Source organism: Oncorhynchus mykiss, chromosome 32, assembly GCF_013265735.2.
Source record: "Oncorhynchus mykiss isolate Arlee chromosome 32, USDA_OmykA_1.1, whole genome shotgun sequence".
In the NCBI taxonomy this organism is placed as follows: Eukaryota; Metazoa; Chordata; class Actinopteri; order Salmoniformes; family Salmonidae; genus Oncorhynchus; species Oncorhynchus mykiss.
In genome coordinates, this window is record NC_050572.1 from 23,677,534 (window position 1) to 23,897,533 (window position 220,000).

At 44.5% G+C, this 220,000-nt stretch overlaps 2 protein-coding genes across 7 annotated transcripts; both read left to right on the plus strand.

The window, feature by feature from the left end:
- The first annotated feature begins 80,759 nt into the window (after positions 1-80,759).
- LOC110488131 (PHD finger protein 14) lies at positions 80,760-205,998 on the plus strand. Of its 6 annotated transcripts, none has more exons than XM_036971651.1 (20): positions 80,762-81,049; positions 81,870-81,986; positions 82,979-83,305; positions 83,395-83,825; positions 84,450-84,597; positions 94,589-94,748; positions 97,986-98,097; positions 98,742-98,879; positions 103,289-103,435; positions 103,791-103,966; positions 104,211-104,317; positions 107,632-107,738; positions 110,536-110,631; positions 112,819-112,925; positions 113,033-113,164; positions 121,885-122,047; positions 132,954-133,016; positions 133,232-133,356; positions 157,100-157,217; positions 204,517-205,998. In XM_036971651.1, coding segments are annotated over exons 1-20 (2,868 nt in total). In that variant the 5' UTR covers positions 80,762-81,048; the 3' UTR covers positions 204,610-205,998. The 6 variants fall into 6 exon arrangements, with proteins under 6 accessions (XP_036827549.1, XP_036827546.1, XP_036827548.1 ...); XM_036971653.1 differs by having other exon boundaries at positions 103,803-103,966; XM_036971652.1 differs by having other exon boundaries at positions 80,765-81,049; positions 121,885-122,035.
- On the plus strand, positions 137,063-140,499 carry LOC118946518. Its single transcript, XM_036971657.1, has 2 exons — positions 137,063-139,622; positions 139,743-140,499. Exons 1-2 carry the CDS (start codon positions 137,194-137,196, stop codon positions 140,077-140,079), a joined length of 2,766 nt encoding a protein of 921 aa, XP_036827552.1. The 5' UTR covers positions 137,063-137,193; the 3' UTR covers positions 140,080-140,499.
- Positions 205,999-220,000: the final 14,002 nt, after the last annotated feature.

Sequence of the window (220,000 nt, forward strand, 5' to 3'; positions counted from 1 at the left end):
ACAGAGGAGTGGAGAGAGCAGGTGGTTGGAGAGAGCAGAGGAGTGGAGAGAACAGAGGAGTGGAGAGAACAGAGGAGTGGAGAGAGCAGGGGGTTGGAGAGAGCAGAGAGGTGGAGAGAGCAGGGGGTTGGAGAGAGCAAAGGAGTGGAGAGAACAGAGGAGTGGAGAGAACAGAGGAGTGGATAGAGCAGAGAGGTGGAGAGAGCAGAGGAGTGGAGAGAGCAGGGGGTTGGAGAGAGCAGAGAGGTGGAGAGAGCAGAGAGGTGGAGAGAGCAGAGAGGTGGAGAGAACAGAGGAGTGGAGAGAACAGAGGGGAGAGAGCAGAGAGATGGAGAGAGCAGAGGAGTGGAGAGAGCAGAGCAGAGAGGTAGAGAGAGCAGAGGAGTGGAGAGAGCAGAGAGGTGGAGAGAGCCGAGAGGTGGAGAGAGCAGAGGAGTGGAGAGAGCAGAGGGATGGAGAGAGCAGAGAGTTGGAAAGAGAGGTGGAGAGAGCAGAGAGGTGGAGAGAACAGGGGGTTGGGGAGAGCAGAGGAGTGGAGAGAACAGGGGTTTGTAGAGAGCAGAGAGATGGAGAGAGCTGGGGTTGGAGAGAGCAGGGGGTTGGAGAGAGCAGAGAGGTGTAGAGAGCAGGAGGTTGGAGAGAGCAGGGGGTTGCAGAGAGCAGAGAGGTGGAGAGAGCAGGGGGTTGGAGAGAGCAGAGGAGTGGAGAGAGCAGAGAGGTGAAGAGAGCAGAGAGGTGGAGAGAGCAGAGGAGTGGAGAGAGCAGAGAGGTGAAGAAAGCAGAGAGGTGGAGAGATCAGAGGAGTGGAGAGAGCAGAGCAGAGAGGTAGAGAGAGCAGAGGAGTGGAGAGAGCAGAGAGGTGGAGAGAGCCGAGAGGTGGAGAGAGCAGAGGGATGGAGAGAGCAGAGAGTTGGAAAGAGCAGGGGATTTGAGAGAGCAGAGAGGTGGAGAGAGCAGGGGGTTGGAGAGAGCAGAGAGGTGGAGAGAGCAGAGAGGTGGACAGAGCAGTGAGGATGTGTCTGTGTGAGATAGACTTGAAACAAGGGATCACCTTTAGAGTATACTGTAATTGGATGGGGTGAAGGACAGACCCAAGGCTGTTAGGATATAAGCAGGTAGGTGGTAGAAACATATCCACACATATAGGGTGACCTTCTCTGTCTGCAAAAAATAAAGTGAAGTTGGCCATATCATGAAACACTGGTGGACGAGAAGGTTTGGAATATTGCAGCTATAGCAATTGCATGATTGGCAACACATAGGGAAATCTAAATATGAAGGTCTTTTCGACAAGCAAAGCACACGAGACTGTTCCCTTTTGGGCCTTCTTTCTGGTTTCTAAGGTGCTAAAGAATAAAATCAATAAGACCACTACAAAGGGATATCGCTTATATCAGTCATAACCTTTCACCTTTCACCTCTAAGCCTTTTGACCTTTGTACTTGCATGGCTTTCTGGACCATCTCATTGGATCGATAACATATGTTCTATTCATTGCTTCATTGATTTAGTTGTAATGTAATAACGATAATGAAATGGATGTGGGCCCAATTTAATCAAACCCCCATTGCAGTATTTACATGTTAGCTTATGTAAAAAAAAAAAAAATCTATGGCCACATACAATTGCAAAAGGATTGGGTAGTGCTCTGTAAGATACTTAGTACAAGGCTCCCCACAGGATGATGATCGTGGTCATCAGAGGGAGACGTAGCTCCCAAGCAGTAACCAAGCAAGAAATTCTACATAAACATGACGGCATGAATCCTGTCCTTAGCTTGCCAGTCATGAAGAGAGCAGCAAACCAACCCCTCCGTCAACACTGTCTGCAGCCTCAGATCCAGCCTGATTAGAGAGAGAGAGAGAGAGAGAGAGAGAGAGAGAGAGAGAGAGAGAGAGAGAGAGAGAGAGAGAGAGAGAGAGAGAGAGAGAGAGAGAGAGAGAGAGAGAGAGAGAGAGAGAGAGAGAGAGAGAGAGAGAGAGAGAGAGAGAGAGAGAGAGAGAGAGAGAGAGAGAGAGAGAGAGAGAGAGAGAGAGAGAGAGAGAGAGAGAGAGAGAGAGAGAGAGAGAGAGAGAGAGAGAGAGAGAGAGAGAGAGAGAGAGAGAGAGAAGGGGAGGGGGTATTTGGGCTCTGGCTCTATGAGGCCAGGCCGGGCGCTGCATGGCTGGCCATCACTGGCTGTCTGGCAGCTAGACAACCATAGCCTCCCTCTTATCTGCCCGGTTCACAATCAAGCTTCTACCCTCCTACCTTGCCGGGTGGTGCATAAGCAATATTTCCACCAGCACCCTCCTCCAAACTCTCCCCTGAGATTTATCTGGCTGTTGAAGTAGAAAATGAATATTTTACAGTTCACTTGTGTGATCAATTACCTTGCTTTATTTTGTGAATGGTGGGAAAGAAGAGAGAGAAGAGGAAAGGAAGAGGAAAGGAAGAGGAGAGGAGAGGAGAGGAGAGGAGAGGAGAGGAGAGGAGACAGATTGTATGTAGTATGATAGAGAGGTCCATAGGGAATCTTTACTCCCAACAATACAAGAAAGACAAAGAGAGACACTAGAGAGAGAACGAGAGAGAGAGAGAGAGAGAGAGGGGGGGAGAGAGAGAGAGAGAGAGAGAGAGAGAGAGAGAGAGAGAGAGAGAGAGAGAGAGAGAGAGAGTGTAAGGGAAGGAATTTGTGAACGAGACAGTAGTCTCAAGAGAACTTCTTCTTGTCTGTATGCACAGAGCCCTGGAATTGTTGGGAAACAAATGAAAGCTTTCAGATGATAATTAGCCTGATAATCTGTGGAGGTTAGAGACAGTGCTGATTAGGAAATGCTAAGTGCTACTTGATTCAAGGCCAATATGAATTTTTCCAAAATAATGTATCCAGGTTGAGATGTACAGTGCCTTCAGAAAGTATTTATACCCCTAGACTTATTCCACATTTTGTGGTGTTACAGGCTGAATTCAAAATTGGTTTTTTTCTCACCAACAACACCCCATAAAGACAAGGTAAAACATGGTTTTAGAAATGTTTGCACATTTATTGAAAATGAAATACAGAAATATCTCATTTACATAAGTATCCACACCCCTGACTCAATTCTTTGTACAAGCACCTTTGGCGGTGATTACAACTTTGTGTCATCTTGGGTATGTCTGTATCAGCTTTGAGTCATCTTGGGTATGTCTGTATCAGCTTTGAGTCATCTTGGGTATGTCTGTATCAGCTTTGAGTCATCTTGGGTATGTCTGTATCAGCTTTGAGTCATCTTGGGTATGTCTGTATCAGCTTTGAGTCATCTTGGGTATGTCTGTATCAGCTTTGAGTCATCTTGGGTATGTCTGTATCAGCTTTGAGTCACCTTGGGTATGTCTGTATCAGCTGTGAGTCGTCTTGGGTATGTCTGTATCAGCTTTGAGTCATCTTGGGTATGTCTGTATCAGCTGTGAGTCGTCTTGGGTATGTCTGTATCAGCTTTGAGTCATCTTGGGTATGTCTGTATCAGCTTTGAGTCATCTTGGGTATGTCTGTATCAGCTTTGAGTCATCTTGGGTATGTCTGTATCAGCTTTGAGTCATCTTGGGTATGTCTGTATCAGCTTTGAGTCATCTTGGGTATGTCTGTATCAGCTTTGAGTCATCTTGGGTATGTCTGTATCAGCTTTGAGTCATCTTGGGTATGTCTGTATCAGCTTTGAGTCATCTTGGGTATGTCTGTATCAGCTTTGAGTCACCTTGGGTATGTCTGTATCAGCTGTGAGTCGTCTTGGGTATGTCTGTATCAGCTTTGAGTCATCTTGGGTATGTCTGTATCAGCTGTGAGTCGTCTTGGGTATGTCTGTATCAGCTTTGAGTCATCTTGGGTATGTCTGTATCAGCTTTGAATCATCTTGGGTATGTCTGTATCAGCTGTGAGTCGTCTTGGGTATGTCTGTATCAGCTTTGAGTCATCTTGGGTATGTCTGTATCAGCTTTGAGTCATCTTGGGTATGTCTGTATCAGCTTTGAGTCATCTTGGGTATGTCTGTATCAGCTTTGAGTCATCTTGGGTATGTCTGTATCAGCTTTGAGTCATCTTGGGGATGTCTGTATCAGCTTTGAGTCATCTTGGGTATGTCTGTATCAGCTGTGAGTCGTCTTGGGTATGTCTGTATCAGCTGTGAGTCGTCTTGGGTATGTCTGTATCAGCTTTGAGTCGTCTTGGGTATGTCTGTATCAGCTTTGAGTCATCTTGGGTATGTCTGTATCAGCTTTGAGTCATCTTGGGTATGTCTGTATCAGCTTTGAGTCATCTTGGGTATGTCTGTATCAGCTTTGAGTCATCTTGGGTATGTCTGTATCAGCTTTGAGTCATCTTGGGTATGTCTGTATCAGCTTTGAGTCATCTTGGGGATGTCTGTATCAGCTTTGAGTCATCTTGGGTATGTCTGTATAAGCTTTGAGTCATCTTGGGTATGTCTGTATCAGCTTTGAGTCATCTTGGGTATGTCTGTATCAGCTGTGAGTCGTCTTGGGTATGTCTGTATCAGCTTTGAGTCATCTTGGGTATGTCTGTATCAGCTTTGAGTCATCTTGGGTATGTCTGTATCAGCTTTGAGTCATCTTGGGTATGTCTGTATCAGCTTTGAGTCATCTTGGGTATGTCTGTATCAGCTGTGAGTCGTCTTGGGTATGTCTGTATCAGCTTTGAGTCATCTTGGGTATGTCTGTATCAGCTTTGAGTCATCTTGGGTATGTCTGTATCAGCTTTGAGTCATCTTGGGGATGTCTGTATCAGCTTTGAGTCATCTTGGGTATGTCTGTATCAGCTGTGAGTCGTCTTGGGTATGTCTGTATCAGCTTTGAGTCATCTTGGGTATGTCTGTATCAGCTGTGAGTCGTCTTGGGTATGTCTGTATCAGCTTTGAGTCATCTTGGGTATGTCTGTATCAGCTTTGAGTCATCTTGGGTATGTCTGTATCAGCTTTGAGTCATCTTGGGTATGTCTGTATCAGCTTTGAGTCATCTTGGGTATGTCTGTATCAGCTGTGAGTCGTCTTGGGTATGTCTGTATCAGCTTTGAGTCATCTTGGGGATGTCTGTATCAGCTTTGAGTCATCTTGGGCATGTCTGTATTAGCTTTGTGTCATCTTGGGTATGTCTGTATCAGCTTTGAGCCATCTTGGGTATGTCTGTATCAGCTTTGAGTCATCTTGGGTATGTCTGTATCAGCTTTGAGTCATCTTGGGGATGTCTGTATCAGCTTTGAGTCATCTTGGGCATGTCTGTATTAGCTTTGTGTCATCTTGGGTATGTCTGTATCAGCTTTGTGCCATCTTGGGTATGTCTGTATCAGCTTTGAACATGGTGATTTTCTCCCATTCTTATTTGCAGATTTTCTCAAGTTCTAGAAACACCCTTTGTAGCGTCATGTAGAGTCATGCATAGACATGTTTCAGGATTTGATGGCCCATGACAAACTTTTTCAACCTCCAGAGGGGGAAGAGGAGCTGTCTCGCTTTCTTCACAACTGTGTGCATGTGTGTCGACCATTTTAAGTCTATAGTGATTTGGACCCCGAGGAACTTGAAGCTGAGGTGATGTTGCCTACCCTCACTACCTGGGGTCAGCCAATAAGGAAGTCAAGGATCCAGTTGCAGAGGGAGGTGTTCAGTCCCAGAGTCCTAAGATTGGTGACGAGCTTTCAAGGGGACAAGGGTGTTGAACGCTGAGCTGTAGTCATTGAACAGCATTCTGTGACGACCCTCCCACTCTGTCTGCCAAATTCATTCTCTCTGCTCTTGTCTTCCTTAATAGGGTGTCAGTGGGCAGAGCTGGGAGGGTCGTCAGCGAAATAGGACACACCTAGGCTCGGGTGTGTCCCGGGGATAAATACACCTGTCCCCCATACATTGAGGAGACTCTCTCCATGTAGACACACTGTTATTTTTGTTTGTGGAATTTTGTGGCTTGTTTTGGCACCTCACAACACCCTTCATTATCACCACACAACCATTCACTTGGTATTTTTGTCGTATTTTATTAGGATCCGCATTACCTGTTGCAAAAAGCAGTAGCTACTCTTCCTGGGGTCCACACTTTACTGATTACTAACTACACACTCCATTGTTAATTGTATATAGTTCACTTTAGTTAATAAATACATTTTTGATATTCCTTGATCTCTGCATTGTCTCCCTTCTTGTTACAGGCCACGAGCCAGTTCGTGACAATTCTCACAAAGTTATTCCTCGTATATAGGTGGGTGAGGGCAATATGGAGTGCAAGTGAGATTGCGTCATCTATGGATCTGTTGGGGCGGTATGCAAATAGGAGTCGGTCTAGGGTGTCTGGGATGATGGCGTTGATGTGTGCCATAACCAGCCTTTCAAAGCACTTCACGATTACAGACATGAGTGCTAGGGAGCTGTAGTCGTTGCGGCATGTAGCTTTAGAGTTGTTGTGTACAGGAATGATGATAGTCATCTTAGAACATGTGGGGACTAGACTGTGACAAGGAGAGGTTGGGGGTGGAGAGTCGAGAGGGAGGTTTTTATTGGGGGGTCTCGGATATTTGAGGGGCAGCTCTCGGGGGAACTGTGGGGGGGATCTTGGATGGTTGGTGGCCTGGGGGTTGGGTGCTTGGGCCGGTGGCCGAGAGGTCACTGATTCCGGTCCCTGATTTGACTTGGTGGGAGATCTGTTGATGTGCCCTTGGGCAGGGCACTTGACCATGGTTGTTCCTGTGGGTCGCTCTGGAAGGGAGTGTCTACTGGATGACTGAATGTAATGTAAAAGTTGAGCGCCTTCACTGCAGGTAGATTGTATGTTTAAAAAAAAAGACAGGTTGAAAATGACCGTGAATATGCCTGCCAGCTGATCTGTGCATGCTCTGAGAATGGGCCCTGGAACACCTTCCGGTCCCGCGGCCTTGACCTGATTAAAGATCTTTCTCAAGTCGGCCTTTGAGAGTGAGATCAACCAGTTCTCTGGTTCGGTGGTGACCCGCATTCATAGTTTTGTGTTATTGTCAAAGCGTGCATAAAATGTGTTGAGTTTGTCTGGTAGAGTGTCATTGTTGGGCATATCACGGCTGGGTCTTTCTTTATAATTCGTAATGGACTGTAGCCCCATGCGACAGGTGTCGGAGCGTTTGTAATATGATTCCACTTTATTCCTATATTGTCTTTTTGCTCAATTGATGACTCTGCGAAGGTCGTAGCGGGACATCTTGTACTTGTTCCTGTCCTCAGCCGTAGCCTCAGGTTTGTGTGCAGTAGCCCTGTCCTTAGTGCCAACCTCAGTGTAAATCCAGGGCTTTTTATTGGGGAAGCTTTCACTGCAAACTTTCACTGTTGGGACAATGTCGCCGATGCATTTCCTTATGAAGCCGGTGACAGAGGTGGTTAGCTTGTCGATGTTATTGGCGGTGTTTCGGAACATATTCCAATCAACGCTAGCAAAGCAGTCCGGTAGAATAATCTCTGATTGTGATGACCATTTCACAACGGAGCAAGTCACAAATACTTCCTGTTTGAGCTTCTGCTTGTATACAGGAAGCAAGAGTACTGAGTCATGATCTGATTTGCGGAATGGCGGACGAGGAGGCCTTGTACGCTTGCTTGTGGGTAGAGTAACAGTAGTCAAGGACTCTATCTCTCCTAGTGGTGAAGGACACATGTAAACTGTAGCTGGGGCTAGAGACTGATGCCCCGTTTACATCATGGTATATTTCATTACGGCATACGTCTTCACAGTCTTTCTCCGCTACTGAATGGACAAGTGTAGTGAAATGCATGACATCCGGCGCAACATAATGGAGTGCTTATGGGTAATGTGAACGAGGCCTGAGAGAATGTTTAATGTGAATTTTGTTTCACCCATTTGAAAGTGTAGAGTATAACAATAAAATCATTAAATAAACTGTCAGACTATAGGCTAATCTTCTCATATTTCAAACATCTGACAAAATTATATTATCAATGTAATCTGTTCACCTACAGTATAAGAAACCATCTCACGTAGCAGATGTTCGTAACAAAACAACCCAAACTACATTGGCAATTGAGGTTTAATATTAAGTCAGTGTTAGACAAGTTCTGTCACCCTGTCACAGCATGACATGGACCTCCATGGCCAGCGATTGTTCTCCACTCTTTAGAATGGTCACAGACATGCAAAACACAGTCCTTTACCTACTCTGTGATTTCACCATCACATTTTTCTGCCAGAGGCTGATTGTCCCTTTGAGGTTAAATTAATGAAGTGTCTCAATCAAACACGTCCATTTACCCTGCAATCAAATCCACACTGTGATTGTCAGAGGCTGCAGATGAGACAGAGGAAAAGAAGATGGTACCAGTGGGTTTAACCTCAATGACATTCTCTCTCATCGATCACATTCGAAATAATACTTTCGTTTTTTAGAGGGATTGAAAGAATAAGAAATCAAGTTTTGGGGGGTTCATCATTTCAATGAAATCAAGTTGAACCAACGTGGAATAGACGTTGAATTGACGTCTGTGCCCAGTGGGAAGGCACAATTGACCAGGAAAAGCTCATTTTGTTGGATTTAGAGGCCAGGAACCATGAAAGAAATCAGATTGAGCCCAAGCCAGGGAATGAGTTCATTCACGACATGGGACTAGTAGTATTGCAGGGTAACACTTGATCAATTCTGACCTGGATAGTGTAAATGAAATGAGACTTTATTCTGGGTCTATTAATCAAAATGGAGATGATAAAATAATCCGGATCATAAGAATCTGTGGATTACAGAAGAAATCATCACGTTGGATGAGATTAAAACTCCTCAGACAAGTAAGGCAGGTCTGTTGTATTGTTACTACCATATAAAGCTGATGACAATTATGATACTGTGATCATAGAAATAAGAAAGAATAGAAAGGGCATCCCCATTTAAGTCAATGATGGCATAATGGGTGGACTGGCGGCCATTGCGAGTGTAAAGCAGAAAGTAAGGAGCAAAGCAGGAAGTCAAATCAGGAAGTGTACCCATCAATCTGTGCTGTGATTTGTTGAATCAATTCAAATAAAATTAAAATTAAAATACATTCCATTGCATGAGCCACATCAGTTAGCATCACTTGAAGGAATATTCTTCATTACCATGAGAATTATTACATCACAATACCAGGCAGCCATTGTGAGTGTACCCATAAGTTTACCAGTCAAATTGCCAGAGTTAGAGGTTCCAAGCCAGTTCTATTTAAGTGATAATGCCCTCGAAGCCAGTGTTTGGAGGATACATTGGCACGGGTGTTGTTAGACCCGAGACGAGGGAATTATCACTTTTATACAACGGGTTACCAACATATTCAAAGAATTATACAGAATATATTTTAATGAAAAAACAATTTATTCATACTATTTCATCCTTCCACAAACCTGGGGTTGCTACCAAAGCCGGCTGTTTTTTTGTTCTATCGGTTCGGTTGATAGAGACGTGACACAGTCGTTCAGTCTTTTTGTTTTGTTTCTATGGACGGGACCCAGTCGTTTGCTTTAAATGTTCCATTGCCATACTGGCTGGTACCGTTCTTGTCCTATGCTTTCTAGCTAGCCAACTACGGCTAACTTACAGTCATGTAAAAAAGTGCAGTCAGAATAATAGCAAAGTAGCAGCATTTGCATTTGTTTATTCTGTTTTCTAGTGACATTTATTTGGATACATACATAACAATGAGCTAATGAGGCGCAATTTCACCTGGTGTTCAGGGTAGCTGTCCCAACAGACAGACGGCGTAGCAGTCAGACGTCTGTTGTCTTGTCCCGTCCCATTTATATATATTTTTCTTTGTATATATTTTGTACATATTTTTACTATTTTATTCATCTCAATTCCCATTAACGGACTGAGCATACTCTCCTGCAACCCTTCTCACCCAATGTGGTACGGATCTGCTATTTTTTTTACACTTTAGCTAGTAGTCAGTTAGCCACTGCTAGCGGTCATTACCGTTAACTCGAACATCAGCCAGCTTCAGCCCGTTCAATTCCTGCCAGTCAACCCAGAGCATATCGAAATGCTTTTTCTCTACCGCATCTCAACATCTCCGGATTCCTACCGCAAGCCCTGAACCTTTACACTGGATCATCGCAGCTAGCTAACCGCTATCCGAGTGGCTACTCCTGGCTAACGTCTCTGTCCAAAAGCAAGCACCAGTTAACATGGAGTTAGCCTGGAGCTAGGCCCATCTCCCGGCTAGCTGAAGAAGTCCATCAGCAAATTTTTGGGCTACAATACCTATTTTGCAAATTGGCCTGGACCCTTTTACTGCTGGAACGGAGCCCCGCCGATCCATCACGTCTGGTCTGCCGACGTAACCGTCCAAGGGGGTTTCAACAGGCTCGTCCGCCGCGACATCCCCCGAAGGACGTTCTGCTAGCCTGCTAGCCCCGGCCCGCTAGCTGTCTGAATCGCCGTGTCTACAGCTCGCCCAGCTACTCACAGGACCCTATGATCACTCACCTACGCATGACTATCTCTAATGTCAATATGCCTTTGTCAAAGGCTGTTTTGGTTAGTGATTATTGTCTTATTTCACTGTAGAGCCTCCAGCCCTGCTAAATATGCCTTAGCTAGCCATTTTGTTCCACCCCTCACACATGCAGTAACCTCACCTGGCTTAAATGGCACCTCTACAGATAAAATCTCTCTCATCATCACTCAATGCCTAGGTTTACCTCCACTGTATTCACATCCTACCATACCCTTGTCTGTACATTATGGCTTGAATCTATTCCGTGCACAGAAATCTGCTCCTTTTACTCTTGGTTCCGAACACACTAGACAAACAGTTCTTATAGCCTTTAGCCGTACCCTTATCCTACTCCTCCTCTGTTCCTCTGGTGATGTACAGGTTAACCCAGTCCCTGCAGCACCTAGCTCCACTCCCATTCCCCAGGCGCTCTCATTTGTTGACTCCTGTAACTGTAAAATCCCTGGTTTCATGCATGTTAACATTAGAAGCCTCCTCCCAAAGGTTGTTTTATTCACTGCTTTAGCACACTCTGCCAACCCGGATGTCCTAACCGTGTCTGAATCCTGGCTTAGGAAGGCCACCAAAAATCCTGAAATTTCCATCCCTAACTACAACATTTTCTGAAAAGATAGAACTACCAAAAGGGGCAAAGTTTCAATCTACTGCAGAGATGGCCTGTCATACTATCCAGGTCTATGCCCAAACAATTTGAGCTTCTACTTTTAAAAATCCACCTTTCCAGAAACAAGTCTCTCACCGTTGCCGCTTGTTATAGACCCCCTTCAGACCCCAGCTGTGCCCTGGACACCATATGTGAATTGATTGCCCCCATCTATCTTCAAAGTTTTTACTGTTAGGTGACCTAAACTGAGACATGCTTAACACCCCGGCCGTCCTACAATCACCACGAATAAATCTACGATAATCAATCATTTCAATAAGCATTTTTCTATGGCTGGCCATGCTGGCTACCCCTACCCCGGCCAACATCACTGCACCCCCCGCAGCAACTCCCCCCCCCCACCCCCCACTTCTCCTTCACCGAAATCCAGACAGCTGATGAAAGAGCTGCAAAATCTGGATCCCTACAAATCAGCTGGGCTAGACAATCTGGACCCTCTCTTTCTAAAATGATCCGCCTCTCTTTTGTATTGTCTGAGATCCGCAAAGATTGGAAAGCTGCCGTAGTCATCCCCCTCTTCAAAGGGGCAGACACTCTAGACCCAAACTGTTATAGACCTATATCCAACCTACCCTGCCTTTCTAAAATCTTCGAAAGCCAAGTTAACAAACAGATCACCTACCATTTCGAATCCCACCATACCTTCTCCACTATGCAATCTGGTTTCCGAGCTGGTCATGGGTGCACCTCAGTCACGCTCAAGGTCCTAAACAATATCAAAACTGCCATCAATAAAAGACAGTACTGTGCAGCCGTTTTCATCGACCTGGCCAAGGCTTTCAACTCAATCACCGCATTCTTATCGGCAGACTCAATTGTCTTGTTTTCTCTAATGACTGCCTCGCCTGGTTCACCAACTACTTCTCAGTCAGAGTTCAGTGTGTCAAATCGGAGGGCCTGTTGTCCGGACCTCTGGCAGTCTCTATGGGGGTGCCACAGGGTTAAATTCTCGGGCCGACTCTCTTCTCTGTATACATCAATGATGTCGCTCTTCCTGCTGGTGATTCTCTGATCCACCTCTATGCAGACGACACCATTATGTATATATCCGGCCCTTCTTTGGACACTGTGCTAACAAACCTCCAAACGAGCTTCGACCCCATACAACACTCCTTCCGAGGCCTCCAACTGCTTTTAAATGCAAGAAAATGCTCTTCAACAGATTGCTGCCCGCACCCTCCTATCCGACTAGCATCACTACTCTGGACGGTTCTGACTCAGAATATGTGGACAACTACAAATACCTAGGTGTCTGTTTAGACTGTAAACTCTCCTTCCAGACTCACGTTAAGCATCTCCAATCCAAAATGAAATCTAGAATCAGCTTCCTATTTCGCAACAAAGCCTTCTTCACTCATGCTGTTGAACATACCCTCGTAAAACTGACTATCTTACCGATCCTTTACTTTGGCGATGTGATATACAAAATAGCCTCCAACACCCTATTCAGCAAATTGGATGTAGTGTATCACAGTGCCATCCGTTTTGTCACCAAAGCCCCATATACTACCCACCACTGCGACCTGTATGCTCTCGTTGGCTGGCCCTCACTTCATATTCATCGCCAAACCCACTGGCTCCAGGTCATCTATAAGTCTATGCTAGGTAAAGCCCAGCCTTACCTCAGCTCACTGGTCACCATAGCAACACCCACCCGTAGTACATGCTCCAGCAGGAATATTTCACTGGTCAACCCCAAAGCCAACACTTCCTTTGGCTGCCTTTCCTTCCAGTTCTCTGCTGCTAATGACTGGAACGAATTGCAAAAATCATCTGGAGTCTCATATCTACCTCTCTAACTTTAAGCGTCAGCTGTCAGAGCAGCTTACTGATCACTGTACCTGTACACAGCCAATCTGTAAATAGCGCACCCAACTGCTCTTTTGCACCCCATTATCTCTATTCTCTACTTGCCCATCATCATCTGCAGATCTATCACTCCAGTGTAAATGCTAAATTGCAATTATTTCACCTCCATGGCCTATTTATTGCCTTACCTCCCTACTCTTCTACATTTGCACACACTGTACATAGATTTTTCTATTGTGTTATTGACTGTACGCTTGTTTATGTGTAACTCCCGTGTTGTTGTTTTGTCGCTCTGCTTTGCTTTATCTTGGCCAGGTCGCAGCTGTTTATGAGAACTTGTTCTCAACTGGCCTACCTGGTTAATTAAATAAAGGTGAAATAAAAATAAAATAAAAGTTAATTACTATGGGATAGATGGAGATCAAATTTGAATATTGAAACAATGTTGCAAATGTTGGAGGGACAGACAGTAATGTTTATACAAATCTCCACTGTTGAAAACTAAAAGTCAGTCTAAAAGAAATGTGAAATAATGTCTAGATGCTTTTTATAGTGGAGATCAAGTTTATGAATTGCCTGGCTGGGCTGATGAGACAGTGAATTGAGCAATCAGATGGAACAGAGTAAATAGGCATTTCAACATCATAGATTTAGCCGGTGGTAACTTGAAGAATAGACACCGGCTGGAATGTGGTTTAAACCAATCAGCATTCAGGATTAGATCCACCTGTGGTATAATTAAGCGATAAGGACGAATACAGGCACAGGTACATTTTGCTGTTAGACATGATACGATAGCGGAGGGCCAGTTAACTTATTTACCTGTGACTGCACTACCTCACGTGCCTTATTGCTTTTATAAAGCTGTTACCAACATTAAAACAACAATGAATTAAATATTTTCTATTTCTTCTTCTACCAGAAGAAATAGTCCGGACAAAAATCTGGTAGTTCTTTTGGTCATGATGCTACAGACAAAACCCAGTCCTTAATTATTTTTGCATAGTTTCTATGCAAAAGGACTGGTCGTTCACTCTAAACAAAATGATTGCAATGCAGGCTGGATAACTCAGTCAAACATTGAACAACAGTACACTAGCTGCATTTCTTTGTTTTACTCTTTTTTTTAAATGGGCATTTACTTGGATATTTCCATGATAATGAAACTGATGCGCGATTTTGCCTGGTGAAAAAAAGTTGTCTTGTCTGGGCACCGTTCACGCTCTATGTGAAACACTGTTTCAGATGTCAGAAAGGCAGAACGCGTGGCTTATATAAACCCCCACTGTACCAAACTAAATGCTAGGCTGGAACAGTGGCGTGTATTCATGGTTGCCAAGGGAATCCAGGCTTCCCCCCCAAAAATTTACCAATAAATAAAAACAATTAAAAACATATACAATTATTTTTCTTTCGTCTCTGTGTTTCATAATTTTCCTTAAATTTGCAAAAGGCTGAATGTATCTCACTGGAAAAAGCATTCGCGTGAGCAAAACTTCTCCCGTCTTGTCTGTTTGTGTAGCCCATCTATCTGATGCTGTCTGGTCAAATAGAGTATGATATTGTTGCCTTCCATAGCATTCAGCATATTAGGTTTGAAGGTAAATTTCAGGTGCAGACAGTGTCGAAGTAACAAAAGTTTATCAAATCGAATACGGGCATCAAAGGTACAGGACGGCAGACAGGCTCAGGGTCAGGGCAGGCAGAGGTCGGTAATCCAGAGTAGTGGCGCAAAGGTATAGGATGGCAGGCAGGCTCAGGGTCAGGGCAGGCAGAAAGGTCAAAACTGGGAAAACTAGAAAAACAGGAACTATAGACAAGACACGAGCAAGGGAAAAACCGTTGGAAGGTTTGATGAACAAAACGAACTGGCAACAGACAAACAGAGAACACAGGTATAAATACACAGGGGATAATGGGGAAGATGGGCAACACCTGGAGGGGGTGGAGACATTTGCAAAGACAGGTGAAACAGATTAGGGTGTGACACAGCAAGGGAAGCCAGTGAGCATTTGGCCTCCCATGAAAAATAATAGAAAATCAGCATTGAGCTAAACTGAGTGAACTCAACTGTGAATGGTCCTGACGCACTCAAAAAAATATATCAACAGAAGCCCGTTTGAATTTGGCTTCACACCAATCACATCACATCACATTAAAAAACACAGATAGATTGTAGCTTCCATCAATGTAATTGTCTGCATCACTTCCAATTCCCCATATATTTGTTTGGAAATATATACAGTATATACATATATAAACACATACATACACATATAAATACAGACATATACATATAAATAATATACATACATATATATATAAACATCTTTAAAAATATATATATTTCCTTTATTACCCTCTATCCCTACCAACAATTCCTCCAATTGGAGCAAACTAGAGAACAATGACGCTTAGGCCTGTATTTCCAGCTTATACATACTAAATACATTTCTCTTCTTATTTTCTCGGCCTTAGGCCTATATCTGACGGTTGCAAGGCATATGAACGAACAGGTTATAGAGCAAACAACGCAATTATAACAACACATAGGTTGTAATATGGCTTTTTTTTTCTGGTTTTTACCCACGTTTTTTCTGGCTTTTACCCATTTTACCCACGTACCGCTACTGGGTTGGAAGCAAGGGGAAATGATGTGCGAGTTGAGAGAAATACAAGAGATGATTCGGATATTAACATGAACATGATATTCTTATGAGGCGCAGTGATCATTTTTAGATGGAAATTAGCAGGCATAGTGTCGATGTGACGGCCAATACAGCACAGCTTGGAACGCTGCTTGTCCAATCAGCATCCAGGATCCAAACAACCAGTTCTATAATCAATAGTCTTATTTCTCTGCCTGTGATTGTGCATGTAGCCAGATAATGAAATCCCCTGTTAGAATTCAAATTCTACTGTTTGTCTCTCACCACAATATAGTTTTAGCCTTTAGCTCATTCTTCCGCTGGCCTCTGTTTGATCTATCCATTTCCTAGGCTTTATTTTTGGTCAGATTTTATTACATAAGATGAAAATTAAAAATGCTACCCAAAAAAAAGCAATCATATTACACAGACATTTTAGGGTTTGACTCTCGTTTGATGAGTATTTCTTGTATATGCCATAGGGTTTCAGAATCATCCAAATACATTTAGAGATTGTCCCCTCCAGCTAAAACAGAGGAATAGGCCAGTCAGTGGGGGGTCCTTTTGTCTGTCCAAGACTCGATCATATCATCTCTATTTAATCTTCTCCTCAATACAACATATTGTATGCTAGAGTTAAACCACTGGAGTGGAAATTAATTTCAGTTCAATCATTCTGTCATTCCTGTATCATAATTGCATATTCAGGGGATGACTGCAAAAGGAACGTGGCACAGCAGGTATATGAAGAACTTAAGAATTGGTAGTTTTTATTTATTATTTTTTTTACCCCTTTTCTCCCCAATTCCGTGGTATCCAATTGTTGTATTGTGACTATCTTGTCTCATCGCTACAACTCCCGTACGGGCTCGAGAGAGACAACGGTTGAAAGTCATGCGTCCTCCGATACACAACCCAACCAAGCCGCACTGCTTCTTAACACAGCGCGCATCCAACCCGGAAGCCAGCCGCACCAATGTGTCGGAGGAAACACCGTGCACCTGGCCACCTTGGCACACTGCGCCCAGCCCGCCACAGGAGTCGCTGGTGCGCGATGAGACAAGGACACCCCTACCGACCAAGCCCTCCCTAACCCGGGCGACGCTAGGCCAATTGTGCGTCGCCCCACGGACCTCCCGGTCGCGGCCTGTTACGACAGAGCCTGGGCGCGAACCCAGGGACTCTGATGGCACAGCTGGCGCTGCAGTATACAGCTGGCGCTGCAGTGTTGCAATAATAAAAATCTTAAGGTGCATTGTGCTCAGTAGCTGCTACACAGCAACAGGTTCTGAATATTACAGCAAAATGCCAGCGTGATATCAGGAATGGTTGAAACAGTAGTTCTTTAACACTAGAAAGGCAGAGAACGTCATAATGACTCAAAGCCCTCCAATTACTCAGCCATTTTCAAAGCCATATCCCCCGTCCGTGACATTTTCAAAGCCATATCCCCCGTCCGTTACATTTTCAAAGCCATATCCCCCGTCCATATCCCCTGTCCGTGACATTTTCAAAGCCATATCTCCCGTCCATATCCCCCATCCTTGACATTTTCAAAGCCATATCCCCTGTCCGTGACATTTTCAAAGCCATATCTCCCGTCCATATCCCCCGTCCTTGACATTTTCAAAGCCATATCCCCCATCCATATCCCCCGTCCTTGACATTTTCAAAGCCATATCCCCCGTCCGTGACATTTTCAAAGCCATATCCCCCGTCCGTGACATTTTCAAAGCCATGTCCCCTGTCCTTGACATTTTCAAAGCCAAATCCCCCGTCCATATCCCCCGTCCGTGACATTTTCAAAGCCATATCTCCCGTCCATATCCCCCATCCTTGACATTTTCAAAGCCATATCCCCTGTCCGTGACATTTTCAAAGCCATATCTCCCGTCCATATCCCCCGTCCTTGACATTTTCAAAGCCATATCCCCCGTCCGTGACATTTTCAAAGCCATATCCCCCGTCCATATCCCCCGTCCGTGACATTTTCAAAGCCATATCTCCCGTCCATATCCCCCATCCTTGACATTTTCAAAGCCATATCCCCTGTCCGTGACATTTTCAAAGCCATATCTCCCGTCCATATCCCCCGTCCGTGACATTTTCAAAGCCATATCCCCCGTCCGTGACATTTTCAAAGCCATATCCCCCGTCCATATCCCCCGTCCTTGACATTTTCAAAGCCATATCCCCCGTCCATATCCCCCGTCCGTGACATTTTCAAAGCCATATCCCCCGTCCTTGACATTTTCAAAGCCATATCCCCCGTCCATATCCCCCGTCCGTGACATTTTCAAAGCCATATCCCCCGTCCGTGACATTTTCAAAGCCATATCCCCCGTCCTTGACATTTTCAAAGCCATATCCCCCGTCCATATCCCCCGTCCGTGACATTTTCAAAGCCATATCTCCCGTCCATATCCCCCATCCTTGACATTTTCAAAGCCATATCCCCCGTCCGTGACATTTTCAAAGCCATATCCCCCATCCTTGACATTTTCAAAGCCATATCCCCCGTCCGTGACATTTTCAAAGCCATATCCCCCGTCCATATCCCCCGTCCGTGACATTTTCAAAGCCATATCTCCCGTCCATATCCCCCATCCTTGACATTTTCAAAGCCATATCCCCCGTCCTTGACATTTTCAAAGCCATATCCCCTGTCCGTGACATTTTCAAAGCCATATCCCCCGTCCATATCCCCCGTCCGTGACATTTTCAAAGCCATATCTCCCGTCCATATCCCCCATCCTTGACATTTTCAAAGCCATATCCCCCGTCCTTGACATTTTCAAAGCCATATCCCCTGTCCGTGACATTTTCAAAGCCATATCTCCCGTCCATATCCCCCGTCCTTGACATTTTCCAAATAAGAACAATACCCTTTAACTGTGTTCCAACGCAGATGCTTTAGTTTCATAGTTTCATAGCCCAACAAATAACAATGGTTTTGCACTTCAAATTCTGTGTTTTTAGTGGTTCTTAGTTTTTACATATAGCCTACAGTAACATAAACTAATGAAAATGTTACATCCTTTTAAATATGTATTGTTTCATATTCCAATGTTACAATAACCTTCATAAACACAACCGAATGGTTATTTTCTATTCTATCTATTTGTTAGACTGTTAGAATGTTGACTTCCAAAAGACGTGTCATTGGCACTTAGCGGGGTCCAACGAGGCCAGGTCTTTTTTTATTGTTTATGGTTCTACTATAAACTCCCTGTGGCCCATGAACAATACCCACAGCCACAGTTATGTTGACTCTCTCTGAGGAAGAAAGATGCAACACATGCCTCCAATACACTTTCTAATACTTACCGTACAGTTCTGCCTATTCTATTTCAGTTGTTAAGCCAGACTCATCTTTCCGAATGCGTTACTGTAAAAACGATGAAAGGATTCTCTGGTGGACTGGACACCCATGGACATGCCACTGCCATTCAAAGCTTTACTGACCTAGAATCAGTAATACCACTGTTCCATCTACCTGTATGAGGGCTGGGGGAAACCCTTATCTCCAGTTACATCTGCATGCTGCTGAAATGTTTTATACTTGGTGCTTCAGGCCTGTGGTGCTCATTCCCCAAGGAATCCCTCAGGCCACCTCTTCTAGTTCATCAAATAAACATATCCCAAACGAATTGATTGTTCACTCTGTCAAACAGCATATCACTGTCCTTCACCCCAAACTGACAATCAGATTGCATCAACAATGTTCCAGGAAATGTTTGCGTTCCATGTGAATTCCTGATTGTTTTCTCGTTTCCCTATGTGATTGGAGCAAACAATGCTCCTGCGACAGATTGAAGGCACCAACCCTTATTTTACAAACACATCATGAACATGATAGCTTCAATTTGGAAGGAAAGTATGATCGTCAAATGTATATTTTACATCCTTAGCGTCACGGTATTGCTTCGTACTAATCAGCATTTAAAAATGTATTAATACACAGTTGTATTTACGTCCAGTGAAAATGTTCGGTTTGGGTAACACTATATTTGAAGAGCTAGCCATGGAGGCGCTCCCAATTAAAGCTGAAGAAGGTTGTTAAAAAGTTTGCATAATTTAACACAGCATGAGTCCATCAAAGGTGTAAAGATAAGGATAACAGAGAGCTCGTTTCAGTTTAATACGCCTACAATCCTAAAAGCGTATATTAGTTAATTTTTTTCTACCACCTAATTGATCATTTTGCTTGATTTTCTCTTCATGTTTTTTATTCACATCTTCTCCGAGCCATGCAGAGACCCGTGTTGCGTCCCAAATGGAACCCTATTATCTTTATAGTGCGCCATTTGTTTGCGCCCTATGCGTAGTAGTGCACTATAAAGGGTAAATGCTGACATTTGAAACGCAGCCCCTGTGTGTTGTGGTGCTAGGCTAGCTGGAATTAGATCAGCTCTCTCTTCGAGGTGATGTCTTCCACAGCAAGAGGCTCACCCAGAAGGAGGTCCTAGATAACAGACACGCAAATCAGGAAACAGGACACAGAACGAACCAACGCAGAGTGCCTTGCACGTTTATGCCTTTGTAAGTTCCAAAACTCATTTAGCCTCAAAATGCTTTATGAAAAATCAAAAGGGAATTTTCATGAAGCGGAACTAATTTATCTATACCCCACACTTTGAATAGAATTAGCATTCTCTCTTCTAAATCACCTAATTAGTTTTTCCTTATTAAATTAAGATTGGTGTTGGGTTTGTCATCATGATAAACAGCTCTGTGCTGTTCTTTTATCTGTCTGCAGACCGGCTGAGTTCTGACAGAGCAGATCAGGAAGATTTACCTTCCTGTTTCAGTCTCTAGAGGAGTACCAGCTGTCACTTCATAATGCTAGTTTATACAACTACTGGACAGCAATAATAAATTACATTGGATTGTAGGCTAAATAGATAATTGCATCATGCTCACAGTTTCCATGTTCACAGTTTCTCGCCACTGCCTTACCGTGTTAGAGAAACCTCCCTAAGAGGTGTTGATGTGTTGAACTGAGCATTGGGAATGAGAAGTAAATAACATTGATTATATTAATTGGATTATTAAGACACACAGGGCAAAGCTCAGCAGGTTAGATCAACCCTCAAGTCAGAAACTAAAGCAATAGAGAAGTAGAGGAGAGAGAATTAGAGAGAGAGAGAGAGAGAGAGAGATTAGAGCTTGAGAGAAGGAGAGAGCGAAAGAGAAAAAGATGGAGAGGGATCTCTCTGCAGTTGGTTCTCAGCAGGATAAACATTAATCAAGCAGTTCTGCCCTGAAACTAAACATGTTGATTTGAGGAGAGAGTGTGGGTTTGGAGAGAGAAGAGGAGACAGAAAGAGGGGAGCGAGGTAGTGAGAGAAATGGATAGGGAGAGGGGGAAAGGGAACGGGTAAAGAGCTGGAGAGACAGATAGAGAGAAATAGAAAGATAGAGAAATATATAGAGAGAGACAGACACAATGAGAGAGATAGAGAAATAGATAGAGAAAAAGAGGCAGAAAGAGAGGGTAAAGAATTGCAGAGTGAGAAAGGAAAAGAGAGAGGAGTTCTGAGAGAGAGAGAGGGAGAGTAGCTTCCTGTTGATGGAGTGTTCCCCTGGCCGTTTGGAGCTAGCCCAGATAAACAGAGTAGCCCAGGGCATGCTGGGTAGTAGTGGAGAGAGAGAGCGTGAGAGAGTAAGAGAGAGAGAGAGAGAGGGGGAGAGAGAGAGGGAGAGAGAGAGAGAGAGGCTGTGTTATAGTAGAACATTTCCTCCTATCCTCAAGTGGGGCTTACCATATTTGCATCTTAGTCGCATTCGCTTTGAAGATTCAAAGGTTCCTCTCCCTCTCCTTTCTCTTTGCATAGCCTGCCCTGGACATTTTGTGGCTGTTGCTGTTGGGTTGGTTCTCCACTCAAAGCACTCTATAGAGTCTGTTCACTATGGTATGGTATAAGTCCCCACATTGTGCTTCAAAGTGTGTGTGTGTGTTCATGTGTGCATGTGAGACTTAATGTGTGTCTGTTGGCGAATATGTTCATGCAAACACATCTTTACATGTTTGTGAATGTGTTTGTGTACACTGAGCAATAATACATCACCATCATCAATGGTGTCTATTGTTGTTTTTGGACTGGAAACACAACACATGAATGATACTTCAGTAGAACATCTACTTTCTATGGTTCCCTCGACTGGTTACACCTGCAAAAAAGAATACTGCAAATTGAAGCCATATTTATGTTTGTTTATTTACCATATACAATCATCTATGACAACACATATTTTTATTATAATACTTAAGTATTTGATGTCTCATCCTGTCATTACAATGCTAAATCTCTACAGTAAACTTGAGTTGAAAAGCGAAAAAATAAAAAATAAACATTTTTTTCAATAGGGTCAAAAAAATCAAAGCCGTAAAATGAGGAATGGTTACCACCATGCAGAAAATATGCACATTTTATGTGCGCAAGTTAATTATGCCACTTCAGAGGAAGCTTGTGAAAGGATAAGGAAAGCTGCATAAATTTAGCTGTAATCCAGGCTGGCAGAACTCATTTGCAGGGACAGGCTTATCTGAGCACTGCAGCTTCTCACAAAATTAACCTTGGATATTTGGGCCCAATTCAGCCAGCATTTGATTCTCTCTCTCCACTGCTCTCTCTCTCTCTCTCTCTCTCTCTCTCTCTCTCTCTCTCTCTCTCTCTCTCTCTCTCTCTCTCTCTCTCTCTCGCTCTCTCTCTCTCGCTCTCTCTCTCTCGCTCTCTCTCTCTCTCTTTCTCTAGCTAGCGCCCCATCAATCTGTCTCTCCCTCTCTAGTGATTGCTTGCTCTCTCTCTCTCTGCCTCTCTCAATCCCCCTCTCCCTCATCGCTCATTCACTACACATCAGTCAGCTCTCTCTTGCTCTCTCTTTTTCTCTTTTCTCTCTCTCTCTCTCTCTCTCTCTCTCTCTCTCTCTCTCTCTCTCTCTCTATCGCTCTCTCTTTTTCTCTCTTTCTCTCTGTCTATCTCTCTCTCAGAGGCTCTATGTATTTACACAGTGAATACAGCAGACTGTTGAGAGTTTATCACTGCAATGTTTGACTAAATAAACAAGCAAAAGACCACCTCTTCTCTATGTGTGTGTGTGTGTGTGTGTGTGTGTGTGTGTGTGTGTGTGTGTGTGTGTGCGTGTGTTTGTGTCCATGCGTGTGTGTCCGTGCGTGTGTGTGTGTGTCCGTGCGTGTGTCCGTGCGCGTGTGTGTGTCCGTGCGTGTGTGTGTGTGTGTGTGTGTGTGTGTGTCGGTGCGTGTGTGTTGGTGTGTGTGTGTGTGTGTGTGTGTGTGTCGGTGCGTGTGTGTCCGTGCGTGTGTGTGTGTCCGTGCGTGTGTGTCGGTGCGTGTGTGTGTGTCCGTGCGTGTGTGTGTGTGTCCGTGCATGTGTGTGTGTGTGTGCGTGTGTGTGTGTGTCCGTGCGTGTGTGTGTGTGTGTGTGTGTGTGTGTGTGTCCGTGCGTGCGTGTGTGTCCGTGCGTGTGTGTGTGTGTGTGTGTGTGTGTGTGTGTGTGTGTGTGTGTGTGTGTGTGTGTGTGTGTGTGTGTGTGTGTGTGTGTCTGTGCATGTATGTGTGTCAGAACTACTCCCTCTATTCGTCCCAGGGAATAAAGGAGAGAACACGTCTCTCTCTATGTCTCTACTAGTCCTGCTTCCTCTTCTTGGCAACATTGCAATGAAACAGTTAGGCAGGGGAGCCCATTGTCTTGCCACTCATTAGGTTTAGTCTGTTTACTGTCTGTGTGGCGTCTCATGTTTTTTTCTTGTGCTGAAGACAAAACTAATCTTGAGAACTCTGTTGCTTGGATCCAACATTAAACGGGCCAATTCACACTGCTTTAGTTCTATGCTAGGAAGAACAGACAGAACATGCATGCCTATATGGACCAAATATGTGTTCATTTTGGGGTCCAAGTTGAGGATTCTTGTGGGGAAAGTCTTGAAGATGCTTTGGTGGATCTCTCTGTATGTCTTCCACTTCATTTAGTATGTGAATAGTGTGCCAAAACTCTCTGATCAGATGTTCATCAGTCAGTTCCATGGCAGAATGTTTACTTCAAAAATGGCAGCCTCTTCAAAACTGCATCTGCCAATCAGCTACCCTAAGAATGCTCATTCGGCCAATCAGCTATCCTTAGAATGTTCTATCATGCCTGTCCTTTTGATAGGCTACTGATGGGGAAGACAGGAGCAGTTGACCTTTGACGTACATAACATTTTAAAACCTTGATGTGTCTGTGCGTCCTTAACATGTGCAGTATGGTATCTGTTCAATGCCAAGACTAATTATCAACAGGTTTGGATCATGTGTTCAATAAATCAGACTCATAAATGGATACCAATTTACACATCATTTACAGAAGGATGTTACAAGAGGAACAATGTTTGTGTGACTGCCGTTCATGAATCGTAAAAGAAAAACCCACTGGGCACAAACTGGTTGGATCAACGTTGTTTCAACTTCATTTGTCAACATATTGCAACGTGGAATCTATGTGGAAAATACATTGGATTTGAGGATGATATTTCAACCACAGATATGACATCATGGAAACCTATTTTCAACATAGACAAACATTGTATAAAATATGTTGAATTTGTACCGTTGAAACAATGTCAGCTCTTCAACGTTATATCCACTATCAGAAAAACAAATTATAGGCTCATCAATCTACACACAATACCCCATAATGACAAAGTGAAAACAGGTTTTAAGAAATGTTTAGAAATGTATTACAAATAGAAACAGAAATACCTTGTTCATTCAGAAGCCACTCCTGCATAGGGCTGTTGCGGTGACCAAACTTGCTAACTGCCTGGTACCCAGCACTCTATTATGCCTCTAATCATGCTGACATCAATGAAAATGTCATCAAAAATCTAATCCAACACTTCATGAGAGCAAGGAGCTAATATTGCGCAACAGTTCTATAGGCTATGCAATTGCGCGTGAAAACAATGGATCCCATCAGCTTTCTATAGACTAGGCCTACTGTATTTCTTTCTCAACTTTCCTAATATTAAGCACATTGCTTATATTTACAACAGGAGTATAGACTGGGGCGAAGGTTCACCGTCAAACAGGACAACGGCCCTAAGCACACAGCCAAGACAACGCAGGAGTAGGGCTGTGGCGGTTACGAAATTTCGTCAGCCAGTGATTGCCAAGCAAATATCTGTTGGTCTCACGGTAATTGAACGTTAATTAACATAAACAGATTTAGCATATTCTGGCTTCATACAGACCACCCGGCCAGGTCTCTGACCTCGTCCTTATAGTCTGTCTTGTCTTTGTGTCCTACACAACTGGTTTCAATCCCATTCATTACCTGTTGTGTATTTAACCATCTGTTTCCCCTCATGTCTTTGTCAGAGATTGTTTGTTATTTCAGTGTTGTGTTGTATTGGTGCGCGATCGGGTAGTCGTACCCACTTTGTTTTATTTATTACATTTAGTGTTGGAGTTATGTTTTCATCTGTTGTTATTAAATAACTCCATTACACTCAGTTTGATTCTCCTGCGCCTGACTTCCCTGCCACCTATACACACGACTCTGACAGCTACTTAAGTGCATAGATGGATTTTGATACAGCCCATGTTTTGATACAGGTGCTTGACAATGATCCAATCTAAATTAAAACAAATTTCACACATATTATTTAGTGTATGTAAAGACAAGATTAAATCAAGAATAGTCTGATGGGTGACAATATTAGCCTATCACTTGTGAATTATATATTATCAACTGTGAATGATGCCCAGAATAAGAAAGAATTTTCGAATCATAGTCTGTCACGGTCGTCATAAAGAGGAGACCAAGGCGCAACGTGGTAAGCGTTCATAACTCTTTAATTAAAGAGAACACTGAACAGAACTAAACAAAACAACAAAACGAACTGTGAAGCAGTATGGCTAGTGCAGAACAGGCAACTTAACAACGAATAACAACCCACAAAATAACCAAGCAATACATGGCTACCTAAATATGGTTCCCAATCAGAGACAACGTTAAACAGCTGCCTCTGATTGAGAACCAATCTAGGCAACAATAGACATATAAACACCTAGACTAGAACAACCCCTAGACATACAAAAACTAAACAAACCACCCTTGTCACACCCTGACCTAACCAAATAATAAAGAAAACAAAGATAACTAAGGTCAGGGCATGACATAGTCACATACCTCATGTAGCCTAGCCCACAGGCCTATATGTTTTAAGGTTTGTGTCAAAACTAAAGTGGCCAAATAACTTCTTAAAATGAAATACTTTAATCCACTTTCCAAGGGGTGTAGAGCCTACCTGTATACATAAGTAGCGAGTGAGTTTCAAGTTTGGGGAATATGATTTTCACCATAAAAATGCACCTTTATAATAAAAGTTTATTGATAATGGTGTTTTCCGCTAATGGAATATTTGCACGCATAGCCTACTACCATGTGCGCATTACTGTGCTTATGATGTGAAGAAATAGCCTAATAGTTTATTAAAATTTAAAGCTAAACGTTGTCATCTGTTGCGTAGGCCACATTGCGTAAAAAAGTTTTTTAATGCTAGTGGTTGTATTAAATTGGGATCTATCGCATCCAACAACTGTTCGAGACTGTTTGGAATATTTATCTCTCGCACAGAATAGAATAGGTCGCCTTTTGTACTATGGGGAATACATCCAATCAAAGTTTAGAATGCAGATAGTCCAGGTAGCCAATGTGCTGGGGCACCGGTTAGTCGGGCTAATTGAGGTAGTATGTACATGAATGTATTGTTAAAGTGAAGATGCATATATGATAGACAGAGAGTAGCAGCAGCGTAAAAGAGGGGTTGGGGGGCATTTGATTACCTGTTCAGGAGTCTTATGGCTTGGGGGTAAGAAGCGTTGAGAAGCGTTTTGGTCCTAACTTGGCGTTCTGGTACTGCTTGCCATGCGGTAGTAGAGAGAACAGTCTATGACTGGGGTGGCTGGGCCTTTGACAATTTTTAGGGCTTTCCTCTGACACCGCCTGGTATAGAGGTCCTGGATGGCAGGCAGCTTTGCCCCAGTGATGTACTGGGCCGTACGCACTACCCTCTGTAGTGCCTTGCGGACCAGCTCTCGGTGTTGCAGCTGTAGAACCTTTTGAGGATCTCAGGACCCATGACAAATCTTTTCAGTCTCCTGAGGGGGAATATGTTTTGTCATGCCCTCTTCATGACTGTTTTGGAACTTGAATGACTTTTGGAACATGACTGTCAAGGAACTTGAACCTCTCTTCCTGCTCCACTACAGTCCTGTCGATGAGAATGGGGGCGTGCTCGGTCCTACTTTTCCTGTAGTCCACAATCATCTCCTTAGTCTTGGTTACGTTGAGGGATAGGTTGTTATTCTGCCACCACCCGGCCAGGTCTCTGACCTCGTCCTTATAGTCTGTCTTGTCTTTGTGTCGTCTGCAAACTTAATGATGGTGTTGGAGTCGTGCCTGGCCACGCAGTCATGGGTGAACAGGGAGTACAGGAGGGGACTGAGGCTATATTACATGGATTTAGTAGACTTATTAAAATGTAGATGTTCCAAAGGTCTGTATGAAGCCAGAATATGCTAAATGTGTTTATGTTAATTAACGTTCAATTACCGTGAGACCAACAGATATTTGCTTGGCAATCACTGGCTGACGAAATTTCGTAACCGCCACAGCCCTACTCCTGCGTTGTCTTGGCTGTGTGCTTAGGGCCGTTGTCCTGTTTGACGGTGAACCTTCGCCCCAGTCTATACTCCTGTTGTAAATATAAGCAATGTGCTTAATATTAGGAAAGTTGAGAAAGAAATACAGTAGGCCTAGTCTATAGAAAGCTGATGGGATCCATTGTTTTCACGCGCAATTGCATAGCCTATAGAACTGTTGCGCAATATTAGCTCCTTGCTCTCATGAAGTGTTGGATTAGATTTTTGATGACATTTTCATTGATCAAGGCCTATATAGCAAACTTAAAGTTTGATTTGATTTTATTCCTATTCTCTAACTAGATTGTTGGTTGAGATGGAGACATGAATCCTACATATCATGTATTCATTTGTAGACAAACTAGAATGAAAGTCAGACTAAGAAAGTGACACAAAATATAAACCACTGGTCAAAGGTTTTAGAACATCTACTCATTCAAGGGTTTGTCTTTATTTGTACTATTTTCTACATTGTAGAAAAATAGTAAAGACATCAAAGCTATGAAATAACACATGAAATCATGTAGTAACAAAAAATGTTAACCAAATCAAAATATATTTCACATTTGAGATTCTTCAAATAGCCACCCTTTGCCTTGATGACAGCTTTGCACATTCTTGGCATTCTCTCAACCAGCTTAACTTGGAATGATTTCCCAGCAGTCTTGAAGGAGTTCCCACATATGCTGAGCACTTGTTGGTTGCATTTCCTTCGCTCTGCTGTTCGACTCATCACAAATCATCTCAATTTGGCTAAGGTCGGGGGATTGTGGCCAGGTGATTTGATGCAGCACTTCATCACTTTCCTTCTTCGTAAAATAGCCCTTACACCGCCTGAAGGTGTGTTGGGTCATTGTCCTGTTGAAAAAACAAATGATAGTCCCACTAAGCCCAAACCAGATGGGATGGCGTATCACTGCAGAATGATGTTGTAGCCATGCTGGTTAGGTGTGCCTTGAATTCTAAATAAATCACAGACAGTGTCACCAGCAAAGCACCATCACACCATAACACCTCCTCCTCCATGCTTTACGGTGTTAAAAACACCGGAGATCATCCGTTCACCCACACCACATCTCACAAAGACACTGTTGGAACCAAAAATCTCCAATTTGGACTCCAGACCAAAGGACAAATTTCCACCGGTCTAATGTCCATTGCTTGTGGTTCTTGGCCTGTCATGCAGTGGGTGTAGCTGTTGCATGGAAGTCAGGCGCAGGAGAGCAGAGATGAGTGAACAAAGAAGCACTTTTCTGAGGCAATAGTAAGAACAGAATGCAACCATGTCACAAAAACAAATACCCAAAGAACCAGTGAGGCAGCACAAAGTACAACAACCAAGTACAAAGTACCGGCTGCAAAAAATCACGGGTACAAATAAAACCCGGTGCAACCCAGCTGGAAGCGTGCCAACCTAGACAATAAACAATACCCCACACAGACATGGAGGGAACAGGGGGCTAAATACACATAGTAATCATGAGAAGATGTAAACCAGGTGTGTGGAAAACAAAACAAATGGAAAAATGAAAGGTGGAGCGGCGATGGCTAGAAGACCGGTAACGTCGACCGCCGAACGCCGCCCGAACAAGGAGAGGGACCAACTTCGGCGGAAGTCGTGACATGGCCCAAGCAAGTCTCTTCTTATTATTGGTGTCCATATTCACACTGTCTCCTCTAAACAGTTGATGTTGAGATGTGTCTGTTACTTGAACTCTGTGAAGCATTTATTTGGGCTCCAATTTCTGAGGCTGGTAACTCTAATGAACTTATCCTCTGCAGCAGAGGTAACTCTGCTTCTTCCATTCCTGTGGTGGACCTCATGAGAGACAGTTTCATCATAGTGCTTGATGTTTTTTTACTGTACTTTAAGAAACTTTCAACGTTTTTGAAATGTTCCATATTGACTGGGCTTAATGTCCTAAAGTAATGATGGTCTGTCATTTCTCTTTGCTGATTTGAGCTGCTCTTGCCATAATATTGACTTGGTCTTTTATCAAATAGGGCTATCTTCTGTATACCCCCCCCCCCCCCCTCTACCTTGCAACAACACAACTGATTGGCTCAAACGTATTAAGACGGAAAGAAATTCCACAAGTTAACTTTTAAGAAGGCACACCTGTTAATTGAAATGCATTCCAGGTTACTACCTCATGAAGCTGGTTGAGAGAATGCCAAGAGTGTGCTAAGCTGTCAAGGCAAAGGGTGGCAATTTGAAGAATCTTAAACATAAAATATATTTGGATTTGTTTAACACTTTTTTGGTTACTACAAGATTCCAGATGTGTTATGTCATAGTTTTGGTGTCTTCAATATTATTCTACAATATATTAAATGTATTCTACAATCTAAACTAGATGCCCTCAATCTCACTCAAATTACCAAGGAATTTACAAGGTACAACCCTAAATCCGTAACCATGGGCACCCTCTTAGATATCATCCTGACCAACTTGCTCTCTAAATACACCTCTGCTGGCTTCAACCAGGATCTCAGCGATCACTGCCTCATTGCCTGCGTGCGTAATGGGTCTGCGGTCAATCGACCACATCTCATCACTGTCAAACGCTCCCTAAAACACTTCAGCAAGCTGGCTTTTCTAATTGACCTGGCCCGGGTATCCTGGAATGATATTGACCTAGAGGATGCCTGGTTGCTCTTCAAAAGTGCTTTCTTCACCATCTTAAATAAGCATTCCCCAGTTAAAAAATGTAGAACTAAGAACAGATATAGCCCTTGGTTCACCCCAGACTTGACTGCCTTTGACCATCACAAAAACATCCTGTGACGTTCTACACTTCACCGATCCTTGACTTCGGCGATGTCATTTACAAAATAGCCCCCAACACTCTACTCAGCAAACTGGATGTAGTCTATCACAGTGCCATCCATTTTGTCACCAAAGCTCCATATACTACCCACCACTGCAACCTGTATGCTCACGTATTTGGCAGCATTGCCTTTAAATTGTTTAACTTGGGTCAAAAGTTTCAGGTAGACTTCCACAAGCTTCCCACAACAAGTTGGGTGAATTTTGGCCCGTTACTCCTGACACAGCTGGTGTAACTAAGTCAGGTTTGTAGGCCTCCTTGCTCGCACACGCTTTTTCAGTTCTGCCCACAAAATTTCTATAGGTTTGAGGTCAGGGCTTTGTGATGGATACTCCAATACCTTGACTTTGTTGTCCTTAAGCCATTTGCCACAACTTTGGAAGTATGCTTGGGGTCATTGTCCATTTGGAAGACCCATTTGCGACCAAGCTTTAACTTCCTGACTGATGTCTTGAGATGTTACTTCAATATATCCACCTAATTTTCCTACCTCATGATGCCATCCATTTTGTGACGTGCACCAGTCCCTCCTGCGGCAAAGCACCCCCACAACATGATGCTGCCACCCCTGTCCTTCACGGTTGGGATGGTGTTCTTCGGCTTGCAAGCATCCCCCTTTTCCTTCCAAACATAACGATGGTCATTATGGCCAAACAGTTCTATTTTTGTTTCATCAGACCAGAGGAAATTTCTCCAAAAAAATATGAGTCTGGCTTTTTTATAGCAGTTTTGGAGCAGTGGCTTCTTCCTTGCTGAGCGGCCTTTGAGGTTATGTCGATATATGACTCGTTTTACTGTGGATATAGATACTTTTGTACCTGTTTCCTCCAGCATCTTCACATGGTATTTTGCTGTTCTGGGATTGATTTGCACTTTTCGCACCAAAGTACATTAATCTCCTAGAGACAGAACACGTCTCCTTCCTGAGCGGTATGACGGCTGCGTAGTCCCATGGTGTTTACACTTGCGTACTATTGTTTGTACAGATGAACAAGGTACCTTCAGGTGTTTGGAAAATGTTCCCAAGGATGAACCAGACTTGTGGAGGTCTACAATTTTGGAGGTCTTGGCTGATTTCTTTTGATTTTCCCATGATGTCAAGCAAAGAGGCACTGAGTTTGAAGGTAGGCCTTGAAATACATCCACAGGTACACCTCCAATTGACTCAAATTATGTCAATTTTCTTATCAGAAGCTTCTAAAGCCGTGACATAATTTTCTGTAATTTTCCAAGCTGTTTAAAGGCACAGTCAACTTAGTGTTGTTACTGCTCTCGTTTGTGGAATGACCGGACCAAGGTGCGGCGTGGTAGGCGTACATCGTTCTTTTTATTGATGACACCAAAAGCAAAATAACAACAACAAAAATGAAAGTGCACAGTTCTGTAAGGCAAAATAAACTATACAGAAAACAAGATCCCACAAAACCCAAAAGGAAAATGACAACCTATATATGATCCCCAATTAGAGACAACAATAGACAACTGTCTCTGATTGGGAACCATACTCAGCCAAAAACACAAAGAAATAGAAACATACATTTTCCCAGTCAAGTCACACCCTGACCTAACCAAACACAGAGAATAATAAGGATCTCTGAGGTCAGGGCTGACAAGTGTATGTAAACTTCTGACCCATTGGAATTGTGATACAGTGAATTATAAGTGAAATTATCTGTCTGTAAACAATTGCTGGGAAAATTACTTGTGTCCTAACCGACTTGCCAAAACCATAGTTTTTAGCAAGAAATTGTGGAGTCATTGAAAAACAAGTTTTAATGACTTCAACCTAAGTGTATGTAAACTTCCGACTTCAAAAGCCAACACTTCCTTTGGCCGCCTTTCCTTCCAGTTCTCTGCTGCCAATGACTGGAACGAATTCACTGAAGCTGGAGTCTTATATCTCCCTCTCTAACTTTAAGCATCAACTGTCAGAGCAGCTTACCGATCACTGTACCTGTACACAGCCAATCTGCAAATAGCACACCCAACTACCTCATCCCCATATTATTACTTACCTTCTTGCTCTTTTGCACCCCAGTATCTCTACTTGCACATCATCATCTGCACATCCACAGTATTAATGCTAAATTGTAATTATTTTGCATCTATGGACTATTTATTGCCTACCTCCCTACTCTTCCACATTTGCACACACTGTAATACTGTAAATAGCCAAAGGTTAAGGCTATCTTACCCCACAAGACATGCCAAAAGAGGTCTCTTCACAGTCCCCAAGTCCAGAACAGACTATGGGAGGCACACAGTACAACATAGAGCCATGACTACATGGAACTCTATTCCACATTAAGTTACTGACACAAGCAGTAAAATTATATTTAAAAAGCAGGGACTGTGAAGCAACACAAACATTGGCACAGACACATGCATACACACACGCGTGATAACATACGCACTATACATACACATGGACTTAGTACTGTAGATATGTGGTAGTGGTGGAGTAGGGGCCTGAGGGCACACAATGTGTTGTGGAATCTGTGAATGTATTGTAATGTTTTAATAAAATTGTATAAACTGCCTTGATTTTGCTGGACCCCAGGAAGAGTAATGGAGATCCATAATAAATACAAATACAAATGTAACAGTTATATTGAACCTTAAAATGAGTAACTCATCCATGGCCATATTTTGAGGCTACTGTAACTATAAAAGTCTTATTATGTAATCATAGAAAGCGTGCATGTTCAAGATAGCATGCAAAGGCTGCAAGTCTGTGGAGACCTTCACAATATACAGTGGGGCAAAAAAGTATTTAGTCAGCCACCAATGGTGCAACTTCTCCCACTTAAAAAGATGAGAGAGGCCTGTAATTTTCATCATAGGTACACTTCAACTATGACAGACAAAATGAGAAAAAGAAATCCAGAAAATCACATTGTAGGATTTTTTATTAATTAATTTGCAAATTATGGTGGATAATAAGTATTTGGTCAATAACAAAAGTTTATCTCAATACTTTGTTATATACCCTTTGTTGGCAATGACAGAGGTCAAACGTTTTCTGTAAGTCTTCACAAGGTTTTCACACACTGTTGCTGGTATTTTGGCCCATTCCTCCATGCAGATCTCCTCTAGAGCAGTGATGTTTTGGGGCTGTTGCTGGGCAACACGGACTTTCAACTCCCTCCAAAGATTTTCTATGGGGTTGAGATCTGGAGACTGGCTAGGCCACTCCAGGACCTTGAAATGCTTTTTACGAAGCCACTCCTTCGTTGCCCGGGCGGTGTGTTTGGGATCATTGTCATGCTGAAAGACCCAGCCACGTTTCATCTTCAATGCCCTTGCTAATGGAAGGAGGTTTCACTCAAAATCTCACGATACATGGCCCCATTCATTCTTTCCTTTACACGGATCAGTCGTCCTGGTCCCTTTGCAGAAAAACAGCCCCAAAGCATGACGTTTCCACCCCCATGCTTCACAGCAGGTATGGTGTTCTTTGGATGCAACTCAGCATTGTTTGTCCTCCAAACACGACGAGTTGAGTTTTTACCAAAAAGTTATATTTTGGTATCATCTGACCATATGACATTCTCCCAATCTTCTTCTGGATCATACAAATGCTCTCTAGCAAACTTCAGACGGGCCTGGACATGTACTGGCTTAAGCAGGGGGACACGTCTGGCACTGCAGGATTTGAGTCCCTGGCGGCGTAGTGTGTTACTGATGGTAGGCTTTGTTACTTTGGTCCCAGCTCTCTGCAGGTCATTCCCTAGGTCCCCTCGTGTGGTTCTGGGATTTTTGCTAACCGTTCTTGTGATCATTTTGACCCCACGGGGTGAGATCTTGCGTGGAGCTCCAGATCGAGGGAGATTATCAGTGGTCTTGTATGTCTTCCATTTCCTAATAATTGCTCCCACAGTTGATTTCTTCAAACCAAGCTGCTTACTTATTGCAGATTCAGTCTTCCCAGCCTGGTGCAGGTCTACAATTTTGTTTCTGGTGTCCTTTGACAGCTCTTTGGTCTTGGCCATAGTGGAGTTTGGAGTGTGACTGTTTGAGGTTGTGGACAGGTGTCTTTTATACTGATAACACGTTCAAACAGGTGCCATTAATACAGGTAACGAGTCGAGGACAGAGGAGCCTCTTAAAGAAAAAGTTACAGGTCTGTGAGAGCCAGAAATCTTGCTTGCTTGTAGGTGACCAAATACTTATTTTCCACCATAATTTGCAAATAAATTCATTAAAAATCCTACAATGTGACATTCTGGATTTTTTTCTCATTTTGTCTGTCATAGTTGAAGTGTACCTATGATGAAAATTACAGGCCTCTCTCATCTTTTTAAGTGGGAGAACTTGCACAATTGGTGGCTGACTAAATACTTTTTTGCCCCACTGTAAATATCTATGCAGAATCTCGAACAGCATTGATCACTTACACCATGTACTTTTAGTGTAATCTCAACTGCAATCCAGATCATTTGGTTCTGCTATTAGATGAAGCACAGTGAAAACACATTAATCTGTTGTATAAATAAACAAAATATTAGACATTGTATTTCCATTTGAACTTTGCTGTGCTTTTAAATGTTTCCCAGTGCAGTTATAACATATTCAGAAATAGTTTTCCCGTTGGAATTTGGTTTTGCTTTTATATGGTTAAACGAGCAATGATAATACATTGGGAATTCAGCAAATTTCTGGCTGTCTTTTTGATTTGGTGAATAAACGTTGAAATCTCATTGATCAACATCTCAACAAAAAATTACCCACATTTCCACATTGAAATTCAGTGGTGTGCCAGTGGAAACATACTGCTAGTTCTTTATTAACTGTCAAGATGAATTTTTGTCACTGTAGGTGGATGTCCCCTCTGACACTTAACAAGAGAATACTACTCCAAATGATCTGGGAGGAAGTCACAAGTCAACGAGCAGTAGAAGCTCATTTCTAACCCCGACGCCCAGTTTCATCATCACACACACACACACATACACATACACATCCACATACACATACACATACACATACACATACACATACACACACATCCTCCTCTGATATCGCTCAGCAACTCTGCATCGCTGTCGTCACCTCGAGACTGATCGCCGTGACAACCTCTCCTGTCCCCATCTGTAACTCTAATGTTCCTGTCAGGTGATGGGATGGAGGCCATTAATCAGAACCTTCTGCCAGGCCACTAATGGGACCCATCCCGTAATGTATGTTTATAATGTATGTATATCCCTCTCCAATGAATTCAGGACGTCCGGAAACATATGCTAATCATTTCCCTGTCCGTGAGGCATGAGTCTTCAAAGTCGCTACTCGCTAGTCCCCCTAAATCTAAAACTAACATGTTACTTTTCATCTTCTTTTTTTATTTGATTTTAAGAGAAGGGATTGAGGCTTTGGAGCAACTAAAGCGGCTCAAGTTCTAAAAACTAAACTTTCCTCTGAAGAATTCTTAGTCGTGTGTGTGTGTGTGTGTGTGTGTGTGTGTGTGTGTGTGTGTGTGTGTGTGTGTGTGTGTGTGTGTGTGTGTGTGTGTGTGTGTGTGGGTGTGTGAGCACGTAAGTAAAATACAAAAGGTTGACTCACCCTCACCATGTTGGCAAACTGGTCTATGGCTCTGTCATAGTACACTTTTAGTTTTTGTTGCCATTGGCTACCTAGCTAAAATGCTTCCTCACATGGGCAACAATGAACCAGCTAAGTTAGCTCAGCCCAACACTGATTGGCAAATTATTTTATACTTTTGTTTTATCAAGGGAGGCCAAATTCTTACTGGCATCAATCAATCAACAGCTATGGCGGCAACATGCCATACTATTTTGGTCCAGACAGCATCCGATTCCTGGGCTACACACACTGAGACAGAGTATCACTGTTTCCCTCGCTCTGATGATTTCTCCAGTGAGATTCAGCCACTTGTGAATTTAAGAAAAATTATGAAAATACAGAGAGACGAAAGATAAATGACTTTATAATTTAAATGTTTTCATTTGTAAAATATTTGGGGAAGCCTGGATTTCCTTGGAATCCATGAATATACGCCACAGATAATAAGTCCATGCTCACATCCCAACTCTACCAGTAGCCTATGGCTGTAACAGTAGTGATGACATTTAAAGTTCCCTCCTCCATTGTCTATGCGTTGCAGTCATCCAAACAGTCTGCTTGATGGATTGAAGTTAATCAGTTTAAACTGCTCACAGAAATACCACCCAACCACCCCTACACTACTACACTGAAATACCACCCAACCACCCCTACACTACTACACTGAAATACCACCCAACCATCCCAACACTATTACACTGAAATACCACCCAACCACCCCAACACTATTACACTGAAATACCACCCAACCATCCCAACACTATTACACTGAAATACCACCCAACCATCCCAACACTATTACACTGAAAAACCACCCAACCACCCCAACACTATTACACTGAAATACCAGCCAACCACCCCAACACTATTACACTGAAATACCACCCAACCATCCCAACACTATTACACTGAAATACCACCCAACCACCCCAACACTACTACACTGAAATACCACCCAACCATCCCAACACTATTACACTGAAATACCACCCAACCACCCCAACACTATTACACTGAAATACCAGCCAACCACCCCAACACTATTACACTGAAATACCACCCAACCACCCCAACACTATTACACTGAAATACCACCCAACCACCCCAACACTATTACACTGAAATACCACCCAACCACCCCAACACTATTACACTGAAATACCACCCAACCACCCCAACACTATTACACTGAAATACCACCAAACCACCCCAACACTATTACACTGAAATACCACCCAACCACCCCAACACTATTACACTGAAATACCACCCAACCACCCAAACACTATTACACTGAAATACCACCCAACCACCCCAACACTATTACACTGAAATACCACCCAACCACCCCAACACTATTACACTGAAATACCACCCAACCACACCAACACTATTACACTGAAATACCACCCAACCACCCCAACACTATTACACTGAAATATCACCCCAACACTATTACACTGAAATACCACCCAACCACCCCAACACTATTACACTGAAATACCACCCAACCACCCCAACACTATTACACTGAAATACCACCCAACCACCCCAACACTATTACACTGAAATACCACCCAACCACCCCAACACTATTACACTGAAATACCACCCAACCACACCAACACTATTACACTGAAATACCACCCAACCACCCCAACACTATTACACTGAAATATCACCCCAACACTATTACACTGAAATACCACCCAACCACCCCAACACTATTACACTGAAATACCACCCAACCACACCAACACTATTACACTGAAATACCACCCAACTACCCCAACACTATTACACTGAAATACCACCCAACCACCCCAACACTATTACACTGAAATATCACCCCAACACTATTACACTGAAATACCACCCAACCACCCCAACACTATTACACTGAAATACCACCCAACCACACCAACACTATTACACTGAAATACCACCCAACTACCCCAACACTATTACACTGAAATACCACCCAACCACGACAACACTATTACACTGAAATACCACCCAACCACACCAACACTATTACACTGAAATACCACCCAACCACACCAACACTATTACACTGAAATACCACCCAACCACCCCAACACTATTACACTGAAATACCACCCAACCATCCCAACACTATTACACTGAAATACCACCCAACCACCCCAACACTATTACACTGAAATACCACCCAACCATCCCGACACTGTAGCTGAGACCACTGAGGGGTTCCTGTAGTAAAAGCAATGGACGTAAAAGTTAGGGCATGTCATTATCTTCAGGCATTCTGTTATTAGACACCCAATGACCTGCAGTTCATATGAACACTATGAATCTGTTGAATCTCATGACTAAAAGTGCAATAGACTTACAGTGGCTTGCGAAAGTTTTCACCCCCCTTGGCATTTTTCCTATTTTGTTGCCTTACAACCTGGAATTAAAATATATTTTTTGGGGGGGGGGGGGGTTGTATCATTTGATTTACACAACACGCCTACCACTTTGAAGTTGCAAAATCTTTTTTTGGAGAGAAACAAACAAGAAATGTTGGACTTGTAACCATAAAGTTGCAAGATTGAATGCCTGAGTTAACAAGGGAAAAATATGTTGGTCTGGCCCTGAACAGGCAGTTAACCCACTGTTCCTAGGCCGCCATTGAAAATAAGAATTTGTTCTTAACTGACTTGCCTCGTTAAATAAATGTAAAAAAATTGACACCCCCAAGTCAATACATTGTAGAGCCACCTTTTGCAGCAATTACACGTGCAAGACTCTTGGGGATTGTCTCTATAAGCTTGGCACATCTAGCCACTGGGATTTTTGCCCATTCTTCAAGGCAAAACTCTCCAGCTCCTTCAAGTTGGATGGGTTCCGCTGGTGGACAGCAATCTTTAAGTCATACCACAGATTCTCAATTGGATTGAGATCTGGGCTTTGACTAGGCCATTCCAAGACATTTAAATGTTTCCTTTTAAACCACTCAAGTGTTGCTATGGCAGTATGCTTAGGGTCATTGTCCTACTGGAAGTTGAACCTCGCCCCAGTCTCTCTGGAACACTGAAACAGGTTTCCCTCAAGACTTTCCCTGTATATAGCGCCATCCATCATTCCTACAATTCTGACCCATTACCCAGTCCTTGCTGATGAAAAACATGAGGGCGACTCTGGCAGCTCCGGACAGGAGGGCGACTCTGGCAGCTCTGGACAGGATGAGGCTCTCGGAGTGATGAGAGGTGTTGGGTTTGCGCCAGACATAGTGTTTTCCTTGATGGCCAAAAAGCTCAATTTTAGTCTCATCTGACCAGAGTACCTTCTTCCATATGTTTGGGGAGTCTCCCACATGCCTTTTGGAGAACACCAAATGTGTTTGCTTATTTTTTTCTTTAAGCAATGGCTTTTTTCTGGCCACTCTTCTGTAAAGCTCAGCTCTGTGGAGTGTACGGCTTAAAGTGGTCCTATGGACAGATACTCCAATCGCCACTATGGAGCTTTGCAGCTCCTTCAGGGTTATCTTTGGTCTCTTTGTTTCCTCTCTGATTAATGCCCTCCTTGCCTGGTCCGTCAGTTTTGGTGCCATATTCTTTCAATTTCTTAATAATGGATTTAATGGTGCTCCGTGGAATTTTCAAAGTTTCTGATATTGTTTTATAACCCAACCCTGATCTGTACTTCTCCACAACTTCTCCACAGCTCCTTGGCCTTCATGGTGCCACTTGCTTGGTGGTGCCCTTTCCATACACTTAGTGGTGTTGCAGACTCTGGGGCTTTTCAGAACAGGTGTATATACAGTGGGGAGAACAAGTATTTGATACACTGCTGATTTTGCAGGTTTTCCTACTTACAAAGCATGTAGAGGTCTGTAATGTTTATCATAGGTACACTTCAACTATGAGAGACGGAATCTACAACAAAAATCCAGAAAATCACATTGTATGATTTTTAAGTAATTAACTTGCACCTGCAAAATCGGCAGTGTATCAAACACTTGTTCTCCCCACTGTATACTGAGATCATGTGACAAATCATGTGACACTTAGATTGCACACAGGTGGACTTAATTTAACTAATTATGTGACTTCTGAAGGTAATTGGTTGCACCAGATCTTATTTAGGGGCTTCATAGCAAAAGGGTTGAATACATATGCACACACCACTCTTCAGTTAAATAAAAAAAATGTAAGCAAGTTATTTCTTTCATTTCACTTCACCAATTTGGACTATTTTGTGTATGTCCATTACATGAAATCCAAATGAAAATCTACTTAAATACAGGTTGTAATGCAACAAAATAGGAAAAACACCAAGGGGATGAATACTTTTGCAAGGCACTGTAGCAATTAACAGTAGTTTGTGTATGTGATGTTTCTGACAAGAAAATATACTATACAACAACATTAATGACATTTAGCTATATAATGTAAATGCAGATAACAAAAGAAAAATGTCAAATAATTACTTCTGTCTCAGCCATTATGAAAAATTGTCTTGTGACACAAGAACGCTAACTCCTCAAAAGATCACTCTTATATTTTTTCTATCTTCCAATATAGAGGTGTGCGCATACTAACAACATGACAGCAAGACAGGAAGGTAGATGACAGTTCCTTGCTATTTTTTTCTAATTGGACTGAAATGAGGTGGATGGGAACTGCAAGACAATTAACTGGTGTGCTTTATCAGGCCTGGTGCAGAGGTAGGGAGGCTCAGTACTGAACCAACGGGAGCTGGGATCGACACCTGCACTGCCAGGCAAATCTCTACCTACCTCCTCCCTCCATCTCTTCCTCCCGCCGCCTGCCAATCGTTCACAAGCTTTGTTTATCTCATTTTTCAATTAACCTCCAACGATTTAACTCCCTTCATAAAGCCACTGTGTGCATGTTTGCTCCAAAGAACAAATAAAATGGTATCTCTCTTCTGCTTCTCTCTCTCTATCCCCCCACCCCTCTTTTTCCTATGTCTCCCTACTTGTTACTTCCTCTTTGCCGTGGTGTGCTGTTATCCCGGGAAGCTGTGCTTCACAGAACTCGGCAGGACTTTTCCAGGCGAAGGACTGTATACAGTGCATTCTGAAAGTATTCAAACACCTTCATTTTTTCCAAATGTTGTTACATTACAGACTTATTCAAAAATGGATTGAATACAAAATAAATCCTCAGCAATCTACACACTATACCCAACAATGACAAAGCAAAACAGGTTTTTAGAAATGTTTGCACATTCAAATATATATATATATATTTTAAATACCTTATTTATATAAGCATTCAGACCCTTTGCTATGAGACTCGAAATGGAGCTCAGGTACATCCTGTTTCCATTGATCATCCTTGAGATGTTTTTACAACTTGATTGGAATCCAGCTGTGGTAAATTCAATTGATTGGACATGATTTGAAAGGGACACACCTGTCTATATAAGGTCCCACAATTGACAATGCATGTCAGAGCAAAATGCAAGCCATGAAGTCAAAGTAATTGTCCGTAGAGCTCTGAGACAGGATAGTGTCGAGGCATAGATCTGGTGAAGGGTACCAACACATTTCTGAAGAGAAAGGGAGAGGTAATAAGAGTGAGGGTGGAGTAGGAAGAGAGAGAAATAGGAAGAGAGAGAGAAATAGGAAGAGGGAGAAGTAGGAAGAGAGAGGGAGAAATGGGAAGAGAAAATATTGATACAATTTGATAAAATATTGATTTTACTACAGTACGAACACCCATAGAAACACACTGAATAACACATTCATAAATGGCAAAAAGGACAGTCAAAAAATAAATCGTAAGAAACAAGGTTTTGAAGTGTCAGTCCTAAATGTAGACGATGTAAAAATAACTCAGGAAATATATATACAGTTGAAGTCGGAAGTTTACATACACTTAGGTTGGAGTCATTAAAACTTGTTTTTCAACCACTCCACAAATGTCTTGTTAACAAACTATAGTTTTGGCAAGTCGGCTAGGATATCTACATTGTGCATGGCACAATAATTTTTCCAACAATTGTTTACAGACAGATTATTTCAATTATAATTCACTGTATCACAATTCCAGTGGGTCAGAAGTTTACATAAACTAAGTTGACTGTGCCTTTAAACAGCTTCGAAAATTACAAAAAATGTCATGGCTTTAGAAGCTTCTGATTAGATAATTGACATAATTTGAGTCAATTGAAGGAGTACCCATGGAGGTATTGCAACTGCACATGGGGACAAAGATCATACTTTTTGGAGAAATGTCCACTGGTCTGATGAAACAAATATACAACTGTTTGACCATAATGACCATCATTATGTTGTGAAGCACGGGGATGGCAGCATCATGTTGTGGTGGTGCTTTGCTGCAGGAGGGACTGGTGCACTTCACAAAATAGATGGCATAATGAGGTAGGAAAATTATTTGGATATATTGAAGCAACATCTCAAGACATCAGTCAGGAAGTTAAAGCTTGGTCGCAAATGGGTCTTCCAAATGGGCAATGACCCCAAGCATACTTCCAAAGTTCTGGCAAAATGGCTTAAGGACACCAAAGTCAAGGTATTGGAGTGTCCATCACAAAGCCCTGACCTCAAACCTATAGAAATGTTGTGGGAAGAACTGAAAAAGCATGTGTGAGCAAGGAGGCCTATAAACCTGACTCAGTTACACCAGCTCTGTCAGGAGGAATGGGCCAAAATTCCCCCAACTTGTGGGAAGCTTGTGGAAGGCTACCTGAAACATTTGACCCAAGTTAAACAATTTAATGGCAATGCTACCAAATACTAATTGAGTGTATGTAAACTTCTGACTGAATGTGATGAAAGAAATAAAAGCTGAAATAAAAAAATTCTCTCTATTTTTCTGACATTTCACATTCTTAAAATAAAGTGGTGATGCTAACTGACCTAAGACATGGATTTTTTTACGAGGATTAAATGTCAGTAGTTGTGAAAAACTGAGTTCAAATGAATTTGGCTAAGGTGTATGTAAACTTCCCACTTCAACTGTATATATTTTTTACATATTTAAACCCTTTTTTGGGTATGCACAAAACTACCTTCACACTTTCATTCCATTCTGAGCAAATATGAGAACGCCATCATGTTCGTGAGAGTCTCCCCTTTCTGTAGGTTTAATCATTTTTAGGTTACAGTTTTCGGGCGCAACAAATTTTAAAGTGACGTCTCATGGTCTAACAAACATCTCTCTAGCTCTGCCACTTTTCACCACATATGCAGAAGTGTGACCCTGGCGGACAACAATAAAATCCTCTGGAATTTTCCCTGGGATTTTATTGTTATGTAACTTAGATTGCTGCACCGGTGTGTCAATCGACTCTAGGGGGTTAACTAGTGACAACCGTGAAGCATGCCGGAACTATGTCAATTTGAATCAACATTAACACTGAGGAAGTGATAAATGTTCTCCAATTTCTTGGCCTTAATCCTCTCTCCCTGTAAGGACTGTTTGAAGAAGCGGACCAAAGTGTAGCGTGGTAAGTGTTCATGATTTATTCATAGAACACTGAATAACAAAGAGAGCGAACGAAACCGAAACAGTTCTGTCTGGTGCAGACACAAAAACAGAAAACAACTACCCACAAAACACAGGTGTGAAAAGGCTACCTAAGTATGGTTCTCAATCAGAGACAACGATAGACAGCTGCCTCTGATTGAGAACCACACTCGGCCAAACACACAGAAATAGAAAACATAGAACACAAAACATAGAATGCCCACCCCAACTCACGCCCTGACCAAACCAAAATAGAGACATAAAAATGATCTCTAAGGTCAGGATGTGACAGTAACCACCCCCCCCCCCCCCCCCCCCCCCCCCCACAAAGGTGCCGCAAAACCTAAACTTATAAGGGAGGGTCTGGGTGTGCATCTATCCGCGGTGGCGGCTCCGGTGTGGGACATGGACCCACTTAGGTGGCGCCTCTGGAGCGGGGACCTTCGCCCCCGACCCCGGACTGGGGACTCTGGCAGCGGGCCCCGGACAGGAGAGCGACTCTGTTAGCTCCGGGCAGGAGGGCGACTCCGGCAGCTCCGGACAGGAGGGCGACTCCGGCAGCTCCGGACAGGAGGGCGACTCCGGCAGCTCCGGACAGGAGGGCGACTCCGGCAGCTCCGGACAGGAGGGCGACTCCGGCAGCTCCGGACAGGAGGGCGACTCTGGCAGCTCCGGACTCACCAGGCTGGGGAGACACACAGGAGACCTGGCTCTGGGAGCAGGCACAGGACTCACCAGGCTGGGGAGACCTACTGGAGGCCTGGGGAGTATCGCCGTCCACAGGAGGAACTGGAGGCAGCTAAGGCTGAGCGGCAACATTACGAGGGAACACGGCTGGCAAGGAAGCCCGAGAGGCAGCCCCAAAATAAATTTTTACTCCCAGCCGTGGAGGAGGCACATGATAGATCTGGCTGTGGGGGGGGGGGGGCACTGGAGATCTGGTGTGTAGCCTTGGCACCACTCTTCCAGGCTGAATGCCCAGTCTGGCCCGGCACATGTGGGGAGCTGGAACAGGCCGCACTGGGTTCTCCTGGCGAACTGGGGAAACCGTGCTTTGAGCCGGAGCAGGATATCCTGGCCAGAGGAGATGCACTGGAGGTCTGGAGAGCAGGGCTGGCACAATCCATCCTGGCTGGATCCTCACCCTAGCAGATGCGGGGAGCTGGGATGTAGCGCACCGGGCTAAGAACGCGTACTGGAGACACCGTGCGCTCCACCGCATAACACGGTGCCCGACCAGTACGACACCCGCCATGGTAAGCACGGGGAGTTGGCTCAGGTCTCCAACCTGACTCTGCCACACTCCCTGTGTGCCCCCCAAAAAAATGTATTTTGGGGCTGCCTCTCGGGCTTCCTTGCCAGCCGTGTTCCCTCGTAATGTTGCCGCTCAGCCTTAGCTGCCTCCAGTTCCTCCTGTGGACGGCGATACTCCCCAGCCTGCCTCCAGGGTCCCTTTCCATCCAGGATCTCCTCTCATGTCCAGGAGTCCATTACACCACGCTGCTTGGTCCTTTGGTGGTGAGTAGTTCTGTAACGGCTGTTTGAAGAAGCGGACCAAAGCGCAGCGTGGTAAGTGTTCATGATTTATTAATAGAACTGAACACTGAATAACAAAACAACAAAGTGAGCGAACGAAACCGAAACAGTTCTGTCTGGTGCAGACACAAAAACAGAAAACAACTACCCACAAAACACAGGTGGGAAAAGGCTACCTAAGTATGGTTCTCAATCAGAGACAACGATAGACAGTTGCCTCTGATTGAGAACCACACTCGGCCAAACACACAGAAATAGAAAACATAGAACACAAAATATAGAAAAATGTCTGAAGCATTGAAGGTCCCCAAGAACACAGTTGTTTGGAAACACCAAGATTCCTAGAGCACCATTCCTTCGGTGAAGCATGGTGGTGGTAGCATCATGCTGTGGGGATGACCAAGACTCTTTCTAGAGCTGGCCACCTGGCCAAACTGAGCTATCGGGGGAGAAGTAACCCAATGGTTACTCTGACAGAGCTCTAGAGTTCCTCTGTGGAGATGGGAAAACCTTCCAGAAGAACAACCATCTCTGCAGCACTCCACCAATCAGGCTTTATGGTAGAGTGGCCAGACTGAAGCCACTCCTCAGTAAAAGGCACATGACAGCACGCTTGGATTTTGCCTTAAGGCACCTAAAGACTCTCAGATCATGAGAAACAAGATTCTCTGTTCTGATGAAACCAAGATTGAACTCTATGGCCTGAATGCCAAGTGTCACGTCAGGAGGAAACCTGGCACCACCCCTACGGTGAAGAATGGTGGTGGTGGCATCATGCTTTGGGGATGTCTTTCAGCAGCAGGGACTGGGAGACTAGTCAGGATCAAGACAAAGATGAACGGAGCAAAGTACAGAGAGATCCTTGATGAAAACCTGCTCCAGAGCGCTCAAGACCTCAGACTGAGGAAAAGGTTCACCACCAGCAGGACAACGACCCAAAGCACACAGCCAAGACAACACAGGAGTGGCTTCGGAACAAGTCTCTGAATGGCCATGAGTGACCCAGCCAGAGCCCGGACTTGAACACGAACGAACATCTCTGGAGAGACCTGAAAATAGCTGCGCAGCGACGCTCCCCATCCAACCTGACAGAGCTTGAGAGGATCTGCAGAGAAGAATGAGAGAAACTCCCGAATATAGGTGTGCCAAGCTTGTAGCGTCATACCGAAGAAGACTTGAGGCTGTAATCACTGCAAAGGTGCTTTAACAAAGTACGGAGTAAAGGGTCTGATTACATATGTAAATGCGATATTTCTGTTTTTTATATTTTTTATAAATTAGCAAACATTTATAAAAACCTGTCATTATGGGGTGTGTAGATTGATGGGGGGGAAAAATCATACATTTTAGAATAAGGCTGTAACGTAACAAAATGTGGAGAAAGTCAAGTGGTCTGAAAACTATCCGAAGGCACTGTAAATGAGTGAACTTGAAATTGAGAAAAAGTCTCATTACTAACCGTTGCCTTGACTTATGAACCACAGGTCAATTTACAAATATCACTCCTCCCAACCTCCCAATGCTACAGACAATACATTCATTCCAATAAAAAATATGATGACATGAAGTCCCATACTCTGCAGAATCTGTGTGCGTGTGTGTTTGTGTTTTTGTGTTTGTGCGTGTGTGCATGCGTGAATTTGGTCAGACTAATTCCAAAATGAAGCTGAACCCCCAAGACACAAAGACTCCCCTAATTAATCACTGCTAACGAGGTAGGAGGCTCTGGAAATACCCAGTGAATCAAAATTGATTAATTGTGGAAATTGGAAAAGGATAGTAAAGTAATTGTGAAGGGTTTTTTATCTCCCTTGGTCACAACTCTCCTTCTGCAATCAAATCAAGGGCCAGTTTGGAAAATCAAACCAAACAAATGCCATGTTTGGGAATTATTGCTGCTTTAGAGAAGACAGTGATTGAATTAAGTTGTTACTGGTTGATGAAAGGAACATACATTGTTTGCCCAAGTGGGACCTCCTCTTTTCCCCCAGCACCTGGGGAAGTGTTACTGTTGTTTATCAGTACTGCATGCATTCCTACATGACTCATACACACACACACCATTATGGATGATCCGGGTGCGATGCAACGAAGGTGCTCCCACCCCAAGAAGAATGTGCAATGCTTATTTCAGCAGAAAGCCTTGGGTGGAGAGTTTGGCAGAATTAACACAAGGCATGGATAATTGTGTGTGTGTGTGTGTGTGTGTGTGTGTGTGTGTGTGTGTGTGTGTGTGTGTGTGTGTGTGTGTGTGTGTGTGTGTGTGTGTGTGTGTGTGTGTGTGTGTGTGTGTGTGTGTGTGTGTGTGTGTATGTGTGTGTGTGTGTGTGTGTGTGTGTGTGTGTGTGTGTGTGTGTGTGTGTGTGTGTGTGTGTGTGTGTGTGTGTGTGTGTAGCAGCATAAACACAGGGCAGCATGGTGGATGTGATGTCAACCCGGGGCTTCTAATAGATCAATCTGACCCTCCTAGATAAATCTGGGCCCTTATAATCTCCAACAGCAGCAGAGCAGTGTTCCGGCTTACACTGTGCTATATATGGTGAATGACCGTTAAACACAGATTCATTCAACCCAGAACCTAAAATATTCAACTGCATATATATTGTTAATAAATTAGTCTCATAATATATTTTTATAGATTTGTTCAATCATAATATTAATTCCCGTTTTACTGTCTTAATAACTGCTATATTACATAACATGCAATAGAATGCTTATCCTCCTGCCAACATTATTGTCCCATTACTTTGCACATTTGGTTTTAACAGTTTGGTAATCAATATTACTGGGGACAATATTACTGCTACAATGACCCTGGAGTGGCCTGGTCAAGGTGACTTGTGACCAATGTTCCCTCTAAGCTGCACAAGAGCGTGGGCGAGCAGTGGTCCCGAGACTGCCGCACATGTCTTCCCAGAACTGCCACTCAGAAGAAGTATCAGCCCACAGAGATCAGCACGAGGTTGAACTTCACTCAACTAACTAGAGCAGTGGTCGATCTCCAAGACATTCCTAGTCGATCGCCAAACATTTCTGTTTGGCGGTAGGTGAATAGGCTGTTGGCGGTAGGTGAATAGGTTGTTGGCGGTAGGTGAATAGGCTGTTGGCGGTAGGTGAATAGGCTGTTGGCGGTAGGTGAATAGGCTGTTGGCGGTAGGTGAATAGGCTGTTGGCGGTAGGTGAATAGGCTGTTGGCGGTAGGTGAATAGGTTGTTGGCGGTAGGTGAATAGGTTGTTGGCGGTAGGTGAATAGGCTGTTGGCGGTAGGTGAATAGGTTGTTGGCGGTAGGTGAATAGGCTGTTGGCGGTAGGTGAATAGGCTGTTGGCGGTAGGTGAATAGGTTGTTGGCGGTAGGTGAATAGGTTGTTGGCAGTAGGTGAATAGGCTGTTGGCGGTAGATGAATAGGCTGTTGGCGGTAGGTGAATAGGCTGTTGGTGGTAGGTGAATAGGCTGTTGGCGGTAGGTGAATAGGCTGTTGGCGGTAGGTGCACCTGATTCAGCTGCCTGGTAGGAGAACTGTTGTCATTTTGAACCATTGAATGTGTCTGAAGGTACAAACTCTAGCTTCCTGGAGAGCTACCTATGGCCAATCGGATGGCTCAGAATACCATATCTGCAGTAGCATAGCAGGCATAAAAGAAAGCTACAGCAAAGTTGATTCAGTGAGATTTCAAAATGTTTAAAACCATGACTAGAGAGAGTGTGTCATCGAATACAGCAAAGAGCTGCTGTTTTTATGAGTGAGTTCATGTTTTAGTTCTTACTCAGCACTGTCAACATTTTTATAAGCCACATACATTTCCAATCAGCGCTACATGAAGCAGTAATTAATGAGTTGGAAAGTGTATCTATAGGCTTGCATTGTTGTTGTTATTATTAGCAGCTTGGGTGGGTTTTTTTGTACTTATTTTTTATATATATTTTCTTTTGAATTTTTATCCCTTTTTCTCTCCAGTGTCGTGATATCAATTGGTTGTTACACTCTTGTCCCATCCCTGAGAGGCGAAGGTCGAATGCGTCCTCTGAAAGACGACCCTTCCAAGCCGCACTGCTTCTTGACTCACTACTCGCCTAACCCGTAAGCCAGCAGCACCAATGTGTTGGAGGATACACCATACAACTGATGACCGAAGTCAACGTGCATGCGCCCGGACTGCCACAAGGAGTCGCTAGAGTGCGATGGGACAAGGACATCTCGGCCGGCCAAACCCTCCAATAACTCGGACAACGCTGAGCCAATTGTGCGCCGCCTCATGGGTCTCCCGGTTGCGGCTGGCTGACCCATACTGCCTGGGATCAGACCCGGGTCTGTAGTGACGCATCTTGCCCTGCATTGCAGTGGCTTAGACCGCTGCGCCTCTTGGGTGTTTTTTAATATCAAGGAATATTTCACTTTCTCTGTTCATAAGAGTAACAACATGAATTTGTGCATGAGGCAGAAATAATGCGGTGCGACTCAAATTTCGCCATCAGCTGGAAGACGGTGTCCCTCTTGGTGTCATTGGAGGAAAGGGAGAGCGGAGGGATGTTGAGAGGCGGACCCTCAGTCTTCTACTCTCTCCGTCTGCTGAAATGGACTATCAGATGCAAGCAACATTAGCCCAGTAAAATTAAATTGAAAAAGCTAATTGCTTAAATGTATGCTCACTCAGCTGTGTCTCACAAGTAATATAACAACAGATCTATTACCGGTGTGATCATATAGGCTACTCAAATGTTTTTATGTAATTAACAAAAATGGACCAAACAACAATGCATTGGCAGGGCAATTCAATCAAAGCCAATATGTAATGATTATGTATTGGGCCTATAGCTTACTGCACAAACCTCATTGCTACATTGCATAGGCTTACATTTTTTTAAGCCATGTTAAAAAAGAATCTGAGCAATAGATCTCGGCTTGCATTTTGACTCAGAAAGTGATGTGGACTCAGGTTGGTGACCACTTAGAGATTTTCCCTGTTAACACTATCAACGTTTCCCTTTACAGTGCCAATTCTGATCGAATCAACGCAATATTAGCCACTTTCAATGCAATTAAACAGAAACAAAACAAACTATGCAAGACATTTTGTTGTAAGCAGAATGCATCATAGTAGGATTCTATCGCATTGAGACACATGACTTAGCCCATACTCTACACAGACCGGTGCGACATAAACAATCCCAGCTGCAGTAGGCCTATATGCAAATAGACCATTGACATATATGGATCTGTGCCATTTACTTTGAACTGGACTGTGTTTACAGCATGAGCGGTCGTGAGTAGATGTGCTTGTTTTGGGAGTGTTGTGTTTTGAGACATGCTTGAACAAGCTAAGTGGCCAATAGGCAGAGGGTAGCATAGTTTGTCTGATTCTCTGTAATAATGGTATGTGAATAATAATGCATTTTATTTTGTAAACTGATTTCTTGCATCAAACACCACAACAACATTTTCAGTCACTTCTTTGTCTGAAGATTTGATTTGATTAGGATCTCTTTTAGTCCCCATTTGGACTAATATTCCAAGAGTCCTTAAACATTAAAATACCATTTATAATACGAACACATTTCCACATATAACACACTATTACAAACATACATAATATACTAACATAATGACCCAATAAATACTAAATCTAAAAAATATTGATTCTTCATCTACTATAGTAACACAACATTTCTATGTATTATCTTTAAATAATTTTTAAATAATGTTTAAATTTATATATTGAAAGGTTTCTGGTTTGCTCAGTTAATTTATTCAATTTCTTTATTGCTCTAAATCAAAATGTTCTTTTGCCTATTTCTCTATTCTGTCTGGACAGCGCATAGATGGTGAACAATCTATTCCTAGTATTTACGGAATGTCTGTCTCTTACCAACTGAATACCGTTGTGAATAGAACTTGGCCTTTTTAAATGATGTATATTATGAAATAAAATAAGCATGTTCCTTTCAATTATCTTATCGATTGATGACCAACCAAGAACATGACTGCAGCAGAAGACCCATATCTCCACCTTAAAACAATCCTTGCTGCTTTGTTCTGTGCATTCTGCAGCCTCCTAACTTCACTTGATGATGCATTTCCCCAGACCACAGAACAGTAGTTCACCTGACTCTCAATTAATGCTTGTGTTATTTGCTGAATAATTTTTCCTGGTAAATATTTAGCTATCCTTCTGATTATGCATGCTGTTTTAATATTTTTTTTACGTAGATTAGTTATTTGAGATGATCATGATAAGCAGTTGTCTAGCTGCACTCCCAATAGTTTGGTTTCTGACACTTCTTCAATTTGTACTCCTCCCATACTTAATTGTATCCCGTGCTGTTTTGGCCTTTTCCTAGTGGAACAGGCCAACATAACTTTGGTTTTCTTGGTGTTTAAAACAAGTTTGTTTTGGCAAACCCACTCCCTAATATTCTCCAAATCTCCTTGTAAAGCTTGCTGTACCTGCTGAACCGATTGTCTTGCTGCATAAATTGCAGTATCATCTGCAAATATAGTAACTTGAGTTTCAGCTAAGGCATAGGGAAGGTCGTTGGTATATATTAAATAGAGAAGTGGCCCAAGGCAGCTGCCCTGCGGTGATCCACAGTTTAACACATGAGGAGAAGAAAATGAACCATTGATATAGGTGGACTGTTTCCTGTCAATTAGATATGACTGTACCCAATTCAATGCTACCTCCTTGAAACCATAATGCATTAATTTTGTCAAAATTATTTCATGATCCACTAAATCAAATGCTGCACTGAAATCTAAAAATAGTACACCCACAAACTTGCCATTATCCATAGCATTGAGCCACTGGTCAGTCATGTCTACCAATGCAGTGGTAGTGGAATGTTTTTTGCGATAAGCATGCTGATTGGCTGTAATCAGATCCTTCTTTTCCATGTACTCCCATATTTGTCTACTCACAATACCCTCCAATATCTTACTGAGTGTAGGGAGTAGACTAATTGGTCGACAATTGGCAGGAGTAATGGGTTCTTTGCAGTCTTTCGGAATAGGACACAGTTTCGCATGCTTCCATACATTTGCAAACATCCCCTTTTCCAGTGACCAATTCAATATGTATCTCAGGGTAACTGCAATCTGGGGAGCAGCACAGCGAAGCAAAACAATTGTCCATAAGACCATAACCTGTAGATTTACCATCAGGTAATGACTTCAATAGGTTTAACACCTCCTCCACTGACACCGTTTGCAGACTAAAAGAGCAGATCTTGTTGCTGATAATATGATCTTCAATCCATTGGACAATAGCTTGTTTGGAAGAATGTATGTTTACATTGTTGCTCAGTAAATTAATTTTCTTTGTAAAAAAGAAGAACAAGTGGATTAACAGGTTAATGTCAAGCCCTGCATGTTTTTTTCAAAAGTCTCATGGAATGCAGGCCTACATTGAACACCATATATTGACTGCCACTGTACACTGAATGATAGAACAGATATGTCAATGTTTCAATGTTATGGAATGCATTTTCTCAATTTTTTTAATGGTAGGCCACTCTGATATGCCCACATTATGATAAAATAGCCACAGTAGCCTACTTGGCCACTATTAAAACTGTAACTTAAAGTGGGTGCAGCCTCAGTGTTCACAGTGAACGTGCGCTGGAAGTTGCACATCATTTTCACAACGTTCAAGTTTGCGCTCAGCAGACCTGAAATTTGCTCAGTGCCGAAAAAAATGACAGGGAACATTACTGCTGGTGACATCACAGGGGTGCCTGTAGTTTTGTCTGGATTATCTCCTTAGGGGTCACTTCTCTGTAGAAGAAGCTATTTGAGCCCATGCAGCCCTCACTGGGAGAAGTCTTCCTTTCCACAGCACGGCACACACACACACACACACACACACACACACACACACACACACACACACACACACACACACACTGTGCCATACACAGCACGGCACTGACTGATTCCCTTCACGCTGGCGGCCACAACCAGGGGGAGAAACAGCAGCATGCAGAGAAACTTTGATTCCCCAGCTACCACTCTGCCATAATCCCTTTCTCTGATCTCGGCTCATTTTGCTTTAATATATATATATATATATATTTTTACTTTCTAGAGGAAAGGAGGAATTATTAAAATCCAAACTGCTCAGTGAAAGTCTGTTCTCCACCTGCAGGCATGTTGGGTAGAGGGGGGAGGACGGGGAAGGGAGATAAATTGAACGAAAGTGTTGAAATAGCCTCCAAGGATTCTGTTTCCCTCTCTTTGTTTCTCTCCCACTCCTTTGATATTCAGTCTGTTTTCCCCCACCTCTCCTCTTCCACCAGTGGACAACTTAGCCGCTTGAGGTCACATCCGCTCCAACCCGGCTCTGTAATTTACTGTGGGGTGTACAGTGTTCGCTGATCTCCTAAATCGGGGCACTAGAGCTGAGACCTGCAGCCACCCAAGCCTCAAGCCCTCCCTGGGTCTGGTTTGAGTAATAGCTGATATCCCCCAGATAGGTGGTGTGCATTTCATTTCTAGAAGGATCATAAGTCACCAACCGGGGCAGAGGAGCTGGCTATGTCATCTGAGATAAGAACTAAGCCGGGGAGAGCGGCTGAAAGACATGCAGGTAATATACCTGTCTGTTAGAAAGGAGGACACAGGAGGAGTAAGGAGGAGGAAGGGTTATGAAGGAGGCAGGAGGAGTAAGGAGGAGGAAGGGTTATGAAGGAGGCAGGAGGAGGAAGGAGGAGGAAGGGCTAGGAAGGAGGTGGCAGGAGGAGGAAGGAGGAGGAAGAATTAAGGATATGTCTCTTTTTCCTCTCTCCTCTCTCCTAGTTAAGATGAAACAAATATATATAATGATGTATGAGGCTTGAAACGGTAGCATCATAATAGTAGCCTTGAGAAACACACACAGACACACACACACACTTTAAGATGAATTATTTACATTAATTTAAAAATATATATTTTTTGCTCCAAAAGAGCCAGCATCGTTAAAAAACCAATGGCAGTCCTTAACTAAGGTCGATGTCTGCGCCCTCGCTGAAATCTAATTAGCATTAAAAAAACACCATAAAAATCCAGTTTAAGTTAGAGATATCTGTTTTTTGCATCTCAATCCACTGCATCCGCCTATGTCGCACTTCCGCATCTGTGGTGAAAGGTGACAGGGCTGGAGCGGTGTTTGTTAGACCATCGTCCCGAAAATTGGTCTTCTCACAAAATCATCTGTAGCGTCCGAATGGATTGGCCTACAAACTCTAAATGGAAAGATGAGACTCGTGAAAACGATCATGTTGGTTGTTTTGCTCTAGGATGCACAGAGGTACTTGTTGAAATGAATGGAAGTATATATGGAGACTGTTTAGTGCCAAAAATAAGGGGAATAAATACATGTAAATACATATATGTATATATATAATGTTTCTTGGTAGACGGTTTAGACGGGGTTTAGATATATGGGTTAATTCCCTAATTTAATCTCACCAATAGTAGCTGAATCTGATCTCAGATCTAATGTGGACTGGGCTGGGAGTGATGGGCAGTGTGGTGTGTGTGTGTGTGTGTGTGTGTGTGTGTGTGTGTGTGTGTGTGTGTGTGTGTGTGTGTGTGTGTGTGTGTGTGTGTGTGTGTGTGTGTGTGTGTGTGTGTGTGTGTGTGTGTGTGTGCTAGCGGTTAGGATGGACGGTGCTGCTGCAGAGAGTAAGGCACAGCATGGCTCCCAGGGCTTTAATCCCGGTCTGACTCTGTGCCTCATGCCAGCGTGAGGAATCACATACACACTACTGCCAGCCTAAGGACCCTGTCCTTACACTTTGCTAATATGCAGCTTTATGGACGCTGCCAATTAACTGATTGCTGGGTGGGAAGTGAGCCGGGGCCGGAGCCAGAGGGAACTGACCACAACACTGCCATATACAGTTCCTTTGAAAAGTATTCAGACCCCTTGACTTTTTCCACATTTTATTACATTACAGCCTTTTTCTAACATGGATTTTTTTTTAATCCTCAGCGATCTACACACAATACCCCATAATGACAAAGCGAAAACAAACCCTTTGCTTGAGACTCGAAATTGAGGTCAGGTGCATCCTGTTTCCATTGATCATCTGTGAGATACTTCTACAACGTCATTGGAGTCCATCTGTGGTAAATTCAATTGTTTGGACACGATATGGAAAGGTACACACCTGTCTATATATGGTCCCACAGTTGACAGTGTATGTCAGAGGAAAAACCAAGCCGTGTGGTCGAAGTAATTGTCCATATAGCTCCGAGGCAGGATTGTGTCGAGGCACAGATCTGGGGAAGGGTAACAAAAACATTCTGCTGCATTGAAGGTCCCCAATAACACTGTGGCCTCCATCATTCTTAAATGGAAGAAGTTTGGAATCACCAAGACTCTACCTAGAGCTGGCCGCCCAGCCAAACAGAGCAATCGGGGGAGAAGGGCCGTGGTCAGGGAGGTGACCAAGAATCCGATGGTCACTCTGATAGAGCTCTAGAGTTCCTCTGTGGAGATGGAAGAAACTACTAGAAGGACAAGCATCTCTGCAGCACTCCACCAATCAGGCCTTTATGGTAGATTGGCCAGATGGAAGCAACTCCTCAGTAAAAGGCACTTGACAGCCCGCTTGGAGTTTGCCAAAAGGAATCTAAAGGACTCTCAGACCATGAGAAACAAGATTCTCTGGTCTGATGAAACCAAGATTGAACAGTTTGGCTTGAATGCCAAGCATCACGTCTGGAGGAAACCTGGCACCATCCCTACGGTGAAGCATGATGGTGGCAGCATCATGCTGTGGGGATGAATTTCAGCGGCAGGGTCTGGGAGACTTGTCAGGATCGAGGGAAAGAAGAACGGAGCAAAGTACAGAGAGATCCTTGATGAAAACCTGCTCCAGAGTGCTCAGGACCTCAGACTGGGACGAAGATTCACCTTCCAACAGGACAACGACCCTAAGCACACAGCCAAGACAACACAGGAGTGGCTTCGGGACAAGTCTCTGAATGTCCTTGAGTGGCCCAGCCAGAGCCCGGACTTGAACCCGATGGAACATCTCTGGAGAGACCTGAAAATAGCTGTGCAGCGACGTTCTTCGTCCAACCTGAAAGAGCTTGAGAGGATCTGCAGAGAAGAATGGGAGAAACTCCCCAAATACAGGTGTGCCAAGCTTGTAGCGTCAAACCCAAGAAGACTCAAGGCTGTAATCGCTGCCAAAGGTGCTTCAACAAAGTACTGAGTAAAGGGTCTGAATACTTACAGTACATAATGTGTTTTTTAAGTTTATATTTGTAATACACTTCCAAACATGTCTAAAAACCTGTTTTTGCTTCATCATTATGGCGTATTGTGTGTAGATTGATGAGAAAAATATATATTTAATCAACTTTAGAATAAGGCTGTAGCATAACAAATTGTGGAAAAAGTCAAGTGGTCTGAATACTTTCCGACAGTACTGTATATAGCTTCGGTTCAGAGGTTCTTTAGGAGAAAATGCCTTGAACTGAAACAGTGATAGCCTAGATAAGATTTCCTTTGACTATTAAAAATGGTTTCTTGCTAATATTGAATGAGAACATAACTATATTCATGTAATTGCAGTGTTCTTGTGAGGTTATCTGTCTGTTGTTATTATTAAGAGTTTGCTTTGCTCTATACTGTTTGACTTGAGCCCCTCTGCTGTTGGTGTTGTCTCATCACTGCCCTCTGCAGGAAAGCAGGGAGAGTAGCACCTCAGTGGTGCCTTCAACAGACACACACGGGTGCGTGCACAAACACACATGCACACGCATCAGGCACACGCACACACACACATTTACCCTTGTAGCTGACAGAGTTAGATGCATGTCCTCCACATGGAGTTTGCATTTGGATGAGTGGACAGCAGCTCATATACACTAATTAAATCACCTGCGTCCTATCAGCTGACTGGCCTTGCAGAGACGAATAAACCAATCAACACACACTGAATTCAACAGACACACCTGACTGCACACACACACACACACACGGACACACAGACATGGATGGATGTTCACACACACCTCTTCGAAAACTCTCCCTCCTTCGAGGCACAGCAATTAATCAACCAAACACACCACAGTTTGCCGTTCCCTGTCTCTCTAAATGTGGTAAATAAGCCGGCCGCTCCGCTCTCTCCACGACGCAGGGAGACATTTCGTCAAACAAATATGATCAAAACAAAGCTAATGACGTGTAAATTGTTGATGATGTATTCTGTAGTGAGCGGCCGCAGTGTGCTGTCTGTCTGAGGGTAATCACTGACATGGGAAAGACATAATGAGGAGCAAATGAATATGAATATTAGGAACATTGAACATTACGCAGAGCAACTTTGACACTCAGAAAGTGGGTTGTCTGGATGTGGATGGTGTCACAATGTGTTGTTTTTGCGGTAAGGTAAGCTCCCTGGCTGTCTCAAGAACACACGTGCCAGTCAGTCTGGTTCTTTGATTTCAGGACAAATCTAGAGTGAGGAAGAAAATGTCTTAGGATTAAAGGTCTATGACATCACTCTTCTGACTCCACAAGGACAAAATACAAGAGTCATAGCAGAGCTACTGTAAGAAAAGTGAAGGTAGTGGTGGAGGTCATAGTAGGGTGAAACTTGGCCAGCCTCCCCATGGTGGACTCACCTCTTTGGGGCTTGTCTCCCTCTGCTAGAGGCCCTCCACCCTGGTCTCTGGCTCAGCAATGGGTGAAGTAGAGCACCAGACAACCGCTTAGTGTCGAGCGCTTGTCTAGTCCACAGCTAAAACCCCTGCCTAGCAGAGTAGCGTAGGGCGCTAGCTAGGCTAGTCCACATACAGCTAGAGCCCTGCTAGTGCCTTGCCAAGCAAGTGCATTACCAGCCCTAATCCCACAAGCTGAAGCAGGGGATCTTACATCTGAGAACAATCCAAGGCACAGCAGACACAGATTTGGAGGTACAACGTTGGGAGTGTCAGGGAGAGATGGTTCGTGGGGAGGATTGTAGGGCTGAGGTATGGAGGGGGAGGAGTGAGAAGGAGCTACCTACTGATAGAGTAACTGTGTTAGGAGAGTTAGAATGAATCCACAGTGAGCAACTGAACCACTACAGTAGCAGATGTCTCTACATTACAAAGGGAGAGGTTATTGTGTATTCCAATAGAATGGGCCCAGTTGACTGATCATACAACGCTATTAGAGCAACAAAACCCATGAGACATTCTCCAACGAAGTGCTTGAACAGCCCAATGAAATGACTAGAAGTATAAAACAAATGTGGATTCTTGTGACAGTTTTATCAAAACCGAGTAGCTGGCCAGAACACACCTGAGATTTGGTTCTGTGTTCTGAGATTAGTTTTAGCAAGATTAACTACCTGCTCTTTTGCAGACTGGCAATTCGATGTTCAGACTAAAGCCCAAGTATGCAGATTTTCTCTTATTTCACAGAACATGTGGAACAGAAATGTATGATGTGTGTATTACCTTGGGACAGATATCTGGCAGAAACTATACCTTTTGATATTGCTGTAAATGGTTGGTGTTGTGTGTGTTTGAGGGGCTGGAGGAAACATGAGTTTTATGCACACACACACACACACACACACACACACACACACACACACACACACACACACACACACACACACACACACACACACACACACACACACACACACACACACACACACACACACACCCACACACACACACACACACTCGACACAATCTCTGCAGTGCGCGCAACAGATGGATTTTCTCCTCCAGGAGCTGACTGAACAAAAAGAACATTCAATATGTAATTACCTTCCTTCTCTCCATACAGACTTCAGCAAGTCACGCCGTTGTAGAGAATTCAATATGCACCCATGACAAACAAACATTTATTTCCATGGCATTACACTAGGAAGTGTAATGCCATGGAAATACATGTTTGTTTTGCTACTGTGTGTGTGGGGGGAGGAGGGGAGGAGGGAGGGAACCACCTGCATTGTTCATCACGAGACGTGGGTCGACCGTCGAACCGTAGACTGCCTGGCTGGCTGGTTGACTGGTGCGGGGACATGTGATGTCTCCTCTCGTAGAGAGCCGCTACAACAAGATGGAGTTTTATTTTATTTTTTTATTTTTTTTACCAAACTTTTCCCTGCAGACAATTCAAAGCGAGCGAGCTTCTCTCACAATATTTTGCATTCTTATTAACTGCTTGGGTGCAATTTATTGTCCTCTGAGGCGATGGAGGTGGTTGGGAGAGGGGGACTCTGGTCGGAGCTGATAAGCCGCTGCTCACAACCAGGCCCGCTGGAGGGACCAGATTTTCCAGGAAGACAATGTCCACTAGGTCAGACACACACACACAGGCGAGTGCAAGCGTGTGCACACACACACACACACACACACACACACACACACACACACACACACACATTGTTCAGACACACACACATACACACACACACATTACAGGCACTGCATAGCACTACACACAAAAACACACACACACCCATCCCATTTCCAGCCTCCATCCACACAACATCCACACATGACAACATGCACCCCTGTGTACTGTAATCACCCTCTATAACTAACTGAGTAATGATGATTATTCTACACGGCACGTCAACGGCATCACAACGAAGGTTGAAAACAATGAAAAGTAATGATATTCCCTCTCTTCTAGTTGCTCCGTGTTTGTGTTGATGTCTAGGAGACTGGGGAAGGAAACGACAGCGTAGCAATGGGGGGAGAAAAATGACAGTGGTGCAGCGGTGCGCTGGGCTGGGCTCCATAGTGCAGACAGGAGCACAGCAGAGACGTGCGTCTATAAAGTAAAATAAGCACCTTTCTGTGGGGATATGACAGCCAATCCATCAGGGGAAATGGAGCCTCTGTCTCTGGCACCAAGGAGAGAGGCCCCCAAGCTTTATAAATAGTTGCACATTTTTAAAGGAAATTGGAAGTTGTCAGACATATGCCATCCGCTTTGCTTTTTTTTGTTAAGGATCTTTCCTTCTAGGCTTGTGGACATGCGGCTTGGGGGAACATGATTCAAACATCACAAAATACAAAGTAGCAGGGGTTTGAAAGGCTAGCCTGCAAGGTGCTGAATCTCCTTGGAGCAAGAAGAGTGTATTCATGGTCCAATGCCACCATGTCAAGGAGCAAGTGGCACTCGAGTCGGGCAGGAAAATTGTTTACTGCTTCGTAGTGTCTCCCTTTCCAGAACTTCATCTTCTTAGCATTATGGTGAAGGACTATGGTTTGTGTGTGTGTGTGTGTGTGTGTGTGTGTGTGTGTGTGTGTGTGTGTGTGTGTGTGTGTGTGTGTGTGTGCGTGCGTGCGTGCGTGCGTGCGTGCGTGCGTGCGTGCGTGCGTGCGTGTGCGCATGTGAGTGTGCATACCTGCTAAGTACGGGTGTGTGTCTGTCACAATGTGTTACCACTGCATGCAGTCTAAATACACATACCAGTGATATTTTCTGCAGGGATTCTGAATTTCATCTCGCCTTGAGGTTACTGAAAACCAGTGGTCAATGAGAAGGTAAATTCGGGATGGAAACCCAATGTTGAACTTCAAAGAGGCAGTGCACTGTGTCTAATTCAGATGATGTGTCGGTCGGAGTGGTTGATTAAAGTTGACTATCGCTGCACACGGATGGGTAGGAGAGGAGAGGTATAGCCAGAGGGCTGAGACAGAACGTGCTACATGGGTCTGTATTCTACATTCCTTCCCTTTCATCTTTCATGTAGTGGAACAAGCCACAGATACACAGAAAAGGAACATCCTACAGGGAGAAACTTTACAGTCAAAATCATAGTAGAACAACCTATTGTATTAAATATTCAGTGTCTCATTAGCCCATGTGGACTGGGCATCTGATTGATGCAAGTCACAAAACAATTAAACACAAACAAATCATTGTAAATCATACTATGCATGTATATTGCATTGAATCAGCTGTGAGAGTGAGATCACCATTATCATTATACTTTTTATTAGATTAAACTTGATGTTTATTTAGTCACATTCACAGGGTTGCAGAGGTAGTAGCAGTGTACAGTGAAATAAGCTCTGAGCTCCAACAGTGCAGGTGTGAATGAAGCAATAATAATATATGAATGGGGGGGAACATAATGAATGTCCAAAGGGGGAACAGCAAGGGGACAGAGGGATCAGGTAGCTGGCTAGTGGTGGCTATTCAGCCGCCTGATGGTCTGAGGGTAGAAGCAGTTGGCCAGTTTGTTAGTTTTAGCCATGATGCTCCTGTACTGCCCACGACTGAGTGATGAAAGCGGTGAGATCAGGCCGTGGCTCGGGGGGGAACAGGCCGAATTTCTTCAGCCTCCATAAGATTCGCTGTCGTGCCTTCTTCACCATGATGTCCTTGTGGTTTGACCATTTCAGATCCTCTGAGATAGGTACACCGAGGAACGTTTTTGACCGTCTCCACGGCGGTTGATGAGGATGGGGGTCTGCCCAACCGGGTTCCTTCTGATGTCCAGAATCAGTTCCTTTGTTTTGCAGAAGTTGAGGGAGAGGTTGTTTACCTGGCACCACACTGTCAGAGTGCCTACCTCCTCCTTGTAGGCCGTCTTGTCATTGTTGGTAACCTACTGCTGTCGTGTTGTCAGCGAACTTAATAAAGTTGGAACTGTGTAACTTTTCTACTTTCAAACGTACAATAATTGCAAAAAGCAGGCAAGACCCCATATAACTGAGCCAGTGTGCATCAATCACATCGATAGTTTAGATTTACTGAGTCCTGCCCAAGGTGAAAATAACCTGTAGTAATACTTGAAATGATCATTCATCTGTCCCGGTCCGCAGTGAGGAGAGGAACATTAAGATAATGCTTGATAACATCTCCTGTTGCCTCTCACAGCGAGTCACTGTGTTGGTAATCAAATCCACCCACAATTCTTTGCAGATATAAGCTATGGGGGGAGAGAGAGAGCGACAGAGAGAGAGAAGCAGAACGGCAAGGAGAGTCTCGGGGAGGTAAAGATAAATGGTACACCCCATGCTGTCGCATGATCTGCAAAGTATGAATGGACAAATATTTCAATTTAAATGCAAAACGTTGAGGTGGTAGTGGGGGGTTGTATCAACGGCTGCATTTCAGTTACATGCTACTGGAGGATTTCATAAATAACAATTCACTGTAATTATTCCTCTTCAAATGAGGTTTTAAACCTTCTGTGGCACACAGTGTCTTTATAGTAATGTTTTTATTTCCTCAACCCTTTGTTATTCTTGTTCTTAATGTAATTGGTTCTGTCCTCTGGCTCATCGAACTGACAGATATCTACAGCGGGACACTATCTCAAGATCCCAGCAGGAACGCACTCTGCTCTGCTCCACAGACAGAAGGGACCTGTGTGTGTGTGTGTGTGTGTCTGTGTGTGTGTGTGTGTGTGTGTGTCTGTCTGTCTGTCTGTGTGTGTCTCCTTCCAGAGGCCTGTGAACACCTTTGCCTCCTCTTCCTCTTCCTCCTCATCCACTCCTAAATCACCCTCTACAGTCTGCCTCACACCTCATCATCTAACCTGGTTTATCAACATCAACCACCTCTAGCCTCCACCATTTCTGCTTTCTGATGGGGCGAAGAGGTTCATCTATCTATGTATGTGATGTTTATAGTTTGTCCTTTCTAAGAGAGAGAGAAATGTAGCCTACAGAGTGCTGACTCGGTGAGAATCCTTGTAACGGCATAGTCTTTTATCGTAGTTTGACTGACTTATGAGGTACCACGGAACAGCTTGCAGCATGGGGTCACGGTCAGGGTTCAATAAGACATCTATGATTCCTCTATAGCCGTAAATATATGTTCAATATGACATGCTAGCCTTTGTCAGACCCATAAATTGTCATCTACATTCTATGGCTCTGGTCTTTTGTATTTTCTTCTCGAGACCTACATACATACAGTATAGTGTCTTGATTTACACTTACCTCTCCTCATCCAGAAAATCAAGGCTTCCATATGATTCATTTCTAGGACTGAATATAGTGACTACAATTCAATTTACCCTCATCCGTTTGAAACAAAGCTTCCTGAGAGTCCAGACCTCCATATGATTCCTTCTCTAGGCCTACTATATTATAGTGACTACAATTCCAGTTACCACTCCTCATTCATTTGAAACAAAGCTTCCTGAGAGTCCAGACTTACCTTGTCTTCATTCCTTCCTCTTGGATGTGTGTAAACCCACCAACTTTCAAGTTTTCTCCTCTACCCAGTGTCCAGATGCACAGGTTTTTAGACATTTTGGCACATTTATTACAAAAATGTACTGAAATATCATATTTACATAAGTATTCAGACCCTTTACTCAGTACTTTGTTGAAGCACCTTTGGCAGCGATTACAACCCCAAGTCTTCTTGGGTATGACGCTACAAGCTTGGCACACCTGTATTTGCAGAGTTTCTCCCATTCTTCTCTGCAGATCCTCTCAAGCTCTGTCAAGTTGGATGGGGAGCATCACTGCACAGCTATTTTCAGGTCTCCCCAGAGATGTTCAATTGGGTATAAGACTGAGCTCCGGCTGAGCCACTTAAGAACAGTCAGAGACTTGTCCCAAAGCCACTTCTGTATTGTCTTGCTGTGTGCTTAGGGCTGTTGTCCTGTTGGAAGGTGAACCTTCGCCCCAGTCTGAGGTCCTGAGTGCTCCGGGGCAGGTTTTCATCAAGGATATCTCTGTACTTTGCTCCGTTCATCTTTCCCTCGATCATGACTAATCTCCTAGTCCCTGCCTCTGAAAAACATCCCCACAGGATGATGCTGCCACCACCATGCTTCACTGTCGGGATGGTGTCAGGTTTCCTCAAGACTTGACGCTTAACATTCAGGCCAAACAGTTCGATCTTGGTTTCATCCGATGAGAGAATCTTGTTTCTCAAGGTCTGAGAGTCCTTTAGGCTCCTTTTGGCAAACTCCAAGTGGACTGTTTTACTGAGGAGTGTCTTCTGTCTGGCCACTCTACCATAAAGGCCTGATTGGTGGTGTGTTGCAGAGATGGTTGTCCTTCTGGAAGGTTCTCCAACCTCCACAGAGGAACTCGGGAGCACTGTCAGAGTGACTATCGGGCTCTTAGTTACCTCCCTGACCAATGCAAATGAATTACTTAAAAATCAATACAATGTGATTTTCTGAATTTTTGTTTTAGATTCCGTCTCTCACAGTTGAAGTGTACCTATGATCAAAATTACAGACCCCTACATGCTTTGTAGGTAGGAAAACCTGCAAAATCGGGCAGTGTATCAAATACTTGTTCTCCCCAATATATATATATATATATATATATATATATATATATATATATATATATATAATAACAAAGGACATCAAGGACAACTAAAATCATAACAGCAATGCCAACTGTATATGTTTGAGTGCATGCCTGGCACTATTACATGTGTGTGTGTCCGTGTATGTGTGTATTTGAATGAGAGTGTGTGCATATGCATGTGTACAAACACCTGCACGGCCTCAGCCTCAGGCAACCCGGCATTAGCTGTAAAAACACTGCCCCTCATTGTCATTCAAACATACTTTTTACAATGTTTTATTTTGACTTTATTTTTGACTTTTATCGTTGGTCATCAACTCACCTCCCACTTGTATCCAATTCCACAACCCAACCCTCAGCTTCCCTCAGCTTCCCTCAGCCCAACCCATCTCTGCTGGCCACCCTCTTCGGATTTCTATGCAACATATATCTTTCAACTCTGCTGTGATGTTTAACGTACAATTTCAATCTATCTAATCAAACAGAATCCACATATTGCGAGTTGAAGATAAATACTTTTACTAAGAGTATTAGTATATTAGTAATTGACTGACCCGGTCTCTCCAGATCTCCTAACAGTACTACACTGCTCAAAAAAATAAAGGGAACACTAAAATAACACATCCTAGATCTGAATGAATGAAATATTCTTATTAAATACTTTTTTCTTTACATAGTTGAATGTGCTGACAACAAAATCACACAAAAATGATCAATGGAAATCAAATTTATCAACCCATGGAGGTCTGGATTTGGAGTCACACTCAAAATTAAAGTGGGAAACTACACTACAGGCTGATCCAACTTTGATGTAATGTCCTTAAAACAAGTCAAAATGAGGCTCAGTAGTGTGTGTGGCCTCCACGTGCCTGTATGACCTCCCTACAACGCCTGGGCATGCTCCTGATGAGGTGGCGGATGGTCTCCTGAGGGATCTCCTCCCAGACCTGGACTAAAGCATCCGCCAACTCCTGGACAGTCTGTGGATTCAGGTCTGGGGAACGGGCAGGTCAGTCCATAGCATCAATGCCTTCCTCTTGCAGGAACTGCTGACACACTCCAGCCACATGAGGTCTAGCATTGTCTTGCATTAGGAGGAACCCAGGGCCAACCGCACCAGCATATGGTCTCACAAGGGGTCTGAGGATCTCATCTCGGTACCTAATGGCAGTTAGGCTACCTCTGACAAGCACATGGAGGGCTGTGTGACCCCCAAAGAAATGCCACCACACACCATGACTGACCCACCGCCATACCGGTCATGCTGGAGGATATTGCAGGCAGCAGTACGTTCTCCACGGTGTCTCCAGACTCTGTCACGTCTGTCACATGTGCTCAGTGTGAACCTGCTTTCATCTGTGAAGAGCACAGGGCACCAGTGGCGAATTTGCCAATCTTGGTGTTCTCTGGCAAATGCCAAACGTCCTGCACAGTGTTGGGCTGTAAGCACAACCCCCACCTGTGGACGTCGGGCCCTCATACCACCCTCATGGAGTCTGTTTCTGACCGTTTGAGCAGACACATGCACATTTGTGGCCTGCTGGAGGTCATTTTGCAGGGCTCTGGCAGTGCTCCTCCTGCTCCTCCTTGCACAAAGGCGGAGGTAGCGGTCCTGCTGCTGGGTTGTTGCCCTCCTACGGCCTCCTCCACGTCTCCCGATGTACTGGCCTGTCTCCTGGTAGCGCCTCCATGCTCTGGACACTACGCTGACAGACACAGCAAACCTTCTTGCCACAGCTCGCATTGATGTGCCATCCTGGATGAGCTGCACTACCTGAGCCACTTGTGTGGGTTGTAGACTCCGTCTCATGCCACCACTAGAGTGAAAGCACCGCCAGCATTCAAAAGTGACCAAAACATCAGCCAGGAAGCATAGGAACTGAGAAGTGGTCTGTGCTAATTGCCTATATTTCCACCTGTTGTCTATTCCATTTGCACAACAGCATGTGAAATGTATTGTCAATCAGTGTTGCTTCCTAATTGGACAGTTTGATTTCACAGAAGTGTGATTGACTTGGAGTTACATTGTGTTGTTTAAGTGTTGCCTTTATTTTTTTGAGCAGTGTATTTCTACAGTCAATTTAGATCATTGCTATGCATTTTCAGCCATTCCAGAACCTGAGATTAGAAACAGGCTACCTGAGGGCAATACCAAGAAATGGTTTATTGATTCTGTATCCTCACAACAAAATTATTTTATGCCCCGAATATTCAACATTTTGTTGGTGGCAAGAATTCTATATAATACTTTTTTTAACTCATACCATACCTGTACCATGGAATCAGTACATCAAAAATCTCTTGCTATTTTGCAATCTGTATTGCACAGTTGTCAACATCATGGTCCTCAAATAAAACTGGTATACTATCCTATTTATGGTATTTTTATTCCTCCGCCAGTTTTGATCCTTCATATTGGGCAGACAGACCAGTTCCCTACCTTCTCCCGCTGCCACCTGCCTCCTCCATTTTTGGGTTAATGCTGTAATCAATTGTTTGTACTCTTGGAATTAGCCGACCTTCCCATACAAATCTGATAACTCCATGAAAGACAAAACTCTACTATTCCAATTTACAATATAATTTAAGAACAAAATACCCTTTCCAAACATCTTTCCCATAAATACAGGTATTTTATCAAACAGCACATTTGAGTTCAGACATAATATTTGTTTTAATATTTGCTCTATCTTTTGAGGGGGATGAAATTGAAATTGTAGCCAGCTCTGCAATGCTTGTTTGAAAAAGAGAGATACTTTGAAAAAAGGGATAATTTTCAATGAATCGAAAATGAGTCATGGCAATCTGCACAATGGCAAAAAGTCCATTTTTAAACAATGGATGAGCTTTTCTTAGTAATCTCCCCTGGATCATCGCAGCTAGCTAGCTGCAATCCGAGTGACTACTCCTGCCTAACGTCTGTCCCGAAGCAAGCACCAATTAGCCTGGAGCTATCCCATGCTAGGCCCATTCTCCCGGCTAGCTGAAGAGGCCCATTCCACTCCTGGGCTACAATACCCGGACCCCTTCTACTACCGTTACGGGGCACAGAACCCTGCCGATCCTTCACGACTGGACTACCGACCAACGTAATCTGCTCGAGGGGGTACTCAACTGGCCCCTACGTAGCGACGTCCCCTGAATGCTCATCTGGTAGCCTGCTGTCTAGAGCATATTCAACTGTTAGCTGAATAGATCCATCGGCCAATTTCTTGGGCCACTATACCTAATTTGCCAATTGGACGTGGACCCCTCTCTTACTCAGAACTTTACTAATCCATCACGACTGGTCTATCAACGTCACCGCACGCCAAGGCTAAAAACAGACTTTCCTTCATCTCGACGTTCCGCTAAGGCCGCTCTGCTAGCTGGCTAGCCCCGGTCTGCTAGCTGTCTGAATCGCCGTGTCTCTAGCCAGCCCATCCACTCACTGGATCCCTATGATCACTCGGCTACGCATGCCTCTCCCTAATATCAATATGCCTTGTCCATTACTGTCCTGGTTAGTGATTATTGTCTTATTTCACTGTAGAGCTTCTAGCCCTGCTCAATATGCCTTATCCAACCATTTAGTTCCACCTACCACATATGACATCACCTGGTTTAAATGTCTCTAGAGACAATATCTCTCTCATCATTACTCAATTCCTAGGTTTACCTCCAATGCACTCACATCCTACCATATCTTTGTCTGTACATTATGCCTTGAATCTATTCTATCGTGCCCAGAAACCTGCTCCTTTTACTCTCTGTTCCGAATGTACTAGACGACCAGTTCTGATAGCCTTTAGCCGTATCCTTATCCTACTCCTCCTCTGTTCCTCTGGTGATGTAGAGGTTAATCCAGGCCCTGAAGTTTCTAGCTCCACGCCTACTCCCCAGGTGCTCTCATTTGTTGACTTCTGTAACTGTAAAAGGCTTGGTTTCATGCATGTTAACATTAGAAGCCTCCTCCCTAAGTCTGTTTTATTCACTGCTTTAGCACACTCTGCCAACCCGGATGTCCTAGCCATGTCTGAATCCTGGCTTAGGAAGACCACCAAAAATCCTGAAATTTCCATTCCTAACTATAACATTTTCTGACAAGATAGAACTGCCAAAGGGGACGGTGTTGCAATCTACTGACAAGATAGCCTGCAGAGTTCTTACTATCCAGGTCTGAACCCAAACAATTCTAGTTTCTACTTTTAAAAATCCACCTTTCTAGACACAAGTCTCTCACCGTTGCCGCTTGCTACAGACGACCCTCTGCCCCCAGCTGTGCCCTGGACACCATATGTGAATTGATTACCCCCCCATCTATCTTCAGAGCTCGTGCCGCTAGGTGACCTAAACTGGGACATGCTTAGCACCCCGACCATCCTACAATCTAAGCTTGATGCCCTCAATCTCACACAAATGATCAATGAGCCCACCAGGTACAACCCCAAATCCGTAAACACGGGCACCCTCTTAGATATCATCCTAACCAACTTGCCCTTCATTGCCTGATCACTGCTTCATTGCCTGCATCCGTAATGGGTTTCCGGTCAAACGGACACTGTTAAATGCTCCCTAAAACACTTCAGCGAGCAGGCCTTTCTAATCGACCTGACCAGAGTATCCTGGAAGGATATTGACCTCATCCTGTCAGTAGAGGATACCTGGTTATTCTTTAAAAGTGCCTTCCTCACCATCTTAAATAAGCATGCCCCATTAGAAAAATGTAGAACCAGGAACAGAAAAAGCCTTTGGTTCACTCCAGACCTGACTGCCCTTGACCAGCACAAAAATATCCTGTGGTGTACTGCATTAGCATCAAATAGCCCCCATGAAATGCAACTTTTCAGGGAAGTCAGGAACCAATATACACAGGCAGTTAGGAAAGCTAAGGATAGCTTTTTCAAGCATAAATTTGCATCCTGTAGCACAAACTCAAAAAAGTTATTGGACACACTGTAAGTCCATGGAGAATAAGAGCACCTCCTCCCAGCTGCCCACTGCACTGAGGCTAGAAAACACTGTCACCACCGATAAATCCACTTTAATTGAGAATTTCAATAAGCATCTTTCTACGGCTAGTCATGCTTTCCACCTGGCTACCCCTACCCCGATCAACAGCCCTGCACCCCCTGCAGCATCTCGCCCAAGCCTCCCCCATTTCTCCTTCACCCAAATCCAGATAGCTGATGTTCTGAAAGAGCTGCAAAATCTGGACCCCTACAAATCAGCCAGGCTACACAATCTGGACCCTCTCTTTCTAAAAATGATCTGCCGAAATTGTTGCAACCCCTATATTACTAGCCTGTTCAACCTCTCTTTCGTATTGTCTGAGATTCCCAAAGATTGGAAAGCTCCCGCGGTCATCCCCCTCTTCAAAGGGGGAGACACTCTAGACCCAAACTGCTACTGACCTATATCTATCCTACTCTGCCTTTCTAAGGTCTTTGAAAGCCAAGTTAACAAACAGATTACCGACCATTTCGAATCTCACCGTACCTTCTCTGCTATGCAATCTGGTTTCAGAGCTGGTCATGGGTGCATCTCAGCCACGCTCAAGGTCCTAAATGATATCATAACCGCCATCGATAAAAGACAGTACTGTGCAGCTGTCTTTATCGACCTGGCCAAGGCTTTCGACTCTGTCAATCACCACAGCCTTGGTTTCTCCAATGATTGCCTCGCCTGGTTCACCAACTACTTCTCTGATAGAGTTCAGTGTGTCAAATTGGAGGGCCTGTTGTCAGACCTCTGGCAGTCTCTATGGGGGTGCCATAGGGTTCAATTCTCGGGCCGACTCTCTTCTCTGTATACATCAATGATGTCGCTCTTGCTGCTGGTGATTCTCTGAACCACCTCTACGCAGACGACACCATTATGGATACCTCTGGCCCTTCTTTGGACACTGTGTAAACTAAACTCCAGACTAGCTTCAATGCCACAAAACTCTCCTTCCATGGCCTCCAACTGCTCTTAAATGCAAGTCAAACTAAATTCATGCTCTTCAACCGATCGCTGCCCGCACCTGCCCGCCCGTTTAGCATCGCTACGCTGGATGGTTCTGACTTAGAATATGTGGCCAACTACAAATACCTAGGAGTCTGGTTAGACTGTAAACTCTCCTTCCAGAGCATCTCCAATCCAAAATTAAGTCTAGAATCGGCTTCCTATTTCACAACAAAGCATCCTTCACTCATGCTGCCGAACATACCCTCGTAAAACTGACCATCCTATCGATCCTCGACTTCGGCGATGTCATTTACAAATTAGCCTCCAACACTCTACTCAACAAATTAGATGCAGTCTATCACAGTGCCATCCGTATTGTCACCAAAGCCCCATATACTACCCACCACTGCGACCTGTATGCTCTCGTTGGCTGGCCCTCGCTTCATACTCATCGCCAAACACACTGGCTCCAGGTCATCGACAAGTCTCTGCTAGATAAAGTCCTGCCTTATCTCAGCTCACTGGTCACCATAGCAGCACCCATCCGTAGCACGCGCTCCAGCAGGTATATCTCACTGGTCACCCCCAAATCCAATTCTTCCTTTGGCCTCCTCTCCTTCCAGCTCTCTGCTGCCAATGACTGGAACGGACTGCAAAAATCACTGATGCTGGAGACTCATTTCTCCCTCACTATCTTTAAGCACCAGCTGTCAGAGCAGCTCACAAATCACTGCACCTGTACATAGCCCATCTGTAAATAGCCCATCCAACTACCTCATCCCCATACTGTATTTATTTATTTATCTTGCTCCTTTACACCCCAGTATCTCTACTTGCACATTCATCTTCTGCACATCTACCATTCCCGTGTTTAATTGCTATATTGTAATTACTTTGCCACCATGGCCTATTTATTGCCTTCCCTCCCTTATCCTACCTCATTTGCACACACTGTATATAGACTTTTTCTACTGTATTATTGACTGTATGTTTGTTTATTCCATGTGTAACTCTGTATTGTTGTATGTGTCGAACTGCTTTGCTGTATCTTGGCCAGGTCGCAGTTGTAAATGAGAACTTGTTCTCAACTTGCCTACCTGTTTAAATCAAGTTTAAATATAAAAAAATATATAAAAAAATAACATGTATTGCATATAGCCTTAATATTCATGATGATAATTGTAATCCATATCGTATCACCATCATAATTGCATCATAATTACCTTTAACATCATTAAAAAGCACATCCTGTCACGTTTCTTCAAAATCGAACCCAGAAGCAGACCAGGACAAGGAGAGTAGGAAGAAGGTGAGTATTTATTTACAAGTGAATGTGAATGGGTAGATATATCCAGGTGGCGTAGCGGGTAGCGGTGGTGAGTTGATGGGAGTAAATAGGTGGATCCAATGGGGAAGCGGAATCCTCCGACGACCAGGCGGGAATGGGGTAAATGATCCGGGTGAGTAACTGAAGACAGAACAAACGGAGGTAAGTTCAAGGCAAGCAATACGTAACAAACAACAAAACAAATTTTATCCAACTTGAGGCTGATACTCTGGCACAACATACTGTTCATGGCTAACGATCTGGCAGGGAATGAATGTCAGGTCCGGGCTTATGAAGAGGAGAGATGATGATCAGGACCAGGTGTGCAGATAGCTGATGGGATACAGGTGCGGGTAATCAGAAACCCCAACTGGCTACATTGCCCGGCAACCAGACAGGGTGCGTTCCAGGACGCCGGAAAAAACTCTCCAGGACAGAACATAGGCAAAAAACAGACTCAGGAAACGGGATTCGTGACAGTACCCCCCCTCCGACGAACGCCACCGGGCGCACTACCCGGAGCGCCAGGGTGGAGGCGGTAAAAGTCACGAAGCAGGTCATCGTCAAGGATCTGATGCCGAGGAATCCAACTCCTCTCCTCAGGACCATATCCTTCCCAATCCACTAAATACTGGAACCCTCGACCCCGCCGTCTGGAGTCCATGATGCGGCGCACCGTGTAGACAGGACCACCTCCGATCATCCGAGGAGGAGGAGGACGAGGAAGAGGGGGTAACAGAGGACTGAGGTGAACCGGCTTGAGGCAGGAGACATGAAAGGTGGGGTGTACTCGAAGCGTTGCCGGCAATTTGAGTCGGACCACAGCAGGGTTAATGATTCTCTCCACCACGAACGGACCAATGAACTTTGGTGACAGTTTCCTCGACTCAGTCCGTAGAGGAAGATCCCGTGTAGCCAACCACACCTTATCTCCAATGGTATAAGCGGGAGCAGGAATACGGCGACGATTCGACTGGATCTAATACCGGTCAGAAACTCTAAGGAGGACCTTCCTGGCCCGATGCGAGGTCCAGTGGCAACGACGAATGTGGGCCTGGACAGAAGGGACCGAAAGATCCCTCTCCTGAGAAGGAAACAAGGGAGGTTGGTATCCGTACAGGCATTGGAAGGGGGACATCCCAGTGGCAGATGAAGGAAGGGTATTATGGGCATACTCGACCCAGGGTAATTGAGATGACCAAGAGGTGGGATCAGAGGAGACAAGACAACGCAGCGTGGACTCCATCTTCTGGTTGGCTCTCTCCGCCTGACCATTAGATTGGGGGTGAAATCCAGATTTGAGACTGACTGTAGCTCCAATGGCCAAACAGAAGGATTTCCAGACAGCAGAGGTAAACTGAGGACCACGGTCAGAAACAATGTCACAGGGCAACCCGTGGACCCTGAACACCTCCCTAACCAGGATCTCGGACGTCTCAGTGGCAGAAGGCAGCTTGGAGAGGGGAACAAAGTGGCCAAACTTGCTGAATCTATCCACAATGGTCAGAATAACCGTGTTACCAACAGAAGAGGGCAACCCCGTGACAAAATCCAGGGCCAGATGCGACCAAGGTCGCCGGGGAATAGGTAGGGAATAGGTGAAGAAGCCCAGAGCTGGCCCGATTGGTACTCTTATTCTGCGCACAAACAGGACAAGCGGCAACAAACCTCCGGGTATCTTCTCCCATGGCAGGCCACCAAAATCGTCTGCGCAGTAGCGCCATAGTCCGAGCAACACCAGAGTGACAAGCTATCTTGCTGGCATGGGACCACTGAAGGACAGCAGAACGAACCGACTCAGGCACAAACAACCGACCGGGTGGACCGTTACCGGGTCCTAATCCTCCATGTAACGGCTCCCATGACAACGTTCTAGGGAAGAATCGTCTCAGTCTTGGCCTCACTCTCCTCCGTCTTGGAGAACATCCGGGACAGGGCGTCCGCCTTCCCGTTCTTCGACCCAGGTCGGAACGTCAGGGAAAAATTGAAGCGTCCAAAAAACAAAGCCCACCGGGCCTGACGAGAGTTGAGACGTTTAGCCGATTGCATGTAAGCCAGATTCTTGTGGTCAGTCCAGACCACAAACGGTTGCTCCGCTCCCTCCAACCAGTGACGCCACTCCTCCAAGGCAAGCTTCACAGCGAGAAGCTCCCGGTTACCCACATCGTAGTTTCTTTCAGCTGGAGAAAGACGACAAGAGTAGAAGGCGCAGGGATGGAGTTTACCGTCAGTGGAGCTACGCTGGGACAGGATGGCGCCCACCCCCACATCAGACGCATCCACCTCCACAACGAACTGACGGGAAGAGTCAGGTTGAGAGAGAATCGGGGCGTGGTGAATCGGCTCTTCAAATCTAGAAATGCTCGGTCTGCCTCAGGAGACCAACAGAACTTTCTGGTGCAAGACGTCAGTACAGTTAAAGGGGCGGCCACCCGGCTGTAATCACGGATAAACCTCCGATAAAAATTTGCAAACCCCAGGAATCTCTGGAGCTGCAATCTCGTACCGGGCTGGACCCAATCCCGAACCGCCCGAACCTTCTCTTGGTCCATCTTGATCTCTCCCCTGGAGATGATGTAACCGAGGAAGGACGTCGTGTGGGCGTGAAAATCACACTTCTCAGCCTTCACGAACAGACGGTTCTCCAATAACCGCTGCAGGACCTGCTTGACATGTTGAACGTGGCTAGAAAGCTCCTTCGAGAAGATGAGGATATCATCCAGGTAAACGAACACAAAAATACCAATCATATCTCTCAGAACGTCATTCACCATACTTTGGAACACAGCAGGAGCGTTGGTCAGTCCAAACGGCATCACCTGGTACTCGAAATGTCCCATCGGAGTATTGAACCCAGTCAACCACTCGTCCCCCTCTTTGATCCGAACTAAATGATAAGCATTACGTAAATCAAGCTTCGTAAAAACCGTAGCACCCTGTAAAGAATCGAAAGCCGAGCTCATCAAGGGCAGGGGATACTTGTTCTTGACCGTAATATCATTCAAACCCCGATAATCAATACACGGTCGAAGAGTGCCATCCTTCTTGCTCACAAAAAAAAAATCCTGCTCCCAGAGGTGATGACGAGGGCCGAATGAGACTTGCAGCTAAAGACTCCTTGATGTAGGTCTCCAAGGCCTCACGTTCAGGTCGAGAGATACTGTATAACCGTCCCTTGGGAAAGGCGGCTCCAGGAAACAGATTAATCGCACAGTCATAAGGTCGGTGGGGAGGAAGGGACTGAGCCTTCTGTTTACTGAATACTTCACCCAACTCGTGATATGTTTCTGGAACCAGGGACAAATCAGGAGGAGCAGAGTCACTGACCTGACTGGAAATGGCAGGAGAACAGGCAGTCCTAAGACAGTTAGCATGACAATCAATGCTCCAACTAGTTACCTTACCCGTCACCCAATCAAACGAGGGATTGTGTTCCTTCAGCCAGGGGTAACCAAGAACCAGAGGAACATGGGGCGAGGACAGAATGAAGAAGGAGATAAACTCTGAATGATTCCCCGACAGCAACATCTTAACCGGTTCAGTCCTCATAGTGATCCGTGCCAGACTACTGCCGTTCAGAGTGGTTGCTTCAATGGCTTCCGGCAATTGCTCCTTGGAAAGCCCCAGCTGTTCCACCAAGTCAGCATCAATAAAGCTGCCATCGACACCTGAATCGATAAAAGCGTTCATCTCTAAGCTCTGATCCTTATTCATAAGGGTCGCAGGAAAACGGGGTCTGACAGGATTCTTGAGAGGTTGAATCTGGCTCGCTAAAATTCCTCCCAAAACTAGTGAGCCGGGCAGTTTAACGAGCGCTGTGGACAAGCGGAGATGTAATGTCCTGAGCTACCACAGTAGAGACAGCTGTTGGTCTCACGTCTACGTTGGCGCTCCTCCTTAGTTAGCCCGTGTCGCCCCACTTGCATTGGTTCAGGCTCTGGTGGCAAGACGCCTCCACTAATCCCGTGTGGGGAATAACGATCAATACGTTCTGGTTCACTTCCTGAACCGAATGGTAACCGAGTTGCTGATTGATTGGATGGGCCCCACTGCTTCTCCCTCCTCTCTCGGACTCTATTATCTACCCGAATAGATAAAGTGACCAAGCTGTCTAGGTCACTAGGCTCTGGATAGGATATCAGCTCGTCCTTGAGTTGCTCCGACAACCCCTGGTAAAACTCCGCTTGTAGTGACTCCTCATTCCAACCACTCTCCACAGACAATGTCCTGAACTCGATCATAAAGTCTGCCACACTGCGAGCTCCTTGGCGAAGAGTGACGTTTAGCTGCGTCCTTACCTCGGACTGGATGGTCAAAAAGCCTTCTCATCTCTCCCGTGAATTCCTGGTATGAAGCCATGCAGGTCCCCTGTCGTTCCCAAACGGCTGAAGCCCATTCCAGAGCTCTTCCACGCAGCAGTTCAATAACAAAGGCTATCCTAGCCTTGTCAGTGGCGTAAGAATGGGGCTGCAGATCAAACACTAAGCCACACTGCATAAGAAACGAACGGCATCTTCCCAAATCCCCTTCATATTTATCAGGCGTCGGTACCTTGGGTTCACGGAAGGAAACCGCATCAGGCACGGCAGGTGAGATGGGTGAAACAGGTGGTGAATGAATCGCCAGCAAACTGAGCTGATCCTGGATTTGTGTCAAGCTAGCAGATAAGTTCTGGATTGCAACCGCTATCTCCTGTAGCGCCGTCTTGTGTTGTCCCAATGTCTTCCCCTGCTGGGTAATGGCATGGCAAACGGAATCCAGGTCCGCTGGGTTCATTCTTGGCCGGATCGTTCTGTCACGTTTCTTCAAAATCGAACCCAGAAGCAGACCAGGACAAGGAGAGTAGGATCAAGGTGAGTATTTATTTACAAGTGAATGTGAATGGGTAGATATATCCAGGTGGCGTAGCGGGTAGCGGTGGTGAGTTGATGGGAGTAAATAGGTGGATCCAATGTGGAAGCGGAATCCTCCGACGACCAGGCGGGAATGGGGTAAATGATCCGGGTGAGTAACTGAAGACAGAACAAACGGAGGTAAGTTCAAGGCAAGCAATACATAACAAACAACAAAACAAATTCTATCCAACTTGAGGCTGATACTCTGGCACAACATACTGTTCATGGCTAACGATCCAGCAGGGAATGGATGTCAGGTCCGGGCTTATGAAGAGGAGAGATGATGATCAGGACCAGGTGTGCAGATAGCTGATGGGATACAGGTGCGGGTAATCAGAAACCCCAACTGGCTACATTGCCCGGCAACCAGACAGGGTGCGTTCCAGGACGCCGGAAAAAACTCTCCAGGACAGAACATAGGCAAAAAACAGACTCAGGAAACGGGATTCGTGACACATCCCAGCATTTCCATAGCAATTGACGTTTCACATGATCATGAAAGAGACCTTGCATTACTATAGAGACGGCTTCACTACAGTACAAATGTATTCCGTACCATATGTTAATTTTCCCCAATGCCTCTATTCTGATATCTTCCCCTTGCTTGTTGTAAACATATATAAACTTGTAGACAAATACATAAAAAAGATAGAGAAACAAGAAACGTATTAAATTATAAAGCAGTTCTCGACAACAGAGAGAGAGTGAGAAGAGAAGAGAAAAGAGAGAAAGAGATAGTTAGAGAAGAGAGTGAGATCAAGTGTGTAAGTCCGTATGTGTAACCGAGCATGTAATTGAGTATGTGTGTGTTCATATCCACTTCATAGTGTTCAGATATTTTTACAATTCCAATACTTTCTTTTTTTCGTAACCTGAAGTCCCTGTAGAATTTAGTACAGCCATGGTGTTATGGAGCTGTCTCGGAATAGCTGTCCATCTATGAAGAGTTTGTCCACAATGAGAAAGGCACGCTTACCCTTCTCCCTCTGTTGCCTCTGTACTGGCTACACTCTCTTACGACGTTCATTTATCTCCCTTGGAAATTGGTAATTGAGACCGAATTTGGTCCCTTTAAGCTCCCTTCTCTTTTGATCAGCTCCTTTAGTTGGTAGTGTTCAAATTTTGCGATGATTTATGAGTACACGAGCTCCAAGTCTGTGTACTCGGTGGAAAGCCACCTTGTTTACAGTCTCTATAGGAAGTTTCAAGGCAGATTGCATGAATTCTCTGATCGCGCCCTCTGGATTATTGGATGCGTCCTCAAAAATCCCAGAAAAAAAAATGTTTCATGCATGCTACGACTTTGTATGTCTAGTAGAGACTCCTTCATCACCCTGTTTTCCCTGAGTAGACAATCCATGTTGGAGTCGTGGATTTTTACCTTGGCTGTGAGTGCCTTGTTCTCTCCTTGGAGTGTGAGAATTTCACTCTGACTAAACTCCCCCTCAGCCCTGCTACTGCCTCACACAACTTTTCCAGTGTTGCATGGATTCCAGCCAGAGCACTAGCCTCTAATTCAATGGTAAGTAAATCATCCATGTCTGTAGATGAATCTGTTTTTATTTTTTTTGTCGGGTTAAAGTTGTTTTGTGAGGTAGTCGGATCTTTCTATGATGAAGTATGTTGTTCCTCCATAGCATAAAGTTGTTGGTACTCGTCGATTTCCCTCAGGATCTCCTTAGTATCCAGGTTGGCTCTTTACTGCAACCAGTTGTTTTACGAAAAGATAACAATGAGTCTTTCCCATGACGGCGACAGGTGTCTGTAGTACAGCCAGCTAGCACTCGTGGAATCCATGCAAAAACATGTTTGGTATTCGTCATTTGACAACTTGGAAGTTTGGAAGAGTCTTGGTGGTTCAAAACTTCTTCCATTTAAGAATGATGGAGACCACTGTGTTCTTGGGGACCTTCAATGCTGCAGACATGTTTTGGTACCCTTCCCCAGATCTGTCCCTTGACACAATCCTGTATCGGGGGTCTCCTGACAATTCCTTTGACCTCATGGCTTGGTTTTTGCTCTGACATGCACTGTCAACTGTGGAATCTTATATAGACAGGTGTGTGCCTTTCCAAATCATGTCCAATTAATTTAATTTACCACAGGTTGACTCCAATCAAGTTGTAGAAACATCTCAAGGATGATCAATGGAAACAGGATGCACCTGAGCTCAGATTCGAGTCTATTATTTTTTTTTTTAAATCAATTTTAGAATAAGGCTTTAACGTAACAAAATTATGGAAAAAGGAAGGGGTCTGAATACTTTCTGAATGCGCTGTATACAGGTCCTGGTCCGGTATGATATTAGGCCTAGTTACGGTTGGAACAGAATCCTGCAGGAGGGTAACTTTCCAGAAGACAGGTTGGCTACCTTTGCATGTTGTCATACAGCACACTAGTGTAGGCTTAAACATTTTTTCAACAATTGTTCAATAATACAGAGCCCTATATAACTAGTTCCAGTGTTCATAAAAATGACATTTCAAAAAGGTTAAAAAAAAGTAAGCAAGTTACATACTGTACAGGCTGATTTAATTAGACCTACCGTAGTTGCCACTGATTATTAAAATGGGTAGCACTGACCCTCAATGTGCATTTCTGGTCACCTGTGTGCCTATAGTCATGGGACCAGTGACCAATGACATACAGAGACAGACAAGCTATAGACTTCACAACACAATAACTACATAAATAGGCCAAAATGGCTTCTATGATGACTCTGCTGTTTAATGACTCACAATCTTTATGTTCTGTTTCGAGGTCAAGGTATGTCTGTATTATCAATCATACTGTGTTGACCTTGACTAGTTTAGTGTGAATCCTTTTCACTTCTCTCTCAGTCAACAAATACACTTCTGATGTGTAAATGAAACAAAACAGAAAAGTGACAATGTTTATGTCAATGATGATGTTGACGCTGATGGCTATGATGATATCCCAGAAGTGTTTTGATGCCAGACAATAGATTTAAAAAACTAGGGCTTTCGAGGCAAGATACAGTGCCATTAGTCATCGGCGGGCAAGGACAGTTGTAATCATCCCTTCCGCTTGCCTCCCCCATCAGTCTTCCCCTTGCGTGTATCAGGATCAATCTAGGCTCATTTATTTTAATCGTCTCCTGTTTGCTAAACTGCCAAAGTCAAAGGAGGACAATAGAAACAAACGTCCATCTGCAAACATGACAAAACAACAATTCTTTGCCTGTGTTTGCTTTTCAGACAACTTTTTCGAGAATATGTCTCAGGTTGAAATAGGACATGAATTGATCTGATGTTGTTGCTATTTGGATTTCTGACATAGAGTTAAATTATATGGGATTTAAAATGAATGTAGCTATTACAGTGTGTGTGGTTGTGATAACCTGTCAAAAATGTCATGTTTTAATAGAAATGAAAATAACTGTTGCTATAAATGTTGTTTTTTAGAATTAAACAGCTCACCACCCGCAGGCAGGAAAAACATTTTAAATGTAATGTATATTTGATATTAATCACTCAACTCAACATGCATAACATCATTATCTTTCAATATAGACGTAGGCTGTGTCTGAAATGGCACCCTGTTCCATACGTACCGCATTACATTTGACCAGGGCCCACAGTGCTCTGGTCAAATGTAGTGCAGTATATAGGGAATAGGGTGCCATATAGGAAAGCAGAACTAGCCTACTGGTAGTCTGTGAAATTATGTGATAGGCCTACATCTCAAGTGATTTATCATTCAATTTCCCACATCAGTTGACAGTAAGAGAGACACTCATGTGGAAAGAATGAAAGAGTGAGCGATAAGGCAATACCAGCTGACCCTATTGACCCTCACATCTCCCTGTGATGGAGACAGGTTGTGCAAGCACGGAAGGCCAGTAACTATGGTATCGTCAGAACTCTCAGGATCTGCTCTTTGAGTGGATTGCCAAAGGCAATTAAAGTGAATATCAAATCCAACGTAATCTGCATCTAACTCACCATCACCAGCACAGTCGTATAGGGTAAATCAAAAAAGGAAAATCATCTGGTACTTTCAGGAAGACTTTCTCAGAGGTGTTTTTCTACCTACTCACCATCAACTCAGAAAATAATAATTCAGAAGTTCATATGAATGTAAGTTCATAAGGATAATGAAGATGAGGGGACATGAGAGTTGTAGTATTATTTTCCCACAACATTCTGCTCAACCCAGATAAAGATTTTGAGGTATTTTTGTTCTATCAGATCTGGTTTTGACCTAATCATTCCAAATCTACAAATGTAGGATATTCATTTGATCACACTGTTGCAGGAGAACTTAAACTTGTAGTATATTTGAGGTTTAAAAAGGATATGAAGTTTGTTATTCCCACTTTCACATTTCAGACTTGATTGTCCCTTACGAAAAATGTATCAACCCCTACAAAAATGTCCATGGAATATAATCCACATAATAATGTCCTGTTGCTGCAGGATTATCTTCATGCTGTAGCAACCTGGATCAAATTAAGATCCTACATCTGTAGATGTGTCAGACAGAATTATGGCGCCAATGTAAAATGCTGACAGGACTCAGCACTTTGGCTTACCATGACATCACTGGGACTCTGAGGTGTATTTCATCCTATCAAAGAAAATACTGCCTACAATGTTAAACATATATCTGTATAGACTATTGAGGTTCCTGGTCTTATATCCGTATCTGTGTCAAATGTAATTTAAAAAAAACCTCTTATTTGTGTTATCTCGACATACTCCATCCCTCGAGAATTTACATGAACCTTCTTCATCATCAAAGACACTTATGCGGTTACCAGGGTTACAACATCCCTTTGTGCTGAACGTCACCACTTCTTGTAGCAAACGTTGTGCGCATAACATGTTTTGAGGAGGCGTTCTTTGTGCCATTGTTCAATCAAGTAAAAACGAGAAAACGGATAAAGTGAGTGTTATTTTCAATATAATGCACATTTGACAGAAGAAAGTAGCATGATTTTATGCAGAAAAAAAAACATTTTCCGAAGAGAATGGAATAACATACCTACGGTCCGTTCGAGTCATTGCTAGCTAGCCTCACAGTTGACGGCTGTTTATCTTGCTAACGTAGCTATCTAGCCAGCTAATAATCAATAACGTTATCTAATTAGCTAGCTAACTACATTGTAACAGTTGTAGCTATGTTTTTGGATTATCTGTCAAAACATGTGTTCTGTAAGATAGCTTTAGCTAGCTGGTAGCTAACAGGCTAGCTAGATAATTTGCCAGTTAGTTAGTTAGCTAGCTATCTAGCTAGCCAGCATTACCTCCTTAATAATTGAATGGAGAAAGCTAGCTTCTCTAGCTAGATCCATGCAGGACCAGCTAGCTGTGTTTTACATGCACTGCATAATAATATGCACTCTTGTCTCAACAAAGTTACCACAGACAGATGTGCGTTGCTATGATTACCAACACCACAATACCGGTGCTTGCATATGCAATATTGTCTGATCCCCAGATCATGGCAAATACTGTAATATGTATTTTGATCATTCCACAATAACAACAAAGCAAGGCAGCTGAACATTTTCAGCAGAATAAAATGATTTATTTATTTTGATTGTTTTGAGCTATTTGTAATCATGATTTGAATTTGTTTGCAAAGTTCAGTACATTAAATGACGACCCAGGCCATGCTTTGAATTATAATGGTGGGAGTGCTTTTCTTCCATGGCACTGAATCCCCTCTCCTCTCCACTCTTCTCCTCCTCCTCTCTCCCCAGTGGACCGTGGGTCAAAGCGCAGGCAGGTGAAGCCTCTGGCTGCCTCTCTGCTGGACGCTTTAGATTATGACAGCTCAGATGACAGCGATTTCAAAGTGGGAGATGCAGATGCCTCAGGTAACCAACTGCAGTGAGGGTCCTCTTCCATCCACTCCCCTTATAAATTACACATTTTCTTCCACCACATATGCAGTTATTTCCTGTTATGTTGCCATTCACATCATCTGTCAGCTCAGATAGAACTGGAGAGGAGAAAGGTGGAACTCGGAATTAGGCCTATCTTCAAACCAATTTGAAATGTCCCCAAAAGCAAGTCAGGGGTTTCTATTGTAGACCAAGCTACTCATAGTCATGAATGCTCTATTTAGCTGTGGCTTGAATAGCTTTGAATGACACTTCAATGTGCAGCTGTGATATTTTCTCCATCAAGATTCTCTGTCTGGTGTGTCTGCCAGTGCCGCCCCACTGTGAGGTGCAGGCGTCCTGAAGTATAGATGAAGACCTCATCACCCTGCTTGTCTGTGTCTGGTAGCAACCTTGTAGAGCAGTGTGTTTCTCACTGACTCCCTGCATGATCTAGAGACAGGCTGTGGCCACTGAGGCGATCTCGACCTGCCACTGTCTGCCTGGGCTGGATTTATCGCTCTGGTCGGCCCTGAGGTCTCCATCATCCATCATATCTGAAACGCACACACACACTGTGGCCAACAGCTGATAATGAGATTATACAGTACTGTTAATTGTTTTATTTAACCTTTTTTTAACTAGGCAAGTCAGTTGAGAACAAATTCTTATTTACATTTTACAATGACTGTGAACCCCCTGGGCTCTGTGGTTTTGATCACTCGACCTGTCATCTGAGGCCTTGAAATCCAACAGCTCTTGTTAATCTGATTGTTGATCTGCATTGCAGATTAGAGATCTGAATTCAACTTTGCTGTTATCGCTTATCAACATGATTTGATCATAACAGTCCTTCAGGTCATGTTTATCTTTAAGTGTCTCAATACAAGAAAATAACATCAAAAGAGAGAGATTATGATAGCAGACATTCTTTGATTCATACTCCATGTTGATAATGCCTTCTGTCCTCCTCTCCCCTGCTCTAGGGTCAGAGGGTAGTGCCATTGGGAGTGATGAGGAGGAGGAGGGGTCCAAGGAGGAGAGCGCTGCTGAGGACTCTGACAATGACAGCGGCTCGGACAACATCGGCTCTGCAACGGACGGCATCGATGAAGAACAGACCAAGGAGCTGACAGGTGACGACACCCCCACTGAGGAAGAGGAGAAGACCAAGGAACAGCAGCTGTCCTATGACACTGGCACCACCACCACTAAAGACCCTGCTCCATCAGGGGTGCCCAGGGGCCGACGGAGGAGAGAGGAGAAGGCCTCGGACACAGAGGCTGGGAGCGGAGGAAGCGGGAGTGGCACAGGTAGGCTGTTTTAAAATGTTTGTTTTATATTCATGTTTTGAAATGTTTTTGTAAATGTGACCAATAAAACCCCTTGAACTTTGATCCAGGTAGTGGTAATGCGCAGGACGGAGGCTCAACAACGGCCGCCACACAGGAGCCCAAGAAGTGGAACCTACGTCGGAACCGACCCATGTTGGACTTCACCACCATGGACGAGCTCAACGAGATGGACGACTACGACAGCGAAGACGACAATGACTGGAGGCCCGCCTCAGGCAAGAAGAAGGGCAAGACGGCGGCTGCCCAGAAAGGAGGGAGCGAGGGAGAGGAGGACGAGGAGGATCACGACGGAGGGAGTGGTAGTGATGATGACGACGACAACGAGGATGACGATGGTGGTGATGAAGATGAGAATGAAGAAGGGAGCAGTAGCGACAGTGATAAAGAGGTGAAGAAACCCAATAGGAAAGTGAAGAGCAGCAGTGTGTTTGACGAGGAGCTGACCAACGACAGCATGTCACAGGGAAAGAGCAATGAGGTAAATACAACGTCATGTCCTTGTCCTCAGTATCACAGTTTGTTGTTAGCAAACTGCCTCAGGCCCTCAGCATTTAGGCATATCATGTAGTCGTGAAAGTTGTTAGATAAGTTTGCGTAACTCTCTAAATCCTTCATTGAATCAGGTGTGTTAGCCAGCCCAGCACTATGTTGCTTTGTGCCACAGAGTTATATAATCCAATGAGGAGATTGGATGGTATCAGAGTGAGAGAACCACAGAGACTGCTAGAGAGCTACAGCTCTGTGTTAAGCTAATCGACTTAGCTTGGAGTCCATCAGTGTGAATGAGATTTAGCCTACTACTATATATCAGTAATGATCTGTGACCAGAGGAGAGGGGGGATTGTGAGAGGTTTTAGACAACTTGGATGAACTTTGTTTGCAGAGGTCGGGAACTTTATTTTTGGGGTCCGGTGCATACAAGCATATTAGATTCACACATTCAAACACGGAGATAAAAAATAATTGTTTTTTTTTTGTTGATAAATTTAACCTAGTTAAAAATAGATTGTGTACAACAGCTCAACAGAATGTAGTGTATACGGGTGCATTTATAATAGTTTTACTGAAACTTTACTGTGATTCCCACTTCCTGTCTACCCAGGATGCCTTGCTGGAGCGTGCCCAGACGTGGAGGGCGGCGGCCCAGAGGATGGAACACATCCTGATCTGCTGTGTGTGTCTGGGAGACAACAGCGAGGACGCTGACGAGATCATCCAGTGTGATAACTGTGGCGTGACCGTACATGAAGGTTAGCAGCTCCAGAGAGATAGGTTACTGTATATAAACGTCCCACCAGGCAAAAATACTTTGAACCAGGGTTGTTTCAACATCATCTGTTGTATCTGTTCCAACATACTGACGTTGGCATCAATTGAACTTTTGGTTGAAACTGCAAAAAGTGGTCAAAGTACACTAATTTCAACCACAAATCAACAGCAGGATTTCAAGGGTTGGTTTATTTCAAGTACAATTCATGTTTGTGGACACATAACTAAATAGCAACCAAAATCAGACGTTGCGTCAGGTTTTTGCCTGAAGAGGTAGCCGTTTCTTATTCTATGGTAAGCACAGATCAGAAACATTTAGAAGGGCTAGGACTACATTGGTAGCTGTTCAGGTTTGGGTCAGAAGAAAAACATTTTCTGTCAAGGCAGAGATTTAAAGATGAGGCAGTGTTTGCGTGCCAGGCTGGGGTTATAGAAGTTTTGGTTGCAAGTTCCATATACCCGCAACCAGAAGCAAACACAAAATAATCACCCCTTCACCATCCACCCAACACCTAAACATAAGCAGGGAAACCAGCAAACCAGAAGTGCATTTTCCCCATACAGTCCTGGCCTGGGGAACTAACAGACTAACCCGCTTCTTCTTCATCTAGCATTATTAGCTCATTGTGTCTCCCTCTGACTGGTTGGAGACAAAATCAATGGCTCCTTAAATCGTCTGTTAGATGTGGCCTTCTCCTCTGGACAGGCGTGGTAACGCTGCCCATGCACACAACTGATCAATGTGACAGCTATAATTTTCAATTACGACCACTTTATTTATTTATTATTTATTTACAGACGTTTTACTGATTTTTAAAGCCCCTAGAAACGGAATGTATGCACACACCATGGCCATTGGCAGCACTAAATCAGAGGGTAACCTTGAGAGTCAGAGTCTTTCAAGTGCAGTGTTGCAAGTCAGTCCTTCGAGCAACACTCACACAGATGCTCTTAGGGAGAGACAGTACGCACACACCCCACTCAAAAATCACAGGAGAGGAGCACAGGCCTAATCACCAATGGTGTATGAGCAGAAGTACTGTAGGACACTAGGAGCTGGTTCTATGTTTATCTCCTTCCCTCTCTATCTCTACACACACACACACACACACACACACACATCTCCCTCCCTGTGTTAATATTGTGTTCCTCTGAGACCTGTCTAATCTCCATGAGAAGAGGCAAAGCAGAACAGAGGGGACCATGCTGAGTCAGGGATTGGAGAGATCAGAGCAGAACAGAGTTGACCATGCTGAGTGGTGTGGGGTCAGGGATTGGAGAGACCAGAACAGAGTTGACCATGCTGAGTGGTGTGGAGTCAAGGATTGGAGAGACCAGAACAGAGTTGACCATGCTGAGTGGTGTGGAGTCAGGGATTGGAGAGACCAGAACAGAGTTGACCATGCTGAGTGGTGTGGGGTCAGGGATTGGAGAGACCAGAGCAGAACAGAGATGACCATGCTGAGTGGTGTGGAGTCAGGGATTGGAGAGACCAGAGCAGAACAGAGTTGACCATGCTGAGTGGTGTGGGGTCAGGGATTGGAGAGACCAGAACAGAGTTGACCATGCTGAGTGGTGTGGAGTCAGGGATTGGAGACCAGAACAGAGTTGACCATGCTGAGTGGTGTGGGGTCAGAGATTGGAGAGACCAGAACAGAGATGACCATGCTGAGTGGTGTGGAGTCAGGGATTGGAGAGACCAGAACAGAGTTGACCATGCTGAGTGGTGTGGGGTCAGGGATTGGAGAGACCAGAACAGAGATGACCATGCTGAGTGGTGTGGAGTCAGGGATTGGAGAGACCAGAGCAGAACAGGCAGAAGGAGCACTTTGAGGCCAGTTCTTTGGTTGTGTTGTTTTACCAGGTGGAATAAGTTACTTTTCTCAGGCTATCTGGTCTTGTAAAATGTTTCTGGTCATTTACTGTACCTGCTACTTCATAGGTTTAAAATAAACCAACTAGTTTAGATTTTGATGAAGTTACGTTGTTGATATCAAGGATCAACAGCTGGAGTATTAATCTTTGTGCCTATTATCTGTACCGTAGTAATGTATTAAGGTGCCTGATCAAACAATGCATCTTCCTGTTCTACTTTACTACAGGGCCACAGAACAAGTTGTGCTCCATAAGAAAATGCCCAAGCTACAAATGTTTTTGCTCGTAGTAACATACAGCATCCAATGATTTTTGTCCTCCCTATATATATTCTGTCCATGTATTCCTAATGTCTTGCTCAATTACAGTTGGGAAAGAATTTACCATTTACCATCCAGACTTTCTCCAGCTATTACAAAATCAATTGAATCGGGAATGGCCTTGTATTACAATCTTTCATTTTCTTTCTGTTGCAACGAAGAAAGCGAGAGGATGCACATTTTGCAAGGAGGGGGGGACTACACAAATGCAAGAGCGGAAGAAGAGAGATGTGAACGAGTGGAGGGGGATGGAAAGGGGGAGTGGGAGGACTGTAGAAAATGCACAATAAGACATGCTTACAAGTTGGAGGACTGTAGAAGAGTAAGATAGCAACAAGGAGGAACTCTCTCTTTCTCCTTCATTTGCCTCTGCATGGCATTTTCCCCTCCCGTGGTGGAGAGGGGCAGGCAGGTAGGAGTGTCGTGGACGCCCCCGACTGAACAGACATCTGTTCCATACTGAACACTGCCCCTCTCTCGCCAGCCACTTCTTAGACACACACACACAAGGCCCTCCTTCGCCGACCGCCTCCCACCCTTGGGTGCCAGCTGCGCCATGGTGCCAGGCGCCCTGAGGGAGAGGGGGGTTGATTGGTTCAGGAGAGGGTTGGCCCCAAACAGCTGCCTCCATGTCACAACTGCTCACCTGCAGCCATGCGCAGCAGCTTGGAAAGGTGACACCCCACACACACACCGACACACACACATGCGTACCTACCCACGCAGCAATGCAGAACCTGTCATATGCATGGGACGGTGCTGGCATGAAATTGAAAACAGATTCTGTGCCTAGTGCCCCTCCCACCCTGAGGAGAAGAGAGGAAAGTGAACTGGTGTTTCAACTGTAGTGGGAGGAGGAGCGGATGCTAAAGCAATGGAAGGCTGCTGCTGCTGCTGTCACTAACGTATAACTGTGACCTAGCTTGTTCAGTTGTTCCTCTTGAGATTCTATGGGATTGTTCTGTTAATCTTTTTGGCTCCAACTAGCTCACATATAGCTCAGGGTTTTGGGGTCAAAAGGTGCTGGGTTGTCCTCCATCCTCCTTTCTCTGGGCTGTAGAGGAACAGTGCTCTTAAAAAAACAGGAGGGTGAAGCGGGAGAACAAGGGATGGTAACAGGAAAGAGAGAAAGCGAGAGAACAAGAGAATGATCGTAAGGAAGAGATGAGCTGTCATGATATGCAGCTCGGGTGAGTCATCCGACCACTTCCTCTCGTCTCTGCTTGACTCCAGAACTTTTTGTTCTCCTCTTTGTTGCGCTGCACATTCCCTCGTTCAGACACTCTCCTTCTCAGACCAGAGGAAAGGAGTGATGGATGACAAATGAAAGGAGAAAATGTAGGATGTCCAGTGTAGCGAGGGGAAGAGATCAAAAGCCCCGGTGAACACTGAGCAGAGGCCCAGAGAGCCAGTTGTCCGTACAGACAGCCTGTTTCTATCACAGCCATGTACTATACAGACTAGCTGCTTTTGATTAGCATGGGCTAGTGTGTGTGTTGTGAGTGATGACAGACATCATTAACTGCACCACTGTCTCTCTCAATCTGCTTTATGTCTTCTGGACTGAAGCCTAAATGCTAATTCTAGCTTTTCAGTAGCGAAGACAGTCACTTGTTTGTTGTTTTTATGTCCCTTTGCAATTTCTTTTCTTTTTCGTCTTGCAGTTTTACCATTTCAGCAGTGTAATGGTATCCGGTGTCATTTTAAAGCAGCACGGCTGTTAAAATGCTCTCCCCTAATAAAGAACATTACATTGTCATTAATAGGCCCAGGTTACGTCCCAAATGGCACCCTATTCCCTACACGTGGCTCTGGTCAAAACTAGTGTACTAATAAGGAATAGGGTGCCATTTGGGACGCGTACTCATTCTACCACCAATTAAATCCCTGTGCTATTGATTTCACTCCCTAACGAGTTCTGGACCGTAAAGTTAATTATTTTCTCAAATGTGCTTAATTCATTTAGGCTCCGCTGTTTGGGCTTATTTGTTTAAATGCATATTCAGTAGAATAAAAACATGTTTGGGAGGGATGTTTTTTGTTGTCGCTGCAATGGACATCACATTTAGCAGTTCAAACTAATTAAAAAGTATGAGATTTTTTTTCTTCTTCTCTCATTTAAACAAACTTTTATTGTGTTTTACATCCTTGGGCTAAACACTGGTGAGTGGAGTGTACTAAGCACAGACCTAGAAATCACAGCTAGATTTTATAAGAGTTCCTACTAGGGCTGTTGCGGTGACCGTATTACCGCCACACCGGCGGTCATGAGTCATGAAGGAAGTAAAATTCCACGTGACCGTTTAGTCACTGTAATTAGGCTTCTCCAAGCTCTGATAGGCTACTAATGACCAGCAGCATTATCAAACTTGCTAACTGCCTGGTACTCAGCACTCTATTGTCCCTCTAATCACTCTGACATCAAATGCAAATGTGTCAAATCTAATCAAACACTCTAGCTGGCTGGCATGAAAATTAACCACGCGAAAGCGTCCCCAATTCGTTATTTAAGTGCATAGATGACATGTATTTTTTTCCTGCTGCCCCTGTTTCGATACAGGTGCATGATAATGGTATATTCTAAAGCAAAACAGATTTCACACATTCAGTACCAGTCAAAAGTTTGGACACATCTACTCATTCAAGGGTTTTTCTTTATTTTTACTATTTTCTACATTGTAGAATAATAGTGAAGGCATCACAACTATGAAATAACACATATGGAATCATGTAGTAACCAAAAAAGTGTTAATCAAATAAATATAAAAATATATTTTATATTTGAGATTCTTCAAATTAGCCACCCTTTGCCTTGATGACAGCTTCGCACACTCTTGGCATTCTCTCAACCAGCTTCATGATGTAGTCACCTGGAATGCATTAGAATTAGCAGGTGTGCTTTGCTAACCTCACTAAGGTACGTGAGACGGTAGCGTCCCACCTGACCAACATCCAGTGAAATTGCAGAGCGCCAAATTCAAAAACAGAAACTGATTTATAAAAATTCAGAAAACATAAGTGTTATACATGGGTTTAAAAATAAACTTCTTGTTAATCCAACCACGGTGTCAGATTTCAAAAGGCTTTACGGCGAAAGCATACCATGTGATTTATCTGAGAACAGTGCCCAGCAGACAAATCATTACAAACAGTAACCAGCCGAGTAGAAGAGTTACACAAGTCAGAAATAGAGATAAAATTAATCACTTACCTTTGATCTTCATATGGTTGCACTCAGAAGACATTAATTTACTCAATACATGTTTGTTTAGTTTGATAAAGTCTCTCTCTATATCCAAAAACCTCATCATCAATATAAAAGGTAAACAAGAAAGGTGCACTCTCGGGATTGTGCATGAAAAAGCGCTGGGACACTGTAGGGTCCACTCATTCAGACTGGTCTTACTCCCTCATTTTTCAGAATACAAGCCTGAAATAATTTCTAAAGACTGTTGACATCTAGTGGAAGGCATAGGAAGTGCAATTTGAGTCCTAAGTCAATGCACACTGTAATGGCATTGAATAGAAAACTAAAAATAAATCCTACTTTCTGGATGGATTTTTCATGTTTTCGCCTTCCAAATCAGTTCTGTTATACTCAGACATTATTTTAACAGTTTAAATGAATAAGTAATGGATTTATTGTGAAGGTATAGGCTATAATACATGGATTTATTACACTTTTTAAAATGTAGATGTTCCAAAGGTCAGCATCAGTGGTTTGTAGGCTGTGTGGAAGCCAGGAGATGCTGAATGTGTTCAACTGTCAATTACCGTGAGACCGACAGTTGTTTGCTTGCCAATCACCGGCTGCCTAAATGTTGTGACCGCCACAGCCCTAGTCCTTACAATGACCATTTGTGACTGCAACTGGTCTGGTGTGTGTCGTACTGTAATAACTGCAGAAAGACAGTTGACTGAGGCCCCAGTAGATGATGAATGTCCTCTCTCTCTCTCTCTGACACTCTGGCAGTGTCCTGGGGCCTTTGTACTGTAAATCCTCTACAGATATCATATAGGCACAAATCCTACACTGTTTCCCTCTATCCTCCTTCACTGTAAGTATGCTTCACAGTGTATGACTTTGTCTGAAATGGCACCTCATTCCTTATATTGAGCATTATGTTCAACCGGTTGTCCATTTCATATGCATAGTTTAGTCCATTGCATAACTGTAGAGTCTAGCCTTTGTTCTGTTTGAAGTGTAGGCCTAGTAGCCTATGCTTAGTCATTTGTCAATACCTGCTTTTGTCGTTCCTCTGTCACGCAGTCCTCTTAGTAGTTCCATTTGAAGACAGCCTTGGTAAGGCGATAGCAGTTTCATAAAGTGCTTCGTGCTTAGCAGACATATGGCCTCCATATTGTCCTGTTCTACACCAGGGTAATTAAGGGCCTTGCTCAGCTCAAGGTTAAAAAGCATGTTTTCCCTCATGCTGTTTCAACTAACTGCAGAAACATTAATGCCACAAGGGCAGCCCCCGAAGCCCCTGAAATGCATTTAAAGGCCCACGCCTTAATAAAAAAAAAAGAACCCGACAACAGCCCCGCCACTTGATTATCTATGATGATGCTGGAGAATATTTTTCTAACCACTCTCAAATGCATCTAACCACTCTCAAATGCATCTAACCACTCTCAAATGCATAGTCAATGAATTCAATCCTAGAGGAGGAGAAGTACAGGTGAATGAATTAATGAATGGGACCCCAGCACCCACAGAGGAAAGCAAGGCATTGTGAAGCTGCTTATTGACAGTTAGTTTTCATTTTAGAAATGGCCTTGTAATCCATTATCAGACCTTTGTCAGATGAGAACATTGAATTATACTTATTATTTAATTTCCCCTCTCCTTCTCTGTCTCAGTCTTCCTTTCAAAACAGGTTTAGCAAATCTAATTGAAATGCAAAATGAAAACGCTATCAATCCGTAGTAGCCGTGTGGTTTTTCTCCCCCTTATAACGAGTAACTGATTTACTCTGGTTTACTGGCCACGGGAATGATTGCATTGTTTTTTAAAAGGAGCAGAATAAAGTCATGTTTTGAGAGATCACTCTCCATCTTATGGAGTTTGAATTCAGTGCAGCTGATTTAAAGGAAGATCTGAAAACCATCCTTCTGAAAACACTCTCACACACATCTGTCATAAAAACCATCAATTACATCATGTGTAATTGGTGTTATTCAGGGAGATCAGAGTTGTGTGTGTTGTCTCTGATGCCCCGTTTTGCACACCGGCTCTGCTTATATGAGTGCTTTTGAATAGGTCCACTTAATCTTGGAATGGAAAGTGTTACCATTCATGAAAAAATTGAATTGAACTAATCTAAGAGCATCCATCTTGAACATGCTGTTTTTTTATTTTTTCGGTGGGAGAAAAATAAATATTTTGATAGGCAGCCACAGAGTGAGATGAATAGATTCAACTGGAGATAGAGATTAGAGTAAATGTGAGTAAAACCACATGAGTTAAATCACAAAAAGCGTATATATTTCAAACCTGTTTTTACCTAGCCTAATGGTTTATTGAATTGATTAAAACTGAACTGCATGTAGGAAGAGAACACCGCGGTTATGTACTTTTCTCAAAATGTTGACTGTTGGACTTGAGATATTTGTGTATTCCGTAATAGACATGAGGAATATTGATTTGTTCCACTTCCATCTGAATGAATTTGCATTTGAAATCTAAATGGGATGTAATGATGGATGTAATGATGGAACAGGTAGCACTGGAGCAGCATAGATAATAATGAACTGAATTCCCCTTTAATGGCGCTGCTCTGACAGGTGTGTTTGTGTGTACTCTCTCCACCTCACTCTCAGAAGGTGGCAGAGATGGACATTATGTTGGGTGTGTTGAGAACCGTACAGAGATGATTAGTGTGACATCGCTGCCAACATGAAAATGGGAACCCATCTATGCACTGTCAAAATAACTGATTGCTCTCTCACCAATATGAGGTGTGCCCATTACTTCTCCTTTGATCCTGGGAAGAAGAGAGATAGTCCAACACTTCCTCCCTCATCTTCATATTAGAACAGATGGAGATTCAGAACCACACACACACACACTCATATTCACACCTGTATATGTTAACACCATATACCCAAATAGACCTTTCTTTCACTGTTAAATCTTGATACAGTTAAAATTACATCTTGATTTAGTAGACACTATACACTACCCCTGCCCCCTATACCCTCTTTAACTGCCAAGCTCGTCATTTCTGACAAGGATAATCTTCACTTGGAGGATTATAAAGCTATCCCGTAGTCATCACTTTTGGTCAGCTTAGCTCACATTAGCCAGCACCCCATGGCTTAGTGCTTCCAGCTTTGTATCTCGGTTCAAAAGGAACATCGGAGATTTGCGGTGATGGTTCAGCCGTAAGTCGGTAAAACCAGCGTGGTGATCGTTCACAACCCGGTTTCTTTGATTAAAAGCACCAATCACTATTAAGCACAACTGTTGCCAGCAGTATTTTCAGAAATATATTTTCTTTAAGAAAATAAATCTTGAGCTATATTGGAGCCCCTGGGGACTTAACCTCTTGTCCTGACACACATACTGCGGGGGGAAGCATCGAGACGGAAGGAAATTGTTTTTGTTTTCTTGTTGTAGTTAAATGTGAGGCAGAGATCGTGGTTTGGAGGTCAGGGTGAAGCTCCAGCTGTGTACTAATTGCCCTATTGAAATAATCAGTGCTTGAATGATGTAATCTTGACTTGATTAATGTCATTCTGACTTGGACTTCCTCTCAGCTTGAAGCCAATTACCTGGTCGTAAATAAACCTGCAGGATACAACAGTACACTATATAACCCCCCCCCCCCCCCCTATTTTCTACACTGACGAACATCACTTTCAATCCACTCTAGCCTGTCTATTCCCTGTGATGCAGAACAAATGGACACAATCAGAGAGCACCTATAGAGGACATCTACGCACTGAGAGAAAGAAAAAAAACAGACACACAACTGAATAAACATTGCCGTCTGGTGTGGCTTCTGGATGTTTGCCGCCAGTGGGTCTTCAGACTGGACTGATTCCCCAGTGTGGTCCAGAGTGACGAGCATACAGAGTATGTACAACATTGAGCCTTTGATTTGTGAGTCTCTCCCATAGCTCAGAGAGCCTGGAGGTTGTTTGACTGAATTAGGAGCCAGTGTGTTATCTCTCCAATGGAAGGCAGAGCGGCTGATTGCTGCCCTCATTGGTAGTGCGGATCACGTTCGGCCAGTGTAATAGCAGCCATAGAAACCGCATCAACGAAAATAATTGTTTTGGCAACCCTGGAAAATTAAGAATACAACATTAACATGCTTTGCTTGTGGCGTGTGGCTTCTCTCTCTTCTCTAGTCTTAGGTCTCGATAATATGATCAAATGTTCCCCATTAGAAAGCTGGAGCAAAAGGTTTAAGAGAAAATCTAAATCTTTCTGGAGGTTTGAGGGGAAACTAGCAAACAGCAAGTTGACACCATGTTGTGTGCTTGTCAGGGCACAGTTCTCTGGTCTTCTCAATCCTAGGTGTAACACAGCCTTTTGCACCTTTTTAAGAGGATCCACTAACTGGTAATGGATTCTGCAACCCCTACTCTGATAGTCAGAACTATTGCACGATAGAATAGATACAAATCTGTTAAGTTGGAACTGTTAGATACTAGCTAACGACACAATGTTCACAGCAAATGTAAAACCTAATGGAATATGTTAGCCAGTATTAGCTACCGGTCAGCGTTATGGATGTAATTGACAAACTTTCTACATGTGTTCCAGGCTGTTATGGAGTGGACGGGGAGAGTGACTCCATCATGAGTTCCGCCTCGGAGAACTCCACGGAACCGTGGTTCTGCGATGCTTGCAAGAACGGAGTCACACCCAGCTGTGAGCTCTGCCCCAATCAGGACGGGATCTTCAAAGAGACTGACGCTGGGAGGTGGGTCATGATTATAGGTCGACCGTTTAATTGGAATGGCGGAATAATATATACGTTTTCATAACAATCGGAAATCGGTATTTTTGGGCGCCGATTTGTAAAAAACTAAAATATATATATATATATATATATATATATATAAGATCACATTCTTATTTTCAATGACGGCCTAGAAACGGTGGGTTAACTGCCTTGGTCAGGGGCAGAACGACAGATTTTCACCTTGTCAGCTCGGGGGATCCAATCTTGCAACCGTACAGTTAACTAGTCCAACGCAATAACGACCTGCCTCTCTCTCGTTGCACTCCACAAGGAGACTGCCTGTTATTCAAATGCAGTAAGCCAAGGTAAGTTGCTAGCTAGCATTAAACTTATCTTTATAAAAAACAATCAATCATAATCACTAGTCATAATCACTAGTTAACTACACATGGTTGATGATATTAATAGATATTATCTAGCATGTCCTGCATTGCATATAATCTGACTGAGCACACAAGTATCTAAGTATCTGACTGAGCGGTGGTAGGCAGAAGCAGGCGCGTAAGCATTCATTCAAACAGCACTTTCGTGCGTTTTGCCAGCAGCTCTTCGTTGTGCGTCAAGCATTGTGCTGTTTATGACTTCAAGCCTATCAACTCCCGAGATGAGGCTGGTGTAACCGAAGTGAAATGGCTAGCTAGTGAGCGCGCGCTAATAGCGTTTCAAACGCCACTCGCTCTGAGCCTTCTAGTAGTTGTTCCCCTTGCTCTGCATGGGTTATGCTGCTTCGATGGTGGCTGTCGTTGTGTTGCTGGTTCGAGCCCAGCGAGGAGAGGGACGGAAGCTATACTGTTACACTTGCAATACTAAAGTGCCTATAAGAACATCCAATAGTCAAAGGTTAATGAAATACAAATGGTGTAGAGGGAAATAGTCCTATAATTCCTATAATAACTACAACCTAAAACTTCTTACCTGGGAATATTGAAGACTCATGTTAAAAGGAACCACCAGCTTTCATATGGTCTCATTTTCTGAGCAAGGAACTTAAACGTTAGCTTTCTTACGTAGCACATATTGCACTTTTACTTTCTTCTCCAACACTTTGTTTTTGCATTATTTAAACCAAATTGAACATGTTTCATTATTTACTTGAGGCTAAGTTGTTTTTATTGATGTATTATATTAAGTTAAAATACGTTTTCATTCAGTATAGTTGTAATTGTCATTATTACAAATAAACTTTAAAAAATCGTCAGATTAATTGGTAACGGCTTTTTTGGTCCTCCAATAATCGGTATCGGCGTTGAAAAATCATAATCTATCGACCTCTAGTCAATGATTCGACACACTGATTTTATGATTTTTCACATGATTTAATTTGCCTGTTTCGGAGCATTACATTGGATCAGTCAGGTGCACTGTAGGAATTGCAATCAACACAATAGGAATTACCTACACTATAGGAAATCAACTATTTAACATGTATTTCTACATTTACTGTAGACAAGCCTCTCTCCATGCCTACATTCAGCGTTGGAGAAGTATAGAAGATGGAGAAGGGAGAGAAAGTGAGGGAGAGAAAGACTGGAAGAAAAAGAGAGAAGGGTAGGAATAGAGAGAGGGGAAAGAAAGCAAGTGAGGGAAGGAGAAGAAGATGGGGGGGAAGAAAAAGAGAGGAGAGACAGTGAGGGATAGCGAGAGAGAGAGAGAGTGTTATGTGAAGCGTGGAGACTCCAGCCACGCTATCGCTGATGGTGCTCCTCAGCCAGCCTGCACCCGAATTTACTACTTCACTAGAGCATGAAAAACACAGCAAATTAAACTGTGGAGATGGATATCTTTATATTGGACTTCGGATTCTCTTCCCCAAAGTCTGCATTTGAAATTGTGTCACACCAAGCGGATGCTCAGTCAGAGAGTGTGGCTTGGGCTGCTGAAATCAACTACTGAAGATTTCCAAGTTTTTAAGTGTATAAGTGATTAATTTCAGTTAATTATCTGAGTGAAGTTTTCTGATTTTGCGTTGTTTACATTTACGCTTTTGCAGTGCCTAATTTAATAGAGCTTTGTCAGCACAAATGTACTAATATAACTTAAAGGAAAAATCCCCCCAAAAGCACTCATTCCTATTATTTACATTGTTACATAACTCTAATATGTGAGAACAGTATTTTTTGTTAACAAATATTTCATTTTGTGGATATAATAAGGTTGTTAGCAACGTGAACATTGTTGTGGAAATCTGTTGCAGCTCAAGTCGACTACAACATCCACAATGCAATGATCTCTCTATGGGCTGGCTGGCTGGCTAGCTAGCTAGCAAACGTAGCTACACAAAATAATACCAAAGTCAATATCAGCATGTGAAGAAGCTAGTTGGCTGTAAAATCGCCTGAACAAACTGCACTATCAATTTGGGAGTCTACAATCTCACCATGTTCATCCCTTAGATCGATGTGCCTCACAGAGTGGAGTCTGACATTCACAACGACACCATGCAATACACCCTGGACCGATGAGGCCGACAAATAGGAGAAATGTGTTAGACCCTCTTTTAAATTACACATTTCTTGAGGTAGGAATATCACAAAAATATGATCAATGACTAATTTGAGAGAAGAGAACTTCCCGCGTTGTGACATTGACCAGTATTGAAATCTGACCTGTGTGAATCTAAAAGTCATATTCCTATTAACGTCCAGTGTAGTGAGAGAGACTTTATCACAATGCTATATCATACCTGTAGAATTTCTGCCTGCTTGAACGGCAATCGCTCAGATACACATGAAATGACCCAGGGAATAGATAGAAAATCGCTCAGAGATGCACAAATATAACATAACATTCAAAATGGGTCAATCTTCTCTTTTAAAGATGCATTATAAAGGTTTTGTATAATTTCAGCCAGTAGCTTTGAAAGTAGCGCTCACGAGCCAAAACGGGTCCCCAAAAATTGTGCATCGTGTACAACGTCATCAATTTTGTATTATATGTTACATCCTGCAACAACAAAAAATCCCGCCATTCCAATTCTTACAATGTTACAAATTTGTACGCGTTTAAGATCCTGTTCAAACACTTTAATTGTGACCATTAGAAAGCTTGTGTTTACTTCACGTGGACTACCCAGTCTCTGTTTTAGTGTACTCGCAATGTGTATAATGGTCTTTGCTTTCATTGGTTAAGTAGGCACATACATCAGCAATGGGGCTATTTGAAGCATCCTTGTTTCTTTTCATGTGTATTTTCTAGATGGGTCCATGTGGTTTGTGCGCTCTACGTCCCCGGAGTAGCGTTTGGGGACATTGATAAACTACGACCAGTGACTCTCACAGAGATGAACTACTCCAAGTATGGGGCCAAGGCAAGTACAAAGGAAATGTTTTATAGAATAACGATGATGGCGATCAAAATATTCTGTTAAACGGTGTAAATTGTATGAAACAAAATCAATCCGTATTACTTCAAACATGCTTTGTCAGAGTGGAACACTGAGGAAGGTGTTTTAGATTTTTGGTTTCCCATTGTCTGTTGATGAATAAGTCCGGTTTATGAGGAGCAGCACATTAAGACAGTAATAGAGTGACTCGTGGGGTTGGTTACCGTCCAACACTTTACATCCAACTTTAGCATAGTGATCCATCAGCGTACAGTCACTCTGACATTCATTCTAGCTGAAACCCTGTTGAGGGTCACTTAGCCAATAGAATACACTTTTATTGAAGAGCGTGACTTTTAGAAATATGATCCAGTGCCATTTCACTCTGAAAAGAAATTGCTGCTGAAAAATGTGTATTATCATAAAAATGAATAATTAAAGCATATGCAAGTTTCTCCAAGTGGTCACTTTGTCCCGTTGGCAGAACTGAGCGAAGTCAATGTTGTAGTTTCTGAACCTCTAGGTTTTCCTTTGTCCCTGACTGCAGTTTCTGAGATCTCCATTTTCTATTTACCTTTTGTTCATAAGTGGTGTTTCTGACCTATGTTTTTGCTTTCTCTTTTGTCTAGGAGTGCAGTTTCTGCGAGGACGCCCGGTTCGCCCGGACAGGCGTGTGTATCAGCTGTGATGCTGGCATGTGCCGATCCTACTTCCATGTGACCTGTGCTCAGAGGGAGGGGCTTCTCTCAGAGGCCGCTGCGGAGGAGGTGAGAGAAGACCGGACATGAATCATGTGACCCTGTGTATCAATACAGTACAAGTCAAAAGTTTGGACACAGCTACTCGTTCCAGGGTTTCTCTTTATTTTTACTATTTATAATAGTGAGGACATCCGAACAATGGAAAAACACATATGGAATCATGTAGTAACCAAAAAAGTGTTAAACAAATCTAAATATATATGAGATTTGAGATTCTTCAAATTAGCCATCCTTTGACAGCTTTGCACAGCTCATTCACAGTCCCTGAAATGCATTTGAACAACATGGGGGGTGGGGGTGGGGGTTCTTAGTGCAGGATTCAGGTCACTCCCTGCGATAAGAAGACAGTAATGTATTCATTTTACAAACGACTAGTCCTTTAAAACAGTCTCTTAAACTGGCCCTGGCTACTTCATCAACCTCCTGCTATAGGCAGAGTCTTATATTGAGAATGTAATAAAACATGGAAGGCTGTATAATGATGACACTCTAAGGATCTGGTTATAGCTGGTATTCAGGATCCGTCTGCAGTGCAGCTGATGTATGCACCTCGCGTCACTTCTTTCTGCGGCACAAAGGCGGCCGGCGTACTGATAAACCCGGCCCAGAAAGTGCCTACTCACCGCTATCCATTTAATCCATTGAGCTGTGGCAAAGGGCCCCTATCAACAGGTGAAGCCTCTGATAAAATCTGCCGAAACACCTTAAGCCTAAACGATTCTAGGGGAGCCAGGGGCTGCCTGCCTGTCTGGGGGGAAAAACGGTTGAGTTTGAGTGTTTTTTTTTCTCCCTGACTGAGCAGGGGGAAAGAAAAGGTCGTAGGACCTTGTAGGTGAGCTGTATGGTTGTTGTGAATATGGAAAATAATTAAGAAGTAGAGGCTTTCATTGTTATTCGCTCTTTTCTTACCTGGAATTTGGAAGACCATTTCTGAGAAAAATCACCATCACTAAACTCAGTTCTAGGAATAAGATGCACTCTACTTCAGCATTGAGCACAGTTTATCACTCAGAGCACTAAATGGATGTTATGTTTCTCACATAACAATGATACAATTATTCTTTTGAATTACATACAGTCCATTCGGAAAGTATTCAGACCCCTTCCCCTTTTCCACATTTTGTTACGTTACAGCCTTATTCTAAAAATGGATCAAATAAAATAAATCCTCATCAATCTACACACAATACCCCATAATGACAAAGAGAAAACAGGCTTTTAGAAATGTTTGCAAATGTATTCAAAATAAAAAAAAACATACCTTATTTACATAAGTATTCAGACCCTTTGCTATGAGACTCGAAATAAAGCTCAGGTGCATCCTGTTTCCATTGATCATCCTTGAGAGGTTTCTACAACTTGATTGGAGTCCACCTGTGGTAAATTCAATTGATTGGACATGGGAAGGGCACACACCTGTCTATGTACAGTGCCTTGCGAAAGTATTCAGCCCCCTTGAACTTTGCGACCTTTTGCCACATTTCAGGCTTCAAACATAAAGATATAAAACTGTATTTTTTTGTGAAGAATCAACAACAAGTGGGACACAATCATGAAGTGGAACGACATTTGTTGGATATTTCAAACTTTTTTAACAAATCAAAAACTGAAAAATTGGGCGTGCAAAATTATTCAGCCCCCTTAAGTTAATACTTTGTAGCGCCACCTTTTGCTGCGATTACAGCTGTAAGTCGCTTGGGGTATGTCTCTATCAGTTTTGCACATCGAGAGACTGACATTTTGTTCCCATTCCTCCTTGCAAAACAGCTCGAGCTCAGTAAGGTTGGATGGAGAGCATTTGTGAACTGCAGTTTTCAGTTCTTTCCACAGATTCTCGATTGGATTCAGGTCTGGACTTTGACTTGGCCATTCTAACACCTGGATATGTTTATTTTTGAACCATTCCATTGTAGATTTTGCTTTATGTTTTGGATCATTGTCTTGTTGGAAGACAAATCTCCGTCCCAGTCTCAGGTCTTTTGCAGACTCCATCAGGTTTTCTTCCAGAATGGTCCTGTATTTGGCTCCATCCATCTTCCCATCAATTTTAACCATCTTCCCTGTCCCTGCTGAAGAAAAGCAGGCCCAAACCATGATGCTGCCACCACCATGTTTGACAGTGGGGATGGTGTGTTCAGGATGATGAGCTGTGTTGCTTTTACGCCAAACATAACGTTTTGTATTGTTGCCAAAAAGTTCAATTTTGGTTTCATCTGACCAGAGCACCTTCTTCCACATGTTTGGTGTGTCTCCCAGGTGGCTTGTGGCAAACTTTAAGCAACACTTTTTATGGATATCTTTAAGAAATGGCTTTCTTCTTGCCACTCTTCCATAAAGGCCAGATTTGTGCAATATACGACTGATTGTTGTCCTATGGACAGAGTCTCCCACCTCAGCTGTAGATCGCTGCAGTTCATCCAGAGTGATCATGGGCCTCTTGGCTGCATCTCTGATCAGTCTTCTCCTTGTATGAGCTGAAAGTTTAGAGGGACGGCCAGGTCTTGGTAGATTTGCAGTGGTCTGATACTCCTTCCATTTCAATATTATCGCTTGCACAGTGCTCCTTGGGATGTTTAAAGCTTGGGAAATCTTTTTGTATCCAAATCCGGCTTTAAACTTCTTCACAACAGTATCTCGGACCTGCCTGGTGTGTTCCTTGTTCTTCATGATGCTCTCTGCGCTTTTAACGGACCTCTGAGACTATCACAGTGCAGGTGCATTTATACGGAGACTTGATTACACACAGGTGGATTGTATTTATCATCATTAGTCATTTAGGTCAACATTGGATCATTCAGAGATCCTCACTGAACTTCTGGAGAGAGTTTGCTGCACTGAAAGTAAAGGGGCTGAATAATTTTGCACGCCCCATTTTTTAGTTTTTGATTTGTTAAAAAAGTTTGAAATATCCAATAAATGTCGATCCACTTCATGATTGTGTCCCACTTGTTGTTGATTCTTCACAAAAAAATACAGTTTTATATCTTTATGTTTGAAGCCTGAAATGTGGCAAAAGGTTGCAAAGTTCAAGGGGGCCGAATACTTTCGCAAGGCACTGTAAGTTCCCACAGTTGACAGTGCATGTCAGAGCAAAAACCAAGCCATGAGGTCGAAGCAATTGTCCGTAGAGCTCTGAGAAAGGATTGTGTCGAGACACCGATCTGGGGAAGGGTAACATAAAATATTTGCAGCAATGAAGGTCCCCACGAACACAGTTGTCTCCATCATTTTTAAATGGAAGAAGGTTGTAACCACCAGCTGGCCGCCCAGCCAAACTGAGCAATCGGGGGAGAAGGGCCTTGGTCAGGGAGGTGACTTAGAACCCAATGGTCACTCGGACAGAGTTCCAGAGTTCCTCTGTGGAGATGGGAAAGCCTTCCAGAAGGACAACCATCTCTGCAGCACTCCACCAATCAGGCCTTTATGGTAGAGTGGCCAGACTGAAGCCACTCATCACTAAAAGGCACGACAGCCCACTTGGAGTTTGTCAAAAGGCACCTAAAGGACTCTCAGACCATGAGAAACAAGATTCTATGTTCTGATGAAACCAAGATTGAACTCTTTGGCCTGAATGCCAAGCGTCACATCTGGAGGAAAACTGGCACCATCCCTACGGTGAAGCATGGTGGAGGCAGCATCATGCTGTAGGGATGTTTTTCAGCGGCAGAGACTGGGAAACTAGTCAGTATTGGGGAAAGATGAACAGAGTAAAGTACAGAGAGATCCTTGATGAAAACCTGCTCCAGAGCGCTCAGGACCTCAGACTGGGACGAAGGTTCACCTTCCAACAGGACAACGACCCTAAGCACACAGCCAAGACAACACAGGATTGGCTTCGGGACAAGTCTCTGAATGTCCTTGAGTGGCTCAGCCAGAGCCCGGACTTGAAACCGATCGAACATCTCTGGCAAGACCTGAAAATAGCTGTGTAGCAACACTTCCCATCCAACCTGACAGAGCTTGATAGGATCTGCAGAGAAGAATGGGAGAAACTCCCCAAATACAAATGTGCTAAGCTTGTAGTGTCATACCCAAGAAGACTTGAGGCTGTAATCGCTGCCAAAGGTGCTTCAATAAAGTACTGAGTAAAGGGCCGGAATACTTATGTAATTGTGATACTTTAGTTTAAAAAAAATATATTATACATTTACAAAAAAAAAGTAATTATGAGGTATTATGTGTAGATTGAGGGTGGGAAAAAAACAATTTAATAGATTTTAGAAAAAGGCTGTAACATAACAAAATGTGGAAAAATTCAAGTGGTCCGACTGCGCTGTAAGTGACTATTTTGCACAGGAAAACAGGTCTCTTGACTGACGAGTGCTGAAAGACATGCCATACACAGTGCACAAGAAGCGATGTTCACCTGGTCGATCAGGTTTTGAACACGTGTGTGTGTGTGTCTGTTTCCCCAGGACATAGCCGATCCCTTCTTTGCGTATTGTAAGCAGCATGCGGACCGCTATGACAGGAAGTGGAAGAGGAAGAACTACCTGGCGCTCCAGTCCTACTGCAAGGCATCTCTACAGGACAAAGAGAAGCAGCTGGCCCCTGAGGCACAGGTGAGAGGTCAAGACTGGCTCAGACTCACACTGGCTTGCCCCTGTTAGGGCTGCAGAATGTTGTCTTTGAACATGAATAGAAATGCTTGTCAGTGTTTCCTTCATAGTTAATTGTTCTACATGCAAGATTCAGTCTTCGACTGATTTACTTTTTTATTTTAACAAGTGAGTTGGAAAACACAGCAGAAACAACCTGGGGAGGTTGTAAGTTGTAATGTCTGGGTCCCAAATGGGATCCTATTCCCTATATAAAGCACTACTTTTGACTAGGGCCCATATATAGGATAGTGTGCCATTTGGTACACAGGCGGGCTGTCATTAGATAATGAAGTGTGTGTTTCTTTGTGTTGTGTTGAACCCCTGGCAGGCCCGTATCACCACCCGGCTGCAGCAGTACCGGGCCAGGGCAGAGCTGTCCCGTAACACTCGGCCCCAGGCCTGGGTCCCCCGGGAGAAGCTTCCACGACCCCTGACCTCCAGCGCCTCCGCCATCAGGAAACTCATGAGGAAGGCCGAGCTCATGGGCATCAGGTAGGAGTTAATGTCTGTAGGAAAAAGATGGTGTTCAGGCAACCAAGAATTGAGGTGCAGCCCAAATATAGAATTCACACTCAATACTTTAAAAAATGTTTTAAAAAATCCAATATAAAGATTTTTTGGAATTGGATGCATGAGAGCTGCAACTTTTTCCCCTTGTCAGGGAGAGGCGTTGAGGTCAGAAAGGTGGACCAGGAAGCAGAGGGTTGTCGGTTAAAATCTCTTTTTTCTTTTTCAGCACGGACATCTTCCCTGTAGACACATCAGACATCAGCGCAAGTGTGGACGGACGCAGGAAACACAAGCAGCCTGCCCTCACTGCAGACTTCGTCAACTATTACCTGGGTGAGTAGGGAAACAAAAACCATCTGACTAATGGAAACATAGACTTACATTACCAACATAATACACTATTCTAGTCAATGTTGTTACTAAAGACAGATGCTTCCAGAATAAAGACAGATGTGCCAGAGTTCTATAGGCTCTCAGCATGTATCCTTGGATAAAGACCCTCAAAATGAATGATGATGCCGTTGCCAGATATGTTTGCTCGACCGTTTTTGTGTGTGTTTGCGAGTGTGCGTATACATGTACGTTCAAACGTGTATAACCTTGAACAACATCCCCCATCCCCAGCTATCTCCCATCAGAACATCCCCCACCCCTAGCTAACTCCCATCAGACAGCATCCCCCACTCCCCAGCTATCGCCCATCAGAACAACATCCCCCACCCCCAGCTATCTCCCATCAGAACATCCCCCACCCCCAGCTATCTCCCATCAGACAGCATCCCCCACTCCCCAGCTATCGCCCATCAGAACAACATCCTCAACCCCCAGCTATCTCCCATCAGAACAGCATCCCCCAGCTATCGCCCATCAGAACAACATCCCCCAGCTATCTCCCATCAGAACAGCATCCCCCACCCCCCAGCTATCTCCCATCAGAACAGCATCCCCCACCCCCAGCTATCTCCCATCAGAAGAACATCCTCCACTCCCCAGCTATCTCCCATCAGAACAACATCCCCCAGCTATCTCACATCAGAATAACATCCCCCAGCTATCTCCCATCAGAACAACATTCCCCACTCCCCAGCTATCGCCCATCAGAACAACATCCTCCACCCCCCAGCTATCGCCCATCAGAACAACATCCCCCACCCCCCAGCTATCGCCCATCAGAACAACATCCCCCAGCTGTCTCCCATCAGAACAACATCCCCCACCCCCCAGCTATCGCCCATCAGAACAACATCCCCCAGCTATCTCCCATCTATCGCCCATCAGAACAACATCCCCCAGCTATCGCCCATCAGAACAACATCCCCCAGCTATCTCCCATCTATCGCCCATCAGAACAACATCCCCCACCCCCCAGCTATCGCCCAGCAGAACAACATCCCCCACCCCCCAGCTATCGCTCAGCAGAACAACATCCCCCACCCCCCAGCTATCGCCCATCAGAACAACATCCCCCACCCCCCAGCTATCGCCCATCAGAACAACATCCCCCACCCCCCAGCTATCGCCCATCAGAACAACATCCCCCACCCCCCAGCTATCGCCCATCAGAACAACATCCCCCAGCTATCTCCCATCTATCGCCCATCAGAACAACATCCCCCAGCTATCTCCCATCTATCGCCCATCAGAAAAACATCCCCCAGCTATCTTCCATCTATCGCCCATCAGAACAACATCCCCCAGCTATCTCCCAGCTATCGCCCATCAGAACAACATCCCCCAGCTATCTCCCATCTATCGCCCATCAGAACAACATCCCCCAGCTATCTTCCATCTATCGCCCATCAGAACAACATCCCCCAGCTATCTCCCATCTATCGCCCATCAGAACAACATCCCCCACCCCCCAGCTATCGCCCAGCAGAACAACATCCCCCACCCCCCAGCTATCGCTCAGCAGAACAACATCCCCCACCCCCCAGCTATCGCCCATCAGAACAACATCCCCCACCCCCCAGCTATCGCCCATCAGAACAACATCCCCCACCCCCCAGCTATCGCCCATCAGAACAACATCCCCCACCCCCCAGCTATCGCCCATCAGAACAACATCCCCCAGCTATCTCCCATCTATCGCCCATCAGAACAACATCCCCCAGCTATCTCCCATCTATCGCCCATCAGAAAAACATCCCCCAGCTATCTTCCATCTATCGCCCATCAGAACAACATCCCCCAGCTATCTCCCAGCTATCGCCCATCAGAACAACATCCCCCAGCTATCTCCCATCTATCGCCCATCAGAACAACATCCCCCAGCTATCTCCCAGCTATCGCCCATCAGAACAACATCCCCCAGCTATCTCCCATCTATCGCCCATCAGAACAACATCCCCCACCCCCCAGCTATCGTCCATCAGAACAACATCCCCCAGCTGTCTCCCATCAGAACAACATCCCCCACCCCCCAGCTATCGCCCATCAGAACAACATCCCCCACCCCCCAGCTATCGCCCATCAGAACAACATCCCCCAGCTGTCTCCCATCAGAACAACATCCCCCACCCCCCAGCTATCGCCCATCAGAACAACATCCCCCAGCTATCTCCCATCTATCGCCCATCAGAACAACATCCCCCAGCTATCGCCCATCAGAACAACATCCCCCAGCTATCTCCCATCTATCGCCCATCAGAACAACATCCCCCACCCCCCAGCTATCGCCCAGCAGAACAACATCCCCCACCCCCCAGCTATCGCTCAGCAGAACAACATCCCCCACCCCCCAGCTATCGCCCATCAGAACAACATCCCCCACCCCCCAGCTATCGCCCATCAGAACAACATCCCCCACCCCCCAGCTATCGCCCATCAGAACAACATCCCCCACCCCCCAGCTATCGCCCATCAGAACAACATCCCCCAGCTATCTCCCAGCTATCGCCCATCAGAACAACATCCCCCACCCCCCAGCTATCGCCCATCAGAACAACATCCCCCAGCTATCTCCCATCTATCGCCCATCAGAACAACATCCCCCAGCTATCTTCCATCTATCGCCCATCAGAACAACATCCCCCAGCTATCTCCCAGCTATCGCCCATCAGAACAACATCCCCCAGCTATCTCCCATCTATCGCCCATCAGAACAACATCCCCCACCCCCCAGCTATCGTCCATCAGAACAACATCCCCCAGCTGTCTCCCATCAGAACAACATCCCCCACCCCCCAGCTATCGCCCATCAGAACAACATCCCCCAGCTATCTCCCATCTATCGCCCATCAGAACAACATCCCCCAGCTATCGCCCATCAGAACAACATCCCCCAGCTATCTCCCATCTATCGCCCATCAGAAAAACATCCCCCAGCTATCTCCCATCTATCGCCCATCAGAACAACATCCCCCAGCTGTCTCCCATCAGAACAACATCCCCCACCCCCCAGCTATCGCCCATCAGAACATCCCCCACCCCCCAGCTATCGCCCATCAGAACAACATCCCCCACCCCCCAGCTATCGCCCATCAGAACAACATCCCCCACCCCCCAGCTATCGCCCATCAGATTGGCACACCGTGTTTCTCGTCTGCCTTTTCCCGTGTATAGATGGAGATAGATTGGGATCGGTCCTATTGATGTGTGTAGATTGTGATGGTGGTTTATTGATTGGTGTCCTTATTGCTATGCAGAGAGGAACATGAGGATGATTCAGATCCAGGACAATATCTCTGAACAGAAGAACCTGAAAGACAAGCTGGAGAGTGAGCAGGAGAAACTGCATGTCGACTACAACAAGGTTAGTGGTGGGGGAAAAACACACTGTTAGAAGAACCTGAAGAAGCTGCTTGTCGACTACAACAAGGTTAGTAGTGGTGTTGGCGCTAGGAACACAAGCATTTCTCTACATCCCCAATAACATCTGCTAAATATGTGTATGCGACCAATAAAATTAGATTTGATTTGGTACAGGCCGTAAAGTCACCTAATAAAATGCTTGCTTGACGTTTCTGTGGTAGTAGACACAGCCAGGGAGATAGTGGACAAAATGTTAATCCACACTGTTATCAACCAGTCCCTAGGGGTTTTACCAGTGATTCTCCAGTAGCGTTGCTCTGAGTTCTCACACTAAAGCTGTGCTATGTCTTTGTACTGCATGGCCTCTAGTCTTCAGAAACGCACATAGTGTGTCATTCATAAACCGCATCGCTTTGCGCTACAACACATTAACCACCGTTTTACTATGTACCATGAAAAATACCATTTTAAGAGCCCTGTTGTTCCTCTTCCGTCTAGCTCTCTCCATCTCTCATCTCTCACTCTGTTCATCTCTTTCTCCCTCCATCTCTCTGTGGCCCTTGCCGTTTCGCGCACGCTCTCTCTTTCTATCTATCTCCTTTCATCTATCCTTCGCCATGTGACTTGGGTGTGGCGGCGCAGGGCAGCTTCGCTCCATCAGGCCCAATGAAGAAGGGAATAAAACAGCGGCGTAAAAGTCAGAGGAGTTAATGTTGCGTTCAGTCTTTCTGCCACGTGTATTAAGCGTTATTAATGGAGTGTGTGTTGCTAATTGCACCGCTCGACATGCTTTTACACGGAGAGAGGGAGCGAGAGAGATGCATAGAAAGAGAGAAGGAGAGCGAGCGATGGAGAGATAGAAGCAGCCCCGGCCTTGGAGAAAGACTGAGAGGGGGATTGAGCGAGAAGGATCGTTAAGATTAGAAGTCTAGCTACAGATATGGCTATAAAGCCCCTGACAGGGTGAGTGCGCGGGGTGGTGGGTTCTGAGTGCGTGGGGTGGTGGGTTCTGAGTGCGCGGGGTGGGTGTGGAGACTAATCTCCTGGAGATAATATGAAGTCTCTCTCTCGCTACATGACCTCTCTCTCCCCCCACATAACCTTTCTCTCTCTCTCCCCCCACATAACCTTTCTCTCTCTCTCCCCCCACATAACCTTTCTCTCTCTCTCTCCCCCCACATAACCTTTCTCTCTCTCTCTCCCCCCACATAACCTTTCTCTCTCTCTCTCTCCCCCTACATAACCTTTCTCTCTCTCCCCCCTACATAACCGGTCTCTCTCTCTCCCCCCTACATAACCGGTCTCTCTCTCTCCCCCCTACATAACCGGTCTCTCTCTCTCCCCCCTACATAACCGGTCTCTCTCTCTCCCCCCTACATAACCGGTCTCGCTCTCTCCCCCCTACATAACCGGTCTCTCTCTCTGCCCCCTACATAACCTCGGTCTCTCTCTCTCTCCCCCCTACATAACCTCGGTCTCTCTCTCTCTCCCCCCTACATAACCTGTCTCTCTCTCTCCCCCCTACGTGACCCGTCTTTCTCTCCCTCCCCCATGTGTCTTGTCTCTCTCTCTCCCCCCTACATGACCCGTCTCTCTCAATTCAATTCAATTGACTTTATTGACATGGCAAGTTCATTATTACTTACATTGTCTAAGTATACATATAGAAAAATTATATATATATAAAATATATATATATATTTTTATATAAATAAATGGTCGGACCAACAGCAATAATAATTGTAGTGGACATGGGATTACCATTAACAACAACAATATTAATGAGAACAACAATACATTAAAGCAATGGTCGTAGACCAGTCTCAACATGACTGAGAAGACACATGACATGGTATGAAAGATAGTCTATAGTCAGACACTCTCTCTCTCTGTCTCTCTCCCTAACATGACCTCTCTCTCCTACATGACTTGTTTCTCTCTCCCCCCTACATGACCTGTCTCTCTCTCTCCCTCCTACATGACCTGTCTCTCTCTCTCCCTCCTACATGACCTGTCTCTCTCTCTCCCCCCTACATGACCGGTCTCTCTCTCTCTCCCCCCTACATGAACTGTTTCTCTCTCCCCTCTACATAACCTGTTTCTCTCTCCCCCTACATAACCTGTTTCTCTCTCCCCCCCTACATAACCTGTCTCTCTCCTCCCCCTACATGACCTGTTTCTCTCTCCCCCTACGTAACATGTTTCTCTCGCTCTCCCTCTCTCTCTCTCTCTCTCCCCCCTACATGACCTGTCTCTCTCCTCCCCCTACATTACCTCTCTCTCTCCTCCCCCTACATGACCTGTCTCTCTCTCCTCCCCCTACATGACCTGTTTCTCTCTCCCCCTACGTAACATGTTTCTCTCGCTCTCCCTCTCTCCCCCCTACATGACCTGTCTCTCTCTCTCTCTCCCCTACATGACTTGTCTCTCTCACTCTGTCTCTCGCTCTCTCTCGCTCTCTCTCGCTCTCTCTCGCTCTCTCTCGCTCTCTCTCGCTCTCTCTCGCTCTGTCTCTCTCTCGCTCTGTCTCTCTCTCGCTCTGTCTCTCTCTCGCTCTGTCTCTCTCTCGCTCTGTCTCTCTCTCTCTCTCTCTCTCGCTCTCTCTCGCTCTCTCTCGCTCTCTCTCGCTCTGTCTCTCGCTCTGTCTCTCGCTCTCTCTCGCTCTGTCTCTCTCTCTGTCTCTCGCTCTGTCTCTCTCTCTGTCTCTCTCTCTGTCTCTCGCTCTGTCTCTCTCTCTCTCTCTCTCTCTCTCTCACTCCCCCCCCCCCTACATGACCTGTCTGTCTCTCCCTCTGTAGCTGTGTGAGTCTCTGGAGGATCTGCAGAATGTTAACGGAGTTCTGAGGAGTGAGGGCCATGCCATATGGACCATGTTGGGAGGAATCCTAGGACAGGTATGTTAATATCACACCACTTTCTTCTCCTCTCTCATCCTCCTTTCCTCCTCATCCCCATTTCTTATCTTCTTTTGCACTTTCTCATTCCTCCTCATCCACTTTCTCCTCCTCCTTTCCTGCTCGTCCACTTTCTCCTCCTCCTTTCCTGCTCGTCAACTTTCTCCTCCTATCTCTCTCATGTTTAGTCCAGAGTTGGCAACACTCCCACTAACCAAAGTCCAGCACCTGTCCTGTAATTTTAGTTTCATCACACCTAGGCAGGGCAGAAAAGTCAGAGGATAAACCGCCAACCGGACAGGTCTCCCTGCGACATGCCCAGGACTTGGTGATGACAAAGGATTGAGAGGAATCTAGATTAGCCATAGCAACCCACAGAGTTACCATGGGGTAATTCTGCAGCCCATAATAGGCTCCTGTAAGTGATTGACCTGTCCTTTACCATAAAGGCAGACCAGACCTGGCTCTGCTCCACTCTAAATGAAGCTAGAAGCTGTCCGCTTGCTTTCTACCACGTTCACACTCGCCATGGCAACCAAATCGCCAAGATGCGTCGCCACGGGTGATGGGTTGTTTAATGAGTGCGAAATGCAGCTCTGCAGAAATTGCTGTGAGACCTTTTTAACTTAAAAAAAAAAAAGTGACAGAGCCTGTTTGGAAGTGCTGACACTGACACTTATTTAAAAGCAGCCCAGCTCTTGGTGTGTGTGGTGCTGTGTTGAGGTGAGAATGAGAACTGAGGACGAGAGGCCTGTGGAGCGTTGGAGCTCTGACAGGATGCTATAGCAAGACACAACACACACCGACACCCCCTGGTTACACCCAGTCTCTAAGATTAGCAGGTAGGCCTAGATAATACAACTTACAGTTGCCCGCGGGGCCTGGAACTGCATATGTCATCAGCTCTTTCAAAATGCATCTACGTAAGCGGCTAACTGAATGCATGATGCTGATTTAAAAGTCTGCCTGGCGACGGGGGCTGCCTTACAGATAAATGGATGGTGTGATATAGCTAGAGGATGGGAGGAAAGAAAGGCTGGAGGGAAAGAACGACTGAATGAACGACGTCGATCTGCAACGACCTCCATAAATCACGTAATTAGAAACGTGGAAAGGTTTAAGTGGCGACATCAGTCACGTCCCCGCGTTGCTTTGTGTCATCTATCTGATACCTTTTCATTTCCTATTTGTCATCCCTCTGCCCATCCCGTACATTACCAGAAATGATTGATGTTACCCGGCCGCAGACCCATCCCTCATCCTATACACTGAGTCAGTGTTGTCGTTGTGGGGGACTTCTCAGGGAGAGGAAGCATTTTTCGCTAGACATTGTGAAGCTTCAAAGGACCCGGTCACAGTGTTTTTAGCATTTCCTGGCAGTGTTCAGTTTGGCACTGAGGTAAAGCATCTCGTTTGAAATGCTGTGCACGTCTGTGTCATACACCGAGAATCTTCCTGAAAGGCGTGCCAGTCAGGTGACCCTTCCCAGGGTGCCGTGTGTGTGTGTGTGTGTGTGTGGTGTGTGTGTGTGTGTGTGTGTGTGCGCGCCAGTGCCAGCCACTCGGTCCCCCACGGCCTCAGAGCCTGTCTCGCACCCAGTATGAACCAGCCAGATGGCCTGAGGTTGGGCTGGTCCTGCCTGTCTCTGATTCTTATTTTAGAATATACCTTCACACACACATCTCTCTGAGGGGTTTTCTACTCACTGAGCTAATGCAGAAGGGGACTGTGGTCCACAATTAGTAGATCACACACACCCTAGGGTCCTGTGGCCCTGGCACCCCCACAGGACCGGTCCCTGGGAGCCGTGCTCAGATTAGAGCTGCCCCAGTGAGGAGCCTGTCTGTTTAGTGGCTCCCCAGTCTCTCCCTAGCAGATCGGTTTTCTAATTAACCTGCGACAGACAGCAGCCAACATGTAGCCAACAAGATGCAGTGGAGAAATAAACACACATCCACCACAGACAGACAGACAGACAGACAGACAGTCTGTCTACTGACCAACAACAGGCCCCCCCTCCCCACAGACACACACACTCTCTCTTCACCCCCCCCTTCCTCTCCCCTCTTTCTCTGTCCTCTCTCTCCCTCCTCTCTGTGGACACCTTTGCCCTGTCTGTCCTTCACTGCTTCTCTCTGAGGTCTCTAGTACACCTACAGTTGTCTTATGTGTGTCTCTCTGTGACAGAAACTGAACTCCCCGCCGGTCCTGAAAGCCCCTAAAGAGAGGAAGCCCAGCAAGAAGGAGGGAGGAGTTCCTGGGAAGTCCTCCAACCTACCAGCTGTCCTCTACAGGTAAACAAACAAACATTCAAACAGGCATTACATACAAGCACAAGGCCTTATATGCTGATGTATGTATGTATGTATGTGTATGTATGCGTGTGTGTGTTCCTGTTTAGCTGTGGGATCTGTAAGAAGAACCAAGACCAGCATCTCCTGCTGATGTGTGACACTTGCAAGCTCTACTACCACCTGGGCTGTCTGGAGCCTCCGCTGACACGCATGCCCAAGAAGACCAAGAACAGCTACTGGTGAGAGAGGCAGGGAGACAGACGCACAGACACAGACGGGCAGACGCACAGACACAGACGGGCAGACGCGCAGACACAGACGGGCAGACGCACAGACGGGCAGACACACAGACGGGCAGACGCACAGACACAGACGGGCAGACGCACAGACACAGACGGGCAGACGCACAGACACAGACGGGCAGACGCACAGACACAGACGGGCAGACGCACAGACACAGACGGGCAGACACAGACGCGCGCACGCAGGCGGACAGACAGACGCGCACACGCAGGCGGACAGACAGACGCGCACACGCAGGCGGACAGACAGACGCGCACACGCAGGCGGACAGACAGACGCGCACACGCAGGCGGACAGACAGACGCGCACACGCAGGCGGACAGACAGACGCGCACACGCAGGCGGACAGACAGACGCGCACACGCAGGCGGACAGACAGACGCGCACACGCAGGCGGACAGACAGACGCGCACACGCAGGCGGACAGACAGACGCGCACACGCAGGCGGACAGACAGACGCGCACACGCAGGCGGACAGACAGACGCGCACACGCAGGCGGACAGACAGACGCGCACACGCAGGCGGACAGACAGACGCGCACACGCAGGCGGACAGACAGACGCGCACACGCAGGCGGACAGACAGACGCGTACACGCAGGCGCGCAGACGCACACGCAGACAGACTCAGACGGACAGACAGGCGGATGGACAGACGCAGGCGGACAGACGCACGCACAGGCGGACAGACGCAGGCGGACAGACGCAGAGAGATGCAGGCGGACAGACCCACGCGCAGGCGGACAGACGCAGGCGGACAGACGGACAGTCGCACGCGCAGGCGGACAGATGCAGGCGGACAGACGCGCCCGCAGGCGGACACAGGCGGATGGAAAGACGAGCGGAAGGACGGAAAGACGGGCAGACGCGGAAAGAAAGGCGGACGGACAAACACGGACGGACAGAGTGGACGGGCGCACGCGGAAATGGGCAGACGCGGAAAGAAAGGCGGACGGACGGACGGACAGAGTGGACGGGCGCACGCGGAAAGAGGCAGACGCGGATGGATGCGCATGCAGACAGACGCACGTGCAGGCAGACGGACAGACGGAAGCGGGCGGACGCAAGTGGCTGTGCGGACAGACAGACGCGGGTGGACGGACGGAAAGACGGGCAGACGCGGAAAGGCGGGCGGACGCGGAAAGACGGACGGACGCACGAAAAGACAGGCGGACCCAGGTGGATGGGCAGACGCGGGTGGACAGAAAGACACGGGGGGACGGATGGACGGACATACGGGCAGACGTGGAAAGACTGGCTGACAGGCAGACGGACAGATGGACAGACACGGACGGAGCGGACGGACGGACAGATAGAGCGGGCGGACGGACGGAAAGAAGGGAAGACGAGGACGGACAGAAAGACAGGCAGACGGGCGGAAAGACAGGCAGACGGGCGGAAAGACAGGCAGGCAGACGGACGGAAAGACGGGGACGGAAAGACGGGCAGATGTGGACAGACTGAAAGACGAGCGGACGCGGAAAGACGGGCGGACGGAAAGACGGGGACGGAAAGACGGGCAGATGTGGACAGACTGAAAGACGAGCGGACGCGGAAAGACGGGCGGACGGAAAGACGGGCGGATGCAGGAAGACGGGCAGGCGATTCGGACAGGAAGAAGGGTGGACGCGGGCGGACGCGGACGGACGGAAAGACGGGCGGACGCGGACGGACGGAAAGACGGGCGGACGCGGACGGACGGAAAGACGGCGGACGCGGACGGACGGAAAGACGGGCGGACACGGACGGACGGAAAGACGGGCGGACGCTGACGGGCGGAAAGACAGGCGGACGGGCGGAAAGACAGGCGGACGGGCGGAAAGACAGGCGGACGGGCGGAAAGACAGGCGGGCGGGCGGAAAGACAGGCGGGCGGGCGGAAAGACAGGCGGGCGGGCGGAAAGACAGGCGGGCGGGCGGAAAGACAGGCGGGCGGACGGAAAGACAGGCGGGCGGACGGAAAGACAGGCGGGCGGACGGAAAGACAGGCGGGCGGACGGAAAGACAGGCAGGCGGACGGAAAGACGGGCGGGCGGAAAGACGGAAAGACGGGCGGACGGAAAGACGGGCAGACGGAAAGACAGGCGGACGGAAAGACAGGCGGGCGGGCGGACGGAAAAACAGGCGGGCGGGCAGACAGGCGGACGGAAAGACAGGCGGGCGGACGGACGGGCGGACGGAAAGACAGGCGGACGGGCGGGCGGACGGAAAGACAGGCGGTCGGGCGGACGGAAAGACAGGCGGGCGGGCGGACGGAAAGACAGGCGGGCGGGCGGACGGAAAGACAGGCGGGCGGGCGGACGGAAAGACAGGACGGGCGGACAGAAAGTTTGGCAGATGCGGACGGACGGAAAGACGAGCGGACGGACGGAAAGACGAGCGGACGGCCGGAAAGACGAGCGGATGCGGAAAGACGGGCGGACGCGGAAAGACGGGCGGGCGGACGCGGAAAGACGGGCGGACGGACGGAAAGACGGGCGGACGGACGGAAAGACGGGCGGACGGACGGAAAGACGGGCGGACGGACGGAAAGACGGGCGGACGGACGGAAAGACGGGCGGACGGACGGAAAGACGGGCGGACGGAAGGAAAGACGGACAGAAAGACGGGCGGACGGACGGACGGAAAGGACGGGCGGATGGACGGAAAGGACGGGCGGACGGAAAGATGGGCAGATGCGGACGGACGGAAAGACGGGCGGACGGACGGAAAGACGGGCGGACGGACGGAAAGACGGGCGGGCGGACGGACGGAAAGACGGGCGGGCGGACGGACGGAAAGACGGACGGACGGAAAGACGGGCGGGCGGACGGACGGAAAGACGGGCGGACGGGCGGACGGACGGAAAGACGGACGGAAAGACGGAAAGACGGGCGGGCGGACGGAAAGACGGGCGGACGGACGGAAAGACGGGCGGACGGACGGAAAGACGGGCGGACGCGGACGGACAGGAAGACGGGCGGACGGAAAGACGGACGGACGGAAAGGACGGGCGGACAGAAAGACGGGCGGGCGGAAAGATGGGCAGATGCGACGGACGGAAAGACGGGCGGACGCGGGCGGACGGAAAGACGGGCGGACGGGCGGATGGAAAGACGGGCGAACTCGGACGGAAAGGACGGGCGGACTGAAAGGACGGGCGGAAAGATGGAAAGACGGGTGGACGCGGGCGGACGGAAAGACGGGCGGACGCGGGCGGACGGAAAGACGGACGGACGCGGACGGACGGGCGGACGGAAAGACGGGCGGACGGACGGAAAGGACGGCCAGACGGAAAGACGGGCGGACGGACGGAAAGACGGACGGACGGAAAGGACGGGCGAACGGAAAGATGGGCAGATGCGGACGGATGGAAAGACGGGTGGACGGAAAGATGGGCAGATGCGGACGGACGGAAAGACGGGCGGACGGACGGAAAGACGGGCGGACGGAAAGATGGGCAGATGCGGACGGACAGAAAGACGGGTGGACGGAAAGATGGGCAGACGGACGGAAAGATGGGCGGACAGACGGAAAGACGGGCGGACGCGGACGGGCGGAAAGACAGACAGATGCAGATAGACAGACAGACAGACAGACAGACAGACAGACAGACAGACAGACAGACAGACGCAGATAGATAGACAGACAGATAGACGCAGTTTGACAGACACAGAGACAGACAGACGCCCACAGACAGACGCCGATAGACAGACGCACACAGACAGACAAACACAGAAAGAGAGAGATGAGACAGATGGGAAAGAGAGAGATGAGACAGATGGGAAAGAGAGAGAGACAGATGCGAGAGAGAGAGAGACAGATGATCGAGATCGAGATAATAGAGAGAGATGAGAGAGAAATTGATGGGAAAGAAATAGAGGGAAGAAAGAAAAATAGATAAGATAGAAAGACAGATAGGGAAGAGAGAGAGAGGTGAGAAAGAAAGAATGAGAGAGAGAGATGGGAAAGAAAGAGCAGAGAGAGAGATGGGAAAGAAAGAGAGATGAGATGGGAAAGAAAGAGAGATGGGAAAGAAAGAAAGAGAGAGATGAGATGGGAAAGAAAGAGAGAGAGATGGGAAAGAAAGAGAGAGAGATGGGAAAGAAAGAGAGAGAGAGATGGGAAAGGCGGGCGGGCGGGCGGGCGGGAGGATGGACGGAAAGGCGGGCGGGCGGGCGGGCGGACGGACGGAAAGGCGGGCGGGCGGACGGACGGAAAGGCGGGCGGGCGGGCGGACGGAAATAGGGGGGACGCGGACGGACGGAAAGACGGGCTGACGCGGACGGACGGAAAGACGGGCTGACGCGGACGGACGGAAAGACGGGCGGACGGACGGAAAGGACGGGCGGACGGAAAGTTTGGCAGATGCGGACGGCCGGAAAGACGAGCGGACGGCCGGAAAGACGAGCGGATGCGGAAAGACGGGCGGACGCGGAAAGACGGGCGGGCGGACGCGGAAGGGCGGGCGGACGCGGAAAGACGGGCGGACGGACGGAAAGACGGGCGGACGGACGGAAAGACGGGCGGACGGACGGAAAGACGGACAGAAAGACGGGTGGACGGACGGACGGAAAGGACGGGCGGATGGACGGAAAGGACGGGCGGACGGAAAGATGGGCAGATGCGGACGGACGGAAAGACGGGCGGACGGACGGAAAGACGGGCGGGCGGACGGACGGAAAGACGGGCGGACGGACGGAAATACGGGTGGACGGACGGAAATACGGGCGGACGGACGGAAAGACGGGCGGACGGACGGAAAGACGGGTGGACACGGGCGGACGGAAAGACGGGCGGGCGGACGGAAAGACGGGCGGGCGGACGGAAAGACGGGCGGACGGACGGAAAGACGGGCGGACGGACGGAAAGACGGGCGGACGCGGACGGACAGGAAGACGGGCGGACGGAAAGACGGACGGACGGAAAGGACGGGCGGACAGAAAGACGGGCGGGCGGAAAGATGGGCAGATGCGACGGACGGAAAGACGGGTGGACGCGGGCGGACGGAAAGACGGGCGGATGGAAAGACGGGCGAACTCGGACGGAAAGGACGGGCGGACTGAAAGGACGGGCGGATGGAAAGACGGGCGGGCGGAAAGATGGAAAGACGGGTGGACGCGGGCGGACGGAAAGACGGGCGGACGCGGGCGGACGGAAAGACGGGCGGACGCGGACGGACGGAAAGACGGGCGGACGCGGACGGGCGGACGGACGGAAAGACTGGCGGACGGACGGAAAGGACGGGCAGACGGAAAGACGGGCGGACGGACGGAAAGACGGGCGGACGGACGGAAAGGACGGGCGGACGGAAAGATGGGCAGATGCGGACGGACGGAAAGACGGGTGGACGGAAAGATGGGCAGATGCGGACGGACGGAAAGACGGGCGGACGGACGGAAAGACGGGCGGACAGACGGAAAGACGGGCGGACGGAAAGATGGGCAGATGGGGACGGACAGAAAGACGGGTGGACGGAAAGATGGGCAGACGGACGGAAAGATGGGCGGACAGACGGAAAGACGGGCGGACGCGGACGGGCGGAAAGACAGACAGATGCAGACAGACAGACAGACAGACAGACAGACAGACAGACGCAGATAGATAGACAGACAGATAGACGCAGTTTGACAGACACAGAGACAGACAGACAGACGCCCACAGACAGACGCCGATAGACAGACGCACACAGACAGACAAACACAGAAAGAGAGAGATGAGACAGATGGGAAAGAGAGAGCTGAGACAGATGGGAAAGAGAGAGAGACAGATGCGAGAGAGAGAGAGACAGATGATCGAGAGCGAGATAATAGAGAGAGATGAGAGAGAAATTGATGGGAAAGAAATAGAGGGAAGAAAGAAAAATAGATAAGATAGAAAGACAGATAGGGAAGAGAGAGAGAGGTGAGAAAGAAAGAATGAGAGAGAGAGATGGGAAAGAAAGAGATGGGAAAGAAAGAGAGAGATGAGATGGGAAAGAAAGAGAGATGGGAAAGAAAGAGAGATTGGAAAGAAAGAAAGAGCAGAGAGAGAGATGGGAAAGAAAGAGAGATGAGATGGGAAAGAAAGAGAGATGGGAAAGAGAGATGGGAAAGAAAGAAAGAGAGAGATGAGATGGGAAAGAAAGAGAGACAGATGGGAAAGAAAGAGAGAGAGATGGGAAAGAAAGAAAGAGAGAGATGGGAAAGAAAGAGATGGGAAAGAGAGAGATGAGATGGGAAAGAAAGAGAGAGAGAGCGATGGGAAAGAGAGAGAGATGGGAAAGAAAGAGAGATGGGAAAGAAAGAGAGAGAGAGATGGGAAAGAAAGAGAGATGGGAAAAAAAGAGAGAGATGGGAAAGAAAGAAAGAGAGATGAGATGGGAAAGAAAGAGAGAGATGTGAAAGAAAGAGCAGAGAGAGATGGGAAAGAAAGAGCGAGAGAGAGAGATGGGAAAGTGGGAAAGAAAGAGGGAGAGATGGGAAAGAGCGAGAGAGAGAGAGAGATGGGAAAGAGCGAGAGAGAGAGATGGGAAAGTGGGAAAGAAAGAGGGAGATGGGAAAGAGAGAGAGAGAGATGGGAAAGAAAAAGAGAGAGAGGGATGGGAGAGAGATTGGAAAGAGGAAGATGAAAGAGATGAGAGTGATAAGAGAGAGATGATGAGGGGGAGATGGGAAAGGAAGCGAGAGATTAGAAAGAGAGAGTTAAGAAAGAAAGAGCGAGGGACTGAGAGTGTGGTAGATGGGGAAGAAAGAGCGAAGTAGATGAGGAAGAAAGGGAGGGACTGGGGAGGTAGATTGGGAGTGAATGGTGAATGGGTGCCAGAGCACTCGATGGTACAAGAGTTTACAAAACCAAAAGTTGGACCAAGTGCTGTCCATAGTACACACAAATCGGTTATGACATTGTTATAACATTGTATAAAAACATGTTATTAAAGCAATAAGACATCAAACCCGGGGATTATTGTGTGATAGCTCATGACTAAGATAACTCATGTTCTTAGACCCGAGACGAAGCCAATGGCCGGGAACAGCCCGTAGTCAGGAGTTATCATACGATATACGCCGGGTTTGAGGGCCTTATTGCTTTTATAAAACAGTTGCCAACATATTTATACAAATATTAATAGAATGTTTTCATTAAAAACATTTTAACAGCGGGCTGGTCGTTAGTTATTTTCTTATGTTTTGACGCAGTTGTTAATTCTAATCATTCTATTCTTTGGACATTGCTATGCTAACCAAATCATTGGCATGTAGCTAGCTAGCAGAGATTCAATGATGATGAGAACCTCAATAAGTAATGATTTAATGAATATCCAATAGGCCGCACTGCGCTGGTTAATAAATGAATGGAATTCTTGAGTGTTCAGTTTCCATGGTGAATTAGTTGGCTTCATTCTTGGGCTACCTAGCCTACTGGCATGGGAGAGATAGCATTTGTAAAATGATACATTGTTGCACAGGTTGTAAAGGCAGACAGGTATCTGTTGCAAATATCAAATAGTAGCATGGAAAAATAGTGTGTAGACACTTTTTTGCCCAAGGGATATTTTGACTGAATTTCCTGCCTGGACTGCGGGACAGTTGAATTATGAGATTAACACGTCATATCATCCAATCAGCATCGAGGATCCAAACAAACCGTTTTATAATGACTTGGAGTAGAAGATACATTAGTGTCCACAATTGATTTATTTGTAATAAGTGTGACATTTCAGAATACTCAATGGCAGTAGATTTATCAGATGGAGAATGCAGAGATGGTGGAAATGTCCCACTTCACACAGAAGAGGTAGATGTCCTTATCTGGATAGATAAATAGATGAGCTCTTTTGTGTATCTGTCTCAATAGTTTCAGTAGTATTCCGTCTCTGTCACTTAGTGAGTTACTTCCACAGTTAGTCATCTCCCTTTTTACTTCCTATTCTAAGTTAAGGAGGATGGGGGATTTGTGCGTGTGCAATTGTGTGGGTCTGTACGTGGGTGTGCGCACATTTAAGATATGTGTGTTGTTTGTTTTTGTGGCACCTCAACCTGCACGTTGTCCATGCATGTGACTGGGAGTAAATCATTTAAACCATGAATTAGAGAGCACGGCTGCGTTCTGCTCCGGAGGGCAGAAATTACAAAGTGTTTGGATGGATATAATTTTGTGGAGCCGAGGCCAAGTCATAATTACCACGATCTACACCCCACAAAAGAGGCAGAAAGAAAGGTGCAGACAGGGCTTCTCAGTAGGAACTAGAAACACAGAGGATCCGATCCACAAGTTCGCTTTGCCTTAACCTATAATACTGATGTTATCTAATTTGTAAGACTGGCAGAAACGTATGTCACAGTCGTATGCTTTGCCTGGGTCAGCATAAACCCCTGTCCTCAAATCCAGGGGCAGACCTCCAGGCTCACATTTCAATACTTTGGGAAAACAACATCTTTTTTTTCGAACCAAGCAAATATTATTTTCATAGATTTCAACAAAGACAGACATTACAGACCAAAGCCTTAGTGTTTTGTTTGTTTTCTCCAACATAATCAGCAACATCTAGATCCTGTTTGTCAGACATTGATAGTAAGAGAGAATGGTATCTGAAACCGGTTTTCCATGCCTGCATAGAGGAGAGGACACTGTCTGGACCGTGAAAGATCATCCCTCTCTCTACCTCTGCCACTCTACTTCTACCTCCCTCTTCTCAGGCAATGTTCAGAGTGTGACCAGGCCAGTAGCGATGATGCTGACATCGCCATGGAGACGCTGCCCGACGGTACCAAGAGGTCTCGGAGACAGATTAAAGGACCAATCAAATTCATCCCTCAGGAGATGTCCCCGGAGCCCAAGAAACGAGATGTGAGGGGCACGGTGTGTATTAACACACTTTTTATTTATTATGTACAGTGCCTTCAGAAACTTGACTTTTCCCACGTGTTGCGTTACAAAGTGGGATTAAAATTGATTTTATTGTAATTTTCTGTCAGCATTATACACAAAAAACTGTCAAAGTGAAAGAAAAATTCAACATTTTAAATGTATTATTGGAATATAAAACACTGATATATGTGGATTGGATATGTATTCAACCCACTGAGTCAATACATGTTAGAATGACATTTGGCAGCGATTGCAGTTGTGAGTCTTATAGAGCTTTGCAAACCTGGACTGTACGACATTTGCCCATCATTCTTTTTCAAGTTCTTCAAGCTCTGTCAAGTTGGTTGTTGATCATTGCTAAACATCAATTTTCAAGTATTGCCATAGATTTTCAAGCTGATTCAAGTCAAAACTGTAATTAGGCCACTCAGGAACATTCAATGTCTTCTTGGTAAGTAACTTTAGTGTATATTTCGGGCTTGCATTTTAGGTTATTGTCCTGCTGTGGATTTGTCTCCCAGTGTCTGTTGGAAAGCAGACTGAACCAGGTTTTCCTCCAGGACTTTGCCTGGGCTTAGCTAGATTCTTTTTCTTTTCATCCTAAAATACTCCCTATTCCTTGCCGATTGCAAGCACACCCAAAACAAGGTACTTGGTGATTTGTTGTGTTGGATTTGCCTCAAACATAATGCTTTTTCAGGACAAAAAGTACATTTCTTTGCCACATATCTTGCAGTATAACTTTATTACCTTGGAATATTTTTATTCTGTACAGGCTTCCTTTTCAGTCTGTCATTTAGGTTAGTATTGTGGAGTAACTACAATGTTGAGCCATCCTCAGTTTTCTCCTATCACAGCCGTTTAAATCTGTAACTGGTTTAAAATCATCATTGGCTTCATGGTGAAATCCCTGAGCGGATTCCTTCCTCTCCGTCAACTGAGTTAGGAAGGACGCCTGTATCTTTGTAGTGATTGGATGTATTGTACAGATACACCATCCAAAGTGTAACTAATAACTTCACCATGTTCAAAGGGATATTCAAACATTTTTTACCCATCTACCAATAGGTGCCATTCTTTGCGAGGCATTGAATCTGTGTTTGAAATTCACTGCTCGACTTATGTATGTGTGAGGTACAGAGATGGGGTAGTCGTTCAAAAATGTTAAACACCATTATTCCACACACAGTTAGTCCATGCAAATGATCTGACTTGTTAAGCACATTTTTACTCCTTAAGGTAATTAGGCTTGCAATAACAAAAGGCTTGAATACTTATTGACTCAAGACATTTCAGCTTTTAATTTTTATTCATTTAGAAAAATCAACATTAGCATTGGCTCGCGAAACTACCTCTAACTTCCTTCATACTGCAAAATGGGTTTTGCAGGCCTCCACTTTGCTAGTTTTGGGGTCAATTGTGTTGATATTTCTGGGGTAGCCTTTTGAATTGTCCTGCCATCTACTGTATAATCCCGAATGTATCTCCCAGGTTTGGAGAAACAGACAGTAATCCGTCAACCTATACCGGGGGTTAAAGTACTCCATCATAGGTATGAGTCCAGCCTCGATGACGTTTGTAGTCTAGTCCTTCTTTGTCCCGTCTGACCCGTCACCAGATATACCAGGCCAGACTCACAGGACTAATGGCGGATCCAACCAGAGCAGTAGAAACAGAGTATATGTGAATAACTTGGCTCGACCCCGGGTCGTCAGTGTTCTACAAGACTTTGATTGCCCTCGAAACTAAAACCTAAAGCTAAAACTGAGCTACATATTCTGTACGTCCGACCCCAGTGACGTCTGTAATCCAGCCCCTCTCTGTCTGTCCCGTAACCAGGAGCTGAGCTTTCTTCTTTTTTTTCCCAGCCCAACAGATATGCCAGGCCAGAATAACAGATCCCAACAGATATACAAGGCCAGACTAACGGAGCCCAACAGATATACCAGGCCAGATTAACAGATCCCAACAGATATACCAGGCCAGATTAACAGAGCCCAACAGATATACCAGGCCAGATTAACAGATCCCAACAGATGTACAAAGCCAGACTAACAGAGCCCAACAGATATACCAGGCCAGATTAACAGATCCCAACAGATATACCAGGCCAGACTAACAGAGCCCAAAAGATATACCAGGCCAGAATAACAGAGCCCAACAGATATACCAGGCCAGATTAACAGATCCCAACAGATATACCAGGCCGGACTCACAGGACTAGGTCACGCTGCTGTACTAAACAGGATTGCTAGTAGACATGCCAGGAAACTAGAGGGGGTGGATCCAAACACATACTTCCTCTGGTGTTCAGTCCCAAACACCCCCGCTGGCTCGTTGGTTCAGGTCCGCCTGAACTTCTTCCAATCTACAGAGGATTGGGATGAGTGATTCATGTAAAATGAAGTTTGAATATTAACAAAGGGGGAAATCTAACATCTCCTTGTTGTTCTTGACGCTAGCAAGCAAGCAAGTGACAGAGCGGGGTTGTGTGTTTCTTAAAAAGGAAGACTACATATTTAAACAGATTGTGAAAACAATTCCATCTGTCGACTTTGGCTCCTCCTCCACCACTCAGCAGATGGAACACTTATCATTATAAATGCTAACTGCTAGATGGTAGAACCACTGCCAGTTGGCTCCTTCACTTCAGCCCTCCCTACCTCCATCTCGCCCTTCCTCGCTCTCTTCGAAGCCACTTCTCCTGCCTGCGGCGTTAGTGTGGGTGGGGCCCAGAGTATGAGTTTGTTTAACTATTTGCTCTCTATACTTGTTGACTCCATTAAGGTAATCTATGAAAGGCCAGGGAAAGATCAACACAAATCCAATGCAGAATTCAGTGCAATGCAGACTAACATAAAACGTTATTAAAATAAGATATAAGGTAAAATGTGCACACACACACGTACACACACAGCGTACCTACTCAGCATACCTAATCAGAGTCTCTGCTCAGGTGAGGAAATATTAACTGGGGGCAGTTTGTATGACTCTGAGCTAAATCAATCTTTTAATTAAGTACATCATTGCATCTTTAACAGCCATGAATCATTTCACAGCACCATGCAGGATTAGAGAAGTTAACGGAGCAGAAGACCCAGTGGTAACTAGATGTAGTAACTTAATTCTCATCATCATTCTCACTAGACTAATGGCATATGTTCATACAGGATGTTCCTGTGTAATCATGGAGGGGTGTTAGAGCAGGGCCATGCTTCATCACCACCCCATTACACACACTGTCACACAGAAGATTCTAGAAGAAGAAGCAATGATTACCAAACCTTTTGAAAATGCAGCATGGTTTTGGTCTGGAATGATTCGTTTTGGAGATATAGGCCTGAAAATGTGAGATATTGTCAGTAGATTATATTACAAGAAGCAAAGACCAAGCTTCCTTAAAAATGCTATATAGTGTGGGCCGGAACTGATGGTTCTGAGATGTAATGATTCAATGAGTGTTGAAAAGACAGAGTATATGGAAAATAAAAGTGTCCATAAAATGTATATAGGTTCAGAACTTTTGTGAAACAGCACAGTTAAAAATATATGACAAAATAGAAATGGTCTTCAGAGATGGAGGGGTTGAGGAAAGATGGGATAATAAAAAATTTAAAAAAATAATAACTTTGTAAAATACATTGTATATGTATCAGCTGGAAGTAGAAGCCTAACTGGTGTTGTCCATTAGTTTACTCCAATTAGGGAAGGGGTGGTAGGGTTAGGGGATAATAGTAAAGGAAAATATATTTACAGATTTGTGTGTGTAATATATATATATATATATATATATATATATATATATATATATATATATATATATATATATATATATATATATATATATATATATATATATATATATATATATATATATGTACTGCTCAAAAAAAATAAAGGGAACACTTAAACAATAAATTTCACATGCTGTTGTACAAATGGAATAGACAACAGGTGGGAATTCTAGGCAATTAGCAAGACACCCCCAGTAAAGGAGTGGTTCTGCAGGTGATAACCACAGACCACTTCTCAGTTCATATGCTTCCTGGCTGATGTTTTGGTCACTTTTGAATGCTGGCGGTGCTTTCACTCTAGTGGTAGCATGAGACGGAGTCTACAACTCACACAAGTGGCTCAGGTAGTGCAGCTCATCCAGGATGGCACATCAATGCGAGCTGTGGCAAGAAGGTTTGCTGTGTCTGTCAGCGTAGTGTCCAGTGCATGGAGGCGCTACCAGGAGACAGGCCAGTATATCAGGAGACGTGGAGGAGGCCGTAGGAGGGCAACAACCCAGCAGCAGGACCGCTACCTCCGCCTTTCTGCAAGGAGGAGCAGGAGGAGCATTGCCAAAGCCCTGCAAAATGACCTCCAGCAGGCCACAAATGTGCATGTGTTTGTTCTAACGGTCAGAGGGCCGACGTCCACAGGTGGGGGTTGTGCTTACAGCCCAACACCGTGCAGGACGTTTGGCATCTGCCAGAGAACACCAAGATTGGCAAATTCGCCACTGGCGCCCTGTGCTCTTCACAGATGAAAGCAGGTTCACACTGAGCATGTGACAGACGTGACAGTCTGGAGACGCCGTGGAGAACGTTCTGCTGCCTGCAACATCCTCCAGCATGACCGGTTTGGCTGAGTGTCAGTCATGGTGTGGGGTGGCATTTCTTTGGGGGGCCTCCATGTGCTCGCCAGAGGTAGCCTGACTGCCATTAGGTACCGAGATGAGATCCTCAGACCCCTTGTGAGACCATATGCTGGTGCGGTTGGCCCTGGGTTCCTCCTAATGCAAGACAATGCTAGACCACATGTGGCTGGAGTGTGTCAGCAGTTCCTGCAAGAGGAAGGCATTGATGCTATGGACAGGCCCGCCCGTTCCCCAGACCTGAATCCAATTGAGCACATCTGGGACATCATGTCTCGCTCCATCCACCAACGCCACGTTGCACCACAGACTGTCCAAGAGTTGGCGGATGTTTTAGTCCAGGTCTGGGAGGAGATCCCTCAGGAGACCATCCGCCACCTCATCAGGTGCATGCCCAGGCGTTGTAGGGAGGTCATACAGGCACGTGGAGGCCACACACACTACTGAGCCTCATTTTGACTTGTTTTAAGGATATTACATCAAAGTTGGATCAGCCTGTAGTGTGGTTTTCCACTTTAATTTTGAGTGTGACTCCAAATCCAGACCTCCATAGGTTGATAAATTTGATTTCCATTGATCATTTTTGTGCGATTTTGTTGTCAGCACATTCAACTATGTAAAGAAAAAACTATTTAATAAGAATATTTCATTCATTCAGATCTAGGATGTGTTATTTTAGTGTTCCCTTTATTTTTTGAGCACAGATGAAATATAAATAGACACATACACACACACACACACACCAGTCAAACGTTTGGACACACCTACTCATTCAAGGGTTTTTCTTTATTTTTACTATTTTCTACATTGTCAAATAATAGTGAAGACATCACAACTATGAAATAACACATATTGAATCATGTAGTAACCAAAAAAGTGTTAAACAAATCTAAATATATTTTATATTTGACATTCTTCAAAGTAGCCACCCTTTGCATTGATGATCGCTTTGCACACTCTTGGCGTTCTCTCAACCAGATTCATGAGGTAGTCACCTGGAATGCATTTTAATTAACAGGTGTGCCTTGTTAAAAGCTAATTTGTGGAATTTCTTTGCTCCTTAATGCGTTTGAGCCAATTAGTTGTGTTGTGACGAATTAGAGGTGGTATACAGAAGATATCCCTATTTGGTAAAATACCAAGTCCATATTATGGCAAGATTACAGCTCAAATAAGACTTAAAGGTCAGTCAATCCGGAAAATTTCAAGAACTTTGAATGTTTCTTCATGTGCAGTCGCAATGACCATCGAGCACTATGATGAAACTGGCTCTCGTGAGGACCGCCACAGGAAAGGAAGACCTAGAGTTACCTCTGCTGCAGAAGATACGTTCAATAGAGTTAACTGCACCTCAGATTGCAGCCCAAATAAATGCTTCACAGAGTTCAAGTAACAGACACATCTCAACATCAACTGATCAGAGGAGACTGTGTGAATCAGGCCATCATTGTCGAATTGCTGCAAAGAAACCACTACTAAAGGACACCAATAAGACGAAGAGACTTGCTTTTTTATTTATTTTTTACTTAACCTTTTATTTAACTGGGAAAGTCAAGTTCTTGGGCCAAGAAACACGAGTAATGGACATTAGACTGGTGGAAATCTGTCCTTTGGTCTGATAAGTCCAAATTTGAGATTTTTGGTTCCAACCGCTGTGTCTTTGTGAGACGTAGAATAGGTGAAGAGATGATCTCCCCATGTGTGGTTCCCACCGTGAAGCGTGGAGGAGGAGGTGTGATGGTGTGGGGGTGCTTTGCTGGTGACACTATGTGATTTATTTAGAATTGAAGGCACACTTAACCAGCATGGCTACCACAGCATTCTGCAGCGATGCACCATCCCATCTGGTTTGCAGATGGGACTATAATTTTTTTTTATAGTCTTAGTGGGACTATAATTTGTTTTTCAACAGGACAATGACCCTACACACCTCTAGGCTTTTGTAAGGGCTATTTGACCAAGAAGGAGAGTGATGGAGTGCTGCATCAGATGACCTGGACTCCACAATCACCCGACCTCAACCCAACTAAGATGGTTTGGGATGAGTTAGAAAAGTTTGGAAAAGCATTCCAGGTGAAGCTGGTTGAGGGAATGCCAAGAGTGTGCAAAGCTGTCATCAAGGCAAAGGGGGGTTACCTTGAAGAATCTAAATACTTATTTGGTTACTACATGATTATATATGTGTAATTTCATAGTTTTGAAGTATTCACTATTATTATGAAAGAGTTAAATTAAAGAAAAACCCTTAAATTATTTGGTGTGTCCAAACTTTTGACTGGTACTGTGTGTGTGTGTGTGTGTGTGTGTGTGTGTGTGTGTGTGTGTGTACAGTCATGGCCAAAAGTTTTGAGAATGACACAAATATTAATTGTCTCGGTTTGTATGATGGCAATTTGCATGTACTACAGAATGTTATATAGAGTGATCAGATGAATTCCAATTAATTGCAAAGTCCCTCTTTGCCATGTAATGAAATTAATCCCCTCCCCCAAAAAATTCCACTGCATTTCAGCCCTGCCACAAAAGGACCAGCTGACATCATGTCAGTGATTCTCTCATTAACACAGGTGTGAGTGTTGATGAGGTTGGAGATCACTCTGTCATGCTGATTGAGTTCAAATAACAGACTGGAAGCTTAAAAAGGAGGGTGGTGCTTGGAATCATTGTTCTTCCTCTGTCAATCATGGTTACCTGCAAGGAAACACATGCCGTCATCATTGCTTTGCACAAAAAGGGCCTCACAGGCAAGGATATTGTTGCCAGTAAGATTGCACCTAAATCAACCATTTCTCGGATCATCAAGAACTTCAAGGAGAGTGGTTCAATTGTTGTGAAGGAGGCTTCAGGGCGCCCAAGAAAGTCCAGCAAGCCCCAGGACCGTCTCCTAAAGTTGAATCAACTGCGGGATCGGGGCATCACCAGTACAGAGCTGCACGCACAGTGTAGCGAAGACTTTTGGAGGATGGCCTGGTGTCAAAAAGGGCAGCAAAGAAGCCACTTTTCTCCAGGAAAAACATCAGGGACAGACTGATATTCTGCAAAAGGTACAGGGGTTGGACTGCTGAGGACTGGGGTAAAGTAATTTTCTCTGATGAATCCACTTTCCGATTGTTTGGGGCATCTGGAAAAAAGCTTGTACGGAGAAGACGAGGTGAGTGCTACCATCAGTCCTGTGTCATGCCAACAGTAAAGCATCCTGAGACCATTCATGTGTGGGGTTGCTTCTCAGCCAAGGGAGTGGGCTCACTCACAATTTTGCCTAAGAACACAGCCATGAATAAAGAATGGTACCAACACATCCTCCGAGAGAAACTTCTCCCAAACATCCAGGAACAGTTTGGTGACGAACAATGCCTTTTCCAGCATGATGGAGCACCTTGCCATAAGACAAAAGTGATAACTAAGTGGCTCAGGGAACAAAACATCAATATTTTGGGTCCATGGCCAGGAAACTCCCTAGACCTTAATCTCATTGAGAACTTGTGGTCAATCCTCAAGAGGCAGGTGGACAAACAAAAACCCACAAATTCTGACAAACTTCAAGCATTGATTATGCAAGAATGGGCTGCCGTCAGTCAGGATGTGGCCCAGAAGTTAATTGACAGCATGCCAGGGCAGATTGCAGAGGTCTTGAAAAAGAAGGATCAACACTGCAAATATTGACTCTTGCATCAACTTCATGTAATTGTCAATAAAAGCACTTGACACTTATGAAATGCTTGTAATTATACTTCAGTATTCCATAGTACATCTGACAAAAATATCTAAAGACACTGAAGCAGCAAACTTTGTGGAAATTAATATTTGTGTCATTCTGAAAACTTTTGTATGTGTGTGTATTCCCCCAAATAATAAATATATGGCGGATTAGAAATTACACAGACAAGTAGATTGTAGCTTCCATCAAAGCATCTGTAGTATTAAAGCTGACCTCCCTCCCATGGGTATATAAGTGGAATATAACTGTCAGGCTCTGTGTAGGAAGTCCTTCACATCTCCTCCATACTCTGTGACATTGAGGGCACATGTTGAGTTAGAAGGGCACTACCCTCCAGTAGGCAGTGTACTCAGTCAGCAGGCCCTGAACATGGGCCAGAGGAGGCTGAGCTGCACCACAGAGTGGCAATGGGCCATCTTACCTCTGTGGCCCTACACACACACACACACACACACTCCAACACTCATCCTAATGCAGGGGCCAGCGGGAGGTCGATTAGCCAGCCCTGATTAATTGAAACTGGGCTTTAACGCTGTGCCAGCACCGGGGTGCCCTGGTAAAAGCATAAAAAATGCAAAGCAGGTCCCTTTCAGCGGCTGCCATCGCACGCCTTGCGTTTGAAGATAAATGCAGAATTGAAGCTCCTCGACTGGAGCGGACGCAGCGAGAGGAAATCAGAAAAAGCCAGCTTAATCCCAGAGTACTTCCAGCAGCAGGGTCCTCAGCCAAGCGTTCTTCTGGGCACGCCGCTTTATGCGAGCTAACAGAAAAACACATTAACCCAGACCTCCTCAACACAGCACAGCCGTCGATACTGCTGCTGCTCCACTCTACACCACCTTCGCCCCTCTTCCCTCCCCCTTTCTCTCCCTTCCCTCCATCTCTCTGACATAACAGATACACGTCCAGAAGGAGAAGACATTTGTGGTTGTTTTTTGTGTTCATTTTTGTCTATTTGAAAAGGAAGAACAGATTGTTTTTGTGTTGTCTGAGAGGGAGACAGACAGACACTAGGGTGTTCTCTGACTCTTGCTAGGCAGCCAAGCAATGAGTGGCCACAGAGGAGTGTTCCTCAGGCTCTCTCCTTCCAGGTGTGGAGGGGGTTGGTTATTGACAGTCTAAAAACAAAAGACTGGGGAAAATATAAAATGGAAGAGGACTGAAGAGTGTTTTTCTCCCCTCTCTCTGATGACTATCTGTTATGTTCCTTCAGGGAGCTGAGACTGGGAGGGAGGATGGAGGGGAGGCAGGGGCTGGGGCAGTATATCGGAAGAGGATCAGGGTATGGTGGCTGTAGATAAGTGGGATCCATGAAGAGGTGGAGGGAGGGAGCAGCCATATCCCGACAGCTTTCTCTCTCTCTCTGCCTCTCCCTTTCCCGCTCCCTTCTCTCTCTCTCTCTGCCTCTCCCTTTCCCGCTCCCTTCTCTCTCTCTCTCTCTCTCTCTATCCTGCCCCTTTCTCTCTCACTCTCTCTCTCTCTCTGCCTCTCCCTTTCCCGCTCCCTTCTCTCTCTCTCTCTCTCTCTCTCTCTCTTTCTCTCTCTCTCTCTCCCTCCTGCCCCTTTCTCTCTCTCTCTCTCTCTCTCTCTCTCTATGCCTCTCCCTTTCCCGCTCCCTTCTCTCTCTCTCTCTCTCTCTCTCTCTCTCTCTCTCTCTCTATCCTGCCCCTTTCTCTCTCACTCTCTCTCTCTCTCTGCCTCTCCCTTTCCCGCTCCCTTCTCTCTCTCTCTCTCTCTCTCTCTCTCTCTCTCTCTCCCTCCTGCCCCTTTCTCTCTCTCTCTCTCTCTCTATGCCTCTCCCTTTCCCGCTCCCTTCTCTCTCTCTCTCTCTCTCTCTCTCTCTCTCTCTCTCTATCCTGCCCCTTTCTCTCTCACTCTCTCTCTCTCTCTCTCTCGTGCAACTGACAGGCAGTGTTACTCTAGCTATGAATAGGACCTGTGTGGCTCTCTTGTCTTGTATGGCCAGAGGTAAAACAGAACACCAGCCTCACGGCATTAGAGGATTAAATACAGAACAAACAAACAAAAAATGTATTTGGAAAACAATTGATGCTTTCTGTGGTATTGTTGCAAAATGCAGAGAGCATAGTGGATTTTCTTTATTTGACAAACGGCTGAGGGAGCAGACGACGTCATAAACAAACTTCCACTGGCTCCTGAGTCCTTTGGATAACAAGCAAGCAATAAATAAAGTTAGATTTGTCTGATGCTGCCAATACTTTGTGGAGCATAATATCTAATTAAGTCAAATTATTATTTTGACAGATTCTCAGACAAAATACCAATAACTAATGATTTGCCTGATAACTCAACAACTCAAAGTGGAGAAACATTGACATTTTCCACAAGTGACCGTGCTGTGACCTTGTGCCCTTGCATGGCTAGCTGATAATCTGTCAAGGCTCAAGAGACTGACCAGAGCTGGGGTCAATTATCTCTCATCAACTCACACAGATCAATCAATTAGCAAATAAATGACCACACAATTCTAGCTTAGTTAAGACGGACTGCAATGAAACACATTATGTATTCCACAGAGAACCAGAGGGCAGAAGAGGAAGAGGGTGTCCATCTGTGAAGAAGAGCAGTTTGAAGTGCAGGTATGTCACTGTTCTACTTTGTTACCAAACATTCCTCCATCTCCTAACCTCCCTGACACACTCACAACTAGTGCATACACACCCCATATGTTACATACAGTACTACTCTATTCACCTGGATTTTTCTCTTTCTTAACACCTCTTCTACACCATTAACACACTCACATACACACACACAGCATTGTCGGCTCTAATCAGCCTGTGTGTTTCCATAGGAACCTGCTCTACGTGAACGGCGTCAGCGTCAGTCTGTAATGCAGAAGAAGACCCCTAAAGCCGACGACACCAGGACTGACTGTACCTCCTGCAAAGGACCCGGGGACAATGAGAACCTTGTCAGGTGGGTCACAGTGTGTGTGAAGGGAGGGGATGTGTGTGGAGGTGAGGAGAGAGGGCGGAAGGAGGTCTGTGTGCATGCGTGTATTCAAATGTGTGTGTGTGTGTGTGTGTGTGAACACCTGTGTGTGTGTGTGTGTGTGTGTGTGAGGAGCTGTATCCTCCTGAAGATTAAAGTTCAGTCTTCATTAGGCCTTGGCTGCCTTGCGTAGGCTGAGCGAGGGGGGGCTGGTGAGCAGGGCTGAGGCCAGCAGCTCTATAGAACACCTCTTTTGAGCTGCCAACTGCATTTACACACATCATCAAGATGTAATGAACAACCTGATCTGCCCTTGTCTCCCATCAGAGGTTCAACTGTCTCACGCTGCTTAAACAGGGCCGGAACTTTACTACATCCTTCAATAGTGTGTGAATTAAAGCAGTCAGCATTAACACACTGTAAACTGACTGATTTATCAGAGTGTATTTATTTCTGAGTGTATAGACCACTGTAGTTGCCTTCCATATGACCTACAAACTGTGACTGTCATCAGCTGAGTTTGCAACAGAGTTTCATGCGAATATTCTAAAATGTGCATTTTCCCACCAGAGATGTTTCCATCAGACTGTTGGTGGATAAAAGGCTGTGTGTGATGACGTAGTGCACATAAAATAGCTTTTACCGTTAAATTCTCATGTAGCAAATGAAAAATACAAGTTAAATGGGTTTCCATCTCATTTACTGATGGTTTTGCAGAAAACTGTTGCATTATATAACAAATGTGCCCACTCTGGTCTTGTCACATGTGCTCTAGCCAACAGCTCACAGATACAGTGCGGGTAGACTAGTCTACATGATGAGATTATAATGGATAAGAGCGATATTATTTGTATTTGTCAAACGGCAGCCAAGCATCCATCATCATGTCACCAGAATAAGACCCTCAGTATTTATTGGAAAGGAGCATGAAGTTCATCATAACTTATTTCATCTGTAGCCTAATAAACTGCATGCTTTCCCGAGTCGTTGTGGGAGGACCACACAACATATCATCGCGTGACTCCAAGTTTACTTCGATTTGATGGTTATTATATCAATATTTGCACATAAAGGCGTTCCTGCCGCCCTTTCTCCCATAATACATTTTGACACAATAAGTTCCCACCATGTCGAAGAAACAAATCTAAACGTCTGTCGCCATTTCTAAAGTTGTACCAGTATTTAATGCTTCCATCAGTCCGGTCGGGACTTTTTTCATGCGTCAGGTAATTCATCCGCATGGTTGGATGGAAACGTGGTCATAGGCTAATTTCAACTGAAAGCGTATGACACATTCACTTTATTACTCCATAGGGTTCTTTCTGTGAGCTGTATTAGTTATCAGTGTTTAAGGTTAAGCTAATGTGTGGTTCTGTCAGTGTTTTATAGGTTAAGGAGGTCGGGGGCTGTGAGGTGTGCTGCCTGCCCTGACTCTTTCTATCTTTGCATTGCACAGGTTGTGAGAGCCGGGGCAGACACCTCTCCTCACCTCCCCACACCTAGACACTGCTGGACAGATGAGAGAGAGAAGCAGACCTTTGGCTTAGAGACAGAGAGGGACTTAATTACGTGGAAGAATGACGGCGGCGGGTGTGGGATCAGATGGCCATCTTTGACGTTCACAACCATGGTCGTCTTCATGACCCAAATTGGACCACCGACTGGCCGTCCAATTAAAATTGAGGGAGAGAGGCAGAAATTGAAATTAACTTTGAGGAATTCTAAAATACTTGCGCAAATAAAATGTTGGGAGGTTCAGTATTACTGAACTGGTCATTCTTGTAAGAAAGGACATGTTGGTCTTATTGGACAGGCCCTTTGTGATCGTCATTGTCATCTCTAAGGGCCCTTCTATAAGGACTATGGCCTAACTGGACTGATTCCCCCCTCTCTCTCTCGCTCTCTCATCCATTCTATGATGCCACTTCACTCGTTTGACCTCCCTGAGCATCTTATCACCACATCCAATCAGTTGTATTGACTCGTCATTTGTGGTCCAATCACATGGTGTTTTCCTCAGTAAAGGCCTTTAATTGGAGATGCACTTGAACTTAGGCTTTCATAATCTTCTTCTAGTGTTGTCATCGGATAGAACTTTCTAGAGTAGAGGACTAGTAGACCTTGAAAAAGTAGTGGTTTTTAGTAGAATGATTGCCCTTTCTGGCTTTTGAGAAGTAAGTTGCCGCTTAGCCTCTACAGCAGCCTAAGGTTTAACATAATAATTATAGCAACATTTGTATGAATGGTTATTGTAACTTCTAATGTGTGAGTGTACAGTAGATGTCTAGGCATCTTAGTCTCCCTTCCTCTCATTAGTATTTTAAAGTGACAGTTTAACTGACACTTCTTTAAAAGCAGCCCAGCTCTGTGTATGTGTGTGCGCATCTCCCCAGTGCCCCATAGTGAGTGCTGACAACTGAGCAGCTGCCATGTGGTCTGTCTGTCTGTCAGGGTCCTTGACAGAAGTGTCACAGTTTGCCCTCACATGTCACTCCTCCACTCACCCCCATCCCAGGACCCTCTGTCACTCCTTTTCTCTTCCCCTCATCTGTCTGGGGACCCTATATGCATGCCACTGGGAGCTGCCAAACCTCACATAATGCTTAGGTCCACTGGAAAATCTGCTGAGGAAATACATTTGGTGGTTTTCCTATGGAGATTAGAAAGTCCTCCTCATCTTCGTTCTCCCTCTACCTCCTCATCCTCTTCTGCCTCCTCCACAACAAATTTAGAGGACTGTCCATGAGATACAGCTAACCAGCTAACCTTACTCAAGCTAATCCTTCTCAAGCTAACCTTACTACAGCTAACCAGCTAACCTTACTGCAGCTAACCAGCTAACCCTACCACAGCTAACAAGCTAACCTTACTACAGCTAAACCTACCACAGCTAACCAGCTAAACTTACTACATCTGACCCTACTTCAGCTAAACAGCTAACCCTACTCCAGCTAACCCTGCTACAGCTAACCCTGCTACAACTAACCAGCCAACCTTACTACAGCTAACCCTACTACAGCTAACCCACTACAGCTAACCAGCTAACCCACTACAGATAACCAGCTAACCAGCTAGCCAGTTAACCCTACTACAGCTAAACATACTGCAGATAATCAGCTAAGCCTACTCCAGCTAACCAGCTAGCCAGTTAACCCCACTACAGCTAAACATACAACAGCTAATCAACTAACCCTAGTACCACTAACCCTATTCCAGCTAGTACTACTACAGCTAACCCTACTCCAACTAACCAGCTAGCCAGCTAATCAGCTAAGCCTACTCCAGCTAGCCAGTTAACCCCACTACAGCTAAACATACAACAGCTAATCAACTAACCCTAGTACCACTAACCCTATTCCAGCTAGTACTACTACAGCTAACCCTACTCCAACTAACCAGCTAGACAGTTAACCCTACTAATCAGCTAACCCTACTACAGCTAACCCTACTCCAGCTAACCAGTTAACCCTACTACAGCTAATCAGCTAACCCTACTCCAGTTAACCCTACTACAACTAAACTTACTACAGTTAACCAGTTAACCCTACTACAGCTAAACTTACTCCAGCTAACCTGTTAACCCTACTACAGCTAACCCTACTGCAGCTAATCAGCTAACCCTACTCCAGCTAACCTGTTAAGCCTACTACAGCTAACCCTACTGCAGCTAATCAGCTAACCCTACTCCAGCTAACCTGTTAAGCCTACTACAGCTAACCCTACTGCAGCTAATCAGCTAACCCTACTCCAGCTAACCAGCTAACCCTACGACAGATAAACTTACTCCAGCTAACCAGTTAACCTACTCCAGCCCTACCATGCATGGCTCTGTATCTAACCATTAGGGCTAGGCTATGGCCAACTCTGTATCTAACCATTAGGCCTAGGGCTAGACTATGGTCAACTCTGTATCTAACCATTAGGCCTAGGGTTAGGCTATGGTCAACTCTGTATCTAACCATTAGGCCTAGGCTATGGCCAACTCTGTATCTAACCATTAGGCCTAGGGCTAGGCTATGGCCAACTCTGTATTTAACCATTAGGCCTAGGGCTAGACTATGGTCAACTCTGTATCTAACCATTAGGCCTAGGGCTAGGCTATGGTCAACTCTGTATCTAACCATTAGGCCTAGGGCTAGACTATGGTCAACTCTGTATTTAACCATTAGGCCTAGGGCTAGACTATGGTCAACTCTGTATCTAACCATTAGGCCTAGGGCTAGACTATGGTCAACTCTGTATCTAACCATTAGGCCTAGGGCTAGGCTATGGTCAACTCTGTATCTAACCATTAGGCCTAGGGCTAGACTATGGTCAACTCTGTATCTAACCATTAGGCCTAGGGCTAGACTATGGTCAACTCTGTATCTAACCATTAGGCCTAGGGCTAGACTATGGTCAACTCTGTATCTAAGCATTAGGCCTAGGGCTAGACTATGGTCAACTCTGTATCTAACCATTAGGCCTAGGGTTAGGCTATGGTCAACTCTGTATCTAACCATTAGGCCTAGGGCTAGACTATGGTCAACTCTGTATCTAACCATTAGGCCTAGGGCTAGACTATGGCGAACTCTGTATCTAACCATTAGGCCTAGGGTTAGGCTATGGTCAACTCTGTATCTAACCATTAGGCCTAGGGTTAGGCTATGGCTAACTCTGTATCTAACCATTAGGCCTAGGCAATGGCCAACTCTGTATCTAACCATTAGGCCTAGGGTTGGGATATGGTCAACTCTGTATCTAACCATTAGGCCTAGGGTTAGGCTATGGTCAACTCTGTATCTAACCATTAGGCCTAGGGTTAGGCTATGGTCAACTCTGTATCTAACCATTAGGCCTAGGGTTAGGCTATGGCTAACTCTGTATCTAACCATTAGGCCTAGGCTATGGCCAACTCTGTATCTAACCATTAGGCCTAGGGTTAGGCTATGGTCAACTCTGTATCTAACCATTAGGCCTAGGGTTAGGCTATGGTCAACTCTGTATCTAACCATTAGGCCTAGGGTTAGGCTATGGTCAACTCTGTATCTAACCATTAGGCCTAGGGTTAGGCTATGGTCAACTCTGTATCTAACCATTAGGCCTAGGGCTAGACTATGGCGAACTCTGTATCTAACCATTAGGCCTAGGGCTAGACTATGGTCAACTCTGTATCTAACCATTAGGCCTAGGGTTAGGCTATGGTCAACTCTGTATCTAACCATTAGGCCTAGGGTTAGGCTATGGTCAACTCTGTATCTAACCATTAGGCCTAGGGCTAGACTATGGTCAACTCTGTATCTAACCATTAGACCTAGGGTTAGGCTATGGTCAACTCTGTATCTAACCATTAGGCCTAGGGCTAGACTATGGTCAACTCTGTATCTAACCATTAGGCTTAGGGTTAGGCTATGGTCAACTCTGTATCTAACCATTAGGCCTAGGGCTAGACTATGGCGAACTCTGTATCTAACCATTAGGCCTAGGGTTAGGCTATGGTCAACTCTGTATCTAACCATTAGGCCTAGGGTTAGGCTATGGCTAACTCTGTATCTAACCATTAGGCCTAGGGTTAGGCTATGGCTAACTCTGTATCTAACCATTAGGCCTAGGGTTAGGCTATGGTCAACTCTGTATCTAACCATTAGGCCTAGGGCTAGACTATGGCGAACTCTGTATCTAACCATTAGGCCTAGGGTTAGGCTATGGTCAACTCTGTATCTAACCATTAGGCCTAGGGCTAGACTATGGCTAACTCTGTACCTAACCATTAGGCCTAGGGTTGGGCTATGGCTAACTCTGTATCTAACCATTAGGCCTAGGGTTAGGCTATGGCTAACTCTGTATCTAACCATTAGGCCTAGGGCTAGACTATGGCTAACTCTGTATCTAACCATTAGGCCTAGGGTTAGGCTATGGTCAACTCTGTATCTAACCATTAGGCCTAGGGCTAGACTATGGCAAACTCTGTATCTAACCATTAGGCCTAGGGTTGGGCTATGGCTAACTCTGTATCTAACCATTAGGCCTAGGGTTAGGCTATGGCTAACTCTGTATCTAACCATTAGGCCTAGGGCTAGACTATGGCTAACTCTGTATCTAACCATTAGGCCTAGGGCTAGACTATGGTCAACTCTGTATCTAACCATTAGGCCTAGGGTTAGGCTATGGTCAACTCTGTATCTAACCATTAGGCCTAGGCTATGGCCAACTCTGTATCTAACCATTAGGCCTAGGGCTAGGCTATGGCCAACTCTGTATTTAACCATTAGGCCTAGGGCTAGACTATGGTCAACTCTGTATCTAACCATTAGGCCTAGGGTTAGGCTATGGTCAACTCTGTATCTAACCATTAGGCCTAGGCTATGGTCAACTCTGTATCTAACCATTAGGCCTAGGGCTAGACTATGGTCAACTCTGTATCTAACCATTAGGCCTAGGGTTAGGCTATGGTCAACTCTGTATCTAACCATTAGGCCTAGGCTATGGCTAACTCTGTATCTAACCATTAGGCCTAGGGTTAGGCTATGGTCAAGTCTGTATCTAACCATTAGGCCTAGGGTTAGGCTATGGTCAAGTCTGTATCTAACCATTAGGCCTAGGGTTAGACTATGGCTAACTCTGTATCTAACCATTAGGGCGATAGTAGCCTACAGTAAATGTACTTTTAACCTGAGAATATGTTATGTGTTCCAACAGTTTAGAATGTGTGAACAAACACCTTATTAGCTGTGTTGTGTGATCGGTGTGTACAGTATTTATTGACAAGCCAAGCTTTTTTGTGTATTTTATTTGTGCCTTCACACTTGATTTTATATCATAATATGCCTTTTGTTATTACTGTGTTATGAAGAAAATGAGTTAAGCTCACTATTGAGTAGGAACCTTAAAGGACTCCTTGCTAAACATATTCATTGTTAATATATTTGTTTACACACATGCCTATATGTGATTAGTATTCGTTTACATACATTTCTATATGTGATTATTTATAACATGTTGTGGTATTACCACATTGGGTAAAAGTAACTGTGATTTATAGAGTACTAATATTGCTACTCATATGTGTGTATGTGAAGTTTCCTGGCCTCCCGGCCCCTATAGCTCTCAGCATTAAAGCTTGAATAAACTCTTGACTTTTTCACCTTAGCACCATATTGATAAATGAGAGTTACACAGCTAATTACACTGAGCCAAAATATTAACGCAATTTGTAAAGTAATTGGTCCCATGTTTCCATGCGCACAAAAATATTATTTCTCTCAGATTTTTTGGTTTTACATCCCTGTTAGTGAGCATTACTCCTTTGCCAAGATACTCCATCCACCTGACAGTTGTGGTATGTCAAGAATCTGATTAAACAGCATGATCATTACACAGGTGCAGCTTATGCTCAGGACAATAAAAGGCCACTCTAAAATGTGTAGTTTGTCACACAACAGAATGCCACAGATGTCTCAAGTTTTGAGGGAGTTTGCAATTGGCATGCTGACTGCAGGAATGTCCACCAGAGCTGTTGCCAGCGAGTTGAATGTTAATTTCTTTACCAAAGGCTGCCTCCAAGGTCGTTTTAGAGAATATGACAGAATGTCCAACCAGCCTCTCAACCGGAGACCACGTCTAACCACGCCAGCCCAGGACCTCCTCTTCCGGCTTCTTCACCTATGGGATTGTCTGAGACCAGCCACCCGGACAGCTGATGAAACTGTGGGTTTGCACAACCAAATAATTTCTGCACAAACTGTCAGAAACCATCTCAAGGAAGCTCATCTGAGTGCCCCCTTGTCCTCACCAGGATCTTGACCTGACTGCAGTTAGGCGTCGTAACCAAGTTCAATGGGAAAATGCTCACCTTCGATGGCCACTGGCACGCTGGAGAAGTGTGATCTTCACGGATGAATCCCGGTTTCAGCTGTACCGGGCAGATGGCAGATAGTGTGTGTATGGTGCGACAGGTTTGCTGATATTAACATTGTGAATAAGGGTGTCCCATGGTGGTAGTGAGGTTATGATATGGGCAGGCATAAGCTACGGACAACGAACACAATTGCATTTTATCGATGGCAATTTGAATGCACAGAAATACCGTGATGAGATCCTGAGGCCCATCGTCGTGCCATTCATCCGTCGCCATCACCTCATGTTTCAGCATGATAATTCATGGTCCCATGTCGCAAGGATCTGTACACAATTCCTGGAAGCTGAAAATGTCCCAGTTGGCCTGCATACCCACCAGACCCGGTAACCCATTGAGCATATTTGGGATGCTCTAGATAAGTGGTTCCCAAACTTTTTATAGTCCCGTACCCCTTCAAACATTCAACCTCCAGCTGCGTACCCCCTCTAGCACCAGGGTCAACGCATTCTCAAATGTTGTTTTTTGCCATCATTGTAAGCCTGCCACACACACACATTTATTAAACATAAGAATGAGTGAGTTTTTGTCACAACCCGGCTGTTGGGAAGTGACAAAGAGCTCTTATAGGACCAGGGCACAAATAATAATAATCCATAATTTTGCTCTTTATTCAACCATCTTACATATAAAACCTTATTTGTTCATCGAAAAATATGAATAACTCACCACAGGTTAATGAGAAGGGTGTGCTTCAAAGGATGCACATAACGCTGCAATGTTGGGTTGTATTGGAGAGAGTCTCTCACATAGGTACGTGGTGGCCTAGAAGGCCAACATCCCAGGGTCACCTCTTCACTGTTGACGTTGAGACTGGTGTTTTGCGGGTACTATTTAATGAATCTGCCAGTTGAGGACTTGTGAGGCGTCTGTTTCTCAAACTAGACACTCTAATGTACTTGTCCTCTTGCTCAGCTGTGCACCGGGGCCACCCACTCCTCATTTTATTCTGGTTAGAGCCAGTTTGTGAAGGGAGTAGTACACCACGTTGTACGAGATCTTCAATTTCTCAGGACAAGAATAAATATTCCATAAAAAAATCTGCTGTTTCCAGCTACAATCGTCATTTACAACATTAACAATGTCTGAAGTACACTGTATTTCTGATCAATTTGATGTTATTTTAATGGACACAAAAAATTTATTTTCTTTCAAAACAAAGACATGACAAGTGACTCCAAACTTTTGAACAGTAGTGTATGTATGTATGTATGTATGTATGTATGTATGTATGTATGTATGTATGTATGTATGTATGTGTGTATATACAGTGCCTTGCGAAAGTATTCGGCCCCCTTGAACTTTGCGACCTTTTGCCACATTTCAGGCTTCAAACATTAAGATATAAAAGTGTATTTTTTTGTGAAGAATCAACAACAAGTGGGACACAATCATGAAGTGGAACGACATTTATTGGAAATTTCAAACTTTTTTAACAAATCAAAAACTGAAAAATTGGGCGTGCAAAATTATTCAGCCCCCTTAAGTTAATACTTTGTAGCGCCACCTTTTGCTGCGATTACAGCTGTAAGTTGCTTGGGGTATGTCTCTATCAGTTTTGCACATCGAGAGACTGACATTTTTTCCCATTCCTCCTTGCAAAACAGCTCGAGCTCAGTGAGGTTGGATGGAGAGCATTTGTGAACAGCAGTTTTCAGTTCTTTCCACAGATTCTCGATTGGATTCAGGTCTGGACTTTGACTTGGCCATTCTAACACCTGGATATGTTTATTTTTGAACCATTCCATTGTAGATTTTGCTTTATGTTTTGGATCATTGTCTTGTTGGAAGACAAATCTCCGTCCCAGTCTCAGGTCTTTTGCAGACTCCATCAGGTTTTCTTCCAGAATGGTCCTGTATTTGGCTCCATCCATCTTCCCATCAATTTTAACCATCTTCCCTGTCCCTGCTGAAGAAAAGCAGGCCCAAACCATGATGCTGCCACCACCATGTTTGACAGTGGGGATGGTGTGTTCAGCTGTGTTGCTTTTACGCCAAACATAACGTTTTGCATTGTTGCCAAAAAGTTCAATTTTGGTTTCATCTGACCAGAGCACCTTCTTCCACATGTTTGGTGTGTCTCCCAGATGGCTTGTGGCAAACTTTAAACAACACTTTTTATGGATATCTTTAAGAAATGGCTTTCTTCTTGCCACTCTTCCATAAAGGCCAGATTTGTGCAATATACGACTGATTGTTGTCCTATGGACAGAGTCTCCCATCTCAGCTGTAGATTTCTGCAGTTCATCCAGAGTGATCATGGGCCTCTTGGCTGCATCTCTGATCAGTCTTCTCCTTGTATGAGCTGAAAGTTTAGAGGGACGGCCAGGTCTTGGTAGATTTGCAGTGGTCTGATACTCCTTCCATTTCAATATTATCGCTTGCACAGTGCTCCTTGGGATGTTTAAAGCTTGGGAAATCTTTTTGTATCCAAATCCGGCTTTAAACTTCTTCACAACAGTATCTCGGACCTGCCTGGTGTGTTCCTTGTTCTTCATGATGCTCTCTGCGCTTTTAACGGACCTCTGAGACTATCACAGTGCAGGTGCATTTATACGGAGACTTGATTACACACAGGTGGATTGTATTTATCATCATTAGTCATTTAGGTCAACATTGGATCATTCAGAGATCCTCACTGAACTTCTGGAGAGAGTTTGCTGCACTGAAAGTAAAGGGGCTGAATAATTTTGCACGCCCAATTTTTCAGTTTTTGATTTGTTAAAAAAGTTTGAAATATCCAATAAATGTCGTTCCACTTCATGATTGTGTCCCACTTGTTGTTGATTCTTCACAAAAAAATACAGTTTTATATCTTTATGTTTGAAGCCTGAAATGTGGCAAAAGGTCGCAAAGTTCAAGGGGGCCGAATACTTTCGCAAGGCACTGTATACATACACACACACATACATACATACATACATACACACATACACTACTGTTCAAAAGTTTGGGGTCACTTGTCATATATATATATATATAAAATAAAATGCGAACCACGTTTTATTTTGCGTACCCCCGATGGCATTGCGCTTGGGAGTACCTGCTCTAGATAGATGTGTACGATGTGTACGACAGCATGTTGCAGTTTCCGCCCATATCCAGCGTCTTCACACAGCCAATGAAGAGGAGTGGGACAACGTTCCACAGGCCACAATCAACAACCTGATCAACTCTATGTGAAGGAGATGTGTCGCGCTGCATGACGCAAATGGTGGTCACACCAGATACTGACTGGTTTTCTGATCCACGCCCCTTTTTTTTAAGGTATCTGTGATCAACATTCCCATTCATGTGAAATCCATAGATTACGGCCTAATGAATTTATTTCAATTTACTGATTTCCTTGTATGAACTCTAACTCAGTAAAATCTTTGAAATTGTTGTATTTATACTTTTGTTCAGTGTAATTGTTGTATTTATATTTTTGTTCAGTGTAATTGTTGTATTTATATTTTTGTTCAGTGTAATTGTTGTATTTATATTTTTGTTCAGTGTAATTGTTGTATTTATATTTTTGTTCAGTGTAATTGTTGTATTTATATTTTTGTTCAGTGTAATTGTTGTATTTATATTTTTGTTCAGTGTAATTGTTGTATTTATATTTTTGTTCAGTGTAATTGTTTTATTTATATTTTTGTTCAGTGTAATTGTTGTATTTATATTTTTGTTCAGTGTAATTGTTTTATTTATATTTTTGTTCAGTGTAATTGTTGTATTTATATTTTTGTTCAGTGTAATTGTTTTATTTATATTTTTGTTCAGTGTAATTGTTGTATTTATATTTTTGTTCAGTGTAATTGTTGTATTTATATTTTTGTTCAGTGTAATTGTTTTATTTATATTTTTGTTCAGTGTAATTGTTGTATTTATATTTTTGTTCAGTGTAATTGTTGTATTTATATTTTTGTTCAGTGTAATTGTTGTATTTATATTTTTGTTCAGTGTAATTGTTGTATTTATACTTTTGTTCAGTGTAATTGTTGTATTTATATTTTTGTTCAGTGTAATTGTTGTAAAGGTGTGTCGACGGTGGACAGCGTTCCGTTTGTGCGTCCCGCTGTCATCTCTGATTTATTACGGGGGAAGTGCCTCCTCGTCTGCCACCGGCAGCTGACCCTTAACAGGCCAGTAGAGCTGATGAGGAGGAGTGGTCTGCTTCTCTCTCTCCCTCTCTTTCTCTCTCTTTCTTTCTCTCCTTCTCTTTCTCTCTCTTTGTCACAAAGTTGATCTGTTTATTTCAGCTAAACCCGGATTCTGTGGCTACTCCTGCTGCTGCACCGATTCACCCCTCTCTCTTTCTCCCTCTCACACAGTGCCAGATACCGGTAGAGAGGGAAAGAGAGAGAGGCAGACATAGAATAGAGAGGCTTTTGATGACAATCTGGTTAACGGCATAACAAAAGCCTCCAATGTGTCTGGCACCAGATGGATAGGCAGCAACAACAAAAAATACAGCATATTTGGGATGCTCTAGATCAGTGGTTCCCAAGCTTTTTATAGTCCCGTACCCCTTCAAACATTCAACCTCCAGCTGCGTACCCCCTCTAGCACCAGGGTCAATGCACTCTCAAATGTTTTTTTTTTTGCCATCATTGTAAGCCTGCCACACACACACATTTATTAAACATAAGAATGAGTGAGTTTTTGTCACAACCCGGCTGTTGAGAAGTGACAAAGAGCTCTTATAGGACCAGGGCACAAATAATAATAATCCATAATTTTGCTCTTTATTCAACCATCTTACATATAAAACCGTATTTGTTTATTGAAAAATATGAATAACTCACCAAAGGTTAATGAGAAGGGTGTGCTTCAAAGGATGCACGTAACTCTGCAATGTTGGGTTGTATTGGAGAGAGTCTCTCACATAGGTACGTGGTGGCCTAGAAGGCCAACATCCCAGGGTCACCTCTTCACTGTTGACGTTGAGACTGGTGTTTTGCGGGTACTATTTAATGAATCTGCCAGTTGAGGACTTGTGAGGCGTCTGTTTCTCAAACTAGACACTCTAATGTACTTGTCCTCTTGCTCAGCTGTGCACCGGGGCCACCCACTCCTCTTATTCTGGTTAGAGCCAGTTTGTGAAGGGAGTAGAACACCCCGTTGTACGAGATCTTCAGTTACTCCAATGTGTCTGGCACCAGATGGATAGGCAGCAACAACAAAAAATACAGTCAGAGTTGGGCCCAGACCTGGATTCAAACACTATTTGAAATTATTCAGCAAACGCTGAAAGTATTTGAAAGATTCAAATGGATGTTGAACCCAGGACTGGAAGAGAAGAACTCCGTGTTGGGCCCAATAGAAAGGCAGACAGACAGGCAGCAGTGTCACTTTGAGGTTGAGACTCAGAGAGATGGAATCAGCACAGCGTAGAGAACTGTAACTGCCCCAATCCCTCATTCTCCCTGCTTCCCTCTCTCAGCCCCTCTTAGCCCAGGGTCCACAGAGACACGGGGAGCAGGCCTAAACGGAGGGAAGCTACAGCTGTGTTCTGACCATGGGGATGAGTAAGTCTGAGACAAGGACTGGGGGAGGGAGGGAGAGAAAGGAGGAGGGAGGTTCTGGAAGAGCAGTAACCTTTGGGATGATGAGTGCGTTTCCCATTACCGTCCTGACACAGGATCCGCAGAGATGATTTAATGGCGGCATTTTGTTTTTGCTGACTTCATTCCTTTTTTTCTTCTCCTCCACCATTAAAAGAGAAGAGAAAAGGCATACCAGGCTAGGGCTGGGCTGCTGTGTGGGTAGAGTAGCCAAGCAGCTCAAGTCTATTATTCCCCAGCCAGCTTCTTCCTTGCCCTCTCTTATTCCACGGATTCCACCGTCGCAGTGTGTGTCCACTCACTTCCTGGTTGCACTTCCTTCCTCCTCTTATCCTTCTCTCCTTTTTTTATTCCCTTTTTCCTCCCATCCTATGTCTCAGTGACTACAAACTAGGATGAATCACCTAACACCCAGAGGTGCCTTATATCCTAATAGTGTGGGGTTTGCCCCAGCGCGCAGACAGATGTACACTGTTAAGGAATGTGTGTGTGTGTGTGTGTGTGTGTGCGCCTGCCTGTGGGTCAGACTGTGTCTTCCCTTCTTGTAACAGAACATAAGGCCAGGGGGTGATAGCACAGAGAGGCCCCCAGTGAGCAGGCTGGGGCACTAGTTAGGTCAGTCAGAGGCTAGAGAGGTGAGGCTCTACCTGCAAAGCAGAGGCCACAGACCTGCTGGTGCTACTGCTCCAATCCACACACGCACACAAACTATGAACTCGGCCCACTGAGGCCCCCTGCTGGTGGACTAGGGGAACAGCAGCCTCATGGCCACCTAGGTGAATTATCAGTCCCTGGCAGCTCCAGACCTGGGTTCAAATCTATTTGAAGTCTTTAAATTTTTTTCAGAATTTGCTTTAGTCTGCCTCGAGTGCCAGTTGGGCAGGGTTTGCACTTTTTGACTGTTGTATTGGTTCCATTGCTCTAGGCAAAGTATTTGAACCCAGGTGAAGGCAGCTTGTGGCTAGCCCATTTCACTATAGTATCCTGTCTCCTTGTAGTGAGTGAGTTGTGTCCTAATGAGCTTGTAAATTCCTTGCAATGGTGTTTCTGTCTCGCCGCATTCATTACCTCCTCCTGCCCACCTTGTAAAACAATGCCTCTTTAATAATGTCTCAGCACCGTCCCACTGCCCCGACACTAAATCAAAAAGTGAGAGGCTATAGGAGAAGACCGATAATCCACTCCCTCTGTTTCTATGAAGAGAAATCACAGAACTACTTTGTCACAGGGTGGGACGTGGGAGTCGATGGCTGAGCGCTTTGTGGCGCATTGATCTCCCGTCACGTGAACACCCTCCAGGTAATTGCACTGCCCTAGTGTGATAAATTCTTCCCGTTGTTTCAAATACTCTGGGGGCTTCGGCACCGCACCGCTCCTCCTGCTCTGGCTCGTAAAGAAGAGAGAGTTGGGAGGCCTGGGATGAAGTAAATACGCCTTGACTGTTTCTATACATGGACTACACTTTGTCTTTGCCTGTGGTGCAACAAAGACATAAATAAGTCGCATATCAAAGGATCACCGGGCCGGATTCGATGTGTTGTCATCAGGGGCTTATTTGTTTTCTGTTCAACATTCTTTTAACCAAGGGAAGACTTTGTGAATGTTTTTGACAACAGTGATGGTTTTGATGATAAAGACGTTGATGTTGATAACAATGTTGAAGTTGTTGCTGCTGTTGGTGATGAGGAGCTTCATCCTGGAGTGTGATATTCAAGGCCAACCGAGGCCACGTTGTTTTCCATTTCCATTTCAAATACTGCATGCAGATTCATCCCCAAACAACTAAACAACATTTAATTACCACTAACAAACATTTAGCTAATTAATATTTTCTCGACTCATTAAAGTGTTTTCCCCATTTATCTGATTTAGACTACACCCCTGTTATGTTGCACATTGGTTGTCCAGCAGCTGTGCCATAACCACTAATATCACTCTCCACAGAGTAGAACCCCTGCATGTATACTGAACAAAAATATAAACGCAACATGGAAAGTGTTGGTCCCATGTTTCATGAGCTGAAATAAGATCCCAACGTCATTTTAGAGAATTTGGCAGTGTGTCCAACCGGCCTCACAACCGCAAATCACATGTAACCACACCAGCCCAGGACCTCCACATTTGGCTTCGTCACCTGTGGGATTGTCTGAGACCAGCCACCCGGACAGCTGAAACTGAGGAGTACTTCTTGTCTGTAATATAGTCCTTTTGTGGGGAAAGACTCATTCTGATTGGCTGGTCCTAGCTCACAAGTGGGTGGGCCTATGCCCTACTAGGCCCACCCATGGCTGCGGCCCTGCCCATTCATGTGAAATCCATAGATTAGGGCCTAATTTATTTGAATTGACATATTTCCTTATGTAAACTGTAACTCAGTAAAATCATTGAAATTGTTGCATGTTGCGTTTTTTTTTTTACTGTTAGGGCTTAAAGTGCATCAGAGTATTACTTTTTCTAAAATAATCTTATGATCATGTACCTGTGTGTACATTTACCTACACTGTAGATAAAACACTTATATTGTGGATCCCAACTGCAACCTAGTTGTCTAACCCAATGGTCTTATCTCAGTTGAGTTAACCTGTTTGGGATAGGGGGCAGCATTTTCACGTTTGGATGAAAAGTGTGCCCAGAGTGAACTGCCTGCTACTCAGCCCCAGTTGCTAATATATGCATATTATTAGTAGATTTGGATAGAACACTCTGAAGTTTCTAAAACTGTTTGAATGATGTCTGTGAGTATAACATAACTCATATGGCAGGCGAAAACCTGGGAAAAATCCAACCAGGAAGTGGTAAATCTGAGGTTTGTAGTTTTTCTCTTGGCCTATCGAATATACAGTGTCTATGGGGTCAAATTGCACTTCATAAGGATTCCACTAGATGTCAACAGTCTTTAGAACCTTGTTTGATGCTTCTACTGTGAAGGAGGGGGGAATGAGAGGGGATTGAGTCAGTGGTCTGTCAGAGTGCCACGAGCTGGTCACGTGTTAGCTTGAGTTCCATTGCATTTCTGAAGACAAAGGAATTCTCCGGTTGGAGCATTATTGAAGATTTATGTTAAAAGCATCCTAAAGATTGATTCTATTCTTGTAGACATGTTTCTACGAACTGTAATATAACTTTTTTGACTTTTCGTCTGAACTAAGCGATCACGCATTGAACATTTGGATTACTGGGCTAAACGCTCAAACAAAAAGGAGGTATTTGGACATTGCACAAATCAAACATTTATTGTGGAACTGGAATTCCTGGCAGTGTATTCTGATGAAGATCATAAAAGGTAAGTGAATATTTATAATGCTATTTCTTCTGTTGACTCCAACATGGCGGATATCTGTTTGGCTTGAATTGTTGTCTGAGCGCCGTACTCAGATTATTGCATGGTTTGCTTTTCCGTAAAGTCGTTTTGAAATCTGAAACAGCGGTTGCATTAAGGAGAAGTATGTGTTATTTTTGAATTTCGCGCACTGCCCTTTCAGCGGAATGTTGTCGGGTGGTTCCACTAGTGGAAAAGGGGGGTTTGTCGAGGGGTTCCGCTAGCCATAAAGAAAATGCTTTAAGCAGTAGTACTTTCCTACAGTTAAATGTCTGTAATTGCTCTGATTCCTTTCATATCCAATTATAACTCGCATGGCTTAGGTACCCCGGGAATCAATTGGATCTGACTTCCTCCCAATGTCTCTATGGTAAGAAAAAAAAAAATGAAATTATTCATTTAAATTAACTTTGAACGAGGATACACCTTCAAGTTAGCCAATGTACTGACTTCTGACTTAAACACATCCTTTTAACTTTAAACCCTGTGAATCCCCTTTCTTTGTGTCATATCCGTATAATCTCGCTAAAATGCCCTTTGATTTCATTTGGTCGTGTCTGTGTGTGAGGCATCGGCCGTGATCGCCTGTGGGTGAGGAGGAACAATTCTAGGAGGACCCCTGTAGGTGCCATACACTCCAGACCCTTTGAAGAAGGGAAATGTGATGTGAAGTTGAGAGACCTGTGATGAGAGCTGATCAAACCAAGGCTAATCCACCTGCTTGTCATCCCACTGATAGAGAAGGAGGGGGGGGGGGGGGAGAGGGAGATGGGGGGGGGGGGGGGGGGGGGGTACAGGGGAGGATGTGGCAGAGAGGAGGTCCTCTAAGAACTCCTGTAAGAGATTAAACAGCAGATGAAAGGGGATACGAGTCACCCGCCGAGGGCAACATGTGTAGCAGACAAAACCAATCAATCGCCCACCTCACACCCAATAAGATTACATCAATCAATAACCGCTCTTATGAGTGATTGGATTCTGTCTCCTTCCAGAGGAGAGGGAGGAGGGGAGACGAGCGAGCGGCTCAATTTTCCCAATGATTAAAGCGGCGACAAATTGGTTTGATAACATCAAGGACCTTGCTGTGGCTGAGTCTATAAGGGCAGTGTTCAGAGCAGATAGAGGTTGACCGACCACGTACAACGGACACAGTCAGTGAAGAGAAGGGTGGGATGGTGGGGCAACTGCATCACTTAGCTCTCAGACCAACTAGCCAATGACTGGCCTGCAGCACTAATCATTTATATGAGCTCAGTGAGGAAGAAGAGGAAAACAAGTGGTAGCATATACAATGAAAAAATAGTGGGCCTAAAACTGATCCTTGGGGGACACCATAGATAACTGTTATCATACCTATTGTTATTGCTGAGATATAACGTATGAATTGTGAAAAGAACACAGAATTGTTGTAAAATGTAAAAAATAATAATACTCCTAGATATAAATGCATTTAATAAAAGATCCTGACTCAAATTGAATGAAAACAGAAAGCGATGCAGAAGAACAGAAAGGAAAGGTTACTTCCTCTTGAACTTATTGCAAAACGCAGGTCTCGTCATTTAGAATTCCTATTAACTAATAATCATCTCCTCACCAGCCAACAGCCAGCCAGTCTGCATCAATGAGCAGTGTTTTAATTCAAATATGCTCACAGAGATACACAACAAACAGTACAATAGGTTCATTAAGGTAAAGTAATTAAAATAAGTAAACGGGGCAAAGTGTCATGCACACGCACACACTCACCTAATAAAACAAAAGAAGCCTCCTGTGAGTTGGGAGGTGTTGTGTGTGTGTGTGTGTGTGTGTCCTCTCTCTTGGCCCTGTACAGATGGAGATTCATGATCAATCAATTGGTGGTTGTGTGCAACAATCGGAGGATAGCTCATTAGCGCCACAGACACACTTGTGGTCATTTGTCTTCTTTTCACTGAGGAGGCCAGAGGGTGCTTTAAATTCCCCTTGTTTCCTTGAGGCCGATATGCCTGCTCAGCCCATCCAGTGTGACTGCTTGCGTGTGTGTGTGGACCACCTACCTCTGCAGGTTCCCTGCTGATGTGCACCAGCTGCTTCTACAACTTAGTAAGATGCCAATTATCTACCAATGAAACTGTTACTCTGGTTTTAGTCAATTTAACAGGTTTAGGGCTGACACAGAATAAACTTGGTCCTGGACTAAAAACATGCATTAAGGCCCTGAAACCAGATATTGATGTGCAAATAGAGGACGTGTCATCCACACCCCATTCTCCACCCTAAAATTGACCCTACTTCATATTCCCTAAACACTATCACCAGTCACACTCTCTGGCTTCATGCATATGATGTTAATGTACTTAATTCCAGACCCTAAACTCAATTATTTACGCTTCATTAGTTAAAGAAGATGATGAACTGGGCTGACTTGAACACCCATTAGCTATTCCGCCAACGACTCATGGTATGGTGGAGAAACGCTTATCGCTGTATAGGTTTAATAGGATGTGAACAAAGCAGTGGTTACTGTTTTCCTCTGGTGTTTTCTCTTTTAACTGCAGATCGTGTAAGAGAGGCTGTTCTGAGCTGACAGCCTGCTGCTGACGGCAACTCGTTGCTACATTGCCCTGTCAGAGTAAATCTATGGAGGAGATGGGGACAGAGGAGAGGGAGGAGAGAATTGACATACACAACCAGTATGTAGAATATGTGCCTGCTGTGGAATGAATTGGGAATCACATTGATATATATGGACGTGGTGGTTTAATGCTTAATACCTCAGGGTTATGGAAGATAGATTACCTATTTTACATGATGTGAACGCCGTAGTAGCAAAACTACGTCCTCTGGCTACGTTTTCCGGGAAGCTGTGTTTGAGTTGGAGGTTTTATTTTATCTCCCATTCCTAATGTCTTTTTTATTTACTGTCTGTTTCAGTGAAGGTACAGGGAATGTAGATGCTTTACTTTTTTAGTTTTCAACCTTCATGGCATGGCTGCTACACTAGTGTCTTATTACTTGTACTACTGACTTCCTACACAGACTTTTTATTTAGCAATACTTGCTTTGGCACACTACAGCATGCAGTCTTTCAACAGACTTTGCTTCTTTGCGTTATTAGCAGTAGCTTTTTGGTCTAACTGTGTACATATGTACATCCTATATTCATATTCAGATATTCTAATCGAAATGGACAGGTTGCCTTCTCAATTTCCTTCTGGCCCGACTACTGTGCATGAAGCAGAAGCAATTTGTAGGAGTGTTGATTGATCACCCATAGATTTCACAATAAACCCCTGCTCAGAATATTGACAGGGGGGGGCTTAGTTTAGAACGATCCCCGGTGGTGGTTGATCCTGTGGGAATGGTCTAAAACAGCTAGACTACTGTATGTGGAGAACTGCTCTAGAAACGCTGTGGCGAGATGTGTTCTTCTTACAACAGTCACCTACAGTCCTGTGTGACAGGGTCAAGGGGTGATGTCCATATGATGGGGATGCTTCCTCATTAGTGTGTGTTGTAGACTAAGGCCTTTATTTATAATAGGTTGTTTTATTAGAGTAGGTGTTCCTGGTAGTTGTTGCTGTGAAAAGGGATCCTCTGACAGGAGGTGCTGGATTCAACCCTCCGCAAGGTCACCTGTCGTCATCACCAGTCTGGTTATGGTTTCTCTCTGGTTCTATATGTTGTGGTGTTACAGTCTCTCTATCCTAGACTTAAAATACAATCATGTCTATTGGACTTTCACGTAGCCTAAATCATGCATAGATGTCCATGAGACATTTACACAGAGATTCATCCTATGTGGTTCTCCTTCCCCAAGTCACTCTCCCTCCCTCCCGCCTTTCCCCCTCTCCTCCTCCTCCCTTTATAGACACGGGGCGAGAGAACAGATTGACCTCCCTGGGCTGCAATCTGGTTGATCAGATTTCCATAGAAAAATCTCAATCCCCCACATTGATTAGGACATAATTAGTTAATCATGAACTAGAAGGAGAAAAGGGAGAGAGGGAGGGAGAGAAGGGGGGTGGGGGAGTTGGACAGAAGGGCATTCAGGCTCAACCAATGGAATCTCATTAATGCTAAATGTTTAGTTTTAGTAGTCTCATTTCCAACACAAAGACTCCCTCAGGTACACACACATATACAGTACACACACACACACACACACCTACTTTACAATCTTTACTGTATTTATTATATTCAGAATATACTGTGAGAAATGGGCTACTGACCTAAACGATTATCTAAAAACCATATTGATATGAGCGATAGTCGATATTCGTATTTAGTTTTTTACTGCCTGTATTGTAAGATTGTAAAACCGTGTTGTCTAACCCAAAGACACCATGGTAGTAACATTTAAGGACGGTTAACAGGCTTGTGTAATGACACAGCTATCTGGCTAGCCAAGCTATACACAAAGCTATGCTCATAGTATGACACCTGTGTAAGGTCAAGGGAAGGAGTAGTAACAGTGTGTTTTTTGATTTCATTAGCGTCTGCTCCCTGACAACTACCTGCCCTGTCACTATCTGTCAGTCTTAGTGTGTTTAGTTAATTAGGATCCCCAACTGCACATGCAGCAGCTACTCTGAAGTAGCTAGATCCACGGAAAACGTACAAATACAATACAGAACAGTTATAGACAAGAACAACGTAAGATATTACATTTTTTTAATGTAATAAGATATATATAGGAAAGGCACCAAGACAAACAAAAATTTCAACACTTCATATATACATATTAATATTGTTAAATACTGTACAGTTAAAGTAGATATAGAGAGAGCAGAGGCGCTGTGATACAAGATGTTTTATCTGTTTTTTAAAGCTACATTTGTTTTTTGCCTGAGTATCCTCTGGTGGCAGAGCATTCCATGATGACAGGGCTCTCTGAGCGACACATTAAATCTGTTTTGGTTTGGGTACAGTGAAGAAACCCATAGCTGTGTGTCTGCTGGGATGTCTGTTTGAAGTGTATGCAAATACATTATACAAGTGGTTAGGCATTTTAAATACACACGTTTCTTAAGTAGAAGAGAAGTAGTCCATTTCTCGTCAACCCTCAGTCATGAAGGACTATCAGGCATGTTGTGGATGTTAGTTGTGTATGTACAGTTAAGGCCAAGGGGGGCTGCTCTGTATTGAACCAGCTGCAGCTTTGCTAGGTCTTTCTTTGCTGCACCTGACTATATTATCAGACAGTAATCAAGATGGGACAAGACCAGAGCCTGAACAGCTAGTACAGTTGATCTTTGTGTCAATTTTTTTATAAAAGATATACCTCTCGGGGTGTCCAAAGTGGCACAGTGGTCTACGGCATCACTACAGACCCGGGTTCGATCCCAGGCTGTGTCATAACCGACTGTGACCGGGAGTCCCATAGGGCGATGCACAATTGGCCCAGCGTCGTCCGGGTTAGGGGAGGGTTTGGCCCAGTGTTGTCCAGGTTAGGGGAGGGTTTGGCCCAGTGTCGTCCGGGTTAGGGGAGGGTTTGGCCGAGGTGGGGCTTTACTTGTCTCATCACGCTCTAGTGACTGCTTGTGGCGGACAGGCTGCAGGCTGACTCCGGTTGTCAGTTGAACGATGTTTCCTCCGACACATTGGTGCGGCTGGCTTCCGGGTTAAGCGGGCCGGTGTTCAGAAGCGCCGTTTGGCTGGTCGTGTTTCGGAGGACCCCATGACTCGATCTTTGCCTCTCCCGTTGGGGAGTTGTAGCGATAAGACAAGATTGCAATTGGATATTTATTTATTTATTTTTTTTATTTTACCTTTATTTAACCAGGTAGGCAAGTTGATAACAAGTTCTCATTTACAATTGCGACCTGGCCAAGATAAAGCAAAGCAGTTCGACACATACAACGACACAGAGTTACACATGGAGTAAAACAAACATACAGTCAATAATACAGTATAAACATCACATACGATGTGAGCAAATGAGGTGAGATAAGGGAGGTAAAGGCAAAAAAGGCCATGGTGGCAAGGTAAATACAATATAGCAAGTAAAACACTGGAATGGTAGTTTTGCAATGGAAGAATGTGCAAAGTAGAAATAAAAATAATGGGGTGCAAAGGAGCAAAATAAATAAATAAATGAAATACAGTTGGGAAAGAGGTAGTTGTTAGGGCTAAATTATAGGTGGGCTATATACAGGTGCAGTAATCTGTGAGCTGCTCTGACAGTTGGTGCTTAAAGCTAGTGAGGGAGATAAGTGTTTCCAGTTTCAGAGATTTTTGTAGTTCGTTCCAGTCATTGGCAGCAGAGAACTGGAAAGAGGATATCACGAAATTGGGGAGAAAAAGAGGGTAAAAAAAAATCTAACACATAAGACATAACTCTCCCCATCTTCACAATAACTTTGTCAATATGACTTGACCATGATAACTGACCATCCAGTGTTTCTCCTAGGAGTTCAGCTTCTTCAACTTGTTCAATGGATACACCCTTCATGCACAACTCCAGTTGAGGTTGAAATACAATTATTTTGTTTTTTTATGTTTTTAAGACCAGTTTACTGTTAATTACCCATTCTGACACTAACAGTAACTCTTGCAAAGAGTCTCATTGAGCTCACTGGCTGTAGGTGCTGATGTATAGAGCAGTGGTTCTCCAACTTTTTTGGTTACTCCACCACCAACTGAATTTTACCCCTGAACTACCCCCTCATGTACGTTTTACAGTCTTCTCAAGTACCCCCTATGGATAGGCCAAGTACCTCCAGGGGTCCTAGTACCCCTAGTTGGGAACCACTGGGGTAGAGTGTGCAATGATCAGTGTACATAATCATTTTAGCTTCTTGTAAGACAGGAGTAACGGCCCAAGGCAACTGCCCTGAGGGATCTTGCACTGTACATATCTTATGTTAGAGAAGGTTCCATTGATGAATACTCTTGAGTTATATTGGAACTCTGTGCGTGCGTGTTTGTGCGTGCCTGCGTGGGTGTTCCACTGTATGTAACACCTGCCATACCTCTCTCCTGTAGGTGTGATGAGTGTTGTCTGTGCTACCACTTTGGCTGTCTGGACCCTCCCCTGAAGAAGTCTCCCAAGCAGACAGGATACGGCTGGATCTGCCAGGAGTGTGACACTTCCTCCTCCAAGGTGTGTGTTGTGTTGTGTTGTTTGTGTGTGGCGCACACACTGGGTGGTGATGATGATGTCTTCTTTTGGCATCACATTATTGAAGCAGCAGTTAAACAGCTGAATATTAACCTACAACAAATCTTACCAGGAAATATATAGTTATATGGGTAAGGATCAAAGGGAAAGAAATGTGTGTTTGAAGTGGTAAGAGTCCAGCATGGACAACAGCCATGGCTTCACTTAAATTTCCCGATCTTCTTCACGGATCCATTCAGCAAAAGGCTGGGCTGTCTCTGTGAGCGACAGGGTGTACTGTAGTTAGTATGACATGACAGCTCCAGCAACTGCAGCAGAAGCATGCGTCTCTGTGTCTTTTTACCTTGAAACCAAACGTGACAGCGAGCCAAAATGGCCGCCACCAATACCGGTCTCCTCATTGCTACCTCCTGAAGCGGTACTGCTCCATTTCCATCCCTTTCCATTTGAAATGTCCCTAACTGAAAATGGCAAGTCTCACCAGAAGCACTTTTTTTGCATTTTAAATAATGTTTTTCTTATTGAATTACAGTGTAATCAAGGGTAGCATGCGGCAGCTTGTGAACCTAATTAAGTTGACAAATGTGAAGCGCATTTCAATTTGTCCAGGAAAGGGCATTCCTATTGGCTCTATGTGTGTGGAAAATGGGGGTTAATTGATGTTGCAGAAGGAGGAAGAGAAACATTAAAGCCTGAGCCATACTGAAAACGCTGCATGCTGGGAATGAAACGTTAAATTACGGGCAAAATGTAAAGGTTTAAAGCTCAGTTAAAATGTTAGATAGCAGAGTTAGTGGAGGGTTACAATGATTAGATAGCAGACTGTAAATGTAAAATGTTAGATAGCTGACTAGAGACTTGTAGTTGTTGTAAAAACGTGTTTGTTGTTGTAGCCCTGTTTGGAAGGGACTTGGCGATGCGTCGGTGTACATGATCAACAACTGATGTTGTTTCTGCCCAACATTACAGTCCGGCATGTTTGTATTTTTATAGTGTTCTCGTAGCTCTAGTTCAACAAGAGTGCCAGGCTGTTTCGCAAAGAGATAATACACATTAATATAACACAAATAGTTTTTACAAAGTGTATAAGCATATATAGAAATGAAACCTATTTTCATGCGTAGAGCTGAACTCTGGTAATAAAGAGCCATGTCGAGAGTATTACAGACCAGAAGAGACTGCCTGTGTGTACTGCTGTGGTGTAAATGTGTACTGCTGTGGTGTAAATAGGCATAGTATTTGGCAAAGAGGGTGGAGAAAGACTCACAACACTATCCTGCTGTTGTTGTGTGTGGAGTGTGTTGGTCTAAACGGGGGCTGTAGGAGGGGACACACACTCAATGGAAGAAACACACAATGGAAAGGAGCTTTTAAGTGGTGAAAGCTGGAAAAGAAGGGAAAGGGAAGGGGGGCACAAGTCTTTGCTTTTTAAATGTGCTGCTGCTCGAAGCCTGCTGAGAGAGAGAGAGTAGAGAGTCCTCCAGAGACCCCCAGGACCAGACCCAATCCTCTTTAATCACCCGCGTGCAACACACATACCAAACGCACACTGGAACAAACACACACAAACACATAAAACAAACACATTGCAACAAACCCACTGACGGAATGGAACAAACACACACACACACACAGACCTGCCCCCCTCTCGTTAATCACATGTTTCATCCCCCGGAGTGTCTTCTCCACTCATTCCCCATCCACCCCCGTCCTCCCCTCCCCTCCCTCCCACCTCTCTACATCACTGTGTAAACCCTGGTGGTGGCGACTACCTCTGTGTGTCCCAAAGCAGACAACATGTCTGTAGTGACAGGAGAGGAGAGCTGCGTGAGCAGGGTTGAGGAGTTGTGGACTTTTACTCTGCTCCTCTTCATCAGACAGTAGTGGAGTTACAGTAGTAGATTGGACTTTTACTCTGCTCCTCTTCATCAGACAGTAGTGGAGTTACAGTAGTAGAGGGGACTTTTACTCTGTTCCTCTTCATCAGACAGTAGTGGAGTTACAGTAGTAGAGGGGACTTTTACTCTGCTCCTCTTCATCAGACAGTAGTGGAGTTACAGTAGTAGAGGGGACTTTTACTCTGTTCCTCTTCATCAGACAGTAGTGGAGTTACAGTAGTAGAGGGGACTTTTACTCTGTTCCTCTTCATCAGACAGTAGTGGAGTTACAGTAGTAGAGGGGACTTTTACTCTGTTCCTCTTCATCAGACAGTAGTGGAGTTACAGTAGTAGAGGGGACTTTTACTCTGCTCCTCTTCATCAGACAGACAGTTTGTACAGCGTTGTCACTATAGATCTACAGCTGTTAACAAGTGTCTGTCTCCCTCGGTCCAACTGCTGTACTAGTCCACACTGACTTATTACACTATGCCCTTGTGGAGCAAAGGGCCTCTCTGTTGCTACAATACTAGTGAGATAGCCTTTTATCTGAGTAATGTTGATGGATATATAGTGTAATGTGTCTGTTTCTGTTTCTTGTTACTGAATAGATTTGAGCGGCACAGGTAGCCTAGTGGTTAAGACCGTTGGGCCAGTAACCGAAATGGTTCGAATCCCTGAGCCAACTAGGTGAAAAATCTGTCTGTGCTTTTGAGCAAGGCACTTAGCCTGAATTACTCCTTTAAGTCCCTCTGGATAAGAGCATCTGCTAAATGACTCAAATGTAAATGTTTTACATTTAGTCTAAAACCAAACTACATGGTCTTTAGCTGAAGTGTCAAACTTCTAGCTATTTCCATGTATTTCATTGAGTAATCATGTGAATTCAAGTCTGAGCAACAGTGTATGATAAAAGTGTTTGTCAAAACATTTCACAATCATTACATACCTTCAGCATGTTTGTACGAATGCCACAATTTCCTATTTTTTATAAAAGACACATGTTCTAAAAACTTGTAATGTGTTTTCAGGTATTAAGTCGGTAATGGGCGGAAGTGAGTGTTGGAGATAATTGCCTCGACTTTGCACTCTGGGAGATGAGAGCAGAATTTAAGGGAAGTTATTCTATAATATGCGGCTTGTAAATGCCAAGCCTCTGCTGCATGCTGTGAATCGCTTGTGCCTGTGGGAAAGGAATGGTGCTTTAAATGGCAACTTTAAGTGCAGCTGAATCATACCTGACCGACTGTCTCAAATGTGATTTACATGGTGAGAGAAGCCAAGGGGGGTGGGTGGCTGGGTCGGTCACACAGAGCTGTGTCAGCCTGCTGGTCTGACAGTGGGGGAAAGATGTAGCTCTAGCTCGATGATCAGAATTTGACTTGTTATCCCTCCCGCCCTGACTGACTGGTAGCTGAGTGGAAGGAGCTTAAATCCGGAAGGACGAATGGAACTGAAGGAGAGACCGTAGGTAGGTTGGGAGTAGGGACACAGGAGCCAGCCAGCGAGTCAAAGTAAACTGGATGGAAGTTGAGGTTACACAATATTTTAAGTTGATTAAGCTTGAAATAGTTGATGCACCTTTTTAACTTATCTTTTTTTTATTTATATTTTTTTCAAACAACAAATATTTGTTTGACAATGCATTGCACCGTGTTCATGCCTTCGCTGTCTTTTGAATAAAGCACACAGATTAGCCTGTGAACTGTTAGTCTGATCCAAACGTTGGGTTGATGTAGTAGCAACATTTGACTTGACGAGTTTGGTCCATGATATTGTGGACCCCACGTGTAGTCATCCTCTCTAACTTCCATCCATCCTCTCTCTGTGTATCAGAGTGCTTGTCTCTCTTGATCAACACTGTGATGTCTCTGTTGTATCATACAATGCTTTTGTATTAGGAATTGTCTTTCCCCGCGTCTTGAAATTAGGAGTGTAGAAAAAACAAACGGTCTCTGTCAGTTTACGGTTGTGTGTAGGAATGCGCTCGTTGGTGTCAGCAGTCGCACACTTTTCTGTGTGTGTGAGTGTGCGTGCGTGCGGCTAGGCCAGGGTGATACAATTATTTATTAGGCAGCCTGGAGTTCATTACGGGTCTCTGGTTCTCCCTGCCTGCCTGGCTTAGATAAACCTGTGGCCTGACCAAGACCACAGCCCTAAATCCCTGCCTTCCCCTGTCACCCCAGGTCCTGGCCCAGTAGATCCCTGTAATAAACTGACAGTCATGCCGTAATATACGGATGGCCTTTCATTCCAGAGCCCGTTACTCGGCCGCGGTGGTGCCGAGGGGGGCTTGTTTAAAGCTTTATTTTACATCCTGCATTGTGTTCGTGGCCACGGCTACACTCGCCTGCCTGCCTGCTCTCTCTGTAATGTATCCAGAGATGAGGAGAGGAGAGGCAGCTGCCTGCTCTCTCGCTAGACGTCTCTGTAATGTTTTCAGAGATGAGGAGAGGCAGCTGCTTGCTCTCTCGCTACACGTCTCTGTAATGTATCCAGAGATGAGGAGAGGAGAGGCAGTTGCCTGCTCTCTCTGTAATGTATCGGGCCCAGAGATGAGGAGAGGTAGTTGCCTGCTCTCTCTGTAATGTATCGGGCCCAGAGATGAGGAGAGGAGAGATAGTTGCCTGCTCTCTCGCTAGACGTCTCTGTAATGTATCGGGCCCAGAGATGAGGAGAGGAGAGGCAGTTGCCTGCTCTCTCGCTAGACGTCTCTGTAATGTATCCAGAGATGAGGAGAGGAGAGGCAGCTGCCTGCTCTCTCGCTAGACGTCTCTGTAATGTATCGGGCCCAGAGATGAGGAGAGGAGAGGCAGTTGCCTGCTCTCTCGCTAGACGTCTCTGTAATGTATCGGGCCCAGAGATGAGGAGAGGCAGTTGCCCAGGCAGCAGTTAAAGCAGTTGGAACGCTCTGCAGCGGGTGGACGGTGGGTTAGTGTGTGGGCAGAGCTTCTTTAGATACACTTTAGACTTTTCTTGTCATCAAAAGACTTAAAACTTGTGCAATTACTGTCCGTGAAAGAGTTATGTTGTTTTCCTCTTCAGTTCATTCAAGGCCAAGAAACGACCAAGTGCAAAAAGGCAATTTTTCTTTAAAGTTCCTAGTTCCCTGCGTGACCTAACGCTCGTTGTGTGTTTAAGAAATATAAGTTGCTGGTTTTGTGTGTGCGCGTTACTGTGTGTGCGCGTTACTGTGTGTGCGCGTTACTGTGTGTGCGCGTTACTGTGTGTGCGCGTTGCTGTGTGTGCGCGTTGCTGTGTGTGCGCGTTACTGTGTGTGCGCGTTACTGTGTGTGCGCGTTACTGTGTGTACGCGTTACTGTGTGTGCGCGTTACTGTGTGTGCGCGTTACTGTGTGTGCGCGTTGCTGTGTGTGCGCGTTGCTGTGTGTACGCGTTACTGTGTGTGCGCGTTACTGTGTGTGCGCGTTACTGTGTGTGCGCGTTGCTGTGTGTGCGCGTTGCTGTGTGTACGCGTTACTGTGTGTGCGCGTTACTGTGTGTACGCGTTACTGTGTGTGCGCGTTACTGTGTGTGCGCGTTACTGTGTGTGCGCGTTGCTGTGTGTGCGCGTTGCTGTGTGTACGCGTTACTGTGTGTGCGCGTTACTGTGTGTGCGCGTTACTGTGTGTGTGTGTTCCTGTGTGTGCGCGTTACTGTGTGTGCGCGTTACTGTGTGTGTGTGTTCCTGTGTGTGTGTGTTCCTGTGTTTGCATGTCATTGGATGACATGAGCCGTTATAGGAGGCGGAGTGTTTTAGTCTAGTTTTTTGACGTTGTTTAAAATAGTGAACTATTAGAATAGGTTACCATTTGTGTTTTGTAATTGTTTACAGGGTTGCAGTTAATATACGTTTGGGTGTTGTTTTGATGTTCTACCCATTTCGGAGGATGATTACCTTTTACACACAGACCCATCAATCAGAAAGCTTCATGGCTTGACCTGTGAAAGTAGCTAATTAAGTTAGCCTAATTAACTTAATGAAGTGTCACACTCTGCCGGCTTTACTAGAGGAGAGGAAATAAAAATAGGGATCATTACTCATCGGCTGGAAGGACATTTATAACACGTCTGATATGAGAGATGGGAGGACATTTATAACACACGTCTGATATGAGACATGGGAGGACATTTATAACACACGTCTGATATGAGAGATGGGAGGACATTTATAACACACGTCTGATATGAGAGGACATTTATAACACGTCTGATATGAGAGATGAGAGGACATTTATAGCACACGTCTGATATGAGAGATGGGAGGACATTTATAACACACGTCTGATATGAGAGATGAGAGGACATTTATAACACACGTCTGATATGAGAGATGAGAGGACATTTATAACACGTCTGATATGAGAGATGAGAGGACATTTATAACACACGTCTGATATGAGAGATGAGAGGACATTTATAACACGTCTGATATGAGAGATGAGAGGACATTTATAGCACACGTCTGATATGAGAGATGGGAGGACACTTATAACACGTCTGATATGAGAGATGAGAGGACATTTATAACACGTCTGATATGAGAGATGAGAGGACATTTATAACACACGTCTGATATGAGAGATGAGAGGACATTTATAACACGTCTGATATGAGAGATGAGAGGACATTTATAGCACACGTCTGATATGAGAGATGGGAGGACATTTATAACACACGTCTGATATGAGAGATGGGAGGACATTTATAACACACGTCTGATATGAGAGATGGGAGAACATTTATAACACACGTCTGATATGAGAGATGAGAGGACATTTATAACACACGTCTGATATGAGAGATGAGAGGACATTTATAACACGTCTGATATGAGAGATGAGAGGACATTTATAGCACACGTCTGATATGAGAGATGGGAGGACATTTATAACACGTCTGATATGAGAGATGAGAGGACATTTATAACACGTCTGATATGAGAGATGAGAGGACATTTATAACACACGTCTGATATGAGAGATGAGAGGACATTTATAACACGTCTGATATGAGAGATGAGAGGACATTTATAGCACACGTCTGATATGAGAGATGGGAGGACATTTATAACACACGTCTGATATGAGAGATGGGAGGACATTTATAACACACGTCTGATATGAGAGATGAGAGGACATTTATAACACGTCTGATATGAGAGATGAGAGGACATTTATAACACACGTCTGATATGAGAGATGGGAGGACATTTATAACACACATCTGATATGAGAGATGAGAGGACATTTATAACACACGTCTGATATGAGAGATGGGAGGACATTTATAACACGTCTGATATGAGAGATGGGAGGACATTTATAACACGTCTGATATGAGAGATGGGAGGACATTTATAACACGTCTGATATGAGAGGACATTTATAACACACGTCTGATATGAGAGATGAGAGGACATTTATAACACACGTCTGATATGAGAGATGGGAGGACATTTATAACACACGTCTGATATAAGAGATGGGAGGACATTTATAACACACGTCTGATATGAGAGATGGGAGGACATTTATAACACACGTCTGATATGAGAGAACATTTATAACACACATCTGATATGAGAGATGGGAGGACATTTATAACACACGTCTGATATGAGAGATGGGAGGACATTTATAACACACGTCTGATATGAGAGATGGGAGGACATTTATAACACGTCTGATTTTAGAGATGGGAGGACATTTATAACACACATCTGATATGAGAGATGGGAGGACATTTATAACACACGTCTGATATGAGAGATGGGAGGACATTTATAACACGTCTGATATGAGAGATGGGAGGACATTTATAACACACGTCTGATATGAGAGATGGGAGGACATTTATAACACATGTCTGATATGAGAGATGGGAGGACATTTATAACACACGTCTGATATGAGAGATGGGAGGACATTTATAACACACGTCTGATATGAGAGATGGGAGGACATTTATAACACACGTCTGATATGAGAGATGGGAGGACATTTATAACACACACGTCTGATATGAGAGATGGGAGGACATTTATAACACACGTCTGATATGAGAGATGGGAGGACATTTATAACACACGTCTGATATGAGAGATGGGAGGACATTTATAACACACACGTCTGAAATGAGAGAACATTTATAACACACGTCTGATATGAGAGATGGGAGGACATTTATAACACGTCTGATATGAGAGATGGGAGGACATTTATAACACACGTCTGATATGAGAGATGGGAGGACATTTATAACACACGTCTGATATGAGAGATGGGAGGACATTTATAACACACGTCTGATATGAGAGATGGGAGGACATTTATAACACACGTCTGATATGAGAGATGGGAGGACATTTATAACACACGTCTGATATGAGAGATGGGAGGACATTTATAACACGTCTGATATGAGAGATGGGAGGACATTTATAACACACGTCTGATATGAGAGATGGGAGGACATTTATAACACACGTCTGATATGAGAGATGGGAGGACATTTATAACACATCTGATATGAGAGATGGGAGGACATTTATAACACATCTGATATGAGAGATGGGAGGACATTTATAACACACGTCTGATTTGAGAGATGAGAGGACATTTATAACACACGTCTGATATGAGAGATGGGAGGACATTTATAACACATCTGATATGAGAGATGGGACGACATTTATGACACATCTGATATGAGAGATGGGAGGACATTTATAACACACTTCTGATATGAGAGATGGGAGGACATTTATAACACGTCTGATATGAGAGATGGGAGGACATTTATAACACACGTCTGATATGAGAGATCGGAGGACATTTATAACACACGTCTGATATGAGAGGACATTTATAACAAGTCTGATATGAGAGATGGGAGGACATTTATAACACACGTCTGATATGAGAGGACATTTATAACACGTCTGATATGAGAGATGGGAGGACATTTATAACACGTCTGATATGAGAGATGAGAGGACATTTATAACACACGTCTGATATGAGAGATGGGAGGACATTTATAACACACATCTGATATGAGAGATGAGAGGACATTTATAACACACGTCTGATATGAGAGATGGGAGGACATTTATAACACGTCTGATATGAGAGATGGGAGGACATTTATAACACACGTCTGATATGAGAGATGGGAGGACATTTATAACACACGTCTGATATGAGAGATGGGAGGACATTTATAACACACGTCTGATATGAGAGATGGGAGGACATTTATAACACACGTCTGATATGAGAGATGGGAGGACATTTATAACACACATCTGATATGAGAGATGAGAGGACATTTATAACACACGTCTGATATGAGAGATGGGAGGACATTTATAACACGTCTGATATGAGAGATGGGAGGACATTTATAACACACGTCTGATATGAGAGGACATTTATAACACGTCTGATATGAGAGATGAGAGGACATTTATAACACACGTCTGATATGAGAGATGGGAGGACATTTATAACACACGTCTGATATGAGAGATGAGAGGACATTTATAACACACGTCTGATATGAGAGATGGGAGGACATTTATAACACACGTCTGATATGAGAGATGGGAGGACATTTATAACACACATCTGATATGAGAGATGAGAGGACATTTATAACACACGTCTGATATGAGAGATGGGAGGACATTTATAACACGTCTGATATGAGAGATGGGAGGACATTTATAACACACGTCTGATATGAGAGGACATTTATAACACGTCTGATATGAGAGATGAGAGGACATTTATAACACACGTCTGATATGAGAGATGGGAGGACATTTATAACACACGTCTGATATGAGAGATGGGAGGACATTTATAACACACGTCTGATATGAGAGATGAGAGGACATTTATAACACACGTCTGATATGAGAGATGGGAGGACATTTATAACACACGTCTGATATGAGAGATGGGAGGACATTTATAACACACGTCTGATATGAGAGAACATTTATAACACACATCTGATATGAGAGATGGGAGGACATTTATAACACACGTCTGATATGAGAGATGGGAGGACATTTATAACACACGTCTGATATGAGAGATGGGAGGACATTTATAACACGTCTGATATGAGAGATGGGAGGAAATTTATAACACACATCTGATATGAGAGATGGGAGGACATTTATAACACACGTCTGATATGAGAGATGGGAGGACATTTATAACACGTCTGATATGAGAGATGGGAGGACATTTATAACACACGTCTGATATGAGAGATGGGAGGACATTTATAACACATGTCTGATATGAGAGATGGGAGGACATTTATAACACACGTCTGATATGAGAGATGGGAGGACATTTATAACACACGTCTGATATGAGAGATGGGAGGACATTTATAACACACGTCTGATATGAGAGATGGGAGGACATTTATAACACACGTCTGATATGAGAGATGGGAGGACATTTATAACACACGTCTGATATGAGAGATGGGAGGACATTTATAACACACGTCTGATATGAGAGATGGGAGGACATTTATAACACACGTCTGATATGAGAGATGGGAGGACATTTATAACACACGTCTGATATGAGAGATGGGAGGACATTTATAACACACGTCTGATATGAGAGATGGGAGGACATTTATAACACACGTCTGATATGAGAGATGGGAGGACATTTATAACACACGTCTGATATGAGAGATGGGAGGACATTTATAACACACGTCTGATATGAGAGATGGGAGGACATTTATAACACACGTCTGATATGAGAGATGGGAGGACATTTATAACACACACGTCTGATATGAGAGAACATTTATAACACACGTCTGATATGAGAGATGGGAGGACATTTATAACACACGTCTGATATGAGAGATGGGAGGACATTTATAACACACGTCTGATATGAGAGATGGGAGGACATTTATAACACGTCTGATATGAGAGATGGGAGGACATTTATAACACACGTCTGATATGAGAGATGGGAGGACATTTATAACACACGTCTGATATGAGAGATGGGAGGACATTTATAACACACGTCTGATTTGAGAGATGAGAGGACATTTATAACACACGTCTGATATGAGAGATGGGAGGACATTTATAACACATCTGATATGAGAGATGGGAGGACATTTATAACACACTTCTGATATGAGAGATGGGAGGACATTTATAACACACGTCTGATATGAGAGATGGGAGGACATTTATAACACGTCTGATATGAGAGATGGGAGGACATTTATTACACACGTCTGATATGAGAGATGGGAGGACATTTATAACACACGTCTGATATGAGAGATGGGAAGGGATGGCCAGACAATGTTTCACCAACTAACCTCAGATCAGGTTTTATCTCAACAACAAAATCATCTGTTAGTATTCTATTGATCTTTCTATTGAGAATCCTTTCCCCCTCAGTTTGAATGTCAATCTCTTACCTTGGTCTAACACAGGTGAAAACAAGAATCCCCTTGTTCGAGTGCATGATCCCTACACTATTCTGTCTATTCCCTCCATAAGGGCACCTGCATACCTTAAAGACTGACCAGATCAATCAGCCTCAACAAGCGACTCGTTCTGAATCCAGCCAAGTGGCTAAAGCATGATCATCTCATAAATGGAGGTTGTATTTCACACACAGCCCAGGTTTAACCAAAGTTTAATGTGATTTAAAGGCAAGAGGGGATGGCTAAACTCGACCGTGGGGACTGCTGTCGCAGCGGTCTGTGGCCCAGTGGTGGCCGGGTAGGCTGGGAGAGATGCTGAACTGAAGACGGAGGGAAAATCAATGACCAGAAGTCACCTCCATCACTTTAACTAGCCCACTCCGGCCCCCACGGGCCCCCGGCCGCCCCTCTCGGGCCAATTTGCAGAGAGTAAACAGTGTTGTGTGATCTGTGATTGCTGCTCTGCTGGGGTCCCCAGTGACCACCTCTATAGGACCATTACTCAGGAGCCAAGTTGAATAACCATGTTACATGGTGGCCACTTCACTACAGTGACCTCCTACAGCACAGTACATGCTGGATGGCCATGAAGTAATAGACATTCAGACGCCACCACTATCTGAGATGTGCTGAGACGGCATAGTAACCCTCTTGCAAGATGGCCACTTCACTAGGACCCCCTACTGTATGCTAGGTTACATGTCTAACACACGCAGACTAGAGCAGACCATGAAGATGGGAAGAAAGTGGGACTATGCCACCACTCCCTAAGATGTACTGAGACAACATAATAACCCTGTTGCATGGTCGCCACTCAGTCCCCAGGACCACCTCCACTACATACTGGATGTATACTCAGTCCCCAGGACCACCTCCACTACATACTGGATGTATACTCAGTCCCCAGGACCACCTCTACTACATACTGGATGTATACTCAGTCCCCAGGACCACCTCCACTACATACTGGATGTATACTCAGTCCCCAGGACCACCTCCACTACATACTGGATGTATACTCAGTCCCCAGGACCACCTCCACTACATACTGGATGTGTACTCAGTCCCCAGGACCACCTCCACTACATACTGGATGTATACTCAGTCCCCAGGACCACCTCCACTACATACTGGATGTATACTCAGTCCCCAGGACCACCTCCACTACATACTGGATGTATACTCAGTCCCCAGGACCACCTCCACTACATACTGGATGTATACTCAGTCCCCAGGACCACCTCCACTACATACTGGATGTATACTCAGTCCCCAGGACCACCTCCACTACATACTGGATGTATACTCAGTCCCCAGGACCACCTCCACTACATACTGGATGTATACTCAGTCCCCAGGACCATCTCCACTACATACTGGATGTATACTCAGTCCCCAGGACCATCTCCACTACATACTGGATGTGTACTCAGTCCCCAGGACCATCTCCACTACATACTGGATGTATACTCAGTCCCCAGGACCACCTCCACTACATACTGGATGTGTACTCAGTCCCCAGGACCACCTCCACTACATACTGGATGTATACTCAGTCCCCAGGACCACCTCCACTACATACTGGATGTATACTCAGTCCCCAGGACCACCTCCACTACATACTGGATGTGTACTCAGTCCCCAGGACCACCTTCACTACATACTGGATGTATACTCAGTCCCCAGGACCACCTCCACTACATACTGGATGTGTACTCAGTCCCCAGGACCATCTCCACTACATACTGGATGTGTACTCAGTCCCCAGGACCACCTCCACTACATACTGGTTGTGTACTCAGTCCCAAGGACCACCTCCACTACATACTGGATGTATACTCAGTCCCCAGGACCATCTCCACTACATACTGGATGTATACTCAGTCCCCAGGATCACCTCCACTACATACTGGATGGATACTCAGTCCCCAGGACCACCTCCACTACATACTGGATGTATACTCAGTCCCCAGGACCACCTCCACTACATACTGGATATATACAGTGCCTTGCGAAAGTATTCGGCCCCCTTGAACTTTGCGACCTTTTGCCACATTTCAGGCTTCAAACATAAAGATATAAAACTGTATTTTTTTGTGAAGAATCAACAACAAGTGGGACACAATCATGAAGTGGAACAACATTTATTGGATATTTCAAACTTTTTTAACAAATCAAAAACTGAAAAATTGGGCGTGCAAAATTATTCAGCCCCCTTAAGTTAATACTTTGTAGCGCCACCTTTTGCTGCGATTACAGCTGTAAGTCGCTTGGGGTATGTCTCTATCAGTTTTGCACATCGAGAGACTGAATTTTTTTCCCATTCCTCCTTGCAAAACAGCTCGAGCTCAGTGAGGTTGGATGGAGAGCATTTGTGAACAGCAGTTTTCAGTTCTTTCCACAGATTCTCGATTGGATTCAGGTCTGGACTTTGACTTGGCCATTCTAACACCTGGATATGTTTATTTTTGAACCATTCCATTGTAGATCTTGCTTTATGTTTTGGATCATTGTCTTGTTGGAAGACAAATCTCCGTCCCAGTCTCAGGTCTTTTGCAGAGTCCATCAGGTTTTCTTCCAGAATGGTCCTGTATTTGGCTCCATCCATCTTCCCATCAATTTTAACCATCTTCCCTGTCCCTGCTGAAGAAAAGCAGGCCCAAACCATGATGCTGCCACCACCATGTTTGACAGTGGGGATGGTGTGTTCAGCTGTGTTGCTTTTACGCCAAACATAACGTTTTGCATTATTGCCAAAAAGTTGAATTTTGGTTTCATCTGACCAGAGCACCTTCTTCCACATGTTTGGTGTGTCTCCCAGGTGGCTTGTGGCAAACTTTAAACAACACTTTTTATGGATATCTTTAAGAAATGGCTTTCTTCTTGCCACTCTTCCATAAAGGCCAGATTTGTGCAATATACAACTGATTGTTGTCCTATGGACAGAGTCTCCCACCTCAGCTGTAGATCTCTGCAGTTCATCCAGAGTGATCATGGGCCTCTTGGCTGCATCTCTGATCAGTCTTCTCCTTGTATGAGCTGAAAGTTTAGAGGGACGGCCAGGTCTTGGTAGATTTGCAGTGGTCTGATACTCCTTCCATTTCAATATTATCGCTTGCACAGTGCTCCTTGGGATGTTTAAAGCTTGGGAAATCTTTTTTTGTATCCAAATCCGGCTTTAAACTTCTTCACAACAGTATCTCGGACCTTCCTGGTGTGTTCCTTGTTCTTCATGATGCTCTCTGCGCTTTTAACGGACCTCTGAGACTATCACAGTGCAGGTGCATTTATACGGAGACTTGATTACACACAGGTGGATTGTATTTATCATCATTAGTCATTTAGGTCAACATTGGATCATTCAGAGATCCTCACTGAACTTCTGGAGAGTTTGCGGCACTGAAAGTAAAGGGGCTGAATAATTTTGCACGCCCAATTTTTCAGTTTTTGATTTGTTAAAAAAGTTTGAAATATCCAATAAATGTCGTTCCACTTCATGATTGTGTCCCACTTGTTGTTGATTCTTCACAAAAAAATACAGTTTTATATCTTTATGTTTGAAGCCTGAAATGTGGCAAAAGGTCGCAAAGTTCAAGGGGGTCGAATACTTTCGCAAGGCACTGTGTGTATATATATGTGTATATATATATATATATAAATATATATATATATATATATATATATATATATATATATATATATATATATATATATACACATACATACATACACACACACACACACACACACACACACACACACACACACACACACACACACACACACACACACACACACACACAGTGGGGCAAAAAAGTATTTAGCCAGCCACCAATTGTGCAAGTTCTCCCACTTAAAAAGATGAGAGAGGCCTGTAGTTTTCATCATAGGTACACTTCAACTATGACAGACAAAATGAGGACAAAAAATCCAGAAAATCACATTGTTGGATTTTTAATGAATTTATTTGCAAATTATGGTGGAAAATAAGTATTTGGTCAATAACAAAAGTGTATCTCAATGCTTTGTCATATACCCTTTGTTGGCAATGACAGAGGTCAAACGTTTTCTCTAAGTCTTCACAAGGTTTTCACACACTGTTGCTGGTATTTTGGCCCATTCATGAAGATATCCTCTAGAGCAGTGATGTTTTGGGGCTGTTGCTGGGCAACACAGACTTTCAAAAGATGTTCTATGGGGTTGAGATCTGGAGACTGGCTAGGCCACTCCAGGACCTTGAAATGCTTCTTACGAAGCTACTCCTTCCTTGCCCGGGCGGTGTGTTTGGGATCATTGTCATGCTGAAAGACCCAGCCACGTTTCATCTTCAATGCCCTTGCTGATGGAAGGAGGTTTTCACTCAAAATCTCACGATACATGGCCCTATTCATTCTTTCCTTTACACGGATCAGTCGTCCTGGTCCCTTTTCAGAAATACAGACCCAAAGCATGATGTTTCCACCCCCATGCTTCACAGTAGGTGTGGTGTTCTTTGGATGCAACTTGGCATTCTTTGTCCTCCAAACATGACGAGTTGAGTTTTTACCAAAAAGTTATATTTTGGTTTCATCTGACCATATGACATTCTCCCAATCTTCTTCTGGATCATCGAAATGCTCTCTAGCAAACTTCAGACGGGCCTGGACATGTACTGGCTTAAGCAGGGGGACACGTCTGGCACTGCAGGATTTGAGTCCCTGGCGGCGTAGTGTGTTACTATTGGTAGGCTTTGTTCCCAGCTCTCTGCAGGTCATTCACTAGGTCCCCCCGTGTGGTTCTGGGATTTTTGCTCACCGTTCTTGTGATCATTTTGACCCTTGCGTGGAGCCCCAGATCGAGGGAGATTGTCAGTGGTTTTGTATGTCTTCCATTTCCTAATAATTGCTCCCACAGTTGATTTCTTCAAACCAAGCTGCTTACCTATTGCAGATTCAGTCTTCCCAGCCTGGTGCAGGTCTACAATTTTGTTTCTGGTGTCCTTTGACAGCTCTTTGGTCTTGTCCATAGTGGAGTTTGGAGTGTGACTGTTGGAGGTTGTGGACAGGTGTCTTTTATACTGATAACAAGTTCAAACAGGTGCCATTAATACAGGTAACGAGTGGAGGACAGAGGAGCCCCTTAAAGAAGAAGTTACAGGTCTGTGAAATCTTGCTTGTTTGTAGGTGACCAAATACTTATTTTCCACCATAATTTGCAGATAAATTCATAAAAAATCCTACAATGTGATTTTCTGGATTTTTTTTTCTTCTCATTTTGTCTGTCATAGTTGAAGTGTACCAATGATGAAAATGACAGGCCTCTCATCTTTTTAAGTGGGAGAACTTGCACAATTGGTGGCTGACTAAATACTTTTTCTTCACATTTTCTAACGGGGCTAGACATTTTGGTGAGGTTTTTTTCTCACCTTAGTAGCCTCGTTTTACTGTCAAAAATAAAATTAAACCATCTAGTGTTCAGTGAAATAACAACACAATGTCAAATACAGGTAGCCTAGTCAAATAATTAACATCCAATCACATATACTGTTACTGCCTCGCGGGAATTCCACTAACGGTCCGTATGTAGGCAAACGTAGCGGCTGCTCTTTCCGTTTGCTTGAAAATGGATAAATGGTTAAAAAAAGTAAGGCCCACATCCATAAAGACACATACCAGCTCTACTGGTACATACCAGCTCTACTACACCTCCAACTGTTGACAACACAAGTTGTTCTGCTTCCACGAGCACATCCAATGCTAGCATCTGTCTCTCCCTCCCTAGCTTCTGTCTCTCCCTCCCTAGCATCTGTCTCTTCCTCCCTAGCATCTCTCTTCCTCCCTAGCTTCTGTCTCTCCCTCCCTAGCATCTGTCTCTTCCTCCCTAGCATCTGTCTCTTCCTCCCTAGCATCTGTCTCTTCCTCCCTAGCATCTGTCTCTTCCTCCCTAGCATCTGTCTCTTCCTCCCTAGCTTCTGTCTCTCTCTCCCTAGCTTCTGTCTCTTCCTCCCTAGCATCTGTCTCTCTCTCCCTAGCATCTGTCTCTCCCTCCCTAGCTTCTGTCTCTCTCTCCCTAGCTTCTGGCTCTTCCTCCCTAGCATATGTCTCTTCCTCCCTAGCATCTGTCTCTTCCTCCCTAGCATCTGTCTCTTCCTCCCTAGCATCTGTCTCTTCCTCCCTAGCATCTGTCTCTTCCTCTCTAGCATCTGTCTCTTCCTCTCTAGCATCTGTCTCTTCCTCTCTAGCATCTGTCTCTTCCTCTCTAGCATCTGTCTCTTCCTCCCTAGCATCTGTCTCTTCCTCCCTAGCATCTGTCTCTTCCTCCCTAGCATCTGTCTCTTCCTCCCTAGCATCTGTCTCTTCCTCCCTAGCATCTGTCTCTTCCTCCCTAGCATCTGTCTCTTCCTCCCTAGCATCTCTCTCCCTCCCTAGCATCTGCCTCTCCCTCCCTAGCATCTCTCTCTCCCTCCCTAGCATCTCTCTCTTCCTCCCTAGTATCTGTCTCTTCCTCCCTAGCATCTGTCTCTCTCTCCCTAGCATCTGTCTCTTCCTCCCTAGCTTCTGTCTCTCCCTCCCTAGCTTCTGTCTCTCCCTCCCTAGCTTCTGTCTCTCCCTCCCTAGCATCTGTCTCTTCCTCCCTAGCATCTGTCTCTTCCTCCCTAGCATCTGTCTCTCCCTCCCTAGCATATGTCTCTCTCTCCCTAGCATCTGTCTCTCCCTCCTAGCATCTGTCTCTCCCTCCTAGCATCTGTCTCTCCCTCCCTAGCACATGTCTCTCCCTCCCTAGCATATGTCTCTCTCTCTAGCATCTGTCTCTCCCTCCTAGCATCTGTCTCTCCCTCCTAGCATCTGTCTCTCCCTCCTAGCATCTGTCTCTCCCTCCTAGCATCTGTCTCTTCCTCCCTAGCATCTGTCTCTTCCTCCCTAGCATCTGTCTCTTCCTCCCTAGCATCTGTCTCTTCCTCCCTAGCATCTGTCTCTTCCTCCCTAGCATCTGTCTCTCCCCCCCTAGCATCTGTCTCTCCCTCCCTAGCATCTGTCTCTCCCTCCCTAGCATCTCTTTCTCCCTTACTAGCGTCTGTCTCTCCCTCCCTAGCATCTGTTTCTTCCTCCCTAGCATCTGTCTCTCTCTCCCTAGCATCTCTCTCTCTCCCTCCCTAGCATCTCTCTCTCTCTCTCCCTCCTTAGCATCTCTCTCTCTCTCTCCCTCTCTAGCATCTCTCTCTTTCTCCCTCTCTAGCATCTCTCTCTCTCTCCCTCCCTAGCATGTGTCTCTCCCTCCCTAGCATCTGTCTCTCCCTCCCTAGCATATGTCTCTCTCCCTAGCATCTGTCTCTCCCTCCTAGCATCTGTCTCTCCCTCCTAGCATCTGTCTCTCCCTCCTAGCATCTGTCTCTCCCTCCTAGCATCTGTCTCTCCCTCCCTAGCACATGTCTCTCCCTCCCTAGCATATGTCTCTCTCCCTAGCATCTGTCTCTCCCTCCTAGCATCTGTCTCTTCCTCCCTAGCATCTGTCTCTTCCTCCCTAGCATCTCTCTTCCTCCCTAGCTTCTGTCTCTCCCTCCCTAGCATCTGTCTCTTCCTCCCTAGCATCTGTCTCTCCCTCCCTAGCATCTGCCTCTCCCTCCCTAGCATCTCTCTCTCCCTCCCTAGCATCTCTCTCTTCCTCCCTAGTATCTGTCTCTTCCTCCCTAGCATCTGTCTCTCTCTCCCTAGCATCTGTCTCTTCCTCCCTAGCATCTCTCTCCCTCCCTAGCATCTGCCTCTCCCTCCCTAGCATCTCTCTCTCCCTCCCTAGCATCTCTCTCTTCCTCCCTAGTATCTGTCTCTTCCTCCCTAGCATCTGTCTCTCTCTCCCTAGCATCTGTCTCTTCCTCCCTAGCTTCTGTCTCTCCCTCCCTAGCTTCTGTCTCTCCCTCCCTAGCATCTGTCTCTTCCTCCCTAGCATCTGTCTCTTCCTCCCTAGCATCTGTCTCTCCCTCCCTAGCATATGTCTCTCTCTCCCTAGCATCTGTCTCTCCCTCCTAGCATCTGTCTCTCCCTCCTAGCATCTGTCTCTCCCTCCCTAGCACATGTCTCTCCCTCCCTAGCATATGTCTCTCTCCCTAGCATCTGTCTCTCCCTCCTAGCATCTGTCTCTCCCTCCTAGCATCTGTCTCTCCCTCCTAGCATCTGTCTCTCCCTCCTAGCATCTGTCTCTCCCTCCTAGCATCTGTCTCTTCCTCCCTAGCATCTGTCTCTTCCTCCCTAGCATCTGTCTCTTCCTCCCTAGCATCTGTCTCTCCCCCCCTAGCATCTGTCTCTCCCTCCCTAGCATCTGTCTCACCCTCCCTAGCATCTCTTTCTCCCTTACTAGCGTCTGTCTCTCCCTCCCTAGCATCTGTCTCTTCCTCCCTAGCATCTGTCTCTCTCTCCCTAGCATCTCTCTCTCTCTCCCTCCCTAGCATCTCTCTCTCTCTCTCCCTCCTTAGCATCTCTCTCTCTCTCCCTCTCTAGCATCTCTCTCTTTCTCCCTCTCTAGCATCTCTCTCTCTCTCCCTCCCTAGCATGTGTCTCTCCCTCCCTAGCATCTGTCTCTCCCTCCCTAGCATCTGTCTCTCCCTCCCTAGCATATGTCTCTCTCTCCCTAGCATCTGTCTCTCCCTCCTAGCATCTGTCTCTCCCTCCTAGCATCTGTCTCTCCCTCCTAGCATCTGTCTCTCCCTCCTAGCATCTGTCTCTCCCTCCCTAGCACATGTCTCTCCCTCCCTAGCATATGTCTCTCTCCCTAGCATCTGTCTCTCCCTCCTAGCATCTGTCTCTTCCTCCCTAGCATCTGTCTCTTCCTCCCTAGCATCTCTCTTCCTCCCTAGCTTCTGTCTCTCCCTCCCTAGCATCTGTCTCTTCCTCCCTAGCATCTGTCTCTCCCTCCCTAGCATCTGCCTCTCCCTCCCTAGCATCTCTCTCTCCCTCCCTAGCATCTCTCTCTTCCTCCCTAGTATCTGTCTCTTCCTCCCTAGCATCTGTCTCTCTCTCCCTAGCATCTGTCTCTCTCTCCCTAGCATCTGTCTCTTCCTCCCTAGCTTCTGTCTCTCCCTCCCTAGCTTCTGTCTCTCCCTCCCTAGCATCTGTCTCTTCCTCCCTAGCATCTGTCTCTTCCTCCCTAGCATCTGTCTCTCCCTCCCTAGCATATGTCTCTCTCTCCCTAGCATCTGTCTCTCCCCCCCTAGCATCTGTCTCTCCCTCCTAGCATCTGTCTCTCCCTCCCTAGCACATGTCTCTCCCTCCCTAGCATATGTCTCTCTCCCTAGCATCTGTCTCTCCCTCCTAGCATCTGTCTCTCCCTCCTAGCATCTGTCTCTCCCTCCTAGCTTCTGTCTCTTCCTCCCTAGCGTCTGTCTCTTCCTCCCTAGCATCTGTCTCTTCCTCCCTAGCATCTGTCTCTTCCTCCCTAGCATCTGTCTCTTCCTCCCTAGCTTCTGTCTCTCCCTCCCTAGCTTCTGTCTCTCCCTCCCTAGCATCTGTCTCTTCCTCCCTAGCATCTGTCTCTTCCTCCCTAGCATCTGTCTCTCCCTCCCTAGCATATGTCTCTCTCTCCCTAGCATCTGTCTCTCCCCCCCTAGCATCTGTCTCTCCCTCCTAGCATCTGTCTCTCCCTCCCTAGCACATGTCTCTCCCTCCCTAGCATATGTCTCTCTCCCTAGCATCTGTCTCTCCCTCCTAGCATCTGTCTCTCCCTCCTAGCATCTGTCTCTCCCTCCTAGCTTCTGTCTCTTCCTCCCTAGCGTCTGTCTCTTCCTCCCTAGCATCTGTCTCTTCCTCCCTAGCATCTGTCTCTTCCTCCCTAGCATCTGTCTCTTCCCCCCCAGCATCTGTCTCTCCCCCCCAGCATCTGTCTCTCCCTCCCTAGCATCTCTCTCTCCCTCCCTAGCATCTCTTTCTCCCTTACTAGCATCTGTCTCTCCCTCCCTAGCATCTGTCTCTTCCTCCCTAGCATCTGTCTCTCTCTCCCTAGCATCTCTCTCTCTCCCTCCCTAGCATCTCTCTCTCTCTCCCTCCTTAGCATCTCTCTCTCTCTCTCCCTCTCTAGCATCTCTCTCTTTCTCCCTCTCTAGCATCTCTCTCTCTCTCCCTCCCTAGCATGTGTCTCTCCCTCCCTAGCATCTGTCTCTCCCTCCCTAGCATATGTCTCTCTCTCCCTAGCATCTGTCTCTCCCTCCTAGCATCTGTCTCTCCCTCCCTAGCATCTGTCTCTCCCTCCTAGCATCTGTCTCTCCCTCCTAGCATCTGTCTCTCCCTCCCTAGCACATGTCTCTCCCTCCCTAGCATATGTCTCTCTCCCTAGCATCTGTCTCTCCCTCCTAGCATCTGTCTCTTCCTCCCTAGCATCTGTCTCTTCCTCCCTAGCATCTCTCTTCCTCCCTAGCTTCTGTCTCTCCCTCCCTAGCATCTGTCTCTTCTTCCCTAGCATCTGTCTCTTCCTCCCTAGCATCTGTCTCTTCCTCCCTAGCATCTGTCTCTTCCTCCCTAGCATCTGTCTCTTCCTCCCTAGCATCTGTCTCTTCCTCCCTAGCTTCTGTCTCTCTCTCCCTAGCTTCTGTCTCTTCCTCCCTAGCATCTGTCTCTCTCTCTCCCTAGCATCTGTCTCTCCCTCCCTAGCTTCTGTCTCTCTCTCCCTAGCATCTGGCTCTTCCTCCCTAGCATCTGGCTCTTCCTCCCTAGCATCTGTCTCTTCCTCCCTAGCATCTGTCTCTCTCTCTCTAGCATCTGTCTCTTCCTCTCTAGCATCTGTCTCTTCCTCTCTAGCATCTGTCTCTTCCTCCCTAGCATCTGTCTCTTCCTCCCTAGCATCTGTCTCTTCCTCCCTAGCATCTGTCTCTTCCTCCCTAGCATCTGTCTCTTCCTCCCTAGCATCTGTCTCTCCCTCCCTAGCATCTGCCTCTCCCTCCCTAGCATCTCTCTCTCCCTCCCTAGCATCTCTCTCTTCCTCCCTAGTATCTGTCTCTTCCTCCCTAGTATCTGTCTCTTCCTCCCTAGCATCTGTCTCTCCCTCCCTAGCATCTGCCTCTCCCTCCCTAGCATCTCTCTCTCCCTCCCTAGCATCTCTCTCTCTCTCCCTAGCATCTGTCTCTTCCTCCCTAGCTTCTGTCTCTCCCTCCCTAGCTTCTGTCTCTCCTTCCCTAGCATCTGTCACTTCCTCCCTAGCATCTGTCTCTTCCTCCCTAGCATCTGTCTCTTCCTCCCTAGCATCTGTCTCTCCCTCCCTAGCATATGTCTCTCTCTCCCTAGCATCTGTCTCTCCCTCCTAGCATCTGTCTCTCCCTTCCTAGCATCTGTCTCTCCCTCCCTAGCGCATGTCTCTCCCTCCCTAGCATATGTCTCTCTCCCTAGCATCTGTCTCTCCCTCCTAGCATCTGTCTCTCCCTCCTAGCATCTGTCTCTCCCTCCTAGCATCTGTCTCTCCCTCCTAGCATCTGTCTCTTCCTCCCTAGCATCTGTGTCTTCCTCCCTAGCATCTGTCTCTTCCTCCCTAGTATCTGTCTCTTCCTCCCTAGCATCTGTCTCTTCCTCCCTAGCATCTGTCTCTCCCCCCCTAGCATCTGTCTCTCCCTCCCTAGCATCTGTCTCTCCCTCCCTAGCATCTCTTTCTCCCTTACTAGCATCTGTCTCTCCCTCCCTAGCATCTGTCTCTTCCTCCCTAGCATCTCCCTAGTATCTGTCTCTTCCTCCCTAGCATCTGTCTCTTCCTCCCTAGCATCTGTCTCTCCCCCCCTAGCATCTGTCTCTCCCTCCCTAGCATCTGTCTCTCCCTCCCTAGCATCTGTCTCTCCCTCCCTAGCATCTCTTTCTCCCTTACTAGCATCTGTCTCTCCCTCCCTAGCATCTGTCTCTCTCTCCCTAGCATCTCTCTCTCTCCCTCCCTAGCATCTCTCTCTCTCTCTCCCTCCTTAGCATCTCTCTCTCTCTCTCTCTAGCATCTCTCTCTTTCTCCCTCTCTAGCATCTCTCTCTCTCTCTCCCTCCCTAGCATCTGTCTCTTCCTCCCTAGCATCTGTCTCTCCCCCCCTAGCATCTGTCTCTCCCTCCCTAGCATCTGTCTCTCCCTCCCTAGCATCTGTCTCTCCCTCCCTAGCATCTCTTTCTCCCTTACTAGCATCTGTCTCTCCCTCCCTAGCATCTGTCTCTTCCTCCCTAGCATCTGTCTCTCTCTCCCTAGCATCTCTCTCTCTCCCTCCCTAGCATCTCTCTCCCTCCTTAGCATCTCTCTCTCTCTCTCTCTAGCATCTCTCTCTTTCTCCCTCTCTAGCATCTCTCTCTCTCTCTCCCTCCCTAGCATCTCTCTCTCCCTCCCTAGCATATCTCTCTCCCTCCCTAGCATATCTCTCTCCCTCCCTAGCATCTCTCTCTCCCTCCCTAGCATCTCTCTCTCCCTCCCTAGCATCTCTCTCTCCCTCCCTAGCATCTCTCTCTCCCTCCCTAGCATCTCTCTCTCCCTCCCTAGAATCTCTCTCTCTCTCTCCCTAGCATCTCTCTCTCTCTCTCCCTCCCTAGCATCTCTCTCTCCCTCCCTAGCATATCTCTCTCCCTCCCTAGCATCTGTCTCTCCCTCCCTAGCATCTCTCTCTCCCTCCCTAGCATCTCTCTCTCCCTCCCTAGCATCTCTCTCTCCCTCCCTAGCATCTCTCTCTCCCTCACTAGCATATCTCTCTCCCTCCCTAGCATCTCTCTCTCCCTCCTAGCATCTCTCTCTCCCTCCCTAGCATCTCTCTCTCCCTCCCTAGCATCTCTCTCTCCCTCCCTAGCATCTCTCTCTCCCTCCCTTGCATCTCTCTCTCTCCCTCCCTAGCATCTCTCTCTCCCTCCTTAGCATCTCTCTCTCCCTCCTTAGCATCTCTCTCCCTCCCTAGCATCTCTCTCTCTCTCCCTCCCTAGCATCTCTCTCTCTCTCCCTCCCTAGCATCTCTCTCTCTCTCCCTCCCTAGCATCTCTCTCTCTCTCCCTCCCTAGCATCTCTCTCTCCCTCCCTAGCATCTCTCTCTCTCCCTAGCATCTCTCTCCCTCCCTAGCATCTCTCTCCCTCCCTAGCATCTCTCTCCCTCCCTAGCATCTCTCTCCCTCCCTAGCATCTCTCTCTCCCTCCCTAGCATCTCTCTCTCCCGCCCTAGCATCTCTCTCTCCCTCCCTAGCATCTCTCTCTCCCTCCCTAGCATCTCTCTCTCTCCCTCCCTAGCATCTCTCTCTCTCCCTCCCTAGCATCTCTCTCTCTCCCTCCCTAGCATCTCTCTCTCCCTCCCTAGCATCTCTCTCTCCCTCCCTAGCATCTCTCTCTCCCTCCCTAGCATCTCTCTCTCCCTCTCTTGCATCTCTCTCTCTCCCTCCCTAGCATCTCTCTCTCCCTCTCTCCCTCCCTAGCATTTCTCTCTCTCTCTCTCCCTCCCTAGCATTTCTCTCTCTCTCTCTCCCTCTCTTGCATCTCTCTCTCTCCCTCCCTAGCATCTCTCTCTCTCCCTCCCTAGCATCTCTCTCCCTCCCTAGCATCTCTCTCCCTCCCTAGCATCTCTCTCTCCCTCCCTAACATCTCTCTCTCTCTCTCTCTAACATCTCTCTCTCTCTCTCTCTCCCTCCCTAGCATATCTCTCTCTCTCTCTCCCTCCCTAGCATCTCTCTCTCTCCCTCCCTAACATCTCTCTCTCTCTCTCTCTAACATCTCTCTCTCTCTCTCTCTCTCTCTCCCTCCCTAGCATATCTCTCTCTCTCTCTCTCCCTCCCTAGCATCTCTCTCTCTCCCTCCCTAGCATCTCTCTCTCCCTCCCTAGCATCTCTCTCTCCCTCCCTAGCATCTCTCTCTCTCTCTCTCTCTCTCTCTGCCTCCCTAGCATCTCTCTCTCTCCCTCCCTAGCATCTCTCTCTCCCTCCCTAGCATCTCTCTCTCCCTCTCTCCCTCCTTAGCACATCTCCCTCTCCAGCATATGTAATTCTCCAGACATACAATGCATTATTAATAGAGCTACCTTATCAGCAACATAAAGGTGACATTGAGTATGGAGGAAGTTTTCTCCCTATGCACTCACACATGGCACCAGCTAATTGAGATGTTGGTGCAACAAAGGTATTTTGGCCAGGGCTCACTGGGCCTCCTGTGTGTTCGATTTAATTTCCTGATTGATTTTGATTGCTGTTTTTTCCACCATGGTTTAGATTGGATGGTTAGGAACTAGAACACTAGATAAAGTGGTGTGATGTAGTGGATCCTTGACCACACCCCCCCCCACACACACATACATACATACATACATATACACACACACATACATACAGTGGGGAGAACATGTGTTTGATACACTGCCGATTTTGCAGGTTTTCCTACTTTCAAAGTATCTAGAGGTCTGTCATTTTTATCATAGGTACACTTCAACTGTGAGAGATGGAATCTAAAACAAAAATCCAGAAAATCACATTGTACAGACATGCATACATACATACATACAAAAATACACACACACATACATTCATATATACAGTGGGGCAAAAAAAGTATTTAGTCAGCCACCAATTGTGCAAGTTTTCCCACTTAAAAAGATGAGAGAGGCCTGTAATTTTCATCATAGGTACACTTCAACTATGACAGACAAAATGAGAAAAATAAATCCAGAAAATCACATTGTAGGATTTTTGATGAATTTATTTGCAAATTATGGTGGAAAATAAGTATTTGGTCAATAACAAAAGTTTATCTCAACACTTTGTTATATACCCTTTGTTCGCAGTGACAGAGGTCAAACGTTTTCTGTAAGTCTTCACAAGGTTTTCACACACTGTTGCTGGTATTTTGGCCCATTCCTCCATGCAGATCTCCTCTAGAGCAGTGATGTTTTGGGGCTGTTGCTGGGCAACACAGACTTTCAACTCCCTCCAAAGATTTTCTATGGGGTTGAGATCTGGAGACTGGCTAGGCCACTCCAGGACCTTGAAGTGCTTCTTACGAAGCCACTCCTTCGTTGCCCGGGCGGTGTGTTTGGGATCATTGTCATGCTGAAAGACCCAGCCACGTTTCATCTTCAATGCCCTTGCAATGCCCACTTTTCATCTTCAATGCCCTTGCCCTTGCAAATCTCACGATACATGGCCCCATTCATTCTTTCCTTTACACGGATCAGTCGACCTGGTCCCTTTGCAGAAAAACAGCACCAAAGCATGATGTTTCCACCCCCATGCTTCACAGTAGGTATGGTGTTCTTTGGATGCAACTCAGCATTCTTTGTCCTCCAAACACGACGAGTTGAGTTTTTACCAAAAAGTTATATTTTGGTTTCATCTGACCATATGACATTCTCCCAATCTTCTTCTGGATCATCGAAATGCTCTCTAGCAAACTTCAGACGGGCCTGGACATGTACTGGCTTAAGCAGGGGGACACGTCTGGCACTGCAGGATTTGAGTCCCTGGCGGCGTAGTGTGTTACTATTGGTAGGCTTTGTTCCCAGCTCTCTGCAGGTCATTCACAAGGTCCCCCCGTGTGGTTCTGGGATTTTTGCTCACCGTTCTTGTGATCATTTTGACCCCACGGGGTGAGATCTTGCGTGGAGCCCCAGATCGAGGGAGATTATCAGTGGTCTTGTATGTCTTCCATTTCCTAATAATTGCTCCCACAGTTGATTTCTTCAAACCAAGCTGCTTACCTATTGCAGATTCAGTCTTCTCAGCCTGGTGCAGGTCTACAATTTTGTTTCTGGTGTCCTTTGACAGCGCTTTGGTCTTGGCCATATTGGAGTTTGGAGTGTGACTGTTGGAGGTTGTGGACAGGTGTCTTTTATACTGATAACAAGTTCAAACAGGTGCCATTAATACAGGTAACGAGTGGAGGACAGAGGAGCCTCTTAAAGAAGAAGTTACAGGTCTGTGAGCGCCAGAAATCTTGCTTGTTTGTAGGTGACCAAAAACTTATTTTCCACCATAATTTGCAAATAAATTCATTAAAAATCCTACAAAGTGATTTTCTGGATTGTTTTTTCTAATTTTGTCTGTCATAGTTCAAGTTTACCTATGATGAAAATTACAGTCCTCTCTCATCTTTTTAAGTGGGAAAACTTGCACAATTGGTGGCTGACTAAATACTTTTTTGCCCCACTGTACTCACACACATTCATATATATACACACACATACATTCATATATACACACACATACATTCATATATACACGTACATACATATACACACACACATACCTACATATACACACACATACATATATACACACACACACACACACACACACATATTTATTTTTTATTTTTTTATTTCACCTTTATTTAACCAGGTAGGCAAGTTGAGAACAAGTTCTCATTTACAATTGCGACCTGGCCAAGATAAAGCAAAGCAGTTCGACACATACAACAACGACAGAGTTACACATGGAGTAAAACAAACATACAGTCAATAATACAGTATAAACAAGTCTATATACGATGTGAGCAAATGAGGTGAGATAAGGGAGGTAAAGGCAAAAAAAGGCCCTGGTGGCAAAGTAAATACAATATAGCAAGTAAAACACTGGAATGGTAGATTTGCAATGGAAGAATGTGCAAAGTAGAAATAAAAATAATGGGGTGCAAAGGAGCAAAATAAATAAATACATTCAATACAGTAGGGAAAGAGCTAGTGAGGGAGATAAGTGTTTCCAGTTTCAGAGATTTTTGTAGTTCGTTCCAGTCATTGGCAGCAGAGAACTGGAAGGAGAGGCGGCCAAAGAAATAATTGGTTTTGGGGGTGACTAGAGAGATATACCTGCTGGAGCGTGTGCTACAGGTGGGAGATGCTATGGTGACCAGCGAGCTGAGATAAGGGGGGACTTTACCTAGCAGGGTCTTGTAGATGACATGGAGCCAGTGGGTTTGGCGACGAGTATGAAGCGAGGGCCAGCCAACGAGAGTGTACAGGTCGCAATGGTGGGTAGTATATTATATGGGGCTTTGGTGACAAAACGGATTGCACTGTGATAGACTGCATCCAATTTGTTGAGTAGGGTATTGGAGGCTATTTTGTAAATGACATCGCCAAAGTCGAGGATTGGTAGGATGGTCAGTTTTACAAGGGTATGTTTGGCAGCATGAGTGAAGGATGCTTTGTTGCGAAATAGGAAGCCAATTCTAGATTTAACTTTGGATTGGAGATGTTTGATATGGGTTTGGAAGGAGAGTTTACAGTCTAACCAGACACCTAAGTATTTGTCCACGTATTCTAAGTCAGAGCCGTCCAGAGTAGTGATGTTGGACAGGCGGGCAGGTGCAGGTAGTGATTGGTTGAAGAGCATGCATTTAGTTGTACTTGTATTTAAGAGCAATTGGAGGCCACGGAAGGAGAGTTGTATGGCATTGAAACTTGCCTGGAGGGTTGTTAACACAGTGTCCAAAGAAGGGCCAGAAGTATACAGAATGATGTCGTCTGCGTAGAGGTGGATCAGAGACTCACCAGCAGCAAGAGCGACCTCATTGATGTATACAGAGAAGAGAGTCGGTCCAAGAATTGAACCCTGTGGCACCCCCATAGAGACTGCCAGAGGTCCGGACAGCAGACCCTCCGATTTGACACACTGAACTCTATCAGAGAAGTAGTTGGTGAACCAGGCGAGGCAATCATTTGAGAAACCAAGGCTGTCGAGTCTGCCGATGAGGATGTGGTGATTGACAGAGTCGAAAGCCTTGGCCAGATCAATGAATACGGCTGCACAGTAATGTTTCTTATCGATGGCGGTTAAGATATCGTTTAGGACCTTGAGCGTGGCTGAGGTGCACCCATGACCAGCTCTGAAACCAGATTGCATAGCAGAGAAGGTATGGTGAGATTTGAAATGATCTGTAATCTGTTTGTTGACTTGGCTTTCGAAGACCTTAGAAAGGCATGGTAGGATAGATATAGGTCTGTAGCAGTTTGGGTCAAGAGTGTCCCCCCCCCCCTTTGAAGAGGGGGATGACCGCAGCTGCTTTCCAATCTTTGGGAATCTCAGACGACACGAAAGAGAGGTTGAACAGGCTAGTAATAGGGGTGGCAACAATTTCGGCAGATAATTTTTTAGAAAGAAAGGGTCCAGATTGTCTAGCCCGGCTGATTTGTAGGGGTCCAGATTTTGCAGCTCTTTCAGAACATCAGCTGAACGGATTTGGGAGAAGGAGAAATGGGGAAGGCTTGGGCGAGTTGGTAGCATTGCCTTTAAAGTGTTTAACTTTAACAATCATTTGGTTGAATTTTGGCCCATTCCTCCTGACAGAGCTGGTGGTAACTGAGTCAGGTTTGTAGGCCTCCTTGCTCGCACACGCTTTTTCGGTCCTGCCTACAAATGTTCTATTGATTTGAAGTCAGGGCTTGGTGATGGCCACTCCAAGGGTGTGATCATTCTACAGTGGTCCCTGAAGCCTACAATCAAACCTGTGTGATTAGAATGCTTATTTAGAAAGGCCCATTTCGAATGATGCAACAACCAGTATTTGAGCTAGCCACACTTTTTTCAGAAACTATTTACACAAACGTAGTCCTTACAAAGTTATGTCCAGAATGTGAGCAGTTTATTTTTGGATGCAGTGTTCAGATATTCACAGAAGTATCTATAGCATAACTCAATCAACCAAACCGGAAAAATGTAGGCAACAAGCGGCCATATTTTCTAACTCTCGGCTGACATAAACTACAATATGAATTAGCTAATAGCAATTACTATTTATAATTAATCACATCACAGGTGAGCTCACCACTGATCGAAATAATTGAGTAAAACACTTTCTAGAAATCTAAAGTAATCCGACGATTAGCATCAGCGCGCAGCCTTGCTTTGTTTCCTCACAGAAACCAAAGATAAGAGAAGACAAGATGAGTTTGGTCTGTTTATAGTATGCATGTTGAAGGGGTGTGTCGTCTACCATCGTTCACATCCCACCATTCACTTCCTGAAGTTCTCAAAAAATGAGTGAACCCTTACTCACCTCATTTCATTATAGCATCTTTGGTCCGACAGACGATTACGTGAAACCCAGAATGCATTGTATGTCAACAAATATGGCTCCACACATAGCTGGAATTAGCTTAGCTCATCATAAACAGTACAGCCTTCAAAAAAGTATTTTACACACATACTATGTGCCCATTACAGTCTATGCAAGAATCGAAATGCATGATTAATCGCCAGGACTTGAAAAACATGTGAGTAAAACAGTAAATATATAAATAATTACCACAAAAAAAAAAAAAAAACATTTTCTGATAGTGATTTGATACAAATGGCGCATTCAGGCAGTCAATCACGTAACCTCTCCCTCCCACTCTGAGCCATTCAGTGTTGTTATGTACGTAGCTAGTGAAGTAAGCTGTAGCATTAGCAATGTCTTTCAAAAGGAGACAACTCACAAATGTGGAAATTTGAGATGTTTTAAAATTCTCACAATGAGTCTGAAAGTCAGGAATCAGATTCTGACAGTGAGGAGCTGCCCCCCAGCCATTGAGAACCCTGAATCTGAAGACCCCTTGTCCACTGATGAAGTCCCAGTTCCCTTTGAAGATGCTGGTGGCGATGGAGGCAGAATGATAGTGGATGAAGTACAGAAGTGTGGTAGCTGGAAGGCTGCCAGTCATTTCACCCCTCCTGGCCCTGCTGTTTGCTCCTGGCCCTGCTGTTTGCTTTGAGTCCCAGTCTGGAGTGCAACGCCCCTTGCCATTTCCATCTGAGGCAGAGTGCTTCAAGTTGTTTCTGACAGGGGAGCTGGTGAGAGACATAGCAGAGACCAATCACTTTGCCTTGGAGCTACAGGAGAAGAGAGAGCCAGGAGTGATGGGGACAACCACAATTAGTGAAATGTATACCTTCCTGGTGACAGTCCTTCTCATGGGGATAGTAAAGAAGAACTCCCTAAGAGAATACTGGAGCACAGATCCTATGTTTGCAACTCCCTTCTTTGCCTCCCTCTTTTCCCAAGACCGCTTCCTAGTTCTGCTGCGATAACTGCATTGCATTAACAATGCTATTGCTATCCTAAATGACCCCTAAATTACAAAATAAGAAATGTCAACAGCTGGCAGTAAAGTGGTATGACAAACGAGACATCCATGTCCTCTCCACTGTCCATACAGCAACCATGTTGGCCACAGGGAAGGTGGACCACCTGACGGGAGAGAGAAAAATCAAACCTGACTATAACCTCAAAATGGGGACAGTTATTATATTTATTTTTTTAACCTTTATTTAACAAGGCAAGTTAGTTAAGAATAAATTCTTATTTTCAATGACAGCCTAGGAACATTGGGTTAACTGCCTGTTCAGGGGCAGAACGACAGATTTGTACCTTGTCAGCTCAGGGGTTTGACCTTGCAACCATCTGGTTACTAGTCCAATGCTCTAACCACTAGGCTACCCTACCTTTTGTAGTCCATACCTTCCTCTTCATAAAAGTCTTCATAGAGAGAGAAACTCATCCTTCCTGTTTATATTATGAGAAGAAGAAATAAACTCTACCTTCCTGTTTATATTATGAGAGAGAATCTCTACCTTCCTGTTTATATTATGAGAGAGAAACTCTACCTTTCTGTTTATATTATGAGAGAGGGAGAGAGAGAAACTCTACCTTCCTGTTTATATTATGAGAGAGAAACTCTACCTTTCTGTTTATATTATGAGAGAGAGAGAGATAAACTCATCCTTCCTGTTTATATTATGAGAAGAAGAAAACAACTCTACCTTCCTGTTTATATTATGAGAAGAAGAAAGAAACTCTACCTTCCTGTTTATATTATGAGAGAGAGAGAGAGAGAAACTCTACCTTCCTGTTTATATTATGATAGAGAAACTCTACCTTTCTGTTTATATTATGAGAGAGAGAGAGAGAAACTCTACCTTCCTGTTTATATTATGAGAAGAAGAAAGAAACTCTACCTTCCTGTTTATATTATGAGAGAGAATCTCTACCTTCCTGTTTATATTATGAGAGAGAAACTCTACCTTTCTGTTTATATTATGAGAGAGAGAGATAAACTCATCCTTCCTGTTTATATTATGAGAAGAAGAAAACATCTCTACCTTCCTGTTTATATTATGAGAGAGAAACTCTACCTTTCTGTTTATATTATGAGAGAGAGAGAGAGAGAGAAACTCTACCTTCCTGTTTATATTATGAGAGAGAGAAACTCTACCTTCCTGTTTATATTATGAGAGAGAGAGAGAAACTCTACCTTCCTGTTTATATTGTTGATGTGAGCCATGACCAGCCTTTCAAAGCACTTCATGGCTGCAGGCTGGTGAGTGCCACGGGTCGGTAGTCATTTAGGCAGGTTACCTTAGTGTTCTTGGGTAAAGGTACTATGGTGGTCTACTTGAAACATGTTGGTATTACAGACTTAGTCAGAGACAGGTTGAAAATGTCAGTGAAGACACTTTCCAGTTGGTCAACGCATTCTCTGAGTACACGTCCTGGTAATCCGTCTAGCCCTGCGGCCTTTTGAATGTTGTCCTGTTTAAAGGTTTTACTCACATCGGCTGCGGAGAGCGTGATCACACAGTCATCCGGAACAGCTGATCTGGGAGCTCGTCTGGTAGGCTCGTGTCACTGAGCAGCTTGCGGTTGTGCTTACCTTTGTAGTCTGTAATAGTTTGCTTGCAAGCCCTGCCGCATCCGATGAACGTCGGAGCCGGTGTAGTATGATTCAGTCTTAGTTCTATATTGACGCTTTGCCTGTTTGATGGTTCGTCGTAAGGCATAGCGGGATTCCTTATAAGCTTCCGGGTTAGAATCCCGCTCCTTGGAGGCTTATAGCAGCACCTAGATGTTCTACACAGATCCCATCAGACCTGGGCCCTGACAGTAAATCTCAGTAAGACTAAAATAATGATGTTCCAAGTAAGGTCCAATTGCCATGACCACAAATACCAATTCCATCTATAGTGGACACTGTTCCCAAACTGAGGTACACGCACAATTCTGTCGGGGGTATTCCAAATGCATTTTCTTGTGTTTTTAATTTTTTGACATGTTTTCAAACAGTCCATTTATATTTTCCAACGGGGCTATACATTTGGGTGAGGTTTTTCTCTTGCCTGAGTAGCCTCGTTTCACAGCCGAAAATAAAATGAAACCATCTCGTGTTCAGCCAAATTGCAACACAATGTCAAATACAGGTAGCCTAGTCAAATAATTAACATCCAATCACATTAACCGTTACTCTCTCGTGGGAATTCCACAAACGGTTTGTATGTAGCCAAATGTAGCTGCTGCTCATGTTGGTATCTGTACTGATGGTGCAAAATCCATGACAGGGAGACATAGTGGAGTGGTAACACGCGTGCAAGCAGTTGCTCCCAACACCACTTAGGCACCACTCCCAACACCACAGCTTGAAAGACGTTTTGGACACTACAGTGAAAATGGTTAACTTTGTTAAAGCAAGGCCCCTGAACTCTTGTGTATTTTCTGCACTATGCAACCATGTAATGATTTTACAACATTCAGAAGTGCGCTGGTTATCAAGGGGCAAAGTATTGACACGTTTTTTAAAATTGAGAGACGAGCTAAAAGTTTTCTTTACTGACCATAATTTTCACTTGTTTGACCGCTTGCATGATACGGAGTTTCTCACACATACTGGCCTATCTGAGTGATGTTTTTCTCGCCTGAATGATCTGAATCTAGGATTACAGGGACTCTCCAACTATATTCAATGTGCAGGACAAAATTGAGGCTATGATTAAGAAGTTGGAGCTCTTCTCTGTCTGCATTAATGAACTCAAGCTTTCAGACCAAATGTAATATAGTGAAGCACCTGTGTTGGGTTGGGTGCGCAATTACACAGGTACTTTCCTGAAACGGACGACACAAACAACTAGATTCATTATCCCTTTCATGCCCTGCCTCTAGTCCACTTACCGATATCTGAACAAGAGAGCCTCATGGAAATTGCAACAAGCGGTTCTGTGAAAATTAAATTTAATCAGAAGCCACTGCCAGATTTCTGGATTGGGCTGTGCTCAGAGTATTCTGTCCTGGCAAAAATTACTTGAATCAGTTGTAGAACAGATTGACCTTTATGGTTGTGAGGTCTGGGGTCCACTCACCATACAAGATAGGGGGATAGAGAGAGACTATACTTTCCTGTTGATAAAATAAATCAAATCAAATCAAAGTTTATTTGTCACGTGCGCCGAATACAAACCTTACAGTGAAATGCTTACTTTACAAGCTCTAACCAATAGTGCGAAGAAGAAAAAAGTATGTGTGTGTGTGTGTAGGTAAAGAAATAAAACAATAGTAAAAAGACATTTGAAAAAACAGTAGCAAGGCTATATACAGACACCTGTTAGTCAGGCTTATTGAGGTAGTATGTACATGTAGGTATCGTTAAAGTGACTATGCATATATGATGAACAGAGAGTAGCAGAAGCGTAAAAAGAGGGGTTGGCGGGTGGTGAGACACAATGCAGATGGGGTCTTTGACAATTTTTAGGGCCTTCCTCTGACACTGCCTAGTGTAGAGGTCCTGGATGGCAGGCAGCTTTGCCCCAGAGATGTACTGGGCCGTACGCACTACCTTCCGAAGTGCCTTGCGGTCGGAGGCCGAGCAATTGCCATACCAGGCAGTGATGCAACCGGTCAGGATGCTCTCGATGTTGCAGCTGTAGAACTTTTTGAGGATCTCAGGACCCATGCCAAATCTTTTTAGTTTCCTGGGGGGGGAATAGGCTTTGTCGTGCCCTCTTCACGACTGTCTTGGTGTGTTTGGCCCAATCTAGTTTGTTGTTGATGTGGATACCAAGGAATTTGAAGCTCTCAACCTGCTCCACTACAGCCCCGACGATGAGAATGGGGATGTGCTCGGTGCTTATTTTCCTGTAGTCCACCATCATCTCCTTAGTCTTGGTTACGTTGAGGGATAGGTTGTTATTCTGGCACCACCCGGCCAGGTCTCTGACCTCCTCCCTATAGGCTGTCTCGTCGTTGTTGGTGATCAGGCCTACCACTGTTGTGTCGTCAGCAAACTTAATGATGGTGTTGGAGTCGTGCCTGGCCATGTGGTCGTGGGTGAACAGGGAGTATAGGAGGGAAGCTCCAGTATTGAGGATCAGCGTGGCAGATGTGTTGCTACCTACCCTCACCACCTGGGGGCGGCCTGTCAGGAAGTCCAGGATCCAGTTGCAGAGGGAGGTGTTTAGTCCCAGGTTCCTTAGCTCATGGATGAGCTTTGAGGGTACTATGGTGTTGAACGCTGAGTTGTAGTCAATGAATAGCATTCTCACGTAGGTGTTCATTTTGTCCAGGTGGGAAAAGGCAGTGTGGAGTGCAATAGAGAGTGCATCATCTGTGGATCTGTTTTTGCGGTATGCAAATTGGAGTGGGTCTAGGGTTTCTGGGATAATGGTGTTGATGTGAGCCATTACCAGCCTTTCAAAGCACTTCATGGCTACGAATGTGAGTGATACGGGTCTGTAGTCAATTAGGCAGGTTGCCTTTGTGTTCTTGGGCACAGGAACTATGGTGGCGTGAAGCATGTTGGTATTAGACTCAATCAGGGATATGTTGAAAATGTCTTGTGTATGTTGACCTGTTTAAAGGTCTTACTCACGTCGGCTATGGAGAGTGTGATCACACAGTCGTCCAGAACAGCTGAGGCTCTCATGCATGCCTCAGTGTTGCTTGCCTCGAAGCGAGCATAGAAGTGATTTAGCTCGTCTGATAGGCTCGTGTCACTGGGCAGCTCGCGGCTGTGCTTCCCTTTGTAGTCTGTAATAGTTTGCAAGCCCTGCCACATCTGACAAGCGTCGGAGCCGGTGTAGTATGATTCAGTCTTAGCCCTGTATTGACGCTTTGCCTGTTTGATGGTTCGTCGCAGAGCATAGCGGGATTTCTTGTAAGCTTCCGGGTTAGAGTCCCGCACCTTGAAAGCGGCAGCTCTACCCTTTAGCTCAGTTGCGAATGTTGCCTGTAATCCATGGCTTCTGGTTGGGGTATGTACGTACAGTCACTGTGGGGTGGGGGGACGTCCTCAATGCATTTATTGATAAAGCCAGTGACTGATGTGGTGTACTCCTCAATGTCATCGGAAGAATCCCGGAACATGTTCCAGTCTGTGATAACAAAGCAGTCCTGTAGTTTAGCATCTGCTTCATCTGACCATTTTTTTATAGACAGAGTCACTGGTGCTTCCTGCTTTAATTTTTGCTTGTAAGCAGGAATCAGGAGGATAGAGTTGTGGTCGGATTTACCAAATGGAGGGCGAGGGAGAGCTTTGTACGCGTATGTGTGTGGAGTACAGGTGATCTAGAATTTTTTTCCCTCTGGTTGCACATTTGACATGTTGATAGAGATTTGGTAGAACTGATTTTTAAGTTTCCATGCATTAAAGTCTCACCAGCTGTTGTTTACAAATATGCACAGAACCCCCCCCCCCCCCCCCCGTCTTACCGGAATATGCTGTTCTATCCTGCTGGTGCAGCGTGTATCCCGCTAGCTGAATATCCATGTCGTCATTCAGCAACGAATCCGTGAAGCATAGGATATCCTTGACCCAGCCTCATCTACATCACCATCACTAGCATGACTAGGCCCACCTATGCTGCCTGCATCTCATGGCCCCCTGCTTGTTGACCTCAATTTCCCCCACTGGTGCTTGATTTGATCATCCGTAATTAACTGAAGCAGATTCGCAACTACCACCCTTGTCGAATGAGTCGAAAGAAGAGAAATCGACACCAACACATCCCTTAGAAATATTCCACTAGCAATCAGTCTACCCACTAAATGTACTCTTTTCATGAACACAACCACAGCTTTGTTCATTCTGAATGCAGAATGTGCAGTACCAGTCAAAAGTTTGAACACACCTACTCATTCAAGGGATTTTCTTTATTTTTACTATTTTCTACATTGTAGAATAATGGTGAAGACATCATCTATGAAATAACACATATGGAATCATGTAGTAACCAAAAAAAGTGTTAAACCAATCGAAATATATTTTATATTTGAGATTCAAAGCAGCCACCCTTTGCCTTGATGACAGCTTTGCACACTCTTGGCATTCTCTCAAACAGCTTCATGAGGTAGTCACCTGGAATGCATTTCAATTAACAGATTTGTTAAATGTTAAATAGTGGAAGTTCTTTCCTCAATGTGTTTGAGACAGTCAGTTGTGTTGTGACAAGGTAGGGTTGGTATACAGAAGATAGTCCTATTTGGTAAAAGACAAAGTCCATATTATGGCAAGAACAGCTCAAATAAGCAAAGAGAAATGACAGTCCGTCATTACTTTAAGACATGAAGGTCAGTCAGTGCGGAAAATTTCAAGAACTCTGAAAGTTTCTTCAAGTACAGTCGTAAAAACCATCAAGCGCTATGTTGAAACTGGCTCTCATGCGGACCGCCACAGCAAGGGAAGACCCAGAGTTACCTCTGCTGCAGAGGATAAGTTCATTGGAGTTACCAGCCTCAGAAATGGCAGCCCAAATAAATGCTTCACAGAGTTCAAGTAACAGACACATCTCAACATCAACTGTTCAGAGGAGACTACGTTAATCAGGTCTTCATGGTCAAATTGCTTCAAAGAAACCACTACTAAAGGACACCAATAATAAGAAGAGACTTGCTTGTGCCAAGAAACACGAGCAATGGACATTAAACCGGGGGAAATCTGTCCTTTGGTCTGATGAGTCCAAATTTGAGATTTTGGGTTCCAAACGCTGTGTCTTTGTGAGATGCAGAGTAGGTGAACGGATGATCTCCGCATGTGTGGTTCCCACCATGAAGCATGGAGGAGGAGGTGTGATGGTGTGGAGGTGCTTTGCTGGTGATACTGTCTGTGATTTATTTAGCATTCAAGGCACACTTAATCAGCATGTCTACCACGGTATTCTTCAGCAATACGCCATCGGATCAGGTTTGCGCTTAGTGGGACTATCATTTGTTTTTCAACAGGACGATGACACAACACACCTCCAGGCTGTGTAAGGGTTATTTGACCAAGAATGAGAGTAATGGAGTGCTGCATCAGATGACCTGGCCTCCACAATCACCCGACCTCAACCCAATTAAGATGGTTTGGGATGAGTTGGAGTGCAGAGTAAAGGAAAAGCAGCCAACAAGTGCTCAGCATATGTGGGAACTCCTTCAAGACTGTTGGGAAAGCATTCCAGGTGAAGGTGTTTGAGAGAATGCCAAGAATGTGCAAAGCTGTCATCAAAGCAAAGGGGGGCTACATTGAAGAATCTAAAATATATTTTGATTTGTTTAACACTTTTTTGGTTACTACATGATTCCATTTGTTATTTCCAGGGTTGTATAGATTACTTTCTAAATGTAATCTGTTAGTTACCTGTCCAAAATTGTAATCAATAACGTAACTTTTGGATTACCCAAAATCAGTAAAGTAATCTGATTACGTTCAGTTGCTTTTAGATTACTTTCCCCTTAAGGGGCATTAGAAGAAAACAAAAATGAATGTTACCAATTGAACAACATCTATTGCAGGATAAATCAATGTTAAAGTTTTCATGGCTGGCCATATATGGATGTTACATTTTACTTTATGGGTTGGTTATGTAGGCTTCTTCTAGCCAATCACTTTCTACTACATATAATAATTTGATTAAATAATGTAAAGATATAAAAAACCATGTAATACCCCTTGATCTTCAAGAATAGGACTTGGAAAATTGGAAGTATAGATTAGCCAAATTGTTTTACGCGAGCATAACCCCAAAACTAAGGACTTATTAGACAGCCCTACTCTGTTGCTCATTGATTTGAGTTGAAAAATAAATGCTGCACTCATGGAATGGCATGCTTTAAGCACTACTGAAAAGTGCTATTTACATGTGCAAAATTAATGCCATATGATGCATTTGCTATAGGCCTATTGTTTACCTTTTTGTTGGTGACACTTTGATGTCTTGATAATATGCAGCTGTTTAAAGGGCAAATCCATTGATGAAACAATAACATTATTTATTTAATTCCAAGTCATCATCTCATATCTAGAGAGCTGCTGCCTACGCTGTCTGACAAAATCACTATTTTAGTAGTTCTTCAAAGTAAATAAGGCATAGTTTAAGACTGCTAAGTATCAACTATCAATAACTTAGATCATGTATTTTAAGGCTCGCAAAGAAACTTTTTTCTATCCCTCTAGATATTGTGTTCTCTTTTCTCTCAGTCTTTGTGTCTGTTCCGGACAAGTAAGCGAGCACGCAATGGATTATGGTCATTGTAGTTAATTACCTTGTTTTCTGCTCTAAACAATGTAGAATAGTGGCCTGTTGGAAACTACAACTTCCTACTACATCTTACACTGTTAAGGCTTGATCGGATTTATCTCTACAGAAACTGCTATCGAGCTCACAGAAAAACAACTGAACGAAATGGAATTCAAACAATTGAACAGATGTAGGTCAACGAGTTGTAAAAAAGAAATAATACCTGGTATGTCGGTTAATCGCTCAGCACTAATAGCCACATTCAGCAGTCCCTCAACCTGTAAGGCTTTTCATTGACTTGTCCTCTGGTCCCTCATTTCCAGCTTCTTTCAGGTTTCTGTTGTTTTTATTTGTTCCTGATTTCTTTGTATGTCCTCTCCATTACTCAGAGATAATGGAAGAGGCACTTTGGCCAGTTTGTCCCACAGATTCCTACCAAGCACTTTGCCTTTAGCCTTTATTTATGATTTAGTGCCACATTTTAAATGGTTCAAATTGGAAACTGCAGATAAATGACTTCTCTTCTCTCACACACACACACACACACATGCCGCCACAGCCACCATATATTTTCCCTGTGAGCATCAGCTCTTATCAAACAGAGGATAAAAAACCTCCCGCTTGTGCATTTTACCTCTGATTAAATTAAGCCTGGCTTGGTAGGCTCACCTCAGTATCTGTCATGCCTCACTAAAATGGAAATCCGCTTCTCGGAAAAGAAGGGAGATTAATGAATGCCCTTTGTAATAAACGAAATGGGAATCACAAATATGCGCAGTCATGAAATTTAATTGTGCTGCTTTCTGGTGACTGGTTTGGCTGGGCGTTGTGGTGTAGGGAGCGACGGAGAGGAAGACGAGGAGTAGGGAAGAAAAAGAGAGGGAGAACAGGACCGGAGAAGAACGAGGTAGAGGAGAGGAGAGGAGGCCATGTGTGTGTGTGTGTGGGTGAGATGTGTTTAAATGTAATGCACTGTCTGAAGGAACTAATGAAACCACTGTTTATGGCCCAACCGATTCTATTGTGTCCTCTCCTGAGTGGCCACAGAGGCTTTAAATCACACCGGTGCGCATATTCATACACACTCACACACATACACATACATTCATGCTCATAAACTCCCACGCTCATACACACACACACAGACGTTCATACACACATTTCATGCTTATACACATACACTCTTCTTTTCTCACTCTTTCTTCCTCACTCACTCACACACACACAGACACACCACCCTTCATTTGCTTAATCAATTCCTTTTGTGCCATTAGAATTTCATTTGTCCCTTTCAAAAGGACACAAATATCGTCTTTGTGAAAGAGTGTTTGATGACTGTATGAATACACACAGGGCTTCACACCAGAGTCTGTCTTTGTACACTCTCTTTTTGGACATTAGTGTTGGTCATATGAGGTGTTTTAATCGTTAGTTATTTGTATGCTTTAATGTTGTTCACACCGTGGGTGTTTTCATGTGGTTCTAGGAGCATCAATACCTTGCAGGGATGCTGTAAACCCCTCAGAACCACCCAGCAGCACTTATCAAAGAAACTCAGTACCATAACACTACTTCCTCCACCACACACACACAGTGCACCACAGACAACCACACTGGTAAATACCATCAAAGCAAAAAGGAAAGTAAGTCCTACTAATTAGCTGCTAATTCTTGTGAGGACTGCGCCAGCTTGATAAAGGGACGATGCTGAAGCTCATTAAAGAAGGAGATGTGGTGTTGGACATTTACATTTTATTTTACAGCATTGTTTTTTATCTCGCTTTATGAAGTTTTCTGCATGTGGTGTGTGGGCGGGGGGAGGGATGGAGGAGGGGGTTGTCTTTTGGAGCGATTGTGTTCTCCCTTTCAGCCAGTGGGGGTCTCAGCCTCGAGCACATTAGCAGCTCCATGGGCCTTTGTTGCCACCTAGGGTTCACTACTCTCCTCCCCCTCATCCTTGCTCTCCTCCTCTTGTGTGGGGGGAGTAGTCTCCATCTCTCTCCACCTCTCTCCTTCCTTCCAGACTCACATGTTGAGAGCAGCAGCAGCGTGTGAGAAAGCAGGAGAGCGGTAGACGACAGGCTCTGCATGCCCTTTAAGAACACCCAACTCAATTAGAATAAAACATTATCATACATGTATGTGCTGCTGGTGCCAGAGGGCTGGTGACCCATGGAGAGTATGTGTTGTCGGAACAGTCTCTCTCCCTCTAACTCTCTGTCTCTTTCTTCCCCTCCATCCCCTTCTCCCCCTACCTCTCTCCCAAAGGGGAGTGATGGAGATATGCCAGAGCCTGTCAGTTTCTCTCTCTCTCCCTCTTATCCCCTCTTCCTCCACCACTCTCTCCCGTTCTCCAGGCCCTTTGAGGGAAGACCTCTTTCTGGTGGCTCTCTCCACTCTACTCCTCTCCACTCCACTCCACTCCTCTCCACTCCACTCCTCTCCACTCCACTCCACTCCACTTCACTGTCTGTTAGGGGGCTCTGACGCAAGGCCGGTCCCACTATCTCGTTCTTCTGTTTCTGTAAGGGAACAGGCTCAGGGGTTCTGGTGCCAGATCTATTTGTGCTGTCTTGCTAACTCCTATGGTTGTGGTCATAATGGAAAGGGTACACCACAGCTTGTAGTAGTTGTTATGTTACTTGGCATTGTTCATGTCCTCCACAGCAGTGCAGTAATGATCATATCAGCATGTTTCCATGTTTTTATTAATGTGATTATTTAAACATGTTTTGTACAGTATTTCACACTAGTAAAAATACTGAAAATGCTCCCGTCTCTCTCTGAACACATTTTACTTGTGTAGCGTTAGCTCCTTCAGAGTATATTGTGTAGTGCCGTCATACACCTGGCCTCTCTCTTTATCTCCTTCAGAGTATATTGTGTAGTGCCGTCATACACCTGGCCTCTCTCTTTATCTCCTTCAGTGTATATTGTGTAGTGCCGTCATACACCTGGCCTCTTTCTTTATCTCCTTCAGAGTATATTGTGTAGTGCCGTCATACACCTGGCCTCTCTCTTTATCTCCTTCAGAGTATATTGTGTAGTGCCGTCATACACCTGGCCTCTCTCTTTATCTCCTTCAGAGTATATTGTGTAGTGCCGTCATACACCTGGCCTCTCTCTTTATCCCTATACTTTCTATACTGGACAAATTAAGTCTTTAAGTGTTTGCTGGAGCTGCTAACAGAACATGACCAGGTCAGCATAGGTACATTAAAATCAGCCAGTCAGTCTATTTACAGTACTTAAGGAGCTCCTCTTAGCCCCAACCCTGGCTGTTTATGAGACTGTTAGCATGCGCTAGCTATTGGCCAGCCTGGCCTCTCCTCGCCTCCTGTCTCCCCATTGCCTGGGGATGAGATAGTGAATGGTGCCACAGGTAATTGGAAAATTGGCAGGCTTGTCCGAGAGATTTGGTGGATGGCACGGCCCGATACGTACGTCGGCCGAGGTTCACGACATGTTGTCCCCGGCAACGATAGATTTATATCGGCCCACGGGTGGGGCCCGGCCGAAGGAGGGAGGTGGAGAAGTATCCTGAGTTCAGGAAAGAGTAAGGCATTTTTTATTGGTGGGAGGCTGCATATCAAAAGTGCGTCCATAGAGGAGACACAGACAAGGTGTGTGTGAGTTACAGGGTGATATATGAACCAGAACTAAACTCTGGCCCTGGCTGATTTACGACTCCACTGCTAATGTCTTGCAGTTATCAAGCCTGGGAGATCCACTCTGCTTCGTAGTTAGGCTGCGTTCCACCCTATTCCCTATACAGTGCACTACTTTTGACCAGGGCTAATAGGGACTGCAATCTGATGTTTAAATACTCAATTGGCCCAATTAGCTGCTGTTGAAGTGCACTTGAGAGTTTGGGGAGATTTTTTCCTGTGTTATAATAACTACCATAGGAGTAGGGCTGGCACAATTACTTTATAACCATGTAACCGATGGTCAGAGATAAACACCGTCATGAAAATAAAATAACTGCCATAACTGAAAATAACTGCCATAAATGAACAGCTGACGGAAGACTGGACGGCTGGGCATTTGTGAGGTTGAGTCCAACTTTGTTTCTCCTTGCTGAAACAAGCCAGGGGTTTTAGCAAACGAGTCTTCATTTGCTTAGGTAATGCCCCCCTCCCTGCAGCAGCAGCACATGCAGTCAGGAACTGAGGAGAGAAGAAAATGTGCATCTTTAAAGATGTGTGTATGTATATATACAGTGGGGAGAACAAGTATTTGATACACTGCCGATTTTGCAGGTTTTCCCACTTACAAAGCATGTAGAGGTCTGTAATTCTTATCATAGGTACACTTCAACTGTGAGAGATGGAATCTAAAACAAAAATCCAGAAAATCCCATTGTATGATTTGAAGCCCTCCTGTTCTCCACTCATTACCTGTATTAACTGCACCTGTTTGAACTCGTTACCTGTATAAAAGACACCTGTCCACACACTCAATCAAACAGACTCCAACCTCTCCACAATGGCCAAGACCAGAGAGCTGTGTAAGGACATCAGGGGTAAAATTGTAGACCTGCACAAGGCTGGGATGGGCTACAGGACAATAGGCAAGCAGCTTGGTGAGAAGGCAACAACTGTTGGCGCAATTATTAGAAAATGGAAGAAGTTCAAGATGACGGTCAATCACCCTCGGTCTGGGGCTCCATGCAAGATCTCACCTTGTGGGGCATCAATGATGAAATCTAACACTGGACTCATGAGGAAGGTGATGGATCAGCCCAGAACTACACAGCAGGACCTGGTCAATGACCTGAAGAGAGCTGGTACCACAGTCTCAAAGACAACCATTAGTAACACACTACGCCGTCATGGATTAAAATCCTGCAGCGCACGCAAGGTCCCCCTGATCAAGCCAGCGCATGTCCAGGCCCGTCTGAAGTTTGCCAATGACCATCTGGATGATCCAGAGGAGGAATGGGAGAAGGTCATGTGGTCTGATGAGACAAAAATATAGATTTTTGGTCTAAACTCCACTCGCAGTGTTTGGAGGAAGAAGAAGGATGAGTACAACCCCAAGAACACCATCCCAACTGTGAAGCATGGAGGTGGAAACATCATTCTTTGGGGATGCTTTTCTGCAAAGGGGACAGGACGACTGCACCGTATTGAGGGGAGGATGGATGAGGCCATGTATCGCGAGATCTTGGCCAACAACCTCTTCCCTTAGTAAGAGCATTGAAGATGGGTCGTGGCATGTCTTCCAGCATGACAACAACCCGAAAGACACAGCCAGGGCATACATACATACATACATACATACATACATACATACATACATACATACATACATACAGTGGAGCAAAAAAGTATTTAGTCAGCCACCAATTGTGCAAGTTCTCCCACTTAAAAAGATGAGCGAGGCCTGTAATTTTCATCATAGGTACACAAAGAAATCCAGAAAATCACATTGTAGGATTTTTAATGAATTTATTTGCAAATTATGGTGGAAAATAAGTATTTGGTCACCTACAAACAAGCAAGATTTCTGACTCTCACAGACCTGTAACTTCTTCTTTAAGATGCTCCTCTGTCCTCCACTCGTTACCTGTATTAATGGCACCTGTTTGAACTTGTTATCAGTATAAAAGACACCTGTCCACAACCTCCAACAGTCACACTCCAAACTCCACTATGGCCAAGACCAAAGAGCTGTCAAAGGACACCAGAAACAAAATTGTAGACCTGCACCAGGCTGGGAAGATCTGCAATAGGTAAGTAGCTTGGTTTGAAGAAATTAACTGTGGGAGCAATTATTAGGAAATGGAAGACATACAAGACCACTGATAATCTCCCTCGATCTGGGGCTCCAAGCAAGATCTAACCCTGTGGGGTCAAAATGATCACATGAATGGTGAATGGTGAATGGTGAAAAATCCCAGAACCACACAGGGGGACCTAGTGAATGACCTGCAGAGAGCTGGGACCAAAGTAACAAAGCCTACCATCAGTAACACACTACGCCGCCAGGGACTCAAATCCTGCAGTGCCAGACGTGTCCCCCTGCTTAAGCCAGTACATGTCCAGGCCTGTCTGAAGTTTGCTAGAGAGCATTTGGATGATCCAGAAGAAGACTGGGAGAATGTCATATGGTCAGATTAAACCAAAATATAACTTTTTGGTAAAAACTCAACTTGTCGTGTTTGGAGGACAAAGAATGCTAAGTTGCATCCAAAGAACACCATACCTTCTGTGAAGCATGGGGGTGGAAACATGCTTTGGGGCTGTTTTTCTGCAAAGGGACCAGGACGACTGATCCGTGTAAAGGAAAGAATGAATGGGCCATGTATCGTGAGATTTTGAGTGAAAATCTCCTTCCATCAGCAAGGGCATTGAAGATGAAACGTGGCTGGGTCTTTCAGCATGACAATGATCCCAAACACACCGCCCGGGCAATGAACGAGTGGCTTCGTAAGAAGCATTTCAAGGTCCTGGAGTGGCCTAGCCAGTCTCCAGATCTCAACCCCATAGAAAATCTTTAGAGGGAGTTGAAAGTCCGTGTTGCCCAGCAACAGCCCCAAAACATCACTGCTCTAGAGGAGATCTGCATGGAGGAATGGGCCAAAATACCAGCAACAGTGTGTGAAAACCTTGTGAAGACTTACAGAAAACGTTTGACCTCTGTCATTGCCAACAAAGGGTATATAACAAAGTATTGAGATAAACTTTTGTTATTGACCAAATACTTATTTTCCACCATAATTTGCAAATAAATTAATAAAAAATCCTACAATGTGATTTTCTGGATTTTCATTTTTTTCATTTTGTCTGTCATAGTTGAAGTGTACCTATGATGAAAATTACAGGCCTCTCATCTTTTGAAGTGGGAGAACTTGCACAATTGGTGTCTACTAAATACTTTTTTGCCCCACTGTGTGTGTGTGTGTGTGTGTGTATATATATATATATATATATATATATATATATATATATATATATATATATAATTATTATTATTATTATTATTATTTTATTTTTTTTTGCTATTCAAAAAGTTATTATGGTGACCGTGGTTAATTGGCTGATCAATAACTGTCATCCAAAATTCTATGGCCATCACAGCCATAATGGGTAGTCTACACTGGTGTTTGCGAGCACTGAGGAATGTACCAATACCTTTCTACTATGTCGTTAGATATAGAGTATACTATAAGGATACTGTGAGGGGAAACAGAACCACATCTACACACCATACACACTGTTAGAAGAATCAGCGAGAATCTACACTAGGCCTACACCTCATGTAGGTCTGTCCAGCTGCACGTACACACACGCTCCTTAAAGCAGTCATTACATTTTCAAACTCAGTGTGTTTATTAACCTCTAGAGAAGGAGATAATTGCATCTGTCAGAGTCATTTAGTCACTGTTGCGGCTGTCGCCACCGTCACTTTCACTTTGCCTTCCCTTCTGAATCAGCTGGGTGTCAAGTCCTGCCCACCCTGACTACAGCTCTTTGTTCTAAGAGGAAATGGCTGCTGAACAATGCCTTTAACACCAGCACAACACTAGCCTACCAACACTAACTACTTATCCCTGTTGGTATTGAGACAGACCTGTCTAGAAATCTCATTTATGGTTGTGAGTTCGGATGTGATTTGTCCAACTGTGGTCTAAAGGCATTTATATTTTTTACCTTCCAGAGACCCATTTTGAGGACCCAGGTGAGGAAAATACTGTGCCTGAATATTCTATTATATGTTTTATGTTTCAGGAAGAAGAGGAGGAGCGTGAGGAGGATGAAGAGGATGATTCATTCAAAGAGGAAATGACAGAGCACAACATCCCAACAGAAATTCCCAACTGAAACAAAAACAACTGTGTGACCTTATCGTTGAGCACAGTGATAGTCATGTTATTGGTCAGCGGTCAGTCAGTGTCATCAATTCCACTTCAAAGATCTGTAGGTAACAGGACAGTCTGTAATGTCTCACTGACATTACTGCTCATCTCTAGCCTGGTCCCAGATCTGTTTGTGCTGGTTTGCAGCTAATGACAACACAAACAAGATGGCATCAACAGATCTGGGATCAGGCTAACACAACTTTTCTCCTCAGTAAGATATGGGACAGAGTACAGAGGTACTAACCACATTTGTTTTGTAGCCAGAGGAACAGTATATTTTAGAGTAGAGAATGTATTTGGTAAAGAATGTACCATGAAATCTTTTAGAGGGAATTCAAGTCATAGTATATATTTTCAAAAAGGACAGATCTGAAGCCTCACGCTCGCTATGGTAACTGGAGATGTCGCTGACGTGCAGGTTTTATCATAGAAATATACAATCTAGATTGTGTCTATATGGTTTTTATATAAGATCTTCATGGAACAGCTCCTCAATGTATTCTGACTAAGAAGGTTTTTATTCGGGGGAGATTTCTGTTTTCAGGTGCATCTGTCCGTGGCGGTATTTTGCAGCAGAGATTAAATCAAATATAAAACCCAGAGAAAGTATCTGGATGGACCAGACCAGTCAGACTGTTAGAGGATATGAACCTGCTTATGAACCTGACCAACCAAACATTTTCCTTCAGATCTATTTTCATACACTAATCATTATACAGTATGGTGTTCACACTACCCTCAGTAACCTGCTCCCAAATCTGGGATCATACTATCTCCTCAATGCCCTGTTTACATACACTGTATGTGAAGTGTTCAGTGGGGTCGAGTTTTTCTTATACTATCTCTCATCACCTTTGAATTGAAACTCTATTTTCTGTACGGCATGGGAACACCACGGTCTTGTATCACCAGTTTTAAAACGTTTTTGTTGGTGCTGTCTGGTCTTCTCTCTATGGATTGTCATGACCTCTTTTTTTTATGAGTTTAGTTTTTATGTGTGTATGCATTTATGTTCACACTGTCTGACATGTCAGTAACCTCATACACATGGTGTGGCCTGTTGGTGGCACAAATCCATTTCAAGTCAGCTATCCTCTTTGTTTGTGGTTGCACTACAAGTCAAAGGAAACAAACTCTGGCTTATAACCCAGGCTGTCCAGGAACTACAACACAAGTCAACACGTTGACTTACCTGTTCAAGTGCTGCCAATGTATCATTGTATGTTTTGATTTGACATTAAAGCAACAAGGGAAATGGTCATGTATTTTTGGGGGATATGCATTTGCTAAGAGTATGTATTTAGATACTTTGTAAACGTTAAAGTGCCAATAAACTTCAATTCCACAACAATATTATGGTAATAACATTCCTTTTGTCCCTATGACATTCGTTCCAGTTTTAAGAATTGTCAACATAAAAAAGAACCGTCCTTACACCAAGCGTTCGGACAACTAAAGTCATGAAAGGGGAAATTAAATGGCAACCATTAAACTTTGAATGCTTGATCATTGCACTACTTTGTCAAAAGTATTTAGGGAATAGGGTGCCATTTGGGATTCATTATAGATCCAAGCCTTCAGTAGTGGAGTGTTGAGGGGCCAGAGACAGCAAGGTGACTCCTTCTCTGTGTTCCTGGGTCATAATATGTTGCTCTATATTATTTATTCACACTAACCCCCATTTAAACTGCGGCCAGCACTAGTAGGGGTCTGTGCTCCACTCATGCATATCTTCACAATCCTCCATACAGACACACTGCTCTCCCTATCTATCTCGCCTCTTTCTGTAACATTCATATACGAAAGGGTTGATAAATGAAACGATGTCTGATGGATCTTTATATCGCATTGCCTCACAATCGCCCCCCCCCCCCTCCCCCATCCACACCCCTGTCCCCACCCCCGCCCCTATGTCAAGGCGGGTAGCAGCATCTAGACATTAATGCATTAAGGGGCGTAATGCCAATTTGTTTCAAAGAGGAACTATTAATTTTCCCATTTCAAGGGAGGCAGGAGGGAACCCCTGTACAGCCTCTGAACCGTGAAAGACATTATCTGGAGAGCCTGTGTCTCTTTTTGGGGGGAGGAAAAGAGGGAGAGCGAGTGTGTGTCCCTCGTCCAGGAAAAGGAAAAGACACGTTAGAATTGATGCTCTTTGATGGGAGGGGGCGGCTGGTGGCTGGCGCCCGCAGAGGGTAGAGTCGGGCCTCCCGCCGCCGTTTTCCCAGCGTGCGGTCTGAGAGGGATGTCATTAGGCCTGTAATAACAGCGCTGGGCACGTTAATGGCAGAGTGGCCCGCTCCGTCGCCCTGTGCCCCGTCAATCTCTGTGTGTGTGTGTGTGTGTGTGTGTGTGTGTGTGTGTGTGTGTGTGTGTGTGTGTGTGTGTGTGCTCCGCCAATCTCCACCCCTATCTACAGTCGCAGCATATTAAACAGATCTTAATGGTCCCTATACAGATAGGCTCCATAGCAGATGGAGATGTGCTCAACAGCCAGCTGTCTAGAACAACAAAGAATAAAAGAGAAGAATGAAAAAAAGCACTCGTGTTAATGTTTTGGGTGTGCGTGTGGCTATACATCTACGGGCACAAGCGGGTGATGCACAGAGTAAGAGGGCGCTGCTTAGACCACTGCGCCACCGCAGTTCACAGAGCTTCTATTAAGCCGGGAGAAAACTTGATGATAGTTGATGGAAACAGTGCGTTGTTTTTTTTAATGGGGTGGATCAGCTTAATATCACGGAAAGATTGTTGCTTCCATCAATGGAGTTGATTGCATCATTTCCAATCCGCCATATATTTTTGGGGTAAATACAGTGCCTTGCGAAAGTATTCGGCCCCCTTGAACTTTGCGACCTTTTGCCACATTTCAGGCTTCAAACATAAAGATATAAAACTGTATTTTTTTGTGAAGAATCAACAACAAGTGGGACACAATCATGAAGTGGAACGACATTTATTGGATATTTCAAACTTTTTTAACAAATCAAAAACTGAAAAATTGGGCGTGCAAAATTATTCAGCCCCCTTAAGTTAATACTTTGTAGCGCCACCTTTTGCTGCGATTACAGCTGTAAGTCGCTTGGGGTATGTCTCTATCAGTTTTGCACATCGAGAGACTGACATTTTTTCCCATTCCTCCTTGCAAAACAGCTCGAACTCAGTGAGGTTGGATGGAGAGCATTTGTGAACAGCAGTTTTCAGTTATTTCCACAGATTCTCGATTGGATTCAGGTCTGGACTTTGACTTGGCCATTCTAACACCTGGATATGTTTATTTTTGAACCATTCCATTGTAGATTTTGCTTTATGTTTTGGATCATTGTCTTGTTGGAAGACAAATCTCCGTCCCAGTCTCAGGTCTTTTGCAGACTCCATCAGGTTTTCTTCCAGAATGGTCCTGTATTTGGCTCCATCCATCTTCCCATCAATTTTAACCATCTTCCCTGTCCCTGCTGAAGAAAAGCAGGCCCAAACCATGATGCTGCCACCACCATGTTTGACAGTGGTGATGGTGTGTTCAGGGTGATGAGCTGTGTTGCTTTTACGCCAAACATAACGTTTTGCATTGTTGCCAAAAAGTTCAATTTTGGTTTCATCTGACCAGAGCACCTTCTTCCACATGTTTGGTGTGTCTCCCAGGTGGCTTGCGGCAAACTTTAAATGACACTTTTTATGGATATCTTTAAGAAATGGCTTTCTTCTTGCCACTCTTCCATAAAGGCCAGATTTGTGCAATATACGACTGATTGTTGTCCTATGGACAGAGTCTCCCACCTCAGCTGTAGATCTCTGCAGTTCATCCAGAGTGATCATGGGCCTCTTGGCTGCATCTCTGATCAGTCGTCTCCTTGTATGAGCTGAAAGTTTAGAGGGACGGCCAGGTCTTGGTAGATTTGCAGTGGTCTGATACTCCTTCCATTTCAATATTATCGCTTGCACAGTGCTCCTTGGGATGTTTAAAGCTTGGGAAATCTTTTTGTATCCAAATCCGGCTTTAAACTTCTTCACAACAGTATCTCGGACCTGCCTGGTGTGTTCCTTGTTCTTCATGATGCTCTCTGCGCTTTTAACGGACCTCTGAGACTATCACAGTGCAGGTGCATTTATACAGAGACTTGATTACACACAGGTGGATTGTATTTATCATCATTAGTCATTTAGGTCAACATTGGGTCATTCAGAGATCCTCACTGAACTTCTGGAGAGAGTTTGCTGCACTGAAAGTAAAGGGGCTGAATAATTTTGCACGCCCAATTTTTCAGTTTTTGATTTGTTAAAAAAGTTTGAAATATCCAATAAATGTCGTTCCACTTCATGATTGTGTCCCACTTGTTGTTGATTCTTCACAAAAAAATACAGTTTTATATCTTTATGTTTGAAGCCTGAAATGTGGCAAAAGGTCGCAAAGTTCAAGGGGGCCGAAAACTTTCGCAAGGCACTGTATTCGTTATATAAATAGGCCCTTTTAATTTTGTCTGGCTTGCCATTCCAAATCAAATTGAATATTTTTTGTTAATATAATTTAAAAAGCAGGTCACTAGGGGTAGGCAAAAGCATAAGCAAATAGGTCAACTGTGATATAACTACAGAGTTAATCAGGGTGATTTTTCCACATGGTAGCAAGATCTTGTCTATTTTTGCTACATTTCTATAAAAACCGAGTATGTCCACATCTCCGTCAGACCATTTAATTGGTAAACTACATGGTAATCTGAAATTTGCATTTTTTTGTGATCCAATACGTAATATAGTACACTCATCATAATTTGGTTTTAATCCAGAGAGGATAGCAAAATTATCTTGATCCTCTATGAGGCCGTGGAGAGATTCTAATTGTGGTTTTAAAAGAAAACATGAATTATCAGCGTACAATGACACCTTCGTTTTTAAGCCACGGATTTCTAATCCCTTAATATTATTGTTTGATCTAATTTTGTTAGATTTTGTAAGATGTTGCCATTATTTACTATTTTACACCTAGGGTTACTATACATAACTTTAACCCATTTTATAAGAGATTCCCCAAAATTGAAATATTCTAGGCATTTATATATAAACTCCAGTCGTACTTTATCAAAGCCTTTTCAAAATCAGCTATGAAAACCAGGCCTGGTGTCCCCAATATTTCATAGTATTCTATTGTTTCAAAGTACTTGTCTTATATTATCTGCAATGCATTGTTCATGTAAAAAACCTGTCTGATTAGGATGAATAATATCTGACAATACTTTTTTAATTCTATGCGCCAAGCATTTTGCTAGGATTTTTGCATCACCACACTGAAGTGTAAGAGGTCTCCAATTTTTTTTATGGACTAGATCTTTATATTACTTGGGTCCTGTTTCAATAATAATGATATCAAACCACCTTGTTGTGTGTCTGATAATCTACCATGTATATAGGAGTGGTTAAAACATGCTAATAATGGTCCTCTGAGTATATCAAAAAAGGTTTGTATACTTCTACTGATATGCCATCCAGCCCTGGAGTTTCCCCAGCCTTAAAGGCCCCAATTGCCTCAAGCAGTTCCTCCTCTGTAATTTGGCCTTCACATGAGTCTTTCTGCACAGATGTTAATATTACATTATTATTAGGGCAGAAAATCCATACAATTAGTTTCAGTTAGTGGAGATGGAGGAGTCTGAAATGAAAACATATTCTTAAAGTACTTTACTTCCTCTTTCAAAATATCATTCGGTGAATCTTGTGTGACTCCATCATTTGTAACAAGTTTCAATACATTTTTTTTGGTTGTATTTCTATATTGAATATTGAAAATGAATTTGGTCCATTTTTCCCCATATTCCATCAAGTTCGCTTTATTTTTGTAATAAATTATACTGGATCTTTCTTGTGCATTGTTTTTTATTATGTTGTTTTTAGCCTTCCCCAAACCATAGCCCTAACATTAACCCCTCAGAATGAATACCTAAACATAAACCTTTGTTTTAACCCTGTAACCACGCTGAATTAACCCTTTAACCACATGGAATTATTGCGGCAAAAATAGACATTCATCCATAATACGCTGAATTTATAAGTGAAACTATGAGATCCTGTTGAGGCCATACACAGGTTCAAGGAGATGTGCTCAACAAAAACAGCTGTTTCATTACATATGTCCACTTTATGAATGGATGTTCGTTTTATGTCTTCTTAACTTGACCATGTTATAGATTTACAGGGCTGCTTAAAAGAAAACTCCAACCATTTGTTTCATTAGTCCACTGTTGACATAGTCCCAAAATGTGTTGCTTGTCAGCAATTCAGTTTTCAAGATATGTCATTTGAAAATACAGATATCATCCCTGCAGGGCTCACTACTAACTTTTTTCCTCACGGTCCCCTTATTGTCCCGGAGTGTAATTTCAACTGTCCCAAACTGAACTTGAACCATCCCAAAATGTAAATATATATATTTGTAAACGTTTTGATATGCCAACATGGGTCTAGGTCGTCTGCAGTGCTTTTTTAAAGTAAATTGTGTATTTCTGAGACATAAGCTTAATTTGTTAAGAAAAAAACTTTTAGCATCTTAATAGGCATCCATTACATTATTATAATGTATTAATTGAACATGCTAACCACGTATAGAATATATCTAAGAGAGAACAATGTCATTATGAACTGGTCACTGAGTAAATTTAAGTTAGAGACATTACATTCCACCACCAGCTGTCCCATTAATAAAAAACATAACACAACAATATACAATAAAGAACGTGTGTTCCCCAGCTTTCACTTTCTCTGCTTCGCCCTCCATCTTCAGTCACTGAAAAATGGTCACCTTGACCTTTTTGAGCACCACCACTTGGTAACAACCACGGCCTAAAATTTTCACCAGCCACTGTGTCAGGGAGATTAAAAAATCTACCAGCCACTCAGATTTTTTTACCAGCCCAAATAAATAAAAATTGCTCAAATTACACCAACAAAACAGATGAGATGGATATACAGCCTAATGGTAGAAACTTAGAAAGATGGGATATCTGAAGATGCAACAATAGGATTGTGCATTACTGCCTTTGGACAGTAGAATAAGAAATGCGGGTTTCAATGGCATATCAGGAAATCTTCGCTTTTTTTCTATTGTTGGATTTTGGCTGTAGGCTATTAAAAGCAAGGCAGGATGTAACATTTCCAGGTTTCAAACACTGATATGGCTTGCTCGGCATGGCATATGTAATTATTTAAAATATGAAATTGTATAATATTAAAATATAATTCCAATGGTGGGCAAATCGGCCTATTAGTATGCGCATTTTACTGTCACCCAGCCTGTCTGAGGGCCCGCCAGCCCAGAGCTGAGGTTTCGTGTGCCGGGAGTTTCTGTGTCATTTGCATTGTCTGTAGGCTATGGCTAGCTACTATGGTATTCTAGAGAATATTGTTCTATCTCCCTGACCTGAACATATTGCACACTGTAAAATGTGCAAAGTATTTCTGCATCACTGCCTGGCTGGGGGCTGTACGTGCGCATGTGAAGAGCTGAGTGACAGATTCATTTTTAGAAGCGCTGCTCACAGGCATTAATTTACTTAAAAATGAAGTGAGACTTTGTCCTTGTGTTCCTTGGCTATTTATATTGTTTTGTTCACAAGGTAAGTTGTTTTTCAATGTTTGAGTTTAAACTACTATGGAAGAGAAACAATGTGGATGCTAGTCAGACTCAATCTCACAGGCACAAACATGACAGTTGCATTACCACGGTAACCTCCCGCCCTTAATGGGGCAGGTGAACATTTTTGTCTCATCTGGGATATTTTGGTTAAATGACAAAAAATGTAATGAAATTAAACAATACACCACATTACTTCTTACTAGTAATACATTTATTGTTTTAGAAACATTACAAAGCATGCTCATCTGTTCTTTTGTGTTTTGTCCCTTTTTCAGGACCGTGTCTTTCAAAGATAATTCGTCAAAATCCAAATAACTTCACAGATCTTCACTGTAAAGGGTTTAAACACTGTTCCATTGATCATGCTTGAGATGTTTCTACAACTTGATTGGAGTCCAACTGTGGTAAATTCAATTGATTGAACATGATTTAAAAAGGCACACACCTGTCGACAGTTGTGGCCAAAAGTTTTGAGAATGACACAATTATTAATTTTCACAAAGTCTGCTGCCTCAGTTTGTATGATGGCAATTTGCATATACTCCAGAATGTTATGAAGAGTGATCAGATGAATTGCAATTAATTGCAAAGTCCCTATTTGCCATGCAAATGAACTGAATCCCCCAAAAACATTTCCACTGCATTTCAGCCCTGCCACAAAAGGACCAGCTGACATCATGTCAGTGATTCTCTCGTTAACACAGGTGTGAGTGTTGACGAGGACAAGGCTGGAGTTCACTCTGTCATGCTGATTGAGTTTGAATAACAGACTGTAAGCTTCAAAAGGAGGGTGGTGCTTGGAATCATTGTTTTTCCTCTGTCAACCATGGCTGCCTGCAAGGAAACACATGCCGTCATTATTGCTTTGCACAAAAAGGGCTTCACAGGCAAGGGTATTGCTGCCAGTAAGATTGCACCCAAATCAACCATTTATTGGATCATCAAGAACTTCAAGGAGAGCGGTTCAATTGTTGTGAAGAAGGCTTCAGGGCACCCAAGAAAGTCCAGCAAGCGCCAGGACCATCTCCTAAAGTTGATTCAGCTGTGGGATCGGGGCACCACCAGTACAGAGCTTGCTCAGGAATGGCAGCAGGCAGGTGTGAGTGCATCTGCACGCACAGTGAGGCAAAGACTTTTGGAGGATGGCCTGGTGTCAAGAAGGGCAGCAGAGAAGCCCCTTCTCTCCAGGAAAAACATCAGGAACAGACCAATATTCTGCAAAAGGTACAGGGATTGGACTGCTGAGGACTGGGGTAGTCATTTTCTCTGATGAATCCCCTTTCCGATTGTTTGGGGCAGCTGGAAAAAAGCTTGTACGGAGAAGACGAAGTGAGCGCTACCATCAGTCCTGTGTCATGCCAACAGTACAGCATCCTGTGACCATTCATGTGTGGGGTTACTTCTCAGCCAAGGGAGTGGGCTCACTCACAATTTTGCCTAAGAACACAGCCATGAATAAAGAATGGTACCAACACATCCTCCGAGAGCAACTTCTCCCAAACATCCAGGAACAGTTTGGTGACGAACAATGCCTTTTCCAGCATGATGGAGCACCTTGCCATAAGGCAAAAGTGATAACTAAGTGGCTCGGGGAACAAAACATCGATATTTTGGGTCCATGGCCAGGAAACTCCCCAGACCTTAATCCCATTGAGAACTTGTGGTCAATCCTCAAGAGGCGGGTGGACAAACAAAAACCCACAAATTCTGACAAACTTCAAGCATTGATTATGCAAGAATGGGCTGCCATCAGTCAGGATGTGGCCCAGAAGTTAATTGACAGCATGCCAGGGCAGATTGCAGAGGTCTTGAAAAAGAAGGATCAACACTGCAAATATTGACTCTTGCATCAACTTCATGTAATTGTCAATAAAAGCACTTGACACTTATGAAATGCTTGTAATTATACTTCAGTATTCCATAGTACATCTGACAAAAATATCTAAAGACACTGAAGCAGCAAACTTTGTGTAAATTAATATTTGTGTCATTCTCAAAACTTTTGGCCACGACTGTATGTAAGGTCCCACAGTTGACAGTGCATGTCAGATTTAAAAAAAACACCATGAGGTAGAAAGAATTGTCTGTAGAGCTCCGAGAAAGGGGAAGGGTACCAAACAATGTCTGCAGCATTGAAGGTCCCCAAAAACACAGTGGCCTCCATCATTCTTAAATGGAAGAAGTTTGGAACCACCAAGACTCTTCCTAGAGCTGACCGCCAAACCAAACTGAGCAATCGGGGGAGAAGGGCCTTGGTCAGGAAAGTGACCATGAACCCGATGGTTACTTTGACAGAGCTCTAGAGTGTTCCTCTGTGGAGATGGAAGAACCTTCCAGAAGGACAACCATATCTGCAGCACTCCACCAATCAGGCCTTTATGTAGAGTGGCCAGACAGAAACTACTCCTCAGTAAAAGGTATATGACAGCCAGCTTGGAGTTTGTCAAAAGGCACCTAAAGACTCTCAGACCATGAGAAACTAGATTCTCTGGTCTGATGAAACCAAGATTGAACTCTTTTCCAGAATGCCAAGCGTAATTTCTGGAGGAAACTTGGCACCTTCCCTACAGTGAAGCATGGTGGTGGCAGCCTCATGCTGTGGGGATGATTTTCAGCGGCAGGGACTGGGAGGCTAGTCAGGATCGAGGGAAAAATTAATGGATCAAAGTACAGAGAGATCCTTGATGAAAACCAACTCCAGATCAATGTGAATGTTTCTGAATGTCCTTCAGTGGCCCAGTCAGAGCCCAAACTTGAACCTGAATGAACATGTCTGGAGAGACCTGAAAATACCTGTGCAGCAACTCTCCCCATCCAACCTGACAGAGCTGGAGAGGATCTGCAGAAAAGAATGGGATAAACTCCCCAAATACAGGTGTGCCAAGCTTGTAGCTTCATACCCAAAAGACTCAATGCCTTAATCGATGCCAAAAGTTCTGAATACAAAGTACTGAGTAAAGGGTCTGAATACTTATGTAAATATGTGATATTACAGTTGTTTATTTTATATAAATTAGCAAAAATGTAATAAAAATATATGTATTTTTAAATACATTTTGGCTTTAAGGCTGTAATGTATCAAAATGTGGAAAAAGTCAAGGGGTCTGAATACTTTCCGCAGGCACTGTATATATATATATATATATACATATATATATATTATTATTATTATTTTTATTTTTATTTCTTTAACAGGACAATCTGCCCCTATGAGCATGACGCCTCTACATACACACTCCACCCCAGCAGTATGACTAATATCCAGTCAGTTTGAGATATTACAGTAAAGATTTACTTAAGTGGCTCTGTGACATTTACAAGGAGATTTGAGTAGTTCCCTCTGCTCGCTCGCTCGCTCGCTCACTTTCTTTCTTTCTTTCTTTCTTTTTCTTTCTTTCTTTCTTTCTTTCTCTTTCGCTATCTCTCTATCTTCCTCTCTCTCGTCTCTCTCCTCTTCTCTCTCTCCCTCTTTCTCTTTCCCTCTTTCTCTCAGTTTTAATTGCTAAGGATAATTCCTAAGATATCATCTCAGTATGGAAGAGGTGCTTGGGTAACCTTTTCCAGGCTTACCATGTTATGACAGAGTCCTACTCCGTCTTTATTGCTCTGCGTGTGTGTGTGTGTGTGTGTGTGTGTGTGTGTGTGTGTGTGTGTGTGTGTGTGTGTGTGTGTGTGTGTGTGTGTGTGTGTGTGTGTGTGTGTGTGTGTGTGTGTGTGTGTATGAAGACACTCATTATGAGAGGAACTCTTGAAAAGGTTCCTGACACCATCAAGTCTCCCCCTTTACACAGCCACGTTAATGACTCTCTGACACACACAAGCGCACACACAGGTCGGTGTAAATCAGAAATGAGAGGGACTGAGTGTACAGTACGCTGGGACATAAGTCAGACAAAAGCAGAACTGAACTTTCACTAAACGCACACATACACTCTCACACACGCACACTCACACTCACAGACTAGTTCATTCTGATACCTGGTTGTTGTGCCAGCTCGAACAAGGAGCTGGTAGAGTAGAACACAGAGGAGGAAGAAGACAGGGTTACAACTATCATATATTTAGAGTTACTTTCTGTCTTTTGTGTAATATCCAGTTCATGTTGACAAAAGACTAATAATAATATTCGTTCAGCATTTCACCATTCAGCAAAATTCCCAAAAAAGGACGACAAATCAGACCTTTCTATCTCAGTGTTTTGAGTTGTGCTTGATACTAACACAGGCTTGGTTGTGCCGTACAATGTCCGCTCTGATTTTTACCTAAATATTTTGTTCTAATGGTAAAGGAGTGACACTTAACTATGCTAAATATCTGTATGGTACCAATACCATTTTATTTGATTTGATTTGACATCGGGAAAGCGGTTCTGTCAAATCTACGGCCACATGAAAATATAAATACCGTGAGGTACAAGGCCATCCAGATACAGGCTACAGATAGTCTTCCTATTACAGCTTTATGTGTAATTCACACAGACACGAACAGGCTACACAGCACCATCTACACACGTACCTGTCTGTGTGTGTGTGCGTGAGCGTGTGTGTGTGTGCGTGTATGTGTGTGTGTCTCCCAGGGCTACATTCACTCGCTACCTTGTCCAGTGATAGGCCCTACAGTATGTCCAGATCAAGCAGATAATGGGAGACATACAGTACCAGTCAAACGTTTGGACACACCTACTCATTCAAGGGTTTGTCTTTATTATTTACTATTTTCTACATTGTAGAATAATAGTGAAGACATCAAAACTATGAAATAACACATATGGAATCATGTAGTAACCAAAAAAGTGTTAAATAAATCAATGCTTTTCCAACAGTCTTGAAGGAGTTCCCACATATGCTGAGTACTTGTTGGCTGTTTTTCCTTCACTCTGCAGTCAAACTCATCCCAAACCATCTCAATTAGGCTGAGGTCGGGTGATTGTGGAGGCCAGGTTATCTGATGCAGCACTCCATCACTCTCCTTCTTGGTCAAATAGCCCCTACACAGCCTGGAGGTGTGTTGGGTCATTGTCCTGTTGATAAACAAATGGTAGTCCCACTAAGCGCCAACCAGATGGAATGGCTTATCGCTGCAGAATGCTGTTGTAATAACTATGCTGGTTGTGTGCCTTGAATTCTAAATAAATCACTGACAGTGTCAGTTTAACACTTTTTTGGTTACTACATGATGCCATATGTGTTATTTTATAGTTTTGATGTCTTCACTATTATTCTATACAATAAAGAAAAACCCTTGAATGAGTAGAGTGTTGGGCCAGTAACTGAAAGGTTGGTGGATCGAATCCCTGAGCTGACAAGGTAAAAATCTGTCGTTCTGCTCCTGAACAAGGCAGTTAACCCACTGTTCCTAGGCCGTCATTGTAAATAAGAATTTGTTCTTAACTGACTTGCCTAGTTAAATAAAAAGAAATGGTGATCTGTTGTAGCAGGTACTCCCTTTTATGCAATTACATTTGTCACAACAAAAGCAACAGGAAAGTAATTGACCTAAGTTATAGATCTGTACTCTTGATAATTCACAGCCAAGGTGCCTGTAGCTAAGTACAAATACAAATTGTGGATTGCTGACTTTCAAGGTAAGTATAAATAATATTAAAATGTATCTGAAATACTTCTGTATGAGTACAACAAGGCATCATTCCTTCACCACAGTTGGCCCAGAGTCAAAGAATCTGTTCTATATCTATTTATATGGTCGTCTATCTATACTGTACCGACCGCATGCACGTGCACACACACACACACACACACACACACACACACACACACACACACACACACACACACACACACACACACACACACACACACACACACACAGACACACACCAGATGGCCTCGAGGAAGCTGATTGATAAATGCAGGCAGGAGTGTGTCTGTGTGTGTGTTTTTGTCTTTCAGGAAACACTATCTCCTGCAGGGACATAGAGCAGCCACCTCCGAGATGACACTGTGCAGTGCGCCACACCACCAAACACCATCTTTCTCACTCCACCAAGGACAGCAGCATAACTTATGACCCCTCTCCACTTCCTCTCCTTTTCTCTTCTCTTTCTCTTCTCCTGCCCCAATGCTTTAGCTTCCCTCAGCAAGAAAGCAACAATAGATCCCAAAGAAACAAACAAGCCTTTATAGTGTACTGCACTATTCTTAGTGTGTAACAACAGTTTCATAATGTTATTTATATGTAAATACCGACTTGTTTGTGTACTGTTAAATTGTGCTGAGAAAAAAAGCTCCTGAGTTATTATGCTAGAGCTCAAAGCGAGTGAGTGCCAATGCCCTCCACAGCAGCAAAATATGATTTATATCAGCAGATTGATACTCCTTTCTCTGTCTTTGCTCTCCTTATCTTAGTCTACATTTGTCTCTCCATTTTCCCTCTGTTTGTGTCTCAATATTTCTTCTCTGTATCTTCTCAATAACAAACACATTTCAATTCCCTCAACTGCTTTCAACAGTTAAGTTTTGTATTTGTATTTATTATGTATTCCCATTAACGGCTGCCAAGGCAGCAATTACTCTTCCTGGGGTCCAGACAAATTAAGGCAGTTATATACAATTTAAAACATTACAATACCTTCATAACAGATTTCACAACACAGCATGTGCCCTCAGGCCACTAATCTACTAGCACATATCTACAACACATAATCCATGTGTGCGTGTGTGTATGCGTGTGTCTGTGCCTGTGTGTGTCTCCTCACAGTCCCCTCTGTTCCATAAGTTTCCATAAGTCAGATTTTACTGCTTGTGCCAAATACAATGCTTTTAGTTTTTGAAATATTTAGGACTAATTTATTTCTTTGCCACACATTCTGAAACTGACTGCAGCTCTTTGTTAAGTGTTGCAGTTTCACTTACTGTGGTAGCTGATGTGAGTCAACATCATACATAGACACACAGGCATTACTCAGAGCCAGTCTCAGGTCATTAGTAAAGATTGAAACGGTAAGGGGCCTAGACAGCTGCCCTGGGGAATGACTGACTATGGATTATAGCTGCATTGCTTGCTGTTTGGGGTTTTAGGCTGGGTTTCTGTACAGCACTTTGAGATATCAGCTGATGTACGAAGGGCTATATAAATAAATTTGATTTGATTTGACTTGATTATGATGAAGAGGCTTCCATTAAAGATCACCCTCTGTGTTTTGTTAGACAGGTATCTCTCGATCCACAAAAAAACACAGGATGTAAAGCCAGAACACACAGAGTACAGTTTTCCAGCAGCAGATTATAATAATGTCAAAAGCTGCACTGAAATCTAACAAAATAGGTTCTACAATATTTTTTTATACATTTCTCTCAGCCAATCATCAGTCATTTGTGTAAATGCGGTACATGTTGAATGTCCTTCCCTGATAGCGTGCTGAAAATCTGTCGTTTATTTGTTTACTGTGAAATAGCATTGTATCTGGTCAAACACAATCTTTTCCAAAAGTTTACTAAGGGTTGGTAACAGGCTTCTTGGTTGGTTGTTTGAGCCAGTAAAGGGTGCTTTGCTAATCTTGGGTTGAGGAATGACTTTTTCTTCCCTCTAGGCCTGAGGGCACCCACTTTCCTGTAGGTTTAGATTGAAGAGATGGCAAATAGGAGTGGTAATATTGTCCTCTATCATTCTCAGTCATTTTCCATCTACAGTATGTTGTCAGATCCAGGTGGATTGTTATTGCTTTTTTCACCTCATCGACACTCACTTTACGGAATTCGAAATTACAATG

Excerpts from the sequence above, each read along its gene's own strand:
- LOC110488131 (XM_036971651.1), top strand. Across the intron at positions 83,306-83,394 it reads AGGAAGCGGGAGTGGCACAG|GTAGTGGTAATGCGCAGGAC; the intron begins GTAGGCTGTTTT and ends ACTTTGATCCAG. Across the intron at positions 103,436-103,790 it reads AGCTGGCCCCTGAGGCACAG|AACCCCTGGCAGGCCCGTAT; the intron begins GTGAGAGGTCAA and ends TGTGTTGTGTTG.
- LOC118946518 (XM_036971657.1), top strand. The coding sequence starts at position 137,194 with ATGGCTCTGTATCTAACCATTAGGGCTAGGCTATGGCCAACTCTGTAT. Across the intron at positions 139,623-139,742 it reads ACTCTGTATTTAACCATTAG|GCCTAGGGCTAGACTATGGT; the intron begins GCCTAGGGCTAG and ends TCTAACCATTAG.